General features: G+C 48.4%; 4 protein-coding genes and 1 long non-coding RNA gene across 10 annotated transcripts in view; 2 read left to right on the top strand and 3 right to left on the bottom strand.

Moving 5' to 3' along the window:
* The first annotated feature begins 9,076 nt into the window (after positions 1-9,076).
* On the top strand, positions 9,077-72,315 carry TRPC4AP (transient receptor potential cation channel subfamily C member 4 associated protein). The gene is made up of 19 exons (XM_030533815.1): positions 9,077-9,205; positions 28,623-28,751; positions 29,049-29,165; positions 33,364-33,421; positions 34,417-34,472; positions 36,311-36,439; positions 37,855-38,056; positions 41,436-41,624; positions 45,202-45,344; positions 48,901-49,032; positions 49,472-49,530; positions 54,794-54,895; positions 56,904-56,987; positions 57,307-57,397; positions 57,930-58,070; positions 58,636-58,744; positions 59,174-59,286; positions 59,515-59,721; positions 69,213-72,315. Exons 1-19 carry the CDS (start codon positions 9,077-9,079, stop codon positions 69,348-69,350), a joined length of 2,328 nt encoding a protein of 775 aa, XP_030389675.1. The 3' UTR covers positions 69,351-72,315.
* Positions 72,316-74,245: 1,930 nt separating this feature from the next.
* Positions 74,246-129,453, bottom strand: MYH7B (myosin heavy chain 7B). The gene is given in 43 exon segments (XM_030533814.1): positions 74,246-74,369; positions 74,814-74,951; positions 75,403-75,498; positions 76,035-76,139; positions 76,296-76,466; positions 77,187-77,312; positions 77,643-77,846; positions 78,099-78,291; positions 78,512-78,627; positions 79,311-79,435; positions 80,862-81,211; positions 83,133-83,329; positions 85,338-85,456; positions 86,359-86,485; positions 87,077-87,466; positions 88,421-88,511; positions 89,435-89,580; positions 90,011-90,187; positions 91,973-92,215; positions 93,268-93,523; positions 94,617-94,753; positions 95,542-95,665; positions 96,355-96,472; positions 97,257-97,344; positions 99,221-99,297; positions 100,914-101,046; positions 101,144-101,323; positions 102,075-102,245; positions 102,591-102,740; positions 103,797-103,915; positions 104,711-104,849; positions 109,612-109,715; positions 111,158-111,256; positions 111,367-111,430; positions 112,406-112,498; positions 117,525-117,548; positions 118,330-118,426; positions 120,078-120,105; positions 120,935-121,091; positions 121,875-122,018; positions 127,406-127,509; positions 128,369-128,531; positions 129,355-129,453. Coding segments are annotated over 43 exon segments (5,994 nt in total). The 3' UTR covers positions 74,246-74,357.
* A 48,370-nt stretch (positions 129,454-177,823) lies between these two features.
* Positions 177,824-205,467, top strand: GSS (glutathione synthetase). 4 transcript variants are annotated; one of them, XM_030533010.1, is made up of 13 exons: positions 177,824-178,022; positions 186,150-186,295; positions 188,379-188,524; positions 190,079-190,154; positions 193,350-193,489; positions 193,711-193,827; positions 194,350-194,430; positions 196,013-196,090; positions 200,536-200,602; positions 201,288-201,482; positions 201,812-201,893; positions 202,668-202,857; positions 204,259-205,467. In XM_030533010.1, exons 1-13 carry the CDS (start codon positions 177,926-177,928, stop codon positions 204,380-204,382), a joined length of 1,539 nt encoding a protein of 512 aa, XP_030388870.1. In that variant the 5' UTR covers positions 177,824-177,925; the 3' UTR covers positions 204,383-205,467. The 4 variants fall into 4 exon arrangements, with proteins under 4 accessions (XP_030388870.1, XP_030388873.1, XP_030388871.1 ...); XM_030533011.1 differs by lacking the exon at positions 177,824-178,022 and adding an exon at positions 183,773-183,960; XM_030533012.1 differs by lacking the exon at positions 177,824-178,022 and adding an exon at positions 184,277-184,360.
* On the bottom strand, positions 204,674-208,523 carry LOC115634945. The gene is made up of 2 exons (XR_003996479.1): positions 205,618-208,523; positions 204,674-205,563 (listed from the first exon to the last, which is right to left on the bottom strand). It is a non-coding gene; the product is annotated as an uncharacterized LOC115634945 (long non-coding RNA).
* A 12,717-nt stretch (positions 208,524-221,240) lies between these two features.
* Positions 221,241-287,014, bottom strand: part of ACSS2 (acyl-CoA synthetase short chain family member 2) — a 69,227-nt gene continuing 3,453 nt past the window's right edge. The window contains exons 1-18 of one of the 3 annotated variants that reach the window (XM_030532942.1): positions 250,498-250,513; positions 249,822-249,913; positions 248,850-248,953; positions 248,343-248,415; positions 247,359-247,434; positions 246,308-246,425; positions 243,711-243,749; positions 237,711-237,848; positions 237,160-237,330; positions 235,134-235,267; positions 232,927-233,059; positions 232,210-232,266; positions 231,642-231,722; positions 230,066-230,174; positions 229,767-229,835; positions 225,263-225,439; positions 223,743-223,817; positions 221,241-223,412 (exon numbers count right to left, since the gene is read on the bottom strand). In XM_030532942.1, the coding sequence (XP_030388802.1) occupies positions 223,285-223,412; positions 223,743-223,817; positions 225,263-225,439; positions 229,767-229,835; positions 230,066-230,174; positions 231,642-231,722; positions 232,210-232,266; positions 232,927-233,059; positions 235,134-235,267; positions 237,160-237,330; positions 237,711-237,848; positions 243,711-243,749; positions 246,308-246,425; positions 247,359-247,434; positions 248,343-248,415; positions 248,850-248,953; positions 249,822-249,888 (1,749 nt within the window). In that variant the 5' untranslated portion in view covers positions 249,889-249,913; positions 250,498-250,513 and the 3' untranslated portion in view covers positions 221,241-223,284. Of the gene's footprint in view, positions 223,413-223,742; positions 223,818-225,262; positions 225,440-229,766; positions 229,836-230,065; positions 230,175-231,641; positions 231,723-232,209; positions 232,267-232,926; positions 233,060-235,133; positions 235,268-237,159; positions 237,331-237,710; positions 237,849-243,710; positions 243,750-246,307; positions 246,426-247,358; positions 247,435-248,342; positions 248,416-248,849; positions 248,954-249,821; positions 249,914-250,497; positions 250,514-287,014 lie in introns of those variants that run through there. The other 2 variants (XM_030532940.1, XM_030532941.1) reach the window with 2 other exon arrangements.

Genomic DNA, 287,014 nt, shown 5'->3' on the forward strand with positions numbered 1-287,014 from the left:
AGTGCCAGATGCCCCAGAGGGAATGAACAGAACAGGTAATCATCAAGTGATCCATACCCTGTTGCTCATTCCAAGCTTCTGGCAAACAGAGGCTAAGGACACCAATCCTTCAATCACCTTAAATGCAAACTGCTAGAAGTTGTCCAAAAGTTCAGCTATTTAGGTTCTAGAGTAACCACCAACCTCTCACTGGATAAAGAACTAAATGTTCGCATTGGAAAGACTGCTACCCAGGGCCAGCTCTACTGTTTTTGCCATCCCAAGCAGTGCGCCAAATTGCTGCCGTGGACAGTGGGGGAGAGCGTGTGCTGTTAGGGTGGCACGCGCATTTCCGCGGAGGTGACAATTCGGAGGCAGCTTCTATCTTCAACCGGAAGACAGAAGCTATGCTGCCGCGGACAGCTGAACATAGAAGCTGACGCCGAATTGCCGCAGCCGCGGAAATGCATGTGCCGCCCTAACGGAACATGGACTGCCCTGCCATCTGCGGTGGCAATTCAGCACGTTGCTTGGGGGCAAAAACACAGGGACTGCCACCCCTTGCAGATTGCCGCCCCAAGCACCTGCTTGGAATGCTGGTGCCTGGAGCCGGCCCTGCTGCCACTACCTTTAGTAGACTAACTAAAAGAGCATGGAACAACTCAAAGCTTACCATCAAGGCCAAAATGCTAGTGTACCAAGCTTGCGTCCTCAGCACTCTCATGTATGGTGAGGAAACATGGACAACTTATGCTCATCAGGAGAAAAGTTTGATCAGTTTCCTCCTTGTTGTTTACACTGCATACCCAACACCTAATGGCAAGATAAAGTCACCAACACAGAGGTTCTTTAAAGGGCAAATTTACCAACTGTGACAGCCCTGCAGAAGCAAAGACAACTGAGCTGGCTGGGCCATCTTAGTAAATTGAAAGACAGATGCGTACCCAAGGACATGCTATACGGGGAGCTATCAGAGGGAAAAAGAACAAGAAGAAGTCCCAAGCTTCGCTATAAAGATTCATGTAAGTGAGATATGAAGGAATTTGGAATTGTTCCTGACCAACTGGAAATCTTGGCAAGTGATCATAACAAGTGGTGCCACCATCTCCATCAGAGTATCAAAGTCTATGACAGGAGTTGGTTCCTACAGCTTTAAGAGAAAAGAGCCCACCAGGAAGCAAGCAGCTCCCAATCAAGATACATACATTTGCAATAACTGCCAAAGATCATGCAAATCTCGGATTGGCCTATTCAGTCACCTGAGACATTGCAAACCATCTATGCCATAGGCTGCAATTCCCACCATCTCTCACAGACGAAAGGATGCCAACAACATATACCTAGCAGTGTTTTGGAAGAACACTTGATATGCAGAAAACAAACTGAGCCAGGGAAGGTTCTGTTAAAATCAGACCCCCAGAGCTGTGGCTGGCTGATTAAGGTTATCTCTGACTAGTGTTCTATGACATTACTCTGCAGTATTTTCTGTCTCCTGTCCCATGGCAGCAGCCTGAAGGATGCAGTGAATCTGACGGCCTGGATATGCTGCTCCAGGCAGTCAAACACTTTTTTGCAAGGTTGCTTGGTATAAAGCTCCTGAAAAGAACAGGATCCAAACTGAATGAAGAGACACCAGCTCTGTTTTTCAAAATGACATTTGTTCTGGATTCAATGTGCTGCACGTGTAATCAGTGTAATAAATCCTATTAGGCACATGTCAATGAACAGAGGCATATTAATTAAGCTAAGAAGACTAGCGGAGAAGTAGCGTAACTAAAATTGTAATGACTTACAGGCCACTGATACCGCCTGTACTATCTGCTCTGGTTTAATTAAGATGTTGGGAATGTCCCTCTAACAGTCTCTAGAAAGTGTCAGTGTAAAAAGAACATAGTAAACTTCAGGAATAGTGCCAGCCTAGTTATTCACTAGGAATTAATTAGCTGATGAATTTAACCTTTGTGAATTTGTCAGCAGATCATCTGAAAGCCCAATCTGCTCTGTGTGAATCTATCGGGTTATTCACAAGTATTCATCAAATAGGTTGGGCTGAACAATTTTCAGCGAGTGGGATAGCTGTAAAATGATCAATTCTACTAGCATCTGTGTGTGTGGCAGATGATTGGTAAACTAAGTCACATGGTTTTGTTTCTACTCCCCAATTCAAGAGCTGAAACTTTCAAAACAGAAAAATAAAGAATAACGAATAGTGAATCTCTGGGATCATGTATATGCTGCACAAAGGACAATTGTTTCCCAAATGCTCATGTGAACAAACCCCAGTTGTGCAAATGCAGGCAAATAGCAATTAAGGAAAGGCGTGAAGCAAGATGGCACCAAAGAGCCGTTCAGAATTGGAACAAATGTTTGTGAACACTGTTTTTGGAACAGTTGACCCAGTTCTAGTCAAGAAAGAAACATAATGGACGCGTCATATGAGTGTAACCCTTCTGCCCCTCTGAGTTGGCAGCAACAAGGGCCAAGTTCAGTATCCAGGGATTCCGTTTCAATAATACAATACATAACCGGCTCGAGCCCCCACCCAGTGACCTGGGACACTTACATACCAGCCCCCTCCCCCCCCCCCGGGCGCCTCTAGGAGGCAATACTTCCCCTCTCGCAAGCACGGAGTCTGAGTGTAGCAAAATCCTTTTAATAAAGGAGGGAAACAATGTGGCATCCCATTGGAGAAACACCACAAACAGGATTATAACACAAACCATAAGCAAAAGCCCACCTCCAAGTACATTTGGCAATATCCTTTCCCCCTTAGGGTCTTTAGTCCAATCACCCCAAAGTCCAACAACCCGAAAGTCTCTGGTCAGTGCCACCCCAGAGCTCAAAATTTATCTGCAGATCTTTACCCCCCCCAGCCTGGGTGGAAATGGGTGGGGGAAGCCCACACAGGGTGTTAAGGGGCACCTTACGTGGGCCAGGGCCAACTGCTCCGCCTCTCCGTGGAATTCTGCTGCAGCCTTCACCACGACCAGCTCCACTACACCAGCTGTGCTGCTCCTCCAGCCGACCCGTGAGCCACTCCAGCTGTCCCTGCAAACCTCTCCACTCTGCTCACTGTTCCATGGGCTGCTCCAACATGCTGCAAACTGCTCCACTCTGCCAGCCACTTAGAGATAGGTCTTCAGGCTCCCCCACTAGTTAACACAGCACTTAGTGATCTCAGTCCAGCTCTTTTAGTGATTTCAGCTCTTAGTAGGGGAGCCCTGGTGCTGGTGCACCATTTGCCCAACATGAACTCAGTTCAGCAGTCTCTAGATGGAAGCCTAATGGAATCAAAATTAGCCCTACTCTTTAACAGAGGAGGATGTGCAATTGGTGTTCCAGGCCCTCAAAAGGCAGGCCATACCATCAGGTACACACACCAGTCCCCAACCTCTCTCAATTCACTGGGTTTTGGAACCCATGTCCTTTGTCTAGCAAGTACTACTTAATTGAAGTTGAGTCATTTCTGTCATAAAGCAGTCTCGTAGTTCCTCATTCACATAATTAGTGTGACAGCACTTTTTTTTCCTCCTGCCCCAATAACAAAGAAATTGGGGATCCCAGAGCTGTCAAAATAACCATCCCAGGCTGCCGTGGGCTATGCTAGGTGGGGTGGGTGTGCCAATGCAAATATGTGAAATTCCTTTCCACACTCCCTGAAATTCACCATCAGATGTCAGGGTAGAGTCCATCCTGATTCTGCTTACATAAGAAATTACATACGAAAACACCAAGTTAAAAGAAAGCTAAGGCTGCAAAGTCAGCCACTCAAGGTTGCCAGAATTAAGGTTCCTTGAGCAACCTTAAGTTGGCCTCTTTGGGCATATGCATGCATTATGATAGTCGTTAATTACATGATCACAAATTATTTTTTCCATAGGACCCCTGCCTCTCAGAAGGTGCAACTAAAGGGAAAGTCCTGGTCAGCTCCTGCAACCCCGGATTGAAGCCTGCTCAGTGCTGATGGACTCTTCAGGGAATTTAAATGTCAAATTCTATTAAGTCTTTACTGAGCATGTGCAAACTAAGATTTTTTTCAAAGCTTTATAACTTGGTCAAATTTGAGCAATTTTCCTGGGAACGCCCCAGGATGATCTCCCCACCCTGCCAAATTTCAAGTCTTTGCCTCAAAGCATGGAAACTCTCAAGCTTCTCAATGAAATAGCTGTAAGAATTTTTTATGTGGGCAAAACAATGCAATTTTCCTTAAACCTCATTCTGAGAAATGGCTGAACTATTTTACCTGAAACTTTCCAGAAAAGGTCAGCCTGAGGCAGACACCCAGTGTGGAAAATTTCAACCTGGATAGTTGAAGTGTGGCAAAGTTATAAGCAACTGAAAACAGGTTCTTATAATGGGAAGAGTCAGGCAACTCGAGGCATTGCTATAAATTCCACCTATAATACACAGTCACTTATTTAAATATAAAGCTGAACAGAAATAGCAGTTTAATTAATTGAGTCAATTTGCTGGCCAGGGTAGCTGAGGTTTGATAGCCATGGTTATAGCATATTGCAGCATAGTATAGAGTAGTTAGGTGCTGGGTAAAGCTTCAGCCACTCCACACTGCTTAACAGTATTGTCTGTTACTCCAGGCATGACCCGTCCCACTCCAGACCCAGCTCTGATGATGTACCTAAGTCCTGACCTTCAGTACCTTCTGCTAGTCCAATATTGGGTCACCACATAACTTTACTGCTGTATCATAGACTTGACCTGTAGCATCCCTTGATCTTCTAGTCCTGGGCTCTGGGCTTGTCTACACTGGCAAGTTTTGTCACCAAAAACTGCCTTTTGGCGACAAAACAGCAAGAGCGTACACACTACAATGGGACTTTTGTCATGAAAATGCCCAGTTTTGGCAACAAAAAACTTCCACGCCTATGACAGACTTTTGTCTTTTCCCCTCCCTTTATTGTCGACAAAGAGCCAGTGTAGACACTGCTGATTGTTTTGTGGACAGAACTGGCTTCCACCAGTATCCCACAATGCCTGCCCTGATTGCTCTGCTCAGTGTTTTGATCTCTACTGCCTTGCAGGCGTGCACCCCTCTCCTTTCAAAGCTCCGGGAAGCATCTGTGTGCTGCTCCCTTTGGGGAACAAAGAAAGAGCAAATCATTGGAATGCTCCTGTCCTGCCCTGCACTAGGAACACAGCAGCAGGCAGGCTGCTACTGCAGGGGGAGGGGGGCAGACTGCTGTGCTGCTTTGCCATTCCTCCGCACAGAGAGCTCATGGAGCTACTCATGATGCTGCACTTGGCAGCTGAGGGGGCTGTGGGAGAACTCAGAGAGAATCCCCAGATGCGCAGGGATCAGCTCTTCCTTCCCACAACGCTGCACTGTGGGATACATATCCATGGTGCATTGCTTACCTTGTCAATGATGGTGTCCCCAGTGTGGACATGTTCTGTCAACAGAGGGAGTAAGTGCGAACACCCTTCCGTGATTTTTGTTTTGTCAACTTTTGGGTGTTGACATAAGTTTTGTCAACAAAACTTGGTAGTGTAGACAAGCCCTCTGATATAGCTGTGCAGTGCATCTGCAGCTGCTCCTCTTTCACCAACCATAGGCTTCTTCATAGCTCTGCCAGTGCATTTCCGTCTTCACTTGCTACATCCTGGGCTAAATTCTGTCCCTGGATGTGCATGCTAAGGTCCCCCTCAGAGTCAAGAAAGGCTGCAAGCATATATGTATCTGAGGGCAAAATCTCTCACTCACTCACAAGTCCCCAACACAACTGCTGGCTTCCAATTGTCCGCCGGTGTGCTCAATGCCTTGCTCAGCCCAGGCCCCAGCCCCACTCCACCCCTTCCCCCAAGCTCCCGCCACACCTCTTCCCAACCCCTCCTCCTCTGTCTCTGCTCCTCTCCCTCTCTCCCAGCACCTCCTGCATGCAGCAGAACAGCTGATCTCGGCAGGCGGGAGGCAGGCACTGGCAGAGGGAGGAGTTGATCGACGGAACCATTGGCGGGCAGGAGGCACTGAGGAGAGGAGGGGAGCTTGGCTGCTAAGCACAAAGTTTTTTTCCATGGGTGCTTTGGCCCTGGTGCACCACAGGGCAACGTGGGGAGGGGGGCGGGCAAGTGGGGCAATTTGCCTTGGGCCCCACAGGGGCCCCACGAGCCCTAGCCCTAGCGGCGGTCCAGGTCTTCAGTGGCATTTCAACAGTGGGGGGCCCTTCAGTGCTGCCGAAGATGCAGAGTGACTGAAGGGCCCCCCATTGCCGAAATGCTGCTGAAGACCTGGACTGACGCTGGGTGAGTACAAGCGCCGCAGCTCCCCCGCTTTCCCCCAGGCCCCCGAATCCTCTGGGCAGCCCTGGCACACCGACGGAGTCAGCGCCTTTGGTCCCCAAGCTCTTCCAGTCCTGGGCTGGGCCCCTACACTTTTCCTCAGTCCTGGCTTGCAGTCCTCCTGCTCCCTCAAAGAGCTGTTCTGACAGAAGTTCTGTAAGTCTCTTTGCTTGATCAGGCCAGATGTCGTTTGCTGCCGTCACACTGTTCACTCTGCTGGTGTGTTCTACCCCTTTCTCCACCCGGTGTCTGTCTTGACTGTTTACACTGTAAGAGCTTTGGGGAAGGGATCTGCGTTTGGACAGTGCCTGGCACAATAAGCCCCACTTTTGGTTGACCTTTAGGCACCGCTCTAATAAACAGGATTCATAATAATGGTGGCAGAATGGGCTGAGAGCAGCTGTGTGCTTTGTGTTGTGTTGTTATTTTGTAGTACTTTGGAGCTCTGGGGTGGCATGTCATAGAGTCTTAAGGGTTTAAGGCCAGAAGGGACCATTAGAGAATCTAGTCTGGCCTGCTGTATGTCACTGACCATCAGCACCATCAAGCATCCACACACTAACCCTAATGGCTGAAATGAGACCAAAGTAAATGACACCCTCAAGTGACTAGACTGTGATGTGCCCCAAGCTGAGAACAGAAGGGGACGAAGTTCACCAGTGCCCGAGGCACCTACAGTGGGACACAGATGATTAATTGAGATCTACCCAGATAATCCTGGCAAGTGACCCGCACTCACATGCTGCAAAGGAAGGCAATCCTCCTGCCCCCAAGGTCACTGCCAATCTGCCCTGGGGAAAATTCATTCCTAACCCCACATATGGCGATCGGATAGACCCTGAGTGTGTGAACAAGAACCAGTCAAACACCTAAGAGAGAGAGACTGCTCGGTGGCACCTCAGGGCCCTGGCCTACCCCGCCCAGGATTGTGATGTGGGTTGCTGTGTTGTGTGGTGGTTTTGTGGTGTGCAAGAATGTGCTACGACATGTTGTGCCCTGTGTTGCAGTTTTGTGCTGTACTGCAGTTTTATGTGCTGTGTTGCAGTGTGGTTATGCATGTCTGGCTGTGTTGTGTTGCAATGTATTTTACTGTTTTGTAGTGTTTATGTTTTGCAATTATGCAGTGTTCTGTGCTGCAGTCTGAGTTGTGTGTTTTGTGGCATTCTGTTGTGTTGTGCACTATATTGCAGTATGGTTTGTGGGGTATTGTACTGCCGTGGTCTATACTGAGTTGTAGTGTTGTGTGCTGTATTGCAGTGTGGTTTGGTTTGTGTTGCAGTGAGGGTTGTGTTGTGATGGGTGTTGCAGTGAGGGTGGTGTTGTGGTGTTACAGTGAGGGCAGGGCTGCAGAGACGGTTGTGTTGCAGTATTGGGTGTTGCAGTGAGGGTGGTGTGTGGTGTCACAGTGAGGGCAGGGTTGCAGTGAAGGATGCGTTGTGCTGTTGGGCATTGCATTGAGAGTGGTGGGTGTTATGGTTAGGGCACGGTTGAAATGAGGGATGTGTTGTGCTGTTGGGTGTTGCAGTGAGGGTAGTGTGTGGTGTCACAGTGAGGGCAGGGTTGCAGTGTTGGGTGTTGCAGTGAGGGTGGTGTTGTGGTGTTGCAGTGAGGACGGGGTTGCAGTGAGGGATGTCTTGTACTGTTGGGTGTTGCAGTGAGGATGGTGTGGTGTTACAGTGAGGGCAGGGTAGAAGTGAGGGATGTATTGTGCTGTTGGGTGTTGCAGTGAGGGTGGTGTGGTGTTACAGTGAGGGTGGAGTTGAAGTGAGGGTTGTGTTGCAGTGTTGGGTTTTGCAGTGACAGTGGTGTGTGTTACAGTGAAGGTTGTGTTGCAGTGTTGGGAGTTACAGGGAGGGTGGTGTTATGGTGTTACAGTGAGGATGGGGTTGAAGTGACGGATTTGTGCTGTTCGGTGTTGCAGTGAGAGTGGTGTGTGTTACAGTGAGGGTTGTGTTGCAGTGTTGGGTGTTGCAGTGAGAGTGGTGTGTGTTCCAGTGAGGGTTGTATTGCAGTATTGGGTGTTGCAGTGAGAGTGGTGCGTGTTCCAGTGAGGGTTGTGTTCAGGGGCGGCTCCAGGCATCAGCACGCCAAGCACGTGCCTGGGGCGGCAAGCCATGGAGGGTGCTCTGCCGGTCGCCGCAAGGGTGGCAGGCAGGTTGCCTTCGGCGGCTTGCCTGTGGAGGGTCCACTGGTCCCACAGCTTCAGCGGACCTCCTCCCGCAGGCGTGCCGACCAATCCGCGGGACCGGGGACCTCCCACAGACAAGCCGCTGAAGGCAGCCTACCTGCCGTGCTTGGGGCGGCAAAATACCAAGAGCCGCCCCTGGTTGTGTTGCAGTGTTGGATGTTGCAGTGATGGTTGTGTTAGGTGTTGCAGTGACAGTGGTGGGTGTTGCAGTGTTGGGTGTTGCAGTGAGAGCGGTGTGTGTTACAGTGAGGGTGGTATTCAGTGTTGGGTGTTACTGTTGCAGTGAGGGTGGCACTCCGAGTTGCCCTGCACCGTGCCCTCTACAGCCCTGCGCTAGAATCTGGAGAACAGACCCCGAGCACACGTCACCGATAGACGGAGCCAGCGCGCATGCGCTCCATCTCCTCACCCAGGCTGGGTCGGAACTAGGTTTCCCAGCGGCCCCCGGGCGGGCAGGCGCGGCCTCTCGCTCCTCCCGGCCCTGCAGTGCGGCCGGGGCCCGGCGGGAGGCGCTGTGGGGAGGCCCCTGCGCCGCTCCGTACAAAGCGCTGGAGGAGGGGGGCGCTTCTCCCTGTTTGTCTCCGTGCGATCCGAGGCCGAGCGGCAGGAGCGGCCATGGCGGCGGCGGGGGGTCCGGGGCCCGCCGGGGGCGGCCGGCGCGGAGCCCGCAGGGGGGCGGCCAACATCCTGGCCCAGCTCCGGCACGGGCAGCTGAGCGGCCGCGGCCTGACCCGGGGGGCGCAGGTACCGCGGGCCGGGCCGGGCGGGGGCCGCGCTGGCGGGCTGAGGAGGTCGCGGGTCCCCGTCGGGCTGGGTGGCGGCGGAGAGTCACCGCCAGGGGCAGGCCGGGGGGATCCGCCTTGGGCGGAGGGGCAGGCCCGCCGCTGGAGACCTGTCAGAGGGGCCTTGGGCTCCCCCAGCTCGCGGGGTCCGGGGCGGGGCCCAGCCGGGCCTTCCTGCCTCGAGCTTCCCCAGTTGCCAGCCTTGGAGGCCTGTTCCGGAGCAGCCGCTCGGCTCGGCCCCGACGCTTCCTTCTTCCGCTCCTGGCCCGGGGTCGTGGCTCTGGCCTTGGCTCGCTCCTCTGCTTGGCCTCGAGCCCTCGCACTGTCTGTGAAGGTGGAGATCGCAAAATCTAGCCCGGGCTGGGAGGGGGCTTGGCTTTGCTCCCCGGTTTTCTGTGCAGCAGAAGTGAAGGTCTCTGATTCCCCTGCTGGAAGCAGGATTCAGATTCACCATTGCCAGGGCTGTAGGTTCTTAAATTCTCTCTTGGGTACTTTACATCTGCCCACCTGGAAGACTCTTGCCTGGTTCCCTTCTTGCTGGGCTCTTCAGCGTGTAGGGAGACAAGGTGGGTAAAGAAGAGCTGTGTGGAAGCTTCAAAGCTTGTGTCTCACCAACAGAAGTTGATCCAATAAAAGATATTGCCTGCCCCACCTCTCTCTAATATGCTGGGACCAGCATGGCTGCCACAACAGGGTATATCTTCAGCATGTAGGTTATCTTGAGGGCCTTACCACAACTGTTCTAGCGGTGGAAACTGGAGGAAAAGTCAAAAGTGCTGAGCAGCAAAACTGTAGCTAGTATCAGAGGGGTAGCTGTGTTAGTCTTTATCAACAAAAACAATGAGTCCAGTGGCACCATAAAGACTAACAGTTTTATTTGGCATAAGCTTTTGTGGGTTAAAAAAACAAAACATTTCTTTAGAGGCATGGAGGAGGGAGGGGATAGCTCAGTGGTTTGAGCATTGGCCTACTAAACCGAGGGTTGCAAGTTCAATCCTTGAGGGAGCCATTTGGGAATTGGTCCTGCTTTGAGCAAGGGGTTGGACTAGATGATCTCTTGAGGTCCTTTCCAACCCTTATAATCTATGATTCTATGAAATCTTTTAGCCTTTAAGGTGCCACCGGACTCCTCATTGTTTTCGTGAAAACTGTAGCTGAGTTCTTATTTGGTGGCAGCAACTGAAGAAGCAACCCTCAATGTCCCCAAACTCTCAACCACTTTTCTGATTAGTTCTTTGGCCTTCCAGGGACTAGGTTTACTCCCCTATCTGCTTTCTAGGTCCATCTAGCACTGCAAGCCAGCAGCACTACAAACCTCAGCATCACCTGTAAATGAAGAGAATGAACTTATTTTTTGTGACTTGCTTTCCCTTTCCCTGCCACCAGGGTATTTGTGTAAAAGAACTGGAGGAGAAGGGCAAATTTTCCCACAGCATAGAAATGCTGTTCTGCAGTAGCATTTTGGTTGGAAGTGGGTATGGGTAGCTCTCTGTTCTGAAGAGAAATGAAGCCCTGCATAGAATTATGATTTAATATGTTAAGCACATTATTGATTCAGTTGGCACACATGACCTGTTGACTTTAGTTCTGAGTAGGTTTGGTTCTGCACCTATTGAGTAGGAGGCCCGTTTGTGTGTTCTGTTAAAATAACACTGATCTTGACACTTTGAAATCGCTTTTCACTGTTGGTCTCATGGACTATTGAGAACGAAGTCTGTTTTTTGACTGGGACTTAGCTTACTCTGTGTGGTCTGTTTTGGAAAGCAGTGCATGGGTGCTGGGCTGTGAGCTGCTATTAATATAAAGAAAGTAGCATTTATTTTGGAGGAAAATATGAAGAATTATGTGGACTTTGCAGACTGAAAACTTATTTATACTATTCTGGCAAGCCCTTCCTCCTCCTCCTCCTCTTCTCTCTTCCCCCTGAAGTAGAAATAACAGCAAAAAAGGTTCACTCTTTTGACTGAACCCTGGTTAATGAGACATGGCCTCTACACTTAACTTTTTTGCTATTGGGAGGGGATTGGGACAAGAGATAACTTCAGTGGAAACGAGTATTTGTGTTTAAGCACTTTGGACCGGTTCAAGATATTGTCCACCTGAGTAAAATGACTTTTCACCAACTTTTGCTTTTCTTTATATTTTGTTAGCGTATTAATTTAACTTTGACATGGCTTCTTTAAAGTGAGTTTTTATTCCCACAGATCGTTTCATATCTGTAATACATTCGTGGTCTGAATCATGCCTTGTGCTGTGTTCATCACAACTAATCTCATGTTATACAGATTTAAATAAATGATCAGGTGTGCATGTGATAAAAGAATGCACAGCAAGGTGTTCTGTCACTTTAGATATCTGTACACCTTCACTTTAGCCCCTCTCGCTGCACATAGCTGAGAAGTGCAGATGACATTAGTGCATTTTTTGTTGTTAGTGCTTGTATAAAATGTTTAAGTGTGTGTGTGTGACTAGACCTGTGCAATTACCCGCAATACTTGGTCAGAACCTTTTGCTAGCTACATCACTCCTTTTATAAAACTCACTTTCTAAAATGCTTTCAGCATGACTTGGCTGCATTGAGAGGCTTAAAGCTGAAGGCTGAGAGCTCCCAGTGCTTAAGTGCCACAAGAACACTTCATTAAATTACTTGGATTGAGGGAGCAGTTTAATTGCCTGACAGGTTATGGACTGTGTAACTGGCACAGGATTAGAACTTAACTGTGGCATTAAAAATAATTTTAGTGGTGCAGTGTTAAATGCTTGTGTATACTTGCTTGGAGCTGGGAGATATTCAAGCAAGTGTCATAATCTCATAACCTGGCATGTTTTTCTTTTGTATCATGGCAAATGTTGTTGAGGCTCTTTTAAACTCATGGGTTTTCACTCTGTTGTGTGAAGGACTTCACCAAACAGGGGCAGAGAGAGGTGGGAATCACTGTTGTAATATACCATCTGAGTTTCTCCTCTGTCTCTGTGGGAAGTCCATGTGTAAAGCACTTGGGTGTGACTCCTGTTTGTTTGGACACTTATTTACTGCTTATAAAAACAATATTTAGGTGCCTTTTAATCAGTTAAAATTCGACATTATCAAAGTATTACAAATATTTCCCAATAGACTAATTCATTTAGTTCTTAAACGCTCATCTGAGCAGGCTTCTCAATTATCCTTCCCTCCCCTCCCCAGAGCCTCAACTCATCCACTCCTAGGGTATGGCTACACTTGCACTTCAAAGCGCTGCCGCGGCAGCGCTTTGAAGTTTCGAGTGTGGTCGCAGCGCTGGCGCTGGGAGAGAGCTCTTCCAGTGCTGCTCGTACTCCACGTCCTCTACGGGTGTAGCTTGCAGTGCTGGGAGCCGCGCTTCCAGCACTGCAGCACTGTTTACAGCGCTGTATCTTGCAGCGCTCAGGGTGGTGGTTTTTTCACACCCCTGAGCGCGAAAGTTGCAGCGCTGTAAAGCGCCAGTGTAGCCATGGCCCTAGATGCCTGAGAGAAATGGTTGGCTTTGCAGGTATATGGAAGGCTAACTGAGCTGGGCTCTGGCAACCTGAGGGCGGAGATGAATTTTAAAGTCAAGGATAATGGCACAGGGGACATTCTTTCCTGTTCATAGCAGAGAAGCTCCATGTCAGCTGCCTCCACTGACTGTGGGTGAGGCAGTACAGCAAGGGGACAGACAGTCTCTCAGGACCTGGTTACCTAAACCATTTAGAGTTATATAGGCCAAAACCAACACGTCTGATTCCATCTAGACACTGAGACTCAGTCAGTAACCTTCCTTGAGCATCTCGTATTTGCTCTCAACATGAAGCTCTAATTAGTAAATGGAGTCCTGTATTCAGCACTAGCTTCAGTTTCTGGGCAATCTCAAGATCCAGCTCCGCATAAGAAACAATATAGAGGCCTTGTCTAAAAGTGACAAAGGCCCAGATAAATGTTGCAAGATCTGCATGTGGAAGGTATGGTCATTCTAGTCTTACCAGGAACAGATGGAAAAGCTTGTCCGGCTGCAGCTGGCACTTGAATATCTAGCAGCAGTTGGAGTCTGGCAAGACCCCTGAACTATGGACATCCTATAACAAATGGTTGTCACGTTTTCTCAGCAAGGGTGCTGATCTAATTCCTTCCAGTTCTTCCTGGCTACTTCTCAAATCTACTGACATTATCTCTATCTTATTTGGATTGAGGTTCAGCCAGTTAGCCCTCATGAGGGCAGGCACCAATCACCAGTAAGACTCTAGGTCAGTCCGCTGTGCTGCATTAGTAAGGTCCTAGAATTAGAGACATAGAGCAAAGTAATGCTAGAAACTCAAACAGAATAGACCCTGTGTTTGTCTTCTCAAGTCTTGCCTCAGTTTGAAACAGATTTTCTTGCCATGAGGAATTTTTTTCTTGAAGAAAATGTGGGTGATAATTTATCCAGGTTCCTTTACTTTATTATCAACCCATCAGAACAGTTCCACTGTATGCATCTTTTCCTCCACCGTAGCATCTGCCAATAGACCTTTATTTGTCTTCTGTACAGTCATGGCATAACACTGGGAACATTTTGTTGTAATTCATCAAACTTAGAACATGACTCCCTTACCAGTGTTCTAACAGGCTCTCCTCTTCCTTCATCTGGTGCAAATCATCTGTAAACAGTGGTGTAATGTGTGGGTGAAACCAGGAGAGAGGTTGCCTAGGGGCCTGTCTTAATAATGATGGAAACAATGTCATCAGAAAGTCCAACCAGGTTATTCACAGTGGTCTGTTGGCAATACATTTATGTTCCCTCAGCAGTCTCTGAGAGCAGGCTATCAAATTGGTCTCAAACCCTGCAGGACTGCCAAGGTCTAGCTGAAACAGTTGGAATGAAGTATCAGAGGGTAGCCGTGTTAGTCTGGATCTGTAAAAGCAGCAAAGAATCCTGTGGCACCTTATAGACTAACAGACGTTTTGGAGCATGAGCTTTCGTGGGTGAATACCCACTTCCTCAGATGCATGAGGTTGGAATGAGGTTCAAAAGGAGTCGGTCCTCTATCCATGCCATGTGATCAGCTGCTACTGGGAATAAAGTCTCCAAACTGACAGTGCCATTCTTATTCACTTATCAAATCCCTCACTCTGAAAGAAAATGTTTAATTCTTTAAAAATATACATATGGATCTCACCACTACATATTATCAACACTCTGTACTTATCTCTTCTTCCCTCTGCCCCAGCATCACCTAAGATTTTTTTTTCTTCTGAACAGTCTTTGCAATCACATTCAAGTATTGGCCCTTTAAAAAAGGGAAGTTTCTTCACATCCACCTCACCCACTCAAAAAGCACAATTACTGTTGCAAATCAACAGCCTCACACAAGTTCATGCAAAAGGGAGGGATCAGGCTACAGACAGAAGAGCAGCTGCGACTCCCTTGTAGTCTGTCTTGGCTGTAGCCTGAGGCCTCTGACAGCTTCTTCGTCAGGCTGCTCTTCCTGGTGGTTAAGGGACCTGGCTGGGCCCCAGTGCAGTTGCTATTGGTAGGTTGCTGCCTCTTCAGGATTGTGGGCATAGGAAGCCTAGGGATGTGCTTATGTATGGCAGAAGGGAGAGCATGCCTGATGGCTACACCATGCTCTAGAAGTGCTATGAAATAAGTGCTGGATGTTAGTACTCTTATACTACTACTTTATTCAGTATGCATAAAAGTGAGTAAAAAGGGAAAACTTTAGTCAGTTTCAAGGTGCCGGTAACAACCTCCTCCAAAAGTTGGTCACCTCAAAATGAGGCACAAATCCAGTTACTTTGTGAACCACTGCTGTTGTCTTGTGCTAATCCATAGCAGAGTATGCATGTCCAGTGTGGGAATGATCCATCCATGCTAAGGAATTAGACCCTGTTCTGAATGACAGTTGTCATGGAATAACAGGATGTCTAAAACCAACACCAAAGGATAACTGGTACAGGCTGGCATTGCACTACCTGATATCAGGAGGAGGATAGCAAGCCAAAGGAAAAGATCACGGCAAATGGAAGATCCAAGGCTTCCATTATATGATCACCCAGGAGCAGTCAAATGCTTTAAATCACAAAAGAGTTTTATAGCCAGTGTAATGCCTTTGGATATGCCAGCACAAGGCATGACTGTGGTAATGGAATGAAAGCCTGCGTGCAGTTGGATGGGCTGAAATAGATCTGGAACCCAAGGAGGACATTCCCGGAGAGGCCGATACAGACTTGTCAATGTGGCGATGCCTGAACTGCCTGTGCATGCAAGCAGGCAGGTCAAAGACTAATATGATCAAATGGGGCTACTCTAATGACACGAATATATATGAGTGCAGTGAGATGCAGACTATGGAATACCTGCTTGTTTGCTGACTCTTTGGGGAGCTCGTATGAAAGAGGACCTCGCTGCACGACGGAAAGAGCCATCAATTGTGCACAATTCTGGTCAAACATCTAGTTTGTGACAAAGGCACAAGAAGAAGTTTCAAGGCAGTAAACTTTCAAATTTCACTATCTGTGAAAGAACAGTCAGGGACTGAAAGGTAAACTAACCAATGGGTGCGGTTGTTTTCTTTAGAGAAAACATACTAGCCTTGGTCTGAGCATTAGAATGTCTAAACATCAGTGGCCTTTTCTGCAAACTATCACAGTGGGCTCAACACTGAAAGCTACCGTAATTAAAGGCAATATTCTGTCGCTGCTGTGCACACAAAAACCCCATTGTCTTTAGTGGGTTTTCCACGTGAGGAGCAGCTGGAATATTGGGTCCTTATTCATCTTGAAAGGCAGACTCTTCAGTGATAATCGGTTAGCATCAGCTCAGGGACAACTGTGATTGGCAATCCAGCAAAAGAGAAATCTCCTAAAATGTTCAGGCACTGAGCTGCCTGTAATAATGAAAACTGCAGCACAATATGACACTTTTGGTATAGGTAAATGTAAAAAGTACATTGCTAACATTTTAAAAGAATCTTTTGTATAATTAAAAGTAAGAAGTGACCATCTTGAATCTGACATGCAATAGTATAAGGCACGCAGGCAATTCTGCATACAAGAGCATGAGAGGCAGGTGTTTTTCAGTCTTTTCTAAAGTAAAGTAACTTTTGAAAGAAAAAATAGCATTGTGTTATGGTAGTGCCTTTACAAACACATAGTAAAAGGCAATCCCTTCTTTGAAGAGATTAGTTTAAATCGACATGGCAGACAAAGGGTGGACGGGAGAACAGGCCTAGAGAGATGAAGTCACTTGCCAACAATCTTTCAGTAGTTAGTATCAGAGCTGGAAGTAGAGCCCTGGTCTCCTGAATCCTAGTCCAGTGCCCTAGCCACTAGGTTATGCTTGCTCTCAAGTAATAGTAAAAATTAAGAGTGCTATAAACATGTAACTCTTTAAAAGACCAGTGAGTCCGGTGGCAGGTTAAAGACTAAGGTGCCACCAGACTCCTTGCTGTTTTTATGGATACAGACTAACACGGCTACCGCTCTGATATTTAAAAGACCAAAAGATGTATTGCATGTAATCTTAACAGAATCTGGAAAGTCTCTGGCATGTTTAATGCTCTCATACGTTGAGCTGCCCTACTGGAGTCCCAGTTATATCGTTGTCAATAAAACAATCTCCGCTGTAATTGAGACATTTCACCATTATTTATGGACCAGCAGTTCATCCCTGTTCACTTAAAACTCCTCTGAAAATTACTGCGTAATCCTGATTTAGTGTTTGTTACCATCTCTGGTGGTAAATTGAAGTGGGCGGTCTTGTTCACCCTTTCAGTCAAATTATAATTCTTTCTGCAGAGAACGTTGTATTGAGAAAAAACAGCCAAGTTGACATTGTCGTTGTTAGTGATTGGAAAACTACAAATAAATAAGTCATCTCAGTTGACTGGGCACTCCCTAAAATAATGAATAGCACTCCTCTGGTAGTTTTCCAGTGAGTGCTTGCTAAGGAACACTAGTCTACCCAGTCAGGGGATAGCTGTGTTAGTCTGTATCCGCAAAAATAACAAGGAGTCTGGTGGCACCTTAAAGACTAACAGATTTATTTGGGCATAAGTTTTCATGGGGAAGAAGTGAGGGTTTTTTACCCATGAAAGCTTATGCCCAAATAAATCTGTTGATCTCAGTAAAAGATTTAAACGGTTAGTTGCACAGACATCAACATTCCCTTTTTCCCCCAAATAAAATGCTTAGAACGTATCAAGTTAAAAAAAAAAACTTCAAAAAGTTTGTTTCCTTATTTTTAAATAATGTGGAATTTTTAAAGAAAATCAAACAACCTTAATTTTGTTAAGCTGTACATCAGCTGTACATTCTTCTCTTAAATTTGTAGAAGACGCTATTTGAAAAAAAAAAAAAAAGTGGGAGACTTGGCATTTCTAAAAGGCTTCCAGTCTGTTTGATACATCATCACCACACTAACTTTGTTTTGGTTGGGGTGTGTGTGTGTGTGTGTACACACAAACACACAAGTGCTATAGTTTCAGGAATACACACACACACACAAGTGCTATAGTTTCAGGAATACACACACAAGTGCTATAGTTTCAGGATCGTGGCTTAAGGATATTCTCTCCAATGTAAGTTGCAATGGTTAAAGAATGCTTAGGTGCAGTTATGAGCTTCCAAAATATTAAGAGGTTCCCTCCTCCTCACCTCATGAGAGGGTCGTGCCCCCCCAAGGGGTTGTGCCCCATCCAACCCCCCATGTTCCTTGACACCCCCCCAAGGACCCCTGACCCATCCACCCCCCTTCCCTGTCCCCTGACTACCCACCACCACCTCATCCAACCCCTGCTCCTTCTTGACTGCCCCTCCGGGACCCTTGCCTCCATTCAATCCCCCTGTTCCCTGCCCTCTGACTGCCCCGACCCCTAGCCACCTCCCCACAACCCACCAAACTCCCCTGCCCTCTTCCAACACCCCGTCCCTTCTCCTGTCCCCTTACCACACTGCCTGGGGCTGGGGCTGGGTCCACTCAGCCGGCACCGGTACCGCCGCCGCGGGGCCCCGACACTCCCCTGGCCGGGCCAGGTCCAGGTCTGCTCGGCCAGCACCGGGACCGGCGCCACAGGCTCGAGCTGAGCCAGGTCGGAACCGCTCAGCCGGGACCAGCCCGAGCCGGGAGTGCTTGGCTGGGACCGGGCTGGGACGCTCGGCCGGGGCCAGTTGGAGCTGGACTGGGCCCTGGGTGCCATGCCTCTCTGGAGCCTTCCTCACGTCCGTCCACTCCGTCCAGCTTACCTGCCTGCTCCTTGTTTCAGGTTTCCCGCAAACATTTGATTTGCAGGAAGCAGGGGAGAGGGAGGAGGAGGAGAAGGGCGGAGCATTCAGGGGAGGAGGGGGCATGAGCTGGGGTCGGGTGGACAGCTGCCTGAGCCTTTGTTAAATTTAAAAGCTTTTTTAGAGCCGTTTGTCCTGGAACAACTGGTTGGTTCTAAAAAGGCTTCTAAATTTAACAACTGGTTCCTGCGAACCGGTGTGAACTAGCCCCAGCTCACCACTGGTTAGGTGCCCATCTTTTGGGAACTAGAGATGATAAAGCAGGGATAGGAAATAACAATGAGATTCCATATAGAGGGAATGCAAGTTAACGCACATGGGATGCTGAGGGATAATCTGAAAAGATTCGCTGAAAGGGAAGAACGTGGGAAGCAAGAATGGCTGAAAGAGACTTCAGTGTGATATCAGACAGCCAATCAGATAAATGTACTAGCAAAGAGAGTATAGTTTTGAGTGCAAACATGGTGGCTCCCGTCACAGAGCAGAGGAAGGGATAACCCCCTCATATGACACATTGCACCTGGAATACAGCATCCATTTTCTGGGCACTTTAACAATGCATTAGCAAATTGGAGTGAGTACCGAGAAGAGGAACAAAGCTGATCAAGGGCTTGATTTTAAGTAAATATTTTAGGGTTGGCCTGTTTCAGATCATCTGAAAGCTGCAAGTATTAGTGATAGTCTTTGGGGTATTATAAATAGGAAGAATGGGATGAAATTAAAAAGAAATATATAACTTTGTTCTTAAAATGCCTGTTTTCAAAGCACACAGGATGCTGAACATAATTTAGAAATTAAAACATAGGAATAGATTTATTTAGACGGAATAGTGGGGAAAAGCTTCGTGACTGAGTTATCAGGTTTTGGAATGATCTCAAGGGAAATGATGAACAATCTTGGGTGGGCTGGATGACTGAGCTATTTTATAGCTCTGTGTTTTAAACTACAATCTTCTCTAAATATATTCTGCTTGTTAGCTTTCAAATGAAGCTGTACTTCATACTTTCAGTTTTACACCGTCTGGAAGCACAGAGCTAATATTTGTTTAGGCATGGTATAGAGAACAATATACAGCTAGCTGGCAATAAAAGCTGACTGTTTTGAATTTTTCAGCCTAGTGTGTGCCAACCTGAGTCTCCTTATACACCCCACACCCCTCCTCTGTCCCCATCCCTTGCCCTGAGCCCCTTCCTGCACACCGTACCACCTCCCACACTCCCTCCCACACCCCAACCCCCTGCCCTGGCCCTACATACAATTCCCCCACCCAAATGTGGCCCTCGGCCCAAAAAGTTTGCTCACCCCTGCCTTAAAGACTAACAGATTTATTTGGGCATAAGCTTTTTGTGGCATAAGCTTTTCGGGGTTCACAGGTCCAACCCCGTAGAGGTTAACAACCAAAACAAAAACTCATTCCTTAACAGAGATCAGTGGTGGATTGGACCTTCTGACAGTAACTGTAAAGGGAGATAAGAGTTTGGAGAAGGTAGTGTTCTTGCCTGTGTTCCTAACACCTGCTAGTTGTTGACTACTGTAGACTGTTGCCATAGAGACAGCTTTACAGTATCTTCCATACTTTACAGTAACACTAAATATTCTCAGACATAAGTAGTTTGGGGCCTAACATCATTAGCCATACTTAGAAGTATACTCTGTCGTACCGTATGTAAACTGAATTGTAATTACAAATATTTAATTATGATTGGCACTAACAGAGTTTATTGCCAGTGTCTGTCACCATTTTATTAAAGAAAATAACTTGTTTCATTGATGTCATGGAGCATCCAACAGTATCGCAAACTCTTCATTCCTGGCATAGCTGCCCTAGCAGTTAGCTGAGACATGCCAGTTACACTTGGAAGTGTTCTTCATTCATGGTGAAAATATTCTTCTTTCACGCTGCTGTGCTGAGCATGACCAAGTATGTGATTCTCGGATGTAAACTGAACTGTCTGCTTCAGTTCCTCCTTTCAGTAACAAATTCACAATCAGATTATAACTTTTAAAAATAGTACCAGAGGGGTAGCCTCGCTAGTCTGGATCTGTAAAAGCAGGAAAGAGTCCTGTGGCACCTTATAGACTAACAGACGTATTGGAGCATGAGCTTTCGTTGCTGCTTTTAAAAATAGGTTACCATGAGGTCCATTGGACTTTTGCCAAGCAATCACAGTGTACAGGCCTAATGTATTTTTTAAAATAAAGTTTGTCCCTTCAAAGGAAAGTGAGCTCTTGTCATTGTTCAATGTGTAATGTTCCCTTTTAGGTTACTGTTTTCAAATTTCTCCCTCAGAAATGTTGAAACTCTTTTCTTCTTAGCTTACTCCTGTGCTAGTATCCACTCATGTAAGGCTTCTTGGAAGTTGTTCTCGCAAAGCCCTGAAACACTAGTTAACTAAAGCTTGAAAGCCATGAAATGTAAGCTTCTTGAACAGGCTTCTTACCTTGGGTTAAGAACTTCAATGAGAAAAGAGCCCTACTGCTTGTGTGGGAGGGGGACGGAAGGGGGGATACACTACAGAAGCGAATGCCTATTCGATTTCTTATTAGAGATGGAATTTTTTTCTATCTCAGGAGCTTCAGTTCAGCTTGATAAGATTTAGTTTTGTCTGAAGAGCATGTTATGGAAGTGCTGTCAGTGTGATTGGCACTGTACTGTGCATACAGATGGAGACAAGGTCTCTGCTCAAAGGATCTCAAGCCTAAATCAGATGCTGACAACAGAGCAAGGTGGAAAGCAAAAGTTCTGATTTGTGAAACAAAGTGAAATGATGGAACCTCGGTATTGTGCATCAGAATGAAACCAACACCTCTTGGAATTTCTGTGGAAAAACAAGGGACTCCTGCCCTTGAATAGCCATAGGCTAGTGGTTAAGTCCCTAACCTGGGATGTGGGAGACCCAGGTTCAGGTCCCTGTTTTGCCAGATTCAGAGACTGGTCTTGTATCTGGGTCTCCCATATCTTAGGTGAATGCCTTAACCACAGGACAAGTGGCTATTTTGGGGTGGGTGTCTCAGATGGTGACCAAAATTCCATCTTGGAGCAGAGAAACCAGTATTTCATTTCTGGCAAATCAGCATTCTCTGATGGAAAAGAAGAAGGTCCTCAAGGAATCATTTCTGAAGCACTTAGAGGAGAAGAAAGTGATCAGGAACAGTCAGCATGGATTCATCAAGGGCATGTCGTGCCTGAGTAACCTAACTGACTTCTATGAGAAGATAACTGGGTCTGTGGATGTGGATGAGGGGAAAGCAGTGGATGTGTTATTCCTTGACTTTAGTAAAGCTTTTGATATGGTCTCCCACAGTATTCTTGCCAGCAAGTTAAAGAAGTATGGGCTGGATGAATGGACTGTAAGGTGGATAGAAAGCTGGCTAGATCGTCAGGCTCAGTGAGTAGTGATCAATGGCTCCATGTCTAGTTGGCAGCCGGTATCAAGCGGAGTGCCTCAAGGGTCTGTCTTGGGGCCTGTTTTGTTCAATATTCTCATTAATGATCTGGAGGATGGTGTGGACTGCACTCTCAGCAAGTTTGCAGATGACAGTAAACTTGGAGTGGTAGATACACTGGAGGGTAGGGATAGGATACAGAGGGACCTAGACATATTAGAGGATTGGGCCAAAAGAAACCTGAGGAAATTCAATAAGGACAAGTGAAGAGTCCTGCAGTTCTACAGAAAAGGACCTAGAGGTTACAGTGGACGAGAAGCTGGATATGAGTCAACAGTGTGCCCTTGTTGCCAAGAAGGCTAACGGCATTTTGGGCTGTACAAGTAGGGGCATTGCCAGCAGATCGAGGGATGTGATCATTCCCCTCTATTTGACATTGGTGAGGCCTCATCTGGAGTACTGTGTCCAGTTTTGGGCCCCAAACTACAAGGATATGGAAAAATTGGAAAGAGTCCAGCAGAGGGCAACAAAAATGATTAGAAGGCTGGAGCACATGACTTATGAGGAGAGGCTGAGTGAACTTGGATTCTTTAATCTGCAGAAGAGAAGAATGAGGGGGGATTTGATAGCTGATTTCAACTACCTGAAAGGGGATTCCAAAGAGGATGGATCTAGACTTTTCTCAGTGGTACCAGATGAGAGTAATGGTTTCACGTTGCAGTGGATGAGGTTTAGGTTAGATATTAGGAAAAAACTTTTTCTTTAGAAGGGTGGTGAAGCACTGGAATGGGTTACCTAGGGAGGTGATGGAATCAGGGAGAAGGGGTGGTTGGATGGGGCAGGGGTCCCCAGCGGGGCAGTCAGGAAAGGGGGGGTTGGATGGGGCAGGTGTCCCGGAGGGGGAGTCAGGAGGTGGGGGGGGGGTGGTCAGATAGAGGTCCGGAGCTGGGCCATGCATGGCTGTTTGGGGGAGGCACAGCCTCTCTTAACTGGCCCTCCATACAACTTCAGAAACCTGATGCGGCCCTCAGACCAAAAAGTTTGCCCACCCCAGTCTAGGGCAATGGTTCCCAAACTTTTTTGGTCATGCCCCCCCCATTACCTGGTCTGCCCTCCCCCCCCAGCCTGCCAGGGGCCAGGAGCTGGCCCCATGGCTGGGAGCCGGGGGCCACTGTCGGGACTGGAGCTAGGGCTGCAGCCAGGAGCAGAACTAGGGCTGGGGACATGGAACTGAGGGCAGAGTGGATCTGGGTGGCGCTCCCTCCCCACCCCCTGTGGGGGCTGGCCCAGGCACCCTGAGTCCAGTCAGCTGCCGTACTCCCAACAGGGAACTGACTGGAGTCTTGATGCAGTCCGGGGGGGAAAGCAGGGCTCCAGGCCAGGAACCTGGAGGGGAGGGCAGGGCAGCAGGGCTCCAAGCCGGGACCCAGGTGGGAGGGAGGTGCAGCCCAAGCTGGGAGCCTGGGTGGCATCGAAGCGAAGACCTGGCAGCAGCCGAGCTGGGCAGCAGGGCTTTCTTGTCAATTTTGGCTTTCTTGCCAACAGCCAATGTAAGTAATGCAGTGTTTACATTGACACTTTCACCCTAACTACGCCAACATAAGCACTATGCCTGCCAGTGTACTAGGGCACTTGCATCGGTGGGAGCAAGGTTGTAGTGTGTACACTGACATAGGCCAACATAAGCTTCCTTTTGTCAACTGTGTAGTGTAGATCAGGCCTTATACCTGTATACGGTGGCACAGCAGCAGTGTTGCACTGTAGACATGCATTACAATGATGGGACAGGTTCTCCTGTCACCATAGCTAATCTGCCTCCCTGAGAGGTGGTAGCTAGGTTGATGGAAAAGTTCTTCTGTCAACACAGCGCTGTCTGCGCCAGGAGTTAGGCTGACGTAATTACATTGCTCAGGGATGTGGCTGGGTTGACATAACTCCTTAGCATAGTCTTGGCCTTAGATTGTAGAGAGCCGGGAAGGGAGGTTCAGGAAGTATTTGAGTGACAATTACCTGGTTGTAATTACCTTACACAGGCTAAGCCTCTGCCCCACAACAGTGTTGTGAGATCAGCATACCTTTTGAGCTGAAACCTTTTTACTAACAAATTTGCTGGCATGTAGCTTCCAACCCTCAAAGTTTCAGGAAGTCTCAGGAGTTAGCTGCTTAGTTTTGTGCTGTTCTTCCTATCTAATGTATTATGGGTCATGCTGGTAGTGACACCTCTAGTTAAGGTTGCCCAGCATTTTCCATTGTAAGACCATGTTTTCAGTTGCTTAAACTTAGCCAAACTTGAAATGTTTGGGCTGAAATTTTCTATGCCAGATGTCTGCTTCAGGCTGAATTTTGTTGGAAAACTTCAGCAAAAACAGTTAAGCTTTTTTCTCATAATGAGGTTAGGAAAAAACATCTTACAACCATTTTGTTGAGAAGCTCTAATTTTGTAATAGAGACTTGAAATTTGGCAAGGGTATCAGTAGGAATATTCCTGTAGTGTCAAGGATGGAGCTGTTTAGGGCAGTGCTTCTCAAAGCTGGTCCGCTGCTTGTTCAGGGAAAGCCCCTGGTGGTCTGGGCCGGTTTGTTTACCTGCCACATCCGCAGGTTGGGCTGATCACAGCTCCTGCTCCCTGCAGTTTGCCACTCCAGGCCAATGGGGGCTGCGGAAAGGGCAGCCAGCACAACCCTCGGCCCATGCCGCTTCCTGTTGCCCCCATTGCGGTGGATGATACTGAGTCCTCCACTTCCAGGTTCTAGGAACCTTTGCTTCCTACTCTCTTATGACTAGATCTTTCTTGGTAATGGCAAGAGGGCTCGGGAAACTCTCTTAAAAACAAACAGCTGGTGAGTATTGAGTTAAATAATGATTCTTTCCATCCCAGACTCTCCAGCAAATGCTCTTTGTTGTGGCGTACACTCCTCCTGGAATTGAGAGACTTAGAAATAAGAATCTGTAGAAGATTTCGCACAGTGAGTGTAAATCTGTACCCTTGCTGCAGGAGTATTTGGTGCAGTTTATATATGCTTTTCAGCATCCATTTCTCCCCCACTCTTCAGGTCCTAGTTTGTAAGATACCTAAACACTGTTGAAATTCCTCCATCTTTGTAATTTAAATCGGGAGGTCTTTGCTTTTTTTCTTAGTGTGTCTAATTTTGGGGCACTGCCCCTGTTCTTAAAAAAAAACAAAAAACAAAAAACTGTCTCAGCCTGCCAAGAACTTCCCCTCCCCACTCCATCCACTCGGGAAGTTGTCCACCCTGGGGAAGACTTGTATTTTCTCTGCTGTTATGCATCCCTATTGGAATCTGCATCAAACTGCATTCAGAATCTTCATAACCATTTCTTTTAATTTCTCCTTAATCTGGAAAGTCTATCTCCAATTCCCCCCCCAGCCCCTTCCGTTTCTGGTTCGCTGGGATTAAGATCTTTAAATAAGCCTCAATTTTTGACAGCACTTTTCTATTTTGGACTAACTGCTAGACAATAGTGTCAATTGATTCAAGTGCAGCAGGTTACAACTCTCTTTAGGCTTTCCTACAATGGATAGTTGACAAGGTTGGTCCCAATCAACACTATCCAGCCTTTTGTTATTGAGTGTAGTCCCTCCTGCCATAACCAGCAGAAAGGAACTACTAAGAAAAGATGCTTATATCCCTGAATGAATTTGATTTCATAAGCAGGCCCTTTTTCTACTCCTTGACATGCAGTTAATGCTCAGTCTTGCAGAATGTGGACAGGAGCATGTTGCTTCACTAAACAAAGAGCCGCATGTGGGTGGAGGTATAGGATATTGTTACGTTCATTAAAACAGCAGCTTAGAATCTGGGACTCCACCACAGTGTTCAAATGGGTTGTGAAAAGCACTGTAACTTACTAGAAAGTTGAATACATAATTGCTTATATAGGCCAAGTTGCACAGCCAGCTGGACTCTCTCCCGCACTATAGCCAGGCCCCTCCATCTCTGGTCAGAACCCTATTGTTATTGGTGTTAATGAAAATCAGAACCCCTCGTTTTCGTGGCAATAGGCTTTTCTGGTTTTGTCTTTTTTTCATCAAAATCAGCAGTTCTGCCCTTTTATGCCTGAAACTTTTGAAAAGTACATCTGATTAATCCCAAAGTTATTGTATTGCATACAGACAGAAATGCCATTGAGTTGAACTTAGGGCACTGCTTTGATTGGCCTACCGCTTTATGATGTGTGGACTGGTGACTTTGAAAGACTGCTGCCGGAATGACCTGAGGGGCCTCTGGCTTTGAAATTCATTTTCCAATGGCCCTTCTGTCAGTAAACCAGTCCATAACAGCCAAACTGTATTAACCTGGGCTCGCTGCAAAGTCAATCTTTCTTCCTCAGCTTTTGGAGAGGCAGGGGTGTGCTGAGGACCATCTTTTGGGCACAGGGTGGTTGTGGGTATCTTGGCTCACTGGTTTTGGAAAGGATGCTGGGTTTACTGTTTTGGGTATTAGTTGGAGCATGTATGTTAAACATAGGCCAAAGGTGCCTAGAGCTTTTGATGTCTTTAAATGTATCGGTCTAAATACACCTCTACCCTGATATAACGCAATCCGATATAATGTGAATTCGGATATAATGTAAAGCGGTACTCCGGGAGCGTGGAGCTGTGCACTCAGGTGGATCAAAGCAAGTTCGATATAACGCGGTTTCACCTATAATGTGGTAAGATTTTTTTGGCTCCCAAGGGCAGCGTTATATAGACGTAGAGGTGTATTGAGTCATAAACTAATGCCAGGAACTTACTGTAACAATGGTTTTAAGGCATTTTGAGCATCACCTGGGATAGAGGCCATGAGAGAAATTTAAACTAGATAGAAAACAATGATAGTTTATCTCTGCGGACCATTTTTGCGGATAGTGGATCGGATGTGGATACAACCACGCAGGGCTCTACTTTCTGGCAGCACCAGCGTCCCCACCATGGCCTGGCCCAGCAGCACTGGCCATGCTCCCAGTCCCAGGGCCAGCACACCAGCTCCTGAGCAGCAGGGCCCGCTCCCAGCCACAAGTATTGGAGAGGGCGGGGCCCCAATGTCCCACCCCTGTGCCCCACTGTGATGCAACACTGCGCTGCTGCTGCCGCCATGTGCCGTCACTCGTGAGCTCCCAGGAACAGCATGTGATGCGATGCCTCTTCCCTCCAGCGCCCCTCCGCGCGGTCCGTCTCCTTGAGACCCCACCTCTGCGCAGACACTTATTCCCAGTCCCCACCTTGTGATGCCTCTTCTCTTCAAACCCTGCTCCCCCACCCCGTTGCTAGCCCTTGAGACAGCTTGCTGCTGTGGGTGCAGATGCGGATACAGGTAAAAGACTGTTGCAGATCCACGTTTTTGGATCCACGCAGGTCTCTGTTTACCTGAATCCTCTCTCTCCCCCTCTTGAATTTCAGCATAAATTTAGCAGCCTCTTCTTTATTTTGTGAAAGCAGCATGAAATTTCAGCTCTAAGTGTTAATGACTCTAGCATTGAGTAGCTCATGTTCTCATGAAGTCTTTTGGGGAGAGGGTGAACCAAAGGCTATATGGTAACTGATAATCTTTTAAGCACAGATGGCATTTAATTAAATTTTTTCAATGGATTGTTTTTGTCACTTTTGTTACCTGATGATTAGAAAACGGCTCGTAGTTCCACAAAACTTCAGTGGTTTTACATCTTCACTATGAATCTTTTGCTGTAGATATCTGCAAAGCTATCTGTCCTGTGTTGCTTCTGACATTAAACAGTAGTTTGTATCCACAATCAAGGAGAGCCTTATGATACCAGATTTCAGACAAGACCAAAGAAAACTTATACAAACAGAGAGAACCTTCCAGCCGCAAGAATTTAGATTCACTGTTTCAAGCAGCCTCCCAAGTCACTAACCTTCTTTCCTATTGATGTCCCTGGCTGTTGATCCTCCCACCTATTGAGCCAAGTCTGTCAAGTACAAAACTCAAAGCAGTGTTGGTACATTGTTTTGGAGGGAACTTCCGAAGGTTGAGGAAGTGTGGATCACTTCAGCCAAAGAAGGGGTGAGGACTTTTGGGGAGTGTAGGTATTCTTCCTTGTTACTTGCTGTTGGTAGAGCCTTTCTGCCTAATTTTATTTTAACTCCAACCTTCTCTCCACTGCACTGGGCCAGTGTAATTCTTGAAAGAGGAAACAGGAGCTGCTCACGATGCTGGCAGCAACAACATATGACTCAAAGCTTTACTAATGTCACAGGGAGAAATATGAACTTCCTGAATTTAATGGAACTACTGAGATATTCTATAGACAATATCATAATTGTGGAAAGAAATATTTAATATACTAAGGGACACCCATGCTGAAAGATCTCTCATCCTGTAATGCCTACAACACCTTGACAAACCAGTACTCATCCTTTCAGGACCAGTAAGATTATTCAGATGCTGGTCCTGGACCAGTGGTTTGAGGCAAAATGCTAATCTCTGCTATTGGGTATTCTGATACAGATGTTCTCTCACTCTGTTTGTGCAGGACTAATCTTATTTGGTACCCAAATACAGATTCTTTTTTTCTCCTTTTTGTGGTTCACTTATGTTAAAATTGGAGAACCCCTTCAATTATTCCTTTGTGTTGTATGGAAACGTTCAGTGGTTTAACATGGAGTAAAATAAGTGAGAGCTCACCAAATCTGGGAGCATAGCAATGGTGAGTCATAAGGTCACCTGATGGTGGATGTTAGTCCAAAAGGAAATGATGTTCTCCCTTGTTGTAGATCACAGAGGCCTTGTTAAAGGAAAGGGATAAACAAGCAAAATGGAATGGAATTCCCCTGCTGTTGCAGAAACTGTATGAAAATAGCCATCCGAACAGCGACTTCTCTCAGTGCCAAAGCATCCTCAAGGTAATATATACTCACTGACACTATGGAAATACCACCCTGTTTCTTGGAAGCCAATCTCTTTGACTGTTGCATGTTAAGAAACTTGACTTCATGCAGTCATAGCTTCAGTCCTTGAAATTCAGCATATGGACTAATTCCCATCTGTGAAGTGGAGTAAGTAAAAATACATGTCGTCATGATTAGGGATCAGTTGATCATCCAATTATTTCTAGGGCAGTTACAGAAATTGTACATTGCTAACATGTTGACTGAATGTGATGGTGTATTTTTGTTGCTTTTTCTTTCCTCTCTTCTCAGGAAATTTCTCCACTTCTCTCAATGGAGGCCATGGCATTTGTCACAGAAGATAGAAAAGCTGCTCAAGAATCCACTTTCCCAAACACATATACGTTTGATTTGTTTGGAGGAGTAGATGTAAGTGTTTAGGATTTTTTTAAACATGGCTATAGTCAAGAAACCTCTGAGGCTTTTTGCGAGAGTGAATGGGAGAAGTGTCTTTAAATCAAACAATTTGGAGGGACTATAAATGCAAATCACATATGGTTAGATGCTTTGGTTGTACTGTCATAAGAGATTTCGTAAGAGAATCACCACAAGAATACATCTGCTTTGTTTGGTTTGCAAGTACTTTCCAAGCTACTACATGTTCAAAAGCAAGGAACTTTCTTTTCCATGTGGTATAAAAAGACTTGGTGAGTTTCTGTTCAGTCTCTTGGGCACATAACAAAGATGATATTCATTTACATTGCTGCCTGATATTTCCGTGGGGTTTAAGAAAATAACTAAATTCTTGGAAATGATAAACAGATATCAGACTAAGTTAAAGAAATCAGTTTTTGATTACATACATAACTTATGTAATGTGAAAAGTTAGCATTTTCTTTTTTAAATGCTTCAATACTCTGTATGCTTAAAGTTCTACAAAACGTTTTTTTTTTTCTCCAAACTAATCAGATGATATTGGGCACTCCTTGAGTGTCTTCTGTCCAAGGATCTCTGTGCTATGTGGTAGGGAAGTGGGGGCAGAATTGGATTGAGGCCAGAAGTTCTTTGAACAGCGTTTCTATGGATGCTTCACTGTAGGTGTGCTTGTGTCCTGTGCAACTGATCAGACACTACTACTAAAGTTCTCCCTTAGACCTGCATGTGCACTGTCCTCCTTGCGCCCCTCCACAAGGCTAACCAGCACATGGGAGCCAACCCCCTTAGTTCCTTCTCAGTTGCCCCTGGCTAGAGACAGCGCCATTAGCAGTTGGCTTGTGATCGTTAACTTCTTCAGCATTTTTAGTAGTTAATCTCCTTCAGTCTTAATTGTTGTTTGTTCTCTTTATTTTCTCTTTGAAAATGGAAAAAACCTTTTTTCCCTTCCCCCCCGCCCGTTTTTCGGGGACCCTTTTTTTTTTTTTTTTTTTTAACAGGGTTTGCCCAGCTCACCAGGCTTCAAGAAGTGCCTTTCTTGCAAGGAGGCCATCCCTGTGAGGGAAGGGATAGCTCAGTGGTTTGAGCACTGGCCTGCTAAACCCGGGGTTGTGAGTTCAATCCTTGAGGGGGCTACTTAGGGATCTGCGGCAAAATCAGTACTTGGTCCTGCTAGTGAAGGCAGGGGGCTGAACTCAAGGTCCCTTCCAGTTCTATGAGATAAGTATCTCTCTCTCTCTCTCATATCTATATCTAACACTCTCGCTGCATATGATGCCTCGTGGGAAGACCACATTCTGCACAAGTGTGGTCTCTGTCAACAGCTTAATAAACCCAGGTCTCAAAAGGGTAGGAAGTTGAGCCAGAAGATCATCATGGTGGAGGCAGCCATCCAACCTTCCCTGGGTCTATGCCAGGAGTCACCCAGAAGGCATGAGTCTTCTCTATAGGACTCAACATCCAGGGACTGTGGATTGAAGAAATCTCTTCTTGTAAGACATCTAAAAAAGAGAGCAGTGAGTCTCCAGAGTGAGCTAGCTGCAAAAGATCTCCAGCAAGCTTGGTACTGTTGGCACCAAGATAATCCAAGCCTAGTACACATAGGTCATGAGAGTCTGGAGTGGGAAGTGCCACAGAAGCACTCAGAGACCTGATGGACACAGGCACCAGGCCAACAGTACCAGTTGACAAAGACAGGAGCAGGGAGCCCTCCAGTAAGAAGACACTGCCGGTATGCACTGTACCTTCAGCACCGTCATTGGTGAGCGAGCAAGCACTGGAGCGTTTGGTGCAGGCAAGATGCCCGACTCCCTCCATACCACCAACAGCACCAGATCAGTCCGCACTCAATTCCATTGGAATTCCAGCACTCAGGAGACATCAGGGTATCTGATATACTAGTCTCTCCTCTTGTCAGCACCGGGACTTTGGTACCGAGTCTTCTCCAAGTGCAGGAATCCTCTCCGGTACCCTGCCGTGCACCTGCCACTGTATAGTGGCAAATCAGACAGTGAGCCAGAGGAGGTCCATCTCCCACCACTCCTCCCATGCTCTCCATGATGCCCATTATCAAGAGGCTTCTCAGCATACCCTCAGCCTGCTGCATCTAAACAACCGTACAACACAAGGCAAATGGTCGTCTATGGAGATGTCCTGCTTCATCAACCTCCTTGAGCTCAGGGCGGTCAGGAATTCCTCCCACTGATCAAGGGAACACATGAGTCTTAACAGACAACACAGTATGTATGTATTACATATATTGACAAGGAGGAGCCAGGTCACTCTCCCTTTGCGCAAAAGCACTGAGGTTATGGAACTGGTGCATTTCCCACATCACACTATCAGCAGCCTGCCTTCCAAGAATGCAGAGCTGTATAGTGGACAGTCTCAGTCGCAAGTTCCCACACGACCATGAATGGGAGATAAAGCTATGACCTATCCAGGAGGTGGGGGAGAGAGAGAGAGAGAGACCACAAACCTGTTCACCACTTACCTGTAGAAGAAATGTCCATGACCATTTCTCAAAAGCAGGGATGGGACAACACTCCCTGCACAACACTTCTTCTGTGAAACAGGGATCTTCTGTATGCCTTTCCTAGCTTCAGTCCACTCCATACCTCCTCTCGCCAAACAAAGAGTGCACTCTGCGTTCCAACCTGAGGATTCTCTGCCTCAAGGCTTGACTCCTCCAACGCATAGAAAGCTCCTGCTCAGATGAGGTACAAGAGGCATTACTGTGCAGTAAAAAATCCACAACACTCCGTATTCTACCTGCAGAAGTGGTCCAGGTTTCAGACGTGGTGTAATTCCCAACAAATTTCTTTGACATCTGCTACTCTTTTGAAGTTCCTAGGCTTTGTACTGACTCTCTTTTTAAAAAAAAAAAAAAAAAAAAAAAAGGGACTCTCTCTCTGTTCCCTCAGGGTCCACCTAGCAGCTATAGCAGCCTTTTACCAGCAAGTAGAGAGATACTCATTGCTATCACATCCAACCACAAAATGATTCCTCAGGGGTATAGTAAATCTTTTCTCCCAACCCTGACATCCCACCCCAACATGGGACCTAAACCTAATATTGAAAAGTCTGACTAGACCTCCCTTTGAACCCATGGCTACCTGTTTGCTTACGTACCCATCAGTGAAAACGGCCTTGCTGATGGTGGTCACCTCAGCTAGGAGTGTAAGGGAAATAGCAGCTCTGATGGCACATTTTTCCCCCCATCCTGCCCCCAAATACTATTCTTTCAGGACCTGGAATAGTGATGTTTTGTGAAGCTGGTTGACTAGGGAACTACTCAGCTTTTCTGATTCTCAGTAACCTCTCTACTTCCCACTCCAATCCAAGAATTTTCTCCTCCAGCACAGCCATCATCTTGAACTTCATGCACAGGAAATCCCTCTTCAGGCGCGATAGAGAACATGGCACATGTGTAGCAGGTCACCACCACTGTTGCATCACTAAGCAGTTTGAAATCTCAAGGGCTGAACCTGGAAGGAAAGCCTTTCATGCTCCTTCTCTAAACTCCCTCCAAATCTCTCCTGTTAGTTATCTTTGTTCACTGTTGAGGAGGAGAATCAGCTTGCTCTAACTATCATCAGTCAAGGAAAACTTTTTTTTTCAATCTAAAATTCTTTTTGCTTCCAGTTGTAAAGGCAATGGCTGTGGGTGATTGCCTGTAGAATTGAAGTGATGCTAAAATCTGGTGGGCTAGGCATTACTACAATCTGTTACCTTGAATATCTGTTAAAGGGATCTTGTTTGGGGATGGAAAAGGGCACTTGGTTCAAAAAACACTTCGGTAAGTTTGAAATACTTCATTTAATATGTTTATAACTTCACTTCCGAAGGGCCAACCAGTAGTGGTATCCCATAGTGCCATGTGCTATCTCTGCTATTTTATTCTTGGGAAAATTCAATGTGTATGAATGTGTGCAGTGCATTTGCAGTGCCTGACTTTCTCCAAAACAAGATCAATAGCTTAACAGCAGGCCACGTGATATTTCATGCAACCAGAAAGGAAGTACATTGAGGCAGCCATGTTTGTAGTGGTTCACTCTCGCTGTTATTTATAGCTCTTTAGGAAATCGGACTGATTTGGGGCTTAGAGATGATAAAAACCATGGGTCTTGGGTGGCTTTTTGATTGCATCTGTTAAAATGATTCTACATTTCAGTTCATTCTCTTATTTTCACAGCTTCTAGTGGAAATCCTTATGAGACCAACTCTTATTACACAGAAAAAGAAACAGAAAAGTAAGTAGACGTGGTTTAAGATTAAATAGCCGTTTTTCAGTATCTTTCCTGGTTTCCTCCTCCATTTATTTATATCTTTCACCCTTTCTTTACTAAACAAATGATTCACTTTTCCTGAAATAGGAAAACTGTCGATCATTCTCTGTGGTGCTAATTTGAGGGGGTGAATTATAGTCAGTATGTGTTTAAGGCATAGTTTGTTAGTGTCTGTATTTTTTCTGATGCATAAATTTGGTTTCCAGGCATTGGCAGGTCAACCAATGTTAGAAACTTCCACTGAAGTTACTTGTGGCTATATAGCTTTTGTTCAATCCCTCCTGAATGTTGTCTCTAGAGTACAGAGCTGTTGAGTGAGTCAGTGAAGAGAATCATATTTTTCCAGACATGTAATAAATAGTAATTTCCTAACTATATAATAAAGGGAGTGTGCCAAAGTGAACTAACCAGTTGCTTCAGAATAGCATTTTGTCTGCTGAAACAGCTCAGTAGGCTCAATATTTGTGTTTTTCATCTTCCATGTCTACCTGACACTATGTGGCCCTTGCAATATCTCTGAGAAGGAGTATTTTTGTGATATCCTCCTCACTTCTTCTCAAGTGAAGAAACTGAGATTTACAGGTGAAATATCAAGATAAAATCTGTCAAAGGTTTTGTTTACACTGGGAAAATGCGTTCTCTTTGAAACCATGTTAGTTGTTGGTGGTTAATCCAAGGAGGGAAAGACTAGAAGATTGATGTTTGTTGGACGTAGCTCAGAATTAGCATGCCCTATAACATGTCCTCAGGCCATTAAATCTCTTGGACTATACTAGTCGGGTATCTCATTAATCATTTCTAACTGCTTGCTAATTGCAGCTTTAATTTTTTTGAATATTCATTTCAGGCTGTTTAATTGAATATATAAAATGTCATACACAATGTTCAGTGATAATAGCATAGAAATTAAGTGTTCTGGAAACTGTGTAATGAATTGGTGTCTTATTTTTGTGTTGTAGTAAGTGACGACCTGATCAAGGACTGCTTAAGCATATTGTACAACACTTGCATATGTGTAAGTATTACCTTTTTAAAAATATGTATGTTCCTCTTCTTGGCAAACAAACATGTTCCACACTTCGACATTGGCTGCACGTACCCCAGGAATGAAAGCATATTTGCTTTAAAACATAATTTAAAGAAATAATGCAACTCTAATTTGCGGCATTTTCCAAAGTCTGGTTACATATCTGGACCTGCTATATTCAGCCACTCTCTGTGTTTGGGCGTTTGTCTAAATAGTGTTTTATTTATAGGGCTTTCTATAATGCACCACTGCAGTAGCTGAGTGCCCAGTAATTCAGACGCACTATTGTGGGCATTTGTTTACACATTCATGTTCCCATCTGAGAGAGATTTTCAGCTCTTGTACTTTAAAACAGAAATATCAAAATTAGAAAAATGTACGCCCACCTCTTAATTTGAGCATCTCTGCCTGTGCGCCATTCAATGGCCTAGTCAACCAAGGGTGTTAGGGGCCTGATCCTGCAAACAATTCATATGCAGAACATCCTTTGTCAATCACTGGAGCCTGAGTGCCGAGGAAGGGCTGCAGATTAGACATCTACAGAGAACTTGGCTCAAAAATTGAGGCCTAAAGTGCATATCTAATGACTAAAACACTGTCAGTAAGTAACGTATTTTCAATATTGTATAGTTAGTCATAACCCTTTAGAGGATAAATGATCACAAGTCTGACAGTATGTTTAAAATATAGTAGTTTTAATGAAATGCTGCATGTAATCACTGGGTTGGAGCCATTTTAGGGAAACTGACTTTCTCTTAACATTACAAAAGTATTAGTACACAGTGTTCTCTAAACAATACAGAGACCCTGTAAAAGTGGCAAGGGCTGATGTTTGGACATTCATTATTTGATCTACTAAGGGGGGGAAATAGAGGTAGTTTGATAGCTTCATTTGATCTAAAAACGATCACATTTGCAATCCATAGAATAGCTGCTGGCTGACTTAACTCATTTCAAATGTAGTGCCCTCTCTGGATTATTGGGATGGATTTGAATGGAGGGTTGCTTCAGGATTGTAAGACTGTCTAATGTCTTGTTGCAGTTCTGGATTAATTCTCTTTATATCTAGGTATGATATCTATGCTGATATCTAATCCATTTGCTCAATACCATATTAATAGAGGTTTTTAAGAATAATTTGTACAAATACCTGACAGGGATGGTCAAGGTTTACTTGGTCTTGCCTCAGCATAAGGGCCTGGACTTGATGACCTCTTGAAGTCTTGTTTCTATGCTACGGCCACTAGTACATGGTCAGTTTTGCTGAACTCTGAACAAACTGCTTTTCGGGCATTTGGGGTAAGGTTTTCTGGAATAAAAAATACTGAATTAAACCAAAGAGCAACCTTACTTCAACCAGTGATCAGAGTGAAATCCTGGCCCCATTGAAGTCAGTGGAAACTTTGAGCAAACTCTGTTCAACTGAGAAGTATGTTAGCAGTTAGGCAAGAGACTGAGGGCCACATCTTATTTCCCTAAAATAGAGATTAACGCAATTGTTATCAGGTCCAATAAGAGAGCTAAAGCCCACAGGCAATGCAGGGTCCAGCTGTGCAACATTTAATCTTGTTCCAAGCAGGCAAACAATTCAAGTCCAAAATGGAGTTTTTCGTGCTGGGACCTGTAGTTTCAGCAGACCCCATGAGGATTAGCTGAATTGTTCATCTCCCTGGACAGCATGTCACCAACTTCTAGGCCTTGCTGAATAGGTAACCAAGAGAGTGTTTGTGAAACTGGCTTGCTATGTATGATTATCACATCTGATTTGCTAGTGCAGCCACCTGCCATTGTTGGGTGTATTTAACCATTCCTCGCTTTTCTTCTAGACTGAAGGAGTCACTAAACGATTGGCAGAAAGAAATGATTTTGTGTTGTTCCTGTTTACGTTGATGACAAACAAAAAAACATTTCTGCAAACAGCAACGCTTATTGAAGATATCCTAGGAGTTAAAAAGGTCTGTGGATGTTTCCTATAATCGTGGTTGCCTAACTGTTCAGGGTTGTGTGCTAGAGGGGAAGAGTCAGTTATGTTAATAGTGTGGTGTTGTTTTTTTGTGAACATGCATTGAAGAAAATTTGCCATTTGTTACCATGTTATTTAGTATTACAAATAAAATGTTGTTGGAGACATGTAACCATTGTAAAACCTTGGGCAGGATACATTTAAGGTCTCATCTACACTATGTGTTATAGTCAGGTCAGGGACCAATGTAAATTGATCTCTTGACACTGTTGCATTTGTAAAGTAGATGTACTTCTGTCTTAACCTTGGGAATTTCATTCTCATCACTAAGTACTGAAGAGTGTATATGTCAGACTAAACTGTTTTCCAAATTGACCTAAAAGGCGGCTTTTTTCTAGAAGTTGTCAGTCGTGGTGGCTTTTAGTCTGCTCTAATGTAATGTTCTGGACTTTGTGCAATGTCACTGGGTATTAGAACAACAGTTCTGCCTTAAAGGGATGTAATATTTAAAACGTTGGTAGCCAAGCTTCCTTGTGTTAAGAAAAAGTTGTATTAAAGTTGAAACAGCAAGATGATATGTTGAACAATGAAAATACAGTTTTTTGTCAAGTTTACTCCTTGGTTCTCATGCACTGAGTCCTGCTAATTCCAAAACCGCTCAGTTTTTAAAAATGTCTATAGTACTTTTTTAAGAAATTCTAAATGGTAGCCCTGAATAATATGGCAGTATCTCTTCCTAGAGGGTGTCACTGCTGCATACTAATTATTCCCTTTCCTCTGCTAATATTTCTGTAGTGGTGAAATACAGTAATTGGACTTCAGTGTCCAGCTAATTTCTGCCTTCTAAATAGGGTTTTGGGGTTATAGGGTTACTTTTTTTCCTGACTAATTATTAAGATATATATTTTGATGTTTACCTTTTCTGAAGGATGCTTGGACGCTTGTCTGATCCTTCCTTCTAGTTACTTTTCAGAATCTTCCCTTATCACATATTAAACTATAATTTAAAAATATCTGACAGTGCAATCCATCTATAGATGCATTTAACTTCAATAAATTTGGGGATACAAACCAACAAAATATCGAAACTTCAGAATAGCTAAATTGGCTTAATGCTTATTTTTTCACAATTCTGTTTTTACTTTTAAAAGATTTGAGAATGATGTTCTCTCATAAATTGGTGAATACGTGGGATCTTAGCCTTAGGTTGGGATTCACAGCCCCTTTCAGACTCTGAGGAACTTCTGCTACCCATCTACCCTTGTCTCTGACTAGATTTAAAACAATTTAATCCTGATGGGGAAGGCTTTTTAATTTTTGTGTGTTCCCTCTGTTAACGTTGATTTTGGTGAAAAGACTGTTGGTTTATTACATCAAACAATCAATGCATTGTTTTGTCTTCTATAGGAAATGATACAATTAGAAGATATTCCCAATCTTGCAAGTCTAGTATCCAGTTTTGATCAACAGCAACTTGCCAATTTCTGTAGGATCCTTGCAGTCACAATTTCAGAGCTTGACACAGGCAGTGATGACAAACACACACTTCTTGCTAAAAATGCACAGCAGAAAAAAAATTTGTGTCCTTCTCGAGCTGAAGTTAATCAAGGTAAAGTGTCCCAGTTACTAGAGTGTTGCATTCTAAACATAAGTCCAGAGGAATCAGAAAGGAAGTAATAAACCTTGTCTTCATCTTGTCAAGAGTCTGAGGCTTCTTTATTGTGATGTTGTAAGCCTTCTGCATTTATGGTGCTTATTCTTTTAATTCTGCATTCCACAGAGGTTCTTACCAAAACGATCATCATCAACAAAAAAGAACAGTTTAGTTTGATGATTATAATCTTCATAGATTCACATGCACCCTAGAAGTTAGTTGAGTAGGTATTGATGGTTGCGGTGGAGGGAAGCTGTTTTGATGCTGTGACAGGCTATAATGTCTCAGTACCATGGGTGTAGTCAGTGCTTGTCTATTATCCAGGGAAGCATTTACAGTGGTGTCAGGTGGCTTTATTCAGTATCTTGCTGTAGAGCAATATATCAGTCTTTTTCTCTCTCACTAAGGGAAAAAAATGTTTAATGCCAGTCTGGCCACAGTCACCTACCATTTGCTATGCCAGTGTAGGGGAAAATACAACTTCCCTGGGAGGGAGACTCTCAATCTATTTCATAGGTACTGATGAGGAGGTAGCATGTGCATTAGAGCATTAGGCTCGGAAGCAGACTGAGGTTCTGTGTCTGTCCCTGAACTAACTTGGTTTATGACTGTGAGCCAACTCATTGACCTCTGTCACAGTTTCCAAGTGAGCTGTGCTTGTGAAGGGCTATGTAAGAGCTACATGTGGATTTATCACTATTGTGGACTTAGGATTTCTAACCTGCATGTAGTCATGTTTATGAAGACACTGGTGTGATCTAAATAGAATGCCTCTTTTTCCTTAGAGTTTCAGGAGTTAATTTTCCATGTTATGTGAAGACCCTTTTATATTAGATATCAGAAGGTGAGAACCATTGTAAGAGAACAGTCCAGACCAAAGTCTGAACTAGAAATTGTATTGGGCAAAACTTCAAAATCTGTCTAATCTTAAATTCTTGCTGGAAATCCTGAAGCAACACGTGTGCTGCTTTTCAGATTGAGTTGGCATTTTTGGAATAAAACTGAATGTTGAGGATTAAATATTTTAAGGAGTTTCAAATCATAATAGGCTAAATCTTGGGTCACATTTTGATCGCAGTTTTTTGGTATAATAATGACTTGTTTGTTAAGTATACTCAATTAAACAAATAGCTGAGATATTTGTATATAGAACTTGCTTACATTTAAAGTCCCTGATGGTTTGTAATTTTTTTTCCAGAGGTGCTTGAACACCTGATGATGCCCTTTTGGGAGGCATTGGTAGCTGCAGGTGCTCAGCATTTTTGAACTTCAGACCACTATGTGAGCTTTCTAATTGCCTTGAGTTCTTCTGGCTTGTATCTTGAATGTTATCTTAAGCTGCTACTTTGTTGTAAGCCTTCTAGGCTTTATCATACAATGCAATCAGTTAAAATGCCAGCAAAGGGAATGTGAACTGGTTTCACTTTTTGCTGTGCTGAAACACTTTGAAATATGAGCAACCTGGGGCTTTTGTATATAGAGACTCCTGGAAGCTCTTGTAATTAGGATCCAGCCCGTTTAGGGGTTTCAGTGTCAATATCTAAATGTTCAACTTAGCCTACCTCTACAAGTAGCAAATTCAGAGTATGAAGCAATGGGCTGGCCAAAAAGATTCTCCTCACACCTCTCAACAATCATGCTGCTGCATTCTGCACTGGCTGTGGGCAGCAGAGTGACCTTTTCAGAAGCTTTTTGTAAAGTGTACGTATGCATGAGTGGTGGTCACTGGATGGTGACAAATGGCTATTCTACGGCAAATAAGCCCTTGTGGCTGAAGATCCAAGGACATCTAATACATTAAAGCGAATGTGCAAATCTTCAGGCTGTTTAAGCAAACTAACTGAGTATGTTCCTGATCCTGCAAATGCTTAAATCTGAGTGTTTCAGTTCTCTCCACACATGTTTGAAGTGAGCCATTTGCATGTTTGCAGGGTCAGGGTCTAAATGTTTAACCTAAATATTGTTTTCCAAATAAAATTTTAACTTAGGTTTTCTTTTTCTAAGTTCAGAATTCCATGGCTGACATGAGCTGATGATGGAATTGCAGCCACTCAAAATGGTGGTACTTGAACTAAGAGCCTTGGCTTTTGAGTGTACAAGGACGAAGATTTAGTGTAGGATTATATCTGACAGCTCTATTTTATTTGATAATGAAGACCTGATACTGTGTATCCTACACTGAGGGCAAAGTGCAGCTTTTATTCAAAGTTGACATATGAATCAACAAAAACAAATCCAATGTGTAATTCAGCAACAGTAATCCACCCTGGGTGGGAAAGGGTGCAAATTATCCATTTTAATCATGATTTAAACCAGCAAGCAGGAAACCTTGATTTAAATAATTGATTTTAATCTTTTTTTTTTCTGCTTTTTAGTTACTTACCTTTAGTTGATTCTCCATTGGTTGGTAATCATTAAAACACATTGATTTTCAACTAAATATAGTCTCTATGCTCAATTTGGTGCTTTTTTGCCAACTAGAAGGATACATTATATCTGTAGATTTAAGCAGTTATATAGATTTTTAATTTTTACATTTCCTTGTTATGTTAGAAAATGGTGAATGATGCATTTCTTATTATGGTTTTTTTTTTACTTGTATCAAGCTGTATTTGGATGGAAATTGGAATTCAATTAAAAATATGCAACATTGTTTTATTGATTAAATAAAGCTACTTAAATGTCCTATACATATAAGGGAAAAAAGTTGTTACCCATACTTCTTGCATTTGTATAAAGGCTCCCTGGTCGCTTGTGCGCAGCTTTATAAAGCCCTGGCCTGAGTGAATGCCCCGCCCACTGGTTAAGGTTCAGCCAATTACCAGAGGCTTCTAGCTTTCAAACCTTCCTAGTAGCTCCACCTCCAACTGCCAGCTACAGCACACGGTCCTTCAAACAAACAAACCAAACAGACTGACAAACACAAGCTCAGCACACAGCAAGTAACCCCCAAACACACACACAATGGGACAGTTACAGGCTGAACCTCAGTGATGATGCAACTTGATATTCTGAACAAGAAGAGCTCTCAACCATGCTCGTAGCTGTTTCCATCGCTTCATGCTGATTTAGCAGACATTCTAGGCTTAAAAAAATCAGTTTTTAAAAAACAGTTGTTTTTTTTTTACCAACCTGTCGTGTCTAACTATCTAGGATCCCTCTTGCTGCTGTTGAGTGCTCATCAAAAAATCCAATATTTGGATCCTGTGAGCTGTATAGAATACCTTTTGAGTACACTATTGTATACTTTGATAGGAGCATTTTGAAAAGCGAATTTGCTATCTGGCATGGAGTCTTTTGTGTGTTGTTGACTTGTTTTGTTTTCCTGTTGTAGCCACGCTTCTGAATATTCCAGGCTTTGTTGAGCGATTATGCAAACTGGCAACAAGGAAAGTATCAGAAACAACGGGTACTTCAAATTTCCTCCAGGAGTTAGAGGAGTGGTACACCTGGCTGGACAATGCACTTGTTCTTGATGCCCTGATGCGGGTAGCAAATGAGGAGGCAGAGCAGAGCAGCACAGGTATCTGTTGTGTTTTACTAACCTACAGTTTTGCTTTATGGCTTGTAGAATAGCTGGGTTTCGCTTCTCTCTCTTCCCTATTCTGCCTTCCAAAAAAACCCAAAAACCATGTTGAGCACAGTATGCTTAGATCTGTCTCCTATTTTACTGCAAAGTGGTGAGTGGATTTTTGTACTAATCAATATATCCTGTTGCAGAGTTTACGTTTCATCTGTCCAAAGACCTCCTTATAGAGTGTTATGCTTACAGCCCCATAAACTCCTAAGTCTTTTGAGAGGGATTTATTTCCATTTTATATTGAGGGAGGGGGGAAACTGAGGCACAAGTTAAGCCATTTGCTCAAATCTACAGCAAATTGGCTGTAGCATTGGGATTAGAATCCAAGCATTCTTACATCCATCTCCATGCTCAGGCAACTCAGTGATTCCTTTTCACACAGTGGTAAGTAATTTTTGGATAAACTGTTAATTGTTCCAGCAAATTACTTAGCTGCCATCTCCGGCTGAATTAAGATGACTTAGAACCATACCAATGTAGGGCTGGAAGGGATCTGGAGAGGTCATCAAGTTCAGCCCTCTGTGCTGAGACAGGGCCAAGTAAACCTCAGCCGTCTCTGACAAGTTTGTCCAACCAGATCTCCAATGATGGGGATTCCGTCATTCTTTCCTTGGAAGCCTGTTCCAGAGCTTAACTACCCTTGTAATTAGAAAGCTTTTCCTAATATCTCGCCTCAGTCACCCTTGCTGCAGATTAAGGCCATTAATACTTGGCCTACATTCAGTGGACACACAAAGAGAATGGGGACCAATTATTTTCTAACAGCCCTTAACATATTTGAAGACTGTCATCATCAATAGTCTTTTCTGAAGACTAAAGATGCCCGGGTTTTGTAACCTTTTTTTATAGGTCGGGTTTTCTAGACCTTTTATCATTTTTTATTGCTTTCTTCCAGACTCGCTCTCCAGTTTGTCTGCATCTTTCCTACAGTGTGGCACCCAGAATTGGGCACAGTACTCTAGCTGAGGCCTCACCAGTGTCATGTAGGCAGGACAGTTACCTCCCATGTCTTACATTCAATGCTCCTGTTAATACACCTCAGTATGATATTCTCATTTTGCAACTGCATCACTTTATTGACTCTCATTCAGTTTGTGATCGAGCAGTGCTACCACCTAGCCAGTTACTCCCTATTCTGTACATGTGCATTTGATTTCCCCCCTGCTTCCTAAATGTAGTACTTTGCATTTAGTATAGAATTTCATCTTGTTGATTTCAGACCAATCCTCCAATTTACCAAAGTTGTTTTGTATTGTAATCTTGTGCTCCAAAGTGCTTGCAACCTCTCCCAGTTTGGTGTAATCTAAAAATTTTATAAGCATACTTTCCACTCCCTTATCCAAGTTATTAGTGAAAATACTGACTGTACCAGACCAAGGACTGACCCCCATGGAACTCCACTAGATACACCATCCCAGTTTTAAGCAAACCATTTATAATTACTCTGCGTACAGTCTTTTAATCATTTGTGCACCCAATGTACAGTCAGGGCCGGCTCCAGGCACCAGCTTATCAAGCAGGTGCTTGGAGCAGCCACTCCGGAGCGGGGCGGCACTTTCAGGTATTTGGCGGTGGGTCCCTCGCTCCTCCTTGGAGCGAAGGACCTCCCGCTGAACTGCCACAGATCGTGATCGCGGGGTTTTTTTTTTTTTGGCTGCTTGGGGCGGCAAAATCCCTGGAGCCAGCCCTGTGTACAGTAATTTCATCTAGACCGACGTTTCACTAGTTTGCTTATGAGTGTCATGGGGTACTGTTATCAAAAGCCTTTCTAAACTCAAGATATATCATGTCTCCTGCTTCCCACCATTTATTAGGCCAGTAACTCTGTCAAAGAGGAAATTAGAGCGGTCCGGCTTGGTTGGTTTGTTTTTGACAGATCCGTGATGGCTTTTCCTTGTAAGCACAGGATAATAGAGTTATAAATTGATTGTTCAATAAGCTGTTCCATTGTCTTTCCAGGTATCAAACTTAGGCTGGGTGGTCTGTAGTTCCCTAGGCCCTCCATTTCCCCCTTTTTAAAGATAGGTACTATGTTTGTCCTTCAGCAGCCCTCTGGAACCTCACCTGTCCTCCATGTGTTCTCTCAAAGATAATGGCTAATGGTTTCATGATTGCTTCAGCCAGTTCCTAAAAGTATCCTAGGATGAGTTTCATCAGGCCCTGCTGACTTGAATACATCTAATTTATTGAAATATTCTTTAACCCATTCTTCCTCTATTTTTGCTTGCATTCCTCCCCTCTTTTTATGTTTGTTTAAAGATGTTATGTAAGCCCTGAAGTATTAGCATGAAAATGGCATAGACACTCCCTTCACTGTGGGAATACGTAGATTATAAGGTCAGAAAAAACTATTCTGATCTTCTTAGTTTGACACAAGAGGTGAAATATTCTCCCCATAACGTACTCTCCTTAGTGTAGTAGACCTTTATAAGGTTGTTTTCTAGATCCCCAAATTTTACGTAGCTTCTGAAGATACATAGAAGCAACTGTCTTCTTTATCCTACTTGATCAGAATTGTGGCAAAAACTCTTATTAAAAATCCTGCAAATATACTAAAACAAAATTAAGTAGCTATCTCTGAGCAGTGTGCTATCTCGGTAGGTGTGCACAATTTTGGTTTAGTGTAAAGTGGAGAAAGCTTGCTATTATAAAAGAGAACTCTCTCAGAAAAGGAGTGCACACATTTCGCAGAGCTCTCGATCTTGGATCCTCTGTGATCATCAGTATAAGGGCTGCGACTTCCTCTTCTGGGCAATGTGAGCGTCTCTCTGACTCTGGCTGCATGCCTCCCAGCATTCATGCATGTTTAACCGGTTCACAAAAATGAAGTATGGGGACAGCAGGACTTGCACCTCCTTAAGTCACCATGATGGGTCTAACTTTAAATCCTAGCCTGTTTTATTTAAAGTGTGTCAGTTTTGTGATCTAAATTCCAAATTGTGGCTTTCATTGTATCCCAAACATGTTACATTATTAGCTCTGTCCTTCAACATTATACTTACAGAATAGATTTTCAGAAGCATTCAGTATTTTCGGAAGCATTCAGCACTGGCCTACCTGTAACCCTCACTGGAGATAGTTAGAGGAGAGTTAGGCCAAAGCTGAGCATTTTTGAAAATCACACCCCTAAATCATGATTTCCTGTGTACAAAGAAGAGAGCAAGGGAAAAAGAAGTGACATAGTCATTAAGAGTTTCACATTTGTAATCCATTAGTTCTGTGTATGAAATGCTGTTTGGCTCGTTATCAGAAGGTGAGCTATTTAAAAAAAAATTTGAGGTAAGGATCCTAACACTGTCCTAATATAAACCTCAATGGTGCATCTTCCATAGTGAGAAAAATGTCTCTCAAATAACTTGGAATTGCTTATTTCAGTCTCATGACACATTTTCAGTTTTGCTAGGAAGATCTTCAAGCAAATGTGCTGGTCATATGTTTGCAGTACTGCAGTATTTGCTGTTACATAAAGCAGTAACCAATCCTTTCCACCTCAGGCTCATGTCTTTGATTTCTCATTTAGAATCTTCAGATGAAAGTGGATTAGCCAACACCTCAACAAGAACTCAGCTTCCACAGTCCATGAAGATCATGCATGAGATCATGTACAAGCTGGAGGTGTTGTATGTTCTCTGTGTATTGCTGATGGGGAGACAGAGGAATCAGGTGAATGTCTACCTAAACGGTCATGTGTGCATGGAATAGCCATTGTCTCTTTAAACCAAGCTTTCAGTTTAGCCTACCTGAACCCACCACCATGTGCTTCAGGTTTTTGTTTAGTGAAGCTCTGTTGGAGTCAGTGATTAGAAACTACTCGGTACTTTCCCATATAGAGTTCCTTTACTTCTGATCCTCATGGTAAGGTTTGTAAACACTACTTTTATTTAGAGACAGTTCTACAAACAAATATACATTTTAAGCACAATCCTATAACCACAAATAACCGGTACTTTATAAACCTACACATGGATACAAAAGAACATGAAAATGAACAGAAGAATTGTTCATAGTAGTACCTGTTGTACGCTTAACTGCTTTCTGGGCAAAGCACAGTCCCTATTGCATGGAGTTCATAGTTCAAGGATATACAGAGAGGGTGAAGCTTTATCTATCTATCTATCCATTATCCAGGCTGGGGCTATGGCATCAAGAAAATCATGGACTCTGTGAAAGGCTCTTTGAATTTTTGAAGGGGTATTGTGTAGTTCAAAGACTTCATTTCTGCCTTTTTCCATTGCAAGGATAATAGTATACATGACTGTGCTGCAAAAAGCTGCCTCCAATTTCTATCCCACCCCAACCCCTTTTGCTATCATAAGGCGCAAACTTTGCTGCATACAGGTGTCCCTTTGAATACTATGTATGTTGAGCATGGCTATCGGAGAAGCAAGCGTTCCCCTGAAATCAAGACACATTGTAAGGAAATAGTACTTTATAATTTCTCTATGCTAAGAAATACCAGCAGGAAAACCAGTGTGTTCTCCCTCTGCTGTTTCTGCCATGGTAACCACCATGTAGATCAGCCGTTGCCAGGCTGCATGGATTAAAGGTCATAGGTTTGTGACCTCAGTCTTCCAATTTGGGCAACCAAAGATCTTGCTTCAGAAATTCCGTGCAGAATTACGCTGTTGTCGGGAGGTTACAAAACTCTCTTTTTTTGGATCGCTTACGAGAAAATGTAAACAGGCATTTAATTTTTCAGTAAGGGAATATTCTAATAAACTAAATTCTCTGGTACTGAAGCTTCTCTCTAAATTCTCTTCCTGGTTATGTTGTACACTGTTCAATTCTCTGTAGTGCTAGCAGTGAAGGTCACCACAGTTCATTGCTACCTTGGGATGATCACACCCTAGTAGAGAAGTGGCTCTTTACTGCATTTCTTGGCTTTTAATGCCCTGTAATTATAACCACACCCTCATGTAGTCACTTCACATATTTCTTTAGGTTGTATTACATGGTTCTACTTAAGTGGTGAAAGAGACTCTGCTTTTCTACCTGCTCCTTTCTTGGGGAGCCAAGCTGTACACGTTAAGAGGAAGTGTGATGGGGTTTAGCATAATGAGCTCGAGAACTGGACTTGGGCATTAAACTGTCTTCACAATCTTGAGCAGCAGTGGGAAGATGCCAAAGAGGATTTGAAGTATGTAGTGTAAAATAGGATTTGTTCTGGCATTAAACTTAACTATATAAAGCTATGTTCAAATGGGGCCTCTAGGAGGGACAGTGAAATTAGAAGTCAACCCTTATGGTTTATGGGTGTTATAGCATGCAGAGGTTAGCTCCGCTAGGTCTTACAGTTCAGCAGGCTAACATTGAGAAGGCAGGAAAGTGTCTAGGGGTGTGTTGGTTGGCACAGGACACAAAGGCACTGGGTATGACCGAATCTGTTTAAACAGTGAACACTAGTGGAGACAAAAGGGAGCTGCTCTTTTCACATGCATGGTCTGCATTTTATAGTTCACCCTGCTGCAGTGGTGCCATACTGGCCACTGTGAGGGGCTAGTGCATCCAAAGTACTTTCTGCTGGCAGGTATTGTCAACTTACATGAGTGTCTCTGGAAATGATTGGGAGAGTCCCTTGCTCTGTGCAGGAGGCTCTTGGTGTGTGTGGGAGCATCTCAAGGCAGAGGTGGGGGTAGGTAAAAGTCTGACTGAAATATTGGACAGAGTGCAAATGTTGGGAGGATTCCACTTTCTGGGACTGCTGAGGTAGACTTCATGTGTGCTGCTAGAAAACTGATGCAAAAACAGGATCCCTCATTCCCTGTTAGGGAAATGTCCCAATTTACTGAGATCCTGTCAAAATGTGATGGCAGCAGTCTGTGGATTTCAGTACTATGACTCATAAACAGAATGCCAGCTATGAAAATGATTGATCCAAATATAATTAAGAAACATGGAATGACCTGCTGGTTCGGTTAATTTAAACACCTAAACTATTTGAGAAAAGATGGAGCAAATGAGATGGACTGACTTTAAAAAACAAAAATAAAATATTTCTACTTCCTGTAACTCATAACCTACACTGTCTCAACTCTGCTGTATTTATAATATATTCCTTGTCCTGTATACCTGTCAACCTCTTTTAATACTTTTGTAAGACTATAATTTGCATCATCCAGTATTTTAGTTACCAGTTTTATTAAAGATGTGAACAGTCTACTAGAGTTGGTGATGAGAATCCAGAGGGAGCCTTGCATTAGTAGGGGAGGGCACAAAGGAACAAGACTGTCCTAATCAGGTTTGTGAATAGAACTCTGACTTTCATCTCATCTCCAGGGGCATAGCTCATTTTAGTCCCAAAGCTCCCAACATTCCATGCACACTTGGCCTTCTCTCCCCTGCTCCAAATCACTTACATCAGAAATGGAGAATCCTGAATCTGAGGTGTTAATTGAAGTCCTTTACTCAGAAGGAAGAAATCCCACAGCATAAGTTTCCTGCATGACTAACTGACTCCCTCATTCTGGGTTTGTCACATGGTGTCCCACATCTGGGCCTTGGCAGGCAGAGAGGTGTGCTTGAGAAATGGTGATCTGCATTTTCTTTTTTTTCTTTAAAAAGGAGGGTGGAGTGTGGAAAGCATTAGGAAAAACATACTGGTTTGCTGACTAAAGCATGTACTGCTTGTGCGTTACTGGTCAGTTCCCTGCTAGTGCTGCAGGACAACATTCTCCATGGCACCTAGTATCACATGCTAGGACACTTGAAAATAGTGCCTGTAGCATTTTCCATTCCTGCCTGCAAAGAGTCACCCTAGAATGAGTGGCCTGACCTAGGATCAGCAGAAAAGACACTAGGGAACTGGCACTAACATGTTACAGGAAGAACATTTAGAATAGAGATATAGTTGGGAGTCCCTTTACCTTCAGTGTGCTAAATTTCCTCTTCCAGAGTACTCTGTTTCCCTAGTTCATTTTTCTTCCGAGGAAGAAATTCAAGCATCAGTTTAGGCTGTCTCCAAAGAAACTGGATCAAATGTTTCTGTTCAGTGGAAGTGGACAACTAATTCTTGGAGGAGACTGAAGTCTTCTCCTTGGGATTCACCACTTCATTTGTGTGCGGAGTAAAACCCACATTCAGTAAAAGCATTTCAGTGTCTCTGCTAACACGAGATGATGTAGCTATAGTCATCTGTGTTCTAAACTGCCCTTTTCCCCTTTATGAAGGCTCCAGAAACAACCAGACAAGTTTAATATTTTCCTTTTCTTTTCTTGTTCAGGTTCACAAAATGATAGCAGAATTCAAATTGATTCCTGGCCTTAATAACCTGTTTGACAAACTGATCTGGAGGAAACATTCGGCATCAGCCCTTGTTCTGCATGGGCATAACCAAAATTGTGACTGTAGTCCAGTGAGTACCCTAATTTCACATTTTGGCATGGTAATTTAGATACTACAGTTGTAGTAATTTTTTTTTCCTTGGAGTTGCTGTAATGCATTGATTTTGAGAGCCTTGATACCAGATATGAAGCATTGCTTTATACCTGGAAACTTGGAGGTAAACTATGTATGTATGTATGTTAAATAAACGTAGCTTTGTTAAATTGCACCCATCCCATCACCCTTTCCATTCTCTTCTGTTTTGGGAAACTCATGATGAAGTTCGTTCCTTCCTTATTCCAACTGCTTGTCACACTCAGGATGTTGTAAATGCTTTTTCAGTCTTGAAAGATTTCCAACTCCAGCCTAGTCTGAGATACATATTTCTTCTCTGCTTATCATTAGTGATGATGCTGTAATATGTACAAAACGTGTTTTTAAATTTTTTTTCACCCTTCTGTTTTTTGTAGGACATTACTTTAAAGATACAGTTTTTGAGGCTTCTTCAAAGTTTTAGTGATCATCACGAGTAAGTATGGGAAAAGTAAGCTTATGGTAAATTGTATTTAGTGGTGTCTGTTCCCTTTTAACTAAATTATTGAGCACCCTCAAATGTATTTAGGTGCCTTGCCCTGATCTATTATATTTAAATGTCCCACTACTGATATAAAGACTTTTTTTGGTAAATGAGAAACAGTGTGAAAGTAGGTTTCATGAATCAGTAGGTGGCTCTCCTCCCTCAGAGTGAGTACTGAGCCAGTGTAGTACTGTAGTACAGGTGTTTTTTGCTGCAGATCTTTTTAAATGGCAAAATCAAGGTATAGGCAACTTGTGATCATTAAGGATCCCATGGAACCTTTCACAAGTGACAATTTAGTCCTGATAAAACTCAGGCTTGGGGAATTGTATTTAATCATCCTAAATTTCTTCCAGTAGCTTAAATTGATAAAAGTATTATGTACCATCCTGTAAACGCTATCTCAGGTACCGTGTATGCAGTTTTTCCTTCCAAAAGGTAAGAAGGTGGTCTCAATATTCTAGTACACCTCTACCTCAATATAACACTGTCCTTAGGAGCCAAAAAATCATATCGTGTTATAGGTGAAACCATGTTATATTGAACTTGCTTTGATCCACCGGAATGTGCAGCCCCGCCCCCTCGGAGCGCTGGCTTTGTTTTCTGCGAGAGCTATGGGATGATGCAAATATTTCTTAGTGGTACAGCTTGAGGAAACTGCACACGTTTTGCTAGTGTGTATTTTGCTCTGGGTTATAACGTGCAGAATCCAGGCGTTCTGTTCTTTGTAGATTTTTTTGTATTCTTGGTGTCGTGACATTTATTTGTATCTAACTGTAGGCATTATCTTTGATGCTAGCACTTCAGTTCCAGCCATGAGGTATTAACATAACCATCCTATCTGACTAGCTAAGTAGGATATTTTCTCTGGATTGTGTCAGACCCATCAAATGTCATTTACTATGTATGTTTTGGCTACCCTTTATAAAATGCGTAAGATTTTAGATTGGATGCTTAAGGGCTCCAGCCTACATAATTATGGGACAAGTGGCATAGCTACATGAAATTACCAAACCACAAATATAGATTATTAGAATGTACAGGAAAGGCCAAACTACACCTACATGTAGAAAACTAACTTAACTTAAGAAGTGTTCTGTCACACATGCCTTTATCTGATAATTCCCTAATTACATTCTGACACCTTTTCAACAAACATCCCACTGCATGAAAAATGTCAATCTGTAATTTGTAATGTAATTTTCTGTGGGCAACTTCATAATCTCCTGACAATAGGGACTGGGAAAGGAAGAGCTGCCTGGTGTAGAGCTCTAATAAGAACTAAGGCGGAAGTGCTTTCTGACAATGATAAATAAAATAATCACTTCTAGACACAGTACAGGTAATTTCCATTTCAAAGAGCAGTCTAAATTACACCTATAGCACTGGGTTCTGACTTGTTTGTAATGTTTCAGGGGAAAAAATGCAAGGATTTAAAAAAATACCAAAACTACCCCAAGAGCATGCACACGTTGCTCAAAATGAGAGGGAACACATCTCATCTCAAAAAGTCAAAATGGGGTAGGTGGAGGGAACCCGGATTCTGTTCTCTTGTGCTCTCAGAAGCTTCTGGTCTAGACAGTAAATAATCATAGACTTTAAGGTCAGAAGGGACCATTATGATCATCTAATCTGACCTCCTGCACAACGCAGGCCACACAATCTCACCCATCCACTTCTATAACAAACCCCTAACCTATGTCTGAGTTATTGAAGTCCTCAAATTGTGGTTTGAAGACCTCAAGCTGCAGAAAATCCTCCAGCAAGTGACCCGTGCCCCATGCTGCAGAGGAACGCAAAAAACCTCCAGGGCTTCTGCCAATCTGCCCTGGAGGAAAATTCCTTCCCGACCCCAAATATGACGATCAGTTAAACCCTGAGCATGTGGGCAAGACTCACCAGCCAGCACCCAGGAAAGAATTCTCTGTAGTGACTCAGAATCCCATCCCATCACAGACCACTGGGCATACTTACCTGCTGATAATCTAAGGTCAGTTGCCAAAATGAGGCTATCCCATCATACCATCCCCTCCATAAACTTATCTAGCTTAGTCTTAAAGTCAGATATGTATTTTGCCCCCACTACTCTCCTTGGAAGGCTGTTCCAGAACTTCACTCCTCTAATGGTTAGAAAACTTCATCTAATTTCAAGTCTAAACTTCCTAGTGTCCAGTTTATATCCATTTGTTCTTGTGTCCACATTGGTACTAAGCTTAAATAATTCCTCTCACTCCCTAATATTAATCCCTCTGATATATTTATAAAGAGCCATCATATCCCCCCTCAACCTTCTTTAGGTTAGTCTAGACAAGCCAAGCTCTTTGAGTCTCGTTTCATGACAGGTTTTCCATTCCTCGGATCATCCTAGTAGCCCGTCTCTAAACCTTATACCTCTTATACCAGTTCTTATTCTATAAGTGTCACATTTACCTTGTTCTGCTATGGCCAGGCCAAAACTGAGAGATCTCATGCCATGAAAACTGGGACCTAAATCTGTATCTCAGTCCATCAAAAACTTTCCCTCTGCAACCACTATGAGCCCAGCAACAACTCCTGGATGGTACAGTAAGTCTCCTCAGATGCAGTCTGTGTTAAAGCGATCACTATAAAAACCTCAAGTGTGGTTGAAACAAAAATAATAAAGTTAAACATCTAAAAGTTGAACATCTTTATATCATGAAAATTGGAATCCACTGAAACTGAATGGAAAGTGTAGAATCTAAAACAGAAATGCTGAAGAAAATGGATTATTAAAATTAAGTAATAGTAAAGTAAAATCTCTGTGTTAAGGCATGTAAAATGACTGGTAAACTTGAGTTAACTGAAAACCCAATGAAAGTAAGAGACTAAAGAGTGCTTGAACTCAGCTGGTACAGGGAGAGAGGATTCAGCTAAACCCCTGAGTTACTGGCTAAGGATTCAGAGAATTCCCTTTTAATAGCGAGAAGTGTTAGAATTCCATTGCAGAAATCTGTTGACCTGGTAAGATGCAGCAGGGTAAGATGTTAAAAGTAATAAGGCATCTGAGGAACATCTTGTATTTTGTCTTGCTCCAGCATCTTAAAGTAGGGGAGAAGTGCTGGCAGATGCTAAACAATACTTTAGAGAGATCATCAACGACTTAGATATTGGCATAGAAAGTACGCTTATTAAGTTTGCAGATGATACCAAACTGGGAGGGATTGCAACTGCTTTGGAGGATAGGGTCATAATTCAAAATGATCTGGACAAATTGGAGAAATGGTCTGAGGTAAACAGAATGAAGTTTAATAAAGACGAATGCAAAGTGCTTCACTTAGGAAGGAACAATCAGTTTCACATATACAGAATGGGAAGAGACTGTCTAGGAGGGATATGGCAGAAAGGGATCTGGGGGTTATAGTGGACCACAAGCTAAATGAGTCAACAGTGTGATGCTGTTGCAAAAAAAGCAAACGTGATTCTGGGATGCATTAACAGGTGTGTTGTGAGCAAGACACGAGAAGTCATTCTTCCGCTCTACTCTGCGCTGGTCAGGCCTCAGCTGAAGTATTGTGTCCAGTTCTGAGCACTGCATTTCAAGAAAGATGTGGAGAAATTGGAGAGGGTCCAGAGGAGAGCAACAAGAATGATTAAAGGTCTAGAGAACATGACCTATGAAGGAAGGCTGAAAGAATTGGGTTTTAGTTTGGAAAAGAGAAGACTGAGAGAGGACATGATAGCAGTTTTCAGATATCTAAAAGGGTGTCATAAGGAGGTGGGAGAAAACTTGTTCATCTTAGCCTCTAAGGATAGAACAAGAAGCAATGGGCTTAAACTGCAGCAGGGGAGGTTTAGGTTGGACATTAGGAAAAAGTTCCTAACTGTCAGGGTGGTTAAACACTGGAATAAACTGCCTAGGGAGGTTGTGGAATCTCCATCTCTGGAGATATTTAAAAGTAGGTTAGATAAATGTCTGTCCGGGATGGTCTAGACAGTATTTGGTCCTGCCATGAGGGCAAGGGACTGGACTCGATGACCTCTCGAGGTCCCTTCCAGACCTAGAGTCTATGAATCTGAGTCTATTACTATAGTCTTGGAAGTCACCTTGACTGACTGGTGACTGGAATTGGTGTGGCTTAGAAAATAGCTAGACATTCCTGATAATGAAGGCCAGAAGGCTGTTTGTAGTTTTAAAAAAAAAAATAAATCAATAAATTATTTTGTTGGCCACTTGCAACTAAACCAGACTAAAGATGATTTACAGAAAAAATTAGTGTGTTGAAAGAATAGTTCTTGTAGTGCATTTCTGTTAGATCAAAATCAAAATTTTCTTTCATAATGAATATTGCAGAGTAAAGTGTATATATGTGTGTGTGTGTGTGTGTGTGTATATATATATATATAATATAAAAAATATGATTTTTGCTCTCTCGAAAATGGTGAATGGGCAATTCAGATTTATTTGAATGACATTGGAAAAACACTTTCTCTTTTATATAGTTACTAGGCTAAATATTTTATTGTGAGAGTTCTTTACATTGCTATACCCGTCCCTGTTTTCTAGATTGTTTCCTGATGTCTTTTGGCACTCTCCAGGAATAGGATAATAACATAGTCAAGTAAATTGTAACGAAGTACTGGAAAATTTGAGTGCCTTATATGATTTAATGTTACTAGTTAATCTTCCTATTATTGGGCAACTATTGATAGGCAGCATAGAAACTCTTTTTGAGGGATTCTTGGAAGGCTGTGCTATCTGAATTTGCTGAAATCTATTCAGCTGCCATTTTGTATTTTTGAAAGTTAATGTCATAGCTTCCAACAGATTAAATAGCAATTATTGTAGGTGAAATACCTCTATTTTGTAAGTGCTGAAAGGCTATCCTTGTTGTCTTGTATCTTTCTCTAATCTGCTTTTGGATGGTTATGGTATAATAAAAAAGACAAGTGAAAGAAACCTGGCACTACTTTTTTAATGCTTAGTGACAGGGACTGAATTTCGGGAGGACTGGCAATGTGATAGCATGCACCCTTAGGCAGGGCAACAGCCTGTTAGTGGGCTGCATCAATAAATGTCTGTTTCCATCCTTCCGGTTTCACAAATAACTTAGCCGCACTGTCTTGTTTGACTTGGAGTTGTGGATTGCAGATGCAGTACGTATAACTGGCAATATTATATAAATCATGAATGAAGGAAACACATGGATGTGCTCAGCCTCATTTTTCCTTTTTTCTCTCAATGATTTTTTTTCAGGAACAAGTATCTTCTGTTAAACAGCCAAGAACTTAATGAACTGAGTGCAATCTCCCTCAAAGCCAACATCCCTGAAGTAGACGCAGTTGTCAACACAGACAGGTAGGGAGGAAGCTATAGGTTTTGTAGCCTGTTATTTCAAGCTCTCTTAAACTCTGAACATTCGGTAAGTACTTACGCTAGAGATTTCATTTTATCTGCTCTGTTTGAAATCCTCCATGAAGCCTCATTTCCGTAACTTCAGCATTAAGTTGTGCTAGCAGAACCACTAGGAAATTATGGAAATGTAAAGACATGCATTTTCCATATATCACATGTGAAAGAAGCTAGGTGAAATTGCCACATCAGTATCAAATAGTATTGCTCTATAAGGCCATTGCATTGCCTGGTGGAGAACCAGATCCTTCAGAGGAAGAAATAGCTACCCCTATTTTCATAGTAATGACTAGCTGACATCTTAAAATGCACTTTGTACTCTATAAAGAGGCTGTAACAATGGCATTATGGAGTTTGACGTTTGTGTCCATGATCTCCATGTTATATACTTTTCTAACTGCCAGCCTCACAAACTGACTGTTGTGAAGCAAGCTGGAATCTTTCTAGCTCATGAATAGCCACCAGTAATATTTTGCAGTTGGGATTTAGGCCTGGCCTACACACACATTACGCCAATTTCACTAAACTGATTTAGAAGATATGAGTACCTGCCAAAGAGGTTTGATTTAGAAATGGCTAATAACCAAATTAAGCTAAATTGACATGACATATATGTAAATCCATTTGAGTGGCCCCACTAAGGGCTTCTGTGGTACTGATCTAGTTAAATCAGTATGACTTCTGAAGACAAGCCTTTGATAAACAGTTCTCTTCGTGTGATAGACGAAAGAATCCAGCTCACTCCCTCTGCAGGTCTCAGAAGACACAGCCAACAAACGTATTTGGGTCATACCAGGTTGCTAGTGTGAGTGGAAAGGTGCCATTGGCTTTGAAAAGGAATCTCTGGCACATGATGGGATTTCCCAGTTCTTAAATGTTGCCAACTTCCTCGTTATCTGCCTTGTTGGTGAGAAACCACCACCGGTGTTGACCAAACCCTCTCTTCCTAAGCACTGCTGCTGTTCTGGCCCTGCTTCAACCATTCACAGGGAAATGCTGCCCTGTGTTGTACGTGTGCTAGGAGGAGGAGGGGCGAAGCCACAGATAACCTCTTCCATCCTGTGTTATTTGCAGAGCAACCTTCCCTATTTTCTGATGGCACTAGTAAGGGGAGCCAGCTATCCCGCAGCAGTGCCTTCCTTTGTGAAAAGCTGTGTTCTGCAGGCTTTAGGCTGCATCCAGCACCTCAGCTGGTCGGTACACAGACAGTGACCAGCATGGACCAACTGAGCAGGCATGCTGCCTATCTTTCTGAACAGTAGAAAAGTGAATTCTAAACTATCTTGCCCTACACCTGCAGGTTGGCTCATGGTCTAAGCACGTGGCCAGAACCATTCCATTTCCTGCCCTTATTGTTTTCAGGTGCCACGCCTTTTCTGAGTAAACATCATTTTTCTGGCAGCATGTCTGCATATACCTCTTGCATAAATACATCTCCGAGGTGTGTCAAGGTGCTGTTAATGTTTGTGTGCTTCAGTTTCATGGGTTTTTCCTGTGGAGGCTAACTTATTTAGGCTGCTGCCTCGGTCTGAATTCTGATACAAAAATGTTGTTCTTGCTGAACCAAACTCTCCTTTCTGTAAATGTGTAGTGAGACCCAGCCCACTCCATTCTCACTCAAAGCTGTCAGGCCTGCTGCTCCTTCTAATCAGTGCTCATATTTCATTTGCATTTGGTAAGGTTTCAACAAAAATGCTTTGTTTGAAACTTCCTTGAAAGCCAGTTATGCTGCAGGTCTTGCGGATTACAGCATCAGAGCTATGTGGGAGCTGTTGTCATCAGTTCTTGTGGGCAATGTGAAATGCTCATGCATGACATTGCTGTGTAATACTGGACTCTTCATATTAAGCTTTATGAGTAGAATCTAGCTTAATCTCCAGAAGTACATTCTATAGTGACCTGCTTTTGCCATCCTTCCACTCATATTTGTAATATTCCCCCCCACATTCTTTAGGAGTCTAGTCTGCGATGGAAAAAGAGGTTTGTTAACCAGGCTGCTACAGGTCATGAAGAAGGAACCAGCCGAGTCCTCTTTCAGGTGGGTTCCATTTACATTGATGTATGTGATTTTTTTGGTGGGGTGGGAAGACTTGCTAGTCTTCAGAGTTCATGACAGCTGAAGTATTTTATTATCCATTGTGAGAAGACTTAAAATGTTCTGATTTGGTTTCTCCGGTAGTGTGAGTGGAATAGTGACTATTCTATGGAATTGCTTTACACCGCTTCACTTTCATGTTGAAACTAAATGGACAGGGAAACTTAGTTTAGCCTGAGACATGTATGTGGTAAAGTAACTTTCCCCAATGAGTTACAGCCTTGTTGTTGAATTAGTAAAATTTCATTTATATTTGTCTCAGGTTCTGGCAAGCAAGGGCAGTCGAGAGTTTTCTACGAGGTGCCACTTCCTATGCAGACCAGATGTTCCTGCTAAAGAGAGGACTCTTAGAGGTAACAACCTAGATATCTGCTCCGGCACAAATACACTGTAACAAACTTAGCATGTATCTCCATGGGAATTGGTGGGTTTACTTTTTAAGAAAATACAGGAAGCTTAAAAAATGAGTGCTAGAATTCACTGCAGCAATAGGCAGCTCTTATACCTAATGCAACACCTTTGAGAGATTTAGCTCTGGTTTCAACAAGATAAACTTATAAGGAGGTGATCGCATTTGGTAAAACTATGATTTATGGGAACCTGAAACGTTGTACATGATCATTAAGTTTGGTTAAATCTAACTCTGGAACTGGTACAGGTACTTACAGTATCTGTTTCTAAGTGATTTATATCTACCTTAGATTCAGATCTTAGATACTCCATTTGTGGGTGCTGTGGGAAGAATCACCTGATTTACGTACTCTATCCACATTTCATTCTTTTTTAAACTTTTTTAAGCAGTAATTGGATCACAAGCATTTGAATCTGAGTTTACTGGTGATTTAGGCTAAAATGTGGTGGTAACACACTTTCCTTTCTTGCCAGCATATTCTCTACTGCATTGTTGACAGTGAGTGCAAATCACGGGATGTGCTTCAGAGTTACTTTGATCTGCTGGGAGAACTGATGAAATTCAACATTGATGCTTTCAAGAGGTTCAACAAATATATCAACACAGATGAGAAGGTAAATCTCTTTTAAAAAAACAAAAACAAACCCCCACCCCCACCCTGCTCTGTGCCAAATACTAGGTGCAGTCCTGTGATGTACATGGGTTAATTTGCCCCTTTCCTTTTTCTGGGCAGGAGAAATTTATGATTTGGGGATTAGGGGCTCATGGTTACCTCTGAAATGAATGGGGCGTTTGTACTTCTGAGGTACTGTTTGAAGTAGCCTACAGACTTGGATGCACAACACTTGTTGAGAACAGAACATGACATGACATTGCTGCAAGCAATGTGGCTAGAGACTTAGTCCTTTAAAACAGAAGCTCAAATTCATGAGCACAGTTATGCAGTAACTTTTCCAAAGGCCATTTGTGTGGTCACATAATTGTACTCACCACAGGGCCTTGTCTGCAGACCTACCTGCAATGGGCAGCTAATCCTAATTACTGTTCACGCCAAGGGTAATATCCAGCTTGTTAGTCACATAAAATGCTCTCAAAGTGTATGAAACTCTGCTCCACAAGTGCCTATCACTATAGAGTATATCACTTTTGTAAACATAGCACTAAAATGTCTGTCTTTAGTTTCAGATCTTTTTGAATCAGATCAACAGTTCACTGGTTGACTCAAACATGTTGGTTCGCTGCATTACATTGTCTCTGGACCGATTTGAGAACCAGTCTGATATTAAAGGTAAAGGAAGACTTGGCAGCTCTTTGAGAGATTGCAATCAGGCTTTCAAATCCTTAGTAGGAGTGTGTGTCTCAGATGCATGACTTAAGCACTCATGTGCTTACTGGGTGTGAGCACCAGTTCTTCTTGCTGTGCTGCCCACGTTGTCAGCTGCGATGGCCTTCAGCTGCAGATCAGCCTGCAGTAAAAGAACTCTGTGACTGAAGACAATGTGTCCTCAGAACAACTCCATCTTTTTCAACCAGAAGTCTCCCTTGTCTCTGTTCAGAGAAAAGCACAACCTGTCTGCAGCTCTGGATACGATGCCTAGTCTTGCATTAGGTTCAGGAATTACTGTCTTCCCCTTACATCCAGATTTTAAGAATGACTGTTTCATTCTTTGTCTATCTAAACTCTGCAAATCTAATAATCTGGTTGTCTTCCCTATAGTTGCAGAAGTCTTGTCCGAGTGCCGCCTGTTATCATACATGTCTCAGATGTCCATGAGAATGTCCTTCCTTTTCCGCCTCATTAATATAATTCATGTACAGACACTCACACAGGTAAAGAGCTGACATTAAAATATAATCACTGTAATCATTCATGATGTGTAATAATGGGTTTGGGGGTCTGACTTCTTTTCAAGACGTGCTTGTCTTCACTGTGCAGGAGTTAGAAGCATTTATCTTGGATAGATTTGGACCCTAAATAAATTCTGTGTGTTCATTTAATGGAATACTTGATCTCTGCATTTTTCTGTAACTTGATTTCCCATGTCTCCTTTATTTTAGGAAAATGTCAGTTGTTTGAACACAAGCTTAGTTATCTTAATGCTGGCCCGAAGGAAAGACAAGCTACCCTTCTACCTGCACACACTGCAAGAGATGGAATATACAGAAAAATACCCAGGGTTCATCCTGAACAACTTTCATAGTCTCCTGCGATTCTGGCAACAGCATTACCTCAACAAGGACAAAGACAGCACCTGCTTAGAAAATGTATGTGTTTGATCTCCTGCCCTAGGGGAGAACCATGGTAGTCTTAGTGGGCCAGCTTGCACAAATGGAGAAATGAGAAGTTTTGAGGGAAGTAAGAAAATGGAACTTCCTAAAGTGCTTTTATAGTGTCTTAGCAATTCAGTGCCAGGGTGCACATGATCAGAAGAGTGTGAAGCAACTGTAGGGCTTGGATCTGTTCTAGCCTCTGATCAGATCAGAGATGGCAAAGACCTGTTAGGCACTCCGGCCAGGTTCCTGAGGAGTGAGTGCAGAATCGGTCCCTAGAAAGTGTAGTGTTCTAGAGCTCTGCCATAAATGTCGCAAGCAATGGGCTTCTGCCACTTTCCTTGGGGTGGGCAGGAAGGGGAGTGTGTATGTGAGGAGCCATTATGCAGTTTTCGTAGATTTCAATATCAGGAAGCTTTTCATACTCTTCAGCCCAGCTTTTCCCTATCTTATGCTAATGCACCTCTCTGTCCCACATGGTCATGCTTGCCCCACGGATAGCCAAGTGATTCAAATACAGGTCTCTTAAGCTTTCACTCTAACACAGCCCCTCCTGCTCATTAATCTGCTGGTGGTGCTCTTCTCTTAACTCCCTCTAACTTGTCAATATCTCAGTGTTAGAATGTTAACCCATATAACCTCAACACTAAAAGTAAATGATGCTCCTTTTCGGTGGCTTGTAAGTCCTGATCCGTTAATAGTCTAAATGGAACTTTTTGTTGCCCCTTTGTATCTGTACCAGGTAATGTGCCCTGGCTGAAGAAACAGCTGAATTGTCCTGTGCACCTTGGTAGCAGTAGTCATTGGTAGCTTGGACAGTCCTGAAGGGACTAACCCCATCTCGATAGCTTTACTTACAGAAAATTCTGTCTTAATTGGATCAAATGCTGGGTAGGTTCAACCGCTTTAGGTGTCCAAAGTCTTCCTGATGCTTAGTCTAATATTAAATTAAGCCTTAATTTTCCTTGTGCTCAATTCCTTTCCATAGTCTCATGTTAGCTTCCCTGCCCCTTTGTACGACAGCTCACTTCTCAACCTCCATGCCATCAATGTCATTTATATTCTTCCTAAGCACTATGTGTAAATGATTCTTTTAAAGCATGTAGACAAGCTAAACTCCTCTCTAATAGAGAGGTTGGAGGAGTGTTCAAAACAAGTCATAAAATTCAGCATTTGTCTATCAGCTTTCACCCAACCAGACCCATAGATATCTCCTTTAGGGCTCTCAAACTATTTAAAAAAAAAAAAAGTAATTGCACTGTTAATAACAGAATACCATTTATTTTAATATTTTTGGATGTTTTCTACATTTTCCAGTATATTGATTTCAGTTACAACACAGAACACAAAGTGTACAGTGCTCACTTTATATTTTTGATTACAAGTATTCGCTCTATAAAAAAACAAAAGAAATAGTATTTTTCAATTCACCTAATACAAGAAATGTATTGCCATTTCTTTATCATGAAAGCTGAACTTACAAATGTAGAACTATGTACCAAAAAAGGCATTCAAAAATAAAACAGTCTAAAATTTTTAGAGCCTAACAAGTCCACTCAGACCTACTTCTTGTTCAGCCAATCACTCAGAAAAACAAGTTTGTTTACATTTGCAGGAGATAATGCTGTCCGCTTCTTGTTCATAATATAATATCCCCTGAAAGTGAGAACTGGCATTCTCATGGCACTGTTGTAGCCGGCCTTGCAGAATATTCATGTGCTAAAGATTCATATGTCCTTTCATGCTTCAACCACCATTCCAGGGGATATGCGTCCATGCTGATGATGGGTTCTGCTCGATAACAATCCAAAGCAATGCAGACTGATGTATGTTCTTTTTCATTATCTGAGTCAGATGCCACTAGCAGAAGGTTGATTTTTCTTTTTTGGTGGTTCAGGTTCTGTAGTTTCTGCATCGGAGTGTTGCTCTTTTAAGATATCTGAAAGCATGCTCCACACCTCGTCCCTCTTAGATTTTGGAAGGGACTTCAGATTCTTAAACCTTGGGTGGAGTGCTGTAGCTATCTTTAGAAATCTCATTTTTGTATCTTCTTTGTGTTTTGTCAAATTTGCTGTGAAAGTGTTCTTAAAATGAACAACATGTGCTGGGTCATCATCCGAGACTACTATAACATGAAATATATGGCAGGTAAAACAGAGCAGGGGACATACAGTTCTCTCCCAAGGAGTTCAGTCACAAATTTAATTAATGCATTTATTTTTTTAACGAGCATCATCAGCATGGAAGCATGTCCTCTGGAATGGTGGCCGAAGCATGAAGGGGCATATGAATGTTTAGCATATCTGGCATGTAAATACCTTGCAGTACCGGCTACAAAAGTGCCATGCAAACATCTGTTCTCACTTTCTGGTGACTTCGTAAATAAGAAGCAGGAGCATTATCCCCTGTAAATATAAACAAACTTGCTTGTCTTCGTGATTGGCTGAACAAGAAGTAGAACTGAATGGACTTGTAGGCTCTGAAGTTTTACATTGTTTTACTTTTCAGTGCAGTTATGTAACAAAAAAAAACAACTACATTTGTAAGTTGCACTTTCATGACACAGATTGCACTACAGTACTTGTATGAAGTAAAGTGAAAAATACTACTTTATCATTTTTACTGTGCAAATATTTGTAATACAAATATACATTTTGAAATAAATTACAACACAGAATATATTATATATGAAAATGTAGACAAACATCCAAAATATTTAATAAATTTCAATTGGTATTCTATTGTTTAACAGTGCAATTAAAACTGTGTGATTAATCGCGATTAATTTTTTAAATCATATTTTGTTTTTTTTGTTAATCACGTGAGTTAACTGCAGTTAATCAGCAGCCCTAATCTCCATGAAAAGGAAGTAAAATATCCAATGGGGAACTTAACAAGCAAACATTCTCTGTAGTATCTAACCCAGTGTCCATGCTTCCTTCAAGTTAATGAGAAAGAAATTAGGAATGGCAGGCTATAAATAGATACAAATCTGACCATCTGGGTTACTTGCTGGATGAGATACAAATGTAAACAGCATATATCATGGATGTAAATTAGTGTTATTGGCAGCATGGTGGCAAGTTGCTCAACACTTCTATTATAAGACCCTTTTTTCTGGTTACTTGTAACTTTTTTGCCAGACTTAACTGTTCGGCTGAAATTTTCCATGCCAAGTGTCTGTCTCAGGCTGATTTCTTTGGGAGAACTTTAGCCATTTCTGAGAATGAGCCTAGGGGAATTTTTTTTCCTCGTGTTAAAGTCCCAGTGACCCTTTTCCCCTCAAAAGCTTAGGGCATCCATGCTTTAGAGCAGGGACTTTAAGTTTGGCAGTAGGCTGGTCTTTGTGTCAGGGATATACCTTTTGCCATTTCTGTGAAAATGCACCAAAATCTGATATGTTTTTGGGAGAAAAAATCAGTTCACACTTGCTCAATAGAGACTGTAGATTGGTCGCAGCTATAATCCTGCAAGACTTCCCCTGCATTTGCAGTTCCTGGCTGCTATGGGCCCTGCCAGTTTCAGGCATCTGAACTGAAAGCAGGGAGGAAACCTTTCCTCTCTGGTGCTCTAAGTGACCCCACTCCTGTGCCCAGGCAGTTAGGGGGTGGAGGCTGCCTGATAAGAATGCAGAGGACCTAGCTGGACAGGTGAGAGTGGGTGGAAATAGATGATGGCAAGGAGTCTAGTGGTGAGGGGGAATCATAGAATATCTGGGTTGGAAGGGACCTCAGGAGGTCATCTAGTCCAACCCCCTACTCAAAGCAGGACCAACCCTAACTGGGAAATTGCGATTGGCAGCTGGTTGGGACGGGGGGAGCTGGGAGGGTGTCTGGGTCTCTGAGCCTGGGGGCGGAGACTGATCAGATGCAAAGCCACTTGTATGAGTGGTGGAAAGAGACCCAGACGAGATGGGCAGAGACTGGAACAAGGAGGGTGTGTGAGAGAATAATGAAATTGGATGAGGGAGGTGGGGATGGGGAAACGTGGGTTGGGGGCACAACTGGAAGCCAGGGTGTGTGGGGGGAGGGAGGAAACTGGGACTGACTGGGAACAAGGGGGTGAGGACGCTGGGATGGAGGAGAACAGAGGGTTGAAGCTAGGACTGGCTCAGCAAGGAGACTGGGAACAGGTCTGAGAAGCCTCAGGAGTTGAGACTGGAACTGGCTTGGGACAAGGAGCCGGGATGGAGGAAGAGACAGGACTGGGACAGCTTGAAGAGGACTGGGCAAGAAGGGATATTCTACAATGAGGTTCTCAAACTGGGGGTCAGGACCCCTCAGGGGGTCGCACGGTTATTACATGGGGGGGGTGCGAGCTGTCAGCTTCCACCCCAGACCCCACTTTGCCTCCAACATTTATAATGGTGTTAAGTATATAAAAAGGTGGTTTTTAATCTATGGTGGCTGGGGGGGAGGTGTCACACTCAGAGGCTTGGTATGTGAAAGGGGTCACTGGTACAAGTCTGAGAACCTCTTTTCTAGAGCACACTCCTTTCCACTGCCTAGCTTGGAACCCAAGGTTCCCGAGTCTCTCCATCCCTCTGCTGTCAGCAAATGTCTATGAACCCACTGGCCAAGTGCTGGTCCACAAACTACTCCTGCTCCCAGTTACTCTGTCCTCCAACAGCAGAGCTCTGGGCGGGGATCTAAAGGCTCCAGCCCTGCTGATGAACTCTGGGGATGTCAGTATGATGACACATGAAGAAATTTGGTGTTTGGTTTTCTTTAAAAAAAAAAAAGGGGGGGGGGGGATTTTTCACACACAAGCTTAAAAATGAAGTTGCGAAGTCAAGCACTCAAAAGATGGGAGAAGCCAGGGTGAAGGTTGTTGGTCCAACCTTTACATGGCCCTCTTGTGCATATGCATTGATACTCTTTCAGTACATGATCACATACTATTTTTTTCCCCTGCCTCATTCAGCACAGAGGCAGGACCTCCTCTTAGGATGAGTCAGGGTTGTGTAGTGAAAGAGACTGTTGTCTGTGGGATCCTGCTTCATTTGTGGCAGACGTGTGATGCATCCTGGGGGTGCCCAGGGCTGCGAGGCATCTTGCTGCCACCTGCCTTTAGTCTGAGGAAGTGTTGTCTGTGCCTGCCAACAGTCAGTCCCTGTCTCCACCAGCAACAGGCAACACAAGCACTCCACTCTCAGCCTAAGCAGGCTCTGCTGTCCTTGTGCAGGTAAGCAACAGGCGCACTCCAACTCCTGAGTATTCCAACCACCCCATGCGGTGTCCAGCCCCTGCTCCACTGGATGCTCACAGAATTACCAGACCCGCTGTTCCCAAAGGAACCCTACAGCCCGGCTTACTAGTTACACCTTAGGACACCACACCACTTCACATGCAGCACTGACACTTGCTTTCTTTATAAACAAATCTGTTTGTTTAATAAACAACAGTGAATCAAAGTATAGCAAACAGAAATGCTGCGATCAGAGTTACATATACAGTAAAATAATAACACACCTCCTGGAGCCTAAAACTGACCGACAAGATCCCCTCTTGTCTAACAAGGTCCTGCTTACCTAACGTCCTTCTCACAGGTTTTTCAACCTGGATGGCTGAAACCCTCCTTTCATAAATCCAACCTACTGGCAGCTTGCCTCCCCTGAGAGAGGGTGCCAGGGCATCTTTCTGCACCTCTAGGTACACTGGGCCACCTGTAAACAGCATAGTCATTCCCAACCCTGTTAATTTCTTCTCCTCACATGCAAATAGACTCCTATTGGAAGACGTGCAATGGTCAGCCAGGGAGATAAGTGTCTCCCACCTCCTGTGTGGTGGAACCTGTCTTAAGGCGTGTTACCTCTGGGTGAGCTGCCATTAACTGCCCGGTTTTAAGAACATATTTTTCTATATAATACATATGCACACACACACTTTGCAGTGATTTAAGATGATTGCTGTGACAGGCTTTCAGCACAAACCATAGATGGCCCTTTTTGTTAAACTTTGTATGTAAATACCAGACCCCAGAGGATCCGTGTAAGCCTTGTGCACTCCTGTGCCCCATGCCACTTGGCACTCAGAGGCCCTTGAGTCACAGAAGGTGTGTCGTGAATGAGGCTGGGCACTGCTGAAAGAGCAAGGCCAATCTCATGGTTAAAGTGGTGGGAATTGTATTCTCTCTGCCTCTGCCATTGAGTTCCTGTGTGGTGCTGGGCAAGTCACTTAAACCTGTCACAGGGGTGTCACTAACTGTGATCTTCATTTTCTGGGTGCCCAGCTTGAAACGCCAGTGCCTGATTTGCAGAAGTGCTGGGCACTTGCAGCTGCAGTCGCTGAGAGCTGTTTGACTGTGTTAAGTGCTATACAGTGCTGAGCACTCTGAAAAATCAGGTCCTCCATGTCTCAAATTGGGCATCCACAATTGGAGAATTTTGACCTTTAATCTGTGTCTCTCTTCCCCATCTGTAAAATGAGATATTTATCTTCTGTATTACAATAGCACCCTCTCAGAAGACTGTGTTTTATGAAAATAAATTGTTTGAGACACTCAGTTCTATAGTGATGAGTGCCATAAGAAAGCCCATGAGGAAATTAATAATTCTGCCTTCAGAGCTGGGCTTGAATAGTGCCCAGTAAGGCCTGGGCCCCACCTTGAACAATGAGAAATCAAAAGATGGAATCAGTTCATTCAGTGTGCACCGTCCCTCCTGTGCACTGAATGGGATCCTGTGAGTCAAACTGCAATTAGTCTGTATCACCTTGAATGGTCCCTTAGAATATATGCTAAATGACTTCTACTAAACGATCCATTTAATCTTGTATTTAGCTGTGACCTTGTCTAATTAGAACTTCCTTCAGTATGACTTGTGTCACACAGGGGTGTGAATAATTCACACCCTGAGCAACATGAGTTACACCAACCTAAGTGCCAGTGTAGGCGCTGTGGGGGCAGGAGAGCTTCTCCCGCCAACATGGCTGTCGCCACTCGCCGGAGGTGGGGTCGTGAAGCTGACTACTTAGAAAGTCTGCACCAGAAGTGCAGCGCTTCTAGTGGAGATGTACCCTGAGTGCTTTCCCCAGCCCTGAGGAAGAGCTTTGTATAGCTTGAAGTCTTGTCTCTCTCACCACCAGAACCTGGGCCAGTAAGATACCCCCTCCCCCACCCGTCTGTATCCTAACACACATGCAGGAGAGGGCTGAATTAGGGTTACCCAGGGAACCTTTCCTAACCTGAGTGTTTGACCTAGCAGCCTTTATGTTCTTTTCCCCTGGTTTGTGTAAAATATATAATACTAATTCACTTCCACTATTGATGGTATAATATTTACACATAATCCATCTTAATGGATGCTTAAGAAATAAGTGTCCTTACCTATGCAATTATTTGTATAGTAGTAAGTTGGCTGTTGCATCTAGCCAGTGAAGTGCCTGGTATGGGTGTGAGGTGCCAGAAAGAATCTGGGTCAGCAGCCTGCAACATGCTACTGTGTTGGTTTCCCTACAGAATCCATCAATGTAGGTTTCTGTACATTAACCCAGGTAAGCAGAGCCCCACTCCTGAGTCCTTTCCCAAACAGCTGTTATCCTAGGAGCAGGCTAGCAAGCGTGGGTAATAGCCTGTGTTCCTTAGGTGAGACAACTAAAGCCATGTGCCTGGGCTGGGAGGGGATATAGCTAGAAGGGCCCGGGACGGTATGGTGAGGCACTTGGACTCCACAAAATGGAAGAGGGAGATACAGTGGAAGGATGCAGTTATGGGCAGGAGCTGAGTTTATCCTGCATGCAAGGTGCAGACTTGTGATTTCTTTGAAGTTTCTGATCTTTTCTTCTGCTTGGCATTCCCTGTTGGAGTTAATTACAGGCTAAAACCAGTCTTCAAGCCTATAGATCATTCAGTGCACAATGGAGCTTGTAGCCTGATTCAGGGTATGTTGTTAATGTTGATTTAATTTATCCACTTAATTTAATGTTTGTTTAATTTTAATTAATTTATTAATATGGATATTAATTGTCAGTTTGTTTGATCAGAAGATAAAGTTTGTCCTGAATCAGGCTTCACAGAGTTTATAAAAGGACCTTTGAGGGCATGACAGGAAGCTTACACTGAGACAGATACAGTCATAAAGACCTTTTATTAAAATCTATGAAATAGTAGACAAATGGTAAAACAGTTGGAATTACAGAGTTACAATTGTATTACTGTTGTTCTAGAGATACATATGATGATACAATATTATGTACTCCAAACTTGACAATGAAGGGTAGATTCATCTTGTCATTTGGGAGGCAGTCACCTTTTTATAGGGCATTGGTCGGAAATCCTTCCTCTTATGCCCAAATTTCATCCTTCCCCCACAGAAATGTTAGGGTACACTTACCCCATAGGCTAATATCTATGTGCATATGGATGACAAGTATGTATGCACTTGTGTCCTTGTTAAGTCTGTGGGTACCACTTCGAAAAATCCCCTTTGCCTTCTTTCATTGTCTATTGGTTTAGGCAAAAGGTCTCTAGACACCTGCATGGGTGTTTTTATCGATTTTTACTTTTCTGGGTAAGGGTCCCAAAATGTACTAACTTTGCCTTAGCTTAACATATAGGGTTTGGGCCTGTAGGTCTCTTGCATTACAGCGAAACATATTTTTAATATAAATCTATAAGCCTATTACCTCAAATACTCAAATTTATAAGAAAAGAGACATTTATACAAACAAGCAGATTAATTCGTAGGGCTACAAGCTCCTTGCAATGCACAGGCATTGCATTGTCTTATCTGCTTGTGCAGTTAATGCACAATGACTGCTTCTCCTTGTGTGCGTTAGTGTCTTGCTAGAGATGCTGGCACATCTCTGAAACTGCCACAGCACATCACTCTACCATTGTTGTGTTCCACTTCAGCTTGGCACATGGCTGTCCGTCCATCCTGTCTCTTGTCACTGACACATTGGCATGCCTGATCCTTCTCATGTAGGCACCAGCTGAGAGAGGTCTACGTGAGAGTACGGTATTGTCTTCCATAACCATTGCGTTGTGGTTTGGGGTTCTGCTGCTTCCAATATTAATCTTTTATCCAGATATTTATTGGTGCAGGCTGTGTTCTGTACAGACAAGAACAAGAGTACTTGTGGCACCTTAGAGACTCAAATAAACAAATGTATTTGAGTCTCTAAAGTGCCACAAGTACTCCCGTTCTTTTTGCGGATACAGACTAACACGGCTGCCACTCTGAAACCTGTACAGACAAGCATCATCTGGTTTGTGCTGGATACGTTTCCATTGTGTGGGAAAGCTTTCCTAAAGCCGAATAGGAGTAATGGTAAACTGACGGTTATGATGTTGGCCTGATGAGAGAATCAGACCTGAATGTAAGATGACTTTCAGGTTTCTCTCTGCTTGGTGCACAGGAGAAAGGAGATCTGGTTCATGTTCGTAGCTCATATTTTGGGGGCAACTCAGGTTCACACTAATGAACTTCAGGGTTATTTGCAGCCTGTCATCTAATTAGACTTTCTCTCTCTCTCTCTCCACAGAGTTCATGTATTAGTTTTACCTACTGGAAAGAGACTGTATCTATACTGCTTAGTCCCGACCGGACATCACCCTGTGCCATAATTAGCTATATTGATGAGGCGTATATGGACATTGACAGAGATTTTACTGAGGAGTGATTCTTCAGACTGGCTTCAAATGGACAGCGCTTGGAGGATATCTGGCAGATGGTGGATTTTCAGGGATACGCTGCGTAGTGTGTGCGTGTGTATGCGTGTGCAGGCTTGGAACCATGGATGTTACTGCTTTGTTAAAGACTCTTCCCCCCACCTCTGATCTCTGACGGACAGGACTTTGTAAGCTATCTGGGCGACACATTCAGGGACGGAGCTTCCAGTTTCGGGATAAAAATAATCACCTGCAAAAACTAACCTTTTTTTTCTGGCACCCCCAGTGTAGCGTGGCTAGACAAGGGTACTCCACATTAGTTGTAGCTTCTCCTTGTGGCCACCCGAATTAGCAGGTTAAAAAGCACAGGAAAGGCCCCAGGCCGTCCAAACCAAGGCCTGACAGGCCAAACGCATGCAGATGCCCCCCACGCATCTACTAGGAGCAGTCTTTTCAGGGTTGGGTGTGCTGGGGTGTGGGGATCAAGGTGGGTTAGATTGTGTGTGGTTTTGAATTCCTGGATGCTGTAGCTCTATTCACCTTTTTACCATCCACTTTTGGATTGTTTGGTGATAAATCTGTTTAGCCTACATCTGTCTGTCTGTGCTGTTCCATTAGGAGGTAACCTCTCCTCCTGCTCTCCTCCAGCAGCTCCTTCCTGTCGGCAGAGAGCAGCAACATTTCAGTGATGGGAAATTGCAGTCTGGGGACTAGCTTTGACCAGGCATTAACAGATTAAAATTTACTGATTTTTAAACTTGTGGCTTGTCCCTTCTTGGGTTACTAATCTGGTTTTAAAATTGCCTTCAGGAGCACTGCTTTTGCTGCAAGGTTCTCCATTTCTTGAACACGGCTAGTGCTAACCAGCTGTGCCTGGAAACCTAACACCAGAGTCTAAGCTTGCAGTCTTCAGTACCTTGAATCCACCTACCAATATTAATTTTGAAGTGCAATATTTACTTGGAGATGTCAGGTTTTTCCTAGAGTAGTAGTTTTAATCACAGTAACACTGCTAGATGTTGGGAATAAAAGACCTTTGGTCAAAATAACTTTGTAAAATACGTTTCTAAAAAACAGGTTTGGCAAAAATCTGACTGCTTTGCCTGAGCTTGCGATTCCTAATCAACAGCATCAGACCAGGTCGTTCAAAGGCCAGGTACTGGATGTGGCCCAAGATTTCTTGGAATGAAATAAGTCAGTGCAGTGCTGAAGTGGTGTTGAGCCACTGCATTTAAAGCAGATCTCATGCCTCTGTGGCTTACGTTGAGACCCATTTTCCTATTCTTCCCCCAAACTGTACATGGAAATTTTAATTATTTATATGTTAAGTTTACACTAATATTTGGTAGCTCAGACAGCTACTGGGAAACATCCTTCAAACATATTGCAGTGAGGGAGGGTATCTCTGACTTGCAGCGTCCTCCCCTTCTGTGACCAGTACCACCTCCCCCAAGCCTTGATCTGTAGCCAGAAGGAAAGGAGAGCAACTACAGCGTAGCCAGTCTGGGGACAGACACGCAGTGGTTGTTTTTAATGTGTAGGACCTTTCCCAGCAAAGGGAATACAAATCTTTGGATCCCTGAAGCAGGGTTTGAACATGCAGGGCGGATGGTCAGCCTCTGACATTGGATTGAGCCATCTGAAAAACTTGATTCTGAAGAGTGACCTGTTTGTAATTGGAGTCATCTTTGAAATGGCTACACTGTTAGACCTGAGTGAATGCTGCAGTGCCCAGGATAGTCTTAATCCATACTTTGGTGTCCGCCCCATGCGGGTCACATTCAGACTGACTGATAAAACAGAGTCAGGAGCCAACAAGTTCCAGAACTGCTGAGCCAGTGCATCCAACTGGAGCTTTAACAGAGTTTATAAGGAGCTATTAATGTCTTGCCCCTGAGGGATTTCCTTCCCCTAGGAAGATTTCACTTAAACACACAGCTCCAGCAGATGCCATTCCTCCAAAATGAGTAGACACAGCGGGAGAACCTTTTGCCATGGCAGCTGCAACTCTCTTCACCAGCTTTCCTGCGGGAGCAAATTTCTTTTCCATCTGTCCTTTTTGTTTGTTTTTTTGTTTTTCTTGGGATTTGTGGGTTTGGTGAATCTTTGCTTATTCTTAACTGTAACAGATGTACACTTAAAAATAAATGCTTCAGATGAAAAGGCTTTAAGTTACAAGAATGCCTTTTCCCTAATTCAGCTAATTGTTGCATCCAAAAATTGATGCTATAATCTGCAGAGAATATATTTTGCTCTTAACTTAATCTGTGTATTTCTGGAACTTGCAGGTAGGGGCCAAGCTGTTTGCCTTTGTTTTAGACATCCCTGTCTTCATGTATTTTAGCAGCTCCAGGGACTGATCTTGGAGCCAGGACTCTTTCATCACCTGATTGAACTGCCTTGGTTTGGACAGGTGTGCAGGAAGCAGTCTCTCCTCTCGTGAAGGAGCTGAGCTGGTCTGGTCTCCCTGGAGGGAAGGCTCTGTCTGATTCATGTGAAAGGACAGAGGATCCTTCGTAAACTGAGCGTTTCTAACAATTTTTTAGCTTTGTTTTAAGGCACCAAATAGGCCGGGGTTAAAGCTCGCACTCACGCTGTCTTGGCTTCCATGGAACTCTACGTTCACGTTAGCCGCTCATATAAACCTACCCTGCAAGTGGCCAGAGGTGGCTCGGTCCTTCATTCCTACTGTGGTAGCAACCTGTTACTCAATGAAAATGTCTCGGGGGAATGGTGCGAGGGCAGGAGTGTTAACGTGATGGACCAGAGAGCTCGCTGATGCTGCTGCGGTCATTAGTGTGGTTTTCAGCAGCTCCGTTGGGGGTGGCGGTGGGATCCCAGCTGGTTCATGTTCCTGGAATTCTGCACTATCCCGAATGCATTGCTGAGGTTTTTGCTGCCCAGATTGTTGCCAATCTACTAACTGCAAACAAGCGTATTAAATGGAAACTATTAAAGACTCTATTTTAAAAGAAATGGGTGGAGAGATGTCTTTCTTGCCCACTGTGGTGACAGGATCTGTGCCCCATCCCTGTTTGAATGTCACGCTCCCTCGTAGGTTGGGGTCCTCTCCAAAAGCCTATGGGCTCGCTGGCTTTCTACTCGCTCTGGTGTTCGTCCCTGCCTTGGGTGTTCTCTTGGCTGAAGTCTAAACTCCTTGCTGGATGGTGGGTGAGTGCTTGAGATTTGAACACTTTTTTGACCGGAGCCTAACCTCAGTTTGGCTCGTCCCCCGCACAGTTTGGCTGTGCGCAAGTTACCCAAACCAGGTCCAGGCAGTCTGCAGGCAGTTCAATGTACCCCATTTCTGAACCACAAGCGGGTAGGGCCTTATGCAGTTACCTCACTTGTATACAGCACCATAAGCCTGCCCACTGCCTTGCACACCTGCAAGGCCCAGGCTGGTGACCCCAAAAAGCTCACTGTCTAAACAACTGCCAATGGCTGTGGACAGGAGAAAGCGTTTCTGAGCTGCGGCTGTCGTGGAAAGTCGTCTACCACAGTGGCCAGGTGGCTGCGGGGAGAGGCTGAGCAAAGATGGGGGAGGGGGGAGTGAGACCAGCTGCTAGGTGAGCCCTGTGGAGGGGAAGGCTGTTCCAGGCACAGGGGAACATGAAAAGTGGCTGAGCCTAGCGGTGCTCTTCTGTCGCCCTCTGTTTCGCCAGGGTTTTAAATGCCCTTGAGTGCTGCCTCCTTGGGAACTGCCCTGCAGAGCAGAGAGAGGGAGACCAAAGCCCTGCCCTCTTAGGGCCTGTCTACACTGCAGTATTGCACCCATGGCTGGCCTGTATCAGACCTTCTGGCTCAGGATAGAGCCCAGGCTCTGAGTCCGAGCGGCAGCAGGATCCCTGAGCCCGAATGTCTCCACTGCAGTTTAATAGCAATACGAGCCTGCATCAGCTGCTGCAGGCCAGTTATGGGTGTTTTATTGCAGCGTAGCCACACCCTTACTATGCATTGATTTGTCCATACAGCCCCAGGAAAAGGGCCTGTTCAGTAGCGTCTCCCCAGTCCTTGCAGCTGAAGAGCGGGAGCACGGTCTGCAGTAGCTCCCCCTTCAATATCTGATCTGACTCTAGAATTGCATCCTGGGGACCTCAGCAGCCCTGTGTTCCCCTCTCACTCCAGTGCCACTCGAGATTGTTCCCTCGCCCTGAGGTCAGTGAGTCAGGCCATGCTTGCTGCAAAAAGCAGTCTTGGGACCTGAAGCTGGGTCACACATTTAAGATATTAGAACGTTGCCCCAGTCGCTGCCTTGCTGTGTCCTGATGAAGACAGCCTTGGGGCGGGGGGTAACGGGAGCCCTTCCAACAATGGACCTGGCGCTGCAATGAAATAGCCACTTCTTTGGCTCCTCCAGGGGCCTGCTCCAATAACTGATCTCTCCCCTCCCTGGCTCGTGTCCCCCTCGAGCAGCAGCAGGGCTGAAGCACCGTGCTGGGGAGCCAGCATAGTTTGCTGAGCTGCTGCCAAAGCTGGGCCTGTTCTGCTGAGGGTTGGGACTTCCCAGCCAGTGCTGCTCATAGGGGCTAAATAACAGCTGGGGCTTGTTTGCCACCTGGGTACTGGAGCTGGCCTGGCCTGTGCAATTCTAAACCAGAGTTAATGGTTAATACCAAACTCTCCATGGTCCCATCCCTTTGCTCCCACCTCCTCCATCGGGCTGCTCCCTGCACAGCCATGTGTGCTCTCAGGCAGCTTCCCACCGCCCTCTCGGGGGCTGATCCCAAAGGGTAACTAGGTCCTAGCTGGTAGCAAACTCCCTGCCTTAGTTCCCCTCGCTGCTTGGCTCTTGGCACATTCCTCTTGCAGGCCTGGTGCCAACTGTTCTTGGGTTGATGCAAGCCCCTGTGCACGGAGCCACACTGGGGTGCCCTCCTGCCCCACAGACAGCAAGGAGCCTGTGTTCTTTGGAAGCTGTTTATTCACTCAGCACAGAGATGCAATGACTGTTGCAGCCAGTTGCACCTAACACACAACAGCTGGGTGTGATGGCAGCAGGCTGGGTGCTGCGGCTCCTACTCCTCATGCTGGCAACAGAAAAGAAACATGGACTCAGGGACGTTTTACTGGGGAGGCGCAGGGTGCAACTGTCCTGCCAGTGGCAGCGCCCTCTGCAGGGGCCTGTGCCAGGCACCTATCTGAGTCGCAGAACATGGCTCACTCTCAGGAGTGGCTGCTGTTCCCTGCATGGACCTGGTCTGGTCTGGTCTGGACCTCCTCCTGGCTGATCTTGGCCTAGCCCCAGGGGGCCTGGCAATTGAGGGAAGCGGGGGTCTGTGGGCCCATTTGATAAGCCTGCAGCCATGGGACTCGCTGCCCATGGAGCTGGTGCAAACATGGAGCTGGCTGTAGCCCCGGGCAGCTTCTCTGTGCTCTCTCCCCTGCCCCCTCAGGACCCACGTCCAGGTTAGTTCAGGCCTTGCTGAGCCCCCATTCCCCAGCAGAGCCAGGCCCTGCAGCTGGCACCTTACCTTGGAGGTGATGACGTCCCTGGTGCGGGAGCGCAGCTTGTTCACCTGCGTCTCGGCGATGTCGGCCCGCTCCTCAGCGTCGTCCAGCTCGTGCTGCACCTTGCGGTACTTCACCAGGTTGGAGTTGGCCTGCTGCTCCTGCGCCCAGCAGTGCAAAGGGGGTCAGGACTCTCCAAGGATGAGCCACGGCCTGGACTGAGGTGCCAGCAGCACCCTCTGCTTTGAGGGGGGGGTCCTGGCCTGAATTCCCAGCCCCTCAATTCCTGAGCAGCTTTGTACATCTCCTTCCTCGGCAAGGGGGGGTGCTGGAATCCCAGCCCTGGAGGCTAGGCCCCAGCCACAGGCTGGGCAGGCGCGTACAATTGTCCTGTCCTGCCCTGCCAGCATGTTCACACCTCTGCTGCAAGGAGGGCTCCCTGGCAGAGTGGCAAGGACCCCGGCTGGCTTGGGCCTGGGCTCACTCTGGTCCCAGTGCTGGGCTATGGGGAAGCCCAGGCTCTTCAGGAGCAGGCTGAGCCCTGGCAGGAGAGGGGGCCAGGTGTGTCCTGCCTAGGAGGGCCGGGGTGTGGGATCTCAGCCTGGCACTTACCGCCTCCTCGAACTGGCGCTTGTAGCTCTTGACCTTGCTCTGCAGTTTGTCAATCAGGTCCTGCATCCGTGCCAGGTTCTTCCTGTCCTCCTCAGTCTGAAAGAGCCCAGCCAGGCCCACTAGTGAGTCGTCAGCCCCTACCACCCGGCCTCCTGGCCAGGCTGCTGCCTGCCACTGGCCTGGCCACAGCTTCCCCTCCCCCACTTTCCCTTACTGGCTGATCTCCCCTCCCCATGGACCCACAGTGAAGATCCACTGCCACAGACCCCACCCCCTCCCCACATAGCCCAGGCTCACTCATGGCTGCTCAGCCACTGCTTCCTACCCTGGGGCAGTGAGGCCACCCCGGGGCAGCAGAAGTCAGGAGGGATTGTAGGGAGGGGACTGGGCCAGGAGCCCCATGTTGCCCTGGAGAGGGCTTGGAGAGGCTAGGGGTTTTCTTGCAGGTGATGTGTGCTGTGCCCAGGGACTGGGGCTTCCTGCAGGTAGGGGCTGAGGCTTGGCACCTGGTGGGGGCAGGCAGGTGAGGCTGGGAGCCGGGAGTGGGGGGACAACATCAGGAGTCTGGTGTGGGAGCAGGGGCAGGCAAGGAACTGGCTTTGGAAGTTGATGTGAGCCCTGCAGGGCTGTACCTGGTATGTCAGCTCTTTGACCCTCCTCTCGTACTTGCGAATGCCTTTCTGAGTCTCGGCGTTCTTCTTCTGCTCGATGTCCAGCTCCCCCTCCAGCTCGCGCACCTGTGGGCAGAAGCAGGGTGATCAGCTCTGGGCTTCTAGCTGCCCAGATCAGGCTGAGCTGAGAGGACCAGGCCCTGGCCTGGCAGCTGGGGAGGAGCTGGGGGAGGAGCCCCCACCTGAGCCTAGTCTGCACTTGGGACCCCTGCCAGCACTTACCCTGGCCTCCAGCTTCTGGATCTGCTTTTTGCCCCCTTTCAGGGCGATCTGCTCGGCCTCATCCAGGCGCATCTGTAGGTCCTTGATGGTCTGCTCCATGTTCTTCTTCATCCGCTCCAGGTGCGCGCTGGTGTCCTGCTCTTTCTTCAGCTCCTCTGCCATCATGGCTGCCTGAGGGGACCAAAGGGAGTGGTGTCTGTCAGTGCCTGGGCTGGGCCTCGTGCAGTCAGTCAGTGCCGCTGGCAGGAGCATGGGAGAGGGATGCAGGTTCGCTGTCCATCCCATGGCTGCTGATCCATGACACCCCTCCCACCAGGTTCTACACAGAGGGCAGCAGTGAGCCCCGAACAACATGAGCTGCTGTCTTATTGTGAGAGCCTCATGGGGCTCAATCAACTTAGCTTAACAGAGAGGGTTCAGGGGTGACTTGATCAGTCTGCAAGTACCTGAATAGGGATCCAGTATTTAATACTGGGCTCTTCAGTCTCGCAGAGGAAGGTCTAACAGGCTCCAGTGGCTGGGAGTTGAAGCGAGACCCATTCAGGCTGGAAATATGGTGTAAGTGTTTACCAGAGAGGAGGATTACCCACTGGAACATCTTACCAAGGGCCCTGGGGGAGGCTCCAGCACAGGCAGCTTTTGAATCAGAACTGGGTGTTTTTCTACGTGTTCTGCTCTAGGGATTGTTGTGGGGCCGGTTCCTGGCCTGTTCTACAGGAGCTCAGACCAGGGGATCACAGTGGTCCCTTCTGGCCATGGACTCTATGAATACTGCCCTGCTTCCCCTGGAGTGGCAGCACCAGCGTGCATGACCACGCAGGCCCAGGCCCAGTCCCTGAAGGCCCCGCCTGCTTGCTGAGCCTGTGGCTAGCACCCCGCCTGCTCCCTTACGTCGGTGATGGCTTTCTTGGCCTTCTCCTCAGCGTTGCGACACTCCTGCACGGCCTCCTCCACCTCCGAGCTCAGCTGGGCGAGGTCCGCCTCCATCTTCTTCTTGTGGTTAATCAGGCCTGTGTTCTGGAGCAGCAACAAGGCCGGGTTATTCACATGGGATGGGACCGGGCCAGGGCTGTTCGCACAGAGGCAGGGTGGGCTGTTTATGTGGGGGTGGGTGGCACACGGCTGTTCCCACAGGGCAGGCCCAGACTGGGCCAGGCAGTGGCAGGGCCCTGGCTGGTTCCAGTCATCTCTGAAGTCTCTGTCCTTGCAGTGTGGAAGGGCCTGGAACTTGGCACTCGCAGCTCAGTGGCCCAGGGTGCTGTGCTGTGTGGGGTGAAGGGGTCTAGCAAACCACCCCGTGTGTGCCCCCCTGCCCCATGGGCTGGGGCTGCACAGGTTCCCGCTCACCTGGGAGTGCAGCAGGTTGACTCTCTCGGTGGCCTCCAGCAGTTCCTGCTCAGCCAGCTTCCTGCCCCGCTCAGCCTGCTCCAGCGCTGCCCGCAGCTCCTCCACCTCAGCCAGCAGCAGGTTGTTGCGCCTTTCCAGGGCTGCCGCCTGCTCCTTCAGGTCATCGTTGTGGCGCAGGGTGTCGTCCAGCTCGATCTGCAAGTCCTGCCCACGGCAGCCACACACACAGTCAAGGGGGGAGGGAGATGGATGGGGCCTAATCCACCTAGAGGGTGGCTGGATGCAGGTCTGGGGCCATCAGCTTCTGGGTGGCAGTGGGCTGGGCAGGGCCAGCTGGTGCATCAGCTGGCCCTGCCCCTGCCTTCAGCTGGGGGCTAGGGCAGCTCCAGAGCGCTGTAATCACCCCCACCCAGCACAGCAGCTGGAGCCCTGCCCCCCGTGTGGGGCCGCACTCACCTTGATTTGGGCCTGGAGCTGCCGGACAAGTTTCTGGGACTCGGCAGCCTGGCGGTTGGCATGGCTCAGCTGGATCTCCATCTCGTTCAGGTCACCCTCCATCTTCTTCCTCAGCCGGATAGCCTCGTTCCTGGCCTTGGCCTCTGCATCCAGTGTGGCCTGCATGGACTCCATGGCTCGCTGGTGGTTACGCCTGCGCGAGGAGAGGGGTTAATCCACCACCAGTGCTCAGAGCTTACTGTTGGGAGTCACCCCCAGAGGCGGCCTGGACCCCTGGCCTTTGCCTTTACCCTGGGGTTATGCCAGCTCTGCAGAGAGCTCTGTCAAGCCACACCCATGGGTGAGATAGCAATGGGAGGTGGGCACAGGCAGGCATGCCAGGGCTCCTGCCCCCAGCCCCAGGGCCTCCCTACCTGAGGTTCTCAAATTCCTCGTCCTTCTCAGCCAGTTTCCTCTCCACATCAGCCTTGATCTGGGACAGTTCGAGCTGGATCCGCAGAGTCTTGCTCTCCTCATGCTCCAGTGCCCCCTACAGGCAGTAGCAGATGGGCATTAGTGTTATGCACTGTGGGGTCCCTCTCCTGACTGGATTTGGCCCTGCCTTCCCTTTGAAAACCTGGCTGTACCAAGAGACCTGTGCTGGGCACAGTGGGGCCAAGAGACCGAGGGGCAGAGTTGCTGGGTCAGAGGTGGTAACCCTCGCCCAGCCCTGGCACTGGCTGGCTGAACTGGCCGGCCGCGCACTCGGTCACTGAGAACAGCAGCTGTCGGCTGTACTGCAAGCAACGGGCTCACTGGGATCCTCACAACCCACCACTGGCAAATGGGGAACCCAAGGGACAAATGTGGTGACTTGCCCAAGGTCACAGAACACGTTAGTGCCGGAGCAGGGACAGAGCCTAGGAGGCCTGCCCCATAGCCCCTGCGACGCTAGAGACCTCTGGGCAGGTGGCAGCCATCGCCCTGGGCAGGGGTGGTTGTTTGGGGAGTGTCTGATGACTGCCCAAAAGCAACGTGGGTGAAGGGGTGCCGGGGCAGCAGTGGCTCGGAGAGCATTTCTGACAGGCTGACGGCACCCAGAAGAGTTCAGATCCCCAGCCCTGGGGCACCACAGGGAGGGGGCTGCACAGGGCATTGCAATGCGCAAGGCCCTGGAATGGGGCATTCGTTAGCGTGAGCCCCATTCCTTTCCTCAGGGCGGCCCAGACCCACCTCAGCCTCCTCCAGCGCTGCCTGGATGTCGGTCTTCTCGCTCTCCAGGGCCTTCTTCACCTTCTCCAGCTCGTGAATGGTCTTGCCACTCAGGCTGATCTGGTCCGTCAGGTCGGCGATTTCCTCTGGGCAGGAGGACAGAGCGTGAGCATGCAGGGCCCGCGTTCCCCTAATCTCTGGCTTTCCCACGACGGTCAAGCAAAGCCCCTGGCTTCAAACCCCCTCCCTCCATCCTCGGCCTGCCTGACAAATGGCAACCACCCAGACTCGCAGTTGTGGGATGTGGATTCGGACCCCTTCCAGCACTACCTGCAGCCCCAGGCCCTCAAGTGGGCTGTTTGGACACTTGCAGCTGGGCAGGGGCTCTCTCTCTCTCTGCCCCTCCAAAACCCCACACTGGCTAGGCCCAGAGACATGGCTGTGCTCTGCAGGCAGGGGAACAGTGCTGGCCTGGGGGTGCCCCCATGCTGCCTTGGACAAAATGCAGCTTCACGGAACAACTACCAACTTCAGACTAGCAGCCGGTGGGACAGGGTCTGGGGCCCCCCAAGTCCAGCAGCCCAGCCCGGGGTGGTGCAAACTGCCACACAGTGCCAAACACACTCCGGCCGAGGGCCAGGTGGGGCCAAACTCACACTCCGGCCGAGGGCCAAGCGGGGCCAAACTCACACCCTGGACGAGGGTCAGGCAGGGCCAAACTTGCACCCTGGGCGAGGGCCACGTGGGGTCAAATCCCTGCCCGGAAGGCAAATCTAGCCCGCAACACAAGTGACTATCCCAGGGGTTCATAGTGTTGGTGTCACTAGGCATAAATCTAGGTAGCTCGCAAATAGCACAAGCTTCCTGCCTTGCAGTGCTGCTAGTGCAGTGCTCTACGCTGAGCCACAAACATTGCCCGGCCCCAGGGACAAGCAGAGTGGTAGAGCTGAGGGCCAGAGCCCAGCTGCGCCCAGCCCCATAGACGCGGAGCTGGGGGCCGGAGCCCGGCTGTGCTCAGCCCCAGGGACAGGCAGAGTGGTAGAGCTGAGGGCCGGAGCCCGGCTGCACCCGACCCCAGGGATGCGGAATTGAGGGCCAGAGGCCGGCTGTGCCCGACCCCAGGGATGCGGAGCTGGGGGCCGGAGCCCGGCTGTGCCAGGCCCCAGGGACGCGGAGCTGGGGGCCGGAGCCCGGCTGTGCTCAGCCCCAGGGACAGGTAGAGTGGTAGAGCTGAGTGATGGAGCCCAGCTGCACCTGACCCCAGGGACACGGAGCTGAGGGCCGGAGCCCGGCTGCGCCTAGCCCCAGAGACGCAGAGCTGGGGCCTGGAGCCCGGCTGCGCCAGGCCCCAGGGACGCGGAGCTGGGGGCCGGAGCCCGGCTGTGCTCAGCCCCAGGGACAGGTAGAGTGGTAGAGCTGAGGGCTGGAGCCCAGCTGCACCTGATCCCAGGGACACGGAGCTGGGGGCCGGAGCCTGGCTGCGCCTGGCTCCAGAGACGCAGAGCTGGGGGCCAGAGCCCAGCTACGCCCAGCCCCAGGGATGCGGAGCTGGGGGACGCAGCCCAACTGTACCTTGGAGGTTCTTGTTCTCGCGTTTGAGGGTTTCCAGGTTGTCCAGGGACTCCTCGTAGGCATTCTTGAGTTTGAAGAGCTCCGTGCTCAGGCTGCGTGACTCTTTCTGCGAGGCCTCCAGCTCTGCCTGGGTCTCCTCATACTTCTGCTTCCATTCGGCCAAGATCCGGTCAAAGTTGCGCTGCTTCTTGTCCAGCGCGGCTGCCGCAGAGTTAGCTCTCTCCAGGTCAATGGACAGGTCCTCGATCTCCGTCTGCAGCCGGTGCTTGGTCTTCTCCAGGGAGGAGCATTTGGCATGCGCTGCCTCCACGGCCTCCTCTGCCTCCTGCAGCCGGATGGCCAGCTTCTTCCTGCCAACCAGCATTAGAGGCTAAGCTAGAGGCTGGGCACAGCAGCTCCCATGCGTGGACACAGACCCCAGCAGGAGTCCGCCTCAAGCCAATTCAATCAACAGGGGCCTGATTCCAAGCCTGGAGAATCTTGCCATTGACCTCAATGGACTTGGGCTCAAGTCCATCCTCTGGATTCTCCTGTCCTGACCCGGAGAGGAAGGAAGGAAGGAGTTCTGGGCCCAGACGTAAGGGGGCTGCTGGCCTCTCATTAAACTCAGTGGGGGTTGGGTTGGCCCTCTCCCAATATCAAAAGAAGGGAGAAGGACTGATGAGAAATCAGGACCCTAAGACTGACAGTCCCCAGGACCAATGGGGAGAGGCCAGTGCTCCAGGTCAGCCTGATTGACAGGGCAGGTAGGCCAATGAGGGAGTCAGGAGGCTGGGGGAGGCTGTCCTCCATGTGAGCTGGAGCTGCCTGGGCCAGAATGGGGCAGAGCTAAGGAGAGAGCAGGAGCCCAAGCTGAGCTGGGGAGCAGTGCCACACTGGTCAGAGCCGGAGGAGCTGCCCAGGCAGCTGGAGGCAGAGCAGCAGCAGCAGCGCTGAGGCAGAGTGGAGCTGGAGCCGTCCAGAGCCAAGCGCAGTGAGTGGCTGGGGAGAGAGAGGGGGAGCCTGGGCAGTGGGCCCAGCGCAGGGAGACGCCCCCAGCCAAGAGGCCTTGCAGGATGCACTGGGAGGGGGATCATAACCCCGATGGGGGGAGGAGGGAGGGTGCGACACTGGGAAGAAAGGTCCTGCCACCTACAGCCTAAGGGCATGTGGCCACCACCAAAGCAAGTGTCCGACCTGCGGCATCCCTGCAGCACAGCCAGGGCCTGGGACATGCGAGGGACAGACTGTGAATTTCCCTTCCTTTCCAGAGATGGCTGTTTGTGATGTCCCTGTGCTCCAGAGCGAGGACTCTGCCACACAAGAGAGGCGAAGTGGAGTCCTCCCTCTCTGGGTAAAGGGAGTGGGAGCGAGGACTCAGATCCTTTCACTAGCTAATTTCACCAGGGTAGCGTATAAGTCAGGAAAGTTCCCCACACTAGTGGAGCCATTCCCCCACTTACACACAAGAACTAGGGGTCACCCAATGAATTTAATAGATAGGAGGTTTAAAACAAACAAAAAGGAAGTATTTCTTCACATAAGGTGCAGTCAGTCTGTGGAACTCCTTGCCAGAGGATGTTGTGAAGGCCAAAACTATAACAGGGTTCAAAAAAGAACTAGATAAATTCATGGAGGATAGGTCCATCAATGGCTATTAGCAGGATGGACAGGGATGGTGTCCCTACCCTCTGTTTGCCAGAGCTGTGAATGGGCACCAGGGGGTGGATCACTTGATGATTACCTGTTCTGTTCATTCCCTCTGGGGCACTTGGCATTGTCAGAAGACAAGATACTGCGCTAGATGGACCTTTGGTCTGACACCATATGGCCACGCTTATGTTCTTCCATAAACGTCACTCCACTCTTGGACAGCTGCCGGCCCCCATGCAAACCCATTTGGCACATGGCTGTGTGTGCACCCGTAGACATGTTGGCTGATGCACAGATCCCAATGCAAGCCCCCACTGAGCAACATGCTGGACGTTCAGGGCAGTCCCTGGGCAGAACTGGTGGTTGGCAGCTTGGGGCAGAGAGAACCCTGTTCTCACGCTCAGTGCCCACAGGCAACGTATCCCTTGGCTGGGTCCAGCATGCGGGCGTTTGCTGAGCCAAGCTGCATCTCTGTGTGAACGCAGAGATGTCTCTGCAGCTATACGTGGGAGTGTCAGCTCAGGAGGTGCCCTATCCCTTTGCAGAGAGCTGCTGCCACCCTGGAGATCTGCCACCAAGCAGCCCCAGCAAGAGGATGGAGCAGCCAGTGCCCAGTGCATGAACCTTGCTGGAACTTACTTGGCTTCCTCCAGCTCCTCTGTCCTCTGAATGGCATCTGTCTCGTACTTGGTTCTCCACTGGGCCACCTCAGCATTGGCCTTCGACAGGGTCCTCTGGAGCTCCCCCTTGGCCTCCACCTCCTCCTCGTACTGCTCCCGCAGCAGGTCGCAGTCATGGCGCGAGGCTTGCAGAGCATGAGCCAAGGCATTTTTGGACTGCAAAGGGGAAGGCAGGAGAGCTGAGATGGGCAGCGGGCTCCCCCCGGGCCTGGGGTGGGAATCAGCCTTCACACTGAGCCAGCGCTGCCCAAGGCCAGGACCAGGCTGGGGCAGTGCCTCCTTTAGCGCGGGGAGTCTAGCTCTGGTGAAGGATGCTGGATTGCTGGCCTGGGAACTGGTGCTTCCTGTGCAGGGCAAGTCCCACACCAGCAGCAGCAGTGCTGGTCTCCCCTCCTATGTGCCACAAACTGGCCCTGCAGGGGCAGCCTAGCAGAAGGGAATTCAGCCTCCCTGGCCACTTTGCTGAGACTGACCCCAAGTTGTGCAGTGGCAGGGGTGCATGTGGGGGTGTGCAGAGAGCAGCCTGCTGGGTGGCAGACCAACACCCACCAGCTCTCTTCACACAGGGCCCCAGAAAGCCACTGCCTGGGCTGAGCTACTGCTCATGACTGATCAGGGCTGGATCCAACTATGGTGACCAGATGTCCTGATTTTATAGGGACAGTCCTGATTTTGGGATCTTTTTCTTATATAGGTTCCTATTACCCCCCACCCCTGTCCCAATTTTTCACATGTGCTGTCTGGTCACCTTAGATCCAACCCCAGCACCAGGCGCAGGGTCCCATTCCCAGGCTCTGTGCTGGCCAAGGCCCCCCCCGCACAGCTACCCGCTAAGGCATGTTTTTCCTGCTCAGAGCAATGGCTTCAGCCCCTTGCTGGGCTTGGCTGGGCTGGGTGCCCCTGAGCATAGCCAGGCCCAGTGTTGGTCTGGCCAATGACTGGCAGTTTGGTGGACAGAAAGCTGGCTAGATCGTTGGGCTCAACGGGTAGTGATCAACAGCTCGATGTCTAGTTGGCGGCCAGTATCAAGCAAAGTGCCTTAGGGATCGGTCCTGGGGATGGTTTTGTTCAACATGTTCATTAATGATCTGGATGATGGGATGGATTGCACCCCTCAGCAAGTTCATGGATGACACTAAGATGCAGGGAGAGGTAGATATGCTGGAGGGTAGGGATAGGGTCCAGAGTGACCTAGACAAATTAGAGGATTGGACCAAAAGAAATCTGATGAAGTTCAACAAGGACAAGTGCAGAGTCCTGCACTTAGGATGGAAGAATCCCAGGCAGTGCTACAGGCTGGGGACCAACTGGCTAAGCAACAGTTCTGCAGAAAAGGACCTGGGGATTACAGTGGATGAGAAGCTGGATATGAGTCAACGGTGTGCCCTTGTTGCCAAGAAAGTTAACCGCATATTGGGCTGCATTAGTAGGAGCATTGCCAGCAGATCGAGGGAAGTGATTATTCCCCTCTATTCGGCACTGGTGAGGCCACCTCTGGAGTATTGCATCCAGTTTGGGACATTCCCCCCACACACACACACTACAGAAAGGATGTGGACAAATTGGAGAGAGTCCAGCAGAGAGCAATGAAAATGATTAGGGAGCTGGGGCACATGACTTATGAGGAGAGGCTGAGGGAACTGGGCTTATTTGGTCTGCAGAAGAGAAGAGTGAGGGGGGATTTGATAGCATCCTTCAACTACCTGAAGGGGAGTTCCAAAGAGGATGGAGCTCGGCTGTTCTCAGTGGTGGCAGATGTCAGAACAAGGAGCAATGGTCTCAAGTTGCAGTGGGGGAGGTCTAGGTTGGATATTACGAAAAACTTTTTCCTCAGAAGGGTGGTGAAGCACTGGAATGGGTTACCTAGGGAGGTGGTGGAATCTCCATCCTTAGAGGTTTTTAAGGTCAGGCTTGACAAAGCCCTAGCCGGGATGATTTAATTGGGGTTGGTCCTGCTTTGAGCTGAGGGCTGGACTAGATGACCTCCTGAGGTCTCTTCCAACCCTAATCTGCTACGATTCTGTGATTTTCCATCCCTTTCTAGGGACTCAGGTGCAAATCCACATTGCTGGGCTCCCCAGCTCCCTTCCTGGCTGGCCAGCAAACCTCCCTCCCACAGGAGAGAGGCCCCAGAGAGCCAGTCGTCTCCCTCACACAGCCTTACCTTGGTCTCTTCTTCCAGCTGCCTCTTGAGTTCCTCAATAGTCTGGGTAAACGAAGTCTTGCCACGGCTCAGCTGATTTATAAAAGACTCCTTTTCCTCCAGCAGCCGGCTTAGCTCCCCTAGTGCAAACAAAGCCAAACAACTGGAATGGAGCTGGGCAAATGGAAGCCGTGCAAGGCCATGTGCTCGTATCCTTCAGCTCCCTGGGACCCCTGAACGATGTGGTGCAGAACTGACCCCCAACTGCCTACAGTTCCAGGGGGCCCAAGGTGATGCGCTCGCTCACAGCAATAGGCCTGGGCCCATCTCTGCACTCCCACAGAGCTAGAGGAGTCTGGAGCCAGCCTTGCAGTTATGTCCCAGCACTAGCTCAGAGTCAGTCAAAATAGCACTCCCCATCCCCTGAGCAATGAGTTGGATCTCAGCCAGGCTGAGAGGAGCTGGCAGCTAGTCTGGGCCCTGCATGGTCCCCACACGGTCTAGGGTAGCAGAACCTGGCTTGCTAGTGTGGGGGGTGTTGGCCTGGGCAATGGGCCTATTATCTCTCGTGCCAGGTGCTCTTTACCTCTCACCTGGGCAGCAGGGACCTCAGCTTAATGTCTCAGCTCCCTGATGCACTCAGCCCTTTCAGCACAGATCCCAGGAGAATCTGGGCAAAACCCAGCCTTGCCGGGTCTCCAGCCTGGACCCAAAGGCAGCAGCTGCACTGCTGGGGCAGAGGGGGAATTCTGCCAGCAGGTAGCTTCCTGCTGTTAACAACTGAGGGCATGGCACATTCCATAGTCACACTGATGCTGATGCTAGTCCTCTCCTGTCACTGTCTCCGCTGTTCTGCCATGCTGCCCGCCCGGAGTGGGGCCGGCGGGTACATTCTGCAGCTGCTTAGCTCCCCAGGGGCACTGCTTTGCCAGAAGAGCACACTGACTTCTCCGAGAGGCAGGACAAACTCAAGTGGCTGATCCCAGTCCCCTAGTTTAGCAAGCCCAGCCTCGGGGCCCCTCTCAGCCAGTCCCGAACCTACCGTTCTCAGTCTGCAGCCGGCTGCGCTGGGTGCTCACATCGGCCAGCTGGCGCTGCAGCTCATCCACTTTGGACTTGGCCTCACTCAGCTGGTCCTCATATGTGCGGCACAGCTTCTCTGCATTTGCCTGCAGCGAGCAGCCAGGGCAGTGTCACATTGGCAGCCCTGACCTAGACAACTTTGTTCTTCCAAACAGGCTCAGCTGCTGAACACACCACCCTGGGAACTGTCCTGCCTCCTAGGCTATGGTTTGAGACTGGGGAATCCACCCTTCTCTGACCCAGCTGAGTGATGCTAACAGGATTCCCATTAGCCTCTCACACAGAGCCCTGCCAGTAGGGGACCCTCGCATGTCCCCCTCGGTAGGAACAGGACCTGCAGCTGCCTTCAATACAGACAGCTCAGCTGTTGTTCTGCAGACATGCAGCATCTTGGGCGACTCCAGCATTTGCTCTGATCTTAGCAGGTTCAGAGCCCCCCCTCCACCCCAGCACGGAGCAGGTAGGCGTCGTTATCCCCACTTGTAGCTGGAGGCAGGGAGGTTAGTGACTTGGCCAAGCGAACATCAGAGCTGAGCAAACCACCTGCACTTGCCATGTTAGAACTTAGAGCCTGCCTCGGGCTCCAGTCGCTCTCGGGCACCCTAATCCCCCACCCCAAGCAGGTCTGGTTCCACCCAGCAGGGGGCAGCCCTGCTCACAGCTCCCCAACCCCTCACCTTGTTCTTGGTGAGATACTCAATGTTGGACGACAGGTCGTCCACCTCCATCTTCATCTCACTCTTCTCCTTCTCCAGCTTCTGCTTGACCCTCTGCAGGTTGTCGATCTGCTCGCCCAGCTCGGCCACGGTGTCGGCATGTTTCTTGCGCAGGGCCGCAGCCGTCGACTCGTGTTGCAGCGTTGCTTCCTCCAGGTCCCTGCGCAGCTTCAGGAACTCTGCCTCCCGTTTCTTGTTCATCTCCAGCTGGACAGCCGTCGCACCGCCCGCCTCCTCCAGCCGCTCGCTCAGCTCCTCCAGCTCCCGCGCCACTTCTGCACGCTGCTTCTCCACCTTGGCCCTCGCCGCTCGCTCTGCCTCCAGCTCCTCCTCCAGCTCCTCAATGCGGGCCTGGCAGGGGGCAAAGCGTGGCAGGTGCTATGGGGCCAGGCAAAACGCTGGCAGCATCAGCGTCCCCAATGTCCCAGCTGGAGCGAGAGCATCACTGCAGCACCAAGCCACCCCACTGGGGCAGCGGGCCAGTGCTCCAGGCTCCTGGGCTGGGCTAACATCCCCGCTGCAGTCCCAACACTGATTCTGCTAACACAATCACCCCTAAAGCCTTTGGAGAGTTGGGTCTGGGCCACCCAATCTGTGTCCAGCTGTGAACCAGGATTCCAAGCCCATCCCCACTCCCACAGTAGGGCGATCCGGCCCTGGGGTTCTGATTTGGCCCTTTGTGAGAGGGGCCCAAACTGTGACATCAGGGCTTGAGGGGCTGGATTTGAGGTTCTGGTGTGCAGGCAAAGGGTTAGCTCCCTCCTGGCTGAAAGGCCAGGAGCTTGTCTTTGAGTTTTTAATTAAAAAACCTGCAAATCCAACACCATTTAACCTGCCTCCCCTACAGATCCTGCCTGGGATTGGTCCAGAGCGCACCAGCCTCACTACACTTTCTTGGCTTTCCCCAGGCAGCTCAGTGAGATCATGCTCAGAGCGCTGCTGACAAGAATACCTCTCTCATGGCCGGGTTAACAAGGCCCCCCATAGGGTCGGCAAGTAAGGAGCATCTGGGGAAGCCAGCTGGCTCCATTCGATCTGAAACGTGCCCAGCTGAACTGGGATCAAGCCCCCGCGGCTGGAGAGAGGGATGGGGGAGACACACTAGCATGGACGACCCGGCAGGAAGGGATGGTGGAAAGCAGAGCCCTCTCTACACAGCTCTCCGGAGGAGCTGGCAGGCCCAGGGAGGCAGGCAGTGCTCTGCCCACTCAAGGACAAGATTCTCTGTCAGCCCTGGGGCACTCTCCTCCCCAGCCCCGTGGCTGTTCGCTGTAGGCCTGTGCGGTCTGCACAACATTCCTTTACCTGGAGCTCTTTGATCTTCTTCTGCAGCTGGGCCCCAAGCACTTGCTCATCTTCAATCCTTGAATTCAGCTGGCTTGTCTCAAACTCTTTCCTGCACAGAACCAAGACACAGGCCTGAGCTTAGGCAGAGAACAGCTGCCGGGCCCCTCCTAGCCTGTCCCCCAGGGGCCACTGCAGGAGACGTCCCTGCAAGCTAGTGACTCGTGCTTTGTCCTGTACCAAAGGAGGAATGTCCTGTACTTGCAACCTAGACTGTTCAGAAACTCCAGCAGAGCACCTAAGCCAACCCCTCTACATCGGGTTCCCTGGGGGCACACGGCCCATCCCTGCCTCGGGGCAGTTCCCCTGGGGCACACGGCCCATCCCTGCCTCGGGGCAGTTCCCCTGAGGGCACACGGCCCGTCCCTGCCTCGGAGCAGTTCCCCTGGGGACACACGGCCCATCCCTGCCTCGGGCCGGTTCCCCTGGGAGCACACAGCCCATCCATGGATTGGGATGTGGCAGGTGATATCAACCCTGCCGACTTGCCGGTTACATTTGCAGCCCCTGGGGGCTGCAGGTGACAGCTCAGCACAACAGCTTCTCTTAAAGCTTTGGGTGCTTTTCTCCCCAAAGCTTGGCGTGCTGTGAGGCAGTTTGATTGGGCGGGTAGAGTTCTGGACCACGAGATGGGAGATCTGCCTCTGCCACAGGCTCCTCTGGGTAAGTTACTGCATCATCTGAGTCTCAGGCCCCATGGCAACATGGGGACGAGAACCTCTCCTGCGCTGGGCTGGTTAGACGCTCTCCCTGGGTCTCTGGACAGTGCCCAGTGCAGTGGGTTCTGAGCATGGCTGGTGACACTAGATGCTACAAAGGATAACAGCAATTTCTAGTCTGGAAACAGCCCCAAGAAGTGAGAATTCCAGCCCACTGCACCCACAGGCCTGCTCAGTGCAGGAGGAAGCAGGTGGAGGGAGCGGTGCCTGCTGGGGGTGGCTGCAGGGTATTTCCCCGGGCATTGCTGGCGCTCACTTTTTGAGTTTCTCCTCCAGTTGCTGCTTGTCGTTCTCCAGATCCATCACAGACTCCTGGGTCAACTTCAGATCCCCTTCCAGCTTGCGCTTCGCTCGCTCCAGGTCCATTCGGATCTTCTTCTCCTGCTCCAGGGAACTTTCCAGCTGGAGAGAAGGAAGAAATGTAAATTCGGAAGGGAAATACTCCCTCCTGTGCCCCTGACATCTCCTGCTTCTCCACTTCCTCTGCCTCTGATGAGACTTCCCTTCACCATTGCTGGCAGAAACCTAGCATGGCATCTAACATATCTCCTGTGCATCGGGGTGGTTCCCTTGGGGGCACATGGCCCATCCCTGAGTCAGAGTGGTTCTCCTGGGGGAACACGGCCCATCCCTGTGTCAGGGCAGTTCCCCTGGAGTCACATGGCCCATCCCAGCGTCGGGGCGCTGGGGGCACACGGCCCATCCTGGGTCAGGGTGGTTCCCCTGGTGGCACACTGGCCATACATGGGTTGGGGCGGTTCCCTTGGCGGCACACAGCCCATCCATACAATGGGATTGCTGTCACTCGTCTTTGCATTCATGTTTTACTCACATCATCCACTTGCTGTTCCAGTTTGACTTTGGCCTTGGTCAGTGTGTTGACTTTGTCCTCTTCAGCCTGCAGGTCATCTAAGGCCTGCTGATGTGCCTCCTGCAGCGCTTTCTTCTCCTTGGTCAGCTTGGCGATGATCTCATCCAGAGCTGCCATTTCTTCAATCAGGTTTTTAACCTAGGCCGGCAGAGGAAGAAGAAAGCTTAACTCCTCAGGAGTTGGGGGGTGGAGGCAGAGGAGAGCTAAACCACCACGTCACCACCACTGCCTTCATCTCTATCACCATCACTGCCATCTTCATCATCCTCACCATCACTGCCCTCATCACCACCAGCCCCACCACCATCACCATGACCTCCACTACCTTGTGTGATGCTGTGTGGAATATGGGAGGCACTTAATGCTATTATGAATACCAGTATCATAGCTGGTATTCATTGCAATGAATCATGCTAGATATGCTATGGAAAGTAACTACAAAAATGTTACAATTTGCCAAATATGATTATCTTGTTTATATGTTTGTAGCACCTTTGTTTTGTGAGTTACAGATATGTAGGGTATATCTGTATTTCCAATCTTGTGCTGTGTTTCTGGCTGACACCCCCAGACAGATTGGCATCAGCACTAGGCCACTTTGATGGCCCATCAAGGGACATCAGCTGTACAATAAACCAATTGAAAACACCAGGGAATACACCTGATGAGTCAGCAAGCCATGTAAGAGCAGACCTATGGACAAAGACCTCTAAGGCTTTTCTATGTGCTGTGAAGCTTGTGTATGGGCCACAGAAAATACAAGCCTCGTGGCAAAGGAATATAAAAGGCAACTGCAACATCTCCATGTTGTCTTCAGGCCTGCTTCCCACTGGGGTAACTTTTCTACAAACTGAAGCCTGAATGACCTATCCAAGCTGTGGATGTTCCAGGGAGATTTTCAAGCCAGCAAACTCATCAATACTGCTAGGAACCTGATATATGGACTCTGAAGTCTCTGTATGTATCTGACAGCCTTACATTTAATAAATCTTGTCTTTTTCTTTCTTTTTTTTCCTTACAATAAACCCTTAGTTTTAGATACTAAAGGATTGGCTGGCAACATGGTATTCTGGGTAAGAGCTAAACTAATATTGACTTGGCAATGTGGCTAGTCCTTTGGGGTTCAGAAGAACATTTTGTATAGTGAGCAGAGTTTTTATAATAACTTCTCACTGTACTGGATCTAGGTGCCGATTGGGAGCCAGAGAACTGGAATGCAATACAGGGGGCTGGCTGGTTTCCTTTTTTTCTAAGCTTCTTGATAACCAGGGTGGGGAATCAGAAGCACACTTTGTGACTGGCGAACGTACTTCAGTGTTACCCACCAGTCTTTGGTAGTATCTGCTCTCTCTTTTGCAGCCTGCCCTGATCTTGGCATTTCCAGTGAGGGCTGCCCTAGGCACCACCAACATCTCCACCACCATCACAACCACTGCCATCCCCACCATCCCCACCACTGCCCTCATCACCGTCAGCATCCTCACCGTCACTGTCACCATTACCGCCTTTAGCCCCATTGCTCTTGCAAGTCTGTCAAGGGCTTGCTTCTCATTCCAAGGCTTTCACCAGCTACACCAGGCAAAACTGAAGGCAGTTTTTGCAGGTGAAAAATCGTGGCATTACCTCCAGCTTCACTTATTGCTACACAGACTGTGCAGTGCTCTGGAGCCAGAGAGGTTTTTGCTCTTTCAGATACTACCTTCTACAGAGCCCGGCTGCATTTTGCCCAGTCCTATCAGAGACTTAGCCCTTCCTCTCACATCCTAACAGCAACCTCCTCTCCCTGAGCAGATCCCTGAGCTCTTACAGTAGTCACGATGCTCAGGGAAGCTATCTGGAGTGTGGCCACAGAGCTCTGTGGAGCCCCCAGTAACTGGCAGCAGCAGTTGCACAGTGACCCCTCTCACATGCAGTGCTGGTTACCTTGTTCTCTGTGGCATGCTTCTCCTTCTCCACCTTGGCCAGCGTTATCTCTAAGTCATCAATGTCCTTCTTCAGCTCAGCACATTCGTCCTCCAGCTTGCGTTTCTTGGAGGTCAAGTCCGCGTTCATCTCCTCTTCGTCCTCCAGACGCTCTGTCAGCTCTTTCACCTTGGCCTCCAGCTGGATCTTGGCCTTGATCAGCAGGTCACAGCGATCTTCTGCATCAGCTAGGTTGTCTTGTTCCTGGGAGAGTGCACAAGGAAACACATGCTCATCCACTTCCCCCAGGAAAATTACCAGCCAGGCAGGGGTCCTAGCCCCTGGAAGAGACCACTACACCCTCATTCTCCTGGACATTAGCTGCTGATGCCCTTCCCTTAATGTAGAGAACAAGCACAAGCCATTCAGGCAGATGGAAGGAAGCTTTTGTTTCTTTCTGGCACATTCCCATCCTTTCTCTTCCCATCCCTTAGGGCCAAAGGGGAATGGGAGAGCTGCTGAAGCTGATGCTGGTCCAGGGCCAACTCCAGGCACCAGCTTATCAAGCAGGTGCTTGGGGAGGCCACTCCGGAGCGGGGCGGCACTTTCAAGTATTCGGCGGCAATTCGGTGGATGGTCCCTCACTCCTGCTCGGAGCAAAGGACCTCCTGCTGAATTGCCGCAGATCGTGGTTGCAGCTTTTTTTTTTTTTTTGGCTGCTTGGGGTGGCAAAACCCCTGGAGCTGGCCCTGTGCTGGTCCTTCTGCTTCAGGTGTTGGGAGGTGCTGGACTGACAGTGCCTGGAGACTGCACTCCAGGGAGCAGGTACAGCTTGGCCAGCAGACATTCACGCTTCCCACCCATGTTCTGCAGCCTGTGCTGGTGGGGTCACCTTCGCAGAGCGGCCCATTCATTCCTCTCTCTGCCCTGACACAAGGGTTCCCCTTATGAAGGGACTTTTTGTGAGACGGGCATTTGCTCAGCACTGGACTAAGGCCTTGCATCTCATTTCATGCCAGCCGCTGAATGGTCAGCAGATGACACTGGACCATCGCTGCCTAGACCAGACTGAGCAGTGACCTAGAAATTCTCCATTCCTGAGCTTCACTCCTTTGAACCATCCTGTCCACAGTGTCAGGCCCTTTTCTGAGCCCTCTGGGGTGCAAGGGACCAGAAGGCTAGTAGTCCCCATCTCAAGGACAGTTCTGGCTTGTGGTATTACATTTGACCTGTCTGGTGGGGTATGCCCATGCCTACCCCACTCTCACCACCCGCACCCACATCTCCCCTGCTAAGGAGCTGTACATGGGGCTTACAGCTTGAAGTTGGAGAGACAGGTCATTCTTCTCCTGGATCATGGTAATTTGTTTCTCTTCTAACTCCTTCCTCTTAGCCTCTGACTTCTCCAGAGCTTCCTTCAGCTTCTGGAACTCTTCTTTCAAGGTGGCTATCTCCTTCTCGGTCTGCGCCGACCGGAGCAGAGGCTTGATCTTGAAGAAAAGCTTCATCCAGGACCAGTTCTTGACAGCATTGAAAGCCCGGATGTTCCACTGGATGGTGTAGAGCGCTTCCCTGAGGCACGAGAAGGGCAGGCTCAGTCAAACTATGATGCTCAGGGACTCCCTGCTGGCCCACCCCACAAACCCCTTCTCCTTAGCTGGCACATGCGGGGATAGGTTTTCACAATGGCTCAGCATGTCGGGTGCATGTCAGGGGTTGAGCTCCTTGGGGAATCTGGCCCTGGCGGCAGCAATTGCCATGACTGCCCATCCATTCCATGGTGCTTATGTACAGCATCAGAAGGGTCAACAATGGCCTCAGGTCTGGTCCACGGCCTGGAATGCATTGACCCTCCCAGGGGTTTCTATCCCAGTGCATCCCTTGTGAGCCCTCCACACTGACTGTAGGAGACTTCCCAAATATGGGGACATGGCTTTTTGCCTCCTGCTGCCAGGCCCCTCTCAGCCCCACTTTGCAAGCCATGGAAAAACACTCCTTTGGCAATATAGCTGACATGAATGTGCTTCTCCTGAGTTGCTGGGATGCTTTCCTTGCCTGCCGCCTGGAGAATCCACCCCCGCTCAGCCTGAGCAGCCCGGAGAGGAAACTGATCTACCTTGTAGAGTCTCCATTCCCTCGCCAGGAGTAATAACACCCATGGATGGCATTGCTGCCTGTACAGCAATGGGAGAAGCGACCCCCTGGGTGGAGCAAGGCAGGGAGAAAAGGGCATTCCGTCCCATGGAAGAATGTGATATTTCAGAATTTGGTTTCATTCTGATTTGGAATGAAATTCTCCTTAAAAGGGAACGGAGCTGCAGGCAGGCTGCTGGGCGGAGCTGCCCCAGAGCCATGAGCTTGGGAGCCAGGACTTCTAGGCTCTCAGCTCCCCATCCGCCCTCCAGGCAGGCTGCCCAGGAGGAGGGCGGGCGAGCTGCACCAAAACCAGGCAGGGCTCTGCTGGAACTTCAGCAACATTAAACCATCGCCACAAAACGGTTCCATTTTGATTGATTGGCAAAGGTTTCATTGGAATTCTGTTCAGCTCCACCCCGGGCTTGTCTGACCAACTGGGCATGGTGGGAGGTACATCCCTGCCTGCTGTGATTGGACGGCAAAGGGTGAGCGGTGCTAGTGGGGCAGGCCGCCTCTCTAGCTGCTCTACCTCCGGCTGATGATCTTCTGATACTCAATGCGCATCAGCCGCCCACGGATTCTGGCCTGCAGCATCGTCAGGATCTTGGCCAGGCGCTCGTCTCGCATCTCCTCCAAATGGCCCAGCAAACCAGCTTTGAAAAACACCTGCAAGCAGGGGAATAGGAGCAGAGCTTATGGGACTAACGGGCACCTGAACTCTCTGAGCAGCCATCAGCTGCATGTGATTCAGTGCCACCACAGAGGGGCTCAGGGCAGCTGCTGCCTGCTCAGGAGAGATACCTGAAGCAGCCACTGCATTCTCTTTGCCCTGCGGAGGGTGCCATGTTTCTCTGTGGCTGCGGTACATGCTCAGGTGCTGCAGCGATTCGGAGGGCAGACCCCTAGATGCCTGAGTGTGTGTCATTAGCGCTGTCTGGTATGGACTCACAGTGCTAATGCACCACAGCCCACTCGTGACATGTGCCCCGATTGCTAGGGCAGGGTCTAGGGGAGCTCTGAGCCAGCAACTCAGATACACAACATGCCCTGGGGTGATGGGAGCCTGGGGAAAGGGAGTCCTTGCTGGACCCTCCTCCCTGCCTGCCTCTCTGCCCTTCCCTAGCTACCCCTCTCCAGCTGCCACACTGAGCCATGCCACCCCTGCCTCTGCCTCCTCCGTGGGGTGGAAGAGCAGGCAGGCAGGGCAGGGGCCTGCAGCAGGAGAGCCTAGTCCAGACAGCGCTGGGGGTGGTTTGGAGCAAGAGCTCTGGAGGCGATGAGCCCTGGGGAGAGCAGAGTGAGCCGGAGCTGGAGGCGAGCACTGGGAGCTCTAACCTCTCCCCTCCCTGCAGGTCTCTAAGGAGGAGTCCCATCCTCAGGGCAGACCACCCAGCCCCAGCCCCAGCTCCAGCTCCCTTCCTGCCTGCCTGAGCCCAGCTGCCCTCCTCTCTCACCTTGGTGTGCCCAAACTTGTACTGGGAGTGGTCCAGCTCCAGGGAATTCAGCAGCTTCTCCGTGGCCTTTCTGCTGTCCACAAACTTGTCGTCAGGAATGGCAGCAGGATTCAGGATCCGATAGCTGCAGAGACACAGCAGAGGGGCCATAGCACCAAGCCGGTAGCTTCCTCTTACTCCATGCATAGAGGAACCCAGCCAGGAACACATCTGTGCGACACGAGCTGTGGCCACGCTGGACACCGGCAGTACCATGCCACAGGTCGTGTCTTGGTTTGTGCACCAGTACCCAGCACGCCTGGCTAGCTCAGAGCTGCCTCCTCTGTGCTGGTATCCACATGATACAAGCACCATGGGGCTGAACTGCCAGGATCAGAGCCAGGCTAGCAGGCGGCCGATTGTGCCTGGGCCAACACTTCCACCCAGCTCCGAGCTGGGATCGCAGAGGCAGGGAAGGAATTGACTGGGCTCTGTGCATCTGATGGGGCGAGCCTCATTCACCCCTGACTGACATTCAGCCTCTGCCTCAGGCTCCGGCCTCTCACTCCAATCACCATCATTTGGGGGACGGCTGCACAAGACCCTGCTGTATCCACATTAGCCCAGGTGCATCAAGGAATCTCGGACGGCTTTGCCCTGGGAAGCAGGATGAAGGCACCATGCGCAGCAGGGCCTAGTGGCAGAGGGCGAGCAACGTATGTGCTGGGTTCAGATGAACCCCCACGCACTGGGGAGTGGAGCGGAGCTTGGGGCAATCTGCCCCCTGCCTAAGCTAGTCCCCAGCAGCCAGGAGAGAGAGAGGGGAGGCATTACCGCTGCTTGAAATCAGCGTAGAGGATCCTGTTGGGGAAGCCTTTGCGGCAGATGCGAATGCCCTCCAGCACGCCATTGCAGCGCAGCTGGTGCAGCACCAGGAAGGCGTCCATGGCTCCTGCAGAGGAGAGAAAGCAGCCAGGGTTTTGTCAGCAGGGCCCACGTTGGCCAGGCTGGGGTCTGAACCAAACCCCATGGCCAGCGGGGCACATGTTGGCCAGGCTGGGGCCTGAATCAAACCCCATGGCCAGTGGGGTTGGGGAGCTGAAAGCGGAGCCTCCAGCTGGACCTGGATTTTGCACATGACTCCTGTTTTAATAACAGGTTTACCCCACTCACTGGCCTGGACTGAAACCCGTGCTGTGGCCTGGGCCCCCTCTGCTCTCTGAGGGTGGCCCGTGCTATATGTGTCTCCCACGCAATGGCAGAACACAGGCTCGCAGAGTAGCTAGGGAAGGATTTGCCTTCCGTCTCTGCTGCTCCTGCCAGGAGACTTTAGGAGGTGTCAGACCAGCATCCACAACGCGCAGGTGTTTTACCCACAGCTTCTGAGGAGCAACCCTCTTGCTTCTGGGTTTAGACCCTTGTAAAGGTCCTTGTCACTTTTGCATCCAAGGGGCCCATGTGGACAGGAAGCTCTCCTGTGGCCCCTCTGGGCAGCCCTAAGGCACATGATGCAGCTGGAGGGGAGTGTTTCCCCTGACCCTTCCTGACAGGAACTGGAATTCATAGACTAGAAGTGGGGGATGGGATCCTCAAAGATCTGGTGGGAACAGGGGGGATCCCTGCACACACAGACCAGAGGAGATAATGATGGGCTGCCATTAATCCGAGTGCTGTCTTGTCAGCCCTGTTCCCTGACCAGCCCATTTCAGCCCAGCCCCAGCCCTGCAGCTGCATACCTGGGGTCTTGGTCTCATTGGGAATGATGCAGCGGACGAAGTGAGGCTGGGTGGCACGCAGGTTGGTCATCAGCTTGTTGAGGTTCTCCTGTAGGGCAGATACAACGGTGAGACAGGACACGCTGCCTCTGCCTGCCGGGTGTCGCCACTCGCCTCGCGTCCCCCTGCCCCATCATCAGTTCCCAGTATAAAAGTCCCCACCCTGCTGTCCCATTGCTTGGGCTGAGCCCCCGGCTAGATGCCAGTACCAGTCTGAGCCCAGAGCAGGGCCTGCCTCCCTCTCAGACAGGGGCCAGGGCCGGCAGTGGTGCTGGGTGTCACAAGTGCCAGTGCTGTGGAGTGGGGCAAGGAACCAGATGCTCTTGTTCTTAGGAGTGAATTTAGGGTTGGTGACAGAGAATAGCTGAGCCAGGCCCAGTGCGTGCAGAGGCTGGGCAAGCTCCCGCTTATGCCCCTCAATGCCACCAGCAGTGCCCTGCTAGCCCAGCCCTGGGCTCCCATAGCCCTCTTCTGTCAATGCCCCTTCGCCCTGGCCTGCTTCATTTCCTGGGAATGTCTCCTCAGGCGTCTTTGTACATTCCCAAGGCTGTGGGAACAACACCCTAAGCCCAGCTTCCATAGAGAAGTCGCTGGGTGCTGGGGGCCTGCAGCCTGCAGGGAGGCTCAGCATTGGGTGGTGCCATTCTCCACAGGGGTTTGCTATGCACAGTAGGGGCTCCCAAGCACGTTTTCATTTGCAGCTTGGGGATGGATTTGACCCCAGGAGTCTGGAGATGAGAGCCAGCCACATCGGCGTCCCCCACACCAGCCACGCTCCTTGTAAAAAGTGCTAGGACAGGGCACAGCCTTGGGGGGAAGACATTCCCCCTGCCCCTGTCTCGCTCAGGGTGTGGGTGATGCATGGGACTTCCTTTCCCTTTGAGCAACAGCCCAAGCCACCCTGAAGCCCTGCCCTTCCTTGTGCCAGGCCACGCTACCCCCTCTCCTAGGCCACGGACTCAGGCAGCCCCCTGCTCTCGGTAGCAGACACCCTGCAGCAGCTAGACTGACCCACTCACAGCAGGATGACTCTAAGACAGAGAGGCCTTCCCATTGCACAAGGAAGGAGGCCAGTGGGTAGAACCTGGGCCCTCAGCTCTGAAAGCCCCCCCCCAACCCCGCATCTGACGTTGGAGCCAGTGGAGACTGGCACAGCTGCTGCTCCCCTGTCATTGCAGGACAAGACTCTTCCTGCAGGATCACGCTTTCAGCTTATGAACCCCAGTCTGGTCTGGTTCTCAGCTATCCCCCCGGCTGCCTCAGCCCTCGCCTGGACAGAGACACCCTGGGAGTGAGTGCTGTGAACGGGGTTCAGAGCCCTGTGGTGCACTGAACTAGCAATCTGCTCTAGCCAGCTCCCAAGGCAGGAGAGCTGCAGGGCGGCTCCATAATCCGCCCCTGTTCAGAGCCCCGTAAGATCCACCTTCATTGTCTTCTGCCAAGGGCTGTCCTTCCTGCAGTCCAGAGTGAGGAGAGAGGTAGCACAGACTTAAAGTGATGTTCATGTAATACATTATCTAAACATCACTGCAAGTCTTAACTGCCGCTCTCCCAAAGGCGGAGACGCTGCCAGGTGCCAGGCAGCACAGCCATCGCAGGCTCAGCAGCGGCACAAGCCCCACCTCAAAGGGGGGTATTTTTTCTCCGTCTGGGACCATGGGTCCTTAGCTGAGTGAGGGCAGCGCGGAGAGGAGCTAGCAGCCGGGGGCTGAGATTGTTCCCAACCCGGCACAGCTAGCACCTGCTCTAGGGCTGAGGACCTGTCGCGCCCATGCAGCAAGAAACACCAACCCTGTAGGGTCCTTGTGTCTCTTACAGCATCAGAGGCTTGAGAGGGAGATGCCCCTGGGCTGGGTGAAGGGCTGGGATGGATTCTTGGAGGGAAGTCTTCACCCTCCAGTCCTGGGTGTGGGTCTCGCTCTTACCTTATGCAGCTGGGACACTGTTTGGAAGGAAGCCGCCTTCTTACGCTTCTCCTTGACCCCTGCCTTCGGTGGCTCATCTGTTGGAGGGAAATGGTAAATTCATCACACCAGCAAAGTATTCCTTTGTGGTCTGTTGTGTCTGCTGCACTTGGAAGACTCAGGGTCCCATGTTGGTGCTGCTAGATGAGCCACAGGCCAGCTCTGGGCTTGGGAGTGTGTGAGGTGGGGGGAGGTGTAAGGAAGGGATGTGCAAGGGAGAAGAATGGGTGTGTGAGGAGGGCAGAATGGGTGTGTGAGGTAGGTGTCCAAGGGGGGGATAATGGGTGTGTGAAGAGGAAAGACGATGTGTGAGGCGGGAAGTGGGTGTGTGAGGTGGGAGTAAGGGGTGTGCAAGGTGGAAAGAAGGAGTGTGTAAGGGGGGAAGAAGGGGTGTGCAAGTAGGAAGGACTTGGTGGGTGGGAGGAAGGGGAATGCAAGGAGGAAGAATGGGTGTGTGAGGCAGAAGGAATGGGTGTGTGAGGCAGGAGTTAGGTGTGTGAGGCAGGAGGAAGGGGTGTGCAAAGGGGAAGAATGGGTGTGCAAGGGGGAAGGACTTGGTGGGTGGGAGGAAAGGGTGTGCAAGTAGGAAGAATGGGTGTGTGAGGCAGGAGGAATGGATGTGTGAGGTGGGAGGTGGGTGTGCAAGGGGGAACAAGGGGTGTGCAAGGGGGGAAGAAGGGGTGTGCGAGGAGGAACGACAGTGTGTGGGAGGAAGGGGTTTGCAAGTGGGGAAGAAGGGGTGTGCGAGGAGGAAGGAACTGGTGTGTGGAACTAAGGGGTGTGCAATAAGGAAGAATGGGTGTGTGAGGGGGAAGGAGTGGGTGTGTGGGGCGGGAGGCGGAGGGGGTCTGTGTTGAGCTGAGACACGGTCGCAGAAGGCCTACGAGCATGTGAGCGTGGACACTGGAGGGAGAGTGGAAATGTGTGTAGGATCGGTGAGTACATTAACGGAGGGGCGGAGCTGTGTGTGAGTCCCCCCGTCTCTCTCATTGGGGAGTGGAAGGCGAGTGAGTCCTGGCATGGGCAGAATTCCCTGTCATTCCAATCTTAGCAACTCCACTAGCACCGGGCGCCAGGTCTCTATAGAGGGGGAAATGGCAACACTTACCCTGGACCACCCCTGCAGACCAGGGTAAACCGCTGCTCCCCTCTGGCTTTGCCCAGCTTTCCCTGCCGGGATTCCCCTTCACTCCCACGACACCATCCCCTGCTGGGCTCCCCAGGACTAAGCTGCAGCAACCCCATTGCCCAGGAAGCGAGAGACTGTGCATGAGAGTTGAATCCAGGCCTCCCAGGAATCCATGCAGCGCGGCACCCCAGGTCTCTTGGTGAGCAGGGGGTGGCAGATTAGCCACTGGGCCAATGAGGCCCATGCCCAAGGGCTCTGGCCAATTGGGGGCCCCAGAAAAATGGGTGCCCCCAGGCTCCAATCCTATTTCCCTGGCAGGAGCATGGGGTGGGGAAGGGCCCCCACTTGCTCTGCCCAGGGCCCCACAAAACCATACTCCACCCTTGGTGATGGCCTTCTGTCGGAGCCACTGCACTCTACAGGCCTGCTGGTGCCGGCAGAGAGCAGTTCTGGGCCGCTCGGGAGGTGTTCCAGGTGAGGTCATGGTGCGTGTGAGAGGGGAAGTGGGGCAGGACCCCAGCTCACCTGAGGAGGAGCTCACGTAATTCTCATATAAGCTGCCCAAGAGCTTGTTCTGCGATTTCTGGAAGACGCCCACCACTGTCTCATTCAGGGGGTCTTTATTCTTATCCAGCCAGCCAATGATGTTGTAGGGTACCTGTCGCCACAGGACAAAGAGAAGCGGGTCAGGTAAGCAGCCCAGCACGGAGACCCCAAGAGGCCTGGGAAAGAGAAGGGCTTGGCGGGAGACATACCACTCCTGCGTAGTGCACCAGCTCAAAGTGTGCCTCGTATTTGCGCTTCTTGTCTGGCCGTGGCTTCTGGAAATTAGGTGACTTCCCGATGTGATTGTCGTACAGCTTGGCCTTGAAGGACATGTCGGAGGCTTTTGGGAACATGCATTCCTCCTCCAGGATGGAGAGGATTCCCAACGGCTGCAGGAAAGGATACCCGTGAGCCGCTCAGAGTCTGGCACAGCGGGGAAAGGACAGGACAGGCCCCCACCCTATTCCAGCTCCCGACCAATCCCTGGCACAAATGCAGCCATCCTAGCACCTGAATTGCACAGGGACTTGCTCTGCGCTACTGGCTGGGGATGTGCTGAGTGAGAGTCATCATTCAGGCCTCTGCAGAGAGATGCTGGGAGAATGTGCCACGGGGCAAACTATCACCACCTTGTAACAGCATTTCCCCATCATTCCCTCCCTACGTCTCAACTGGCAGGATGTACTCTGTTGTGGAAAGCTCCCCCTCTCCCACCCCGCCCCAGCATTACCTCCATCCCACTGCCTTCTGCAGTTTCCCTAATCAGTAAAAGTTGAGGGGGATTTTCCAAGGCACAAGCTGGATTTTCCCCTGCTCCCATAGGCCATCCTGCTCCCCCGGACTTGTTTTTCATTTCCCTCTCAAGCAGTCAGGGCCAGGGTGAAATCCAGAACTCGCTGAGGGCTCAGCAAGCCGTTTAGAATTCTTACCCTACAGCTCAGTCTGGTGGCAGCCATCTATCCTACCCCTGTAATAAAAGGATCCACCCAACAGTATTGCTCAGCTGGATGCATGGTAACAAACCGGGATTATCAGAGCCCTGTGCAGCCACACCGTATGCTCAGCCCACTCCAGTCTCACACAGCCACCCAAGCGGGCTGGCAGAGTCACTGACCCCCAACTCCATGCTTCATGCTTTACCTTCTCAATCAGGTCAATGCAGGCCTGCAGGTCCAGGCCAAAGTCGATGAAGACCCATTCGATGCCTTCTTTCTTGTATTCTTCTTGCTCCAGGACGAACATGTGGTGGTTGAAAAACTGTTGCAGTTTCTCATTGGTGAAGTTGATGCACAGCTGCTCAAAGCTGTTATACTGCAGGCACAAACCAAACCTCTGTCAGCAAAGGGGAGCATCCCCTGGTCCCAGTCCATCACTGATTCCACCTAGCCCATGTGGACAGACCCTGGGATCCCATTCCAGAACAGGTGCAAAGAAACTCAGCTGGGACTGAATTGGCACTCTGGTCCTCAGCAACAACAAAGCAATTCCCAGGGGCTGTGGTGGGTGTACAGTATTCTGGGTTAATGAATTGACACACGAGCTCCATTCTCCATAGACACCCATATCTTCATGGCAGAACTGCTAGAAGCCATGGGAAAGCTGCGTGTGTGTCTATGGCACTGAGTCTGTTTAATACACACCACCCCTGCAACCCACCTCAAAGATCTCAAAGCCTGCGATGTCCAGTACTCCGATGAAGAACTGCCTGGCCAGCCTGGTGTCCAGGGTTTTATTGATACGAGTCACCAACCACTTGAACATGCGATCGTAGGTGGCTTTGGCCAAGGCCCCGACTGCATACACCACCTGCCAATGCAATCCGGAGAGGGCTCGTCACATCAGGACTTGCTCCCTATTGGTTTTGTTCTATCTACACCCAGCCTGAGGCGGTGAAGACCCGTTACTCTCAGAGCAGGAAGGGGAATAGCCAGCCAGAGCCAAGGGAATTGCTGCTCCCACCAAGGGCTGTTCACATTTCAGCCACTGAATTAGTCCATGTGTTTGTGTTCATGCAGAAATGTACTTTGTGCCCTCCTCTCCTGACTAAGTGTACCTGCAGCTCCAGGCTGGGGCAGCCTGTCAGGGATGTGCTGGGGTCACATTTTCAAAAGTGCCCCAGTGACTTAGGAGCCTGTGTCCCATGGACTTTCTGACCCCCAGGCTCCCAAGTTCCTAAGTCACTTCAGAAGATGGAACACAGGCCCACGACTCAGATAGGAATGATCAGAAATGTGACTCCCAGGCTGGTGTCCAAGGTGGGTGTGCAATCCAGGCTGAGTTTTGGGTGTGCGGCTGAGGGTGCTGAAACCTCATGAGCTGCGCTTGCAACCTTCCCACTCTCAACAGTGGGAATCTCACAACAGCTGCTGTCCTGGGGAGGTTTCCACCATCTTGAGCCAACATCTCATGAGATTGGGGTTACAGCTGAAGCAAGAACCACAGAAATTAGGCCCCTCTTGAGTTTGGATCCAACCCAGGCCAAACCACAGTGTCCAAGGATTTGAACCCAAACCCTCCACAAATCAAAGGGGTTCAAATTGAAATTCCAGCCTTGGCCCATCACTGTAAAATGCAATGGCCAAAAATATCCAGCCATCAGCCCAGCACACTCCTGCTTCCACGGTCACACTAGCAATGAATAACCGAGACAGCTGCTAAAAGACAGCAGCAGCAGGCTCAGCTTACAGCATGCCCTTGGGGCACCCAAACTCAGACTTTGTGGGGCCACCAGAGGGGTGAACTCCAGAGCTAAAGGTCCTGCACTGGGAATGCCACCCAAAGCTATCGCTCTCCTGTAGGGCACAAAGCCAAGGGATTCCAGGTAACAATGCAGGCAGGAGACTACAGTCCCAGCACACTCACCTGTTCCACGTTCTGACCTTTTGTCACATACTCATTTCCTACTTTCACTCTGGGGTGGAGCAGCCCTTTGATGAGATCAGCTGAGCTGATTCCCATGAGGTAGGAGGCCTTGTCAGCACCTGCAACACATCATCAAACCATGAGGAAGCAGCCAGGTGATGGGCATACTCAAGACAAAAATATATGGTTCTTGGGCTGAGATGATGCTGTCTTCTGCTGGCTTTCACTAACCCAAAAATTCTCTTTAGTCTGCTCACCTCCCCAGTGGGCAGTGTCTGTATTGTGTTCTCCAGGGTATGGTGTGTAAGGTGGAGTCGTAGGGGGTTTTTGGCATAAGGAGATTTTTGCACCTGTGCTTCTCTGAGGTATTACCAACCCAGAGAATCTCTGTGTAGGAAGATTTGCTCCATCTTAACGATGAAGGGGAATCACTTCCTGTTAGATCAACATTCCCTTTGCCAGTGCAGCAGCAGCAGCATATATCCTGAACTGTGTAGTGCTGTGCTCAAATATTGGGAACTGCCTGAGCTAAGGTTCCCTGCACAGCCTTTTCTCTTCCCTCTTGTGCAGAGAGAGGACAATGCAATAAAGGGGAACAATAAACCTTTGCACAGTGCGGCTGATTTGACAGAAGCAGACCCAGTGTCCTGCACCAAACAGATGCTCAGAGAGGCAGGGCTACTGCGGGGAGTTCTGAGCACTGTGGGAGGCATGGCCCCTAGTCAATAGGCATCGCCACAGGAGAGGAATGTGGGAAAGGGAAGGGATGGCAGGTGGATGAATGGGAAACTTGACGGGGATTGTTTCAATGCTCCAGCCCTGTGATTTTCTGTCCAGCAGTGGAAAGAGTTCATGCACCCTGCTGGGCTCAGCAAAGTTTTTCCCAGCCCAACTCGGCTGTGTGGCAAACTCACTTTCAGTGTTTTCGGCCTCCGCCTGCTCCTCCCGCTGCTTCTGCTTGAACTTCATGTTGCCAAAGTGCATGATGGCGCCCACTATTTTATAGCAGCCATACTTCTCTTCATTGCTGAAGCCCAGGATGTCCATGGCATGCTGAGGGGTGACAGGCAGCAAGGGTAAGCCTACCCATTGTCACGGCAAACCCACCCCCACCAGCGAACAGAGGGGCCCTCCAAACTCCTCAGTGGTCCCAGGTGCTGCAGGCTCAGCATGGTCACATGCCCCATCACAACACATCCCCTGTGCAGTGTGGCCTACCCCGAGTGATCAAAAATCAGGAGACGGGCCCTGAGAAATCATGAGATTGACTTAGACGCCATAAACAGGGGGATATTTTCATTTGGTGTCTCGTTTTGGAGCCTTTACTTGGGACACAACTTCAGTATTTTCTGTGCAACCTTGAGGGCTAGAAACTCACTTCTAGCAAGAAAGAAAGAAAAACTCAGACTGTCACATAATCACATGACTCCAGGAGCTGGGGCTTTAAGAGAAAAACTAAATACTACTAGACTCGTGACATCATTGTGAGTGTTGGCAACATGAACACTTGGAGTAGGGCAGATCCAAAAAGTTCTGTCAAAATTATTTTTAAATGAACTTTTTCACACAAAAAAAGTCTGCTTTCAGTTGAAAATGTTGTGTTTTCAGTCACTCCCTCACTCCAAAACCAAAACATTTTGGTTTTCATTTATTCTGATTAAAAGTCAAAATTTTCAGAAGAAAATAAAACATTTTCCAGAACTGGAAAATGCACATGCCATTGCTTTGAACTTCTAGCGTGCAATGACACAAATTGCCTTTTATCAGTTATCTCATCGTTCATCTATATTACTTAGCAAACCTCAGCCACAGCAATTTAATTTAGAACATAAGAGAGGCCAAACTGCATCAGACCAGTGGTCCATCTAGCTCAGTATCTTGTCTCCAACAGTGGCCAGTACCAGAGATTCAGGTGAGTATACAGAACAGGGCAGTTGGAGTGATCTGCTCCTGTCTCCTCTTCCTGGCTTCTGGCAGTCAGAAGTTGAGGGTTGCCCTGAGCATAGGGTTGCATCCCTGAGCATCTTGGCTAATAGCCATTGATGGACCTACCTCTCTGAACTTATTTAGTTCTTTTTTGAACCCACTTATACTTTTGCCATCACAATATTCTGTGGCAATGAGTTCCACCAGTTAATTGTGCATTGTGTGAAAAAGTATTTCCTCGTTTGTATTAAACCTGCTTCCTGTTAATTTCATTGGGTGACCCCTGGTTTTTGTATTGTGTAAAAGAGTAAATAATACTTCTCTATTCACTTTTTCCACACCATTCACAATTTTATAGACCTCTATCACATCCCTCCTTAGTCATCTCTTTCTTAAAATAAACAGCCATAATCCTTTTAGTCTCTCCTTGTACGGAAGCCGTTCCATAGGCTTGACCATCTTAGTTGGCCTTCTCTGAACCTTTTCCAGTTCCACTGTATCCTTCTTGAGATGGGACGACAAGAACTGGACACAGCATTCAAGGTGTGACCATACCATGAGTTTATATAATGCCATCATGATATTTTCTGTCTTATTTTCTATACCTTTCCTAATAGTTCCTAACATTCTGTTAGGTTTCAGAGTGGTAGCCATGTTAGTCTGTATCAGCAAAAAGAACAGGAGTTCTTGTGGCACCTTAGAGACTAACACATTTATTTGGGCATAAGCTTTCGTGAGCTACAGCCCACTTCATTGGATGCATGCAGTGGAAAATACAGTCAGAAGATATATATACACAGAGAACACGAAAAAATGGGTGTTGCCATACCAACTCTAATGAGACTAATCAATTAAGGTGGGCTGTTATCAGCAGGAGGAAAAAAAATTGTAGTGATAATCAAGATGGCCTATTTCAAACAGTTGACGAGCTGTGAGTAACAGAAGGGGGGAAATTAGCATGGGGAAATAGTTTTTACTTTGTGTAAGGACCCATCCACTCACAGTCTTTATTCAAATCTAATTTAATGGTGTCCAGTTTGCAAATTAATTCCAGTTCTGCAGACTGGACACCATTAAATTAGGCTTGAATAAAGACTGGGAGTGGATGGCTCTGTCATTCCTATATACAGTAACTCTTCACTTAACATCCTCCCGCTTAATGTTGTTTCGAAGTTACATCGCTGCTCCATTAGGGAACATGCTCATTTAAAGTTGTGCAATGCTTCCTTATAATGTCGTTTGGCTGATTTTACAAGAGAGCATTGCACAAGTTCCTCTTCTCTGCCTCCTCCCACTCAGGGCTGCCCAGAGAGGGGGGGCAAGTGGGGCAATTTACCCAAGGCCCCGGGCCCCACAGAGGCCTCCATGAGAGTTTTTCGGGCCCCTGGAGCAGGGTCCTTTACTTGCTCAGGGGGCCCCGGAAATCTCTCACGGAGTCCAGGCCCCCGGAGCTTCTTCCGCTCCAGGTCTTCGGCAGTGGAGGGTCCTTCCGCCCCAGGGTGGAAGGACCCCGCGCCGCCAAATTACCACCGAAGTGGGACCTGCCGCTGAAGTGCCGGGTTTTGGCACTTCGGCGATGGGTCCTAGAGCGGAAGGCCCCCCCGCCGCCAAATTACCGCCAAAGCGGGGGCCCCCCGCCACCAAAAAACCCAGGCATCCTGAATCTGCTGGGCGGCCCTGCTCCCGCTCCCTCTCTCCTTCCCTCCCAGAAAGTCCTAAGTGCTGCCAAACAAACAGCCGGAGAGAAGCGGCACTTTGAAGGGGAAAGCACTGTTTCTTTCCAGCCTCTGGCTGTGCGGCTGCCCCTACTCCTCCTGAGTCCTCTGGCCTGTGCTTGCAGGGCCGCATTCCAAAAGGGGCTTTAGAGCTGCAGTCCAGGGCCCCAGGGCCCCCTTAGCCCAGGGCCCTGCAGCCCCTAAATCCCCTGTGTTCCGGGTGGCCCTGCCTGTGGGGGGAGGGAAGCTCCCAGAATCGTGGCTCCCAGAATCGCAGCCATGGGGGTGGTGCTGCACTGCGCAGATCCACCTGCACACCCCCTGCACCAAACAGGAGCTGTCCCAGGTAAGTGCTCTGCACCTCCTGCCTGCCTCAGCTCTGAGCCTCCTCCCGCACCCCCACCCAGAGCGCCCTCCTGCACCCAACTCCCTTCCAGACCCCGCACCCCCATCCTGAGCACCCTCCCGCACCCTAACTGCACCTCCACCCTGAGCCCCAGGGGTAAGCCAGGGGAAACTCTCCACCACAGTAAAGTACAGTACTGTACAGTATATACCTTTTGTCTGCACCCAAAAAATTTCCTTGGAACCTAACCGCCCGCATTTACATTAAATCTTATGGGAAAATTGGATTCATTTAACATAATTTCACTTAAAGTTTCATTTTTCAGGAACAGAACTACAACATTAAGTGGAGTTACTGTATTTTAAACCGTGGTATTACTGTGTCCCGTTGATTATCCTCCTTCCACCAAATCTTCGTGAGGTCTGTTATATCAATATGCTCACTCCATACCAGGCGCTCTAGTTCACCCAGCTTAGAATTTAGACTCCTAGCAGCTGTAGATAAGCACTAGTACATTTTGTCAATATTCAGTTGCTTGCCTTCTGGAGCTAAATATAAATGTGACTCTTTTACACTTTACTGTTCCTCACTGGCTCCTACCTGTACTTTACCAACTTCTTTCCTATCCGCTTTACTAGGATGTAGGGTTCCCCATTTCATTCCTAAGAGACATCCCCACCCAAACCGTTTGCTCTCCACACCTGCCAGCTTTCCTGCAGCCCTTAGTTCAAAACATCCTCTACAACCTTTTTAATTTTACAGGCTGAGTCTGGTTCAGTTTTGGTTTGAGTGGAGCCCCGTCCCTCCTGTATAAACTAATTCTTCTCCAAAAGGTTCCCCAGTTCCTAATTAATTTAAATCCCTCCTCCCCATGCCACTGTCTCATCCACGCATTGAGATCCTGTGTGCCTTACGGGCCTTGTGCGTAGAATGGAAACATTTTAGAGAATGCTACCATGAAGTCCTTGTCTTTAATCTCTTACTTAGCAGCTTACATTTGGCCTTCAGGATCTCTCTCCTATATTTCCCTAAGTCACTGGTACCTACATGTACCATGACCACTGGCTCCTCGCCAGCACTACCTACAAGTCTGTCTAGCTGTCTCAGGAGATCCATTACCTTCACACCAGGCAGGCAATTCACTAGGCATTTTTCCTGGTCATCACAAACCCAACTATCTATATTTCTAATAACTGAATCCACCATTAATAGTACCTGTCTCATCCTAAAACTGGGGTTCCTTCCAGTATCCTCAGCCATAGATTCCGACTCCGTGGGTGCTCCAGGGCTAGAGCACCTACAGGGTGAAAATCGTGGGTGCTCAGCACCCACCGGCAGCGCCCCCATCAGGGGCCAGGACTCCAAGTTCTAGTCCTGGTTCTGTCACTGAGTCGCTCTGTGGTTTTCAGAATGAGACGCTCACACCTACATGTTTAGGGCTGCATGCATCAGTGGTGGCCATGCATCTCACTGGCCATTTGCATGGGACTGACCCCCTCTGGGTGCACAGCGATAGGAACGACACACACTGCTGTGCATGGCCCTTACCCATGCTGTGCCTTGCTTTCCAGTCTATAAGTGGGGCTGAGAATGAGCCCTCCCTCACTGCAGAGGAGTGCCAGGGAGTGAATGTCTGCAAACGTCAGGGGCCCTTGCGGGACAGGGGCTGGAGATGTGCACAGGGTGATTATTAATAAAACATCAGCAGAGCTTAGCGGTATCTGAGCAAAGCTGAGCCATATCCCCATTTCTCTCCAGGAGAATATAAAGCCATTCTCCCCTCTGCCCAGGCCTCCCCCCTGCTCTGTCTCGCAGGTCCTGTACATACGTCTGTAGCCATGAGCTCCTCGCCATCATCCAGGTTGTCCACCGTTGTTACGCCTTGCGAGCAGAAGTGGTAGTCGTAGGGGTTGAGAGAGAGTAGCAGCATATCTGGGAGTGGGAGGGAGAGCAAAGATGTGAGGTACACTCGGCTCCCCCGCATGCTGGCCTGCGTTCCAGAGCAGACTCCACTGGAAAGGCTGGCTCAGGACCGATGGGGCCTAATGCACAGCTCCAGGACTGAGCCCTAGGGCCCAGTGTAGCCAGGGCTCTGCTGTGGGACATGCCCTCCCTTGGCTGAGCTCTGGCCTGCAAACCTGGCAGAGGGCTGGGCTCCCAGGTGGCCACCCCAGGCATCAGGAGGTAGCTGGAGGCGAGCTGGAGCCCTGCCCTTTGGAGCGTGCGGTGAAGATCAGCAGGGAAGGCGGAGGGCAGTGCTCTGGGCACAGGCCAAGTGCAGTGGGATGTTTGGTATCGCCCAGGCTCCCTCGATCCTCGCCCACAGTGCAACATGCGCCATGAAGCTGGCCCTGGCACATGCCACAAAACCCACTGCTCCTAGGGAGGCTCAGCTGGGCTGTGCGCTGCCATCTCAGACAGCTTGCTGAGCAGCAGTTGCCAAAGAGCAATGGAAAGCTACCATGCTCTGCCTTTGCTCCATATGTCCTGGTAATGCCCCAGTGCTCTGCCACTCTCCCTACCCTGGTCTCATTGCACAGGCCCTCGTTACCACCACAGTGTGCCCATCACATGGCTGCGGATACAGTCCCCTCACTGCAGCAATGGCCCCTGGCCCTGTAGCATGTACTGCTGGACTTCCCAGTTCCCACTGCTAAGCAGCGCGCTTGCTGTGTCTCTGTGGGCAGGGCAGGGGGAGGGCTGGGTGGTTGAGGTGAAAGCCTCTGATGGGAACTGCCCAGGGCAGAAGAGAGAAGCATGGCTGGGTGTGACTCCCAGCCCATTCTGGTCTGTTGCCTCAGCTCTAGCTGGCTTGTGGGTCTGACTCCGGAAGGCCTGGTAACCCCTCGCAAGGCCCATCTCTTCTGCAGCTCTAGCTCCCTTCTGCTATCTTCGCAATACTGCTGGGCTGGAGACTGATTTAGAAGCAGTGGTGCCTGCCCTCGTGACCCCCAGATAAGGTTACTGCTCCGCTGCTCTCCAGACCTGCCTAATAAGGTGCTTCTCATGATCCAGCAGCAGGCTCAACAGGCGGCAGCCAAGAAGCTTATCATGCCAGGCCTCTGCCAAGCATCTCTCCAGTGCGGAAAGGTTTCCTGTCACCCAGCACCTGGATCCCAGCCCCGCTCAGTGCCTAAGAGGTGGCTCAATGGCAGAGCCTGGCAGGCCAGTTGGGATCATTTCTGGGCCCTCCACGAGATCCCAGAGGGCAGAGCTGAGTAATGACTCCTCTGCCCCCAGCACCCTCCCTCCAAGGGATCTAGTTGGGCTTCCTCCCCCAGGGGGGCAGTGACTTCACCAGGGGCTATGGTTGCCCAGGCCAGATGTGCTTACACTGTCGTTCCCCCTGGTCAGATTTCTTTGAAGCTGCTTACCTTGGAGCTCAGGTTTCTTCCCAGACAGGATCTGGTAGTAGATGTGGTAGCTTCTCTCACCGGGTTGCTGGAAAATCACTCTTGATTTTTCTAGCAAGTCTAGAAACAAACAGGAAAAAAAACAGATTGGGATTTTTCTGGAGCTGATCCAGTGTCAGGGCAGAAAAAGAGCATGTTGAATTGGCAGGTGTGCAAGGCTGTTTACTCACAGATATCAATGTCAGCAGAGGCCAGTTTCCCTGAGGGGCCAAAATGGATTCGGATGAATTTGCCCTAAGGGAAGTAGGTAAATACTTAGGTTGGACAGAGGAACTGAGGCAGGTACAGCTGCTGTCCCGAGTGGGCAGCTCTTACAAATCAGATGGCTGGGGAGGGCTAAGGGTCTGTCTCTTCTCTGCCTTACGTTAATGTCACACAACTTTGGGGCTCAATACAAGGTGTCTGGGTGAATTTCTCGAGCCTGTGCTGGTCGCTTTTGGCTCAGCAGAGGGATTATCCCCCTGAGCTTTGCTCCCTGTGGCTGTGCTCTCGTGCAGCACTCAGAGGATGGTTGCAGATGGCCCCTGACAGCCCTGGCTCCTGGACAGAGCTGCGTGATGCTGGGTCTGCAGCACAACTACCTGCAGAGTCATGGCTTGCTACTGCTGATCAAGCTCAGGAGACCCCCATGACACTCCAAGGCCCCTGGTGCACTGGGGAATCCAGAGAGGACCAAGAATCCCACTGTGGCCTCCACTACCTCCAGCGCATTGTTATGGAGATAAATGGGAACCAGGGGTTTGGTTGAGCCAAACACAGGGCCAGAGTTCGATGAAGGTGAAACTGCACCACCGGTGCCCTGAGGCACCTCCCAGCATTGGCACTTCCAGCTCTCCCTGCTCTCCCTTTGTGCCAGGCTCCTTCCTGGCACTGGCAGTCATCACTCACAGCCTGATCCAAGCTGAGATGGACCTTGGGCTGCTCCTAACTCCAGCCTCACCTTTTAGGGCCAGATCCTCAGCTAGTGTAAATTAAATGGCACAAGTCAGTGAACTAGCTTGGTCAGTTAACATCAGGAAGTGTCATCGCTTTACAGCAGCAAAGGATTTGGCCCTACAGCCAACCCATCTAAAGAAGAGAGAGTTGCTAGTTCTGACAATGATTTGCTCCCTAGTAAAAGCTAGCTCTGGATATCTGTGGCCACTTCACACAGGGCATGGGTATGGATAACTTGAGCGTTATAAATATAAATCCTGCTAGCATACTTACAAAGCGCGAAGAGTTATCATTTCGCAGGGTTTTGGCGTTGCCAAAGGCTTCCATAGCAGGGTTGGCCTCAATGATTTGATCCTCGAGGGTACCCTAGAAAATGCAGCCAAAGGATGGGTCAGCTTGTGCCTGTAGCATTAGTAACAGTGGCTCTGTTGCTACAGATGCAGCTAAGGGAAAGCAGGACACAGGGCAGGGGACAGTGCTGTGTCCCTCAACCCTCTGCTACTCTCACTAGCTTCCCTTAAGGCTTTAGTCTCCAGGGTGGCGCCTTCCTACCTGGCACGTCTTATTTTTTTAATTAACATTGGGGAGCAGAGCTGGGCTTTGAAGCCATGAATTCTGTGGCCATCTAGTCCGCTGTGAGTGGTACTTATAAAGGTCCAGGCTAATAGCTCAGCGGTACATGGGAGTCCTCTGTGACGGGGCCATAGCCATCAAGGCCTGGAGAGGAGGGCTCGTGGCACTGGGAAAACCTGCCTTTGGAAGCGAAGGGGTCCAGGAAATAGCCCAGGAAGAGACAGTAACAACCCTCTGTAATATTCCTAGGTCAGTTTTCCGTTAAACATGTGTCAGAACCATTCTCCTCAGAGCTGTGGTGCGGTGTGCAGTGTTATAGGCGCTAGCTGGGGGGAGCTTCAGAACTCCCTGATGGCCTCTTCACAGCAATGCCTCAGCCCCAGACTCATGTTCTTGTTATTACATTTGAATGACAGTAGCATCTAGGAGCCCAGTGTGCCGGGCAGCATACAAACACACAGAAGAGCCTTTGCCTTCCCCGAGAGCTTAAAGCCAAACTAGGCAAGACAGACAGAGGGGTGTGAGGGGAAACTGAGGCACAGAGCCGTGAAGTCATTGAGAAAGCAGTGCTGGGACCAGCACTCAAGTTTCCTGACTCAGAGCCCAGTGCCCTAGCAATTAGACCATGGCATTATAACTTTGTACCACACCACACCATCGTGCCTTAGTCACTGTCTCTATAGGGGAGGGTGTGCTTTCCAAATGGTTCCATAAAGCTACAGTCCATTTACGCTAGTCATCATCTGACCACTGCCAACTGCTCCAGATACAGCCAAGCAGAACACTGACTATTGCAGGTGTACCTAGGCAGAACTCCCCAAACGCTCAGGCTGTCCTGATATCCTAGTCATGCCAAAGGGATACAGGGCCTTGCCTACACCAGGAAACCAAGACTTGTAATTCTCCACAGGTGCCGCTCCACCAGAGCCACTGGCAATGGAAGCCACAGTGGAGGCAGAGTGCTGGCGTTTTTCATCACTGTGTCTTTAAACATCTGAGTCTTAACTACATTAAGCTACTATTGCAACTTCCCCCGGTGGCGGCGTGGGTCGAGAACTACAGCGCTGAGTTTTGTCCGTAAGAGCATGTCACAGAGGCAGCCGGCTCTCCAGAGTCAAAGCTGTCCCTAGCTTTCAGTTCATTCTCTAATATCCTCCAGCCTCCGCAGATTCACCTGACAGAGGTCATGGCAGCACCTGCTCCGACCTTTCAAACAAGTGTATCTCAGTGTTTGAATGTTCATCTAACCCTATCACCTGGAAACTCCAAAGCTCAGCCCTGGGTTTTGTGTTTGGGTTGCACCAAAGACTCTTTTTTCAAAGGCTCTCATTAGAGTAAGTCCCTCTGGCTTTTCTGACCCTGAAATCAGCTTGCACTGAGCCATAAACACGGGGGGCAGAGCCCAAGCATGTCACCTGCTCTAGTGGACTGATGAGAGCGCTGGGAGCTAGGCACTTGGGTATCCTGTTCCCAGCTCTCTCACACTATGTGGCCTTATATTGCACATGGGGCTGTGTATCCCTTGTTAATTATTGTTATTAGCACCTCTCCTCTCAAAGAACAGCAGTGAATTGGGTCTCCTGATCCCCACGCGTGGTAGCTAAGTACTGCAACACTTGCTTATAGAACACGGGGAATTAATTAGGACGCTGCACTAGTCAGGACCCACTGGTTCAGAAGAACAGACTGGCTCCTGGCTTAGATCCTGCTTTGCCCGAAGCTGGAAATGTTCTGTGGCGCCCCCTGCAGGATGAGAGAGCAGCACTGCTCAGGGGGTGCAACCTCTCGCCCTGCATCCTTGCTGTGCTACCTGCCCCTGAGCGGAGAAGCTGCAGCCCACATGCCCTGGATGGCTTTGTTTGATGAGGGGCTTAGGAGAAGGAAGGCTAGCGATGAGCTGATTTCGCTTGGCATCCCAGGACCAGCCAGCCTGTCGCTTCCAAGCCAATGATAATGTACATCATGGGTTAAAAACGGTCCCCATAGGAAACACCCAGAGAAACGCTTTGCTAACTAGAAGGTGAAATTCAAGTTTTAAATCTCTATGGATAATTTAAAGTCAGCAAACTGGGAAATTTGCTTAAACCCCATCCCACTCTTGGAAAATACCTCAAATAACCTAAACTCTGCACATGTACCCCCGGCCATCCTTCGCCCCCACTCCTGAGACAATGGTACGCCAGTGCTGCATGCTTCCAATGCACTGCGATTCTAGGCACACAGCTGTGGCTACCATTAACCCGCTACCCATGGGACACCTCCCTGCCTGGCACTCTCTGCAATATCCCTCTGCTTTCCCTTTATACACATGCCCAAGACTGACCAGCTCCTGCTTGGCCAGCCCAGCATACTCCCCTCACACACACTGGACTTCGGACAGCCATTTGCACCTTTTACTAGTTACAGGGCTCAGCTCCCTGAGCAAGAAGTTCTGAAGCCTTATCTCACTGCAACTGGGCTACATATCTTCCGATGTCTCAGTTGCACTGGCCATGGTTTCAGGTGTTTGCGTCCACAGACGAAACACCAAGGGACAGGGTTTAAAGCATCTCAGCTCTCAAGGTCCCTAGGCAAATCACTGTGATTTCCAGGGCTGAGTGTCAACTAGCAGCAATCCTGGCCATAGACACGCCTCTGCCTAGCATACAGGGTGCACAGCATGTGCCCTCACGATTGTTTGGGGTTGGAATGGAACCTTAACTCTGAAGATTCTGGCCACTGCAGTGTGCTCTGAAGGTTATTTTCCTGAGGTCACTGATCCAGATTAGCTTGCTTAACTCCAGCTAGCACAGTTTCTTACCTGGGAATATGATTTAACCCCCTCCTATCCTCTCTCTGTTGCTCTGAGATCACATTGAATCCAAGATAGCTGGCTGATAATATTGGAGCAGATGCAACAAAGATTGCCTTTGAAGGGATAGGTTAGAGAAAAGAGCTGTCTAGTTCACGTATAACCTTGAGGGAAGGGGAAGATGTGGGCACGGGTTCCAGGCAGCTTCTACTGGACAGATTCATCCAGCCTTACTGACTGTACGGCCTGCAGCCCACCATGGGCTCGCAGCCCTTTGATTACATGGCTCTTTACATAATGCTGTTATTCAGAAGCACTTTACCCTCCTCTGCAGAGCTGGACTGAGGGACCCTGGAGCTCAGCACACTGGTCCGTTGGGCAGGTGTAACATTGGAGCAGGAGTTATACACTGCATAACGGAGCCACTTGGGCTTTGGACGATGATGTTTTCGATGTACTGCTACCATTGTAAATGTAACCCTTTGTGCAGCACCCTAGCTCCTCACTCCCCTCCCCCAGCAACACCGACAAACTGTTAACCCCTGGGATTAGGGACATGTTGCTGCTAAAACTCAGAGTCAAACTATCCAGATGCAAAGCAGGGGATGTGCATGACAGAGTGAAACTAGGCTCCCGGGGTTGGGGTGAATTCGGTCAGTGCTCTGGCCCCAGCATTTAACAGTCACTCATTTAAATGAGGTACTCCCTCCCCCTCAAAGCAAGCAGCCACTGCCAGCTGGCCCCCAAGGGCCGATACTGAAGGCCATACTCAGGTCAATGCCTGAGGAAGTCAACGAGAGCTCGGCCTGACCAGACACAGAGTAACTGCTTCAGGACTGGTCCTTTTTAGAGATGTCTGGTTTGCAATGCAGCCTCTCACAGAGCCACAGCCTGGCAATAACTTCCAGCCCCCCTTCTGCTGAGGCAGTGGGACAGACTTGCAGTGAACTGGGAGCTAAAGAAACTCCATCCCCAGGGCAGTGGATAGAAAATCCCAGCCTGACTCAATGCCCTGCAATGTGCAGATCCCAATCCTGGTGTAGCAGACTGGACCCCTACTCCTGCCTGAGAGGGCTTGAAAGCTGCAGCTCTAAAAGCTAGGCTGATTGAGGAAGTGGCTGCAGTTGGGTCACACCCTAATCAGGCCACAGCTGGCCTGTATAAAAAGGCCAGGGAAGCCAGGAGCAGTCTCTCTTTGCCTGTAGAGAGAGAAGGGCCTGGTTCTAGAGAGCTAGTGACAGGGTACCTGTGTGAAGCAGGGCTGGGGAAAGGCAGAGGAGCTGGGAAGGTCCAGGCTGTGGCCTAGCACAAGGCAACTGGTACTGCAGGTTACAGAGGGCAGCCCAGGGGTAGGCCAAGGCAGCAGGTCCAAACCCAACCTTGGCAGTGATGAGTAAGTTGATATTGTGGTCTGCCCCAGGGCATGGGGCTAGACAATGACTGGTAGTAGCCTGATACTGAGGTGAGGTGGGGATAGAGGGTGGGGGTTTCCTGGGGAGGGGAGACCCTGAGAGAAAGGGGTTACTTGCTTAGGGGCAGCACCCTGGTTAACAGAGCACTGGGGTCCTGGGAGGGACATGGGGCCAGAGGAGAGGTAGATCACCAGTCTGCAGAGGGTGCTCTGGGCTGGAAAATGAGCTAATTCCCTGAGAGACCAGCAGGGGGTGCCAAAGGGGTGAGCAGCACATCCACACCTGGTAATAGTGATCCCTCCATTGAGAGAGAAGCTGCTCTACGAAGAGACAGGCAGTCTCCCTGGATCCTCTCAGCAACCACAAGAGCATTTCCCAACTGCATTACTGCCTTGTCACCTTAGCAAAATGCAGTGCTATACACCGGGGCCTGGTTCTGATCTCGTGTCAGTTTCACAATGATACCATTCCATTGACATCATCGCAGCTACTCCTAACTTGCACTGGCACAAGGGCACTCAGAAAGGGGCCCACCACTAGTGGGAGTTAACAAGGTGCTGCTTAGCAAGCCTCGCCTCTCACTTGAGGAGTGGCCCCTATTCCCTGTAGCACTTACCCCAGTTTTAGTGGCAGGAGCTTGCTAGAAAAAGGAAAGAAAACTGTCTTTAGAATTCCAGAAGGGACAGGTCAGAATCACAGAAAGCATCAATCAAAATAGCAAGGCGTTAACATTTAGTTACTAAAACGGTTCCAAAAAATCGAAGGATTAAATTTCAAAAAATACATCAAAAATGTGTTAAATAGATTAGCTCAAGAAAAAGAAGAAAAGCACCAAAAAGCAGGAACAGTTAAATCCAAACCCAGGGAAGAGGGAAGGAAAACAATGCTGGAGAATTGCTTATCCACTACCTGAAACAACCAGTCTGCTTCTGCAAGGGAAAGCAGGCTGGGGCATCAAGTACCCAGAAGAAATAAGCAATTGCAAGGGAATCTCAAAAATAACTAACACCAAAGAAATGCAAGAAAGAATCAAAACAAGAGCAAGAAAAAGCAGAAGATGGAAAAGGACCAAAATGAACAAAAGAACAAAAAAGAGAAAAGGGGGAAAAAGGCAAAAAGCAAGGCTTAAAAGAGACGGGTGGAAATGGGGGGGAGTCTGTCCCCTTTACAGTGTCTGAAAAAGAAAATATGTTGGGGTGAAGGAAAACGTGGGCCCAAAAGACCCCGATGTGGCTGATCAGTTTGGTGAGCCACTTAAAAACTCCATTTCCCCAAGATCAGTTGTTTCAAGCCTTGCTTGTTCAAAAGTCAAAGGAAAAGCAAAGCCCGTGAGGGGCCAGATCCAAACACGCTTCCAAATGCAAAAAGTTACAAGAAAAAAAAAGAAAACAGCCAAAGTGTGTTTCAAATGAGGGTCTTACTCCTTTCTTGCCCGGCGTGTCGCCCAGGGCTGCGACAATGGCAAAGTACTGAATGACCCGCTTGGTGTTTACAGTCTTACCAGCACCAGATTCTCCGCTTAGGGTAACAGAAATACACAGATCAAGAAAATGAGGCAGAGTCAGGCAAAACCTTTACACAGAGACTCAGAAAACCAAGACCACAGCCCAGCCCCGCCTTACAGTGTTATGTAAAAGAAGTTAAACCCCAAGGGAGAGGTTCAGCCCTGTCTGGCCCTGGGCAGCCTGAGATCACTTCCCATTGGCTAACGCTCTGCATGGGGGCAATGTGGGGTTTCAGCCACCGGGGCTCAGCCCCTGTGGTGCTGCACTGGCACAATCCCCTAGAACAGACGGGCAAAGCTGCTGGACTTTGCAGCGGAGTGAGTGACCTCCCCTGGTGTGAACCCAACGCAAGCGGCGCCACTGCCCGTCTGGGCTTTGCTCGGCTGCATCAGGGGGCTGTAATGGGGCAGCTCCACCGGGGCAGCCCCCCGGAGGCTGACACTGGGGCAAATCACCACTGCAGACATGGCCAGCGAGTCCACACAGTGCCAGGTGGGGAAGTCTCCCCCTCCCCAGGCTCCTCCTGGTCTGTCACATGCTTGGTATGAACTTACAGAGGAGGGCGAGGAGTCCAGGTGAGACCTGGGGGCTGGGCAATTCCTGCTGCCCTGGTCTGCACTGCCTGCTGGCACTGGCTCATGAGGCCTTGCAGTGATTTCATGCCTAGAGTTAGCTGCTCTTCTATTGTAATCCCAGATCACAAAGAGCAGGGATGAGTCTGCGGGGGGAGCTGCTGCAGGACAAGAGCCAAGCATCTCCCGCCTCAGCCCCTGCGTTACCTAATTAGGCCATGGCTGAGGCTAAAAATGTCAGTGGCTCCTGGCAGCAGGGTAGGGCCCTTCAAAGAACTTTATATAGCCCTCATCTATATGTCACTTGAACTTAACCTTGCCTGCCCCCTCCCCCATCACCCTCCTGGGCCTGGCTGCCTCCTCTGTTCAGGAGCATCAAGCATGTTCCTCCTGGGCACAAGGCTGTGGGCTAACACCCCGGTGCGTGTGGCCAGCCATGGGGCTGGCGCTGGGGCTGGGGCTAGGGCTGGCACTGGGAAACACATTGCTCCAGGGGACCAGCTTGGGAGAGTCATACCCCGTGATGCCAGCACCAACAAGTGCAGGGTGAACTTTGGGGGAGGAATAGCTCAGTGGTTGAGCATTAGCCTCCTAAACCCAGGGTTGTGAGCTCAATCCTTGAGGGGGCCATTTAGGGATCTGGGGCAAAAATCTGTCTGGGGATTGGTCCTGCTTTGAGCAGGGGGTTGGACTAGATGACCTCCTGAGTTCCCTTCCAACCCTGATATTCTGTTTCTATGAACAGCAGCCGTTGCCACTGTCACCAGACAGACTGCCCTGGAGGGGCTCTGGCAGCCAATGGGTGGGGGTGTGAAGGAAACTTGTTTGGGGATGGGGTGGCAGCCAGGAATGCCTGACTGGGGGCCTCAGGAGGCGCAGGTGGTCTGATGTACCTCCTCGTACAGCTGGGGCATCAGATCTCACAGGAGGAAAGCTGCCAGTCAGTCCAAATGACAAACCACTGCCGGGACCCTAAAGACAACTTGTATCCTGGAGCAGGGGCAGTAGAATGGGGCCCAGGAGCCTAACCCAGAGACACGTACAAGGCAGGCAGGGAACAATGGCCCATGAAGGGAAGCAGGGGTCACTTACGTGATGAGCATGGACTGGTTCTCACGATCTGGAAAAGAAAGATCCAGCGTTAGACTGAAACGTACTGAGATCACATGGAGCTCTGAGAATGCTCCAGGGCTGCCGTGGGTCTGGGTTTTCCCTGTTCATCCACAGCCCCACCTGGCTGGGCCAGTGACTATGTTCACCTGACTTATTAACACCAAGCTTTCCCAGTCTGAAAGGTCCAAAATGAGGCTGTGGGTGTGGGCATTCCCTCAGGCTCCAGGGGACTGGCACCCCGGGAAGAAGTATCCTGGTGTCTTGACATTTCTAAAGTGTTTCTTTTTATCCTACTGCATCTTCCCCTCCTCCCCTAGACCTGGGCCCACAGCACAAGCCTGAGCCAGCCCACTGTGCTGCCAAGGCCCCGGCCCCGGCACTGCTAGGGAGGTGTCCTTTCTCCTCATCACCCTGACCCTCCAGCCAAGGTAATTTATGGGTCATATCCCCTTTTAGGGGATTGTTACACAGCACCATGGGGGCTGGGTAGCCTGATTCAGGCCAGCTAAATGCCAGGGCTGCGTGTGGTGATCCCTCGAGATACAGGCTCTGATGCCCATCCAGAGTCTGTTTTGCTGGAGGAAAGGTGCTATTGGTTACTGGTCAGTATTGCTTGTAATCAGTGTTTTTAACAGTGGCCCAGAACTTCCGCTCTGAGCCCAGTCCGGACACAGATAGTCGGGTTTCTCCAGGCCCATCTCTGCTACTGTGCATTAGTTTCTTCTTGTGAGGTGATGCCACAATGCCCTCCCTGCATTCCCCCTCCCACTGAACAAGATCCGGCCTCCGCTGCGGGGCGAGCACAGGGAGGAGAGGGAGGAAAGAGAAAAGCTTACTGCGCAACATGTCATTGTAGGCGTTGTCTGCAATGGCGTAGATGTGAGGCGGGACCTCTGACCTCCGCTTGCCCTTATAGGCTGCCACCACAGGGGAGGTGTAGACTGGCAGCCACTTGTAGGGGTTTATGGTGACACAGAACAAACCTGAATAGGTCTGAGAGCAGAGAGGAGGCAAGTGAGTGCAGAGGGACACAGCTGCCTCAACGCAGCAGAACAAAAACTCTTCAAAGCCACTGGGCTCAGAGCTAGAGATGCCGCAGTGGATGTGGCCTGTCTGCACCATGCTGCTTCCATAGCCTATTACAGAACAGGGATGCAACTGGCCTTAACAGGGACATCCCTTTGTGCTGCCAACCTACCTTACCTTAATGGTGACATTCCTCCCCCACCCTTTGCTACCCCCTCCACCCAGGCAGCTGGCCTTTCTCCACATCCCTCCTGGAAAGCCATCATTAGCTTCTCCTCCAGTCAGGGCAGCCAGCTTTAGCCTTATCTAGAAATCCTTCCAGGGTTAGGAATTTTGGGAAGCATCCTGAAGTGTGTTTTGTTTTGCAGACTCCCTGGTGAGTGAGTCTCTTCACCTGGCATCCCAAGATCAGCTTATTTCTCTTCAATATGTTTTCCAAGTGAATCTAATCAGTACACATAAATCTCCCCCTCTATCTATCTAAGTCTGCCTGGGGATTTCTAATGCATCCATATGACTCCCATGTCACAAGGAATACTGAATGGGAGAGGTTCCTGAGGCATGAGAAATCCAGGGCATAGCTGTCCTGATTCAACATGACCCTGACTGGGATAGCCAGTAATCTGGGACAATCAAGGGCAGAAATCTGTGGTACTTTTGAGTTGGTGCCATTTGAATCAGCATTGACCTCTGACTGTGCTGGTCAGGGCTCTATGTGTCACCCTCACGCCCTGTACCAGCGTCACTTACATAGATCATCCAGTGGGCGTAGCGGCGCTTCAGGTTGTACAGCACCGAGGCCTCATTGAGGTGCGTTAACATGGCCATGTCCTCAATCATATCGAACTTGGGAGGGTTCATCTGCTGGATGTCGTCCTCCTTGACAACCCGGGTCTGCAGAGAGGAAGCAAATCAGGGGAGCCTGAGTTTGTCCTTGGTTCCTTCCAGCCAAGACCTGGCCCCGCAGTCGCCATTAGCATTGACAGTGCACCGCGCTGTTTGCTCCTATCTGTCGTGCAAAGGGCTTGATTCTGATCTCATTTACACTAGGGTAAATACTGCTGGTGGAAGCACTCCAGATTCACTCCAGTGTAAAGGGATGCAGCATCTGGCCCAGTTTCATGTCTGGGCCTCATACTCTCTTGTGACTCTCCGAGGCCAGATTCTAGCTGCCCTGGCAGTGTCTAAGGAGAATGCGGATCTCTGATGCCATCCCCTCACCCCCAGGCCAGTCTCCATCCCTGCTTTTCTCCCAAGGGCAGGCAGTGAGACACCTTTGCTCAGCTGGACACAGGGGGCCCCAAGCTGGGGAGGAGGTGCAGTGCCTGAATACATAGGTGGTGACTGTTTGGAAAAGCAGGACTTGGCCTTTGCCAAGGGGAGAATGACACAAATGACCTAATCTGGATATGGAAAGCAAGAAGGTGAGGGGTATTTGCTGGGCACCTGAGCTCATGCTACAAGAGGGCACCAGCAGGAGACAACTGTGCTGGAGACCGAGGGCAGGTCTGCACTAGAAGTGCTACTATGGCATGGCTGCACCAGTGCAGCTGGGTCACTGCAGCATGTCTGGTGAAGACGCTCTACGCTGGCAGGAGAGTGCTCTCCTGTCGATATAATGACTGCACCTCCGCCAGAGGCAGATGCTTTGTTGGCAGGAGAGCATCTCCCATCGATGTAGTGCCGGAGTGGACAGCACTTAGGTCACTGGAACATGCGTCCCATGTGGTGTGTGTGTGTGTGTCTTTTCCACACCCCTCAGCGACGTAAGTGGTAGTGGAAACCTGCTCTGAGGGGCGAGCTCGTTCCACTCCAGAGGAGTCCCCCGCACTGCACTGAGAATGCGCCCTGTGACTATTGCCCCATCTGACTCTGCAGATCTGCTCCCTCTGTATCAGAGCCAAAGCACAGGGGAGCCTACATTACAAAACAGGGTGGTCGCTGCTGTCTGCTCCCTTCGTTCTGCACAGCCAGCCCTGCTCAGCTGCAGGCTGTTCCTGCTGGGCAGCAGCCACAGAGCTGCTTGCACCATGCGGGTCAGGGACAGCCGTGCAAAGCCAGCAAAGCTAACAGAGTCACTCTGGTGGAATTGGCGTCCGTCTTTGGAGATGATGAGTGGGAAGGAAAGGGTGATTTTACAAGGCTGGCACATCGAAAAAACAGGGGAGGGATTTTCAGCAGCACCTAGTGCCTCAGGAGACCAAGCCCCAATCCCACCTGGAGCCATGTAACTAGCTCCCATGACACACACTCCCCTAGAGCACAGACAGGGGCTGCCCTGTACTGTCCTTTCACGGGGCTATGTTTCAGAACAGGGCTCCCTTCCCAGTCCTCCTAGCTGCCAGGGCCCATTCCCTCACCTCGTCTCCAGCAGCCCAGCTGTAAGAAAGTGGTCATGATGGGGTCAGTGGATTACCCATGGGTACCCAGTGGGTTAGCCATGCCCCACCCTTGCCGTACCTCCTATTTAGCTAGTGGGAGTTTCCCCCGCTCTGCAGTTAAATAAAGCATCCGGTTCCCAGCCTGCAGTGCTGAGACGAGACTTGTTTGTTGTTACACTGAGCAGTAAAAGATTCCACCCCACCTTTTCCCCCGCCCCCAGGGTTCTTCTAGAGGAGCATGCAGCTAATGGAGGACAAGCCAGGGCACTGTGTTCAGCTCCTGCTGGGACAGAGCAATGTGAGGGTGGAGGAGGGACACTGGGCACAGGACAGAGGAGGGCCATGGAGTGATCAGCATTTCACCCTTCTCCACCAGCCATTGCCAGCTCTCATGCCACTCCACTTCCCCTGTGAAAAGCAGCCTTGCTGTCCACACCCCAGCTGCCAACCCCTTCCCCTGTGCCATCTACCTCTGGCCAGACCTCCCAGCTGCCAACCATGCCACACTGGTGATGAGTATCTGGCCAGACCCCCCTACTACCTGCCAAAATTGCCATATTCCTCCCCCCAGGTTCAGACTCCTTCTTGCCTCTCGAGGAAGCTTATCGCACTGTCTGAGCAACCCACTGCAAGAGATCAGAAATAGGAGAAGAGAAGGCGTGCTCTAGGGCACGGGCCTGCCCTGGGCCCTGGCACATGGTCCGGCTGCTCCATCCAGTGCTACAGGTCAGTGCTGAGTGCTCACTCCTAGGGTGACCAGACAGCAAATGTGAAAAACTGGGATGGTGCTGGGGGATAATAGGTGCCTATATAAGAAAAGGCCACAAAAATCGAGACTGTCTCTATAAAATCTGGACATCTGGTCATCCTCCTTACTCCTTTCATGGACAGTAGGGCCCTGGGGCAGTCCGGTTATGTGTCATCTCAAAGAATATGGTGCAGGGAGCCTTAAACAGCTGACATGTACAGACCATCCCTTGTCACTGTCTTTATTTAAGCCAATACATCTAAGTACTGAAATTACAGTACTCTCACATTCCACCTCTGTGCCTGATTGGGAGAAGGTGAATTTAACACAGGCCACTGTTATTCAGGCTTGAAGAAAAGAGAGTTTCATTGCCACTCTTAGGTGAATTAGGGTGAGAGTCTAGTAGTTAAAGCAGAGAACTGGGTCTCAGGACTCCTGGGTTCTAATCCAGGCTCTGCCCTAGATTCTGTGGCCCTTCGTCAGTAATTTTTACCCTCCCTGTGCCTCAGTCTTTGTCTGCACCAGCACTTTTGTTGGCAAAATGTTTGTCACTCGGGGTGTAGACGGTGCTATGCTTTTGAGAGACGCTCTCCTGCCGACATAGCTACCGTCGCTCATTGGGGTGGGGGTTAATTATGCTGCTGGAAGAGCGGCTACACAGGAGAGTTTACAGCTGTGCCTCTAACATAGCCACAGCCTAAGTCTCACTAGCTATAAAATGGGGCTAATAATATCTCCTGATTTCACAGCCTGGTAGTGTGACACAGTTTAGTTTGTAAGAAGACCATGGGGCTAATTCACCTCTAATTTATTCTGGTGTAAATCAGGATTACCTCCATCAGAGTCAATGTAATGACCCTAATGTAAACCCAGTGTACTCAAGATCAGAATTGGACCCTTCATAGTCCTACTCTTGCATATACTGGTGCAATCCCACTGTCCCCAATGGTCTAACCCTGGTTTAACCAGAAGCAGAATTTAGGCAGGCTTAGACTAGATATGATTTAGCTAGACCTGCTTGGAGAAATTTTGTCACAACAGTTTTCTCTTGGAAAATGCCATTGCAATTAAATGGATTTTTTTTTTGTTTGTTTGTTTAAATTGTATCAATTTTGATTAAGTTTCTGTTAGAAAAAAATGGAAACAAAAGTTTTGAAAACACCAGAACATCCCATTTTGATTTTTCATTTTGAAATGACTTTTTGTTTTGAAATTTACTTTATTTTATATATTTTTTTAAATTAAAAAGAGTTGAAATTGAATGAAAATTATTGAAACAAAATGTTTCAGTTGACCTGAGGTATTTGAGGGCATTTCATTTTGTGAAATACTTAGGAGTTTTGACTTTTTGTTCCAATTCAGAATGAAAGTTGTTTTGAAATCTCAAAATTTTTCCTGGGACTGAAAATCTATTTTCCAACCAGTTCTAGATTTTGACAGACGTAAGCTATTGCCCATTACATTGACTAGCACCATAGCAATGCAAACAAAGAAATACATAGTTCACTGTGTACATAGGACATGACTCTCTATTCAGTTACTCCAGTTGTACACTGGTGTTAGTCTGTTGAGAAGTGGTGTTACACTGGCCTAAAACTGTTCTAATGGAGTGGAGAATCCAGCCTAGAAATTATTTTTGCCATATATTATTTTGGTAAATAGAAATTGACTGGAGCAGATTGTGATCTAACACCAGTGTAGAACTGAAGTATCTCCATTGAGTTCCATGGGTCTCATTCTGATCTCCCAGCTACCCTATATGGGTGTAATGCAATTGATTTCTGAGGCCTCACTCCTGGTGTAAATGAGATCAGGCCCAATGGATTGATGTGGGTGGAGCAAAGTTCAGAATCTGGCTCTCTGTGTAACAAATTGGTTCCCAAAGTGGAGTTCGTAGAACATTACAGGGGGTTCGCCAGAAAAATTTAACTAATGGTGGCCAGAGGACCCCAGGCACTGGAGGCAGCAGGTGGGACCCGGTTGCAGGACAGATACCCCAAGCCCTCAGGAAGAGCGGGGCCAGGCAGTTAGGGCAAGCAGCCTGAGCCCTTCCCCCATCAGCGGGGGAGCCAGCAGCCTGAACCCCAGTGCTCCATGTGGGGCTGATAGCCCAAGCCCCAGGAAAAGCGGGGTTGGGCAGTTGGGGCTGGCAGTCAAGGCCTGGCCCCCTCAGCAGGGAGCCAGCAGCCCGAACCCTAGCTCTCCGTGTGGGGCTGGTAGCCCAAGCCCCAGGAAAAGCGGGTTTGGGCAGTTGGGGCTGGCAGTCCAAGGCCTGGCCCCCTCAGTGCGGGAGCCAGCAGCCCGAACCCTAGCGCTCCGTGTGGGGCTGGCAGCCTGAGCCCCAGGAAGAGCGGGGCCAGGCAGTTGGGGCGGGCAGCCTGAGCCCTGCCCCCATCAGCGGAGGAGCCGGCAGTGGTTCCGGACTTCCAAGACCTATGCAGAGCAAAGCAAGTGCATCCATCACATTGAGGAAATTTCAACTTAAATCCCTGGAAATACTGATTTTTAGGAGGGGGTTCACAAGATTTCACAATTTAGTGAAAGGCGTTTGCAGGCTGTTAAAATTTGGGAACCACTGCTCTAAGCAATGTAGTTAGTTCATTAAAATGTTGATCTCTGGACAAAGTCTGCTCTCTATAGTACTGGTGTAAATTCAGAATAACTCCAGATTTACCCCAGTTTCCCTTATTTCCTGCTTTGAATGGTTTTCTCTCAAGATTAGCTGAATAATTTCGTCCAAGGGAGCAACTGGCTGTTTGCAAACTGAGCAGACTTCTCCTGCTGGCTATTGTTACAGCTGTTAAGATGCCAGCTGATCACTCAGGCTGGGAAAGCCCTACTGTCATTCTTGCAGCCTGTTGTTTAGAGAGGACTTTTTTGAAACTGACCATTTGATGCTGGTTTATTGAAGCCCTGGCATGTTTGGCAAGTCAGATAGCACATTACGGGGTAACAAAAGCCATTTACACGACTGACTGCAGGTTGAACACTTAAGTGCTATAAGTAAGAACTTATCTAGTTTCAGAGATAAGCTGTTCAAAAATTCATGCCCCCTCCTCCCCCATGCATTCCTTTCCTCTGTGCTTCTTTCCCCCATTCCTATGGCCATCCTTCAAAAAGCAAACTTTAAAAATCAGGATTGTTTTGCTTACGTCTTTATTTTTGGTTTCCACGGTGACTTTGCCACCAGAGATTTCTTTGATTTCAATCTCGACATAGGCTTCCTTGTCATCTGGGATCCAAGCTCGTTTCTTTCCTTCAGGTCCAAAAGAAAAGAGAAGAAAACTGAAGCGAAGGGAACTGTTTGCTCTTGTCAATAGCTTCAGAGAGCAGTAAGAACACAATCTAGCAATATTAAGGGATGTTTGTTTTTTCCTTCCAGTGTTTGTGGTCATTTGACAGGGATTTCCTGGGAGTTTTCATGCTGGATGCTTGTTTAATTTTCCCCAATTAATGCTAAGATTGATTTTGGTCTGTTGTTTGCTGCATTTTTGGGGAGACGTGGAAAACACAGTTTAGGGAATGCAAAATTCGTCCCTGCCCCTGATTTATTTATTAGCCCTCCCAAATGTATCCTGGCACAATCCCAGGGCTTTTTTATCCCAGGCACACTCTAGCTGTGTAGCAATGGAATATGATAATGGAACGAGTGGAAGGATAATGTGAAGAATCTGTCACCCAAATCTATGATGATCCCTGTTCAACACCAAAGTGAAACGGGAAGAGGGCTTTGCTGAGCTCTGTTTCTGTGGAACAGGCACTGCTGGCTCCCTCAGTCCTTCTGGGCACTTAACCTAGGCGCAGATAAACAGCCACCTTGTTACCCTCCACACTGAGGAGCCACAGTGACTGCCAAAAGCAGCTGCTGCCTTTCACTAACGCTGAGTTATTCTGGTCCTCTGACTTCTTACCAGTGAGCACAAGAGCAGGCTGCAGGTGGGGGGATTACACTGCTGCAGGAGTATATGAGACACATGGGACAAAATGATACTACAAAACCCTACCAGGGTCCACAGCACTGTGAATGGAGCTGGGAATACTCTGCAAACCAGGCCATGGACATGATAGCCCATGTGACCAGCATGTGCCAGGCTCAAAGGTGCTGCTGATCTTACCATCAAAGGGGATCGTTTGAAGCTTGAGCTGCTCTGTGTAGCTCTTCCGGAGGAAGTCAGCAGCCTCCCCGAACTCGCTCATGTCTATCATAGCCATCTTGCCTGCCGGGAGGGAGAAGACTGGGCAGCAGCAAAGAAAGAAGAAGCCAAAGACCTGTGAGCCCTGAAAAGGAGGGAAAGTAGAGACAAGGAGTCAGTCCAGAGAGACATTGCCAGTCCACAGGCTTCTTACAGTGGGCAGATACAATTTTCAAACACACCATGAACTAAAGAGGGCCCAGGAGAATAAGAGCAGTAATAAACAGCCCCAGATCTGCCAATGTAATTACTAACCACACTGTACACCTGCCATCTATATTGCAATGCACATCTCGGCTGTCTCTCTTAGTGGGTGGAAACTGAGCTTCGATCCCGAGTCTGCTGAAATCTACCCACTGCACATGTGGATTTCCATCAGCAGCCAAGGCGGCAGAGAGAAGCCCACTTTTCACGATCACCTCTGGCAGTGCAGTTCCTGTTCTGTAGCCCCACTGAGGCAGGAGCCACTTTTGCAAACCCCATAAGAATACAAGGGTCCCTGCTCCAAAGTAAATATTGGAGTGGAGAACTGGAAAAAGAAGGGTGAGAGTGTTAACCCCGAAAGCTCCTGAGTGCCTTCTCGATGGCTGCCACAGCAACTGCGCTGACAAGCGATACTGTGGCATTATTTCCTATCCTCCATACAATACAATACCATGCAACAGAGCTGAGAAACGCCGCATTGATACAAACATTGTAACAAGGAACTTCCCAGGAACCAGGAACTTCCCAGATTTCCCAGACCTCATTAAATACTCTCTTTCCTACGCCCCATCTATCTCAGAGTCAGCCTGCTCCTACCCACCTTCCCTGCACCCCCCAGTTAGTACCCGGTCCTGTCCCGCTGGCGGGGAAGCGGGTCAGTAGCGCAGAGACGCATGCACACAGACATGCTCTTTATTACCAACCTTGGATATAGGACTGAATGGCTGTGGGTGTGCTGGGAAGCCCCTTTATATTGTGTCTGTCAAGGTCAGTGTGGGAAGAGATATGTCAGAAATTCCCATGTGTCCCATCCACGCAGCTCCATTGGTGCTGCTCTCCTCCTGCCCAGAAAGACACAAAAGGCAAACCTCGCTTTTATCTCACTGCAAATGCGGGCTGGTTATTTTTACTCCTGTATTGTCAGGCGAGCACAAAGGCAGAGGGAGGCTCCAGGCTCTGGAGTCAGCACCGCTCTCTAAGCCAGCCTGTGCCTTGCTGATCTGCAGAGGAGCAGCATGGAGCAGAGGTACAAGGGCTCTATCTCTCTCCTCTGCCTTCACCTGACATTGTCTGTGTCTCGCCACACCCCTCAGTGCCAGGAGAAGCACTGCCTGGGTGGGCACAACCGCTCCCACACTGATCTCAAAGCCACACTCGTCCCAAGCTTTTTCCTTGGCTTTCCCTCTGCCTTTCCCTTTGCCCAGCTCTCACTGATTTCCATGGGCATAGAACTGAGGAAGGAGTACACGGCTGGAGCAGCAGGTTTAGCTCTTTCCTTCTTCTCACAGGGCTCGGGTTGGTTCCTGGGAAGGTAATTGACTCTGGAATGTTTGACACCCAGTGTTAGACACCTGAGAGCCTTTTCTCTACTGGAGCAGAGTCACCTTCAGTGATATTTTAAAGAAAAATTAACCAAATCTCCCATCGCACCATGGCAACCCCAAGGAAGTCAGTAAGGCCAGTTGAATGAAAGCACCATGTGCCCAGATACTGTCTGCAGTGCAGATGGGCTGTAGCCTCGAAATCTGTACCCAGATGTGAACCATTGATCGTGATGGGCTCCAGTGAGTTGGCTCAGCCCTTTGGAGGTATGCAGGCCAGCTGTGAAATCCAACTGGACTTCTTGAACCAAACTGCCCCAGATATCAGAGGGATCTTGCGATCTGGGATTGTCCTGTGTGGCCAGGTCTAGCTGATAACACTGAAGCTCTCCCAATCCTGGGTGGTCGTATAACAAACAAAGATTTGACATTTAACATGCAACAGAGTAGCTGCATAGATGAGTGCAGCTCAGTCACTGCGCTTCCTGAAAAACATATCAAATGAAGATAATAGGGCTGGTCCTGACCAGTAGCTGAGGTCTGGGATCCCCCTGGACTGTGGGGCATTGGGATCCACTACTCTAGTTTGGGGATCCCTGGGATGAGGAAGAGCCAGGTAATAGTAGTGGGGAATTTGGTTATTAGAAAGAAAGAGAACTGGGAGTTGTGATGATCAGGAGAACAGCTTGCCGGGTGAGAAGGTTGCAGATCTCACAAGACATCTAGACAGACTTATGTTGAGTACTTGGGAGGAGCCAGTGGTTGCGGTATGTGTAGGTACCAGTGACACAGGGAAATGTAGGAGAGAGATCTTGGAGGTGAAATTTAGGCTGCTAGGTAAGAGACTGAAGTCCAGGATCTCCATGGTAGCGGTCTCTGAAATGTTTCCAGTTCCAAGCTCAGGGCCAGTTAGACAGGCAGAACTGCAGGGTCTCACTCCGTGGATGAGACAACGGTATAGTGAGGAGGAGTTTAGATTTATTAAGAACTGGGAAACCTTTTGGGAAAGGGGCCACCTATGCAGGAATGATGGTCTCCATCTAAACCAAAATGGAACAGATTGCTGGCATGTAAAATTAAAAAGTTTGTAGACATGAGCAGCAGGTATCAAAGGCCAGGGTGCAGGAGGGCTGTGCCTCCCCAAACAGCCTTATATGGTCCAGCCCATGCTTTGCTCCCAGGCCTCCTCCTGCTTCCCAGCAGTCTGTGCCTCTTCCCCCATGGTCAGAGTCCTGGGCTGGGGCTGGGGCCCACCTGTGGCCAGGGACTCTGGGCAGCTGGATTCAGTGCTCGCGCTGCCCACTCGCCTAGCGCTTCGTGGCCAGAGGCCACACCACCTGCCCAGCACTCTGAGGCTGGGGAGGGGGGACCATGCCAACCACCTGCCCAGCACTCCGGCCCTGGGGCTGTGCCACCAACCCGGCGCTCCACGGCTGGAGCGAGAGGCCACATCACCTGCCTGACCAGCACTCCAGGATTTGCGAGGGGGCAGTGCCACCCGGCTGCCTGGAGCTCCAGGACTCGGGAGGGGGTGCTCCGGGGCCGGGGCACTAGGGTGGCCAGGGATGGCGGGGACTTTGGGCTCCAGCAGTGGAAGGGAAGTGGGGCCTCAGGCAGAAGGGGTCGACAGTGCTGGGGGCTAGCCTCCCCGAGCCCAGGGTTCACCTTCCGCTCATGGTTGTAGAGGATTTTTTAAACTAAGGGCTGGGGGAAAGCCAACAGGTATGGAGAGCACATGGTCTGCATGCAGACGTCCCTTAGGGATGAACTTATTAAAGGAGGAAGTCTATATCCTAGTAAAGAGGATAGGAAAGAAACTGGTAAAGTACAGGAAGGAGCCAATGAGGAACAGTCAAACATAAAAGCGTCCCATTTAAATATAACACATGAAGGAAGCAACTGAATATTGACAAAATGTACAAGTGCTTATATACAAATGCTAGAAATCAAAATACTAAGATGGGTGAACTAGAGTGCCTGTTATGAAATGAGGATATTGACATAACAGGCATCATGGAAACTTGGCGGAATGAGGATAATCATTCAGACACACTTAATACCAGGGTACGAAATATACAGGAACAACAGAGTAGTTTGTACTAGTGGGGGAGTGGCACCATGGGCTAAAACGGCACAGAGTTAAATAAGGCAAAAATCTTAGATAGAACAAACCATACCATAGAATCTCTAGGGATAGAAATTCCATGCTTGAATAATAAGAGTACAGCAGTAGGAATATATCACCAACCACTCCTACACTGGTAACAGTGACATACTAAAGGAGATTAGAGCAGCTATAGAGCAGATCTAGAGTCCCAGACTTGTAAAGCTACTAGGCAGCTAATAGCTATATGCTGTCACTGTAACCAACTTGTATTTTACAGCCCCCAACCCACTGTGGACACAGACCATGGGAAGCCTCGCCTCAAGGGGTCTGACAGGCAGCAGCCTCGTGGCCCCTGATTGGCCCCCTGCCCTATATAAACCCAAGGGGCATTCTAGGAAGTGTCCAGTATGGCTCTCGTGTAGCTGCTATGACCATTTCTGCCCCTGGCTTTGACCTTGGCTTGAGTTGGACTTTACCTCCAGACCCTGACTCGGACCCTTGGTATTGACCCTGGCCTGGAACCTGACTACAAACTTCACTACTTCTAGCCTCAGGTCTGATCCTGCTCTGATACTTGGTCCCAAGAACTGTCCTTGTTAGGATCCTAACAGCTACAAAAGCAGAACCTCAGTAATAATGGGTGACTTTAACTATCCTCATATTGACTGGGTACGTGTCAGCTCAGGGTGTGATGCAGAGGTAAAATTTCTAGACACCATAAACAACTGCTTCTTGGAGCAGCTAGTCCTGGAACCCACCAGGGGAGAGGCAATTCTGGATTTAGTTCTAAGTGGCACACGGGAGGTCCAAGAGGATACTAGAGCTGAACTGCTTGGCAATAGTAACCTTAATGTAATTAAATATAACATCCTTTCAGGGGGAAAAATACTAAAGAAACCCACCATGGTAGTGTTTAACTTCAAAACGGGAACTACACAAAAATGAGGAAGCTAGTTAAATGGAAATTAAAAGGAACAGTCACAAGAGTGAAATGCCTGCAAGCTGTATGGGAACTATTTAAGAACACCATAACAGAGGCTCAAACTAAATGTATACCCTAAATAAAAAGAAAGACAGTAAGAGGATCAAAAAAATGCCACCTTGGCTAAACAGCAGAGGCAAAATGGAATCCTTTAATAATTTGAAGTCAAATCCTAGTGAGAAAATAGAAAGGAGCATGAACACTGGTAAATCAAGTGTAAAAGTATAATAAAGCAGGCCGAGAAAGAATTTGAAGAGCAGTTAGCTAAGGGCACACAAATTAACAGAACAAAAAGTAAGTACATCAAAAGCAGGAAGTCACCCAAACAATTCAGTGGGACCACTGAATGATCAAGGTGCAAAACAAAAAGGAAGATAAGGCCATTGCAGAGAAGATGCATGAATTCTTTGCATCAGTCTTCACTGCAGATGTGGAGGGAGATCCCCACACCTGGGCCATTCTTGTTAGATAACAAATCTGAGGAACTGTCCCAGACTGAGGTATCAGTTAGAGGAGGTTTTGGAACAAACAGATCAAATTAGACCATAATAAGGCACCAGGACCAGATGGCATCACCCAAGAGTTCTTGAAGGAGCTCAAATATGAAATTGCAGAACTACTAACTTTAGTATGTAATCTATAGCTTAAACCAGCCTCTGTACCAGCTCCAGAGGTGATCCTGGCAATTACAGGCCGGTAAGCATAATCTGAACTATAGCAAAAGAACAAAATCATCAGACACATAGATAAACATGATATGTTGGAGAAGAGTCGACATGTTTTTTGTAAAGGGAAATCATGCCTCACCAATCTATTAGGATTCTTTCAGGGAGTTAAGCATCTGAACAAGGGTGATCCTGTGGATATAGTGTACTTGGGCTTTCAGAAGGCTTTTGACAAGGTCTCTCACTAAGCAGTCATGGAATAAGAGGGAAGGTCCTCTCATGGATCAGTAACTGGTTAAAAAACAGGAAACAAAGGGTAGAAATAAATGGTCCATTTTTCAGAGTGGAGAAAGGTATATAGTGGGATACATAATAGTGTACAGGGACCTGTGATGATCAACATATTCATAAATGATCTAGAAAAGGGGGTGAACCGTAGGGTGGCACAATTTGCAGACCACACAAAATGACTCAAAATAGTTGAGTCCAACACTGACTGAAAAGTTACAAAGTGATGTCACAAAACTGAGTGACAAAATGGCAGGTGAAATTCACTGTTGTTAAGTTCAAAGTAATGCATACTGGAAAAAATAATCCCAACAATACACACAAAATGATGGGGTCTAAATTAGCTGTTACCACTCAAGAAAGAGATCTTGGAATCATTTTGGATAGTTCTTTTAAAGCATCCATTCAATGTGCATTGGCAGCCAAAAAAGCAAACAGAATGTTAGGAAAGGGATAGATAAGACAGAAAATATCATAATATCTCTGTATAAATTCATGCAGTTCTAGTCATCTCATCTCAAAAAAGATATTTTAGAATTGGAAAAGGTGCAAAGAAGGGCAATAAAAATGATTAGGGGTATAGAACAACTTCCATACAAGGAGGATAAAAAAGACGGGCTGTTCAGCTTAGAAAAGAGAGGCTTAATGAGGGATATGATAGAGGTCTATAAAATCATGAATGGTGTGGAGAAGGTGAACAAGGAAGTGTTACTTACCCCTTCACACAACACAAGAACCAGGGGTCACCCGATATAATTAATAGGCAGCAGGTTTAAACCAAACACAAGGAAGTATTTCTTCACACAACACACAGTCAACCTGTGGAACTCATTGCCAGGGGATGCTGTGAAGGCCAAAGGTATAAAAAAAGAATTAGATAAATTCATGGAGGACAGGTCCATCAGTGGCTATAAGCCAAGAGGGACATGGATGCAATCCCATGCTCCGAACATCTCTAAAGCTCCAACGGCATCTGGCACTGACCACTGTCAGAGACAAGATACTGGACTAGATGGACCTTTGGTCTGACCCATATGGCCTTTCTTATGATCCAGCTCCCCAGGTCTGGCATCCCCTGAGCCATGGGGCATAGGGATACAGTCCGTCAGGTCTGCTTCTCCCTGCACCATGGGGCTTCTTGACCCACTGTGCTGGAGCTACATCTGTCTGCTAGATTTGATCCCAATCTCAGAACAGGCCAGAGTCTGTTTCTGGATCTGGCAGTGAAACATGGCCCCTGCTGGGCTGCCCACACACTTGGATGTCTGCTGGCAGGCTGGCCCACAGGCTTCCCCACACTGCACTGCTGGGGGGTAGGGGCACACAGACTCTGCTGGGCTGGGAGCAGGGCAGCCTTTAGCACCTCAGGGGGCTGGGCTGGTTTTAGCACCTTTGGTTTGGGGTGTTTAAGAAGGAAGCCAGAACAGACATGTTTCCACCAGTGTGTACTAGCACATGAGAAACATACCTGCTCCTCGAAAGCCAGGCCCTTCTGCAATAGCCATGGTAGCCCATGGACATTTCCATGTGTCAAAGAGCAGCAGGACTGGCTTTAGGCTGATTCTCCCGATTCCCCGGAATTGGGCCCTGTACCTTAGGCACATTTTTAATTTTTTATTTTTTTTTACTCACCCGGCGGCGGTCTGGGTCTTCGGTGGCATTTCAGCGACAAGGGGTCCTTCAGTGCCGCAGAGCAAGTGAAGGACTCCCCACTGCTGAAGTGCCGCCAAAGACCCAGACCACCGCCTGGTATTCAGATTAGGCCCTGCACTTCCTAAAGCCAACCCTGAAGAGCAGCACCCTTTGTAATCCAGCCCCAGTCACAAAAACTCAGGGGTGCAAATCCAGCTGCTCCAGTGGCTGCTGTTCACCATCTATCACTCAGACACATCTTCTGGCAAGTCAGAGAATGGGCATTGTTTGCAAAGCAGCTTCACTTCTTGCCTGATACCAAGGTGTTTTTACCCACGTGCATCCATGAGCACGTGGGCCCTGACCCAAACACATGCACAACAAACAGCAGCAGCCTCCCAAGCAGCAAATGCTAGCAGAGCTGCCCACTCAGACCTCTTTTAACCCAGAGTTTATGGCTACGAGTGTGCGTGGCAGGGGCCGTGCCCAGACTTTGCCCAACCCAAGGCCAGGACTCACTGGAGTAAGGCTGAATTGCCGCTGAATGCACTGCAGAACTCACTGTGGCCACCAAGTAGACCCCCCAAAGAGAGCTACTCAGGGGAGTATGCCTGGTGGCAGCAGGCCCATAACTTGCCTGGATATGGTGGGGTGTTTGATCCCAGAGGTGACCTGTTCCTCTTGGTCTCCCTCCATTGTAGTCTGCAAAGGGGCACACTGAAACTGACTTTTTTTTAAATTAATCTGTAGACTACACGTTTATCAGCTCTCTCCCCCTTCTCCAAACACTCCTGTCTAAGACTCCAGAAGGCACTCTAATAATCGGACACAAAGAAAATGCATCTCAGACTCTTCAGTGTGAGATTCTTTTCTTATCACTTTTTCTTATGCTGTCGCTCTCGTTCCCCACATAGTGCCTCTAGCCCCTGTCTTTCTGTCTCTCTCTCACACACATCCTGCAGCTCTTCCATGCTATTTTCCTCCTGTGCTGGCTTTGGTTGTATTCCCGATGTCCCCGTGGCACAGGCAGCATTACCACTAAACCTTTGGGAAATATTTGCTTCCTCATTCACACCTTCTGTTATGACTGGGGCTTTGAGTCAAGTATTGCCAAACCTTCAGGTTCTGCATCCTGGGATCTCAGCCCGCTGGATAGCAGGACAGACTGGGGGCATGGGCAGCTCTAGTAATGATAACCATTTCCACTTGCTGGACTTTACTATTAGTGGCTTTTCTAATACATATATGGCCTCTGCTGGTACCAGAATATACCCAGTGGAGGTGGAAACATAGTCACGGCCTTAGTTTCCTGGGTATTTTCACCTTCCAAGTGTCTGCAATGGAATCTAAAATAACCTGTTTGCTTGAGAGTTTGCTCACACCAAGAAGAATCTACCTTCCCTAGCCAAGAGTGGCTTCAGAGTTCTGGGTTTGGCTGGGAGAGTGTCCAGCCCTCTTTCTAGGTAGGCAGTGTGGCCAACTGGCTAGTGTTTGGCACTAGGCATCAGGAGACCTGATGTCTGTTCCTGGCTCTGCCACTAGTGTGTTGAGTGACCTTGGCAAGTTACTTTGTTTTTCCATGCCTCAGTTTCCGCTGCTTGAAGTCTATGAAAAGAGCTAGAGGTTAATTATTAGTCACTTTGCATGGTCTGAAGCACAGAATCTCTGCTTTAGCCAATCATCAGTTAATGTTCTTCCCTCTCCAGGGTGAAAATCGATTTGTTAAAAAATCAAGGGCCTGACCCGCAGCCCACGGAGGGTGAGGGCTTGTGGGGGGTCTGCCACCGAGGCTGAGAGGGGGGGAGGGCTGAAGCAGGAGTCAGAAGGGAAAGAAGCAGCTGACATTGCAGCATTCTCATTTCATGCTGGTGCGATGTCACTGAAAGCAGTGGAGTGACACTGGGGCAATGCAGAAGGGAATCCGGCCCATTGATTCCAGGTCTGGAGGGAGAGGAACTTGTGATATTGTGGCTTGTCCCTGGGATGAGCAGCCTGTCCAGAGACAGCAGTTGCTTCTCACTCACCTCGCCTGGCTCTCCTCAGAGGGTCTGGTGTCCCTACATCTTCGCTGACAGGCCCTCCCTCCCCCAGGAGCTGCTTGGCACCTGGTTTAAGCCTGTGGTTCATGATGTTGGAAGTAGAGTGACTGGGATGATACAGGGCTATTTCCCCTCACCCCCCTCCCCAAGGAGCAAACAGGCCTCTCCTTCCAGAACATGACCAGACCCACAATCCTCTCCTCCCACAAGAGGCCAGCCAAAGTGAGCGCTTCACTGGGCAGTGGCCAGGGGACCAGACAGGCCCCTGCTCAACAAGATGTTTTCCCATCAGCTAAGTTGCCACATGCCCAGAAATAGGTTTTGATCCCTCTGGGAGAGTTAGTGTCTGAGGGACTTTGACATTTGATGGGAATAAGAACAACCTCTCCTGTGAAATCACCAGGGCATCCTTGAGCCAGTGCGAGCTCCCCGAATCCCTGCTGGAAAAATAGTTCCTATTAGACATCTCTGATTAGCGGCAGGAAGGAGGATGACTGTAAGCGTCCGGCAGTTCTCTGAAGAGCCCCACACTTAACATGTCGCTGCTATCAGCTGCCATGAAATGTGCTGCGAGCAAGTGCTAAGGCCGCTGATTAGATAGACCCAATCTGCAGCAGGGCTATATCAGGCATATTTCCATTTAGTAAGAGTGCCTACTTCAAGGGAGACAAGGCTGGGGTGACATATTCCTGCACTAGCTCCCCAACGCTGCGCCAGGCTGACAACAAGCCGGCTGAATCATGACCCAGCTAATGTGCAGCTGCGATGGTGGAGGTGGGATTCTTGCAAAAAAAAAAAACTCTAATGCCCCCCAAAACCTTGGCCAGTGGTTTCTAGGAAACCCATGTGCACCTAAACACAATCCCGCCTTCCAGGAACACAGCATGACAGGTGCCAGTGCCTGGAATGCAGCCAGTTCCAGGGGCTGCTCCTTTCATACACCTTGCATAGTCCCTGCCCCTTCTGACCATGGGAACTGGGGCAGAGGGAAAGTAAGAGATAAGGGGCTCGGATCTTCCCAGCTGGTGTCACTCCATTGACATCAACAGAGTTATGCCTGATTTACGACAGAGTGAGAGGAGAATCAGCCCCAAGTTCTTGATTATAAGAGATTTTTGTGCAGGACGGTCAGGCCCACCAGCGTGGATGCTGAGACCATCAGTGCTCCCAAACCAAGCAAGGTTGGGTGGGGACAGTCCTTTGATGCCAGCCAGCTGATGCTGTAGGGAACAGTGCTGATGACTTGGAAAGAAGTCCTGGCCCTCTGAGGTGTGGGGTGCAATGCCCCAGCATGGGGCCAAAGGGACATGTGCTGTCAGAGGTGAAATGTAAAATTGAAGATCACCTGTGGTCATTCCAAATCTCATGGCACTTCCCAGAGAAGTGTTGTGGGGGTGCTACCCCTGGAGTCCTGCCCAGGTCAAACTCTGGCAGAATGCAATTGCCTTTCTTTCTTATCCTAGCTGGTATGAGGTGGTAGTGGTGTGTGCTGTTAATTAGCTGCTGCTTCTCACCCCAGAGGTGGCTGCATTTTGGTCACGAGAGAAGAGATCCATATATTGTATGTATATTCATGGGTTAACTTTATAAAGTTTCATGATGTCTGGGCGGGGTGCAGGGAGGGGAGAAGTGCTACATCAATTAAAGTGTAAGCTCTTGAGGACAGGAACTGTCTTGCTGTATAGCTTGGGTATCATGCTTGAATAAGAGCCAGGACAATGGGGCCCAGATCCTAAGTGGGGCCCCTAGGTGCTACAAAGGGTGCAGAATAATAGTAATAAACCCAAGTTTTTCTTGCCCTTGGTATTCCCATGACAACAGCACTGAGTGCATGAGCAGCACCCTCACCTCCAGACCCTGGCTAAAAAGAATGAGGGGTTGTTTCATTAAATAGTTAATTTTACTGTCAGGCACGAAGCAGTTCAAGCATGAAGGCCAGAAACATGCTCGGCGCTAGCCCCCATAGGCCCAGAGGGCCTCGCAGTAAGGGCTGGGTTTTTAAAAGAAGAGAAGCCCAAGGTCCGTTTGCATTTTTTGTGTGCTCACGTGCATGCCTCCATTTACACATGCAGTCCTTGTGATTGCACATCCACAAAGTTTGCACACATCAACATGCTAATTGCACTCATAAATGTAGGTGCACAAATGATCCTCCACTGTGAAACCGAGGCCCTTGAAAATGTCCTAGTTTTAACAGGCAGGAAAAACACATGGGAGAGAAATTCTGTGAGACATTAAAAGCTGACGCAGCTAAGCTACGCATCCCAAAAGGTGACTATTAGGCAGGGAAAGCCAGGTATGTTTGGGGTTTGTGAAATCTTCGTGGAGGAGGGGGAGTTTGCCTAATCTTGGTTTCATGAGACATTTTCCCAAGGAAATGAAATTGTGAAGTTAAACTGAATTTAAAAATCACATTTGTCTGAAATGTTTGTTACCGGCTCCTGTTACAAGATGACTGAAATGGAGCTGCTTTGAATTGCACCTGCAGAGGATCTGGCGCTATATCTCAGAGAGATGAGGGAAGACACTATATTACTCTGGTTTTTCCAGCTACTCTGTGCTTTGGTCAGCATTGGGTGTATGATCAGCGTCACCGCTTCCCCTACAGCCAGGCAGATTCTCCTGGGGTGAATTTTGGGCGGGGCAGTCACACAGCAAAGGGGGCAGGAAACATTTTTTAAAATACAGGACTGTGCTCGTGAAACCCCAAAGCTCAGTAGGGGGACCCAAAGGCAGGTGCGAGTCAGTTTCTAAATAACTGATGATATTCCAAGCTGACGGTGTCTGTTTACTAAAGAGAATTCTGGGCCATGCAAACAAGTCTCTTGTTTGAAGAGACTCTTTTCCTGCTTCTAGGACAGCTACCCCACAGTGCAGCAGGTCTAATCTCAGTCTTTGGCCAGAACCAGTGTTGCTCAGGTTCTGGTCCAGCTCTAGCCCGTGTGATTTTCTCAGTGGATTCTAAACTGGGCTAAAGGAATTCTCCTTTCTACACCATGTCTAATTCAAGTAGACTAGATGAGGAGAAAAGCCTTGCCTCTGGGCTAGACACCCAGGGATCAGGGGGAGATTGGGAAGTTCAGGCCAGGGGTCAATCAACTTTATTTTAGGAACCTGATACAGAATGAAAGTGAACCGCTAACGCGCCTCACTCGCTCATTGGGGAACGGCAGCTAAGCACCTTAAACTCCTGTCTGGACAGTGTAATTAAGGCCTGTGCTGCAGACGCTTGCGGCTGGGGCTACTGTTGTTCTGAAGACCCGCAGTTATTCTAAGGTCTCCATTCTCCAAAGTTATTTTGAATAGCAGCACGTGTCAGATTCCAGGAGTGCAGCCGGGTGTCATCCATGTAAAACATACAGTTGTTGTAGATTATCATACATGCAATGCCAATGCAGGGCTGCCGAGCAGGGCACAGAGGTAGTCTTTGTTCAGCCACAGCCCCTGCTCTGGTTAAACAGCCCGCTGGTCGAGCCAGACGTGACATCACCCCCAAAAAGCACTTCAATGGGGCTCTTGGGATGGGCTGACCCCACCCCCACGGCTGATCCTGCTTATTGGCCCTTGGTTTCCTGACTCAGTATCCCGCCTTTGTGTTTGCCTGCAGCACCAATGCCCCAGGAAGTGCCCAGACCCGGGTGGGAGTGGGCAGGTAAGAATACAAAGAGGTAGGGGCTTGTGCTGAGTGAGGAGGCAGGAGGTGGGGTGCATCCAAGGGCCACACCTAGAGCTGCAGCCGCCTGGCCTAGGTCATGTCACGTGTATTATTCGATGAGTGACCAGGCAAGACACAGGCTCCAGAGCAGGGAGTCCTCCCAGCTGCATCTGGCCATTCCAGAGTGTCAGCAGCCTCAAGCCAGCTCTGGGATAAGGGCTCAGAGATGCTGCCATGCAGCATATGCCATTAGGCTGAGCCCAAGCCCTTGGATCCAGTTTGCTTGTCTGTGGGAGACACAGTCAGTTCCCCCAGGAGTGAGCCTGGGGGCTGCCACGTGGACTTGATAATATGACCTGGTGTCACTGCTTCAGGATCTTGGGGCAAATTAATCTCACCTAGTAATCGCTTCTTAAACAGTGCTATCCCCATAATACAGATGGAGATGCTGAGGCATGTCACACACAGAGGCAGTGGCAGAGCTCAGATTAGCACCCAGATCTCCACAGATGCCTGAGGCCCAGACCACGGCTGTCTCCAGTCTATAGTTAGGACTTCATCACAGTTGTGGCTTGCTGCCTTTTTCTGCTCTTGCATCAGTTGTGTTCCAAAGAGTTTGCATTGTCTCCTCTGCACTGTGGAGACCTCTGAGGGAACTGGCGCTCCCCTCCTCACAGCTAGCCTTCCCCCTCTGACTGCACACAGCCATCTGGGCAGCATTCCTTTTCTGTTCTTTCTCATATCTCATCTTCTTCTCTGCTTGGGCCACTCAAACACACCAGCCCCAGTGACCCAGCACTCTGCAGCTCCCCAAGGTACAGATGCAGCACTCTGGTTCGCACACACTTCCCCACTGGAGACCATTCCTTCAGCGAGATCCACCCTGGTGCCCTCCCCACTTGAACACCTGCGGCAGTTCTTGGACTTAGCTCCATGGAGAAGCCGGAAAGAGACACAATCCAGGTCAAGGCTGGGCTGGGCTGGGCACAGCTGCTTGGCTTTGTGCTTTATCTCCTCTGCCCAGAGCAGGGCTTTACATTTCTTGACCCTGAGTCTTCACTCCCAAGCTGAATGCCCCAGTGCTCTGGTAGGACCTGTGAGAAAGAGAACTGTGCTTCTGCATCCACTGACAGCAGGACAGGAAGTAACGGGCGTAAGCTGCAGCAAGGGAGATTGAGGTGAGATATTAGGAAAAACTTTCTAACTCTCGGGGTAGCTAAGCTCTGGAACAGGCTTCCAAGGGGGACTGTGGAATGCTCACACTTGAGGTCTTTAAGAACATTGACAAATACCTACCAGGGATGGTCTGGGTCTATCTGGTCCTGTCTCAGTGCAGGGGCTGGCCTTGATGACATGTCAAGGTCCCTTCCAGCCCTGCTTCTCTGCCATTCTATGACACTCAGAAAATGTCAATAGCTCACACCAGGCAAGGGAGCAGAACCTGCTGCATTGAAGGGGGTGCTGGCTAGTTCCTAGGGATCTCTAACACACGTCAGCACAGCCAGCAAGAGACAGGGAGCAAGGATCTAGGGTTAGCTCTCCCTGCACTGCACATCAGGGGCCATGCTAGGCACAAGCCCAGTCCTGGTATGGAGATTAAAACTCACAACTCGCTGGCTGAGAGCAGGGTATTTTGCCACCCCAAGCACGGCAGGCAGGCTGCCTTTGGCAGCTTGCCTGCAGGAGGTCCCCAGTCCCACAGATTCAGCAGCATGCCTGCGGGAGGTCCACCGAAGCCACGGGACCAGAGGACCCTCCACAGGCAAGCCGCTGAAGGCAACCTGCCTGCTGTCCTCATGGTGACTGGCAGAGCGCCCCCCATGGCTTGCCGCCCCAAGCACACACTTGGCATGCTGGTGCCTGGAACCGCCCCTGGCTGAGAGGGAGGAAAGCAGGCCCTGACACAGGCGCTGCAGTTAATATGTCATGGTGCCCAGGCACATCTGTCTGGTATCTCATGGCTCCATTTGGTGTCTGGGGCACCTTTGCGGACCCTGAGTTATTTCATTGTTCCTGTTCTCACTGTGGGGAATGTCTCCAGCAGTGAAGGCTGAGAAGAATCCTTGGCATTTCCCACACTGCAGATAGCCTGCAGGTAATGCCTGACTCCTGCCTGCTTGAGCATAGTGGTCCTGTCCCTTGTGGGAGATCACCCATTCTAGGATATGCCCCTACACTGGATATATTTGCATAATGTGGCCTCTCTGGGCCGCTTTGCATGCACAGTCTCATATGGGCACAAATAATGCAGCTGCTGCCCTCCCCACCCGCTCATGCCAGGCGTGGCTGAGCGCTTGGGATCGGTGTACATGAAATAGTGATGCACGCGGGATTGCATTTAGGCAATGGTGGCCTGGCCTTTTGCTTGCCCTTTCCCTTCTGCTCAATGGGATCAGGTCCTGGCATGGCACTGGGTTTCACCAATCCCCTGGCTTGTGGGACAGGGAGCCATGGTCCCCGCTATCCAGATGCCATTGTTAATGAGAACACCTGAAGCCACTGCTCTGTGAGTCAAGACTGCAGCAGTCACTGTGACTCAGAGATAACGCCCCCGGACCTCAGCTGCTGGGTGAAACCTGCAGGTCGGCCTGGAGGGAATCACAGAGGTGAACAGCTGGGATGAGGGGTTTCATTGCTCTTCCTTGACTACATCATTGCAGCCAGGAGAGCTAGTGTCAGTCAGGAGTAACTCCCTGAAGTTTCACTGGTGTAAATGAGAGGAGAATCAGTGCCCAGGACTGCAGGCAGCCACGCTCCATTGACAGCACAGCACACTTTACATTGTCACTTCTTGGGGGTCACACTCCTTTGGGAGTCTGGCAGGTTATTTGTTCTCTTTCTGACCTTTGATTAGAATCTCACTTGACCACTATGTGACCGCACCCCCATGCTGATGATCACACTGCATGGGAGAGACTGGGGAGAGACTCCTGAGAGCCCACATTTCCGATGGCCAGCTACTTCCTGCAGTGGGAATGCAGGTAGCCAGGAGCTTCCTCGGACTGTATCGGGAAGTGACAAGACACTGAACAAGAGTGTGGTTTGCAAAGACGCTTTCTGTGTTTGGTCAGAATCCCATTTTCTCTCTCTCCCTCTCCGTTCTATTTATACTTTGTCACAGTGCTCACTGTTTCTTAATGTCACAGAAAAGGTCTGATGGAAAAAACTAAGGAAATAAAATTACTTTGGGGAAGAAATGACCTGACCCGTTTATAAATAACTCAGGTTTCATTGATCTTTTAGCTGCTCCTTTGGCAGAGTTTCCAATGTCATTGCTCCAGTAATGCAGACAATACTTGGGCATTGTTTTATTCTCAGTTACTGGGAAATGGACAGCACCAGCTGCCATTCTATCTTTAGCTCATTAGAGCACCCTCCAATTGTTGTCCTGCACTTCAAACAATAGGCACATGCATTGGGGGTTTAAGATTGCTGGCCTTACAAGAACATTTCACATTGAAATGCAGCTTAGAGACAATAGGTTTCTTTTCGTGCCCTTGATCAAGCTAGTATTTACACAACGGACAGTTCAGAATGCAGAAGCTTTTGTTTGTCTTTTGCATTACTAGCCACTCAAAGATCCGGCCCCCTGTGGATTGATATGAAACCTCTCCTGCAAAAATAGCACAATTGTTTTGGCTTTATTTAGCTGGAGTCAAACATGATGTCATCAGTTATGTGATCAATCTAATGAATTTATCACCAAATCCATAGAGGCCCAAATATCTTCTGCTTTAATATACAATAATATAACAGTGTTAGCTGAACCCTCAGAGAAATGGCCGTTGCCAGGATCTATCCCCTGCAGCAGAGTGAATAAGCAGGGGTTGTTTCTTTTTGCCTGTATACGCATTTTCCTTTATTGGGTGTTTTGGCTGGGGAATGCATTCTCTGCCGTGTGTGTGTCACTATTTGAAAGAAGGAATCAGGAGCACAGCCCAGCAAGAGACACCTGTCAGCTCCCGCGTCAGATGCCTTTGCAGAGCTTGGCAGTGTCTTTGGGGAACTATTTGCTCATATTGTTGTCCTCTGTGTGTGTGACCAGCGTCGGGGGCGTTTCTGGGGCGTCAATGGGGTTATCTATATGTGCTGCGGGGTAGCTGTTTGTGTGCGGCAGGTGAACGTGGCAAAGCTCACATGAATACATCAGGCTGTGGTGTTTAAGACAAGCAGAGTCATGTGACAGCTACTCATTCCTTCCCTACTGTTGCCGACACTGTATTGAACTTCCATTGTCTGAGCACTTGGCAGCCCTTGAAAGGGGACGCTGCATCCTAGTGCCACGCAGCCTGGCTTTGAAGGCTCTTTAACAGACAGGGGAGAGGTTAACCAGCACAATGTGCTTTTTTTAACACTTTGCCGGACGCTATTTTTAGTGAATAAAGATAATGTCACAGTTGCTGTTGTTCATCTTTTGTTGCAGATACGTGCCAAATTCTTACCATGTCTGCCATATTTGTTTATCATTTAACCTTCCCTGAGCTATTCTGCAGCCCGCTGCGGGTGTAATGGAGATTAGGGGCTGGGTTCATCAGCAGATCCCTCCTAGCAGCCCAGGATTACAGTGCAAATGGTTTCAGTCCCAGGGGTAGGGGGACAAAAAGGGAAAGCAGGAGTTTTCGGTACAAAAGCTGCCTTTCCATTTTGATAAAACATGGGCCGGGGGCAGTTCAGATTGGCTCTGCATGTGTTAAAGGTGCTTACTGCAGGGGAGGACGGATGGGGCCCTCTCTTACTACATTAGGGTAAGAGAGAAGGCTGGAAGGGAGGGGTTTTATGATACAAAGTTGGGTGGAGGGTTCTGCTCATCCTTACAATACATTCAGGGCTGAGCGCCCCTGTTTTTCTGGCAGACTCTCGGGGGAACGGAAATCTGATGGAACTGTGACATCACAAGCAGCAAGGAAGTGAAAGTGATGAATTGGGAGGAGATATAAGTGATTGTCTGGGTTACACAGTTTAAAACTTGCTACTTGCTCCTTAATTCTAATTCCTGACAAACGCCAGGGAGAAAAGAGCTTTGTGAAAGACTCAGATATACTCCCCCAGCTTCAGTGGAGGGCTGGGAAAGCTCCTTCCAAAGACTCCTCCAGCAAAGGCAGGGGAGAGTGTCAGAATAGTCCTGATAGTTCTAAAATAAAAAAATAACAGGAACAGATCCCTTAAACCCCCCTCTCTTCTCTACCAAGCCACAGCAAACCAGGGCTCTGTGCCTGTGCTTTGTACCATTTGCAGGTCACCGTTAAATTGGAGGCCTGATTCTCACTGATGCTGAGGGCCCTTTACATCATTCTGGTAGTGTAAAGGGGATGTCAAGAGGGCATAGAGGGAACTTGCCCTGCCAGAGGGGTGCAAAGAGGCCCAATTCTGGGATCTTTAGCAGTCCTGCGAGCAGAGGACGTTTGTGGTGAAAGTGGAGGTGGGGGGCTCTTCACGAGCAGCTTTATGCTCCTGCTAGCAAACCTGGGCATAGCAGGTGTCCTAGCAAGGAGCCTGAAGTGCAAGGCCAGCATGCTGTGGGGGCTTCAGCCTCAAAAAGGCATCATGTCCCAGAACACTTTGGAGGGAACCAGGGTGGGGATATTGCTGGCAGTTCTGGCCTCCTCAGCCCAGCAAGCTGTCAGCAAGCCCCTGGAGTTTAGTGAAAAGCTGCACTCGTGCAGGGGGTGGGATGAGAGGGAGAGCGCTCAGTGTGTCTCTGCTGGGCGAGTGCCTGGGGTGGGTTACCGGTTCCAGAGGTGAACCCAAGAAGGAGCGTGGGGCACAGAACTAAGGAAATAAGGAGGGAGATGTGGAAGGGCCCAGCTGAGAACATAAAGGGGGAGCAAATAACTCCTTGATCCTGGGACTTCTGCCAACCCCCAAGAGGCCGTTACCCCATCCAGAGGTTGCCGGCGTAGGCAGCGCTCCAGCCAGCAAAGCCTCTCTGGCTCCAGAGTCCTAGCTGGCGGGTCAAGCCAGAGAGCCACAGTTTTGCAAAGAATTATTTTTCTGTCTGACAATCTCTCCAGAGAGACGAGGTGAGGGAGGTGATGTCTTGTACTGGACCAACTTCTGTTGAGGAGAGAGACCAGCTGTTGAGCCACACACAGCTCTTCTGCAGGTCTGAAGAAGCTGGTCCAATAAAAGATATGATCTCCCCATCTTGTCTCTCCAATATTCTGGGACCAGAATGGCTACACCACCACTGCAACTGTCCCTGTGGCTGAGACAGGCGCATATCTGTCTGGGAGGGGGCGTGATGGGACTGGGAGCAGCTCATCGCAGACAATCTAACAGGCAAATCCGGGAGGTTCACTTCCCATGAGCCCCACAACCTCCATTAATGCCTCTCTGCATCATTGAACCAGGGGTTAGACTGGAGGCCCAGCAAGAGCTGGCTCCCGCCATGAGCAGTACTGCATCAGCTCCCCTCATGCAGCAGCTGCTGCCCACTCTCACTTTCCTTTAGGGAAGTTGCAGCAGCTCATAGATTCAAGGAGAAGACCTCATTGCCAGGGAGCATCGCACCTTCCTGCTAGATGAATTGCCCCAGTGGTGACTACTGTCATCAGGAAACAATGGGTCACCCCTGGGGACCGAGAGTAAATCACTCATTCCTCCTTGGGGAGGCTGCTGAGCTGTGACTGTACAATCACTTGGCTCCTATGGGACCTTCAGAGACTCCCGCAGGCCCCAGCTCATGCCCTGCCCATCTGGGAGCCAATAGAGATGTTGCACCCATGAGTGAATCTTTACACACACGTCCATGCAGGGTGCTGCCCTATTTTTATATATCTGTCCCCATCGATACACTCTAGCTCTGGGACTCGGCCCAAGCCTTAGCGACGTTCATTAAGACAAGGAGTGATGTGGGGACCACTGGTTCTTTTTCATTCACACACTCAGCAGCTCTGGGACTGGGTAAAAATTCAGGCCCAGAGACCAAGAACTGACAAACTGTGCACCCGCTAGGCAAACTGCAGGTGGGTAGCAGGGGCATTGGGCACTGCACACACAGAGAAGCTGGAGGGAGCTGGAGCCTAGCCCTAGGAAGGAGACTGCGCTAAGTGGGCAGGCTGAATTCTCGGCAGGTTGCAGGGTGTGTCTTTCAGGGGGCAAGGAGAGGCAGCTACAGGTCCTGTGGCTTCAGCACCAGACTAGGGCTGTAGCCAGCTGGGTTCAATGCCTGAATCTACCAGAGAGGTTCTTAAACTGTGGTCTGCAAGCTTCATTCAGGTGGTCCACAGATAGTTCCATCTAAGGGTGGCCACACACAAGAGAATGAAGGGCCACCCACCTAATTAGATGCCTGGATCCTGGAGGAGACGCACATGTAAGATGAGGTGGTGGCCTTGGGGTGAGTTGGGGGTAGGTGGGAGAGGGAAGTGGGGTGAGGAGAGGAGGTGGGGGGAATTTGAGACGTGCAGGGCTGTGGTGGCCAGAGAAAGAGGCGACTTTCCCCAGCTCCAGGGCTGTGGCTGCTGGGGAAAGATGGCCCTGCTCCCCAGCCCTAGCTTGGGGCCTGCCACAGCAGCGAAGAGAGGGAGAGACCTCCCTCCTTCCCAGCCCCAGCTCAGGGGCTACCGCGTCGTGGGAGAGATGGCACATCCATCGCATTAGAAAGGTAAGACTCCTGATATTAAAATATGAATTGTGCTTTTATTTGTAGAACAAAAAAATGTTAATTATTATTAAGGTTATTTTTATATTGCGCTTTTATCCAAAGCACTTTACAATAGTTAGCTAATGGTACAAACAACATTTGGAAAGATGATTAAGTGGACCGTCTCTTCCTACTTGTCTGTACAGAGCTTAGCTCTATGGGGCCCTGTCATAAACAGATAGCTAAGGGTTAATGTCTCTTTCACCTGTAAAGGGTTAACTAACAGTGACCTGAAACACCTGACCAGAGGATCAATCAGGAAACAAGATACTTTCAAATCTGGGTGGAGGGAAGTTTGGGTGTGGGTCCTTTGTTCTTGGGCTGTTCTCTGAGAGTGACCACCCGAATCTCCAGGCTCTTTAATCTTCTGTTTCCAATTGTAAGTACAGCGGTAGAAAGACAATATAGGCTTTTACATTGTTTTTCTGTATTTGCAAATGTGTAGTCTGCTGGAAATAGTTTAAATTGTATTTTTTCTGGATAAGGCTGTTTATCCATTTTCTATAAGCTAAAAGACCCTGTACTGTTTACCATCTAAACTGCAGAGATAAACCTTTTACTTTTTTTCTTTCTTTTGTTATTAAAAGCTTTGCTTTAAGACCTGTTTGATTTTTTTCTCCTAGTTAATGCTCAAAGGACTTGACTCTGTGTACACCAGGGAATTGGTGGGGAGAAGGGAAAGAGAGCGGGGAGGGAAGGATAAGTTTCCTCTTTGTGTCACATTCAAGGAGGTTGAATCTGTATTGCCCTGAGGGAGGGAAAGGTAAATTTCCTCTTTGTGTTAGATTCACGGAGTTGAATCACGTGATCTCCTAGTGTACCCAGGGCAGGAAAGATCTGGGAGGAGGTAAAGAGGGTGGAAGGAATGGTTTATTTCCCTTTGTTGTGAGACTCAAAGAATCTGAGTCTTGGGGGTCCCCAGGGAAGGGTTCGGGGACACCAGAGTCTATCAGGCACTCTACTTAAGTCCTGATTGGTGGCAGCCTATCAGATCTAAGCTGGTAATTAAGCTTAGGGGAATTATACTATGACAGGCCCTGATCTCAGTAGGGGTCGCTAGGTGCCGCTGGCATAGAGATCAGTAATAACAATAATGCACCGATGTGGTGTGAGTGCTCAACGTGGAAGATCATAAGCTGGTACACGTTGGAACCAATCGGGCTATGCCACAGCCTGTAGGGGGGCAGAGGGATGTGAAATCTAGGCAATGTCCAAATACGAGCTGAGTTGTTTCAGGTGCTCCATCCTCCCCAGAGCCCCCTGACAATTTGTGCTTTCCTGTCTGTTTGTTCCTGTCTGTTAAAGCTCATTGGGTGTCCTCTGTTGCTGTGTGCCCATTGACCGTCCACAGGGGAAGGGACTGACTGAGCCCAGTGCCCTCACGTGTACACACATGAGGCGCCTCAGGCCCTGGCTGATTCTACAGGGGGACAGGGAGCCTGACTGTGCACCTAGGGTTGCCAGGTGTCTGGTTTTCAACCGGAATGTCCAGTCAAAAAGGGAGCCTGGTAGCGTCCAGTCAGCACAACTGACCGGACACTAAAGTCTAGTTGGCTGCAGTAACCGGCTTCCACCACTGAGCAGCTGCAGCTGGAGTCGCAGGATGGAGCTTCTCTCTGCTGAGCAGCTGATGCCTGACAGAGAGCAGTGGCTGGCTTCCGGACCAGCTCCAAGAGGTAGGTGCCCGCGCTGTACCCCGATTGCCCCAGCCCCTCACTACAGGGACCAATCCCCACCATGCCCCAGTTGCCTCGGCCCTGGCCCCTCACTTTGTGAGATCAACTCACCCTGATGGGCCCTGATTGGGCAGGCTCCACGTCAGCTCCTCCCAGCCTGGCTCTGCAGGTGGCAGGTGAGTCAGGGGAGAGGGGGTAGTGAGCGACGGAGGGTGGGGGGAGAGGAGGGCCTTGGAGGGAACAGGATGGTTGCCCTGGATGCCAATTCCCAGGGGCGCCATACTGCTGACTGGCCAGCTAACTTTTTGGTTTGTTGGTTTGGGATTTTTTTTTCTTTTTGCTTGGCCACCAGGGGATGGAGAAGGCTGGGGGGATTTTTTCCAGCCTGGCACAAAGGCCTAGCTCCAGCAGTGGCCATCACCAGCCCCATGTCAGAATGCCCCTGCCTTACCCAGCAATGCCGCCGTGCAAGGGCTCATGCAGGGAGTCAATGAGTGCAGAGCTGGCTAGAAGCGCAGGGCGCTGCTGGCACAAGGGAAACCATGAACTGAACCCAGAGGGCAGAGGAAGCAAAGGGGAAGAAAGAGTGTGGGCTGTGCCTGTAATCATGTTACGAGGATCTCAGGGGTCACTTGTAACCAGAGCAGGGAAAGTGTTTTCAGCAGGAGAGGGGATTGAAGTTGACTCATTAGCACATGGGACATTTGCCCTGGCAGGCAGCAGGGCCCTGTGTGCTGCCCATTCCAGCTGGCCATCACAAAGCTGATTGTGGGATGATTTTATTCCTAACTCCATTTGGAATCTCGCCTGCAGTGGCCTTTGGATGCTGGGCTGGAACCAATCCGTGGGGAGTGTGGCTGGGTTTTAGAGCTCCTGCTGGAGCAGACTTCAGGGGAAAGATGGGAAACAAGATCAGCATTATCAACCCCCTTCAAATAGAGACTGACTCCTTCCCTCCGAGCCTACCGCTGGGCCAGGCTGTACAACTGAACACGGGAGCCACAGCGTGCAGAGAAGGGGACCCAGGGCTCAGTTAATGGTAACCCAGTTAGATGGATGGGCATCTGGCATCCAGCACTGCTGGTAACCCATGGGCTGTGTCCTGCGTACTATAACTGTTACTCAAAACCCAGCTACTGGTAACATCCTTGCTGACCTCACAGGCCAATGACAAATGCTTTGGAAATCCCACTCTATGAGCCTGGGGGCCTAATCCTGCCAGGTGCTCAGTGTCCTTCATTCCCACTGATACCAGTGGGAGTAGAGGCTGCTCAGCACCTTGCACACAGGAATTTTAGCTTCAGCCACTTCTCTGCCCTTGTGGAGTAATATGCAGCATAACTGTGTAAATAAAAGAAAGTAACAGCTCCTCGCAGGAGTAAATCATCCCTACGCCAGGCTGCTGCAGTGGCTTTGCTGTGCACTAGCTCAGGTTGTTGGAGTTCCTTTAGACACCAGACAAGTGGTGTCTGACTCCTCCCTGCTGGGAGAAGTGTGCAGGTCATATTGCGCCATTGAGAAATGTGACTGGTAAGTCACTAGCAGTTTCATTCAGCCTCAGCGCTGGTGCAGCCCACACGAGTCTCTTAGATAAAGGCTCATTAGTGGGATGGTAAAAGCAAAGATAAGAGGTGACCTGAGCGGCTCAGGAGAATGGTTACAGGATAAAGACTCTTTCCTGTCTGGTCCTGGTGCACGTGGAGGACACAAAACGAACGGGAAACCAAGGGGTTGTCTGAGTATAGCAGTGAGGGGAAGGGTCCCGCTTTCAGACCAGCCCGTGTGCAGAGGGGGAGCAGCATTCTACACACCATGGAGCCTGGCGAGCTGGGATTAGGGGAGGCCATAGGAAGGCAGTGACCATAGTCAGTGTGAGAGGAGAGGCAGCTCTGGGGAGTGCTACTGCAGAGGGGGAATCACAGAAGTGTGGAGTGGAGGGAAATGAGAGGTCTGGGTCAAGGAGAGCAATGGAGGAGATGGAATGGAGTGGCCCAGGGCACAGGTGGAGCATAGTGTTTTACAGGGATCGCCTGGGTTGGGTAGATGCATAAAGGTTCACCGAAGGATGGCATATGAGGTCTCTACTGAGAGCCAGTGTCCCCCGCTTGGCATCATCACTGTGGGGTGTCTGTATGAATCATACTGCAGGAGTTATGGATCTACACTGAAAGCCTTGGAGTCAAGGCAGGTCACCAGGAGGTGACACACCTCGGAACTGTACTTTCGGGTAGGCAGCAACAGACACCTATCTTCTTGGCTGGCCACTTGTGTATTGGATACTGTCTGCCTCACACTGCGTGCCTGTTTGCACACTGAGAGACTGCTTAATCTACAAGAGAGGAAAGTTACAGAACTAAACAAGCAGCATGAGTCTGAATAAAGCCAAAGGATTGGTCCGGTATATCTTGAAGTACAGAGATACACTGATTCCTTACCCAGGAGGCAAACTGACAGCGGGCTTGTCTCATGGAAGGTGGGTCACAGCTAGCCTGGCTCAAAAGCACTGCAAGGATTTGAGGTGAGCAGTACTCTAGAAGACATGAGAGTATCTTGTTAATCAAGTCTAGGCTCTACAATGCCTGGTATGGCTTTATTTCATATGTAGCCATTCGTTTCCAATATTTCAACTTGCTCTCACTTGAATCTCTGGCCTTTGTTGAACACAATTCTACTTTGTCTGACTATAAACGTATCTCAGTGCTGTGAGTTAAGTGGAGCGGTGACCTGAGGTGGAACTGGCAAGCTGGGGTGGATCTGCTTCTTTGGAAGCAGCAAATCTGTGAATGCTGTGTGTCCAGTGACCTAGGAGCTGGGCACTGCAGGGAGAAGTTTGGAGGGGTCGAGGGTTGGGGTGTGCCAGTTACTGACCCACAGAGTGACAGAGAGACGTGTAGGGTCTTGGGGGCAGCCCTTGTGTTGCTGTGGCTGATGGAGTTGGGGAGCTGACCCCTGGCAGGCACAGACAAGCCTTCCTCATGCTAGGGTGGGAGGTAGCGAGGTGCCTCTCAGCCCTGGGTACCCCGGGAAGCGTCACACCAGTCATAGCTCAGACAACTGTACCTATATTCCCCCTCTGTGGTATACAAGGGCCCCCACTTCTAGGTTCCTGGCTCACAGCTGTCACCTCTCCTGGGTGGAGAGCCACGTCTCTCTCCCTCCTGAACGGGGTGGTCCCAGGCTGCGCAGTTCCCTGCCTGCATTGTGATATCCTCAGCAAGCCAGATGACTTAAAAGCCAGCATCTGCACTTTGCTCACTCTTCAGAGGCTGTGAACAGAGAAACTGCCCAGTTACAAGTCATCACACAGGCCTTCCTAAGCTAGCACAGTTATTCTTAAGATGACAGCATCACAGAGAAACCACATTAAAACAATACAAGAACATACATGCATGCTAGAAAGCTTTCCAGCGGTCACCCCCCGACTGCAACCTTGGGTTCTGGCTGGTGATCAGTCCTGCACACCCCACACAGGTGGTTGTCAGTGGTTAAAAGTCAATAACAGCTTTAGCTCAGAACAAGAACAATCAGGAACGGTTCATTTTTCCCCTCTACATAGCTTGGGCCTTTCATCTTGTCCTCATGGACAGGTTCCAGGAACAGGCAATCAGCAGACAATGGCTCTCTGCTCAGGGCACAAACTCCCAAAGGGTCCAAAGGTGGAGTTATGCATTCACCTTCCCCAGCTATTTCCAAGAAAACTTACATAACTTTGTTTGTCCCAAAAGTTCCTTCTTGTCTGGCACATCATTTAAAATAGTTCTTTGAAGCTCACACATTCCCTGGGTTTACAGTGGCCAAGTCCTCTCTAGGGAAGTGTGACAAAGTTCCTCCTCTACCTTGGTGGGTCCTGTGCTTATTGGCAGATTTGCTCACCTCAGTGATCTTCCCCCACAGTCTGGATCCACTCTTCCTGTGTCTGATCAGGAGTTGGGAGGTTTAGGGGGAACCCAGGCCCACCTTCTACTCCGGGTTCCAGCCCTGGGCCCTGTGGATTGCAGCTGTCTATAGTGCCTCTTGTATCAGCTGCATGACAGCTACAACTCACTGGGCTACTTCCCCATGGCCTCCTCCAAACATCTTCTTTATCCTCACCACAGGACCTTCCTCCTGGTGTCTGATAATGCTTGTACTCCTTAGTCCTCCAGCAGCACTCCCTCTCCCTCTCCCTCTCCCTCTCCCACTCCCACTCCCTCTCCCTCTCCCTCTCCCTCTCCCTCTCCCTCTCAGCTCCTTGTGCCTCTTGCTCCCAGCTCCTCACACACACTTCCTCTCCTCCCCACCTGACTGAGAATGAGCTCCTTTTTAAACCCAGGTGCCCTGATTAGCCTGCCTTGATTGGCTGCAGGTGATCTAATCAGCCTGTCTGCCTTAATTGGTTCTAGCAGGTTCCTGATTACTTTAGTGCAGCCCCAGCTCTGGTCACTCAGGGAACAGAAAACTACTCATCTAGTGATCAGTATATTTGCCCTCTACCAGACTCCTGTACCCCACTCGTCTGGGTCTGTCATAGAAGTTACAGCCAATCCCACAATAGTATGTGAACTTTGCATTTAATGCAATGGATTCCAGACATCCTTACACGTCAGTCAGTCAGATTTGTCAAGGGTCCTGCAGGGAATTGCCCTGTTGTTACAATGACCTTTGCCCAGGAGCAGCCTCCTGCGTTGGAAATGTTTGTCTGAACGTGATGGGTATTGGTTGCCCAGGATTGGTGGGTACAAAGAGTCATTTGTATCACATGACGGTGCCCACTAAAATCCTCCCTGGAGCCACATGCTGACCTTCCTCCAAGAGACCGGCTAGGCCCCCAGAGCAGCCCTGAGCCTCATGTTGCTCCCTACTAGTGACCTCTGTGCACTGGTTGGGATCTCCCACACTGTGGAGGTTTTTGATCCTTTGTCAGCTTCGGCCGTATGGAAGGGGCCCGGACCCCTGCGTGGGGACTGGAGGGCAGAGAGACAGCGAGAGAGCTGACCACTGCTGCTCTCCTCCCCCCACACATCAAGAGTGGATTGGATCCTCGCTGCTTTCCATGAGGAGTACAAGGGCAGGGACTGTGCCTGGGTTTATAAGTCCCTCCACTTCCCGAGACAGCACCAGAGTTGCAAAGCCAGGGCAAGGACGTGCCATTGCTGTAGGCTTGGTGTGTCTGGCCAGGATTCTCTTCACCTTGGACGAGGGCCCCCAATCAGGGAGCATTGGGGGCTTTGGTTTCTTATTTAAGAAAACACCTAAGCAAGCTGGACGGTTCTGTCCACTCCAGCAAGTGTCCCCTGCTCTATGCAAGGCCTGTCCCTGCCCAATCTCAGGGAAACACGCCAGGCAATGCTGGGCACCAAACCTGAGGGATCAAGCTTTCTATACCACGTGGGATCTCTGTCTGCTCTGCTCACTCCTGGGGCCTTTGACATGGCTGGGGTCACCATATCAGTGTAGTGAGGATAGAGCAGTAACTATATAGAGCCTCTCCCTCTAGCCAGCCTCCATGGAGATTACACAGATTAGGGGATTTCTACACAGAGTGGAGCTGTTTGGGGCCAATATCCCCCTTTAGTGAACTGTCTTCCAACCAGCCAGCGAGGCTCCGGGCTCCGAGGGCAGATGGAAAGGCCCCCACTTGGGAAGGAAAGGCTTGGTGTTGCCAACAGCCGACCTTGTGCTCAGATTTATCATTGCCTAGCTTTGAGCAGCATTTCTGCAGCCCTGGAGAGAGCCACTGGAACTGCCTCGATGGACTCCGGTGTGGGTCTTCCCTGTCCGCTGGAACGGACACATCTGGCTGGAGTGACAGCACTTGGCTGCCTCCCCTGCTCAACCTCCCCTGCCTCCCCCAGCACTAGTACGGGATGAGTGAAATGCCCACTGAAAGTCAAGAACACAGATGCCAAGAGGGCCTCACAGCCGGACTCCACGCTCAGCATGAGAGAGGGCAGGCTGAGTCCTGTGGAACCCCTCGCTGCGCCGCGCAGCGTCCATGCTGGCCAGCAAGGCCCATCAGGAAGCCAGCAGCAGGCAGGATGCCAGACTGAGGCTGAAGGGCTCATTGGTTACAGAGAAAGAAGCAAACGTGATGGGGGAGGCCGGGCCCACATGGAGAAGTGGAAGGGGGTCTGTGGCCCTTGCTCTGCAGCCCTCCTCTCAGGGGAACGGTCGCTTGCACCAAGGGAGCGTGGCAGATCCCGGCTCTGAGTGGCCCAGCGCCCTGCCAGAGCATGGGCATGAATGCTGTCATTCCCCATCACAGGGAGTGGAAAGCAGAGAGGCTCGTTTCATCAGGCAAGGCTGCTTCCTGGGTGGTAGCTGCCTCCGCTTCAGCCAGGGCCTACACTAGTTGCTCAGCAGAGGTGCCAGCTCAGGTGCTGGCAGTCAAGGGAACTTAAAGCCACCCCTGGCAGCACCTCCCCTTCCCATACCAGGTGGTGAGAGGCCCGTGCGCTGCACCAAGCATACCGTTCACACGGTTCAGCTCAGACAGCCGCTCTCTCTGCCCTCACGGACTCCCGAGAAGCAGCTTGCTGTCTTTGCACGTTGCTGTGTCTCCCCTCAGCCCTCCTGGCCCACCCTCCAAGCTCCTCCTTGCAACCATGGCATTACTAGTAAAGCACAGATGACATTCAAAATGATGGGATTCCTCTGGCCCTTCCTTTGCACTAAGACCCAGAATGATGGTGAGGACGAAAACACAGCCCTGGACGCTCAGCTGGATCTCTCCATTAGTCGCTGCTAGTCTTTCTCCAAGGTGCCCCATCTTCCATTTCTAGCACCCTGATCCTCTCTGCTCTGCGCTTGTGGGAGGATCCCATGCCTAGAGTATGCGCCAGATGCTATGTTAGTACCCAGTGCCCATACAGCGCACATCACCGAAGGCCAGTGCACCCATGTGTTGTTCTAACCCCCGCCAGGCTCTCCTCCCTCTCCTAAAGGAGGTAACAACTCGGGTGTCTTTGTCATTCCTGACTTCCCTGCTGGGCCCCGCCCTGCTCCCCAGCCAGTTATCACCAGCCCCAAGGGGAAGTAATACATCCAACAGCTGTAAACCACAAGTTCCTCAGAAATGCCAGCAGGTGGCTGAACCAGCCAGAGAGGAGAGTGTGTTTAGTCCCTCTCAAGGAGCACTTGCTTCAGCACAGCCAGCCAAACTGCTCGGAACAAGATTACAGCAGTGGCTCTCAACCTTTCCAGACTACTGTACCCCTTTCTGGAGTCTGATTTGTCTTGTGTACCCCCAAGTTCCACCTCACTTAGAAATGACTTTCTTACCAAATCAGACCTAAAAATACAAAAATGTCCCAGCGCACTATTACTGAAACATTGCTCACTTCCTCATTTACACCATATATAAATATTGCACTTACATTTCAGTGTATACTACAGAGAACAATATAAACAAGTCATTGTCTGTATGAAATTTTAGTTTGTACTGACTTCACTGGTGTTTTTTCTGTAGCCTGTCCTGTTGTAAGACTAGCCAAATATCTGGATGAGTGGATGTATCCCTTGGAATACCTCTGCATACCCCCAGGAGTGCATGTAGCCCTGGTTGAGAACTATTGGATTACAGTATACAAACCAAATCTAGCAGAGGATTTCCCCTGGTGAGTTATACTGGACTCTGTATCTGAGCCGGAGAGCCGGGCTTTGCCAGGCTGCCCACCGTGGGAAACACCATCACTGCATTAGGCTTTGGCAGAGAATATAAACATCTCTCAGGCTCCAGCATGATCACCACAGCGGGCCATGGCCATCAAGCCCCATGTTTGCCTGCTAGTGGAACGGCTGCCACCGGTGCTTCCTTCCCTTGCTAACCACTTTGTTTGCAGGTCACTGGGGCACTAAGGCGACGATAGGGTGAGGGGAGACACAGGTGCTCCCAGACGGACAAACGTAATGACAGGGGCTGCATGAGCCAGCAGCAGAGTGTTCTCCTGCTGAGAGCTCTGGGGCGTGGTGGCATGTCAGCCTCTGAGGGTGGGTCAATGAAAAAGGCCTGCCCTATTGGAAAGGGCAAGCCCTGACATCAGGCTGCAGGAGGCAGTGATCAGCACGTGATCATCACCTCCACCGCTTCCAGCGTCAGCCTGGAAATAACATCCTGATGAGTGCCCCACAAGGACAGGTGGCCACAGCCAGCACCTAGCAGGGAGGGTTCCCCTCCATCCCAGTGGCCCAAGATCCCAGGCTGACTCATGGGAGCCATTTTCAGCATGGATGGTGACGGTGCCCAGGATTATGAGCCCAGGGAGTTCCAGAGCAGCTCAGATTAGTACTCAACTCAGACAGGGGCCTGGGGCCAGAGGATGGGACTGTACATCAGTATGATGCCTAACTCACCCCATCCGCAGACACACACCCAGGGGACATGTACACGTGAATTGTGTGTTGGGAATGGGCACTGCTTGTCCCCGAGGACAGACATCAAAAGCACATGTTCACACCAGACCTAAGAGCTGGAGACAGCGATGCCAGACCCAGACCCCAGCTCTCCAAAACATAAGCCCAGATAGGAGCCTCACTCATAATTAAATCACAGACCTGGAGGTACTGAATACTTTGCACCGAGCTGCATGAACACCAATGGGACAGTGGTCCACCATACACTCACGCTAGTAACATAAGAATGGTCATATTGGGTCAGATCAGAAGTCCGTTTAGCCCAGTATCCTGTCTTCCGACAGTGGCCAATGCCAGGTGTCCCAGAGGGAATGAACAGAACAGGAAATCATCAAGTGATCCAATCCCTGTCGCCCATTCCCAGCTTCTGGCAAACAGAGGCTAGGGACACCATCCCTGCCCATCCTGGCTATTAGCTACTGATGGACCTATCCTCCATGAATTTATCTAGTTCTTTTTTGAACCCTGTTATAGTCTTGGCCTTCACAACATCCTCTGGCAAGGAGTTCCATAGGTTGACTGTGTGGTGTGTGAAGAAATATTTCCTTTTGTTTGTTTTAAACCTGCTACCTATTAATTTCATTTGGTGACCCCTAGTTCTTGTGTTAGAAAGAGTAAATAACACTTCCTTATTTACTTTCTCCACAACAGTCATGATTTTAGACCTCTGTCATATCAACCCTAGTCTCTTTTCCAAGCTGAAAAGTCCCAGTCTTATTAATCTCTCCTCATATGGAAGCCATTCCATACCCCTAATAAGTTTTGTTTGTCCTTTTCTGAACTTTTCCAATTACAATATATCTTTTTTTGAGATGGGGCGACCACATCTGCACAAAGTATTCAAGATGTGGGCATACCATGGATTTATATAGAGGTAATATGACATTTCCTGTCTTATTATCTATCCCTTTCTTAATGATTCCCAACATTCTGTTCGCTTTTTTGACTGCCACTGCACATTGAGTGGATGTTTTCAGAGAACTATCCACAATGACTCCAAGATCTCTTTCTTGAGTGGTAACAGCTAATTTAGACCCCATCATTTTATATGTACAGTTGGGATTACGTTTTCCAATGTGCATTACTTTGCATTTATCAACACTGAATTTCATCTGCCATTTTGTTGCCAAGTCACACAGTTTTGTGAGATCCTTTTGTAGCTCTTCACAGTCTGCTTGGGACTTAACTATCCTGAGTAGTTTTGTATCATCTGCAAATTTTGCCACCTCACTGTTTACCCCTTTCCACAGATCATTTATGAATATGTTGAATAGGACTGGGCCTGGTATAGACCCCTGGGGGACACTGCTATTTACCTCTCTGTATTCTGAAAACTGACCATTTATTCCTACCTTTTGTTTCCTATCTTTTAACCAGTTACCAATCCATGAAAGGGCCTTCCCTCTCATCTTAACAAACTGTGGTTACTGCTGACATGGGCAGCATTGAACCAGTAATTCAGCGGAGAAGTCTCCAGGTCACATTTCCAGTCCAGTCAGCCGGTTCCCCTGGACTAGTGTATTGCTAATGGAATACTGGCATCGTGCGCTGCCATCTAGTGGGAGCAGAGTTCATGGCCATGTAATGAGCTTACCCTACCACTTCTCTGGGGTTGACAGGCTAACACAGGGGCCGGCACCTTTCAGAAGTGCTGTGCCAAGTCTTCATTTATTCCCTCTAATTTAAGGTTTCGCGTGCCAGTAATACATTTTAACGTTTTTAGAAGATCTCTTTCTCTAAGTCTATAATATATAACTAAACTATTATTGTATGTAAAGTAAATAAGGTTTTTAAAATGTTTAAGAAGCTTCATTTAAAATTACATTAAAATGCAGAGCCCCCCGGACTGGTGGCCAGGACCCAGGCAGTGTGAGTGCCACTGAAAATCAGCTTGCGTGCCGCAGGTTGCCTACCCCTGGTCTAACAGATGCTTCACCTGATGATCGGAACATACGGGCCAGAAGATAACAGAAATGATCATCAGATTTCAAAACATTCCTCACTCTGCATGCCCCAGATACCAGTCGGTGCCTACAACAGCATTGGACACTCTTGTGTGTTAATAACAGTGACTTTAACTAGGGATGTAAATACCGTTTAAAAACTTAACTGTTTGAACGATATAAAATATTTCATTTAAATGCTTAAGTGATTAAAGGGCCTGCTGGCCAGCATGGTTGTGGCAGCGGCTGCTCCAGTCGGCGTGGCTGGGGCCACTCCAACTGGAGCACGGCTGCTGGGGTTGGTGGGCCGGCCGGCACGGGGTTGCTGGGGCCGGCCAGCTGGCCGGCCTAGGGGTTAACGGTTAAAGTGAATTAACCAGTAAGACTAATGCTTACCGGTTAACACTTTACATCCCTAAATTTAACATTGAATTCCTCCTGCCCCCAGGTCCAAAAGGACTCTGGGGGGCCTCGATGAAAATCAAACAGTCTTGTCGCCAAAAGCCACATCTCCCCAGTGCCCGCTCAGAGAGTGATGGAGCTGGCAAGGTGCTCCGCACCATGCCAGGCACTGAGCCTGCTGCCGCTGCGCACTCCCAATCCTGCTGGCCATGGAGCTGAGCAAGGACCTCCTTGCCATACCAAATGCCCTGCCACTGCATTGGCCTGGGCCCCTGTGCCTAGGGGGAGTGAGGGCTGACTGAGGGGCTTCCCCTCCATCCTGCTGTCAGAGGTGGGCACTTAGCTAACCAGCGTTACCCAGGGAGTGGGACTACATCTGAATGGGTGCTCATTTGACTATGCAGATGTGAAAAATGGTGTACCACTTCCTGGCCAGCAGGAGCTGGGAGTGCTGCAGCAGCTGAGCTATGCATGGGCTGAGAGCCCCTTGCTCCCCTGATGGCACAGCCTGGTGTCCTCAGCCTGGGAGGCAGGAGCCCCTCACTCCTCAGGCAGCAGTATGAACACTGCAGAAGCTGCATGCTCAGCTTCTCCTGGGCTGGGAATATCTTATTTCCCGGGCCAGTGAGGGCCTAGCTCAATTTTATAGGTAAGGAAACTGAGGCACAGAAAGATACCTGAGGTGCCCTGCTGCCCTTTCTGGCCAATGCACCATGGCCTTGTCCCCTCCCCACTTTACAGGAAAGAGAGTGCTATTGTGCTTGGCCCTTGTACAGTCAGTACAAAGGGGGCTGAGGTGGGCCATTCCCTCTCTGCACATCCACACAGGGGCTAGACACCACCTGGCCCCTAGCATCATTCCTGAGGCACACAGGGAACCTGAGCCCAGATCAGAACCCTGCAGTTCCCAGCCCCTTTGCTCTGCGCACAGCTGTAGCGCCCCATGCCCCATTGTGTGAGCTGCTGTTCAACCACAGTCGCTGCCCCAGGGAGTTTACAATCTAATTAAAAAAGGCCCCAATGAGTGAGCATAGCAAAGCGAAGGGAGAACGAGAGGACCCGTAATGGGATAGGATTTTACATAGGCTAATAATGCACATCTGATTTGGAGGCTGGGAACCGTTGTTTTTCATGTATCAGTATCGATGGGCTTCGTCCTCTCACGTTCGGTCCATCAGGGTATGTCTACACTACGGGATTAGTCCGATTTTACATAAACCGGTTTTGTAAAACAGATTGTATAAAGTCAAGTGCACGCGGCTACACTAAGCACATTAATTCGGTGGTGTGTGTCCATGTACCGAGGCTAGCGTCGATTTCCGGAGCGTTGCACTGTGGGTAGCTATCCCGTAGCTATCCCATAGTTCCCACAGTCTCCCCCGCCCATTGGAATTCGGGGTTGAGATCCCAATGCATGATGGTGCAAAAACAGTGTCGCAGGTGATCCTGGGTAAATGTCGTCACTCAATCCTTCCTCCGTGAAAGCAATGGCAGACAATCATTTCGCTCCCTTTTTCCCTGGAATGCCTGGCAGACGCCATAGCATGGCAACCATGGAGCCCGTTTTGCCTTTTGTCACTGTCACCGTATGTGTACTGGATGCCATTGACAGAGGCGGTACTGCAGTGCTACACAGCAGCATCCATTTGCCTTTGCAAGGTAGCAGAGACGGTTACCAGTTGTTCTGTACTGTCTGTTGTGCCATTATAAATTGGCGATGAGATGACAGTTATCAGTCGTTCTGTACCGTCTGCTGCTGTCATGGGTGCTCCTGGCTGGCCTTCGCTGAGGTCGGCCGGGGGCGCAAAGACAAAAATGGGAATGACTCCCCAAGTCAATTCCTCCTGTATGTTTATCTAAAAATAGAGTTAGTCCTGCCTAGAATATGGGGTAAGTGTACTAGAGAACCAGTGTATCAGAGAACCAGAGAGCACAGCCGCTCTGTGTCAGATCCCGCAGAAATGATGAGCTGCATGCCATTCACGGGGAGTGCCCCTGCAACAACCCCACCCGTTGATTCCCTTCTCCCTCAACCTTTCTGGGCTACCATGGCAGTGTCCCCCATTTGTGTGATGAAGTAATAAAGAATGCAGGAATAAGAAACACTGACTTTTTAGTGAGATAAAATGAGGGGGAGGCAGCCTCTAGCTGCTATGTTAGTCCAGGCAGGACATTAAACGGTGGGGGAGAGAGGAGCCCAGCATTCCACCCCGCTGCTATGGTAGTCCAGGCAGTACAGAATCTTTTCTTTAGACATGAAAGGGGGGGCTGATGGAACTCAGCCCCCAGTTGCTATGATGAGGACAGTTACCAGCTATTCTGTACCATCTACCAGGAATCATTCCTATTTTTACCCAGGCGCTCTCGGCCAACCTCACCGGAGGCCAGCCAGGAGCACTCACGGGCTGATGAGGAGGACGGCTATCAGTCCTTTCGCAAGGTACCGTCTGCCACCAGGGAGGGGAGGGGAGGGAAGAGGAGGCTGCTATTCATTGCGGCAGCACCGAGTCTACCAGCAGCATTCAGTAGACATAGGGTGACATATAAAAAAGTCAAGAAACAATTTTTTTTCCCTTTTCTTTCACGGGGGGGGGGGGACGAGGGGGGTAAATTGACGACATATACCCTGAAACACCCCGGAAAATGTGTTTGACCCTACAGGCATTGGGAGCTCAGCCAAGAATGCAAATGCTTTTCGAAGACTGCGGGGACTGGGATAGCTGGCATCCTCAGTACCCCCTCCCTCCCACCCTCCATGAGCATCCATTTGATTCTTTGGCTTTCCGTTACGCTTATCACACAGCACTGTGCTGTGGCCTCTGTCTATCACAGCCTGGAGATATTTTTCAAATGCTTTCTCATTTCGTCTTCTGTAACGGAGCTCTGATAGAACAGATTTGTCTCCCCATACAGCGATCAGATCCAATATCTCCTGTACGGCCCATGCTGAAGCTCTTTTTGGATTTGGGACTGCATCGCCACCTGTGCTGATCAGAGCTCCACGCTAGGCAAACAGGAAATGAAATTCAAAAGTTCGCAGGGCTTTTCCTGTTTACCTGGCCAGTGCATCCGAGTTCAGATTGCTGTCCAGAGCAGTCACAATGGTGCACTGTGGGATACCGCCCGGAGGCCAATTCCATCAATTTGCAGCCACACTAACCCTAATCCGATATGGTAATACCGATTTCAGCGCTATTCCTCTCGTCGGGGAGGAGTACAGAAACCAGTTTAAAGAGCCCTTTATATCGATATAAAGGGCCTCGTTGTGTGGACAGGTGCAGCGTTAAATTGGTTAATGCTCCTAAAATCGGTTTAAATGCGTACTGTAGACCAGGCCTCACACTTCACTGCCTCACCTCAGAATAATCAGCTTTGCTGTACGCTTTATTGGAGTCTCTGTTTAACAGGCCCAGGTTCTTAGGCATAAATGATCACTTCCGCCATTTTGAGCTCTTGCTTCTTGTTTTCACTCAGCACCCCTCCCACCGGCAGGCCACGCTGAGCTTTGCCTTCCCAGGCAACCTGCTTGTTCCTCTGGTCTTTTCCAGCTACAATGGTTTTGTGAAAAATCCTAAAGAAAAGAAACAGAATTAGTGGGAATAGAAAAACTCTGCCTCGCTACTCTCATCAAGGGGACTGCCCTGTCAGGGGAAGGCAGAGGATCGCTGTGCTGTTCATACATGAGTCTGGTTTGTCAGTGAATTAACACTTAAAGCTTTACATTTCGAACAGTCCTTTTGCTTGTTTGCTGAGTATGGGTATCACTAGTGAACAGGGAGGGCAGGGAAAGGGCCAGGAGGGAAAATCTTTCAGCAGATAACTGTCCAGCTCCCAAACTCTGCTAAATGGAAGAAGACACTGTTGCTGAGGTTGGGTGAAACCTCGTTGCAGTTGGTGAGTAGAACTGCTGCCTTTTACTCAGGGCTTGTCTTCACATACAGCACTAGCATATTCAGTGAAGAAGCTATTACGCCAATGGGAGAGCTTCTCCCGTCAGCGCAGTCAATCCACCTCCCTGAGAGGTGGTAGCTACGTTGATGGGAGAAGCTCTGCTGTTGGCATAGCACTGTTTACATGGGGGATTAGGTCAGTATAACTATGTCACTCGGGGTGTGGATTTCATATCCCTGAGCGACACAGTTATACTGATATAGGTCTGTAGTGTAGACCCAGTCTCAGATTCAGCATAAAAGCCACAGAGCCAGACAACACTAGGTGAGATGCGGGAATGTGCTAGAGACAAGTATCTCAAAAGTCCAATGTAGCATTTTGGATCAGACTGCCACTGAAAATATAAATCTACACCGTGGCCGTAGCACCACCTTAACTCTTCCCCTTCTGCGTATGTGTTATGAAAAAAATCTTTAATTACATGACCCCGGCTAGTTTGTCCACAGGACCCTGGCTTCATTCAGTGCACAAGTTGGATAGTGTGCAGAGGATGACGCAGGGATATGTAGTGAGTCTGGGTGGAGGTGGGGTGAAGTGGGGAGGGCAGATTCTCTGTTATCCTGCCTTGTGCCATGTATAGCCACTAACTCCAGTGCAAAGTGGGTGTAAAGTACTCCCAGATCAGAATGAAAGTATTTTACACCCATTTTATGCTGGTGTAGGTGACTCCACAGACACAGGGCAATAGAGAACTAGGCCCAAATTCTGTTTGTAATTGGCTAGTTCTTGGTTAGACAGAGTAGAAGTCACCGAATGCGTTATGAGCCTCCATGGTGCTCTATTTAGAGTCAAATCTGGTGCATTACAGGTAGAATGCCTGCAAGGGATAGGAGTCTTGATGCCGTCCAGTCATTTTGTTTTAAATCTCTTAGGGGGTCTTTTCACTGGCTCAAAGTCAAAGATGATTCTCCCAGGGAAGTAGGTAGGCATTGGAGCAGACAACCATACCACCTTAGAGAGCACTGGGTGCCCATTTCAGGGAAAGGGACCTATTTAGTTAGGAAGCAGAGCTCTTTGTTTGACTTGAATTTGTACCATTTGATGGTTTTGATCATGCTGAGATGTTTCATCTCAATGGTGTCCAACTTCTTTTCAATCTTGACAGAGATAGGCCAGGTTTCAGTCCCCTAGCGCAGAACATTGACCACTGAGCAGTATATATCTTCAGCTTCATCTCTCTACCAATCTAGGTGTTCGGTTTGAGAAAGACATTTTTGACGAAACTCCTCCATTACTGGCTTCGCTTGTGCAATGCAGACTTCATGTTCTTTCTTGAACCCCCTCATGTTATCGACAACAGAGCTGAGGTAGGTGAAATCACTGGCAATATCGACTGGGTGGTTGCCCACTAAGATGCTAGAGGCCACAACCCAGCGTGTTCCACATTAGTGACCAGAAGAATTTTGGGTTTATCGGAATTAGTTTTCAGGCCAATTTTTGCAATTTGCAATTTCCATGATGTAAGTATGGCCTACGTGCAAAATTGCATCACTGTAACTGAAAGAACATCTGAGCCCTTAGCAGACACAGTGGGCAGCATGTACAGTGGATTAGACAGGCAATGTAGCGTAACATTGTCAAAAGTACCAAAGTTCTACTGAAAGTCATTTGGCCATAGCCTAGAAGTCATGTCAGGGAATGGTTAGAGCTTGCTGTGCTCCTGCTATCCCAGCTAGCATACAGTCTCTTGGGAACTACTGCCAGCTGGTAAGATCAGAGCAGCCCCAGAACTGCCCTGAGAATCAGAGTGCCATAGCTGACTGCACCTTCCCTCCACATTAGAACTTGGCGCACCAGATAATCTGAGGCTGTGCTGTGAAGAATAAGCATGAGGGGGCAGAGTTAAGGGCATGCATGCAAGACTAACTTTCCCTGATTCTTTCTTGAGTGCTGCATTTTGCAGCCTCACAATTCTTTTAATGTAGCTTTTTGAATGGAATATAGTTTAATTGATGGTATCTCTGTACACACATTGCATATATTATACATATATTCAATGCAAAAATATGTACTGTTAATTCAAGGTTAAGATTGCAAAATCAAGCACTCGGATCAGGAAATTCCAGGAGTTAACTCCTGGGGTAGATGCTACAGAAAAACTTAATATCAGGTTGATAGTTTACTGTATTTAATGCAATAATAATTTATATTTGTACTGTTGCCATGGGATCTGAGGTCCAAGTAAGCTTTATAAGTTCCATTCCAAGAACTACATTAAGGAGACAGAAGAAATGCACAGCAGCTCTGCCCCATGAGCATGTGCTTTACAAACCCATCTTTATTTACAATCCCCTTCTCAAGTTTTTCCCCAATATTAGACACATACATTGCAGCTTGTTAACCACAGTCGTGTTCAAGTGTTCTAACAGTTACATTCATTTCAGTCAGATGTTGCCATGGATTCAGTGAGTCTCACTTTTTTGTCTCAGAAATGCTCCATGAGAAGTGCATCGTAAGTACTGTAATAAGTTGGTTCCATTTAGCACCTATCACAGCGTATGGAGTGAGGTTGGGAAATAAATGCTCAGAGGGGAGCCCTAGTGATGTTGAAATCTTTGCTCTATTTCTGTTGCTGCTGGGCTGAGGTTATCTGCTGGTGATTTCTGGAGTCTAGTTATTTTATTCAAGGTATTTCTAAGGATTTGCCCAGGGTGTTCAGAGCTTGGCACGCAGGTTTTTTTGTGCGGTGTAAATATAGATCTGAACAAATAAAAGAGGAAGAAGCAATTTCTTCTTTACAGACAATCACGAGGTTAACGCTGCATTAGCTCAGAAACTGCTTTCTACAAAAGTATGCCTACAGCCTGTTACTTAGTTTTCACTTCCCAATATTTCCTTTTAGAAGAAGTTCTTTTTGAGGCAACTTTTTAGTTATGTTCCATTCTCAATACAGATTGTTACAAAATTGTATTAACGCAGTTCAAACGTTATTTTCACACTGCAGCAAACATTCTTCGCTGCAAATGTTTAACATTATGAGAGAGACAAGGTTGGTCCAATAAAAGATACTCCCTCACCCTACCTTGTCTCTCTCATATACTGGGATCAATATGGCTACAACACTGCATTTAACACTATGTCATTTTGAGAATTATTGACTGAACTGAAATTGAATCATTTCCAGATTTGCATCTTTTACTGAAATACCATGTGACAGAGCAAAGGAACATTTTAATGAAATGGATAGATAAATGTTTTGTCTAAGGTTGTACAAACAAGTATTATCTTGTATTACTTGAGAACCTGCATGTAATAAAGAATGTATTATAAATGCATGGGCATAATGGGAGAGAATTTAAGAGTACTTATTATTATTTATGTTATGGTGGAGCTTAAACACTCCAACCAAGATGCCATGGGGATGGGGGTGGACACCGTCCAGATCCACAGTGAGAGACATTCCCTGCTCAAAAAAAGCTAGGAAATGCAAGCTATGGCTGCATTAATCAGGATTTACTCCTGCTAGCACACAGAAGTGTAAACTGCACCTCCCTGCCCAAGGGAGCTCACTATATGCTAGGGGACATTCACCCCACGGGAAGGCAGAGTTCACACAGAGCTTTAGTCTCCAATAGGAACTCTACAGGCTCCATGGCAATGGAGGCTGCTGGGGGGGGGCTGGGCACATGGGGGGGGGGAAGCTGAATCACTGTACCCCCTTCTCCGCCTCGCCAGAGCTGCTCACTCTTTGAGCTGTGCTACCTGATGCAGCCGCCTGCCCCATTAGACAGGAGGTGGCAGACACTTCCCACTGCATTCAGTTCACCTCAGGTCCAGAAATAATGCAGGGAATTTGAAGAACATCAAGCAAAAGGAGCTGGCGTCTCAAGGATTGACTTACAAAGGGTGTAGGCTAAATAGCAATGAAGGACGGAACATGACAAGTATCTGAAGGATGTAAACATCAAAGAGACAGACTGCAAAGATAAATTGAATCTGAAGAGCAAGAGAAATGAGACCTTTTATACCGGCGAATGCAGTTTTGATGGAAGCCTCACTGGTTGGGACCTTTAAAATTAGCTTGGACAATGCACTTGAAAATGAATTATAAGAATAACCCTACCCTGCTGGAGCTGGAGCAGAATAAGGCTTTTCCATTTCTAACATCTATAGTTCTTCATACATACTGCAGGATGCATGTATTGGGGGAATGCTATGACTTTTGGGGGCACTGAACAAAATCTTTAATGTTATCCCACTGAACATTTGCATGTGTTAACATAACTATTTTGAGTTGGTACAAACCTGAATTAGGTCTGGGTCATTTCTCTTTGGAACTGTAGCTCTATTTTCCTCATACGTGATACTTTGTTCCAGGTAGGGAAAAGGGATTTCTTGAGAACATTTGCATTGGCTTCTATTCCCCAGGCAAGGATCAACTGTAAACCCTCTCTGTATGCTCAAGTAACTCTCCGGTTCTTTCTGCTTTGACTTGAAGCAGTTATAATAGTCACTTGATCTACCAAGTTTTTGGGTAGCAGCAGGCTGGCAGGATGGGCAATAGTTGGGGTGATATATGGAACACTCCGGTAGTGTTTTCTCTCTCCCACCATCCTCAGAAGGTGTTGCAGCATAGATGCCATGTGCACAAATTTGCTGCATGGCGGCAGCTTCCATATCGCTTCTGATATTCCCGCTTCCACCCGTTTCCATTTGCTTCCCTTCTTTTAGGAGTTCATTTGTCACCGCCTTTGCTGGAACACTGTTCTCAAAGTAAGACTGTGTGTTAGTGAACTGCCCTCTTGTGGCTTCTTGCTTGCGTATGTTTTCCAAAGATGAATGAGTTGGAAATACATATTGGTTACTGTACCAGTATGTTTCATTCGTGTTATCTGGTATTTCTCTATGGCAGTACTCCCTTGTTGGCTCCAGTTTGCAGGGTCCCATACCAGTAGCAGGGCTGCTTATGCTTTTCTTAGTAACTGACTGGAAAATATCTCCAGTAGGGAAGAGTCCATGTTGCGGCATCTGTCCACATCTGCAAAACATGAGCTTCTTCAGGATGGAGTCTCCAGAAAGAACTGGGGCAGACTCAGAGTCCAGTTTCTCCAATGGTATATTATTATTGGCCTGAAACATACTCCTCTGCTCTGGTGGCTGTACTAAATTACTGAAATTCCCAGTATAAGGAGAATCCAAGGTGTTCAAATTGTCTTCAGGATGAAATGTCCCATCTGCGAGACTCTGACTCTCTCTTTCATCTTGGAGAAATGGGGCAGTCAGACTTCTTCTCTCATCTGGTAAAGGTGGGCTCAAAAGACCTTCCTCTTTTGTTTCTGGATCAATTGCAGTGGACAAGATCTCCCCTTTACATGGTAACCTCTTTTGTGCCCCTGGCCACCCAAAACAAAAGTTCAGAATGCTCTGCATCTTCAAATCCTTTTTTCTTTTGGCAGGAGAGATGTATTGGGTCTCCTCAGTACTGTCTCTATCACTTAGCAGAGACTGTGCAGAAAGTCTACGTGTTACACCACCTTTTTTGGATGGTTTTCTGTTAATGCTTAGGGATTTCTCAGTGCCAGAATATCTCCACTTTGGATGTAGGTTGACACTCAAGTTAGACAGAGGACCACAGTGACACTTAACAGCTTCTGAAAAAGGCACGTTATTCAATTTACCTGTTTCTGTTTCTTTCACAGTTTTGTAGTGACCAGATTTTTGCTTAAAAGGCTCAATATCCAAAGTCTTTGTGTTGTCAAGATTGGAAGAGATGTAGGGTTTGTTTATAAATCTTAGATCTCTTTGAGCTTCTTTTGGTTTGGTAGACACAATAGGATGTCTTATAGATCTGCAGACTTTTAATTGATGTTTCTGCTCTTCAACGGGTTCTTTAATGGATATCCCTTTTCTGTAGGGAAATTTCTGAACCCTGTAAGAGGTAGAAGGCCAAACTGTATCCTGTGTATCTTCAGAGGACACAAAGAACTGCTTGGCAGAGACAGGGTTAAATACAGAAGATGCTTGTTCTATCTGAGCACCAGGAATGTCAGAATCAGAAGAATTGGTCTGCGTTTCCAGAGGCTGATTGGCTTCAGGATCTGGGACTTGTTGGAGTCCTACCTGCCCAGTAAATGGGATAGCTTGCTTTCGAGTGTCAGTATCTAAGTGCGCAGGATTTGGAACTATAGAAATACGCAACTTGTTAAAATATTGGTTAAGCTCAGGTTCTCTAAGTTTGAAAGCTAAGACAGGTCTACTTGCATCACCTCTAACTTTCCTAACCTTTGAAGAACTACTATATTTTGTTTTGGCTCCTGCTAATGAAACAGATGGAACTGAGTGAGCTGCTTCCAATGCTAGAGATATAACAAGAGTTGATGAACTAATAGGCAAACACCAATGCTTAGACGTCTGTGGTTTGACAGGTATATCAGTCACCGCTTCCAAAGGACAATGTAAATGTCCATTCACCAGTTCATCAGAAGATAAATCTTGACTGGCAATACTTTCAGTGTTATGAAACACAGCAACTTTCTTCTTGTCCACTTTTCTGTTTCTCTGTTCCTTTAACAGTGACCGTTTTGAACATTCACAAACAATACATTCACCAGGGTCTTCCCCTCTACAAGCAAAAGAAGCCTGCACAGCTTTATTGCACTTTGAGATTGGAGGAGAATCAGCTGATGGGTGCTTTTGATGTAGCTTATTAACTATGTAGGCTTTCTTAATTGTGAAAACAGCTGGCTCCTGTATTGGTTGCTCAGTACTGAAGAGCTGGGGGGGTTCACTTTTGGAAAATAAATCCTTTTGAGATGATAAGGCAGACCTTGATTGAAGCACACGCGCTGAACAACTTGCAGATGGGTGATCAATTGTTTGACTTCTGTTAAATGTAGAAGGTGATATGGATTTTGGTGCCTTTTCTTTTTGGCTACTCCTAGAATGTTGTGATTTTTTTCCTTGCAGTAAAAGATAGTCTCTGCCGTTATTTTTTCTGTTGGTTTGATTGTTTCCTGAGACCAGAAGACCTTCTGTCAAGTCACTGGTTGTTTTGCTTCTTTCCCTCTCTTCTCCCAGTGAATGGTACTGATCCTTTGTATCAGTGTAAGGATGAAGATCACTTTCACTGTCAGAGCCAGTTAAATCTAGAGCGGAAACACTTAGAAGTTATTTTCAACTAAAAATAATTCTTTACAATAGAACACTTACAAAATATATCACAAGGAATCATTATCACTCACGATATTAACGAATGGCAAGATACATTACTATAAAGCAGCAGTTCTCAAACTGTGGGTCGGGACCCCAAAGTGGGTCATGACCCTGTTTTAATGGGGTCACGAGAGCTGGCTTAGAATTGGTGGGGTCCAGGACTGAAGCCCGAGCCTCAGTGCTCGGGTCAAAGCCCAAGGACTTCAGCCATGGGTGGCAGAGCTCAGGTTACCCCTGCCTGGGGCTGAAGCCCTTGGGCTTCAGCTTTGCCGACCCCCTCCACTGGGGCACAGTTTTTGGCCCCTTCTCCTGGGGTGGCAGGGCTCAGGCTTCGGTCCCCTCTCTAGGGGTCACATAGTCATTTTTGTTGTCAGAAGGGGGTCGTGGTGCAATGAAGTTTGAGAATCCTTGCTATAAAGTATCAGCAACAAATTGACCAGAGAAAATTAATTTCATATTAATTTCTTTAATAATTCACTATTTATTCTTCAACCCAAAACACTGCTGAAAGGTGAGACAAGGTTTTGTAGCCTGACTTTCATTTTACCTTTGCAGCTACAATGGCTGTGTGAAAAGCTTGCTTCCCAGGAACAACAATAAAAATCAGATTCATTTGCAACATCACACCACGCTGAGTTCTCGTTGGACATAGCACCTAAAATATAAACATATAAGAAGAGGCTTTGAAAAAATAACTCCTTGGAACAGGGAAGCCGATGCCACTGACAAAAAAAAATCTGACCTTTGCAGAGATTTCAAAATAATTATATAAGATTCCCGACTAATTCATCCACTCCTCACAATGTATTCAACAGAGTTTCTACAATTATTTGGAAAGCTAAAAAGAGATGGAACCCTCAGGGCACCTCTTTTTATAGTAGGTTTTCAGAGCCCCAGTGATATTATTGTGATTGTTAATTTGTATTTTGGTAGTGGTAGTAGACCAGGACCCCACTGTGCTGTACAAACACAACCCAGGATGTCTGCCCTAAAGAGCCAGGGTCCTTTTATTGTTGGCAAAAGAAGAAAAATAACACCACTATCACCACCAGGTTGCAAGAGATGCAGAAATCTGGCAGAGGATTCACAGGCTACTACATAACTACATAGCTTTACATAGAGATGGGAACATAAAAGATCTGGTCCTCTAGTTCTTCTGCCATCTAGTGAAGTACCAGCAGTTCCCATTTCAAGCTAGGTGAAATAATAAGACTCAAATGAGAGAATTAATCTATATTCATTCTGAAAAAACGGAGGGGTCTATTCTAATCTGGGAGCAGCAGCTTTGGTAAACCAGTGCTTAAAATGCGTGCCTCAGCAACCTGGCACAATTAAAAAATAATTTTTTTGCCTGGCCTGAAACTAGGCAGGCCACTCATCCACTTTTAAACCAGACAGTCCTGCTTTTGTACTGCCGGTCCCCCATCCAATACTGAGGCAAATCCACATGTGGTTTTGTTCAGTATCAGACAGGCAACACCATAGTTGAGAGTGTGCTACTCTGCCCCAAAGAACATGACCTTGCACACACACCAGCGGAGGCAGGGCAGCATGCTCTTCAAAATGCTCCCATGCACCATGCATGCAGGGTTATGCCAGCAAGGTGGGAGGTCACACAGGTGGGGATAGGCCCACTGGAAGTACCAGAATGTCTGGCATTTGAGGAATATGCAAGAGGCCACCCTGCCTGCAACCCCTTGTGGGTCATCCCCCACACACATTTTAAGCATTGTCTCTATCCTCATTCAACTGCTTAATGTCATTTGTGTTTGTCAAGGGGATACCATCCCCCCCTTTCAAGTAGTGGCAATGAAAACTTTCAGGAGGACTCATTTATTTGTTTCTTTCTTTCTGCTACTGACATTTTCTTCCAACTTTTTAACTACAACTTTTTCCCCTCTAAGAACTAAGCAGATTGAAATGAATTAGCTCTTGGAAATAAAAAGGGTGGGTTTTTTATTATTTCATGCAGAAATGAGTTTCACAGAGGTCCTATCTAAACTAGAGAAATTTTCCAAAAATATCCCTCCAGTGCTATGTGTTCTGTTCCACCAGTGGTAGCAATGTTGGAAGTCCTCATGTAGACAGCACCAGTGGCATACTAACACCATCACACATAACCCTGCTTACAGCAGATCCAGCTGACAGGTGTTAAAAATGCTGGTGGTCCATCTGCACTAAAGCTTCTGACATTGCTACCACAGTTAAAATGATGTTAGCAGTGGCATAAAAAGAAACAAAGTCAGTTGAAGCCAAGTGCCATGAATGACCGACCCAAGAGAGAAAGCATTGAACTTGCAACCTGCAGATAAAAAAGAAAAGTCCCTTAATGTCTGGGCCCTCTTGAGCCTTGTCTACACTATAACAAGTTTATGGATACGAAATACAGCTTAACTGTGCACGTAGCCATGAACAAATTGCATTCAGCACCATTTCAGTAACTGAGGCTAAAGCCAGGTTAGCCTTTCTAAAGCGGTGCTGACCATGGTTGGTCTTTGTTTAAGCTGAAGAGTCTTCAGCTCCCATTCAGCTGCACCCATCACTGACAAAGGTCAGCTGTGGTCAAAGTGGAGCTCCATCAGCAGAGAATTTGGCCTTTGGTCTTTAGACTTCCCAGGAACCCTGGAGAGGTTTGCCTAGGATGCATTTTCTTGTGTATATGGTATAAACAGATCAAAAATTTCACATAAATGGGAATATGTCCGAGTAGGATGCCCGTTTCAGTGAATCTATCGCGATAGCCAAAAGGGGGATTGAATAGCCAAACCTCACTCTTCCAGAGAAAGAGGTGGGCAGGGACATGAGAAGTTAAAAAGAACAAATGAAACACATGGTCCCTCTCACAACACTGTCTGCAAGTTCCTAGGCAACAGGGATCAGGGTAGACTTTTGAGGACAAGGGGTTTGTAAGGTTTGTTATGTGAATTTTACTGAAAAACAAGGAGCAAGTTCTGAACTGGTGACACAACAAAGCGCGATTGCAACTGCCCTATTTGGCCATGGGCACATAACCACTAGCCCAGTCCTCTGAGGTCAAATCCTGCTGAGGTCAATGGAAGTCGAGGGCAGTCAGCACCTTGCAGGAACAGGCTCTGTATCACCGGTGACAACTCAAATAACGATAAAAGGCTTCACTGCCCCCTAAGGAAGCGGGAGCAGTTTCCTCCCACCCTGATATTTACAGCTCTGCAGCATTTTGAACAAGCAGGCAGAGACAGGAGAGAGATTCCCAGCGTGACCTGTAATTAGTAGCAGTTTTCCAGAAGGAAACCGAATGGTCCAAATTCAGGGCTGGCATAACTCCTTTGATTTCATGCAGGAGCTCTACCCACTGCTTAAGGACTCCCAACCTAAACTAAACCCTTAAGAACAGAGTAATCAAAAATACAAATGCTGTCCCCCCATCCCCACTTGTCTCAGGCATTGCACCCCCACCCCAGTTGAACACCATGGCAGCAAGCTGCTGCTCCCATTGCTATCTGGCTCCACCCAGCCCATGGGAAGGAGGCTGACCCCATGTACTTGCCTTCCCTGTGGGAGAGGAGCTGCCCACTCTCACCCCTGCCATACCCTGCCCATCTCATGTAGGAGAGGCAACATCACCCAGGGCTCCTCCAGCCCCATGGGGAAAGCTGCCTCCTATGCATCCCCAGCCTCACTGCGAGAGCTGCCCCCTGTGCACCCCAAACTCTGCCAGCCCCATTGGGATAGCTGCCCCTTGTGCTCCCCAAGCCCTACCAGCCCCATTGGGATAGCTGCCCCCTGTGCACCCCAAACCCTACCAGCCCCATTGGGAGAGCTGCCCCCTGTGCACCCCAAACCCCCGCCAGCCCCAGGGGATAGCTGCCCCCTGTGCACCCCAACCCCTGCCAGCCCCATTGGGAGAGCTGCCCCCTGTGCACCCCAAACCCTGCTAGCCCCAGGGGAGAGCTGCCCCCTGTGCACCCCAACCCCCACCAGCCCCATTGGGATAGCTGCCCCTTGTGCACCTCAAACCCTGCCAGCACCATGGGGAGAGCTGCCCCCTGTGCACCCCAACCCCCACCAGCCCCATTGGGATAGCTGCCCCTTGTGCACCCCAAACCCTGCTAGCCCCAGGGGAGAGCTGCCCCCTGTGCACCCCAGCCCCCACCAGCCCCATTGGGAGTGCTGCCCCTTGTGCACCCCAAACCCTGCCAGCCCCATGGGGAGAGCTGCCCCCTGTGCACCCCAAACCCTGCCAGCCCCAGGGGAGAGCTGCCCCCTGTGCACCCCGACCCCCACCAGCCCCATTGGAAGAGCTGCTCCCTGTGCACCCCAAACCCTGCTAGCCCCAGGGGAGAGCTGCCCCCTGTGCACCCCAACCCCCACCAGCCCCACTGGGATAGCTGCCCCTTGTGCACCTCAAACCCCGCCAGCCCCATGGGGAGAGCTGCCCCCTGTGCACCCCAACCCCCACCAGCCCCATTGGGATAGCTGCCCCCTGTGCACCCCAAACCCTACCAGCCCCATTGGGAGAGCTGCCCCCTGTGCACCCCAACCCCCACCAGCCCCATTGGGAGAGCTGCTCCCTGTGCACCCCAAACCCTGCTAGCCCCAGGGGAGAGCTGCCCCCTGTGCACCCCAGCCCCCACCAGCCCCATTGGGAGCGCTGCCCCTTGTGCACCCCAAACCCTGCCAGCCCCATGGGGAGAGCTGCCCCCTGTGCACCCCAAACCCTGCCAGCCCCAGGGGAGAGCTGCCCCCTGTGCACCCCGACCCCCACCAGCCCCATTGGAAGAGCTGCCCCCTGTGCACCCCAACCCCCACCAGCCCCATTGGGATAGCTGCCCCTTGTGCACCCCAACCCCCACCAGCCCCATTGGGATAGCTGCCCCTTGTGCACCCCAACCCCCACCAGCCCCATTGGGATAGCTGCCCCCTGTGCACCCCAAACCCTACCAGCCCCATTGGGAGAGCTGCCCCCTGTGCACCCCAAACCCTACCAGCCCCATTGGGAGAGCTGCCGCCTGTGCACCCCAGCCCCCACCAGCCCCATTGGGAGCGCTGCCCCTTGTGCACCCCAAACCCTGCCAGCCCCATTGGGAGAGCTGCCCCCTGTGCACCCCAAACCCTGCCAGCCCCAGGGGAGAGCTGCCCCCTGTGCACCCCAACCCCCACCAGCCCCATTGGAAGAGCTGCTCCCTGTGCACTCCAAACCGTGCTAGCCCCAGGGGAGAGTTGCCCCTTGTGCACCTCAACTCCCACCAGCCCTGAGGGGAGCGCTGCCTCCAAGCCCTGCCTGCCCCCCAGGGTCAGTCTCCGCCCCTCTCACCCGCAGGCTCCGCCCCTCCCGTGGCTCATGGCCTCTGCTGGCCACGCGCCTGCCGCTTCCGGGTCCCCGAGGGGATTTGCGTGACGTAAGCATGCCTCACAGCGCAGCGGGGTGACGTCACACGGCATTGTGATGGAGTTCCGACGTCAGCCCCCCACCCCCGGTACTGACTCTGCCGCGGGCGGGCCCACGGGCTCCTCCTGCAGCGCCCGGGGACTCTCCGGATCAGGTAGTGGCACCGCGCCCTCCGGTTCCAGCCCTCCGCCTGGGACCTCTCCTCTCCCTTGGGTGCTCATCCCCCAGCGGGGCCCCGCCACGGGTACCAACCTCCCAAGTCAGCGCCTTGCCCAAGAGACCTCCCTGCAAGCGGCACCCCCATCCCCATGTGCGATGAGCCATGGGGCCGCCCCAGCTCTCAGACAGGGCCAAACCGCCTGGGGTGGGCAGCTAGCAAAGGGCCGAATGAGCAGCTCAGAAGGGAGAGCTCATAGCATCAGACTGAGCTTCCCTCCTCCCCCGTGGGGGCATCTGCAGTTTAACTGCCCCGGAAGGTGAAGGAGGGGAGTGCGAAGCCCTGCGGAGTGCCTTTCCGCCCCCACTGGTACTTAGGGACTAGCAAGATGCAGGGCTTGTCTACCTGGGAAATGATTCCAGACAGAGTGAGGTAGGTGTCATAAACAGATAGCTAAGGGTTAACATCTCTTTCACCTGGAAAGAAGTAATCTGAACACCTGACCAGAGGACCAATCAGGAAACCAGACTTTTTCAGATCTGGGTGGAGGGAGTTTTGTGTGTGAGTCCTTTGTTCTTGGTTTGTCTTCTACCTGTCCCTCTCAGCTTTGGGAAGGATTTGTTCTATTTCCTGCTTTCTAATCTTCTGTTTCCAAGTTGTAAGTACAAAATATAGTAAGGCAGTAAGGTTTATATTGTTTTTCTTTTGTATTTACATGAATATAGTTGCTGGAGTGCTTTGAATTGTATTCTTTTTGAATAAGGCTGTTTATTCATATTTCTTTTAAGCAATCGACCCTGTATTTGTCACCTTAATACAGAGAGACCATTTGTATGTATTTTTCTTTCTTTTTATATAAAGCTTTCTTTTTAAGACCTGTTGGAGTTTTTCTTTAGTGGGAACTTCAGGGAATTGAGTCTGCAGCTCACCAGGGAATTGGTGGGAGGAAGAAATCAGGGGGAGGTCTGTGTGTGTTAGATTTACTAGTCTGACTTTGCATTCCGTCTGGGTGAAGAGGAAAGTGCTTTTGTTTTCAGGACTGAAATTACAGAGGGTGGACTCCCTCTGCTTAGATTCACGGAGGTTGCTTCTGTGTATCTCTCCAGGAGAGGGGGGGGTGAGGGAGGGGGGAAGGGAAAAGATTTATTTCCCTTTGTTGTAAGACTCAAGGGTTTGGGTCTTGGGGGTCCCCAGGGAAGGGTTTTGGGGGGATCAGAGTGCCCCAAAACACTCTAATTTTTTGGGTGGTGGCAGCAGTACCAGGTCCAAGCTGGTAACTAAGCTTGGAGGTTTTTCATGCTAACCCCCATATTTTGGACGCTAAGGTCCAAATCTGGGACTAGGTTATGACAGTAGGGTATGAATTTAAAGCACTCCAGCTATTCTGGAATAACAACTCCTTGTGTGGACATGCTTATTGTGGAGTAAGAGAGCCTTTTTCTGGTGTTTGGTCCTGGAGTAAATGGGCATACCTCCCATTAACTTCACTGACTGCTACTGGACTTCACTGGGAGTTGTGAGCACATGCACCAGTCCTGAATTTGATGCAGAATATGGCTAGTGACTTCACAATAGGCATCTTAGTGCTCCAGGTTTGACTCGCTGATTCCATTTCCAAAGTGCTGAATCTACAAATTAAAAACTGATCTACCCCACATGCCAATGACACAAGTTCCACCTGGAACACTTCTGGTCCTACGTCACCATGCACTAAAATGCTGCAAGCAGAATTTAATTCTGTTGATGTCTGAGGCAAAATAGACTCCAGCTTTCTCATGTGATGTAAAGGAGCAACAGACATTGCTGATTTGGTCAGCTTAATGTAACCTCTCTACATACACACTCATCATACATAATTCTAGAGCTTATTGTGTATACTTGAAGATGAGGTATGATGTGGAGCTGTCAAGTGGTGCCTTTACCATAAAAACAGGGATACATAATGACACTATCAACACATTAAAATGACCACTTTGAAACATTTGCATTAGTTTCTGTTAGTTTAATGACTATGTATTATTTCAAGACATAAATTTGGATTTCTTTTGACCTCAGAGCATCACAACAACAATCTGAAGCAGGGGTAGGCAACCTATGGCATGCATGCTGAAGGCAGCATGCGAGCTGATTTTCAGTGGCATTCACACTGCCTGGGTCCTGGCCACGGGTCCGGGGGGCTCTGCATTTTAATTTAATTTTAAGTGAAGCTTCTTAAACATTTTAAAAACCTTATTTATGTTACATACAACAATAGTTTAGTTATATATTATAGATATATAGAAAGACACCTAAAAATGTTAAAATGTATTACTGACACATGAAACCTTAAATTAGAGTGAATAAATGAAGACTTGGCATACCACTTCTGAAAGGCTGCCAACCCCTGATCTAAAGGGTACAAATAAAATCTAATAAAAAATGCATACAAACATCACTGAAATGTAATAGCACTGGTGACATTTCAAGTCATCATCATCCTGGGTTGCCACATTTTTCATTCTCTTGGTATAGATACAGTTCTGTGCAGGGAAGATTTTCTGTAGTTCTGACTACAGTTGATTTTCTCAAGTATTTTTCATGGTGAATTGGTACTGGACTTTCTTTGTTTTTTCAAACACTGCAAAAGAGAATCTGCCTGGGTAGAGTGACATTTTTTCCCCACACTTTAGTGATATTTCTTGTGATGCTGGACTACACCTCTACCGCGATATAACGCCACCTGATATAACGTGGTAAAACAGTGCTCTGGGGGGGCGGGGCTGCGCACTCTGGTGGATCAAAGCAAGTTCAATATAACGCAGTTTCATCTATAACGCGGTAAGATTTTTTGGCTCCCGAGGACAGTGTTATATCGAGGTAGAGGTGTATCTGGAGACTGTTCTTGAAATACCACTCTATCCATTGAATGAAATATATTATTTCAATCAAGTCTTTATGTTGATTATATTATCTCCTTCATGGATGAGATTTCCATCTGCATGTAGTGGTATAATTCCATTCGGAATGAACCCATCTCCCTGGAGTCTTTCTACTTCAGGTTTTGAAGCACTAGTGATGAATTGCCTCAGTTCAACATAATTGACAAAATCAGTGAAGGTGTAGCCCCAGTCTCATGGTGCAGCTGTGCAGCAAGGCTTATGTGCAGTGGTGTGTTAATTTGGAACTTTTAACCCCTATGTTCTCTGCAATTGAGAGCATCTTATTTGAATGTCTTCTGAAAGATTATACTCATTGCTGGCTGAATTATATGCAGTTTTATCCATTAGCAAATGGACAGAGAAACTCGTGCACCAACTGGGGCACGAAAGTAAATGACTTCTCTGAACTACAATCACCTGGCTTTTGATAATAATCTGGGGCTTTCATTTTGGCTATTTCAAACTAAAGGATTGAAGTGGCATTATACAAAACCACTTGGTCATTTGAAAGCTGTTCATCAGGCTTGCTCACCAGAAGAACGTTGACCAAACATTTAGATGATTCAAGTTCCTGCTTCAGATTACAGTAGCTTGGATAGCATCAGCTAATGTTATTGCACTTTATAGAACAAAGGTAGATTTGCCTAGGCATTCCTTGCCTGTGCATGGAATGAAATTGCAGAACCGGAATGTTTTTTTTCTAATCTTGCTGTTGGAATTGCCTGCAGTTTCTACATCTGAGGGATAAGTAGAGCTTTATATCTTTGTAGCAGCTTGGCTAGGAGAAGAGCCTTCTTGGTGGTTAATCATCTTATATACATTTCTTCAATCGATTGAAAGCAGTGTCATAAGATGACTGTATTGTTGAATATCAGAGGGGTAGCCATGTTAGTCTGGATCTGTAAAAGCAGCAAAGAATCCTGTGGCACCTTATAGACTAATAGACTTTTTGGAGCATGAGCTTTTGTGGGTGAATACCCACTTCGTCAGATGCATGTGACGAAGTGGGTATTCACCCACAAAAGCTCATGCTCCAAAATGTCTGTTAGTCTATAAGGTGCCACAGGATTCTTCGCTGCTTGTATTGTTGAAGTGTAACTAGATGGTTTTGCTTTAAGATTTGTTTTACTCAAGTAGGAAGAAAGGCATGCTGAGTGATAAATTGCACCCTTAGCAATCAAGTCTTCTACAGGTATTCTGCACAACATATCATCATCTCCTCTTTGAAGTGCTGCCTCCCTGAGATTGGTTGCTCTCTCCAGTTATTTTATTAAGGTTCTTGTGTTGTGTTTTTTATCAAGCAAACAATGCAACAGGACCAATTACTGGAGGACTTCTGTACTCTGGAAACAGGTGAATATGATGCTGTCTGATCAGATTTTCTGTTTTCTTTCCTGGGTTCACAACTCTGACATGTGTCAAAGTCAACTTTCTTGTGTATTTCTGAAAGCAGGCCCCCTCATAGAGTATTGGTGGCACATCATCTAAACTAGACAAGGCATCCAATAGGTGCCAAAACAATTCATATCGCCTGGCTTTCGCTGCCAGCATCAGAGAATTTTGTCCAGCATTTGTGGCTTTTGGCAATTTTATATTGTTTTGATTTCCTTGACAAACAACAAAGTTTATGGAGAATCTTTTTCTCCTTGATGTAAGCTTTAAGGGGTTTGGCACCTTATAGACTAATAGACTTTTTGGAGCATGAGCTTTTGTGGGTGAATACCCACTTCGTCAGATGCATGTGACGAAGTGGGTATTCACCCACAAAAGCTCATGCTCCAAAATGTCTGTTAGTCTATAAGGTGCCACAGGATTCTTCGCTGCTTGTATTGTTGAAGTGTAACTAGATGGTTTTGCTTTAAGATTTGTTTTACTCAAGTAGGAAGAAAGGCATGCTGAGTGATAAATTGCACCCTTAGCAATCAAGTCTTCTACAGGTATTCTGCACAACATATCATCATCTCCTCTTTGAAGTGCTGCCTCCCTGAGATTGGTTGCTCTCTCCAGTTATTTTATTAAGGTTCTTGTGTTGTGTTTTTTATCAAGCAAACAATGCAACAGGACCAATTACTGGAGGACTTCTGTACTCTGGAAACAGGTGAATATGATGCTGTCTGATCAGATTTTCTGTTTTCTTTCCTGGGTTCACAACTCTGACATGTGTCAAAGTCAACTTTCTTGTGTATTTCTGAAAGCAGGCCCCCTCATAGAGTATTGGTGGCACATCATCTAAACTAGACAAGGCATCCAATAGGTGCCAAAACAATTCATATCGCCTGGCTTTTGCTGCCAGCATCAGAGAATTCTGTCCAGCATTTGTGGCTTTTGGCAATTTTATATTGTTTTGATTTCCTTGACAAACAACAAAGTTTATGGAGAATCTTTTTCTCGTTGATGTAAGCTTTAAGGGGTTTGTGTACTCCATGTCTTCATATATTGTAACTTCCCTGTAGAGAGACAATCCCCACCACTGCTCACTTTGTACAAGTAAACAGGCTTGGGGTGGCTCTGCTCCCAAGGTGCCCTCCAGCAAGTCGCATAGGGCCTCGGCAGGCACCGGGCGGGGTGTTTAAGGATGTGCCTCGCCAGGGCCCGAGCACCCAGAGGGGCTGGCTCAGCCCCCAGCGCGCCCCCTGGGCGAGGCCACAGCCCACCGGCTGGTGGCTGCAGCCTGGCGCGAGCGGAGCAGCGCACGAGGCCACCCCGGCTCCGCACCCCGCTACTCGGCGTTGGGAGCCCGGCGCAGGCGCACTGAGCGGCTGAGTACGCAGGGGAGGGAGGCGGGACATTCCGCTTACGATTGATTCCTTCTCTAGCTGTTCCAGAGTCCAGCCCTCACTGGCGAGCTCGCCTCTCCTCGTTACTTCACGGTGATAGGCCCACTCTCCTGCCAATCATGGGAGAAGGCAAGCGCTCGCGTCCGTTCTGGGCGCTGAGAGAGGCGTGGCCTAGCCGAGGTTGAGCGCTGCTGAGCGCATTTCCCTTCGCACGCGCAGTCGGCGGGTGCCGCGAGCCAGGTACCGGGGCTTGCCGCTTCCCGGGGGGGAGGGGCAGTTCTCCTTCCTCCGCTCCCGGGTGCCCGCGCGGCTGGGCCGCGTCCCGAACTCTGCCCCTCCCCCCGGTCCGTTCGCTCCTCGAGCCCTCACAGCGGACGGGCTCGGGGTCTGGCAGGCGGGGGAGCGCGCAGCGTGACCCGGGGTCAATCACAGCCCGGCCCAGAGCCTCGCTGGCGCGGCCATGCTGCGGACCGGGCGGGTGGCCCCCGCGGGCCGGCAGGAGCGAAAGCGGGTCACGCGCTCCCTTGGCCGTGGAGCTCCCCGGGCCCCGCTCAGCGCCAGGCGTGGCCGTGCGGGCCTGGAGGCCGGAACGGCTGCGACCCGCTGAGGAAGCCCGGCGCTGGTGCTGGCTCTGAGCTAGGTGGGTCGGGTGGGCTCCGGTTGGGCTGCTGCGTCCATGCAGCTGCCCTGCGGGGGCTTTTCCTTTGTCCCAGTAGGACTGGCTTACTTGGCTTAATAGGTCATGAATTTAACTGGTATATTTTAAATGGCTTATTGTTTATCAACTACTTTATAAACAAAATGGCACATGTCCAGCGCGTGGTATCCTTTGGCCAAGGGGAAGTGCTTCATTGGGCTTTGTGTGCCTTGCGGAGAAGCACATTCTTAAATCCTGACCTCTGTTTCAACTTGCCCAGTTAAATGACTGACTCCTTTCTAAAGCAGGTGTCTATATAGCTATTGTAGCCTCGTGCCGTCCTAAGGGCTAGTCTACACTGGCAGCGTTAAAGCGCTGTGGCTTGTGTAGTCGTGGCAGAACTGCGGGAGACCTCTCGCCCAGCACTCTTAAAAAAAAAAAAACAAAAAACCCACCACCATCTCCATGAGAGGCATTGCTACCAGCACACCCAGCACTGCTGCACTGTCTACATTGGCGCTTTGCAGCGCTGAAACTTGCTGTGCTCAGGGGGCTGTTTTTTCACAGCCCTGAGTGAGAAAGTTGCAGTGCTGTAAAGTGCCAGTGTAGACAAGCACTAACATGACATTTCTCCAGGTGACATTGTGCCTTGAAAGGCTCCATTGACGGTTCTGTTACATGTATTGAGTGCTGTAATAAATGTGAACAATGCTTTGTAAGGCACATAAGGAAGTCATGATCTATGCCATGGAGGAGTCTGTTTATCTGAAGAGAGAGTACAACGTGAGCAGTGATGATGCAAGTTTCGTACATACATGCTGCCTCATCAGTAGGCCTCAACCCTGCTCTGGAGGGACCACTTCTGTGCAGTGTGTAGGACCATATTAAGCATAACTAGAAATGGTGTCATACTCATTTGACATAGTTACAGCACTAACATATTTCAGTGCATCAACACTGCATGATATTTCCTTGCTCAACCATACCTCTGTGGTGCAAAAATGTGGTTCTTGGTGCATTCTTATACCTCTCCCAGACTGTTCTGGCTGCTGAGAGCAAGTTACACTGATGTAGCTTGGCAGTCATGATAGGCTCTCACCAATTTGTAATGTCTGATACTTGTGTTACCTTGCTTATGAACAGGGCTGTAAAAAGAGGAAAGTCATGTGGTTAGTAACTTTGTCCTAACCATGTTCTGGATGGTCACAAACAAGGTACTAATCAATAGTGCAGATAGGAGAGTTGGGTCAGTCCTTGACCTCTCGGCTGCATCTGTTTTCTAAGGTTCATGAAAACACGAGTATCTGCTTTACTACTTCTCCCCACAAAAACAGTTTTTCTATTTCTGGCAATACCTTTCCATCAAAATATGCATTTATTATGTTTGATAGGTGATGATAGGGCAATTAGTTGGGTCAGAAGCCCCAGGAATATAGTTACAGTGCCTGGTCTGAGGACCTGTTTGGCACTTGGACAAATCTCCCAGGAAAGTTAGTGTGAGTGTTGCCTGAGTAAAGAATGCTGAGTAAGGCCCGTATCATGCCAAGAGCCTGTTCAGCAACCCTGTGTGTATCGCCTCTGATATCCAGACCAGAATTCAGTACAGAAGGTAACTTGCTAAAGCTGGAAGAAAACTACAGTTCTATCTGGTCTAATTTAAAATGAAACAACCACCTTTGCACCCCACCACCGTCACCTACTAAGCAAGAAAGGTTAGGCTATGTACAGGTAAAGAGCACTGGACTCTGATCCCTTGCCCTGTCTTGTGAGTGACTTTTTTTTGTGTCTTTAGCATTTGAAATGACTGCCCACCTGACCGTATGGGAAGATGTTTTGCACAATGAGCAGCTCATTCCGGAGGTAGCTGCAATCGCTGTGGATGCAGCATTGCTTGAAGGAGTTCTGATGAGGACCAAAGAGGAGCCCAGTTCATCGAATGTAAGCTCAGCTTATTTAACTACTCCATGTTCTCACATAGAAATAATGCATTCTTGGAAAAGGATCAAATGACTCAGCAAGATTTCTGCCCCATAGGACAAGGTCTTGGGAAGGAGATGGTTGCAGGTGATGTGGCTTGTTTGTTGAGTCATCATGAAACATGCAATATTTTGCAATAACTGCACAGCTCCACAGGAGACTAAGCAAAGTTGAGACAATAGCAGAGTAAGCTTCCACCACACTCCATAATACCAACTGTGGTCAGACTAAGATATTCTACTGGGAGATCTACCTGCATTATGAAAATCTGTTTTATTTGTAAATGAGAAAACATGAGGTTTGGATGTGGTAGCTGAGCATTGGATGTCCATGCTGTGTGTTCACTCTCCCCAGGAACAGTCCTGGTGTGATGGGCATGCTCCCAATATCTGAGCAGAGCTTATCTCTGCTGAATCCCAGGAAGTTTGTCAGTGGGAGGTTCTGCTTTTGAAGAACCTTCAGCTACCACCATGCCTGAACAAGGAGATGAGGATGGTGTCACCTGAAATGGCCTGGACTTCGCAGGGATACCAGCTCTGGTTGGGAGGAAACTTTTCCCTTTGGTGAACCTCCTGTAATTTGCCAGAGGGGAACTCTTGTGTTATAACCAGGATGCTGCTGGTGGACCTGATCAGGTCCACCAGCAGCATGTGAGAGAGAGAGGAACTGTGTATTAGCTGAAGACTAGCTAGTTGTCTGGCATCTCCATGGGCAGGCTGCAGGAAGACCGAAGAGATGACTGACAGTGATGCTGTGCAGTATGTCTTTGCCATGTATCTTTGCGTTTTGATGCTGGCTCTGCTGTCCAGTCAGTATCTCTAAGATCAGCATCTGCGTAGGGCAGAGGTGGGCAAACTTTTTGGAGTGAGGGCTGCCTCTGGGTATAGAAATTGTATGACACACTATGAGTGCTCACAAAATTGGGGTTGGGGCTTAGCGTGCAGGCTCTGGTTGGCGCTTACCTCAAGTGGCTCCTAGAAACATCGACATGTCCCCACTCTGGCTCTTATGAAGCTGGACAGCTCTGCTGTGTGCTGCCCCATCCGCAGGCACCACCCTGGAAGCTCCCTTTGGCTGTGGTTCCCAGCCAGTGGGAGCTGTAGGGACGGCGCTTGGGGTGGTGGCAGCGTGTGGAGCAGAGCCCCCTGGTTGCCTCTACACATAGGAGCCAGAGGGGGGCCATGCTGCTGCTGCTTCTGAGAGCTGCATGGAGCAGCCCCCGACCCTGCTTCTTGGCTGGAGCGCCGGAGTGGGGTAAGCCCCAAACCCTGCTCCCCAGCAGGAGCTTGACGGCCGGATGCGGCCTGTGGGTGGTCATTTGCCCACCCCAGGGCTAGGGATTTGATGCTGAGGAGTAGGGAGGCAGTATTGGAGAGCAGACATACACATTGGCTTCTGAGAGAGGTCTTGGCTTCCCTTGGCATGCACAAAAAGTTATAAAAAACAAGGAGAATAACTTTTGTATAAAATTACTGTTTTTAAAGTGGCTTATGCCCAAAGTGGCTTATGCCTGAGATGTGGTCCTGGTGAAGAGGTGTACGGAGTTTGGAATTTGCAGTGACTGGAGTTGAGTAGCTAAAGTGAGTCAATAATAATGATACCCTCAGGGATAAATTTTAGAACTGGATATACTATAAAATTCATTCGTTCTCTGAACAGTACTTCTAAATCTGGAGACTACATTCTATCATTACAGTGGAAACGGAGATTATACTCCTTTAAATGAAAAGTTCAGCACAAGTGTAACTATGGAGTTGCTCCTGAGGTCTCCCAACCCAAATTCCATTATATTAAGTTTTGTAAAGTGAAATGCTCAAAACTAGACTTGCTAGAGTTCAGGCGATGCAGCCTGTGAGGGAAAGTGTGTTCAAGGACAAATAAAGCAAGGATCTAGTCTAGAATACGTCTGTTTTAAATTGGGACTAATTTAATTTAAATTGGGACTGGCTGGACCACGTTTTCAGAGGGCTTCAGCCCAGTCTGTTAGAGAAAGGAAGTGTGAGGGAGATGGCTGACTTTTCCATTGTTGGACCCTTATCTGCAGGTGGTGAATTATGCTCCCTTTACATTGCTCCCATCTGTAGTACCAAGCACCATCTTTGAACAAGCCTATGCTGTTCAGCAAGATTTTAACCTACTTGTGGATACTATTAGCCAGAACGCGGAATTCCTGGAACGCACTCTTGCTAGGTATTTATTGTACTGTATATGTTAACTGAACACATTTTAAATGTAAAGCTTCTATTGCTCTTACTCTTAGTCCATTTTTTCTGTTACTTCTTGAGTTGCGGCCCTCAGTCTCTCTCCTGATAGTTTATGGATGACCATCAAGTTCTTCAGGTTACAGGCAAAGGGTATAAAGACACCACTTCTGCTGCAGGTTACTCTCTCTGTCTGTCAGACTGATCACAGAACTAACCTCTCATTTTCCTCACCACATTAGTTTTCATAAAATGGTTGCCAGTAGTCCGTAAGTAGTTAGGTGCATTAGACTCTGCATTCTTCTTCAAATTTAGTATTTTTTTAGCTGTCTTCATTAAGGTTTTGGGGTCTCCGTGAGCCTTCCAAAAAATGACCAATCTGTATGGGAAGGGCTTCTCTTGCCTCACTGTGTGCCTGTGTTATGTATACAACTGATTGCTAGTAACAGGTTTCAGAGTGGTAGCAATGTTAATCTGTATCAGCAAAAAGGAGGAGTTTTTTTTTCTCCTGCTGATAATAGCCCACCTTAATTGATGAGTCATGTTTATGGCAACGCCCATTTTTTCATGTTCTCTGTGTATATATATCTTCCGACTGTATTTTCCACTGCATGTATCCGATGAAGTGGGTTTTAGCCCATGAAAGCCTATGCCCAGATACAATTTGTTAGTCTCTAAAGTGCCCCAAGTACTCCTCGTTCTTTTTATTGCTAGTAAATAATCCTGTTGTTTGGAGTAGAACATATATGGGCCCTTTCTAGAAGGGTTATACAGCGGTGAGTACAGTGATGTGCAGCATGTCAAGCCAATAAACTACCAAAAGGTGAATTTGGCGATGGCCCCTGTAATTTGCACTGTGAATTTTAACACCAGACCCCCATGGGAGTGAGGAGACTTTTGGTCTATATCTTTGCTGCTTTTCTCTATCTTCTGTTTGTCTTCTCTCTCTTCCTTCACAGAGATTCACACTGGCAGCTGCAGAGGGAGAGTGTGGAGGGAGAGCCTCTGCAGCATGGGGTCTGGGTCACTTGCAAGTTTAAAGTAGTGTAAATGATGGATTCTCTGTTACTAGTCGTCTTCAAACCATGATTTGAGGACTTCAGTAACTCAGCCAGAGGTTAGGGGTCTATTACTAGGTGGGTGGATGAGGTTCTATGGCCTGCGATGTGCAGGAGGTCCAACTAGATGATTGTGATGGTCCCTTCTGACCTTTAACTTTGAGTCTCTGAACCTTTTTCACAGAGAAGCTTTTTACTAGGGTCTCTACTGCTGTGGGGTGGGGTTAAGGTTTATCTGACCACTTGGAACTCTTGCCTTATGCTCAAGAGTACATTGTAAATGCCCTCGGTGAGGCTTTAGCTTGTGCAGCTCTTACTAATGCTCAAGAGCATGGTCTGACCACACCCCTGTGCATTGTGCTGTGGAGTGTATCCTGTAGCTTCCACCATGTAATAGATAATAGATTTCCTCAAGTACGGGCTTTATTTATATATCTCTCTTATAACCAGGTAAATTGATTGGTATACTCTTTCTTTTTCTGTAGCACCATCAAAGTGGATGATTTCACAGCTCATCTCTTTAAAATCTACAAGCAAGTTCTGAAAGAAGGGTTTGCTCAGGTATTCCACAGGAAGTCCTCTCCCCCCCATTAGCTGCCACCCTCCTTTCTTTCATAATGGAAGTTTGAGGTTTTTTGGTAATTTGAAAAATCTCTCCCACAGGTTGGTTTTGAATTGTTCAGTCAGGAGCAGGATATATAGGATTACTCTCTAGATTATGGTGTAACTGGCCAAGATATCATAAAGAGTAACTTGTCCCATTTTATGAGACCATTCAGCAATCATGCTGCTAAGTATTCTTGGTGGGTATTGCTGGAAACTGTCTAACCTTGTGTGAAAGGGGACCATGATTATACACACTTGTAATGTTGCTTTCTGAAAGTCTGAAAAGAGCATTTTGGTGAGTTCCAGTTCAGTGTAGCTGTGTCAGAAGTAGTACTTAAGGGCTTTCCTGTGATGTTAAGTTTGTTTTATACCATATATCAGGGATAGTTGTGTTAGTCTGTATCCACAAAAACAACAAGGAGTCCAGTGGCACCTTAAAGACTAACAGATTTATTTGGGCATAAGCTTTCATGGGTAAAAAAACCACTTCTTCAAGATGCATGGAGTGAAAATTACAGATGCAGACATTATTATACTGACCCATGAAGAGAAGGGAGTTACCTCACAAGTGGAGAACCAGTATTGACAGGGCCAATTCAATCAGGGTGGATATAGTCCACTCCCAATAATTGAGGACGAGGTGTCGATTCCAGGAGAGGGAAAGTTGCTTTTGTAGTGAGCCAGCCACTCCAACTCCTTTTGGAACCAACCAGGGGTGGGCTTTGGATCCCTGTTGGGCCTGTCCTGTAGTAGGTGACTTCTGGGTAGAATGTGGTGTTGGAGAGTTGCCTGGCAGCCTCCTGTTCATAATCTGACCTGTTCATTATAATCAAGGGGGCTGACAAAGGAGATGCTGTAGTCATAACAAACGGGTCGGATTGTGAACAGCAGGCTGCCAGGCAACTCTTCAGCACCACATTCTACAGGGCACTGTTCTCCAATCCCACAGAGGAGTACCAAAAGAAACTACACCATCTGCTCAAGAAACTCTCTGCTATAGCACAGGAACAAATCTACATGGACACACCCCCCAGAGCCCCGAACAGGGGTATTCTGTCTGGTACCCAAGATCCATAAATCTGGAAACCCTGGATGCCCCATTATCTCAGGCACTGGCACACTTACAGCAGGATTATCTGGCTATTTGGACTCTCTCCTTAGACCCTACGCTACCATCACTCCTAGCTATCTTCGAGAAACCATCAACTTCCTGAGGAAACGACAGTGCATTGGTGATCTTCCTGAAAACACCGTCCTGGCCACCATGGCTGTAAAAACTCTTTACACCAATATTCCACATGAGGATGGATTACAAGCTATCAAGAACTGTATCCCTGATGAGGCAACGGCACACCTGGTGGCTGAGCTTTGTGACTTTGTCCTCACCCACAACCATTTCAGATTTGGGGACAACTTATAACTTCAAGTCAGCGGCACTGCTATGGGTACCCGCATGGCCCCATAGTATGCCAACATCTTTATGGCTGACTTAGAACAACCCTTCCTCAGCTTTCATCTCATAGTGCCCCTCCTCTACTTGCACTACATTGATGACATCATCATATGGACCCATGGGAAGGAGGCCTCTGAAGAATTCCATCTGGATTTCAACAATTTCCACCCCAGCATCAGTCTCAGCCTAGACCAGTCCACACAAGAGATCCACTTCCTGGACACTATAGTGCAAATAAGTGATAGTCACATAAACACCACCCTATATCGGAAACCTACTGACCACTATACTTACCTACATGCCTCCAGCTTCCATCCAGGACACATCACACGATCCGTTGTCTACAGCCAAGCTCTAAGATGCAACCAGATTTGCTCCAAGCCTCAGACTGACACAAACATCTACAAGATCTCTATCAAGCATTATTAAAACTGCAATACTCACCTGGGGAAGTGAGGAAACAGATTGACAGAGTGAGACAGGTACCCAGAAGTCATCTACTACAGGACAGGCCCAACAAGGAAAACAACAGAACACCACTCACCATCACATACAGTCCCCAGCTAAAACTTCTCCAGAATATCATCAATGATCTACAACCTATCCTGGAAAACAATCCCTCACTCTCACAGACCTTGGGAGGCAGGCCAGCCCTTGCATACAGACAGCCCCCCAACCTGAAGCAACTACACACCAGCAACTACACACCATACCACAGAAACACTAACCCGGGAACCAATCTCTATAACAAACTACGCTGCCTACTCTGTCCCCATATCTAGTCTAGCAACACCATCAGAGGACTCATTCTCCTGTGCATCTAGTAATGTGATATATGCCATCATGTGCCAGCAATGCCCCTCTGCCATGTACATTGGCCACACCAAACGATCTCTACGTAAAAGAATAAATGGACACAAATCGGACATCAGGAATGGTAACATACAAAAGCCAATAGGAGAACACTTCAGTCTTCCTGGACATTCTATAACAGATTTAAAAGTAGCCATACTTGAACAAAAAAACTTCAGAAACAGATTTCAAAGAGAAACTGCAAACTAAAATTCATTTGCAAATTTAACACCATTAATTTGGGCTTGAATAGGGACTGGGAGTGGCTGGGTCACTACAAAAGCAACTTTCTCTCTCCTGGAATTGACACCTCCTCCTCAATTATTGGAAGCGGACTACACCCACCCTGATTGAATTGGCCCTGTCAGCACTGGCTCTCCACTTGTGAGATAACTCCCTTCTCTTCATGGGTCAGTATAATAATGCCTGCATCTGTAATGTTCACTCCATGCATCTGAAGAAGTGGGGTTTTTATGCCCAAATAAATCTGTTAGTCTTTAAGGTGCCACCGGACTCCTTGTTGTTTTTGTACCACAGTTACATCAGTTACCTTTTCTTGCCATGAGATGTATATGGAAGAGGGAAATAAGGGCTTCTGATGATGTCTGTCCAAATAAATGCAGGAAATAGGCTAAGGACCCAACCTACAGTCTTTACTCTGCCAAACACTTGATACCGGTGGTCATTTTACCAAAGTGAAGATTGCTGGATCCAGCCCTAAAAAAGGGGGGTTTTTAAGTGAACTTGTCAACGTGGCCTGTGGTAAGTGAAGGGCCTCACTATGCTGGTCAGAGGTGTGGAGGAATGATAGTGTGCTATATTTTGCATTTTATTTTCTCTCTCAGTCAGTATTCTTAGGAATAAATCGCTCTGATTATATGATTGACCATGGCGCAGATGGCACTCCAGCACTGAAGCAAATTGAAATAAACACCATTGCTGCCAGCTTCGGAGGCCTTACTTCAAGAACCACCGCTGTACATCGGTAAGTGAACTCCTTTGAAACAAAGGCCCGACCAGGATACTTCATTGCTTAGCTAGTGAGGAAGGTTTCAGCAAACCATCAGTCTGCATGCTCTGTATCTCTTGTACTGTATACACCCTGTCGTAACCTCTTAATATCAACAAACTCTCTGAACTTCTGTTTTACAAATCCTAGGTCAGCTGGGATTACCATGTGATTTTGTTATTTCTCTTGTGTCACAGGCACATATTGAATGTTTTGGGGAAGTCCAAGGAAGCCTTGAAGTTACTGGACAATAATCCATGCAAAGGGATAGCCTTGGGCATTGCGAAAGCTTGGGAACTCTATGGTTCAGCCAGGTAAGGGAGGAGTAGCCTGTGGGAAGATGTCAGGATGAGTACACATTTATTTCTCAAACTGCACCTTTCAAAAGGGGTCTATTTAATGCATACAGCACTTTTAACTCTAGAGCTCACATTCCTCTACCATCCCAGGGAAGGAGGATCTCTGTTCTTCAGAGCACAAAGTTACTGGATTGGCCAAACACTGTTTTCTTTAAAATTACAGTGTATCCAGCTGCCCACAGGTGCTCCCTAAAAGGCGTGGAAGACTTGTACTGCTAGAAGACTTTTTGTAGCCGTTCTTGAATCCTCCTATTTCTTCCCCTTGTGCGCCTGCCCAGAGCTGCTTTTTAGTAACATGGCACCTGGCACTGTCCTTTAGAAGTGGATTAGGAACTAGCAAAGAACATCAACTGGAAAGCTTTGCAAGCCACACATCACCAAAGTGAATGTAAAAGATGAAATCTTTAGCTAGAGGTCCATAGTTCTATGTGGGGTGTGTTTCTTGCTCTGATGCAGTTTTTGGGGTGTATGTTTCAGGGCTGTGGTGATGGTCCTGGTTGCAGATACCCAAAGGAATATTTTTGACCAACGCTGCGTAGAAAATGAGCTGTGGACCAGGTAACTGTTTGTTGTTTTAGGATGAAATAATTTGTTTAATCTCACTTTACAAGGACCGAGATCACATAACTCATTAAAAAAAAACAAAAAAAAACAAACCTCTTTCATGTCTTCCTAATATTATCTTAGGTTATTAAAACTGAGCATTTAAAAATCCAATATGCTTTTAATCACTTGTGTTAGGGTTAGTTAGCATTTCAATTTGGACAGTAGACATGCTCTTAGACCAGGGGTGGGCTTTGGATCTGGCCTACGGGATTTCCTCTCCTGTGGCGCCATGGGCCCTGTGCCGCTCCCAGAAGCAGCTGGCACCACATCCCTGCGCCCCCTGGGATATGGGCGGGGGCAAAGGACTCCACACACTGTCCTTGCCTGTGGGTACCTCCCCCCGAAGCTCCCATTGGCCAGGAACGGGGAACCATGGCCAATGGGAGCTTTGGGGGAGGTACCCACAGGCAATGGCAATGCATAGAGCCCTCTACTTTCCCCCGTGCCCCCCTCCCCATCCCCCAGGGGCCGCAGGGATGTGGTGCTGGCCGCTTCCCGGAGCGGGGACAGGGCAGGTAGGCAGGGCGCCTGCACTAGCCTCGGTGCGTGCTGCTTCCACCCCAGAGCTGCTCCAGGTAAGTGGTTCCGGGCTGGAGCCTGGACCCCAACCCCTCCTGCACCCCGTAACCCAACCCCTTGCTGCACCCTGCACCCCAACTCCCTGCCTTGAGCCCCTTGCTGCACTTGCACCTCCCCTGCCCTGAGCCTCCTCATACACCCTACACCCCAACCCCCTGCCCTGAGCCCCTCCCTGCACACTGCACCTCCTCCCACCCCCGCATTCCCTCCCGCAACGCAACCCCCTGCCCCAGCCCTACATTCATGTCCCTGCATTTAAGTTCCCCACCCAGATGCGGCCCTCGGGCCAAAAAGTTTGCCCATCACTGTCTTAGACTGTGAGCAAAAAGTAAACTTGCCACTTTCTGGTTGTCCTCCTGTTTTAGAGTAATGCTGTTGTATTTGGGGGTCACAACAGTGCAGGGGAATGTTTCTGTTCGTAATAGGCTTGGTTGTACACCGTGTCACTTCCCCTTATACCCTTAACCCCTCTCCCCCTTCTCCCCTTCAAGTCTAAATTATGACCTAAGACCATCACAATTCTCTATCCTTATAGTGACTTCTCAAAGGATCCTAGTCCAGTTACGGTGGTATGAAAACCTAAGGATGTATCTTTCTGCTTTTTGATCTATTTTGTATTATATATATATATAATATATATATATATATATTAATAAGATGGGCAGGAGTCATAGGGACAATCTGGTTGATGGAAAGGGGACACGTGATTATGAGCCAGCCACATAAACCTTTTTAATTTCATTACCTTGCCTCCTCACCAGTATTTAAGACCTCTGGGTGCTGAGGAAAATCTGTTAAGAGTTAAATTACCTTGGAAAGAAGGAAAGAGAAGCCAGCAAATTTTACCCTTTACGTCCCCAATGGCTTTAGAGTCCTAGAGGAAAATTCCACTCATGATTTCACTTGCAGATATCTGTCTCTTTGCCAAGTTCAATGACTCACTCCTCTCTTAAAGGAATATCCGGGTGATCCGGAGGCAGTTTGAAGATGTGTTTGAAAAAGCATCTTTAGATAATGACAGGAGACTGTACATGTAAGTACTTGCCAAGGCCCTGCCACAACATTCTGCTGTGTTCTTAAACAGGCATTAGGCACAGATGTGACCCCAGATTGGCAGAGGTGGGTCTGAGACATTCTTTTTACATCGCGCTCAGTAAATGGCAACTTTCAAACCAAATTGGTGGCATATCCCTCTCTTTTGAGAGTTAATAGGTTTTACATTTTTATCCTCTTCAATAAGAAATCCAGAGCTTGCTATTCCTGGATTCACCGGAACTGAAGTAGTTTTAGAAATGTTTGTGTTTTTTTGCATATATAAAATTAGTCCAATATCACATGGAGGCATAAATTCCCTTTTCTGAACCACAGCCCTGAGGACCCAGCAGGATGGCCTGTTTCATGTATGTGTATGTACAAAAACAGCATAGCTGTTATAGAGCAGTGTTTCTCAAGCTTTTTGGTACCAGGGACTGGCTTACTGCCTTCTTAAAGTGTGTCAGGGAGGTCTTAGGGACCAGCGCCAGTCCACGGACCAGTCGTTGAGAAACACTGTTCTAGAGGGTGCCTCAAAGAAGACTCTTCCGCTAACCGGCAGTGAGACATGTTTCTCATGGGAACATATGTTTACTGGGAGAACTTTATTTCATAAAAGCAGCAAAGAATCCTGTGGCACCTTACAGACTAACAGATGTTTTGGAGGATGTGCTTTTCGTGGGTGAATACCCACTTCTTCAAATGCATGTAGTGGAATTTTCCAGGGGCAGGTATATATATGCAGGCAAGCTAGAGATAATGAGGTAGTTCAATCAGGGAGGATGAGGCCCTGTTCTAGCAGTTGAGGTGTGAAAACCAAGGGAGGAGAAACTGGTTTTGTAATTGGCAAGCCATTCACAGTCTTTGTTTAATCCTGAGCTGATGGAGTCAAATTTGCAGATGAACTGAAGCTCAGCAGTTTCTCTTTGAAGTCTGGTCCTGAAGTTTTTTTGCTGCAGGATGGCCACCTTAAGGTCTGCTATAGTGTGGCCAGGGAGGTTGAAGCGTTCTCCTACAGGTTTTTGTATATTGCCATTCCTAATATCTGATGTGTGTCCGTTTATCCTTTTCCGTAGCGACTGTCCAGTTTGGCTGATGTACATAGCAGAGGGGCATTGCTGGCATATGATGGCGTATATTACATTGGTGGACGTGCAGGTGAATGAACCAGTGATGGTGTGGCTGATCTGGTTAGGTCCTGTGATGGTGTCACTGGTGTAGATATGTGGGCAGAGTTGGCATCGAGGTTTGTTGCATGGATTGGTTCCTGAGCTAGAGTTACTATGGTGCGGTGTGCAGTTACTGGTAAGAATATGTTTCAGGTTGGCAGGTTGCCTGTGGGTGAGGACTGGCCTGCCCCCCAATGTCTGTGAAAGTGTGGGATCATTGTCCAGGATGGGTTGTAGATCCCTGATGATGCGTTGAAGAGGTTTTAGCTGGGGACTGTATGTGATGGCCAGTGGAGTCCTGTTGGTTTCTTTCTTGGGTTTTTCTTGCAGAAGGTTTGTCTTCCAGAAAACATCATCCTAGCCACCATGGATGTAGAGGCTCTGTACACGAACATCCCACACACAGATGGAATACAAGCTGTCAGGAACACTATCCCTGATGATGCCACAGCACAACTGGCTGCTGAACTCTGTGCCTTTATCCTCACACAAAACTATTTCAAATTTGATGACAATATATATCTCCAGATCAGTGGCACCGCTATGGGCACCTGCATGGCCCCACAATATGCCAATATTTTCATGGCCGACCGGGAACAACGCTTCCTCAGCTCTCGTCCACTCACGCCCCTTCTCTGCCTACGCTACATTGATGACATCTTCATCATCTGGACCCATGGGAAGGAGACTCTGGAAAAATTCCACCACGATTTCAACAGCTTCCACCCCACCATCAATCTTAGCCTGGACCAATCTACATGGGAGGTCCACTTCCTAGACACCACGGTGCAAATAAGTGATGGTCACATTACCACCACCCTATACCGAAAACCTGCCGACCGCTATGCCTACTTTCATGCCTCCAGCTTCCATCCCGGGCACATCACACGATCCATTGTCTACAGCCAAGCACTGAGGTACAACCGCATCTGCTGTAACCCCTCAGACAGAGACCAACACCTACAAAATCTCCACCAAGCATTCTCAAAACTACAATACCCGCACGAGGAAATAAGGAAACAGATCAACAGAGCCAGACGTGTACCCAGAAGCCTCCTACTGCAAGACAAACCCAAGAAAGAAACCAACAGGACTCCACTGGCCATTCACCTGCACGTCCACCAATGTAATATACGCCATCATATGCCAGCAATGCCCCTCTGCTATGTACATCAGCCAGACTGGACAGTCGCTATGGAAAAGGATAAACGGACACACATCAGATATTAGGTATGCAATATACAAAAACCTGTAGGAGAACACTTCAACCTCCCTGGCCACACTATAGCAGACCTTAAGGTGGCCATCCTGCAGCAAAAAAACTTCAGGACCAGACTTCAAAGAGAAACTGCTGAGCTTCAGTTCATCTGCAAATTTGACACCATCAGCTCAGGATTAAACAAAGACTGTGAATGGCTTGCCACTTACAAAACCAGTTTCTCCTCCCTTGGTTTTCACACCTCAGCTGCTAGAACAGGGCCTCATCCTCCCTGATTGAACTACCTCATTATCTCTAGCTTGCCTGCATATATATACCTGCCCCTGGAAATTTCCACTACATGCATTTGACGAAGTGGGTATTCACCCACGAAAGCTCATGCTCCAAAACGTCTGTTAGTCTATAAGGTGCCACAGGATTCTTTGCTGCTTTTACAGATCCAGACTAACACGGCTACCCCTCTGATACTTTATTTCATAGTTATTTGTGCCACCATAGGAAGCACTGGTTCCTTATTGTACTCAGTTTTTGTAACCTCCAACTTGTTCATTAGTTGGAGAAAGTCTCACTCTTTCTGCTCTTCAGTCTCCTGGAGTCCTGACACAGGTCAGTTTGATGTTTTTATGGTTATGTTCTCCCCACCCCGACTTTTTAATCAGAGGTATATCAAACGTGTGTACACTTCCTCTAGGAATTCCTCCTTTCTTACTGACTGAATCCCTTTAAATCGTACCTGGTAATAACTAGTTTCTCTGGCTGTTACTCACTGATCACGTACAGAATTGGTGAAACCAGAGCTTGGTCTTGTGGTAGCTGCTGAACTGGAGAGTGGATATACTAAGATCACCTGCATTATCAGGATATCAGAGTTGTTCATATCTGAGACTTAATGCAAATCTAGAGAAAACTGCTCTTCCAGTGATTTGTGAAGAACTCCTCCCAGTATTTTAAGACAGTAGTTCTCAAATTGTGGTCTATGGAGTGTTAGCTAGTCCTCTGCAGAGAGAAGGCAGGTCACATAGTGCTGCCTCCTTGTTCCAGCTGGTAGTATTGCATCCAGGCTCTTCATTGCAAAGAAAAATCTGGGTGTCGATAGAAACAAAGAGGACAGTCTTGATGCATCTACACTGGACCACTTCTGTAGAGCAGCAGATGGAGCCAGAGCTATCAGCCAGAGCCACTGGTGGGAGAGGATTGTCCTGGAGAGAAGAAAACCAAACCGTATATCCAGGGGTAGTGGAGGGAGAGGAGGATAAGGTAGTTGGTGTGGCGTTTGGGCTTGATGCAAAGTTTGCGGGGTGAGGATCTTTGGCCTGAATTACACAGGAGGTCAGTATAATGGTCACTTCTGGTTTTAAAATATATGAATTTTCACTAGAGAAGGGAAACAGCCAGCATAGAAGTATGTGCAGGAGAGCTGAGAAGGGGAACTAGTAGCAGAAGAGCACTGGCAGGGGTGCGAGGGGATGTCAAGGAGACAGTGGATGAAATCTTGGGCCCCATTGACTTCAATGGGAGCTTGCCATTAATTTCAACAGAGCCAAGATATCACCCAAAGTGCGATTAGCTTTTACTGTGATCAAGAACAGAAGGTTGGTGGTATTAAATGCAGTTGAAAATACATCAGAACTTTCCTGCTGTCACTTCTTCATAGAAGCAATTTTCTGTAGTTGCCGCAGGGATGTTATGCAACAATAAATAGGAGGGGAGATGGTCTGTGCACTGGGATAGGAAGTGCTTTTAAAAAGCTGAATAACTGTTGTTGTAGAAGGAGTTTGTGTCTGATTGTATGTTCTGAATGCTCCATTTCTCAAATTGTTGCTATTCTGATGCATAACCAGAGGCTTGTAGCTACTCTTCTGTGAAAAGCCTTGCATGCGTGCTGTATACAGCTGGCTCCATAATCCGTTGCTTGTCCCACTAGCTAATCATTACCCACAGAGCTGTCTGTGTATTGTTCTTCCCAGATGTTAGCTTTGAGACATGGGGGGGAGAGCCATCCCTGTTACAGCCTGAGGGCTAGAAGAGGATGGATTGATATGATGGTCTTTATTCTAGGGAAGGCCAAGAGGTTGCGGTGGTGTATTACAGAGAAGGTTACATGCCAGAGAACTATAACAAACAGGTGGGTACTGACTGCTTTTATTTAAAAAGCAAACACCAAGTGCAGTTACCCTGAATGGGGTCATTCGTCCCTCAAGTCTAAATTAAATCTCTTAATTATCTGAGCTTCTTCAGTGCACCCCTGGCATTCAGATACTGCTGGTTTGGAGAATATCTGGGGCGTGTGAACAGATTTATTTTCAAAAGAATTTTCTACTGCACATTGTTGTCATGTTTTATAGAAGCAGTTCAGTGCTTTTACAAAGCTGAAGGGGAAACATTCACTAGTAGTGAATAGGGCTAATCCTCTGACTAGAGGTAATGTCTGACCTGGAGTATTGCATTAGGACTATGTTGGAAAAGTACATGGTCTGAAATGGATTTTTATCCTTGTTTAAGAGGCTTTAGGCAATAAGGTACTTTCAGACTAGCACCAGAGCGTAGAACTTAATCATCACCACCATTGCTGAGCTGTCTGTCTGTGCCAATCCGGTGGAGAATATCCAAGCTGATTTATGGCTCATTTGCTAGTGCTTCTTCCAGCAGTAGCAAGGGAACCCCACGGATTCGGTCTGCATGCCTTCCATGTGCTCCTTTCCTCCCCGCTGGGGCTGCATGAGAATGTTTAACTATAGGAAGTGGAATATGTGTGGGGGATCAGGGAACCTAGATTAATTCAAGTGACTCTTGCTATGTCTCCCTCTTAGAACTGGGAGGCACGGTTGTTGATTGAAAGGTCCAAAGCAGTTAAGTGTCCTGACATTGCTACCCAACTTGCTGGGACCAAAAAAGTTCAGCAGGAGCTGAGCCAGCCAGGAGTCGTGGAAAGATTACTGCCCAGCCAGGCTGAGGCGGTTGCTCGGATAAGAGCGACATTTACTGGCCTCTATTCCCTAGATATGGTAAGTAGTCTCATTTGTGTGGTGCATAAATCAACACTTCTGTCTCCTACTTAGTTCACACCTGCTTTCATTTGATTGTGTGACCTTTCAGTTAAAAACTACAGTACACTAGGAGAGTAGTGAAAAACGCATTTAACAAACCCTTTCTTAAACACAGTGCCAAATTTAAGACTTCAAGTCTTTTTTTCTGGCCTCTTCAGTGAATTTGGTGGAGTGTGGTATTTCTGCTCAATTTTGGAGTACAGAATGAACTGGCTGCTTGTTGGAGATAGAAACAGGGACAGGAATATTGCTGGGATTTTGTTATTGCTATTTCTGTCTCCCACTAGGACGAGGAAGGTGCTAAGGTGGTTGCAATGGCCATTGCTGATCCAGAACGATATGTCCTAAAGCCTCAGCGGGAAGGCGGAGGTACTCAGCTTCCTTGCTATGTGATTTGTAAGCTACAGAGCCCAGCAGCCTGTCTGGAGGATCAGGTCTTTGCACATCTCTAGGATATTTGTTTTGTATTTTCATTGCAGTGTTTGTAAGATACATGGAACAGGCAAGGTGCCTTATAACACCATATTTGGTGTATGTAATACTTTGGCTTTCCTCTTACCAGCTGTCGCATTAGGACACAAAAGTGGCTTAAAGCCATTTTAGTCCCCTTCTGTTGGCTGTGAGTTGTGTTGCACCTCTTGAAGGCACAGCACAAAATCTCACCCAGCAAGTTTACTTTATCTTACGCCCTCTCCCTTCTATTCCTGCCCACGTAGTACAAGCATCCAACATCCTGTATTGACTGGTCAGCTTCGGTTTTCCTTCTCTTTCCTGTCCCTTGAACATAGAGCGATGTGTCTTTTTAACCTGTCTTTCAAACTTGCAGGCTGTTCTGCAGCCATGGGCCAGCCCCTGTGCGACCCCCTTATTGCTAGTGCTGCTGATTGCAGTTGTTGGGGTGGGCGATCACTGAGGAATCCCAGGACCTAAGCTAGTGGAAACCAGGCCCATAGAATTGAATCTAGAATTCCATGGAGAGCCCGTGCAGTCTCCAGGGGGTGGTGATTGCATCCATCCATGTTGCTTAATAGGTGGGTGTTCACATTTGCACCATTTGGGGTTTCTTCAGAGCCATCTAATGCAACTGGATCTAATGGTTTCTGCTGTGGGGAATTGTTGAAATGTATGATTGTATGTTACCAGGGAACAATCTCTATGGGGAAGAGCTCAAGCAACTTCTGGAGAAGATTAAAGACAGTCCTGAGAGGGCCTCCTATATCCTAATGGATAAGATCACACCTCGGACATCGATGAATTACTTGCTCAGGGCTCACAGTCCCCTGAAAATATCCGAATGTGTCTCTGAGTTGGGGGTCTTTGGTGTCTACGTCAGGTGAGAAGTTGGCTTTCTTTGCAATATTGCCGTGTCCCGTCTCAGCCATCCCCTCAGCTTTGGTAAATTAAAACAGTTCTGAGCAGCAGGCATTACAGTGGAGCAGCACCAGCCAGAGAAGTGGGTGGACGTGAGTTCATAACAGAAGTGCAAGTCTTCGAACATCACCTCTGTCAGTAGCTTTCTGTGCATGTCACACAGACACCAACCATTGGCACACTTGCACGCCCAGCTAGTGCCAGACCATACCAGAATACAACTAGAATTCATGCCAGCAGACTGGAACATAAACTGCCTGAAGTAAAAAAAAAGAAAAAAAAAATTAGAAAACTGATTTTCGAGGGTGTCATCTTCAGGATTTTAGGCCCTGCAGGAATTTCATGAGCCTGGGGCCACAGAGAAATAGATTAATATTGCAAGGTCTCTGTGTGCCCTGTGGTGCTGAGTTGTGCAGCAGCCTCAAATACATTCCAGGCCAGAGGTTTTCACTGAATGGACTATGCTACTGAGCAATACTGCTTACAGTACAATTTTCCCTGTACTATGTAGTTTGATACTAAGTCAGCTGATGCTTTGACTCTCCTCTTCTTTTTGTGTATAGACAAAACCAACCACTCCAAGGCCCCTAGAAATGTTGCCATGATTTCAAAATAGATACCCATTATATACAGCTGTAAAGACAAACATTCTCCCCAGCAGTACTTACATCCAAATACTGTGGCATATGCTAGTCAGAAAGAACTAAAGTGCAATTGATGAGAAATTGACTAGCCTTTGTACAAGTCCAATGCAAACAGTAGTCAACATACCTGGGGCAAGAGAAACTTCTTTTAAAATTTGAAAAATGGAACTAGTGCCATAGGATACTTTTTAGTTTTAAAACTATTTTAACTTAATGTTTTTCTTTCCCCTCTCTTCTCGCAGCCAGCCTGCCCTAATCTCAGAGGCAACCAGGCCTGCCTACCTGCCTATTTCCCTGCCATGTGTTGAAGGCACAAAGTCTAATGAATTTCCTGAATTTAATTTGCTGGTATAGCTCTGTCTTGGGCTGTGACCAGGGATAATGGATATGACAGTGCTATTATTGCATTGTTCCCTAGGTAGATGTACTCCTCCTGAAACAGGCGCACATCTAATCTTTTGGGGGCAGGGTCTGTCTTTTTGTTTGTGCATTGCTTACCACTGTGGAATCCTAGCCCAGGACTGCAGCTCCTAGGCACTACAGTAATACAAATCTGTCAACAGAAGAGAAGCCCAAAGTGTTTTACACATGTCCTATTGCCCAAGGCTGTGGCAGTGGGGGACCAGACTAGAATTCTCCAGATCTAGGATTAGTAGAAATGCCACACATTGCATAAAGCTTTAAATTTTGCAGCTGCTCACTTTAACCTTTCATTGCAGGCAGGGGAAGGACATTGTGGTGAATAAGCACGTTGGTCACCTCTTGCGAACCAAGGCAATTGAGCATGCAGATGGCGGGGTGGCAGCTGGGGTGGCTGTACTGGATACTCCCTATGTGATATGAAGAAGATACCTCTCACATCTGTTGCCCTAACTGCTGCCAGAAGAGCTGTGATTTCCTTTAGGGTTTGATTACTTCAGTGTCTTGATAAATGTCTAATCAGGACCGCAGGGACATGCCCTCCTTGTGATCAATGGGCCAGGAGGGGGTATGTGCAATCACACTTGTACCAAATACTTTAGTGCTACTCCCCCCTCCCCCTTCTTGTCTTTCCTTTTTAATTCTTCCCTCAAAGTCTTGAGTTCTCATCTCATCTTTTTGCCTTATTGATAAGGAGTTGGGATTTCCCTTGTACCCTCTTCAAGACACTAAAGCTGCTCAGTCGCTCCTTAAGTGCCTGATCCCAGAGGGTTAAATGTGCCTTCCACATTTCCTGCTTCTCATTTAGTTGCTACCTATGAGGGCATTTGCTTTCTGGGCCAAAGGAAAGGAAGATGGAGAACAAAAATGAGGGTAGATGGATTTAGTTAAGGCCTCCCTCCCCCAGTGCTGCTAGCCTTTGTATCAGAGAGAGAGCCTGGAGCACAGGGCCTGGTGTGAGGCCTAAACCAAAGTCAGCAAAAAAAAGCTATGAGCGAAATTTATTCTCTTAAAAAGCAGATGCTTGCTTACACATTCACTGTCTGGTAAATGAACGAGGCAAAGCAGAGCTAGCATTGCTAAAACACAGACATTCCAAAGAAGTTTTAGGTACAGGGTATTAATGTAAACACGTTCCAGAAGGCTAGTACAGGTACCCCACAACATAGTATAGAATAAACACAATCCTAGGAGATTGTTCAGAGACACACCAACCCCAAGTAGGACAAAGAGAGGAGGCTAAAATGGTGGATGGAGATGTCTTGTTCAAACCAGCACGAACCAGGTATAGCGTTGGTAACTACCCGTGACGGGATTGTAATACGTAACTTGATTGTATCAATGTATAAAACGAGAAATTATAGCGGGGGCAATAGAAAATTCTGCTGCTGACTGAGCTGAGCCCATGTCTCTGGGCACTCGTGTTAGCATACATGTAACCATAGAGCCAGGGTACTAATGCTGTGTCTTAAGGGCAATAAACCTGGCCAAGGGCCTTTGCCACCAAACAGAGTCTGGTCTTTCTGGGTAATGTGGAGGTCTGCTGTACTAGCTCTCTGCGCAGAGCTGGGACAGTGCACACACAAACTGAGCACTGGCTGACCCTGACTGCTGATTTCGTAAGGGTGAGCTGTCCACTGTAGGACTTGCTATCTAACATGACACAAAACTCTGAGTTAGGGAACCTGCTTACCTTTCCCTTCAAATCCCCACAGTGTTTGATGAGGAATAGACTTGCTGGGTAACAAGTGAAGACAGGCCCTAGGAGTTTAAAAAAGAAAGTGGGGAAAGGTGAACTGGAATACTTAAGGCTATGGTAGCCTAAAAGAAGAAGAAAAAAAGAAGGGTAGAATATTGAAAACTATTGCCATGGCTGTGAGATGGCTAAGACAACATGCAACAAAATTGATGGGACAAGTAACCAAAATGAGAAGAAGTAACCCAAGCTGTCAAAGACTGGAACGCCAGGGCATCAGGCAATTCAGATGCATGATATTTTTCTGTTTCATTTGCTCAAGCATAAGAATCTGGGAACCGCAATAGAAAATCTGCAAAAAAGTGCCATCTCCCAGCATAACTATAGGAGGGCAAGAACAGACTACAGGTACTTTCGTAGCACCTGGTATGTGGGGACAAAAATGGGAGAAGGTGGCTTTAGCAAAATTAAAAATTGGAACGTGGGATTGATGGAGTGGGTGGTGCAATGGGGACATGTGGAATGACCTAGACCAACCCCTATCTAGCAATCCTGGGCAGGGGCCACTGCACCATCACCTTATGATAAGAACCAGGTCCTGGCAAAACCTAAACCGAGACAGTGGTACCTCTTAGAATGGGAGAAGCAAATGGGGAGGGGGAGGAAGAACACTCAGATGGGTCTTTCCAAAGAATGGAGATTGAATAGGCAAAGAAACACAATAGTTAACAGGTTTCATTAGACAACATGGGTTGTGAACTGATCACGGGTAAGGCTACGATTAAGTGACAAGATCGCACAAGTCACGGAATCCGTGACTTCCAGCAGCCTCTGACTTCAGTCTGTGGTTGGGAGCTGCAGGGTCCCCTGTCGCCTGTGGGGGCAGGGAGCTGCTGTAGCCCTGCTGCCTCTAGTGGCCCCTGGAGCTCCAAGCTGCACAGGTTCTGGCTGCTGTGAGTGCTAGGATAGTCCTGAGCTCCTGGCTGCCGCAGGCTGTGGAGAATCCCTAGAGCTCCCAGCCCCCGTGAGGGAACCTTTGAGCTCACAGGCCCCCAGAGCTGTGAACGGCAGGGGTACCCTGCAGCTCCTGGCCCCCACAAGTGGCAGGGGCACCCCACAGCTGGCTGTGGGGGAACTGCCAGGATTCTAGCCACTGTGGGCCCTTGGAGCTGCAGGCAGCGTGGGTACCCCACAGCTCCTGGCTGATGCCACAGGTGAGGGCACCCCACAGCCCTCATGGGCAGTGGGGGGCCCCCAGAGCTGCTTGCAGCATGGGTACCTGGCAGCTCCTGCTGACACTGGAGGTGGGGGCATCTGATAGCTCCTGGCCCCCAGGGGCAGCAGAGGGACTTGCAAAGCTTCAGGTGGCAGGGATACCTTGCAGTTCCTAACCCTGTGCAGCTGCCCCATTTCAGGTGGTGTGGGGACTCTCAGATCCCATTTTGTCCTGGATATTTTTAGTAAATGTAATGGACAGGTCATGGGCAAAAAAGAAAAATTCACGGAAGCCGTGATCTGTCCGGGATGTTTACTAAAAATATCTGGTACAAAATCTTAGCCTTAATCATGGGAGAAGGAGAGTATAAAGCCCCAAACTAACAAATCTAGAGTCAGTGCGTTAACACCTAGAATTGATACATTACAAATTAGTGAGCTAACTGCTCTGGTGGGAGCTGTAGGTTCCCCCCACCCACCAGGAAATTTTAGTGAGTTTTTGGTGTGGCTACATAAATGTTCACAATTTTGCAAGCAGTAGGTATTTCTATAGCAGAGAAGCCATTACTTTGGACATTATTGGATCCATAAGCACCTGCGCTGTTAGATTTGACGATAATGTTACTCAGATGATTAGATGGGTGACAACAGCACTTTACATTATCTTCCAGCATGGCTGCAAAAATTGCAAGGCGGCCTGGGAAGGCTCCCACACAATTAGCTGAGAGAATTCAAATATACATTGAGGGAAGGGAAATTAGAACAAGAAACTTTAAAAGATGCTGTGTTACAGGCATTGCTCTCAGGTGTGGTGGAATGGATGAAAGCAAGGTATGAGCATGAAGGCAGACATGCCTCTGTGTGGGGAAAATAGAAGCAGCTGGGAAGCAGTAAGGGGGAACTCTAGTAAATGAGCTGCAAACACAACTAAAGCAGTGGAAAAAATGGATCCTCTCCCCAAGGCTGGGGTTAGAGGTTGGGGAATGAGTAGAGGCAGAGGAGTAGGAAGAAATGGTGAATGGATGCCAGTGGGGCAGTTGATACAGGAGAGTAGAGCTCTGAAAAGCTAGATTGATAATTTACAGGCACAGCTGCAAGCATGTAGGATTAGCAGGGACAGTGGAAATAAAGATAAGAAAACAGAGCCTCAGACGGTGGTATTAAATGATCCCATCACCAACAAACAAATGCCATAGGACAGCCCTCCCCAGACTCGGAGTGCGTTTTCCAACAACCCATGACTGTAGTTATTTGGGGATGGCCCCATATAAGCTTTGGAGTCGGGGACGGGCTTGTCAATTTTTTATTAGCTACGGGGGCAGGGATTCCCATAGTAGAAGATGTGTAATGCATACCAGTTACAGTCAGTACAAATGCAGGGACTATCGGGATAAACAGAAAGATACCCTAGTTTTGTGTACATGCAGTTCAGGAAAAGTGTGCCATTGAAGGGAGCGAACATTTGATTGGAGCAGAAACAATAAAGCATTTGGGAATAACCACTGATTTCCCAAATACATGTCTCAGACAAGCTCTTACCATGAAGCGTGGGGAAAAGAGGTTAATCTGAACCCTCTAGGGTAGGGGTCGGCAACCTTTCAGAAGTGCTGTGCTAAGTCTTCATTTATTCACTCTAATTTAAGGTTTCACGTGCCAGTAATACATTTTAACGTTTTTAGCGGCTCTCTATGTCTATAATGTATAACTAAACTATTGTTGTATGTAAAGTAAATAAGGTTTTTAAAATGTTTAAGAAGATTCATTTAAAATTAAATTAAAATGCAGAGCCCCCCGGACCGATGGCCAGGACCAGGGCAGCGTGAGTGCCACTGAAAATAAGCTCTTTGGCACCTATGCCATAGGTTGCCTACCCCTGCTCTAGGGCTGGATGATAAAACCAAAGAACCATGCAGGAGGGCTGGGAAACTTGGCCTGAAATACAAAATGTGTGGGCTAAAAATTCCCTGGACACAGAAAAAGTACAGTTCATAGTTACCTTGGAGGGAGATATTCCTCCATTCGTTAAACAATATCCAATACCCCAGGAAGCAAAGGAATCATTATGACAGGGCCTGACTTTTGCTCATAGCCTGGTTTTTGCTGACTTTGGTTCAGACCTTGCACCAGGCCCCAGGCTCTCTATCTACTACAGCCTCCTGAGTCTATGCCATGGAATTAGCAATTCCTGCTTGGGGGAGGCAGTGCTGTTTGCACTGGCGTGTAATTATGCCTTTTGGCACACAGGACAGGCCTGGTCTGCTCGTGCTGCCTAGTTCCTGTGTGCGGTGTAGTACAGATTGGTTCCTCTTCACTCAAAGGAATCAACTCACTAGCTTCAGACTGAGCAGGAAAAAAGTAGCTAAGCAGAACTGCAGCCTCCGTTCCATGTGATTTTTAACAGAGCTGCTCTGCTATATGGCAGTGCTTTATCTGCTCAGTTTACTGCTTGCAACCCCCAGTCATTTCACCCTGTCCAGCCAGCTGATGGCTTTACTGTTACAGGCAAAACCAACTCTAGCTTGGAAAGAGGGGTTATTGATGGTAGCGGAATAAAGTGGCCAGGGCTAAAAAAGTCTATCTGATCCCTCTGTGATGTTAAGTAGAGAAGAAGAGTGGCTGGATGAGTCTGGTCCCTTCCCCCATGTCACTGTTACGTGTTTACATTGCACACACAAAAACTACCTACAGCTAGTGAGGTTGCAGAGTTAAGTGCATCAGTGTTAGGAAATTCCAGGACTAAGGTTGTCTGTGAAATCTTAATTCAGCCCCCGGTACAGTCTTTAATTAATTTAGTCTTTAAGTTAATTGCATGGTCACATGGTACGTTTTCAACAGGCCCGTTCCTCATTCCGTGCACAGGATGGCCAGCACTCACTGGGTGAGCAGCTGTTCAATTTGTTGGTTTGTTGTTGTTTAGTCAGTGGCCCCAGACCTTATTTACTGCACACGTTTCACACCCTGGTCTCATACAGAATTGAGTTCCTCTCGGGGTTGGTACTCATCACTATGGTATCCACACAGGGCCAGATTAACTTTTTGTGGGCCTGGCTCCAAACATGTTTGTGGTCCCCATGGGGGCAATGGAGCATGGTGCAGGGAGGTCAGTCCCCAGAGCGAGGGGCCAGCCAGAGACAATGGAGCATGGCACTGCTGGGGTGGCCCTGCTCCCAGCCCAGTGCGAGGGCACTGTTTACAAACTGGTAGTTGCCAAGTGCACAGTGGCCCACCTGGCCCTGTGCAGCCAGTGTGCCCCTTCCCCTCAGGGGTGGGCCCATGCTGTGCCACACAGCCTCCTTTGCCCAACACGAACACCACCATCCCCAACTCCCTATCGCCAGAGCGCCCCGCCCCAGACCTGCTATGCCCAGCACCCCTTCCACAAATGTACAGCACCCTGCACATCACCACCCCAGCACACAACCCCAACACAACTGCCCAGTGCCCCACACAGAACCCCCATTCCCTTGTGCCTCAACACACACATCTTCCCCGCCCCCGAGACCCACTCCCCCAAGCCCTGCCTCCCAGCCCTGCTGGGAGGTGTCTGTATCTGCTGGGCTGAGCCAGCAACAGAGCTAGGACTGGTCCTGGGTTGCGGAATCACTCCTGCCCCTTGGGAGTTTCACGATCAGCCAGGCTAGTCCTGCCCCGGCCGGGCTCCCTCAGTACCTACTTGGCTGGAGGTGCCCAGTCAAGCCCCCCACACTGTTCCCTCCCCCCTAAAATGACCAAGACTGGCCAGGCTTCTGCACCAGTCCCAGGTGGCTCAGCTCCAGGGAGACAGGCAGGGCCCCACAGGGAAGCAGGGACTAGCTGGAGGTACGCTGGGGTCCAACTAGGGGGCAGAGAGGAGCTGGTGGGTGGGATCAGGGGGTGGAGAGGAGCCCTAGGCTGGCCAGTGAGATTTGGGGGGGGGGCGGCTTATCCCCAGCTCATTTTGAGATGCCTATGGCCTGGTTTTTAAGAGTACTTAGCATTTTATAGCACTTTACATATTCAAACACTCCCAGCACCTAATGCGTTCAAGCACTCCCAGTGACTGTAGTTGCTACAGAGTGCTCAGCACTACTGCAAATCAGGTGCCAAATCTCAAGGTGGGCACCCAGAAAATGAGGCACACACCATTACTGACCATCTGTGACGTGCTTGATAATGACTTGCCTAGCATCACATGGGACTTCTGTCAGAGGTAGGGCTAGACTCCAGGTCAGTAATCAAGCGCTATAAGGAGACCCACCTTTCCCTCATGCTCCTCCACCTCACATGCAGCCTTAATCCTGGAATCTCCTACCTTTTGTGTGCTTGCCTGTGCCACCTTAATGTTCTTTTTAACATTGTTTCTGTGTGTATAATTTCCTAGAAATCCCACCATGTTGACACCCCCTGTCATAGTATGATTCCCAAATTTGGACCTTAGCGTCCAAAATATGGGTACTAGCATGAATTCCCCTAAGCTTAATTACCAGCTTTGATCTGATAGGCTGCCACCAATCAGGATTCTGAGTACCTGATAAACTCTGGTCTCCCCAAACCTTCCTTGGGGACCACAAGACCCAAATTCCTTGAGTCTCACAACAAAGGGAAATAAACCATTTCCCTTCCCCTTCCTTTCTTCCTCCCAGCTCTTTCCCACCCTGGGTACACTACGAGATCACCGTGATTCAATTCCTTGAATCACCACACAGAGAGGAATGATACCTTCCCCCAGAGGCAATCCAGATTCAAGCTCCATGAATCTAAAACATAGGGATTCCACCCTTCCCCTCCCTTCTCCTTCCCTGTTAAGTACAGACTCAATTCCCTTGAGCCTCAACAAGGGGAAAAAAATCAGATAGGTCTTAAAAGCAAAACTTTTAATAAAAAAGAAAGAAAAAATAAAAGGGCTATCTCTGTAATTTAGATGGTAAAAAGTTACAGGGTCTTTCAGCTTATAGACAATAGAAAGAAAGCTTTCTCCAGCAGAAATACAATTTAAAATACTTTCACTCAAATACACATTAAAACTCTACCAGCCAGATACACAGTTGCAAATACAGAAAATTAAAAAGACTAAACTGTCTTTCTACTTTTGTACTTACAAAATTGAAACAGAAGATTAGAGAGCCTGTAGGTATGTGTGGTCACTCTCAGAGCCTAGAGAGAACAAAGCAAAACCCCCAAACTACAAAACAAAGGCTTCCCTCCACCGAGATTTGAAAGTATCTTGTTTCCTAATTGGTCCTCTGGTCAGGTGTTTTTTGGTTCCTGTTTGTTAACCCTCTACAGATAAAAGAGACATTAACCCTTAACTATCTGTTTATGACAGCCCCCCGCATGGTGCATCAGCAGGGCTGGCACCTTAGCTCCACCACACAGACCCCTGGCAGCTGATAGCAAGAGTAGCTTGTCATCCTGTGTGTGGACAGCACTGTAGGGGAGGGGACACCGTAGCCAGTGGGTTCTACAGGTATTGGCTGACAGCGCAGGAATGGTGAGATCTATGAATTTTGGGGTCTAGTGTTGGCTCTGGAGAGAAGCATTCTCTACTTGGCCAGACTTTTCTGCTTGATTGTCTCCCCCTTTGGCCTATTCTCTCCACTTTGTCCTAGTCCTGCTCCTCTGCCCTCAGCTTCCCTCTGGCTCTTTGTCCCTGGGAAAAGCCTTCTGTGCCCCCAGCAAGCACTCAATGCAAATAAGTTTAATTTTATGCAAATTAAGCTACTTTTTTTGGTCAGCAAATGTTGGTAGGTGCAGCATACACATCCATTATTTAGGGTGAATGACATTACAGGGCTAGTGTCGTTATAAATCCCTAGGTTATACCCACCCTGGAAATTCAGTTAAAATGAAACATAAGAGATATAGGCCTGGTCGGATCTAGAGATGCCCTGGGATGGCACCAGACAGCCTTAGCGCTGCCCTAGAGTGAGGGCCACCATGGAGGGAGACTATTCAATAAAGCCAACAGTTTGGTAAGACTCCATTTGAGCTGTGCCTACAAACACCATAGGGCATGACTCATACTTGCATGGTCTTACTACAGAGCAGAGTTACACGTGTGGGTGGCTTAACTGTGTGTTTAACGGTTTGGGTTTATTTAAGTATAACTTTAACTCTGAATTTCTTGAGTTTATAATGCTCAGTTTGGGGATAATTACAGCACTCTTATCATGCCGATTGCCCTGACTTACTAACGTCCTCTTACCGTTTGCTGAATTTTAATGTCATTTTTGTCTAGGCATATTAAGTTGTACTGCTGCATTTGCTAGTCCTGTTGTACATTTGTACCTGAGGACAGGGGTGCCTGGAGCATATGGCTCGGCCTCCTTAATTTAGTATTTGCATAAATCTAACTAAACAAATAGCCCAGGCCCAGCCCATTTTCTCTGCACATTTGCTAGCGGAGGCCTGTTCCCCACTTTGCCTGCCCCGCCTGCATCCTGTTCCATGTCAGACCCTTCCATGCACCCCTAGAAAAGGCCTCTCTCTGCCCCCAGCCGGCTCAAGCCCTCCCCTGAACGCCTTTCCTCCCTTTCTGTCCCCGTCCCCGCCCATTGCTGTGACAACACGCAATGCTGGGGGCAGGTGAGAGTATCACTGACGCAGCACTGTTCTGTGGGTGCTGTGCCTGGAACCGCCCTGCTGCAGCCGGTAACAGTTACAGACTCCTCGACATGAAGGGCAGAAGGGCCCCGCGTGATAATTTCGCAGCACTTTCCTGAGCGATTGGTCTGATCCTCATGTTGCGATAAAGTCTGGTGTTGACTCCTCATAACCAAGGCTCTCTCCTGCTGCAGGGCTGCAGCTGTAGTACAGATCAGTAGCACGCACTGCACATTCACCGGGACTTCCCTAGTTCTTACCCACTGAGAAACTGGCACTAGGGAACACCAAACGCCAAGGCTGGGCTATGAAGAGCTGCTAGATCACTGGCTCTTAGGGTGGCCACCCACCCTCAGCAGGTGGCACATCTCAGGAAAAGGCCTGAGCTGGAGGCAGCAGCTCATTCCCATGAGTTCCCTGCATGCAACTGTTGGCAATTGAGCCCCCACGCCCTAGTTACTGTTACACAGAGAGGCAGAGGCCTCTGGAAAAGATCCCTGCTTCCCCTCTCTGATACCCTCCATGAGAGGGAGCAGACCAGCCTGGCCCCTGGCTGCAGGAGATAATATGGGAGTGGGGGTCAAAGAGCGGCTTGTGCCACACTCTGGGTCTGCGCAGCCCCAAAGGCCATGGGAGTGTGGATTGGGCGCTGAACTGCATTGCTTGGGGCCCACTCTAGGCTGAGGCAGGAGCCATTGAGACCAGCGTGTGTGGGGTGAGGCCAGCAGGTCATAACGATAGGGTGGGGAACCCGGATAGTTTAATAACATGAGATTGTTTAGCTGGGACCATCTGAAAGGACATGGGTGTTGTGGGAGAGTTGAAGCACAGAGGTGAGCCTGGGCCGCTGACACTTGAGCCTGTCTCCCCCCCTCCCACCCCCCGTGATGCAGAGAAAAGAGGGCTAGTAAAGTCATTTCTTCTGCACTGTTCTTCAGCGCCCCGGCAGGCCTCACGGGAGGGTGGGAATGGGGCATCCCAGCTCCCCGCAATGTCATGGGGAACAGGTGTTGGTACTGCCCACATGAAATCGGTTTATCACAACTTCCCCTGGTGCCTCAGTTCCCAGGGGTGATGGTCTCTCCCTGCAGGTGCAGAGGTTCCAGTAGCTCCTAGTCCCTCCTGCTGGGCCCTGGCCTGATGCTGAAGCCGTGGTGGTGAGCTCAGGCTGCAATGCTGGGAGTCACCTGGGCCAGTACAGGTGCTTGGGAGAGCTGACCCTGTCCCGATGCCCTGGTGGGGCTGTGAAAGCCCTGCCTCTGCCCTGTGTACGGGGAGCCCCATACTACACAAGGGAGGCTCATGGGGCTAGGGGCCACCTGGCTTCCTGGGGCCTTCTCAGGAAGGAGGTGACGGAGACGTTAGGCATAAAAACGTCTCCTCCCTGATCCAGACCACGAGGCTCCATTGTGGCCAATCCCCCCGAATCTGTTAGGATATAGATAGTCAGGCCTGTCTGTAAAGGCTTGTACATTAAGAATTTATGTATGTTTAGCATTTAGCTAGTTATAGAGGTATAAAAGAGAATCAGAATCGCCGTCTGCCTGTATAAGGGCCTTCTCTCACTGACACAGCCTGAGGCCCTGTTCTTAAGCTAAGGACTTTGGCTAAGCAGTGGAAGCAGCCATAAATGGGAAAGCGAATAGTCATGACCTCACATTTCAAACCAGTCTCATTGAAATAAGGCATTCAGGGGCTCTTAGAAAGGTGACCCGATCTGTCACCTCCAGAGAAAGGGAAGAGCCTAGAAGACATAAAAGGAAATTTAGTTTGATAGTTTTCTCTTTGGCAAGAACTCACTTATCAATAGACATCGTTGCAAAACCCTTCTGTCTTTACAGATGTAGTTGTGAAAGCCTCATGTCTGTCTTGTTTTGTCATTATCGTTCTCACTTTGCTATTGTTTATTTGCATGGTCTCTGTCTGGTTCTGTGATTGTTTCTGGCTGCTGTATAATTCATTTGGCTGGGTGTAAGCTAATGAAGGTGGTGGGATATAATTGATTAGCTAATCATGTTACAATATGTTAGGACTGGTTAGGTAAATTTCAGTACAATGATTGGTTAAGGTAGAGCTGAGAATATTACTATATAAATTAGGGGCAAGCAGGAAGTAAGTTGAGATTGAAAAAGAAGGAAAAAGGAGCTTGGATTTAAGCTTGCTGGAAGGTCACCCCAATAAACATTGAATTGTTTGCACCTTCGGACTTTGGGTATTGTTGCTCTCTGTTCACGTGAGACGAACCAGGGAAGTGGGAGGGTGAAGGAATAAGTCCTTTAACATCTTGGTGCTGTGACTCAGCTACATCGCATCAGATAGGTGAGTGGCAGCCTGTAAGTCCTCATCCCCAACAGTCCACTTGGAGAGGGTATGGCAAACTCTCATGATGGTCATTGCAGGTTCTGGCAAGCTGGGGTAATGGATTTTTTGAACAAATGGATAAGAAAGAATCAGGGCCCATACCAGGTGCAGGGGTCCACCTGGGATGAGATTAAGAAGGAGATGGGGGAGGTTTTGGGAGACCCCAAGGAAAGGAGTGTAGGGAAAAGGGACTGGTATTACAAGGTTTGTGTGCTGGGATGCCATACTGGCTAAAAAGGGAAGCCAATCTCCTCCAACACCTTAAGGATCTGGAGGGGAAAGTGGATCAGCAACGGATTTCAACAGAAAAATCTGTGTTAGCGGTAGAGGTTTTGAAAGCATAGGATGCTGCACGGACAGAGGAGTCTTGTGAGGCAATCTGGCGAGAGAGGGATGAACTGCTGGGGAGAGTAGGAGACTTAGAGGAGGAATTGTATTAATGGAAACATGGGGGCAATGGACTTGGGGACCCCAAAACATCCACCCCCACTAATGGAACTGGAGCCAGGTCCAACACCCTACCCTGAAAAAACACTGTACCCACCACTGTTGGTGGACATTGTAAGCTGTCAACCCACAGTTACAGCCCCTGCAAGAGAGGCTACCCGGAAGGAACTGCAGGAGGCAGTAATAGTGGCTTTGGTTGCGGGGTTGGCGAACCATGCCCCACAAGTAGTAGAAGAGGCAGAAATCTGCCCGTTGTCCCTGAAGGACCAGGAAGCAGTACTGGGCCATTTGGGAAAGATACCCTGGGATGACTGGGATCAGTTTGTGCTGTAGCTAGTGGAGGTGGGCAGGGAGATGGAGGGTCTAACTCATGAGGACCAGGTGATCATATGGTCTAGTCGTTTGGGACAGGGAATCGATGTGGCAGGACTGGTGCACCCATTTCTAATCCCTGGACAGGTGGCAAAACAGTTGTTTGGGGTGTACTCTTGTACTCTCATACTGCGGGGACAAATAAGATAAAGCAAATCCGTGGGGAAACAGAGTGGGAGGCACTTAATCGCATACAGGCATGGGCACGGTGCTGGGTGGATCCCCTGGACGGTCCATGGGTGATACCCCAGACAGGGGCACCAGGAGCTGGTGAGGGTGTGGAGCATGGTAAGGATGTGGAATTGCTGGAGAAATGGTTGGAGCTGAGCAATGCACAGTTCATGGGGCACTTAAGGTTGCAGCACCCTGAACTTGCTCCCAATCAGCTACCCCAGTTTCTGGAACAGGCAGACGTGTGGAGGCAGATGCCTCGGTGAGGGAGAGCCAGTCCATGTTATTACAGCAGGGTATCAGTACTGGGTCAGCCCAGAGGGGAGGATGTAGAGGGAGAGGTTGTGACTTTGGGTGAGGGGAGTCCGGGACAAGCGGGCAGCACAACAGATCCTGAGACTGCAGGCTGAACTGACTACCCAAGATCTTATCAGATCAGGGAGAAAGTGGCCCTGGAGGCCAGGAGACTGGGACTGCCTGAAATGCCAGACACGCAATTTTGCATGGAGACAGGAATGGGTTCATTGCCAGGACCCCCGGCTCCCTTGCAAACCAATGGGAGGGACAGAGGTGGGAGACATCCTGTCCATGTTCTCAGTTTAGGATGGGGTGCATCTGGTCACCCCATGGTCCAGAGGGTGATGGAAGGGAGTCCCATGAGAAATTTTTTGATAGACACTGGAGCAGCCATCAGCTTAACCACATGAGGGCAGGGGAGGCCCTCAGAAGGAACTGTGACAATTGTAGGGGCAACGGGAGGGGGGAGACAGTTAACCCTGAGATGGGGACAGATCAAAGGAATCTGGGGGAAAGGGGAGATTATGTGGGGTTGTAATGATGTGCTTAATCTGTTGGTGGCAGGAGATTTACACAAACTGGGACTTGTACTGGATTTAGCCAATCGGATGTGTTTACTGGGGCAGACAGGACAGTCAGGGCTATATCATTCCTATGGGGACAGCCATTATGACCATTAAAGCGGCACATGCCCTCCCACCACCCACGGCAGGGTGGGAATACATCCCTGTGTGGGCTACGGATAACCTGGATTGTGGTAGGGGTAGCATGGAGGTACTGCTAGAGCAGAGGCAGGCAACCTATGGCACATGTGCTGAAGGCGGCACGTGAGCTGATTTTCAGAGGCACTCACACTGCCTGGGTCCTGGCCACCAGTCCGGGGGCCTCTGCATTTTAATTTAATTTTAAATAAAGTTTCTTAAACATTTGCAAAACCTTATTTACTTTACATACAACAATAGTTTAGTTATATATTATAGACAGGGAGAGACCTTCTAAAAACGTTAAAATGTATTACCGGCACGCGGAACCTTAAATTAGAGGGAATAAACGAAGACTCGGCACAGCACTTCTGAAAGGTGCCGGCCCCTGTGCTAGAGGGAGGGGACCCTCCCTCACAGAACCAATATCCTATTCCTTGTGTGACATTGGCAGAGGTGGAGGCAACTCTTGGGGAATTGGACCAACAATTCAATTGATGGATGAGGGGACACACTTGGAATTGTCATCGGAAAAGGGGATTGTGGGCAGCAGGGAACACTATGCTGGGTACGTGGAATCTGGGGGACGAGTGGGTAACCAAACAATTAGTAAGCTAAAATGTGAGGTTTCAACAACAAATTAATGAATTAATGGCACAGCAGCTATCGGCAGTTGCCACAGGATGGAGGACAGCAGCAGAGGTAAACTTGTAGCTAACTCACTGGGCAGGGGACCTGGTGATGTGGGTGGGAGATGGCTTCAGAAGATTAACATGGGGATAAGTGTGTGTAGGTATTCAAAATGCTCAGTTAATAATGTTAATGGATATTATGAGAGATGCTTGGTCAGAACAATGGCCTTCAGTATTGAATTGGGAGGCTAGCCCATATTTATCCACAATTGCGAAAACATACCCATCTACCTGGAAAATAACATCCCCAACCTGCGGGGACAGTTCTTGTGAAATTGTTACAATGATACCATGGGAAATAAATGCAAATAAGGTGGTCCCCTTGGACCCTATGGAAGGGGGAACATGTTGGGAGCCACGTAGAAATAGGTCAGGGGTGGTGGTGGAATGGGGTAAATTGAACTGTCATCACATTAAGCAGTTGTATATCCAGAGGAGGAATATGGATGTGCAGACTGGAGGAGCAGAATCAGTGGCCTATTGCAAAGCGGGGGCATCTAGGGGTAATGTCTATGGGGTACGGTGTATTCTGTTGGGAATGTGTGCAATCCTGCAATATAACACTAGGAGGCAAAATCCTTCCATTATATGATCAAATTATGAATGTCTATACTCTGCCACCTGGATTATGGTGCACCAATGGGTCAATGCACTCAATCATTGTAAATAATCGAACTAGCATCTACTACCCCATGCCACACCAAGTAGTTGAATTGGTTTGGACAATACCAAATTTCACGGTGGCTATTCAATGGACACACAATATGGACAAAAGTACACAAGCATTACAAGAGCAGCTTGCTGCAAGCGCCAACAGTTGGACACACTTACAACAAACACTACAGGATAGTGCTGACAAAATTTCAACCCTATCAAAGGAGGAGCAGTGGTTTTGGTGGTGGCCAGGATGTTGGACCATACTGCAGTAGTCAGCACTCTTGGTGCTGCTGTGGATTATCATAGCAGCTGGTGTACTATTAACTGTATTTCTGTTACATTGTATATGGAAATGATCAAGGGGGGGCACAACCTCCTAGAAAACAGCCACTAATTATAACCTCTAAGTAATGTGGTAAGCCTTCCTTCCCCAGTGTACTAGACCGAACCTTCTCGGGCCCACTCTAACGGGAAAGCTGGAACACTAATTGGAATAGGTGTGGTCTGCCCATACAAAAGAAGGTGCAGGGCACAGTACTACCCAAGGGGCAGTGGGACAGATGGAATAGTGACACCTTCCACCTTGATGCCTGCCCCTATCAGGATGTGTGTCACCATATGTCCTGTGCTTTTCCAGGAATACCTGAGCAGGAGGATCCCAAAAGAAAAACAAGGGGGGTGGGGGCAGCAGGTTGGAGTGTTAGGATATAGGTAGTCAGGCCTGTCTGTAAAGGCCTATATGTTAAGAATTTAGGTACACCTCTACCTCGATATAATGCTGTCCTTGGGAGCCAAAAAATCTTACCGCATTATAGGTGAAACCGTGTTATATTGAACTTGCTTTGATCCACCGGAGTGCGCAGTGGAACAACTCATCGAGGGTGTTGGTGTATTCTCCACCACTGACAATTTTTAATATCAAGATCTGATGTTTTTCTAGAAGATGTGCTCTAGGAATGATTTTGGGGCAGTTCTGTGGCCTATTATACAGGAGATTAGAGTAGATAATCACAATGGTCCTTCTGGCCTTGGCCTATGACCCTATAAAGGTAAAAGATGTTGCAGTGGGTCCAATACTAGGGGAAAGCATGTGATTAGGTGGAGGTTAATTAATTAATATCTTTTATTAGACCAACTTCTGTTGGTGAAAGAGACAAGCTTTCAGACTCCACAGAGCTCGTTTGAAGGTCTGGGAAATGTAGTGTGTCACAGCTAAATAGAAGGTGGAACAGATTGCTTAGCATGAGGAGTTAATACACATTTCAAGAGACCATTCAAGGTGAATTGGCCCGTTAACATCTCTCCACTCATGGGGGCGCGGGGGAGGCAGGTGCAGGGGGAGCCAAGGGGCAGTTGTTACTGGGTTACAGTTTGTTGTAATGAACCATAAATCCAGTGTCTGTTCATTTCATGATTTTTAGTGTCTAGCAGAGTTATGCATTTAAGCTCCCAGGCTCGTGTTCTGAAGGTGCTGTGCAGGTTTCCTTGGAGGATGAGGACTGAGAGGTCAGACCCAGAGCGATAGCTTTGGGAGAAGTGTTCACCCACAGGTGACAGGGTGATTTTGGCTTTAATCATTTCCCTGTGTGGCTTCATATGAAAGCAGCGTGATTGTCTGGCTATGGGACCCTTCATAACTTCTCAGGACAGCTGGGCTGATGCTCACACTTTCCCCAACCGGCAGCCCTCTGCGAGAGGAGCACATCCAGCAAGGAGAAGCCATTCTTGTGGGACACCCCTAGTTAAGTGCTTGGCGATTCACTGCAATCCTGAGCAAAACAGCATCTCCAGGGCAAGTGGAGGGCTGTGAAATCCAGTGAGACATGAATGGAGGACAAAGGTTTCCAGGCTGCCATGCAGGGAGTTGGAGTGCCCCCCCGCCCACCCCTGCATATTTATGTGAAATCTGTAGCTCTCCCATCAGTGATCTCATGTGCAGCAGCAAGGCTCCATCTTGGGCTTTGATCTCCATAACCCGCAGTTTCAGCTAAACATGGTTTATGGACAATGACATGAAGTCCAGTCACTGCCTGCCTGCAAACCTCCTGCCAGTATACACTGGTCACACAGAAACAGGATACGGATCTGAATCTATTGTACACTCAGATTTATCATAACTGCAGAATTTAAATTCCTGCCTCAAAATTCCAGGTGCCTTCTGCATCGGGTGAGTGATGGTGCAGATCTGAAGCAGTAAGTGCCAGCCCAAGTCCACGAGGGCACTGCAACTAAGATCTCCATTTACCAACCACCCTCAGACCGTCACTCGCAAACAGCGAGCGCTCCAGAGTGGGTTTCATTTTTGTTTCATTGAGTTTTATTCCAACTAGAACAGGAGTCTAGCTGTTTTCCAACTGAAATTACAGACCAAGATAACAAAGGACAATATGGTTTTGAAGCTATTCCTATGAACAGAATGTAGCAGTTAAAGGCCCAGTCCCATTGCTGCTGAGTACACAAGTCAGACAGATACACGGAGGTTACAGATCACAGACATGTACATGTAGCATAAGAACAGCAGAAGTGAGTGACATTTAGCAATGAGACAACTCAGGGCGACCCTAACGTTACCCATAAGGACTTGGCTTTTGGGACAGAGCTTTGAATTTGTTTTGGCCAATTCAAGTGCCAAGTAGTTGTATGGCTAATTCCAGCATTTTTTTGGGCAGCCACAAGACAGCCAGGGTTGCACATTTGAAAACTACTTTCTCCGTATGTTAACGTGTAAATTATCAAATGAGCCTGGAAGCCATTTCTAACACACACACATCACAAAGGCAGTGTCTCCCCAGAGCAGTCCCAAGGCAAGGCCGGAATTAAGCAGCATGGAAACTGACTCGTAGCAGAAACCCTGTCACCATCCGTAGCCTTCACTGTCAGGTATGTTCAGGCTGTCGGTCTCAAGTCCGTGCAAGGGTTTTCCCACCATGAGGCAGCACGTCCGATTTAAAGCGTAGACTTGATTTAAACACCTTTCACTCCATTTTTTGGATGAGGAAGCACCTTGTTGGAATAGTAAGGCCCTGCCTGCCCCTTTCCATGTACTGTGAGTTGGGGCACCTCTGGATACGGGTCCTGTTTGCCTAGCAATGGGGAAGACACCTCTGCATAGCTCTCAATCACCTTTCCTTTGATATGTGTAGCACCCACTCTACCCCCCCAAGGCAACTGGATGAGCTATCCCTACGGTGGCACCGGCATGATCTACTGGAACCAGCAATTGGACAGCAATAGTACACTATGGAGCACAGCCAGTATGGCACATCCTGGCATTGAACTCAGCCCTTCCTGACTGTGGTTCCCTCATACATCCACTGCTCATGGAGGACCCTGTGCTGGGACAATCCAACTCCTGGTGCCAAGCAGTTAACATAACAAAATACTGGTACCAAAAGAGTTATCTAAAATGTCACTAATCCCCAAAGCCCCCAGCCACACACTACTCCCTTGCCGAGCCCTGGAGAGCTCAGCTAACATACAGCTCAGACTAAACAGATTTGGTGGAAAGAAAATTAAAAATAACTTGCACAGCTACAGAGTTGCAGATCCTTTTTCTAAAACTCCCCTCAGACACCAACAGATGGATACAGAAGCAGCAGCTTATTTGCAATGTGGATGGTGGCAGATGAATCCCAGTATACTCTGGTTTACTGAGAGCAATTCCAGTCGTTCTGCATTAACTTAGAGAGATTGTTGCCGGGAATCTGTTGGAGCCCAAGGCACATAACTACTGTTTGGGAACACCATTTGCCATCAAACCACCAATCCCCACTCTGGGCAGAATGCCAGGCCCCGCCCATTACACAAAGTCAATTTAAAAAACATGAATAAAATGATGGAAAAGAAAACGATGCAAGTCATTCTGCAATGAGTGACCGAGGCTGGAATTTCAGATACGCAGTATCAATCAACAACATAATGTACATCCTCTCCAGAGGCACAGACAGCTAGATATAACACAGCGAGAGGACCAGCTCGAGAGCCCATCTTCGCCTCACTGATGGCATTTCACATTCAACTTAACAGGTAATGACTTCTCTCCCCCAGTGAATACAATACTCCTCCGGACGGCCCCTGCTCTACTAGGACTTGGTGCTTCGGCGTCTCTAGTCTGAAGGACGGCATGCAGCTCTGCTACAGCACAGTGTCACACCTGTTGCTGAACAGGTGGTTTATAACAGCTGGATCTGCCACAGTTGAGGTATCTCCCAGATCTTGGTCATTCTTTGCAATCTTCCTTAGTATACGTCTCATAATTTTACCTGTCAAACAAAGAGCTGTGGTGATTTAACTGTATGTCCAGAGAGTCAAACCAAGACTCAATAGGTTTTCAGGGGGCTCCCACTGAATAAGCCATACTGGGACATAGATTTCTTCAAGTCTAGACATGCAGAGACCTGGGCACTCCAAGACCATTCTCAGGACAGCTGGACCCCACCAAAACCTACTGTAATTATCCTAGACTGCTGATCCCCACTGGGAGCACTCCGGTGACTCCCTTCCTCCGGGGCTGCCCAGCCTGCAGACACCAGGAGCTCTGCTGCTTGCTTCCCAAATGGTGTATCTGAGAAGAGTGAACAAGGACTCCTTACCTGAGCGGGTCTTGGGCAGACCAGGAGCATGCTGGATGTAATCAGGGGTTGCTATCGGTCCAATTTTTTCTCTAACTACAAAACAGAGATTTTCAGTATAATTATTAATATTTCCCAGAGCCGCTTTTTAGGGCAAAGTGAGTCAGTGAGAGCTGGAACTCAAGTGAGCAGCAAGTGGGACAAACGAGCCCACCAGGGCTGCACTGCGATCACTCCGATATCTCCACTGTTGGCAAAGGTGCAGGGGTTGCAGAATGGGGCCAGGCAGCACAATCGCACTGCTCAGGATTCTGCACTTGGAGACCCAGGGCTGGAGGGGAGGAGAGTGCATGCAGCTCTCTATAAAACACATGTTCTCCAGCTGCAGGAGAGATGTTTGACCATTTCTATTCTCTCTCCATTGCTTCTAGGGCGCACTTAAGGACCTGAAATTAAGATAGCTTTCCCCAAGGTTTGTGCCCATTTCCACATAGCAATGACTGACCCCCCTCAGGGTTCCCCTGGAGCAACAGGGAACCTGGCTGCATTTTGTTTACTGCCTTGTTCACGCACCACAGTCATCTCGGATGTCAATGGAGCTCATGTCAGTTTAGCTGGACTCCCACATGCATCACACCACACCCCTCTATTTAACTGCTCTGGGATGGCGCGCTGGATTCACCACCAGCTTACACGAGCTCTTCCAGTCTCCCATCCCACTTGGTACCACGTATGTGGGTTTACAGCAGCAAATGACGAGCCAGGAGAGGAATGCGAAGAGGCTCCCATGGGGCCTCTGCATGCCCATCACTGTCACTATCACTGTCTTCACGCCCATCCGCTAGCAGTACGGATAGGCTTTGGAAGGGACGCTCTGAGGCGGACGTGAGAACTGGACTGACATTCCCTCCCCTTCTAGGAAAACCAAGTCCACAGACGTTGACCAAAACATTTTGGTTTCAGTTAAAAGACAGCAGCAAGCACAGCAACCCGTACGGTCTATGCACCAGCACAGATCTCAGCTGCAAGAACCACGCAAGCAGCTCCCTCCCAGCAGCACCCACGCCTGCCTCCAACACACACTCAGCGAATGGAGCTGGGAAATGAGGGTTCTGGGCACGTGCCAGCACAACAGCCCCCACGCACAGGGCTGGGGAGGCAGAGGCTGTTGTCTCATGCCGCTGCCAGCTCACAGGAGGCAGGGGGTGTCACATGAGCAGCCACAACATTGGGAGATCTAATTTTAGCCTCTGCCAGCCCTGGGACTCGACCTTTTTCCTTGATGTTGCTTTGTTACCCAGGCTGCAGGAGCACAAGGGGCTCAGATGGGAGCTGGCCATAGCCCTGGCAGGGAACTGGTGTTCTCTAGGCAAGAGGCACTTCCTTTGGCGAGGCCACACTGCTTCACTCCCCAGCAGGCATGTCAGCCCCTGCAGAGCCTTTACCATGTCCAGCAGAGCCCTCCCCTCTTCTCTGGCGACAGCAGGCACCTACCACAACCCACCCTACACGAAAAATGCTGACAGCTCTGCTGCCGTTACCTTGTTTTCTCAGTTCATCCATCAGGGCCGTGGTGAATTTTTGGCCATCCCTCAAGGTCACAAAGCAGTAGAGGCATTCGCCTTTCACTGGGTGGGGGTGACTCACCACTGCAGCCTCAGAAACGGAGGAGTGCTCCACCAGGGCAGACTCCACCTCCGCAGTGCTCAGCAGGTGGCCTGGAAAGAAAGAGGCAGCGCTTTGCTAAGTCCAGCAGTGTCTGGCTCCCTTGCTCCAGAAGGGCTCGCTGCAGAAGGGCCCCGGGAGTGAAAAAGGCCCCTAAGCTCCAGTTGGGTGGGCTGTTTGCATGCACTACAATGGACTCTTGGGAGATTCTGCTCGGAGCCTATGAGCAGCCCCAACCTCATTCTGGGGAGACGACAATGGTCCCTCCCTTATGCCATGTTACCCACCCCTGGATACTTGACAAACAGCAGGAGCTTTGTGTGAACAAAGGGAGAAGCCCAGGAAGCTATATTCTGCCCAGAACACGTGTCTCTGAGCAGGCCCTCCCATGGCTGGGCAAGCTGCCACCAACCACTGGGTGCTGGTAACACCTAGCTAGCCCACTGGTATTTAATGACACATCGAGTAGAGCTACCCATTAGTTATGGGCTGTCACAGAACTGTCACTTTATCACACTAACGCCCATGGTACAGGAGAATCTGCATTCCTACCATACCCCAGCCAAAGGCAGAGGGAACAGATAACCAACAGGCCACCTCTGTCAGTTACAGGAGGTGGCCGGGGAGCAGGAAGCAGAGTCCAAAAGTCAGTGGTCACTTTAGCAGAGCATTTGATACACTGCACTGAAATCTTACTAGCAAACTTCAGTCAAGCTACTCTGGAGAGGAGCAATTTCATGTGGACTGACACTGGCTGAAGGGCCATAAACAAAGAGTAATAACCAGTAGCAAGCTGAGGGAGGCACCTTGTAGGCAGCACAGAATTCAGGGGTGCACAGCATGTTAATGACACTCCCAGATTACATTAAAGCAAAAGCAGAAAAAGAACCAGGGACCTGGTGAGATGAGACGCGTGGGCAGGATCCTGCATGGAAAGCCAGCTGAAAGACACCATCGATAGGAAGGGTGCAGACAGCACTACTGCCAAAAAGGGCTAGGATCCATAGCGCACAGTGAATTGGAAGCAGCCTGCAGTACGATAGGGCAGCAAAATGGCTGAGGCGATTGTGGAGAGCATACACAGAAGCTAACCAATAGAGCCTATCAAAGTAACCTGACATCTTTTTTTTAAATGAGATTACAAGTTGTGTGATAAAAATAATAGTGTTGATGTAATAGACTTAGACTTCTGTAAGGCATCTGACTACCGCACGACATTTTGATAGAAAAACTATGAAGATTTAAAATAAACCTGGCACACATTAAATGGATTAAAATCTGGCTAACCGATAAGTCTGAAAATGTCATTGTAAGTGGGTAATCGTTATTGAAGGGCTGGGTTTCTAGTGGGGTGCTGCGAGATTTGTTCTGGGCCTTACTTTATTTAACATTTCTATCAATGACCTGGAAGAAAACAGGAAATTGTCACTGAAAAAGTTCACAGATGACACAAAAACTGGAGGAGGGGTTAATAATGAAGAGAACAGGTCACTGATTCAGAGTGCTCTGGATAGCTTGGTAAGCTGGGTGCAAGCAAACAAACAATGTGAATTTAAATACGACTACATCTAGATACAAGCAATGTCAGCCACACTTACAGGATGGGGGATCTATTCTGGGAAGCAGTGACTGAAAAAGATGTGCAGGTTGTAGTGAATAATCAGCTGAACATGAGCTTCCAGTGTGACACTGTGGCCAAAAGCGCTAATGCAATCCTGGGATGCACAAACAGGGGAAACTCGAACAGGAGTAGAGAGGTTATTTTGCCTCCTGTATTTGGCACTGGTGCAAACTGCCACTGGAATCCTGTGTCCAGTTCTGGTGTCCACAGTTCAAGAAGGATGATGATAAATTGGAGATGGTTCAGAGAGGAGCCATGAGAATGAGTAAAGGGTTAGAAAACTTGCCTTATAGTGATAGACTCAAAGAGCTCAACCAATTTAGCTTAACAAAGAGAAGGTTAAAGGGTGACTTGATCACAGTCTACAAGTATTTACATGGGAACCAGTATTTAATAATACGCTCTTCACTCTAGCAGAGGGGAAGGTCTAACAGGGTCCAATGACTGGGAGCGGAAGCTAGACACATCCAGGTGTAAGTGTTTAACGGGGAGGGGAATTAACCAATGGAACAACTTACCAAGGGCCCTGGTGGACTCTCCATCACTGGCAATTTCCAAATCAAGATGGGCTGTTTTCCTAAAAGCTCTGCTCTAGGCGTTTTTGTGGGGCAGGTCTCTGGCCTGTGTTATGCAGGAGACCAGACTGGATGATCACAATGGGCCCTTCTGGCCATGGACTCTATGATTCTATGTAACAACCTGCTGTGTCATGGAGCAGTAACCCATCTCGGTCTCCTCAGACCTTACCCGACGTACGATAACCAGCACTGGGAACTGCCTTACAAGAGATGAGGGAAAAAACTGAGGGAGCTTAGGAGTGGGGGGAAAGGATTGTGTTTCAGAAAGGGTTAGAAGAATGTCTCCAGCTCCAGGCACCAGCTTAGCAAGCAGGTGCTTGGGGGAGCCAATCCGGAGAGGGGCGGTAGGTCCAGCTACTTGGCAGCAATTCGGCGGAGGGTCCCTCACTCCCGGTCGGAGCGAAGGACCTCCCACTGAAATGCCGCAGATCGCGATCGCGGCTTCTTTTTTTGGGGGGGGCTGCTTGGGGCTGCAAAACCCCTGGAGCCGGCCACACCAGCTTGACCAAATGATAGAGAGAACACCAGCAACCAGGATCCGACTCGGCATGCCAGCAAGGGAGGGGTTATTTAGCCTGATACACTGAATGAGGAGCAATGGGATGGAGGGAATTAGAGACATTGGCTGAACCTCAGACAAAGCTTCCAGACTGCATGGTCATCAGCCCTGTGGAATCGTCTCCCTGGCAGTATGCGGGCGCCATACCTGGAGACAAGATAAAGCACCAGAGAACGGCTGGGGACAGCCTGCCCTGGCTCCGGGAACAGGGGCTAATTTCACCAGGAGCTTCCCCCTTCCCCAAATGTCTACAAGTCAGATTAACAATGTTATTTACATGGTGCCTTTAATCCACTAGCAGGAGGCGGTAACCATGGTAATACGCCTCACTCAGCTCCTAGAGCATTCCCTGCTGGTGCACTACTCACACTCCGCCAAAGACAGGCAGGCTGGCAAGGCCCTGCAACGAGGCCAGTCCTGCTGGGGTCAGTGGAGGTGCTCCTGTAAATGACGCCTCCAGACACCTGGCAGGCATGACAGTGGGATGCCTCTCAAGTTACGACTCCAGTTTGTATCATGGGCTGAACACACGTCTGACCCGGCTTACTACTGTCCTGTATTGCAGCCAGCACCTCGTTTAGGAAAGGCGCGTGATGCCTTCCGGAAGGAATATCGCTGAGAAGATGGCAATTGAGGGCCACTACCTCCAAATGTCTCAATTACCAGCCTCTCCCCATGTACCAATGGATCTTCTGCACAGAGACTTGCAGGGTGGGGCGAGTATGGCTGGGAGAGGGGGCTGGAGCGTCCTAGTGGAGCACCTGCAAAAGGAACAGGCACTCTAAGAGCAGAAGTGCTGCTCTGAGTGGGGAGCCAACCGCTGCCTCATGTATGATGGCCTGGTAGGAGAGAGAGGGCAGACAGGACATGACGCAGCTGGAAATTCTAACAAACCTTACCCTGAGGGCGAGATCAGACTGTGGAGGGAGGTTTCAGGACTTCTGTTATTTTTGGCTCTTGAGCTATTTAAGAGTAAAGTCACCGTAGGTAAGAAATTCCTTTGCTAAGCCTGTGTTCCTTGCTTTTATGCCGCACTGTCCATGAAAGAGTTAAACTAGAAGCCCAGTGTGCTCGCAGCCTAGATGGAACTCTAGGGGAGCACATGTAAGCCACAGGGGAGCTCGGGATGTTTCATCCACCAGATTCTGGATCTGCGTGGTTGGATGAAGGTGTCCCAGGTCCTCAGACAAGAGTGCACCGGAGGGTCCAAGAGCTCGAAACTGTGACTAGTCTCTACACAGACTCAGCTCTTTTGGAAACCTGGGGCCCAGGAACTGGCTGCACTCACAGGCTGGTGACAGCACAGAGGGACAAAGGGCCAGGCTGCAACAGCTAGTGCTTGAGTAAGCCCCACACATGGCTGGCTACAGACAGTTTACTGGCTGTGTGCTTCCCTTCTCAGTAGCTTCAGCTGAGACTATCCAGCTGTGGCCAGAGGCTGTGCAAACAGCCGCTGGTGTGAGTGCGCCTCATGCTGGGCAAGGCAGAACTTGCTGCTGGTGGCTGGGAGCGAGGGGGGATTCCCTCTCCCACTGCTTTGTAAAGGTTGGCTGGAATTTTTAACCTGCACCTTTAAAACACGTGCCTCCTCTCTCCACCACAGTCAAAGGGTCTGTTCTCACCAGAGACATTCAGCATATCGTCGATGCGCCCCGTGATCCAGTAATAGCCATCCTTATCTCTCTTGCAGCCTACAAAGAACCAGTCACCAGCATGAGGACACAGCAGCAGAACTCAATGCATCTGACAAAGGAATTGGGGAATGGAATGCAGTGAGATCCCAGGGGCTCTCCCATGCCATGTGCTGCTAATCCCCAGCTAGCAGAGTAGCCCACCAACCCTCCTGCCCAGAAAGCAGGGATACTGAGGAGGCCACACAAGCTGCCACACCCTGGGACAAGGCTGTTGCCTGAAGTCTTACCATCTCCTGTCACGTAGTACCCTGGGAACTTCTTGAAGTAGGTAGTCTCAAATCGCTGGTGGTTCCCGTACACTGTGCGCATTATTCCAGGCCAGGGCTGCTTAAATACCTGTGGGAGAGGATATAGAGATGTGGCATTAGAATCAGGGAGCCCCTCCAGTACACAGCCTTACAGCAGCACGAGTTCTTGGCCTAAGTTGTAGGTCACGGTCTCTAGTGGGCTCGCTCTTACATCGCCAGAGAAAGACAGAGCAGTCTAGCCAGCAGATAGCCATGTCTGTCTCCTGCATTACTCCTGGGCCTAACACTAGCTCAGGCCCATACTACCCTGTGTCCGATCTCTGATCTCAGCTGCCGAGAGCAGGATGCTACAGCATTTTAACCAAAGTCTCTCAGCACCCAACACACAAAGGGCAATATGCTGCTTCTACCTTGACATCCCCATAATTGTATAGTCATTAATTACAGCGTATGAAGTTTGCTTTGTCCCTTGCAGAGAAACTGTAGATTCCAAGGCCAGAAGGGACGACTGTGATTGTCTAGTCTGACTTCTAGAACAGTGGTTCTCAACCAGGGGTCCAGGGCCCCTTGGGGGGCTGTGAGCAGGTTTCAGGGGGCCCACCAAGCAGGGCTGGCATTAGACTTGCTGCAGCCCAGGGTAGAAAGTCAAAGCCCTGCTGCATGGAGCTCAAGTCGAAGCCTGAGCAACTTAGCCTCATGGGACCCCCTGTGGTGTGCGGCCTCATGCAACTGTCCTACTTGATACCCCTTATTCTGGCCTTGGGTTTTATATAGAAAAACAGTTGTTGTGGCACACGTGGGCCATGGCACGTTGGGGGGGCCTCAGAAAGAAAAGGGTTGAGAACCCCATTCTAGAACATGGGCCACAGAACTTCCCCCCAATAATTCCCAAGTCATACCTGTTAGAAAAACATCCTACCCCGAGTTAAAAATTGTCAGTGATGGAGAATCCACCATGACCCTCGGTAAAAGATTTAATCATATAGGGAAGAGCTGCTCCCTCTTTATGAGGGACATAAGTAAGATCTCCCATGGGGCAGCCAATATTCGAGAGGTAGGACACCGCCCTATCAACATCCCGGATTCCCAAACAGTTGCAATCACTGACTTCACCCCGAGAATCGGCTCCTGCTGCACAGAGCTGATGGCTGGGAAAGCCCCAGGTCCCCTTGCTCCTGATGGCGCACTCTAACGCAAACTTCCCAAAGAGGGGAGGATCTCACTACATAGCCTTTAACCCCCTGCCCGCAACGCTTTCTTCAATTATACAATAGCTCTGATGACAATCTACGTGGCTCCTACGCTGGCAGTTAGAGTCCAATGTCATTTCTAATGGCACAAGACCGTCTTGCAGCATAGATGTGAAAAGTGTAACTAGATATGCTTGTGAGGGGATAACCTCACACCAGTTCAGGTCCCTGGCTTGGAACCAACACACATGTGACTCCTGCTCCCCAATGGGAACCAGTCAGTCACCCGGTGAGCCCCAGCTTCCCCATGGCCCTGGTGTAACTGTGACAGGGCTTGGTCCAAGCTCAAGATCACAGTTCTTTACCAGGTAGCCTTCCGCTTCTCCCTCCAGTTCCTCCCCGGATTCATCCAGGATAGCAGGGACAACACCGAAAAATGGAAACGTCTGCAGGAGATGTTCATGGAAAGAGAAAGTTGAACAGTACGAATTAAAATCCCTTAAAACAGACAAAGGAAGCGCAGAGTGAGCCTAACTTTGGGGAGGGATTCAGTCCCTGAGTGTCTGCCAGCAACTATACAAATGGAGCAGTAAGTCTCTCCCTAGGCTCCATTATAGCCATAGATCCCCAGGGAATTCACCCCTGCTTAGGCCTGGCTCAACCCCTTCCAGCCAATGCTCATGCTGCCCAGGCTTTTGGGAGGGAGAGTTCCCCCCATAGATTATCTGGGGAGTTCAGTATCACACCTGAACTGGGCAACATAGCAAACTAGGTAGTTACGCTCACGGAGGGCCCTGTCAACGCAAATGGGGCCTTACAGGTGTCACTGAGCCTAGGCCCCAGCCCAAGTCACTGCCCCAGAAAAATCCCAGCAGCAGGAGAGCACAGAACAGAGCACACCAGCCGCAGGGCGCTTGAATTGTTTCTACTCACCGCGGAACCCGGCTTCATGGGTGTGGCAGCGGGGAGCGGCGTCAGCACATGGCCACCCTGCGGGAGGAAGCAATAGAGATCAGCCATTCACACTGCCTGGCCCCTCACACAGACACTGCCCTGCCCTGGAATGTGCTCGGATGCTGGGCAGCAGCTCGGGGCACGGCGGAAGGAGGGACTGGTGCACAGGCAGGATGTGTGGCAGGGAGTAATGCACTGGGGCAGCTTGGCAGGAGACAAGAAACAGAGGGAGGAGTGCGGGGGCACAATGACATATGGGCTGAGGAGAGGCAAATGAGATGCCTGGAGAGCAGTAACAGCAGCAGCCAGTTGGACACAATAGGAACAGGAGGCCAGAGAGCTCAGTCTCCTACCCCAGCCATCCCCTGGCAGTGCCCCTGTCTGAGAGGCAGGCCCCGTACTGCCTTGTAATCAGAGATGCACCGGGCAGGGGGGTAACAGGAACAAGTTCCCCACTCACCCCTAGCCTCCAGGGGAGCACGTGTGGCTGTGATGCTCCCTGGGCTCCCGGGAAGGTTAGACCCCACTGTGCCGACATGACACTGCAGCAAGCCCACAGAGCAGCCTGGGACCTCACAGGGACTGAAGGGGGGCAGTGCCTGGCACCCTTAGAGGTTACAGAACTCCCAGGGCTCCCTGCTCTCTCCCAGGGGGAGGTCGTGGGGGTCTGAGGAGAGCTGGCAGGGAGGAACTCACAGTCTCTGTCTGCCAGAAGGTATCCACGATGGGACACCTCTCTTCTCCAACCACTTGATAGTACCACAACCAGGCTTCGGGGTTGATGGGCTCTCCGACCGTCCCCAACACTTTCAAGGATTTCCTGCTGTACCTGCAATGAGAAGCAGCAGGTTTCACACATGCGCACGCGCTCTCTAGCCTGGACCAGGCCACAGAGAGACTGGCTCGTAGCCCTGTTTGTGAGCTTGCCCAACCCGGACAGCCAACTTCGGCATAGGGGACCTCAGTGACCATCCAGTTTGGGTTTTCAAGAGCTCCTCTAGGACCCAGCGTGTGCAGAGAGGGGAAGTACACGGAGCAGCAGCAGAGCCAGCCCCTTGGTCTGACCCACAAAGACACTCCCTAGCAGTCACGGCAGCTCAGACAGCAAGGACCAGAGTCCTTGCAGACTATGAGCTCAGGGCAACTTCTGGTCCCATCACCCTTCTCAGTCCCTCCACAGTGTCTGGGAACATAAGGCTGGTGGTGGACATGACACACCTCCAAAGCAGGAGCTCTCTGTGCCCAGCACACACCCCTGTAGTCCCGCTCCAGGGCTGATGGGAGTTGTCCTGCCACGTAATCCGGCTATAGCCCAGAACTCTGACATCAGAACATGAGGTAGGTGTTTCAGACTCTACCTAAGACCAAGTCAGGGGCAGTGCTGAGAAGTGACATAAAGCAGCTCACCATAACCCACTGCCCAGGGCTCAGAAACGCAACCTCCAGATTTCTGGTGCCCACTTACAAGCATCATAACAGGAAGGTTCTCCCATTTGTGCAGGCCAGACACAGCATAGACTCATTGACTCAGGCTTTAGAGTCAGACACGATCCCCTAGTCTGACCTCTTGCACATCGCAGGCCACAGAACCTCACCCACCCTCTCCTGTAACAGACCCCTAACCTCTGGCTGAGTTACTCAAGTCCCCAGATCATGGTTTAAAGACTTCAAGTTACAGAGTACCCACCATTTATACTAGTTTAAACCTGCAAGTGACCCAGGCCCCATGCTGCAGAGGAAGGCGAAAAACCACCAGGGTCTCTGCCAATCTGACCTGGGGAAAATTCCTTCCCAATCCCAAATATGCCAATCAGATAGACCCTGAGCACTCGGGCAAGACCCAGCAGCCAGACACCTGGGAAAGAATTCTCCGCAGTAACTCAGAGCCCTCCCCATCACCGGCCACTGGGGATATTTGCCGCTTGCAGTGGCAGAGTGGCTACATGCCATCACAGGCAGTATCATAGATTCATAGATTCTAGGGCTGGAAGGGACCTTGAGAGGTCATCGAGTCCAGTCCCCTGCCCTCATGGCAGGACCAAATACTGTCTAGACCATCCCGGATAGACAGACACTTATCTAACCTACTCTTAAATATCTCCAGAGATGGAGATTCCACAACCTCTCTAGGCAGTTTATACCAGTGTTTAACCACCCTGACAGTTAGGAACTTTTTCCTAATGTCCAACCTAAACCTTCCATCCTGCAGTTTAAGCCCATTGCTTCTTGTTCTGTCCTTAGAGGCTAAGATGAACAAGTTTTCTCCCTCTTTCTTATGACACCCTTTTAGGTACCTGAAAACTGCTATCATGCCCCCTCTCAGTCTTCTCTTTTCTAAACTAACCAAACCCAATTCCTTCAGCCTTCCTTCATAGGTCATGTTCTCAAGACCTTTAATCATTCTTGATGCTCTTCTCTGGACCCTCTCCAATTTCTCCACATCTTTCTTGAAATGCAGTGCCCAGAACTGGACACAATACTCCAGCTGAGATCTAACCAGCGCAAAGTAGAGCGGAAGAATGACTTCTCGTGTCTTGCTCACACAACACCTGTTAATTCATCACAGAATCATGTTTGCTTTTTTTGCAACAGCATCACACTGTTGACTCATCGGAGCATCCCCTCCATATACTTATCAAGCTCAGTCTTGAAACAAGTTAGGTGTTTGCCCCACAGCTCCCCTTGGAAGGCTGTTCCAGAACATCACTCCTCTGACAGTTAGAAACCTTCATCTAAAGAAAATGCTTCAAACAGCTGCTCTTGGGGATCCACAACCCATCTGCTCAGGGAGGGGCGGGAGCTCTCAAGCAACCAGTCCCAAGCCAGTCCTGTGCTCTGGGGTCCTACTGCCTTGTGCCCATGGAGCTATCGGGGTCCCTCCCCCGTTGGGGAGCTGTGCTTACTTTTTGACGGGCTCATTGCCGTACTTCATGAGCAGTCGGATGGCTGTGGGCGCAGTGTAGAACTTGGTCACCTGGTACTTGTCAATGATGCTCCACATGCGGCTGACGTCTGGATAGATGGGCAGACCTTCGAACTGAGCGTGAGACACCATGGTCAGCACAGCCACTGCCCAGCCCTTGTGACGGGCCCTGGGGAGAGCCTGGCACCCTGTCCTCGAGCCCAGGCAGCTGAGACTGAGCACAGCGGGCCCAGGGGATGCTGGGAGCCCATCTCGCTCCAGGCAGACCAGGCATTAGGCCTAGGCTCTGCTCTGTTCAGACAGCCCTCTGTGCCACCAGGTAAGGCAGGGACCAGGTCTCCTCTGCGCTCCAGCTGAGCATAGCTGTGCTTGGGGGCATGAAGGAACAAGAGCAGATCAGAGGCAGGGATCTAAGCTACCTTGGCCCCCCCACCAGCCAGTGCTCCAATCAGGGGCAGCTCTAGACATTTTGCCGCCCCAAGCATGGCGGCATGCCATGGGGGGCGCTCTGCCGGTCGCCGGTCCCACAGCTCCAGTGGACCTCTCGCAGGCATGCCTGCAGAGGGTCCGCTGGTCCTGCGGCTCCACCGACGCAGCCACGTCTGTGGGAGGTCCACCAGAGCCGCGGAACCAGCGGACCCTCCGCAGGCATGCCGCAGAAGGCTGGCTGCCTGCTGCCCTCCTGGCAACCAGCAGAGCGCTCCCCGTGGCATGCCACCCCAAGCACGTCCTTGGGGTGCTGGGGCCTGGAGCCACCCCAGGCTCCAATGGCTCCCAAGGTTCAGCAGCTCTGCAGAGGCGAGGGCCCAGAGACCACTGGTATATGGCCTTTAGGTTGGGGATTAAGGGTGATTGGCTCTTCATGCCTCCCCTGCTCCTCCCAGTCCCAACCCCCGCCTCACTTTTTCCCACTCCAGGGAAAGCTCCCCCTGCACACTCACGAGGGCTGGCAGGGCTTCCCTCCCCGCAGGCACAGCCCACTCTGCTCCACCCCCTGCTGGTTCTGGGCTCCATGGCTTATCAGCGCCAGGTAGGGACACATCTCCCAGGCAAATGGGAGAGAAGGCCATGTGCAGACTGGCTCCAGCCAGAGGACTGCCAACATGGCCCCTTCTCAGGACAGCCATAGCACCGAGTCTCCTGGATGTGGGTCCTGCAGCTCGCCCCCCCAGACAGGCGGGGAAAGCCAGCCCTACCATCCCAGAGAATGCAGCTAATGCAGGCTATCGGAACAAGGACAGCAGCAAACTTCCATGTTCCAGAACTGCACTGGGCCCGGAGGGCGTAACACATGGCTTGCAGACCCTGCCATCCTGCTTGGCATTGCCCCAGAAAGGAAAAAAAAAAAGTTCTTCCTCCTCTTTTCCCCCCCCCCCCGAGGAGTCTGGGGTCTGACAAGTCCCTGCCCTGGTTTTGCTGGGGTTCTTGAGTGGGGGATGGGGTGCTGCCAGCCTCTCTCCCAAGTGTCCTTCAGGCATTGGAGATAAATGTGCTAGCAAAGCATCACAGCAGCAAGACAAAACCCCTCCCAACAGCAGCTCTGCTTTCACGCTGTCCCAACACCCTGATTCATTCACTCTCCCATCCCCGCAGCATCCTCCAGGGCAGACAAGGCCCTAGTTTCTAAGGGCAAACAAAAACCACTTGTTTTCTTACACAAGAATCTCACAAACCAAGCCCTTCCTGCCTTATCACAAAGCAGTGAGAGCAACAGGCACTGGCCTCCTCTGCTGTGCCCTCCAACTCCACTTCGTGAGGCCTGCGTGACGGGTGCCTCGCCCTCATCACAGGGCAGCACTCTGCTGTTGCAGCCTCCAAGGCGCTGGTTACCGCACAGCATACACACTGATTCCCAGGCTGCTTTTCAAATGAGGTAGAGAGAAGAGCAGGTCACAAGGGCAGGGGCTTGTGCTCATTGCAGAAACAGACAGATATCAAGGGAGGCTGCTCAGCAGCAGGCTGGTCTCTACCTTTGGGGAGAGGCTCCCAGCCCTCACAGAACTTACCAATACACTGGTTGCCCCATTTGCCAGTGGTCCGTAAGTGAGGTAGGAGTGGCCAGTTATCCATCCGATGTCAGCCGTGCACCAGTAAATGTCCTCAGGATGGTGATCAAACACATACTTAAAGGTAGCAGCTGTATAAATCATATATCCACCCACCGTATGCACAACGCCCTGCAACAAAAACACGTGATCAGCAGGAGACGCTTCAAAGGCAAAGGCAAAGCCACCCCCAGCTCTCCCAAGCTGACCAGCACCAGACTGGCAAGTACCAGGAGCAGGACTTCAGTGTCTGAACTGGAAAAGCACAGCTCCATCCCAAAGCTACCACCTCTCCAGCTCAGAGCTCACGCAAAGTGCAGCAGAGAAAACAGAACCGTAAACTAAGTACTTCATAGAATGCTCCATACCTGAAATATGAGCGTGGTTCATCTCTAACTTTCCCCAGGGGTAAGCCCCTATTACTGGTATCTCCGAGACCTAAGGACTAGTTCCCGTTACAGACATCATTTCTGGCCAGGGAAGCAGTATGAGTTAGCCATAGTGAAAGATACCTTGGGTTTCCCAGTTGATCCGCTGGTGTAAAGAATGAACAGCTCATCTTCAGCATCGCACCATTCAGGCTCACACTCCTTGCTGGCATTCTTCATAAGCTCGTGCCACCAAAGGTCAACATGGGAATTCCATGGAGTCTGAAGAAAAGCGAGAGGTGGAGGGGATGATCTCCAAAAGGCAGCTAGATTGGGCAAGCAGAACACGCTGTAGCAGAAGGCTAATCAGCTCGGAACAGTGCTGCATGTTCCATGCTCCTGAGCGCACCCCTGCTGCAAAATCATGCTACAGAACCACAGCCTCCATTAAAACAAGGGATGTTTCCCACCTACAGGGTTACCAAGAAAACCTTTAAAATGTGACCTGAGCGTAACAGGTGCAGCAAACGTCAGCTCAAGTCTGCAAACAACCTGAAATGACAGATGCCCCCCCACCCATCACAAGAACTTGGCAGTGCAGTTAGTATTAAAATACCTAGCCCAAGGGACACTGTGCCAATGGGTATTCGTCAAGCCTCCAGGTTTTCCTTTATTGGAAGCTTCACAGACGCTCAACTGGTCAAAGAACCAGGGGGCCGTGCTGCAGAATTTGGGTCCAGTCTGCTGTGGAGGACACAGGCCTCAAGTGGAGACAACAGCAACATGGCTCAGGGCCTTTCCTGGCCATCAGTGACAAGCTGCGCGAGCTAGTGGCCATTAACCTGACAGCTACTGTTCATGTAACTGAATATCTCCCCTCTAAGGAATGCCATCCCTTCCCAGCTCTGCACGGACAAACCTGACACGCTCTCTTATCTTACCGGAGAGGCGGCATTGCACTGCCCTGCACGGAGCTGGCCAGTACCCAGGAGAAGGGGCAGGGTTAATAGCCAGCTAGAAAGCCCAGCACAACGCCCCGTTGTGCTTCCACTGCCCATCAAGCCACAGAATCTGACCTGGCAAAGACTCGCCCCCCTCCCAAGAGCCTCGCCAGGCTGTTCTCAACACAACACTCTTTGGCACTTTGTTCAGTCTAGTTTTAAGATGTCCCACGCGATGGGGCTTGCAGCCTCTATGGAAACTTATGTCCCGCTCATCACCATCACTTAGTTTAGCTGTACAGGGTTTATCTTTCCACCATCCCTGGGAAGTCAATCTCTGCAGCTCCCTCCATCGCATCTGTGGCTGGGCTCTGAGCCCCCTCCAGTCTGTCAGTACAGTTCTGGGAACATGCTGCTCACAAATGAAAGCCGCATTCCACGGACAGCTGCTCCAGTGCCACATGCACAACTTAGCTCCCTCCACTGGGACGTGGGGCCTGCGAGCTGCACCGGGGTCTCCTTCGGCAGCCATTTCACCTTGCTCACTCCGCTCTGGTCTCCTGACTACAGCTAGGAGGGAAACCCTTGGCCCATCCTGCAAAGGTTTTCCCATTCTTTCCTGGGATGAAATTAAAACTGTAGATGTGAGATTGCCCCCTAGTGCCTTCAGTGCAGCCCTGCACAAGTTTCCTTTCTTCGACCCCCAAATAAACTCCACGCAGGATTCTCCAGTCCAATCACAACAGCCCTCCTTAGGGTTTGATTTACTAACAAAGTTCAAAGCTAAACACAAGAGTTTTCTCTCCAGTCAGGTACAGCCCAAGCTCCCCAGGTCTGCTTAAAGTACGTCCCTTCCTAGCAGGCTACTCTCAGCTGTTCTCAGCAGCAGCAATTCCTCAGAGGAAGGGATCAGACTTCTTCAAGGGACAGCAAAGAAGAAGGCTGGGCTGCTGTCTGGTAGGAGGAGGAAGTGGATTCAGCATTGTAGGAACACAGGGTTTTGTAGCAATTCCTACAATGGAGTTAAGGTCTAACTTGCCTGAAGCATGAGGGTTTATATCCATTATGGTTTGGTCTTGTCTAATGTAACTGAGGAGACCCTCATTACCCACCATGCATGAATCCTTTGTTAGAGAGACCAGGTGGGCAAGGTAGTATCTTTTATTGGACCAGTAACAGTTATTCCCTCATCCACCTTGTGTCTCTAACAGCCTGGGACTGACACGGCTACAACTACACTGCATAATCCTTTGTTGGGATTCAGCTACGTTTGTGTCTTCCGTGGTGGCTTGTGGCAGAGAGTTCCACACATAATTATAAACTAAGAATATTCCTTCTTTTTCAGTGTTAAACTTGTTGCCTATAAAATTAACTGAATGATTCCTTGTTCCTCTATTATGAGAATGGGAGATCCTGTTGCCCAATCTCCCTTCTCTATATTGTCTCTATCACATCCCTTCTCAAACACGTCCTCTTTAAATAGTCCTAATCTTCCACACTCCCTTTATATGGCAGTATAGTACTAAGTTTTCCTCACCCATCTCTGCATCCCAGCACCACCACCCCTCGCCCCATCTGGTCTGCTATATCCTTTTTGAGACAGGATGATCAGAAGCAAAACCAGCATTCTGGGTGACAGCAGGTCAATTTAAATAATCAATCAATTTATTTCCCAAGACTTACAATTTCTCTCCCCTTTGAGCAGATGCTTTCACTGAGCTGTACAGAAAAATGCTTCTGTCTTTCCCTTGAATGATTAGTTAGCTTGGAATCTATCAATGTGTTGGAGAAACTCAAATTATTTTAACCCGCGGTATCTTGTTCTCATCCTCAGTGGCATTAATATGCTATCATGTACTCTGCCCACACTCCTAGCTTTATCAGAGGTCCCTCGGAAGTTCTTCGCACATCATTAGTTAAGTTACTGAAGACTACGATCTGAAAGTTTTGCCATTTTACTGTCCCTTGTAGCACGGAACTTCGTGGCAACCCACTATTAACTTCTATCAATACTGAAAACCCTCCATTTATTCCTACTCTGTTTCCTGTGTCAGCCAGTTTCTGATCCATGACAGTATTTGCCTCTCAGCTCATGACTACTTGGTTTCCTTACTAGCCCTCTCGTGAAAGACTTGTCAAACACATTTTTGAAGCCCAAAAAGTACCAATGGGTTCTCCTTTACCTACCATTTTGCTGACATGTTCAGAGTTCTGTTCTGGGGTCTGAGACAACTAAGGAGGCCTATGATAAAAGTGCGTCAAATCACAAATGGGGTGGAGAAAGCAAATAAGGAAACTTTATTTACCCCCCTCACATAACACAAGAACCCAGGGTCACCTGATGAAATTAATAGGCATCAGGTTTAAAAACAGAAACAAGCAAGCAAGCAGGCAAACAAACAAATGGAAGTACTTCTTCACACAACACACCATCAACCTGTGGAACTAGTTGCCAGGGAATGTTGTGAAGGCCAAATTTACAACTGTGGTCAAAAAGAACTAGATAAGTGTACGGAGGATAGGTTCATCAATGGCTACTGGCCAAGATGCTCAGAGATGCAACCTCATGCTCTGGGTAACCCTAAGCTTCTAACTGCCAGAAGCTGAGACTGGATGACAGGGGATGGATCACTTGATGATTGCCGTGTTTTCTTCGTTTCCTCTGAAGCATCTGGCCCCAGTCACTGGCAGAAGATAGGATATTGGGCTAAATGGACCAAAGGTCTGACCCAGTATGGCTGTTCTTATGTTCTAGTAGATTAGATGCATGACTTTGTTTGTCCCTATTATGTTAATCTAGGCATTGTTATAACTAACTTTAATGATTGCTTAGACTGATTTCCTTGATGCTGAAGCAATGTTCATGCAATTGATTTCCTGAGTCACCCACAGTGCCTTTCTGAAAGCAAGGTATGTTTGCTACTCTCGAGAAGATGAGCTGGTTTTAAAAAGTGACTGCGTATTACTGCTAGTGGGTAAGCCACATGACGAGTTCCTTTAGAACTCCTGGATGTATCATCCAAGCAATTTAGTAACTAACGTACCTCAACACCTCTGACCTCTTAGTCTGACAGTGGCTCCTATTAACCTAAAGAGTAGGTCTGGATTAGCTCTCTCCCCAATACCCTCTGACTGACATTCAGGTAATGATATCCATGCAAATAGTCATTTAGCTTCTCCCTGATTTACTGCTTTAACTCCCTAGTAGTTCAGCAAACCCGCCAGCTCTCCCCAAGCTTCCTGCTTCTGCAGTATACATAGAGAATTCCTTCTTGTCTGTGTGTATATCCCTTCGGCTATCTGTTCCTCCAGAGCCCTCTTAGCCCCCCTCTGACATGCCATGGCTCACACTCCTTTCTATTGGCAAATCTTGACTTTATCTTGCCAGTTACCCGCACTGTGCTATTCTGGCCAGTCTGCTCCCACAGGGTGACACAGGCCCTGCATGACTCCATTATGGCGGTTTACAAAACCATCCTGCAAAGTAGAGTAGAGAGATTTCTGAGCATTTCCTCCTTTTTTACTTCAGAGCCTTTTTTAGCCGCTTCCTCTGTTTTTCAATATCCCTTCTCTATAGCTGATGTCACTGTGCTAGTTTTTGGTAGAATTCCTCCCGAGTATGTTGCATTCAGTTATATTGTGCTCAGCATTACTCGTGGGCCAAGTAGTAATTATAGTTGAGCCAACTCTTGTTTGTTCTTTGGACTAAACTGAGAGTACCCTCTGCTCGTATGTACTCTAGAAATTAGCTAATACAATTCTCTTGGCTTCTGTCCCGCAGCTTGGGACAGGCTCTCTGCTCATTCCCAATGCTATGGCAGGAATTAACGAGATACAAGAGAACAGAAGGCAACAGTGATGATCTTCCCACCTTTTTGTTTTGATTTTCATAAGGGCCTAAGGGAGGTCAGCCCCAAACTCCCATTGACCTGAGCACCTAATTCCCTCAGGCTCGCTCAAGCATCCCAGCCTAAGAACTGGGCAAACCCTCCATTAATGAAAACAGTAGGCATGCAGTGTCCACGCCCAGAGTAGCAGCACCTTGCCAGCAGGAACAGGATATCCTGCTGCAGATCTCCTAGAGCCACCGTGTGCCCCTTCCTGCCCAGCCTCCATTACCCATGTCAGCACGCTGATAGGGGCCAGCCAGTATATGAGAGAAGTGGTGAACAGCAAGATAAGCCCATTTCCCTGCTGTGTTAATATGCATGGTAACACAAGGCAAACACCTTATCACTGAAGCGTACACACTATTATAAACTGATAAGAGACTTTATTCCAAGGAGCTGGTGAGAGGGCTGGGCTGGGTGAGTTCCTGCTTGTTCAGAAGAGCCTACTGCTTAACAATGTCTTGCTCACGACACTGTGCCATGGACAGCTGCACTGCCTAGCCACCTCTTTTACGAAGCAGAATGCTTTCTGAAGAGCCCCCCTCATCCAGATGGAGCCCCACACGCAAGCTCCTTTTTCACGGAAGGCAGGCATTAAAGCTGCAGGTTCCTTGCTGCACAAAACCCCTCTTACTTACCCGTGGCAATGTCTGTTCAGTTAGAAAAAACATGACATTTGAAAAGGAACATCAATAACGAGTTTAGCGAGGATTAGTAGCAGAGCTCTCCTTACACAGAACAGCTGTTGGAAAGTTAACTTCAATTAGTGCCAACTTCACTACAAAAAGAGGCTAATTTTAAGACCCACTTTTAAAGGTAAACAGATTAAATGCCATCCTAATACTGGACACACGGCTCGTACATCTGCTGTGAGCCTACTGAGTATTGTGCGGCTCTCTCTACACCATCAAAAGAAAACTAGGACTTCTGCATTAGCTGTTTATGAAGGGGAAAAAAACAGGCAAGGATATTACCACCAGACAAACCCTGACCCACATTATGAGAGTCTCTGATATTTGTTTCTCCATCTAAGCCTCTGCACATTCATGCAACTACAGAAGATTTCTAAAATGTTAACACAATAAGGTTAACACCACCACCCCATCCCAGGGGAGTGGTCTGCAGACCCCTGGGTGACTAAGGCCAAGGGGGTCGGTGAGTCTACCACTAACATGCAACTGCTGGTAACTCGATTAGGAAAATACACATGGCCGTGCAGAGAGAGAAAGAGAGCTGTTAGAGAGGTGGAGCACTGAGAGGGAAGCAAAGGGGAGAGGCGCTGAGAGGAGGAAGCTGCTGCTAGAGGTAAATACCTTGGGATGGAATCTCTTTGAGCTCTCAGTCTCTTTTTCCTGTTAAAAATCCATAAAGAGAGTGTGTGAGTTAAGAAGTGGAGGATCCACATTGGGCCTTTGTCCACTTCTGTGCACGCAGGGAGTTTTCCGAGCTAGCACCAGAATGGCTCAGCAGGCAACACATTCCTATTCTCATGGTGATGGACACTCAGCCAGGAGGCAGTCTCTGAAGGAATGCCTGCCCTTCATTTCCACTTCAGTTCCACTCCCTAGAGATTCGCCTCTTCTGATAAACACTGTGCAGGCCACCACCTCTGAGCATGCACACAGTCCATTGGGAGTACACGCACTGACCAGTTACGCAGCTATTTAACCCTCACAAGGTGTGTTCCGTGCAGGAGCAGGAAGTGCAGGTGGACAGGGACAGGCAGGGACCCAGGACTAAATATCAGCATTTTAGAGAGCACTTAAATGGATTTACCAGGAGGAGGCACTGAGTAATTAACAGCACCCCACAGCATTCATCACCCTTCTGGGTCTTGACAAATAGTAATTCAGTCCTAGGTTACACACACACCCTGACAGGCAGGGCCCAGACAATATGTACCCAGAGTGAACCCAGGCACCACCACCCCGAGAGAAAGGACAGACTACAGCCTACAGATCAGATGAATGGAAGCAGAATCGCTAGGCTGCAGTTAATCTGTTTGTTTAAAATGAAGTGTGCCCACTATTTTCCCTGTATTTGGAGCTACCCAGCATGGCTAACAGGCCAGAGTTGTAGTGTAGACCAACATACAGGGCCAGATTGTCAGGAACAAGAGGGGGACACACTGCCCCCTACAAAACAGTGCTAACATCACAGATCACCAGCACGCCTATGCAACTGGAGCCTGCACATCCATGCATGCAAATACCCCATCTGCTGTGCACACATTTTTTGAAGGGTGCATATGGATCATTACTTTGAAAACATGCCCAAGGAGCGTTCACTAAGCCCTTCCACTGGAGCAAGAGATATTGTGTTCCACACTTGGGCGAGCAAGCACACCGTTCAGCAAGTCTCAAACCTGCCACGTATTGCCACTATTTCCACAGCGGTCAGTTACCATGACGACATGTCAGAATAGCAGCTCTCCCAATCACACAGTCTCCCACCCATTCCGGTCACACTTGGGACCGTTGGATTCTCTTCCCTAGACATGATGGACAGCACAGGCACTGACCTGTGATACCACCTTGCAAATAGGGCAGAAGGAGCAGCTTCAGGGCACTAACTGGAGCTTTCACAATACTGGGTAACTGGCAAGGAGGGATTCCATCTCCACAAATGGGCTGCGATCTCCTTCCAGCGAGAGGAGGCAGAGATGGGCAGCATGTCTCTTGAAGTGTGCATGTGCATAGCATGACTGCATGCCCCCTCAAGTACTTGGATACCATGGGCAGAGCATCTCCCTCCTTTTTCAGTCTTCTGCACTTCACTAGCTTCCACCCCTGCCTGAAGTGTTCTCCAGGCATCTGGTCCCAAGCCCCTTAGGCACCTTCAGCTGTGCTGGAGAATCGCAGCAAGCCCTCAGGCCCAGCAAGGCCACACCTCACAGAGTTCTCCCACCACAGAGAGAACAGACGAGACTGGACTCAGGAAACATGCTAAAAACAGACTGAGTCCGTGCAGGGCAATGCCCAGGGACCTATCCAAAGGTGGTACTTGCCATGCCCGATCCTTCCCCCAGAGAGACAAGCGATTTTCTAGAATGCAATGAAGTTGCTAATCACGTAGAAAATTCCACTCTCCCCACCCTGCCAAGCTGTGCTGCCTTCAACTCCACCTGCAAGGAGGAAGGACACTTGCCCTAGGGTCCCTAAAATAATTTTATAGGCAGCTGGTTTCTCTCAGATGAGGGAAAGCCCTGCCTTGCAGACTGGTTGCCTTTGAGAAAGCTGGACATTTACTGATCAAACAAGACCCTGTGCCTTGCCTCAAGAAGCAAATGTCACGTGCCCAGCAACTGCAGCTGTTTGACCTTTCTAGTCAGCTACTACAATACTGTGCGCTTGGTTTGCCTCCAGGCCACTCAACGAAAGCTCCCATTTACCCACAGCTTGAGCTGCTGCTCAGCTAATACAGCCGCCTCTCCCCATACTGTCAGCAGGGAGATTGAGGCAAGGCTGGAAATCGGACTCAGCTGTCAGGGTTATAGGCACTTTCTGGGAAGATCTGTCATTGTGCCTGGGAGGGCAGATGGCTATTTTCGTTCAGAAGCAAAATTCCCCTCAGGGAGAGGAACATGTCTTGTTCTAGCTCCTGGGCTGCTCAGCTCACGGAATCTTGCACTAATGTGGGTACCCCAGCCATTCCTTTTGGGGATCTGCCAGGGAGGTTAAAGGAAATAGCAGGATGCCAGGAGGGGCTCAATCATTTCATTGGGTGGGTGGTGGTTCTTCAGAGGTCACATTGCACCAGAAATCCAAAGGGGCGGGAACAAGCAGCAGGGAAGAGTCTGCACACAAACGGCCAGAGAAGCATCCCAGTGGTGGTTGTACTGATCGATTTGTTGGACTCACACCCAGAGCAATGAGGGAATTCCTCCTCCTAGCTTCCTGCGGGAACCCACCTGTACATCCTGGCACAGCCTCTTCAGAGGTGGCGATTTGCTGCATATCCCGTCTGACACCAGCTCCTCCTCCCTTCCCAAGTGCTTGACCACAATGCAGTTTTTCAGAGGGGAGTCTCTGCAAAGGGAAAGGAGGAGTCATTAGCCTGCCCCCGTAGAGCCACCAGGCTGGGCAGTCACAGGCCACCGTTATACAGGCCACTGCAGAGAGAATGAGGCTCTCCCTGCACTGGCTGAGCATGCTGCAGCTGCACAGCTCTCTGAGGCCAACATGCTGATTATATGCAATTAGTTACTGCTGAAAGCAATCATTCCACCAGTAATGGCATGTGTTGTTATCCAGGCCTGTTTGCTCCCACATGCGCTGTTTCAAGGAGCGAACTGGCAGAGCAGGGAGGGCACAGAGTCGTACTGGATTCACCTCATGTCTCCCTCGAACTGAGCACCTGAGCTTCCAGCCTCAACATCTAACTGACACATAACCAACCAGCAAGGCTACCACAGCAAACAGCTCAGCATTCGCCATCACTCCACTGCTGGGGAAAGACCTCCACCTCCATCACTTCTCCCACCACCACTCATCTCCCTTCCCCGTGTCACTGCCAGATCCCGGGACTGTATTTCCTAGCAGCTCAGGGAAGGGGCTTTCCCAGGCAACCAGAAAGGAAAAACTTCAGTCAATTGTCTGAGTTTCTGTTGTTTTTGTTTTGCTTTTTGCCAAACAAACAACAATTTAAAAAAACCAGCCAGAGGGCACCAGGTGAGATCAGCTTCCATCAATGGCTACTGAGCACACGTTACGGCCAAGACCAAATGGCCTGCACAGCCATAAGGTGCACAAGGTACAATATGCAAATTTAGAACAGCAGCTCAAGGTAAAGAGGTGTCTTTGCAGTGTATATCTGGGCACACATTAGGACCCACCAAAAGGGAGTTGCTTATTTCCAGACTCTTCATCACTCTCCACATGGGTATTCGTAGGCTTAGGCCTACACCAGAAAGATGCCTCAGCTGACTAAGATCCCCTCATTCCAGGTGAACAGGAACTTACTTGTCTTTACATTTCTCCAGGGCCTCGTCTGCGATCTGCTTCAGGTTAATCAGCTTATCACCTCTATAAAAGGCATCTACAAAACAGTAAGTGAATCATTAAACTAGCTCACTAGCCGGGACACCCTACAAATACTTGAAGGTTATTGGTATTAAGGAGGGGAACGAATGATTCCGGGAGGATGACTGGAAGAGACCAAAGGAAATGGGGAAGAGAATATTTGCACAGGTGTCAGGAAAGGTTGCCTAACAAGATCAGTTGAACTACAGAAGACTCCTCCAAGAGAAGTGGTAAAATCCCCTCCTTGGGAGAGGTTCACATTTAGGCTGACCAAAACACCTGGGAATATTCTGTAGGGAACAATCCTACATTGTCAGAACGCAGACTCCACAATCTAATAGGCTTTTGCCATTTCTCTGGTTGATCAATAATATAACAAGTGCTACAGAGAACATGGCTGGGCAAAAGGCAGGGGACTAATATGCAAATCTCACAGCACTCCAGATGGACTGACATCTTGCTTTACAAGTTAAGATGTGTAGCAACACATTACAGGACTTCTTAAAAATGCTGCAGTTTACTGGAGGGGTAGGAGGGCACCACATAAATGATGCATCCAGGAAACTGCATCAAGGAGCATCCAATTTATTTCAAAGAGAAAAGCTGATGTGAAGCTAGTTTTTTAAAATACACTTGCTACGAAGTGTTGGCAGCAACACAAGCCACTGAGCAAAGTGCACAGGCTGCTTTTAACTCTCCACTGTTTATCAGGAAAGGGGAAGCAGTTACTAAAGCACATTTGCCAACCCCGGAACTGGTAATTCTATTCAGAAACAACTCCTTCCTCCACCCCATCTGAACAGAATACCCCATTTGCAGGAATACATTTATCCTTCATTAACAGTTAATCCAGTTTTTAAAATAAGCTATTTCCACAGCTAAGGCCGTGGTTACAGACCTGCAAGGTGGAGGGGAATATTTTACCTGCTGTAATGAGGAGAGAACAATTGGAATCGAGAATCCGTTCGCAAAGGGAGTCTGCTGAGAAACCTGCAAACTGACAAAAGAACACAATCATTCAACTCAGCAGCAAAGGATGCTGAAATGCTGGGAACGACAGGATTCAAAAAGGCAACAATGAGCCTCAGAGGACTAACCGATACTGCCAGAGGACCAGGAGGCGCACTGGGCTCCAGTGAGCCAGTCAAATATCTGAGGTTCCCTTTGGAGAAGGGCAAGGTGATGTCCCCCTCCAGGCTGTTGCCACAGTACAGCTCGCAAAGCAAAGCTGCTCCACTTTTAAACTCAAGTCTTTTAGCGAGGCCAAGTGGGATAGGAAATGGCATCTTACATTTTAGCCACCATCCATCTCATAATCACTGCCCAGCTTACCAACTCTTCTCAGTCCTATGTCACTCCGCCACAGGAAAACTATCTATATCCCAAGCAGCAGCTCTGAATTTAGCATAAATTCCCAGCAGTTGCTCCTACCACAATGGAGTGAAGTGCTCCAATCCTGGCACAGGCGAGCATGGCAACAACCAGCTCAATAATCATTGGCATGTAGATAGAAACTCTGTCTCCTTTCTTTACTCCTGTGAAAAAGAAACAGAAGATATTTCCCATGCCAGCAGGCTGGTGGAACAGCTAAGATTTCAGTGACACGAGGCTATCAGAGATCTGTGCGCTGCTGCTCCTAGAGAAAGCACAGGAAACAACCACTACAGGAGGCAGGAAATAGGATACAAAACCACAAACTAGCAGAATGTTAATCAACATCACTGCCACATGCAAATAAGCTCTCAGTTTAAAGCTCAGCTGACAGGAGCCACTGGGTTGAATCTTTAACCCTGTATGCATTAATGTGTTTAATAAAGATGCAAGGCCCCACTGAAGATTCCCAGTGACATTAACTTGAACAATGATGACTGACTGGCATAGTATAAAGCCAAAGAACCAAAAGTGCTTACAAAGTTTTATAGTGAAATGGCAACAATATGAATGCCAGCGATTTCCAAGCCATGTATATGCAGATACACAAGTGTGCGCATGTACACTTTGCTTTTGTAATCACTAAAGTTCTTGAAGGCACCTGGAAAGGTTACTGCACCAGGGTGCCACTCTATGCAATGCCCCTTTAAAGAGGTACCAATGCAATCAGCTTCCGGTGCAATCATCAAAACCTCTAGTAAGTTCCTAGCACGGTGTCAGTTATAACCTAACTAAACACAGTAATGAATTTAATAACAATAACCTCTAGCCTTTGTATCGTGCTTATCAGTAGCTCTCAAAGCACTTTACAGAGGTCAGTATCTCTATCCCCATTTTACACTTGTGGAAACGGGTGCATAGAATACAGGCCTGTAGCAGAGCTGGGAACCCAGGTCCCAGTCTGGTGCCCTCGCCCCTAGGCAATATCACCTCCCACATCAGAGCAGCATAAAAGTGAGCTAAGTCAGGTACCTTGTTCCTGGAGAACATTGGCAAATTGGCAGACCTTGTGCAACAACTCGCTGTATGAGATCTTCATGGAATCCCCGGGTTCGTTCCCTTCCCTGCAAAAACAGAGATCAAGAATCATTCAGAGAGGATTACAAGGATAAGCAGTATATGTGTAGCTTCAATGAAGCTCTCAGTCCAGCTTATCGTCTCTAATGAACGGCCCTTCTGAGCAGAAAGGGCCATAGCCTACCCTTCTCACCTCAGGCCAAACTCGCAAGAGCAATAGGATTTAATCCAGAGTCACAGCCAAGCTGAAACCCAGCTCCGGGATAGGGCAGCATGGACGGAAGCAATCTAAATTCCCTGAGCAGCACGGAATTTCCAGTCTCTGAGAGTGGGGAGGATCACAAACGGTACAGATGGCAAGAGCCAATAGGCACCCCTGCCACAAAGAAACTCACGCAGCACATCCCTTCATGAGCACACGCATTGGAAAACAAAGCCCAGATCTGCAGCACTGCCTCTTGCACAGACCCACCCCAGCTGGGCATACAAACATGGATTCCTGGAAACCCAGGCCAGTGCCACCACTGGTGACTTGGCCACAGCCAGGATGGAAACCCCATGCCGCAACAGATGCAAAATGAAGGAGCAGAGTAGGACAGGGAAGGCTCCCCTCTTTCCCAGTACCGTTTACCTGACTGCTGGGGTAATGCGGAGAAGCACCCAAAGACTTTTAAAAAGCTCGCTCACACTGCAGTGCCCTGTCTGTAGTCCCCACTGGGTCTGCACTGACTAACATGAACGCTCCCGGCCGCAGCAGAGGAACACATTCAGAGGCTCAGAACGTGTCATGATTGGCAGGAGAGGTGGTGATGGGATGAAAGCCGAGAGCTGTCACTCAGAGAGAGGGGAAGTGCTTGCTGCCATACTGGGCAGGGCAGTGCAGCAAGACAACAAGGACTTTGTTTTTAATTTGATAACATGCTGCATTCACCCCAATGAAGTGCACGGGGTGCAGCTCATGGTTAGTCAAAGGGTTAACATGGGGGATGCAAACAATAGCAGCCAGCAGACTTCCCACCCCACTGACCGGAGTTGGCGCCAATGGAAAGGAATATACAACCTGGGCCCTTCCAACGGGACGGCACCCGGCAGTTCTCTACCAGATCCTGCCAGCACACAAGCGTCAGTCATCTTTCCAGAATCGTGAGTCTCCAACTCCTTCTCACCTGCATCCAGGATGGACCCTACATGGCTCCAGACAGCAGGACAAGTGCTGCCTCTGGGGAGAAGGCAGAACCATATCTGCATGCTATCCCCAGCTCAGGGGAGCAGAGCCCTCCCTGGAACTGTCCCCTCTGACAGACACTGCCCAAACCACAATGCTTGCCTGGTCTGGTGCAGCAAAGAACATTCTAACGTGGGAGCACAGACCCAGCAGGTTAAAGTATCTGAAAATCTACAGCCTACAAAGGTAGATGCTGGGCCCTACTCAAGCTGCGCCCTGGACACCCATATCTACACATGAAAGGACAACTGTACCTACACAGGTGTGTGCATATGCATACATGCTGCACAAGTACTATCCTATCTGCACACAGGTGTGCAACAGGCAATAGATCTGTCAATCAATGGCAACTGAAAATATATTTCCATCTTGATCACAAGTGCCAGCGTGACCTCTGGCAAGAAGGGGAGAGTAAAATGAAGGGTGGGAAGTGAACTAATGATTAGTGCTGGAGGCTTCGGCCCTGTTGACACTAGAGACAATTTTCAGACACTTCCCACTACTCCTAAGACCAGTTCAGCTCCGCCGCCATGAGCAACACTGGGAACCCTTGTGTAGTCAGACCCACTTTGAGCGAGGTTAGGTGACAGGAGGTTTAGCTATGGCAGCAGATGGCAACCCACTTGCAGTAGAGCTGTCAACATTGACAACACAAGTGCAGATGAACTAGGCAATCTGAGCGTGGCCCTTGTATAGTCAGGATTTCAGGGTCAAGAGAGACTCGAGGAACTCTTCAAAGCTGGGGTAAAACTGATGCAACTCAGCTGACTTGAAGGAGTTGCACTGGCTTACACCGAGTAAGAACTTGGCCCCAGAATTCCATTCTTGGATCTCCCAGGGAGTTTCTCAGTGACTAAGTTGACTGTTGAATCCAGCCCTCTACGGAATGTGACTCTCTCAATGGGAACAGAGAACGGAAGCTGCTTCTTCCACCTACACTGAAGCAACAGGGCACAAGTTAGACACACCCCTCAGAAGAGTATTAGCAGAAACATCCAGCAGACGAATCCCACGTGGGGGCATGTTGCATGAGGAGGGCGCATGTCCAGACCATAGGTGAAGCATGCTAGCTGGGTGCTCAGGCAGGCAGCACAGCATGCGCCAATGCCATCAGAATTCTGTCCTGGTCAGCAGGGCAGATTTGCTTTAGCCAAGGACACAGTGAGCAGTGTCTGCTCCTCTGCCCCAAACTGTCTGGGGTAAAGTGTGCCCCACGCTGCCTATCAGGGAATACGTACAACACTCGCCCCACAAGGGGCTGGGAGGCTCAGCAAGCTAGAAAAGCCCTAGGATCCTCCCTCAATAGTTACTGAACTTCAGTGCTCACTGGAGTTGTTCCAGGATGGCTTGGCTTCCTGCCTCAAGTGTTACTTGGCTGCATTTAATTCCTGTGCCATTAACATAGTATTACATCAGCAGCCCCCTCCATGCTCCCTCCCTGGCAACAAACTCCAAAGAAGCCCATTTGTTTCAGGCGAGGGTGGTGTCTGCTAGGGTAACATGAGCCGATCACTACACCCTGGTGCAGTAGCCAATGAGAACAGATTACACTTCCCACCCTGCGCTCTGCAGAGGGTCAGACCAGTGGGCAGACTGCAATCCTGGCAGGCAGCTACAGAGCTGGAATTGGGAAACAGATCCAGAGATGCCAAGGCTAGAAGGGACCATTGGGATCATCTAGTCTGACCTCTCCTGTACAACACAGGCCAGAGACCTTCTCTATAATCATTCCTAGAGCAGACCTGTTAGAAAAACAGCCCATTTCACGATGGAGAATCCACAGCAACCCTTGTTCCAAGGGATAATTACCCTCACTGTTAAAATTTTACACCCTATTTCCAGTCTGAATTTGTCTAGCTTCGACTTCCAGCCAGTGGACTGTGTCAGACCTCTCTCTCCTAGACTGCAGAGTCAAGTATTAAATATCTGTTCCCCATGTAGGTACTTGCAGACTGTAACCAAGTCACCTGTTAACTTTCCCTTTGTTAAGCTAAACAGACTGGGCTCTGACTCTATCGTAAGATAGTATCAGGTGGGTAGATATGCTTTCTAATCCTTTACTCATTCTTGTGGCTCTTCTCTAAACCCCCTCCAATTTATCAACACCTTCTTGAAATGTGGACACTACAGTGGGACACAAGATTACAGCAGCAGTCACACAAGTGCTAAATATAGGTAAAATAACTTGTCTGCTCCTACTTGAGATTCCCCTGTTTATGCAGCAGATTGCATGAGCCCTTTTGGTCACAGCAGCGTTCAGCTATCATCCACCACAACCCCCAAATCATTTTGATTTGCTGCTTAACAGGATGGAGCCCCCCATTGTTTAAGTATGATCTGCATTCTTTGTTCCTAGATGTGCACATTTAGCCATATAAAAAACATATACTGTTTGCTTGAGCCCAGCCTATCAAGCGATCCAAATTGCTCTATCAGTGACAAGTTTACCACTCCCCCAATCTGTGTTTCACTTGCAAACTTTATCAGTGATAGTTTTATGTTTTCTTCCAGAGCACTCATAAAAATGTACAACAGCAGAGGGCCAAAACTGATCCCTATGGTAGCCCACTAGAAACACACCCATTCAATGATGAGTCCCCATTTACAATTATATTTTGAGACCAATCACTTCACCAGCTTTTAATCCATTTAATGTGTGCCAGGTTAAATTTTATATCTTTATAGTTTTTTTTAATCAAAATGTCACGTGGTAACAAGTCAAATGCCTTGTAGAAGTCTAAATATTTTATTTCAAGACTGGTACCTTTATTAACCTGTAATCTCAGTTAAAAAAATAAAAGTGCTTTCCAGGGTGAATTACGCTCAACTTTGTCTCAGAATACCCTGCCTCGCTGTATGTATTAGAGTCCCACCAGAACGCATTCCCCACACAAAGCGACTGCAAGGAATGTACAAGTTCCCTTTGCGGTGGGCCCTGTAGGTCAAATTGTCACTCTTAATAACACAGAAAATGCACCAGTCCCCCAGGGGCAGAGCAGCTAGTGGTCACTGATCACAGAGAAGCATTTTCCTAAGTGTGTGGATCACTCTGGCTTCCTAAGACACAGCACTTGCTTGGACTTGTAATTTTAAAGTTATTTGTCTTCTTAATGAGCACATGGTACAACAGGTGAAACACTGGGGTTGAAGAATAAAGAGTAGGCAGGATCAAAGCATGCACTTCTGCTTCTTCTGGGGTTTGTTTGGGTTTTTTTTTTTAAATCCTTTGATAAGAATTAGCTTCATCTGCTCAGTGTTTAACAGGGTTTCACTTAACTTGAGAATGAGAACCTCAAGCCTTGTGATAAGTTTGAGGTGCAAAATTTAAACACCTAGAATACCTTCCCCATAATGTTAGGGCTGTTAGTTTGGTATGGGTCCATCTCTACAGAAAAGGCTGCACAAACACAGTGTGGGAAAACCAGTCGGTGAAATCAGCTAGCTATTTTCATTACTCAGGCTGGGTCAACTTCAAAAATACGACTATAAATGACGAAGAGTAAATTTACAGAGTTCCTACAGTTCAACAGCCTCATGAAATAGTAGCAGAGGCAAGAAATTGCTGAAGTGTGATTTTTCCTGTTTTCTTTAAAACTGTGAGTCAAGAACCAATTTTCAAAATTGTTACAAAGGAGAAACAAAAGCTCCTTGAAATACTTTACTAAATTAAATACATCTATAACTGCCATTTGGACCTGACACTTTTCCAATCCACAGCACAGTTTGAATCCTGGCATTTAACTGTTACTTCATAACTTTATGACACCACATGGATCACAGCATGAAGATTTAACACTTTCAAGCCCTTGAGAGAGTCATAGCTACATAACACAGGGCTTCCAATCCTTTGGTTTAGGAATCCCCATGCTGCATGTGCATATGTAACCCAATGGTGTGTGTTACAGGGCCCCCTCTGTGCCTGATCCACAGAGGATACGAACCAGTACAGCCCATAGCTACAGAGGCACAGTTCTTTAGCTCAAGCTGTAACAGGCCATGCTTTTAGCTCTGGAGGTCCCTGGCACAGTCTGGGTGTGTTGGCCAAGAAGGCAGAGCATACGCGCACGTGCACACACACACACTTTGCCTACAGAGCTCCTGCAGAATTAATTTTCAATGACTGTACACTACAAAGTTAGTGACTGACCAAACTAAAGATACTCCTATCCCTAATTAAGCTGGAAGAAACACACAAAAGACTGCTCTGGGAGATGCTCAGGCAGCTGCCGGAGGGAGCAGGTCAGCTTTGAACTATGCTGTGAATGCAGGTTTCCAAAAAGGAAAATGATTTCCAGAGTCAAGGGCATTCCACTGAAGATCCCCACCCAGCAGCCCCCAGATACCCACTTCCAGGAACTGTTAGCCAGAGCACACCAACAGGTGTCAAATAACACATTGGTGCATTAGATGGGAGACAAGTCTCAGGTAACAGGTTTCAGAGTGGTAGCTGTGTGGAACCTTAGAGACTAACAAATTTGAGCATAAGCTTTTGTGGGCTAAAACCCACTTTATCAGATGCATGCAGTGGAAAATACAGTAGGGGTGTGTGTGTATATATATATATATATATATATATATATATATATATATATATATATATATACACACACACACACACACACACAATATATGGAGATATTCCTATCTCACAGAACTGGAAGGGACCCTGAAAGGTCACTGAGTCCAGCCTCCTGCCTTCATTAGCAGGACCAAGTACTGACTTTTTGTCCCAAATCCCTAAGTGGCCCCCTTAAGGATTGAACTCACAACCCTGGGTTTAGCAGGCCAATGCTCAAACCACTGAGCTATCCCTCCCCTCATAACACACAGAGAACATGAAAAGATGGGGGTTGCCATACCAACTGTAATGAGAGGAATTAATTACTCTTAGGTAGTGGGTGCCAAACTCCATAGGGCTCTTAGCTCCTTCTCATCACACCATGTTTTAGGCGAGGAGGGAGCCAGCAGGCTCTCCAGAGCATGCCTGCAATGTGCTCCCTGCAGCTAACCCAGTTCAGCAAGCCAGCCACCAGATTCTGAGCAGCTGTGGCACAGCAGTCACCCCTGGAAGAATGCCACAACAGCAGTGAAATAGAGGAGGAGTTAAAGGCTGAGGTATCAGTAAAGCAGTATGGGACCACTCCGGTGCATGAGATGTGGCCAGCTGTGAGCAAGAGGTACACAGAAATGATTGCCACCTCAGGGAGAGGTGGGGAAAAGCCATCCCTTAGCGAGGGATCAAAGAAGGATCTATTACAAAAAGATGATCTGTAGAAGCCTGGGAGATCTCATTATGGGGGCAGGGGCTGGTTTCATTAGCTCAGGTATTTTAATCTGCTGCAGGGTCCCAGAGCTGGAGGAGCCAAGGACCTCTGTTATTTGAAACATGCAGCATCCCAGCCCCAGGCTCGATTGGGAATCAAGTTTAACAGAGCTCTTGAATATGGCAAAGGGCAACGAAGGCCAGCAAAGCTGTTAGCATTCAACACCCATTCTCCCTTCAGCACAGGGCAAGCACAGAGCCCCTTCTCCAAAGCCACCTTCACTGCAGCATTCTTCAGTCATGGAGTGCTGGCTTCATCTGCACCAACTGATGGGGTGACAAAGGCGCAGGTGAGATGTCTGGAGGGGCCCCTGGGTGTGAGGAAAGGTGGTCTGGGAAGAAGAGCATGGGGACTAATGCTTCACTTAGCACCGGCAGCTCACACCAGGAGAGGGGAAGCCAAGAACCTGCCCCCAAATGAGTCACAGGAATAAATGTCAACATCTCAGTGCACCTTAGGGCATGTCTTCCCTGGCAATGTTAAAGTGCTGCCACGTCAGCGCTTTAACATGGCTTGTGTAGTCAGGGCACAGCGCTGGGAACAGGTTCCATGAGGGGAATAGCTCCCAGTGCTGGTATGCTGTCTACACTGGCACTTTACAGCGCTGAAACTTGCAGAGGTCAGGGGGGTGTTTTTTCACACCCCTGAGCGAGAAAGTTGCAGTGCTGTAAAGTGCCAGGGTAGACAAGCCCTTAGATTACCTTGTAAGCTACTGTTTGTGTAACCTGCTTGAGCAATGGTCAAACACAGCCCCACCTCAGTGTTTACACTCCACAAGCAGCCTTGGCTTTTATCAGCAGGGATCAGGTCTGAGGGAGATATCACTGATAAGCAGGTGTAAGGAGAGAGGGGTTGTTCAGGCTGGGTGGGGGAAGGATAAGTAGTAACAAGATGAATCTGAGCAAAGGAACAGTCTCCTGGAAGGGAGATCTGCCAGGCTGTGGGACAGTCAGTCTCCCAAGGGAGGTGCAGCAGGACCTGAGGCACAGCCATGTTTGGGGGCCCAGACAGAGCCCAGCAAGAAGCCAGCATAAGGGTAGAGCAGCCAGACTAAGCCTTTAAGAGCATCTCCCCCATCTCCCTTTGGCCAACAGTACGAGGGGGAGGGCACACACCAGCTAGAGCAATGGTTCTCAACCTATTTATCACTGTAGGCCACAAAGTGTTACCTGGGCTGCAGGTTGAGAACCACAGTGCCCCCACCTAACCCTCCCCACAAACTCCTATGCCCAGCGCGCTCTGGCCCGAGACTACTCCACCGAGAGGGGCTAGAAGCGGAGAGCCAGGCTTGGGGGCAGGGACCCTGACCCCGCTGTGTGGGGCCGTGCAGCAGCCGGCAGCCCGGACCCTGTGCCCGCCGGGTGGAGCCAGGACCCAAAGCCCCCGTGGCCTTTAGCACACAACTGAGTTGGGCCGCAGCTGTGTGCTAATTGGGCTGCATGCAGCCCACGGGTTGAGAACCGCTGACTGAGCTAGAGGCAGGCCCAGCCAGTGCCAGCTCTGTGGCCTTCTACCCGCTCCCCCTTCCCCATCCTACATGAGGGAGGCCTATATGTGAACTCTTAAGGAGACAATATTAAATAGATGGCTGGGGACAAGGGAAGGAGGGATTTCAGAAAAGTGTGGAGAAGGAAGGGAGAGCTCCGAGGGGAGGAAGGACCCCTTGGAAGAGGTGTTCTCTAGCTACCAGGGAACAAGGGAGAGGGAAGTCCTGTTCTCAGGTTGTGTGACAAGGCTGGATATACACACAGTTTGTATGGATGGAGTTACAAATCCAACATGCCAACAAGCAAAAATAAATCTTGCCTGAATGCTCTGGGCAGTCACGGAGGCTGTTATTCTAGGGGCGTAAAATGACAAGTTAGCCTCAAAGCCAGGAGGTTTAGACACCGCCACTAAACTGAAATCTAGCCCCTCTGCCAACCCGTGGGATTTTACAATACAGGAAGATACGATTTGTAGCACGTTTTTCAGTCCCTTGCACTGGGTGACAGCACAAGAAAGTGATCAATTCTGCAGGGAAACAGGCACTCTGACCATATACCCAACGCTGTCAAATGCCCAGTATGAACTAGCTGGGAAAACTGAGACAAACTCCTATGGGGGGGGGGGGGAACCTTTTCTGCCTGTGCTGACAGTGTCGCTTTAGCTGGCTAGAAGAGCTCCCTAAGGCACGAGAGGGAAAACATAACCCAGTTATATATGCAAGAGGGAAGTACGCAGTCTTTGGACAGGAAATGCTGAAAGAGGTCTGAAGTACACAACTGCACACCAGAAAGCTCACATGGGAAGCCAGAAAGCCAGCTCCTAGCCTGCAGCATGACTCAGCAGCGCAAATACAGGAACCTTCAGGCAGAGCCGGCTCTTTTTTGCCGCCCCAAGCAAAAAAATGTTTGGCTGTCCCCTACCCCAGCCCTGGGCTCTCACTCCTCCCCCACCAGTGCCCTCTCCCACCCCACTCCACCCCCTGCCATCCCAGCCCTAGGCTCCCCTCACCAGTGTTGACTCTGCCTGCTCCCCCCTCGCTTCCAGCCAGTCCAGTCCTAGCAAAGTCGGGGTAAGCAGTGGAGCTCCCGGGCTGTGCCTCAGCCAGGGTCCCTCCAGACGGGGCTCCCGCCTCCAGGACTGGCAGGGACCTGGGAAGGCAGTGCCAGGGGACTGCCCTGGGAAGGGGCTGAGGAGCCAGGGCAGGGTAGCCCCAGAGGGAGCGGAGCCCCGGAGAGCGGGACGCGGGCCCCGCACGGCAGCGCCCCACCGTCTATGGCCCTGCTGTTGCTGCTGCTTCTGGCCACCCTGCCGCAGTCCCTGAGTGGCCCTTGCTGCTTCGACCAGCCTCGGCTGCAATGCTGGGGGTGGCCGCCTTGCAGCACCTGAAAGTTGCTCCGTGTGCCCCGCAGGGCAGCCTCCAGCCTGAGTGTCCCCCACTTGGAGTCTGCCTGGCTCAGCCACAACGTCTGGGCACTGCTCCCCTGCGGCACGAACCACAGTGGCCCCAGGGCGCCCTCCGCGCACAATGCCCTGCTCCTGCCAGGGCCGGCTCTAGGCTTTGGCCACTGGAAGGGAAAAAAAAAAAAAAAAAAAAAAGGATTGCCGGACTGCCATCCCTGAAAATGTGCTGCCCCAAGCACGTGCTTGGTTTGCTGGTGCCTAGAGCCAGCCCTGCCTTCAGGAAGGTTTGGTCGGCACCACAGAACTTTTATAATCAAGTCAAAATGTGGTAACTGGAAAACCCGCCATTGCCTAGGGACCAAGCCAGTGCCCGGACCTGGGGCTGTACAGGCAGTCATAGGAACATAAGAACGGCCGTACTGGGTCAGACCAAAGGTCCATCTAGCCCAGTATCTGTCTACCGACAGTGGCAAATGCCAGGTGCCCCAGAGGGAGTGAAGCTAACAGGCAATGATCAAGTGATCTCTCTCCTGCCATCCATCTCCATCCTCTGATGAACAGAGGCTAGGGACACCATTCTTTACCCTTCCTGGCTAATAGCCATTTATGGACTTAGTCACCATGAATTTATCCAGTTCCCTTTTAAACATTGTTATAGGCCCATCCCTCTACTCTACAGTCATCCCTCTACTCTCCCAGTAGCCCTTCCCCTGAGCACAGGCATAAGCAGAGGGGAAAAGCTGGAATCAACCGCTCATCTGCTAGAGACCAGGTTGTAGCCCTTATGGTATATCCCTAACCAGTCCAGAATGCTCAGAGGAATCAGAAAGGCTTTTATCAACCCACTGTACAAAGCTACAATTTAATAACTTGAAATACCAAATGAAGCTGCTTGAGACGTGATTTCCTCAACCAAGATGGATGAGAGACTCAGAAGCAGCCAATGTAACAGTAATGCCAGAGTCTGGGAAAGATTTGTGCCTCTAATGGGCCCACATTCCTAATTATAACCTAAGAAGATGGGCTGAAACATTCAACTAAAATCCTCTGCAAAATGCATTAACAGGGATCATTTAAGATTATGGTGAAAAGAGCAACCAATAGATAAAGGGAGAAGGTTATTTTCCCTGGCAAGTGCAACAGAGAAACACTGGCCTATTGATCAGTATTGATGCAGAAAAGAGACTTTTCTGTGGGTGGAGCGAGTCCTAAAAAATGGTCCCACAGAAAATGGGGATTGGCACAAAACATTAAGCCTGGACGGAAGCCCTACAGCCATGCAAAGAGAAACCAGAAACAGATCAGATTGAACTGGGTGTTTAATACACGCCATGGGAGACAGCCTCTCCATTTGATGCAGAAGCTCTCTCATAGACTGCATAGTGGAATGAAACTTACTGTAGCGGATCACTGTCTGCTACACTCAAGGACAGGCCTCAGATTAGTTAGGGACAAGATCTAATAAGAGCCATCTCCTAATGGGGAGATTCTCCCCCTTCCTCACCTACTAATGCTGAGGTTCCACATCTCCTGCCTCTCCCCAACCCAATACACACCAGCTACTTAAGCAAACACCTGAGGTGCTCTGGCTTTCTACAGTGACAAATGCAGGGAGTACTTTTCATCAGGAGTCTTGCCAAAAGGCCTGTTTCTGCCCACCCTCAGCAGTCAGCCTGACATCTTATTTCCTCCTGACAATGAACACAGAGTTTCCGTTTGGGGGAGTGGAAGTTGATTTGAACATCACAATCTGTAGGGGGGCCTGGGAGATTTGGCACATAAGTAGTTCCTAGAAGTTCTGATTAATTTGGCAACCCTTTTACTGTTTGAATGTTAGTGCAACAGAGCAGCAGAGAGCACCTCTGCAAAGCTCAGCCTGGGCTACACACAGGAATAGCATTGCTTTCAGGGGTGGCAGGTTTGTAGAAATTTTGGTGGTGCCCAAACTGTCCCCCCCCAACTCTGCCCCCCAGCTGTCCAAGACTCTGGGAGGGAGTTTGGGTGAGGGAGGGGTGCAGAGGGAGGGGATGCAGGGGTGAGGGCTGTGGCTTCAGATGAGGGGGTTGGAGTGTGGGAGGGGCTCAGGGCGAGAGTAGGGGTGTAGGGGGTGAGGGCTCTGTCTGGGGCTGGCAATGGGGGGCTTGGGGTGTGGGAGGGGCTCAGGGTGAGAGTAGGAGTGTCGGGGGTGAGGGCTCTGGCTGGGACTGGGGATAAGGTGTTTGGGGAGCTGGAGGTGCTCAGGGCTTGGACAGATAGTTGAGGATGTGGTGGGGGTGAAAGCTCTGGCTGGGGTGTGGGCTCTGGGGTGGGACAGGACTGGGGATTAGTTTAGGGTGCAGGCAGGCTGCTCCGGGACAGGGGCCAGAGAGGAGGACTCCCTCCAGCCCTTCCCTGCTGGCAGCAGCAAGCTCTGGGGGAGGAGCCCCCCTTTCCTGCCCCCCCAGCAGCACACACACACCCTCCACTGTCACTGGATGTGCTTTTAGGGCCTCTCTCAGGTCCAGGAATATCCCCCACCTCCCCCGTGGTGGGTGTCAGGGAGTGCTGCGTGCGCCTCCTCCCCTGCTGTTGCCCCTGACTGTAGCCTCACTGGGGCTGAGGGAGGGGGCTGCCTCCTTGCCCAGCATGGGGCAGAAGCACTGACTGTGGGCCGGGGGGGAGGGCGGCTGTGCTGCTGGAGGGTCCTGCCGGAAAAGGGAAGGGTTTGAGGGGGAACGGCAGGCTCAGAGTCAGTCTGCCCTGGCAGTGACATGGGGGCACTAGGACCCTGTGGCAGCAGTTGCTTCAGGGAGGCAACATGGAGCTGCCCTGAAGAGAGAGTGTGTCAGTGCCTCTCTGCTCTGGAGCCAGGGAAAGGCAAGTAGGGGGTGGGGGCAGCAAGTCGGGGCCCGGGGACACTGAGGGAAGGTGTGTGGGGAGGAGATGCAGGTGGAGCCAGATCTTCGCCCCTCGCCCTAAATATTTGTGGAGCTAGGCCCCTAGGCTCTGAATATTGCTTGTGCCCAAGCACCACATGGGTATGGAACTCGCTGCCCATGACTGCTTTAACTACACTGGCTCTAAATCCCCTTCAAGTCCATGCAATCCCCTTGTGTGAGCATTCAAACCAACTGAAACTTTCCACACAAGAGAGTTGCATGGGTTTCACTAAGTAGAGTCAGGCATTCTCTACACACAGACTTGTAGCAGTTTAACTAAAAGTCAGTCTAAAGCATCGTGTTAGTTAAACAGGGCAGGTTTGTGTGCACATTGGCCTCAGAAGGCAGTTTACTTCAACTGGTGCAGCTTCATCGTGCAGATCAGGCCTAGGAGACTACTTCCAAAATAAAGTAGTTGCACAAGAAGCGTCTGTGTAGGCGGTGGCCTTGGCACAGCCAGCACATCATTGAGAAATGATCTCCTGAGGCACTCAAGCTTTCAGCCCCCAAGTTGGGAGGGGACTGGCACTGGCAGCAGGTGTTTTCTGCAGAGGACCTTCCACTTTGGATATGACTGTCCCCCCTGGTCCAGAACACTCCTTATGTAGCACCTGGACAAGCTGCAAGGCCCATCAATCCGCTGGAAATGGGGGTGGCGGGGTACTTTATTTTCCTGCTTGGTGGTTGGAATGGTTAATTGGTTGGTTGGTGATGTGGGCGGGGAGTGACACCAGCTGGACTGGCTGTTTTAGTCTGGACAGGCATTTGAACAGATTGTGTCATTTAGATTATGTGCAAACGCCTGGAGCGCTGTATGGTATCTTAACCCTTTGCCTGCCGGCCCTGCTAGCTCAGTGCTGCTCAGACTGACACGCATCCTCTGTGACGAGTTAGGAGAACATGACTGACTGTTTAGACCCATAACATAGCCCATCGTAGTCTTGTTGGAAGAGGCCTTGGATGATTCAGCCAAAACTCCCAAGGGGACTAAATTTACTAGCCAGAGGCAGACACAACAGAGAAGGGGAATGCCACTAGTGAGGTTCAGAGGCAGCAATCAAAGGAGAAGTCCAGCCCAAAGTGCTGGGGTTCCTAGTGAGGAGCTATTCCTGGCCTACCAACAGGGGCTGCACAGTAATACAGACAAGGCCCCTTTACCTGTGGGTAAGAAGCATGAAGAACGTGGGAGCTCTATTATTTGGAGTGGTGTATGAACCTCCACTTGTTCGATCCTGAGTGGGTGGTGGCTCTATGGAACACTGAGGGTTAACTTGGTCCTGGTGGGCTCCGGAGGGTTGCAGGAAGGCAAACAGTTAACCCCAATATAGGTGTCAGCTCCTTCAACAGTAGCCCCACCTCACTCCTGACCAAGGCTCTGGCTGGCCCCACCTGTGAGCAGCATTGCAGGGCAGACTTTGAATAGGACAGAAGACTGCCTGTGAGCTGACACACACACAGACCGGGTGATAGAGGCAGAAGCTGCACAGGTAAACCCTCTCGCCCAGCCCCAATGTTGGTGGGGGTTGGGTCAAGTGGGGCCTACTTCCCCTGGCAACAAAAGGCTATGTTTAGCTCAGACAAGTCTGAAGCTGTCCCGAGTTACTGAGATTTCATACTCGTCACAAGCTCCCAGAGAGACGCCTATTAGCAGCTGTGGTGATACAGATGGTAACGAGGGGGGGTTGTCACCTGGTCAATCCAGTCCAGAAGTGGAGTGAAGCACAACACTGCACTCACAGAAGGAAAGGAAAAGTGCCTGCAGAGACAGAAAGGGCAAAGGTCCAGCTCACCCTTAACTGTAACAAGTTCAGACCCTCACACGGAATTACAGCTTCTGTGCACCTACTGTTGCAGAGGAAGCACAAACTGCCCTAGCAAACATTTCTCTGCCTGGGCGCTGCTGCCACTGTTGATGCTGTGCATCAACAAAGTGTGAACTGAACCAGCTGGTGTTGTTTCACTCCCTGTTTCTAATGGTCCTGGTAGCAAGAATCCAGAGTTACCCAACACAGGGCAGGAAAATGGTATTTCCAAGTTTATATAAAGTTATTACAAACAGAGGATAAGAGACACCAGTATGAACACGCTACTCTTTCAAAGTGCATTTCTTCAGTAGATCTCAAGGTACTTTACAAAGGAGGTCCATATCATTAGGCCCAGTTTACCAATGGGGAAACTGAGGCAGAGATGAAGTGATTTGCCCAAGGTCACCCAGAAGGACAGTAGCAGAGCTGAGATTACAAGTGGATCTCCAGAGTCCCAGTTCAGTGGATTATCCACTAGGCCACACTGCCTCCCACCCCTAGTACCCATTCCATTCTGCCCAGCAAGCTAATCATCTGAAAGAGAAAAGAGCTTCACAGCACAAACTTCACAATATATCTGAAAACTAAGTGCAATTCTAACGAGACTTCTGGTGTCCCTGCTGCTGGCTGCAACCACCTTGCTGGATATCCATGGAGATTGTTAAATGACAAAAGCACATTTGATTTTTAAAATGTCAGCCTCAACTCCTGTATCAGAGTCAGCTCTGCATTAATATGATGCCTTTTGGCCCGTCAGTCTAATTAAAGCAAGGCAGAAATTCTGGGCCATTTATATTACTTACAGCCTTTCAGAACTTGAGAAACTGCCAGGAGCTTTTAAGAAAATTACACTTGTTCTTTCCAGTCCAAATACTGCTCCGCATTCCGTGCTGCTCCTACAGCCCTGAAGTCACCCAGCTGGAGATGGACGCTGCACCAGAATGCATAGATTTGTCTAGTGGATATCTAGATTGGTGGGGTTATTTCATCTTGTTTGTGGAGTTATGCAATAAAATTCACTAGAAGTATCAGATTTTGCTGAACTGTAGACTCTGCCTGGACACCGCTGATGAAGTCATCACAGAAATTCTCTCCTCAGTGGATGGGGCTCAATTAATAACTACACATTCACTCAACACACATCTCTGTAGCTAGCAGCCAGCATACGCCCATTAGTGAAGCAGAGCAGCACGGCCTTCGTTTCACACTGGACAGTAGGGAGGCTCAGTTAATCCTACCTTCTCTAAGGACCCATTAACGCCCCTTACAGAAATGCTTCCAGTTACACCTTTGTAATTTACTAAGCAAAAAACAGAATCTCAGATGAAGAACATTTAAATCAAATACAAACACTTGCAAATTGTTTGGTTGTCGTATACAGCGTTACTCAGCATTGACTGCTATATAAATATAGGCCAGGGGAAGTTTCTGTCTCCCCCATCCATAACTTTGGGTTACACAACTGTGCTAACCTAACTACAGTAGTAACTACGCCCGGCCTAGAGAATGTATGTTGTGCCTATTGGTTGATACACAGTAAGCGCCATTTAGAGTAAACACCTTACTGCTAAGCCTTTTTTAAACAATGTTATTTCATTCCCAAAAGCTTGTTTTCAGGGCAGGTCTACAATTGTGATGCTTTCTCAGGGCCATCCAGAACTACAGGTGACCTTGTTACCTTTCTCCTTTATCAAAACAGATTTGTTGGTGTTAAACTGATGACAGCGCCCTGTAACTAGAGCCCCGCATGGATACAAAATTCGTACCTGCATCCAATCCACAAACGTGGTCCGCGGATATCCACAGATTTGCCGCGCTCTACGTGTAATCCCAGTTTGTCAGCCAGCCATCCAAACTCCCTAGGATTCTGCCAGCCCTCCAAGGAGAAACTCACTGGATACACCCTAATCCCCAAACCTTTTGGAAGAGCGCTCCTCTGTATTATGCAGGTCATCACTGGACACTCACTGACATTTAGGGTGACGAGATGTCCCAATTTTATAGGGACAGTCCCAATTTTTGGGTCTTTTTCTTATATAGGCTCCTATTACCATCCACCCCGTCTCCTCCCAATTGTTCACACTTGCTTTCTGGTCATCCTACAGACATTACCTCCGCTGTCTCCCATGTGTTGATTTCACAATGCTTAATTTACATTAAAGGCAGGGGGATAACTACCTTCCCTCCTGTCTGGAAGGAAACCTGTTTCTCCCTTTGTTTCGTTACAAATTTTAATGTATATCAGTAACTATTCATAAGTCTTCATTTAGAGTTAACATACACGTTTTTACAATGATATTAATTACTAGTGTGTTACCAGATTTCATTTGATACCTTACAAGACGCTAGTAATATACGAAAAATGCTCCTTGGATTACTCAAAATCCAGTGATTCAGACTTTTGAAGCAGGCTTGTTACGAATGAACAAGCAAAGGAATAGTAACAGCAATGTTTAATTGATTTAAGGATATTTACTTTGTATATTTGACATGTGATGCTGACCATTTGTGTTTTAACGGTTTAATAAAGCTTTAACCTTTTGAACCCAAATGTGTACTGTCCTTGAATAATTGTCTGACCCCACAGTGAAAATTTAAAATAGATAAAAATCTTTAAAAATGCTTTAAAATAAACCTGGATATTATCCACCACAATTATAAAACCTGAAAGTCACATTCTGCCAAGCCTACATGTAAGTGTGGTTATAGATAGCAGCCACACAGTGTTTCTACCGTACATGACTTTATCCCCAGTGGCTCCCTTGCTGGTTCAAGAGCACAGATCCCGACAGTCTCCAGCACAATCTGTAGGCCCAGATCTTGCACATGTGTTTGTACTTTTCTCCATCTGGAAGCCATGGGGTCAAGCTCTAATCTACAGAGTTTATTATAAATCAGTGACACAAAAATATGGGAATGGACAGACTGGATCAGACCCAAGGGCTACAGCTCAGTGCCGTGCCTCTGACCATGCCAGCACTGGACGCTTTAGAACAGTGATACTCAGTCTGAGGCTCTCAAGCTGCCAGTGGCTCTTTTAATGTGCCTCCTGTGGCTCTTGGCAGCACATGATATTAAAACACTCTGTGTCTGAATACAGAGCAGGACAGTAAATGAAGCAATGAATTCACACTGCTGTGGCTCTTTTCGGTAATGTTAATGGCTAATTTGGCTTACGAACCACTGAGATCTGATATAATTGCTGTAGAGAAAGATGTAAATGCCCTGCCATAGCAGATGTGGGATAATCTGCCCCCTATGTAAATCTGACACTGATCTCTCAGAAATTGGCTTCATGTGGCTTAATATCTCTGCCAATATTTGTCAACAACAACAGTTAACTTCTTATCCATATTATCTTGTTAGATTCAGCAGGTGACAAACTAGTTTACCAGCTGCACCCCAAAACAGCTAAAGAGCAGGGAATGCATCTGCAAGAGTGTCCTTAACTAGGCATAAGCCTCACATTAAACTTTGACTATCAACTGATCTGTGCATCATCCATGTGCTTTCCTGGCCTTGCAGCACGTAGGGGTAGACAGTGGCTCTCCGGAAAGCTGACAGACAAGCAATCCCATTAGAATAGAGGTCAGTGAATCTGAAAAACTTGCTGCAGCAATGCTGGGCAGTTATAAAACTGTGATTAAGGTTCATTTGTTTTCTCCAGCTCACAAAAAGCTCTACTGGACAAGTGACACATTCCTTGGAAAAGGAAAAAGGCATGCGTAACACAGGGCATCCAACAGATAGAAGATACATGGGAAGATACCAAAAGAAAAAGAAAAAGCAGGAAGAAATTCTTGAGCTAGTTATCTGTGAGAGACATTTTAACTGATGAGTTTGAGTACATGATTGTCCCAAATCAGCACTGGTTGGAAAGAATACTGCACAGAAAAGCCAGTTCTTATATAGGAGAGTGAAAATAAAAGGATTGATTTACCAGAGTGTCTGCAATTTTTCCTCAAATCCTGGGAATCTGTGCAATAAGTATCAGGTGCAGCTTGGCACATGTTCCAGAAGATTGTGCCAGTCAAGGCTCTCTCTTTAGTACTGCATACTACACAAATGATGGTTTCTCTTGTGTGTGTGTTACTTTTTCTGTATGGTGGCCCATCTCAATAGCTTCAAACAGCGGGCACATCCTGTTAGAAGTTACTCAAGACGTCAAGCTCTGTTATGTAAACAAATGACAAGTGTTGAGAATCTCCTAGAGAGGATTTTATTTCTGTCCTCTTCATGCTTTGGAGCCATTTACCTGCAGGATTTAAAAACCTTTTGCCCAGAACATGTAGGAAGCTTCCCCAGGCAAGTGCCAACCCTTTAGAATAAAAGCTTAGATTCTGTAAAAAAGTTTCTGGCCTTTATGGTTACAAAGATAACCCTTCAAACATGAATCAAGGTTAAACCAATGTAACGTTCAGTCTGCAGACAGACTGCTCCAGTGCCGCTGCTGCTGCCTAGAGCTTCCACAAGCTGCAGGAGCGAAAACTAGAAAGTCTTGCTAGTTTAACAATGCGGCTTTTCAGATCCAGGTGGACAGCCCTGAAGTTGACATGCATCAGGTCAGTTTCATTCTTCAACAGCTTACAAACGTTCCTAACTGAAGAGGCAGGTGTGGGAACTATTCTCAGGGGAAGGGAACTCAGAAGTGAAGCCCAAAATGTGAGGGGAGAGCCCTCTTCTTCCCCCCTTTCAGCCACCAGGAGACTGGGGAAGATGTGAGGTAGCAAAGATTCAGCACCTGCACAGAAACCAGGAGGTTGGAGGAAAGAAGAAGGGCAGGGTGTTGGGAAGGACAGAGAAAGAGAACTTGATGTTTATCAAACACTAACAAAATAGCATAAGAGAAGGAGTCCCCAGAGCAGGGTCCAGGGGCAGCACCCTCAGAGGAATCCCAGCACGCTTCCCTTTCTCAACAGGAAGAGGGGTCAGGAGATGCCCTCTCTTCGATGTCCCCGATTGGTGAGATGCCTATACCTCTGGGCTTAATAGGTTTAATCCTCTGGCTACTGCATGTCTGGTAAAGTTTCCAATATCTGTGGGGTATCTCAATGGGGGAGGCTGGAAAGGTCTGGTGTTGGAACAGAAATAAAGTATCAGAAAGATTTAGGGGAAAACAAAGGAAAAATATGCAACAAAAGGTAGGAAAAAGGAAAAAAAGCAGAGGGTGAAGACAACTCAGGAAGAGATGTATTGTACTCTGTGAAAGGCAAAAACCTGGGGAGCGGAAAGAAGGACAGAAAAGAGAAGGTCTGACAACTCCAAGGGATGTAGTAATGTGGGTTATTGGAGCAGGATTCCTATATACTACTAGATGGATTTGCCCAACATTTTGTGGCATTTCACCAGCTCCGTAATGAGTCAAATACTATTCAGTAAGTAGATTAGCATAGCATTGGTGAAATTAGCCTATGAAATTTTATTTTCTGCTATTTGACCAGCCCTGGTAGTTAAGCTATAGTCAGGAAACCATCCTCTACATAGAACTGACAATATGCTACACACAGAAGCAGCAAGAACTGTTAAAATGTCAGGAATACAGCGGCTCAAGCAATTTTTTGCCCAGAGTAGCAGGCTTATTCCTAGGACTAGGAGGGGTAATATGCATTTTTCAAGCCCTGTTCATCAGTGACTGTGTTGACTATCTGCTCCTGGATTAAAGTCTTTGTATACAAACACAGATGACTTGCACAAGATTGAAGTGTTAATGTATATTCCGAAAGCCTTCTGTTGGACTCTTTCACTCTCTTTCCAAGCTCCAGCCCCTTCCCATACTTACCTCTCTACTTCCCCAGGTCCATTTCCCCCATGCATCATTTGTCCCTGCCCAGCAAAGGATGAGGGTCATTAGAACAGCTTTATATTACGCATAACTGGACTTTTGAGACAGCACCAGCAAGAAATTGATGTGTATTATAATATGGAACCATTTTCATTCTGCTGGTGCTAGGAAAGTGATACTGACATAACTGCCACCAGCAACTACAAGATTATCCCATCAAGACATCCAAAACACGGAAAGGGAAGCATTTGGCAGAAGCTAAGCAAAAATCCTGATGTGTCCATTACTCTGTGTCACTGAAGATTTACTGAAGATATTTTCTTTTCCTCCAATACACAACAGAAACCCCTTCCTCTAAAATGCACTGCTCATTTTGCAGGTGTATCTATGACATTAGCAAGTATTTAAGTGGATTACATTGCAGTAGCTATGGTGGTATATATGCCATTCCTGTCTTAGTAAGTATCTTACTTGTGGTTCTCCTGTCTGCCCAGAATAATTTCATCTCAGAGATCTGTATCTGTTTTCTCTCCAAGGTTAATTTCATAATGAGGACAAATAGTAATTTACACGAGCTTTCAGCCAGTCATAGAAACTGGGTTTAATCACTTAAAGCCTGGCACAAATCCATGCAGACAGAAGACGAGAGATTCATGCCTATTTAGCTTGCCATGGAAAAACACCAGGGTAGCAAGAGAAAAAAAAGTTACCCACATCTGCATGTGTCTTCAAGGTGCAGACTGGCTCATTCTGTAGCTCAAACTGTATTTGATATTTTCTTCTTTTGAACGTTCACTCAACTTTTAAAATAATCTTCCATGAACAATTTAATCTACCACAGTGTTATTCACTACAGCCAACCAGCAAAGTTACAGGTGGAAGCAACAGTGAGTTGTGTACAGAAACAACAGGTAGACAAACTACCACCTCCGAAAGGAGAGTCATGTGGAGAGCAGGAATTCCTTCATGAGGGTTTCTAGTTCTCAAACAAGTTAGACTCATCTGGCTGGCCCTCTGGCCAGGGTTCTCCTCACCTGGCGTTCTAAGAAAGATGGCATCAAAGGCAGAAGTTAGCCTAAGCAATTTAGTTGTAATGTCTGCTTTCCCTGAACTACTAGCGGCACCAACACACTTGGAAGCTGAGCCCAGCCCTGTCCTCCCCAGCGACTGGGTACCCCAGTATGGGCATCAATGGACACTCTGGCTGCTACAGTACTCTTAAGCCCAAAAAACCAGAACCAGGTTGCCCACAGATATGTGCCTATTCCCTAGTGAGAACACAGACTTCTACAGACTGATTGTTTCTGCAGTTTCCACAGGAATTCTGCATCCCTGGCTTTCCATCAGCTCTGCCCAGGGGTTCTGTAACTTGGGGATTGAGCTTGTTGGGCCAGGAATCTCATTTATCCTCTTTCCTTTTGGGAGTTTTTAACTTTCTTCTTTGGGTCGGGACAGCAGTGATCCGCAGCCAGTGGGAGCCGTGATCGGACGAACCTGGGGACGATGCAGGTAAACACACCGGCCCAGCCCGCCAAGGGCTTTCCCAACACAAGCGGCAACCCCTGTTTGAGAAACTCTGGCTTAAGCAAAGCCAACTCCTTACCAAACAAAGCTTCTGGGTTTGGTTGAGTTGCAAAGGTACAAACCGACTTGTTTTGTAAACTCCAGAATATTTCCACTGTTTGCTGCCTCACTCAGTTGCTATCATGACACGCCTTATGAACAAGAAGGCTAACTGGTACCAGTTATAGTAGGGGTTTTGAGGATACCTGTCTACCGAAAACCAAAGCCACTAAAATATTGCCCCAATGGGCCAATTATAACAGCACAGAAATGTTAAGTCTGGGAGAGTTTAACTAAAGCAAGAAAACACGCCCGCCATGGCCTTTAGACGGGTAATGCATTTTTTCATAGATTCCAAGGCCAGAAGGGACCACTGTGATCATCTAGTCTGGACAGTATAACACAGGCCAGAGAGCTACCCCAAAATAATTCCTAGAGCAGCTCTTTTAGAAAAACATCCAATCTTAATTTAAAATTTGCCAACAATGGAGAATCCACCACAACCCTGGGTAAATTGTTCCATTGGTTAATTACTCTCACAGTTAAATTTACATCCTATTTGCAGATTGAGTTAAGTAGTACCTGTCCTCCTGCATACAACAGCTGTGGAGTAACAGCAAGTACAGATATTAACTTCAGCAACTTCAAGGATGCTATACCTCTGTGCATCTGCATTTAAGTTCGCTTCAGTGCCTCATACAGGAAAATGTACTAGGGAAGTGTTGCAGAACAGGATCTGGCTGATTATGCATGTCCTAGTTTTTCAGACTCTTGCTCTTTACAATTACTGGGGTCTCCAGAAGTGATTGCCAGGATGACTGCACTCCAAAGCCACTCATGCACCAAAACACCCTCGCAAATACAAAACATCAACAGTAAGTGAACCATCAGCAAGCTAATCATTCACGCTCAGCCCTCCTTTCACAATTACTGCTCAGTGGAAGAGGAAGCTTCAGACATTTTTTAAAATGACAAATCTGAGGAACTGTCCAAGATCTAGGTGTCAGTAGAGGAGGTTTTGGAACAAACTAATAAATTAAACAGTAATAAGTCACCTGGACCATACGGTATTCACCCAAGAGTTCTGAAGGAACTACTAACTGGTATGTAACCTATTGTGTCAATCAGCCTCTGTACCTGGAGGACAGAAGAGAGTAGCTAACATAATGTGGATTTATTACAAAAGGCTCCAGAGGCGATCCAGGCAATTACAGTCTGGTAACCCTAATTTCAGTACCAGGCAGACTGGTTGAAACTAGAACCAAATTATCACACACACAGACAAACACAGTATATTGGAGAAGAGTCAACACAACTTTTGTACAAAGGGAAGTAACACCTCACCAATCTATTAGAATTCTTTAAGGGAGTCAATAAACATGTGGACAAGAGGGATCCAGTGGATATAATGTATTTGGACTTTCAGAAAGCCTTTGACAAGGTCCATCACCAATGGCTCTTAAGCAAAGTAAAGCAGTCATGGGATAAGAGGGAAGGTCCTTTCATGGATCAGTAACTGGTTAAAAGACAGGAAACAAAGAGCAGGAATAAATGGTCGGTTTTCACAATGGAGAGAGATAAACAGCAGGGTCCCCCATCAATCTGTACCAGGACCTGTTCTGTCCAACATATTAATAAATGATCTAGATTAAGAAAAATGGGAAAACAGTGAGGTGGAAAATTTGAAGATACAAAATTACTCGAGATGGGGGGGACGGATAGCTCAGTGGTTTGAGCATTGGCCTGCTAAACCCAGGGTTGTGATTTCAATCCTTGAGGGGGTCATTTGGGGATTGGTCCTGCTTTGAGCAGGGGGTTGGGCTAGATGATTTCTTGAGGTCCCTTCCAACCCTAATAATCTATGATTCTATGATTCAAAGGTGACTGTGAAGAGTTACAAAAGGATCTCACAAAACTGGGTGACTGGGCAACAAAATGGCAGATGAAATTCACTGTTGTTAAGTGTAAAGCAATGCACATTGGAAAACATAGTCCCAATTCTACAAACAAAATGATGGGGTCTAAATTAGCTGTTACCACTCAAGGAAGACATCCTGGAGTCATTGTGGACAGTTCTCTGAAAACATCCACTCAACGTGCAGCTGCAGTCAAAAAAGCTAACATTAGAAATCATTAGGAAAGGATTAGATGATAAACAGAAAAATATAATGCTGCTATATAAATCCATGGTACACCTTGAATACTGTAGGGCAGTTCTGGTCATCCCATTTTCAAAAAGACATATAAGAATTGCGAAAGATCCACAGAGAAGGGAAAACGAAAATGATTAGGTGTATGGAACACATGTAATACAAGGAGAAATTAAAAAGACTGGGACTTTTTGGCTTAGAAAAGAAACAACTAAGGGGGCACGTGACACAGCTCTATAAAATCATAAAAGGTGTGGAGAAAGTGACCAGGAAAGTGTTATTTACCTCTTCACATAACAAAAGAATGAGTGTCACCAAATGAAATGAATAGGCAACTGATTTAAAAATGAACAAAAGGAAGTAGTACTTCACACAACATACAGTCAACCTGTGGAACTCATTGCCATGTGATGTTGTGAAGGCCAAAAGATAAATGGGTTAAAAAGAATTAGCTATGTTCATGGGGGATAGGACCATCAATGGCAATTAGTCACAATGGTCAGGGATGCAATCCCATGCTCCGGGTATCCCAAACCTCCAACTGCCAGAAGCATCTGGCACCAGCCAGTGTCAGAAGACAGGATACTAGGCTAGATGCACCACTGGTCTGACCCAGTATGGCAGTTTTTATGACTTAGAGAAAGCCCGACTGTTTTCACTCTAGTGAAAGCAAGAAAACCAGCAGTCTATTGCCGTGGTTCTCAACCAGAGGGAATGGCAGCGTGGAATAGCTACCCAGATTCTCCCAGAATAAACTCCATTGATACAATCATGGTTAAGCAGCGTGGAAAGTGCTGGCCATACAAACATGCACAGCCATAGTTGTGAGGCAGAAAAGTTGCCATGTGAGTTCAACTCAGCTGTGTGTGTTTCACCCAGGTCGGATGAGAAAGTCACTGGCCACGTCCAGACTACCCGCCGTATCGGCGGGTTAAAATTGATTGCTCGAGGATCGATATATCGCGTCTAATCTAGACGCGATATATCGATCCCCGAGCGCGCTTATATCGATTCCGGAACTCCATCAACCCCAACGGAGTTCCGGAATCGACAGGGAGAGCCGCGAACATCGATCCCGCGCGGTGTGGACGGGTGAGTAATCCGATCTTAGATATTCAACTTCAGCTAAGTTATTCACGTAGCTCAAGTTGCGTATGTAAGATCGATTTCCCCCCCTGTAGTGTGGACCAGCCCACTAACTGGCTACAAAGATACCGTTAGACTCTGTCCGCATTACAAGAGTCAGTCACTGATCCCAAGGCATAAAAGAATGTGCCACTCTGTCTGGTCTTCATAGGACAGAAACTCCCTCAACGCCACACATCTAAAGCTCACCCCTAAACAATTTTTATACCACCAAATGCAGTTTCTGGATGTGGGTATCCATTCAGCAAAACAAAAAAGCTAGTTTGATTTCCATATAAATGGCTGCAATGTCACATTCTGACAATTATTTTAAGGTCTCTCCTAATAGAGAAATGTTTTTCCTCATCTAAGCTGCCATTAATTAAGCTGGACCACCAAATTTAATCATTGTATTGGTAATCTATTTTTCTGACTGTATTGTGTTAAGTAGTCTGGCTTCTTATTCAGTTACTGTCTCCAGAGATATATCATTGCTAATGCATTGCAATTTCAGGAAAGAAATCTTGCAAGAGCCATAAATTGTACACACCCTACCAGGACAGAGATAGCAAGAATGAATGCCAAACAAGATGCATAAGAAAAATTGTAGGTGGTAATCATACTTAGGAAATAGGAACTGCCACAGTAACTCAAACTAATGTTCCTTTGCAGCCTGGAACTGAATCTCTGCCAATGACAACAATGCGATGAAAAAAGACTTCGAAGAATCACCTCTGGAATAATCAAAACCAGAAGCTCCTTCCCTAATACAGGTAGTTAGCTGAGCTTTTTACTTATGCCTTGTGCGTGGGAGTTTCCACATGAACAGTATTGCAAGTGAACATGGGTGAACGTTATCTATGGGGTCTTTTGCTAAAAGGGGATTGTTAGCTGAGGACTCAGCTCTGTCCTTCTACTGTGAGCCTCTGGGGTTTGTCTCTACATGGAGCTGTTCAGGGCCAGCTACTTCTGAATAGCTCTAGACATGGACATGCTTATTCTGGAAGAAATGTTTTGTTCCTGTGTAACTTTAGTTTAATGCACTTTGCAAGTAGGGTGAAATTATGCAGGAACAAAACACCTATTCCAAAATAAGCATATCCATGCAAGGGGTTATTCAGGAATGACAGTTCCTGAACAGCTCCATGTGTATACAAGCCCTTAGTTAAAGGCACCATGCACCAGAAAAAGAGACTGAGCAGTCACTGCCCTTTCCCTTCGGTCTTTCTCCTATATGGCCCTGGACTCTCATTATCCGAGGTCAGCAACATCCCAAGCCACATCTGACCACAGAGCAAGGAAAACAAACATGGCACTGGGGAGCAATGGAAGGAAACATTCCTATGCAGGCTCCCAACTGCGTCTTGCCATCAGCCCAGCCTCTGAGATTGGCTGCGTCCTATGACAAGGAGTGGAACCTTGATTTGTTCTGCACGGAGGCCCTCTTGCACTGGGCTTCCCTGCTGTGGCAGCTCAGGTCTGTTTTGGCCCTAAGGAATTCTCCTCCCTTCACCTGCCAAGTGCCAGGCTCTGGATCTCGCTGGCTACTGTTGGTGGCCCCACTAACATTTCAAAGCAGCGTAAGGATTCCTTGCACCATTCTAGATGTTTGAGACATCAACTGTTTGCAGAAGAAAAAGTCTCAGCCTCAAGTCTTGGCAGGGGATAAGCTCTGCAGATCTTCAATGCCGATGTCAGTTCAGTGACCTGGCTTACACACAGGACTTGTGAACAAGGGAGGGTCACTACTTTGTAAGAAGGTTGGAATTAGTTTTATGGACAGGCGTTCTGGTCAGGAGTTAACTTCTACACTGAGATGCCTTGGGTCACATCTCAGCCCACCTCATGCCTCTACTTGCTTTAGCATTCTGTTAAAACAAGAAGTTCGCTATTCCGATGCCAGCCTATTCTCTTCACATATTCCTCAGTGTCACAGCCAGGAACATTTCAATCTGATAGACACACAAGTCACTGCAACAAGCACTGAGGTAACCAACGTGCAAGTTCAGCATGCTCATCCATCAATGCTACGAACACAGCAGCAACACTTCCTGACACCTCTCTACGCTCTAGCAGTCTACACCTGCCATGCAGACTTCACACTTTGCTTCTTGCTCAGCTTTCAGAAGCAAAATAACAATTCCTAATGACCAAAAAATCTGTAGCTCAGCTGTCTGGATAACAATGTCTGGCATGGCATGGCAGGCAAGACAATGCATCAAGCACAGATTTATAGGTTTTAGTAATTAGTCTGTTATAAGAGAATTGTAACGAATCACTCCTATCACTGGGCTGATACAGACTTTGCTAAACTGACAATGGGGTTTTACTGCTCTGATGTGTTTATGCATTGTCATCAAGTGTCCCCTCTGCGACTACTGCATTTCTGATGAGATGGCTGGGGCAGAGAGTTTACGACACAGGCCATTTTGAGGGTGAGTCACAGGCCATTTCTTCAATAACTGCTGGAATTCTGAAGCTCCGATCATTAAGAAATGTATATTTTAATATGGCCTAGACCTACATCTCACTCTAGGGTGGGTGGGAGTTTGATGGACCCCAGACCCCAACCTGATTTGGAAAACTGCCCCTGGAAACAAGTTTCAGACATTGGCAACTGTGTTTTCTGGGCCTAGCCACCATTCCCTTTAGACCAAGCCAACAGGATCAGAAAACATTTTATCATGTGTGACCCTGCTGCCAAGAGACTCTACCTAGCCCCATCTCAGCTGCAGCCACACCTATCAAAAACTAATCTCATTTAATCACACTAGCTTTAAATTACGATCAGACAAACTGCCGCACCCTAATACCAAACAGCTGAATATGGAGGATCTACCCGTATAACTTCACTAAGAGAACAAATACCAAGTTCCTTTCAATCTCTTCTCTGGTCCTTTGTGCTTTTGATATAAATAGCCAAACCAAATGACAGTTCTCCACCTTTGCCACATCCAACACACACACACACCCCCCAAACCTTGGGAAGAGCTCTTATGCAATCTTGCCACAGCTAGTGCTGAGAGACTTTCAGCTAAGCATTCAGTTGGTGATTTAGTTGCTGTTGGCCCTGCTTTGAGCAGGGGATTGGACTAGATGACCTCCTGAGGTCTCTTCCAATCCTAATAATCTATTATTCTATAAACCAGCTAGGAGACAACACTCAGAGAAGCTCACCAGGATCTCAATGACCTTTGCTAAACAGAAGAACAAAAAGTTCAGCATTCCCAAACTGAGACTAGTTTGGCTTTACTCAGTATCCAGGAGCTGAAGCACCCCAGAATGAGTGCCTCAAACCAGTCCCAGCTGTGATGCAGGCATGACCTGAAATGAGTCCTCTCCACAGAACGAGATACGCATTACTGCTGAATGACCAAGGGCAAAATCAGCTGAAATGCAGTGTCCCAACATAGCTAAAGCTCTCTCAGTCCAGCTTCTGACTTCAGTTACACACTGCAAATTTTCCACCACTCCCTTACTTTAAGGACAGGCTCACTGGGCAAGTCACACCCACGAGTTTGTCAACACTAGATTTTAACTCAAGTCAGTGTTTATATACTCGCCAGGACACTCCACAAACATCTGTGGTTGCCCCTAGAATCAGGTAGCTTGTGGACTTCCTTCGCTGGCAGTATATATTAGGGTACCTGGAAAGTCTGGCTGGCAGGAAAGTTCTGAGAAGTTTCCTGCACTGAGGGCTTCCACCTCATATAGTGTAGAAGCATTTTGCAGTAAGAACACCCGGGAATTGGCCTTTTGACATACGAGCTATGGAAGCATATTGGGCAATAAATATGTCCATCCCGATACTCCACACTAGTAGACTTGGGGCTGGAGATATGTTGTGAGACTCCCCAGGGTTGCGACATTCTCAGTAGACTCTCTTTCACACCTTTTGCTCTGTCTGGTCGTTTGCTTGGACAGAGCCTATTTAGTCATTTTTCCAGGTTTTCTTCCAGGATCCCTCAATAGACTGAAAAATTTGAAGGGTTTTTCTTATTTCCTGTTTCGTGTCTCTTCAAAAGACAGCCAGTCATTAAGAGCCCCTGGCAGAAACCATCCCCACCAAGATGCTGAGTAAGTTTGATCCACAACATAAAGGCTTCTCTCTGCTTCATGTTTTAATATTCAGCTCTGTCTTGGTGCTTCTGGGGCTCTCACTAATGGGTTCACGCGCCACAGCTCTGTGAAGCAGGGAAGTATTCTTGCAAGATTCAGTGAATGTCACTCTTGCACTGAAAAAGCTGGCACTGCTTCTGCACCGAGTTTCATAGCAATCCCCTGGAATTTGGAACTCTCAGACTGCACCACTAGGCTACAACACATTTTAGTTACAACACAAGCACTACTTTTACCCTCATTTTTAAGAGCAGCTACTGTCTGGGTTATTCAAATATATTTGATATATTTTACTGTTTACAGCTTTATTCCAGCCACTCTGGGTGTGTGTGCATTAGCTGGTTATTTCTGGAAGGATGGAGAGCACTAAAATGATTGACAGGACCGGACTGTAAGGGGCTATCAACAGCATGGTATGTCAAACAGCAGCACTATACACAATGGTTTGGTACTGACCAGTCGGCCAAAGCAGCTGAGCTCCTTAGAACATCATAGGCAGTAAAATGTGGGCTGAAAGATACTTTATTTCAACAGAGCTCTTAGTAAACAAATGTTACCCTCTCCAATTCCCAAGTGGCATTTTTTTTTCTCTTAAAGAGCATCAGGTCAGCTGGGCTGTGCCTGCACCAAGACAACCACGCTTAGAGAGGTCGAGCAGTTGAGCACAAGATAAATCAATCAGGGAGTTATTAAACTGAAGGGTGAGCGTCGAGGAGCCTGCATTCGTCACCTGCCCAAAGTGAGACAGAAAGTGGGATTTTCAAAGGGGCCCAGCAGTGGCCTAACTCTGCCCCACTGAAGACAATGGGAGCATTACAACAGCCCACAGTGAAAGCAGGGCTAGGCCAACATGGAATGCTTCTGAAAATCCACCCTCAATGTTACAGCAAAACTGGCCAAATGCTTGCTTTGGGCTAGCGGCAGAGAGACTGCTACCATAATTGGGGTTCAAAGTTAATACACAAATGAGACTGACGTGTGAGGTGTGTCCTGATGTGTCAGGCTGCCTAGAAGCAAAGGCAAAAGCTCCTCAGCCATTTATGGTGTGAAGGCATTTGGAAGCCTTATGGGTCAGAAACTTTAAAGCGTAAGGCCTGGTGAAAACACAACCTACAGCTACCATCATTATAGTATGGAGGTGTAGCCTGTGGAGACTACATGCAACACTTCATCCTAAGCTGTGCACGAGGCTGCTCAGATGGAGATGGTCACCAGCATGCAATGTGCTTGTAATTTCCAGGGGCCATTCTGCCAACTCTGAAAACTGATAGCAGCAATACGTTCCAATCGCTCTTGAAAATTTGTCAATGTGGGCCTCAGCTGGGCAAAACGCTTGGTTTAAATTCAAGTTTAGATTCTGTAGAACTTTATAATGTGCAGAAAAACCCCAAGTCCTGCCATCATGTATATGTCCACAGCCAGGTCATCTGTCTCACATTGGCAGGCTGTGTTAAATAACTGATCTCTCCAGTCTCCTGGTTCCTATTAACAACATTTAGCAGCAGTCAGAGGACACTGTCTGGTTTTTCCAGCAGTGCATTTCTAAACCCACTTAGCTTTCTTCCTTTCAGAGAGATATATTTGAAGAATTTTGGAATAAATGCCCAAACATGCTAGTTATCAGCTGAAGCAGTAGCAACTCTACCAGATACTTTTCCCTCTACAATTCATCCTAATATTTGCTCCTTCTTATTTTATGTTTACCCCAGATTCAGACTGGGCAAGCCCATTAATCGTAATATCCTCTTTTTCTTTTTTTAACAGAGCTGCAGTAAAACTGCCAGAATGTGTTACTGTCTCTGCTTCCCCCCTTTAAAAACGATTATTCATATTTAGTGCTCAAGAAAGCAAGTAACCAAACGCTCTTAAAATGATCAGAGCCGGCAGGCACCGTAGAACTCTCAGAGCTGTGCCACTATCCCACTTGACCAGCAGCATGCCAATGCTACCCCAATCCTAGGCACCCCTCACTGCTCTGCCTGCGCCCCTTGGTCCTCATTTGCAGCACCCCTAGAGCTCCAATCCACCCCTCCCTGAATACATCCCCAGGCTCCTAAATCCCAATGGCTGTCACTGCAACTGTACAATGTGCAGGCTCTCTCTCTCCAAGAGGCCAAGTTACATGCTACAGGTTGTCCTACACACAGGCCAAGGTTTAAAAAAACCCAGTTACTTACCTACACTGTAACTGTTATTCTTCGAGATGTGTTGCATTATTTAATCCACTCCAGGTATGCGTGCGCCAGTGCACTCAAGATGGTATGCACACCCCTAGAGCGGAATAGACGTGGGCAATCCCTGGAAGAGCACATTTCTACCTTGGGATTTAGAGGGTGGGGTGGTATTAGGTAACCAATTTTTTCCTTTTAACCCTCTTGACTGGTTTGTTTGTTTATTTTTAACACCTCAAACTACTGAGGCAGTGACAACATAACCCTGTGATCTCAAAGCCGCCTCAGCACCAGGTAACTAACTGCAATGCTGCATTTAGGACAAAGATCTTTTCTGTCAGACAAATGAGTTATTTGGGACACAATTCCTGGTTTTCTGTTGCTTTTTAGGCGATGGCAGCAACAACAATCACAGGAAGAGGACTCACAAGTGGCGGGGGACAGGAAATAAAAGAACTTTCTAATGTTCCTAGGCAGCAGGAGATGCTCAGGAATGATCTGCAAGGGGGAGAAACTGAAAACATTTTGCATTTACTCAAGCTGACTTCTGCCTCTATTCCTGCTGGAGTTCTGTTATCGACAAAGAGAATCCTTTTAAAGCGAATAAAAGTGATATGCACCATGCATGCAGAGGCAATAGATCAGAGAGATAACTGCTGCCCTTTATGCCGAAAAAGCAACCCCATGTGGGCAACAGTTACACAGCTGCCAGCGGTTACAACCGTGACATACCACCAAGCCTGCAACTCTGTTCTGGCTTTCAAGTCCCACCCCCAGCAGCTCTGGCCACTTTACAACAGTCTTCTATTACAAATTCCAACATTAGTCAATTGTATACTGTTCCTCTGGGAGGTCTGGTGACAAGTAACAGAGCTATATCACTCCACCAGCAACTTCTGACTAATGAAACGGCACATGATTCTCCTCTCTTTCATGCTGGTGTAAACTGGGAGTAACACCACTGCAACCAATGCGTAACATCACTCTCCGTCAGGTGTGGGAAGGAAATCAGGCCCAAGAGCTTACTTTTTGCATTCCCTTCCCATGTGTTTATTACCAGACACTACATTACACACCGTCATTGTCAATTGCTCTTCTTCAGAAAGGACAAAAACCACATACACCTCTACCTCGATATAACGCTGTCCTCGGGAGCCAAAAAATCTTACCGTGTTATAGGTGAAACCGCATTATATTGAACTTGCTTTGATCCACCGGAATGCACAGCCCAGCCCCACCGGAGCACTGCTTTACCACGTTATATCCGAATTCATGTTATATAGGGTCGTGTTATACCGGGGTAGAGGTGTAGCATATTTATCTGCATCATGTTCTGGAGCCAGTTATTCTCCCACAATCGATGAGCTATATTCCATCATAATCTTGAATTCTCTCCCACCTAACTTTGCCAAAATTTAACCACCTGCCTGCAAATTAGCCTGACAAGAGCCGTCCCAAGACAGGAGATTGATGGCAAGTTTGACGGAAATTAGTCAAGGTATTTCCCGATCTAGGGATTCCCTAGAACAGAGGTTCCCAAACTTTTTTCCCTGAGGCCCACCTGTGGAGCTGCAATAGGCACCGCGGCCCACTACTAACATGCATCCATCAGGGAGAGGAGCACCCCAGGGCATGCATGGCCCCTTGTCTCAGCAGGGACTGGGGTCAGCAAGAGGACAAGGGGGGGCAGGCAGGTGCCACAGCCAGTCCCCACCGACACCCTCCACCTCAGCAGCGTGTTGAGTACCTTGAGCTGGTCATCTGGCAGCCCTACACCTCAGTCACCCACCCAGCACCCTGGTGCACCTCACAGACACCCCCTGCAGCCAGTGCTGAGCAGAGGCAGGCGCTCTGGTCGGGCCCGGCTGTTACCTTGATGGTCCCAATCATCCACCATTAGTCTCCATAGGGATCGAGGATTGTGGGGCTGATACTCCGGGGGGCCGACAGCCACACTTTGGGTGAGGCAGCTCGGGAGTGAGTCTGGCCACGAACCCTCCCTGCCTCCTTCAACCGCCATGGGAGCCACCACTTCTTGGAGCCGGCCCCTTCTATTGACCCTCCGCCTCCATTTCGCCCTCCAGGGGCGCTGGGCTCCTCTGGCCCTGGGCAGGGGCCACCACTCCACCAACGTATAGTTTGGGGGGCAATGCCCCATCATGCCCACCAACTCCACCCATGGTGGACCATGCAGGACTGTGTTGCAGCCCACCTTTTGGCCGTGGCCCACACTTTGGGAACTCCTGCCCTAGAAGGGCTGTCTGGACTTTCAGAAGAGTTTCTCAGAGTCTTTTTGACCTGTCACAGCTCAAAAATACTTGGATCTAAACTCCCAACATTTGTATTCCAAAGATGGCTGAGTGCTTTTCACTAATGTGGAAGGAATAGTTATAATTAGTTCTGGGGGAGGTATAAGCACTTTAAATTGTGTGCATGTTTCCAATGTACAATGCTCTCCTTCTGACACTCTCAACCCCTGCTTACAGACCTCCTAAAGGCCGACTCCATAGCTACTGTGCCATATTCTCCTCAGGTCTGTAGCCACATGTGCCTTATGTTCCTTGTACCACTTACTCCTGGGGGAATTCTACACCACTGTGCCCGCACAGAATCCATGTTTCCCTGCAGATTTTTTTTTCTCCTCACAAAATACATTCTGCCGGAGAGACACTACAGTTACAGTGGTCGGTGATGGGATGTTGGATGGGATGGGATCTGAGTTACTGCAGAGAATTCTTTCCTGAGTGCTGGCTGGTGAGTCTTGCCCACATGCTCAGGGTGTAGCTGATCGCCATATTAGGGGTTGGGAAGGAATTTTCCTCCAGGGCAGCTTGGCAGAGGCCCTGGAGGTTTTTCGCCTTCCTCTGCAGTGTGGGGCGTGGGTCACTTGCTGGTGGATTCTCTGCAGCTTGAGGTCTTCAAACCACAATTTGAAGACTTCAATAACTCTGACATAGGTTAGGGGTTTGTTATAGAAGTGCATGGGTAGGGTTTTGTGGCCTGCTTTGTGCAGGAGGTCAGACTAGATGATCACATTGGTCCCTTCTGACCCTAAAGTCTATGAATCTATGAACCTTTCGACCACCAGGTGCTGCTGTGGCCCCAGAACAGAGGGCAACCAGCTCACCGGCCATAGCAGCTAGCCATGGAGAGGAAGGAGGAGGTCGCGTTCCTCTCAGCACCCTGCCCGCAGGGCCAGGCGAGGAGGCAGAGGATGGGGCGGGGGGACAGACAGAGCAGGGCACATAGAGCTGCTGGGGAGGTCACAGAGATTGGGGTTTAGAACGGCTAATGGTGGGGACATACTGGGGCAGGGGCTAAATAGGAGTGGGGTTGCAGGGCCACATTGGGACAGAAACAGAGGGGGTAGCAGTGAGACATATGGGAACAGGAGCAGATGTGCCCAACTAAATGGGAGAGGCTAGGGGTCAGCTAGTGAATGCACAGGGGAAGTGCCCCAACTCCCTAACAACTCCCCAAAAAACCCTGTTCTATACTTCTCCCACCCACATCCAACAACCCTCCAGGTTCACCTACAGGCTTCTTCCCAGCTTCCCTCTCCCTCAGCTCCTTCATTACCCGACTCCTCCAATTCTTTATACTGCTTCTACAGGGTGCGGGAAATACATTTCTGTAGTGTAGTTAAAATGAATTATTTCTCACAGTTCTGTATTAATATACTTAGTGAAGAATCTATTTGTCAAAAATCATTTCTTGAATCTTTTTTATCTGTATTGTTACAAACATACTTGCTGAGAGGTATTTTGAAATAAATTACTAAAATAATTGAAACTGGTGTGATTATATTGTGCTATTTTGACAAACAAAATATGCAGAATTTTAAAATAGTGTGCAGAATTTTTAATGTTTTGGTGCAGAATCCCCCCAGGAGTAACCACTGCATGCACATCTTATAGCTACAGACATTGTAACACCAGCTTCAGAACAAGCAGGTCATGCCGGCTTTCGAATGTTCATAAGCAAGCCAAAGATTTCTCCAACAATATTTTAATTTATGACCCTTGTGGTGGTGGTGGTAAAATAAATTTTAGTAGCACACATCAGTTCTGCAAGATGTCCAGAACCAATACTTACATCTCTGACATCCACTAAGTGTATCAGACACTCTTACAAAGCTTGTCAAATCAAATCCGAAGAACTTCAGGCAAAGAACATTTTTTACACTTACTGAAGGTTGAAACCATAGGCTGCTGACTGCTTGTCAGAACCTTCTACATGCAGGTTTACACGAACTCCGAACGCCCAGCCTGAATGAACAAAACATGCTCATGCACATAGAAATCCTGGCCCGATTGCCAACCTGCCATACAGTTTGTAAGGTGTGTACTTTTACCTGAATGAGTTTACAAAAGGAATTTAAAGAGTCATCTTAAATTTAGAAAAGCTGCAGAATTTGTTCAGTATGTATGTGAATAAATATTTTTCACCAATATGTAGGCCTGTCTATACGAATAAAAATTTACCAGTATAACTATTTCTTAGGGTGGGGTGATTATTTACTGATGTTTCACTGGTTAAAGCTCTTGTGTGGATACAGTTATATTGGTATAAAGGTGACTTATATCAGTCTCCTCCCCATACAAGAATAGTGACAACAGTATTAAAGTACTTTTCTACTGGGGCCATGTCTACACTACAGACTTCTGCCAGCATAGCTGTGTCAGTTAGTATGAAGAGGTCTGATTCCCCAATTGACATAGCTATGCCAGCAGAAGCCCCTAGTGAGGACATAATTATACCAACAGAACTGTGTTTTTACAGTATAGCTTGTTTTGCTCAGGGTGTGTATGAAATAAGTTATACCAGTAAAAGCACACCTTTGGCCAGTATAAGCTACATCCACACTAGGATCAGTATACCTGTACTGGAAAAGGACCCCTAGTGTGGACGTGGTCCAATATACTAATATAAATGCATCCAGACTAGAGGGTTGTACCACTTTGACTACAGCGCTACACTTCAGAGCTGTACAGCTTCCTTCCATACTACCATTGGTTCTTACCACATAAGACCCACAATTGAGGATTCTATGCTTAAAAGGTTCATATCTGTCCGTGGGGGAGCAGAGTGTCTGATCTCTTTGTATTTGGAGGCATGTGTCCCTTTGAAAGGCAGTGTGGAATGAGCACACCCAGCTTTTGTATATTATAACCAAGTACATGTTTTTCAGTGGACTGCATGTGACCCTAAAAAAACTAGGAGTCATGGGAACATGTGATGTAAACAGATGCAGTCTGGTTCAAGTGATACAGAAGAACGCGACCCCTTCAAGATGAGTACGGTAGTCTACCCACTACTACGTTTTGGGAGTCACTCATAGTGAGTATTCTTCAACATCGCACCTTAGCACCAAATCTCCAGGTTTTCTAGCAATTGCTTTTTTGGTTTAGGATGGGAATTCCAGGTGTAAATAACTCTATGGAAAATGTTTTCAGACTTGTTACTGGCCTAAACTTTCAGCCTTTTCTTCAAATCAAGTGTTTTACCTGGGACTAAGAGCAAAACACGCAATGCTTCAACAAGAATGTACGAAAGGCACATGGACTCAACTGCACTGACATATCCATGGATTACTTTGCTTTCCACACAAAATTCTGACTTTTTCACCTTGAGCCTGCAGCCTTGCCCAAACGGCACAAGACTGCAGCTAGGAGGTGGGTTTCAAACTCGTTCTGACACCGATTTGCTTTGTGACTTTCAAGAAGTTTATATCTGACCCTCAGTTTCCTCATCTGTAAAATGACATTTACCTGCTTCACAAGGGTAGGTAGGTGCTAACAGCCAGTGACTGAGGTAGGATTACGACGTGGGAGGTGCCGCCTACCACTCCAGCACTTACTCATCTAGACCACAAGGTCCCTAGCAATGCACCATCTTCTCAGCATAGATTTTATATTATTTAGAAAATCTGCATCTGCTGATGGCAAGCTTCCTAGAATACATGCTCAATTCTAGGCCAGGCCATTTTGGAATTCCGACAAGCCAGCAAAGGTTAAAATGTGTTGAAGGAGATCTCGCCACTTCACGTTTTTGCAGGTACACACCCTGGAGTTGTG

This window comes from Gopherus evgoodei, chromosome 14 (genome assembly GCF_007399415.2).
Source record: "Gopherus evgoodei ecotype Sinaloan lineage chromosome 14, rGopEvg1_v1.p, whole genome shotgun sequence".
NCBI classification, from domain to species: Eukaryota; Metazoa; Chordata; order Testudines; family Testudinidae; genus Gopherus; species Gopherus evgoodei.

Bases quoted from the DNA above. Each gene is read 5' to 3' on its own strand.
- TRPC4AP (XM_030533815.1), top strand. From the start codon at position 9,077: ATGGCGGCGGCGGGGGGTCCGGGGCCCGCCGGGGGCGGCCGGCGCGGA. The intron at 33,422-34,416 runs GTAAGTAGACGT...TTTGTGTTGTAG, and splicing joins ACAGAAAAAGAAACAGAAAA to TAAGTGACGACCTGATCAAG. The intron at 41,625-45,201 runs GTATCTGTTGTG...TTTCTCATTTAG, and splicing joins GGCAGAGCAGAGCAGCACAG to AATCTTCAGATGAAAGTGGA.
- GSS (XM_030533010.1), top strand. From the start codon at position 177,926: ATGGAGTTCCGACGTCAGCCCCCCACCCCCGGTACTGACTCTGCCGCG. The intron at 196,091-200,535 runs GTAAGTACTTGC...TCTTTATTCTAG, and splicing joins AATGACAGGAGACTGTACAT to GGAAGGCCAAGAGGTTGCGG. The intron at 202,858-204,258 runs GTGAGAAGTTGG...CTTTCATTGCAG, and splicing joins GTCTTTGGTGTCTACGTCAG to GCAGGGGAAGGACATTGTGG.